This window comes from Canis lupus, chromosome 4, assembly GCF_048164855.1.
Source record: "Canis lupus baileyi chromosome 4, mCanLup2.hap1, whole genome shotgun sequence".
Lineage (NCBI taxonomy): Eukaryota > Metazoa > Chordata > Mammalia > Carnivora > Canidae > Canis > Canis lupus.
In genome coordinates, this window is record NC_132841.1 from 22,611,319 (window position 1) to 22,876,233 (window position 264,915).

General features: G+C 51.7%; 2 protein-coding genes and 2 long non-coding RNA genes across 7 annotated transcripts in view; 3 read left to right on the top strand and 1 right to left on the bottom strand.

The window, feature by feature from the left end:
• The window catches only part of LOC140631515 (uncharacterized), a 23,714-nt gene extending 7,723 nt beyond the window's left edge, over positions 1-15,991 (top strand). Inside the window, exons 2-3 of the long non-coding RNA XR_012029058.1 lie at positions 13,749-13,995; positions 15,188-15,991. This is a non-coding gene — a long non-coding RNA (uncharacterized lncRNA). The remainder of the gene's footprint in view (positions 1-13,748; positions 13,996-15,187) is intronic.
• A 93,348-nt stretch (positions 15,992-109,339) lies between these two features.
• On the top strand, positions 109,340-187,598 carry UNC5B (unc-5 netrin receptor B). 2 transcript variants are annotated; one of them, XM_072823479.1, is made up of 17 exons: positions 109,340-109,473; positions 169,203-169,427; positions 173,503-173,646; positions 174,004-174,107; positions 174,875-175,055; positions 175,690-175,857; positions 176,624-176,788; positions 177,012-177,044; positions 179,043-179,237; positions 179,586-179,975; positions 180,631-180,718; positions 181,610-181,778; positions 181,920-182,153; positions 183,975-184,124; positions 184,752-184,916; positions 185,713-185,894; positions 186,708-187,598. In XM_072823479.1, the coding sequence occupies exons 1-17, from the start codon at positions 109,395-109,397 to the stop codon at positions 186,871-186,873; spliced, it is 2,838 nt and encodes a 945-aa protein (XP_072679580.1). In that variant the 5' UTR covers positions 109,340-109,394; the 3' UTR covers positions 186,874-187,598. The 2 variants fall into 2 exon arrangements, with proteins under 2 accessions (XP_072679580.1, XP_072679581.1); XM_072823480.1 differs by lacking the exon at positions 177,012-177,044.
• Positions 158,750-161,259, bottom strand: LOC140631516 (uncharacterized). The gene is made up of 3 exons (XR_012029059.1): positions 160,929-161,259; positions 160,032-160,210; positions 158,750-159,801 (listed from the first exon to the last, which is right to left on the bottom strand). It is a non-coding gene; the product is annotated as an uncharacterized lncRNA (long non-coding RNA).
• Positions 187,599-201,518: 13,920 nt separating the features above from the next.
• On the top strand, positions 201,519-242,128 carry SLC29A3 (solute carrier family 29 member 3). Of its 3 annotated transcripts, none has more exons than XM_072823481.1 (6): positions 201,519-201,633; positions 204,815-205,116; positions 224,202-224,284; positions 231,381-231,607; positions 235,568-235,730; positions 239,614-242,128. In XM_072823481.1, the coding sequence occupies exons 2-6, from the start codon at positions 204,817-204,819 to the stop codon at positions 240,266-240,268; spliced, it is 1,428 nt and encodes a 475-aa protein (XP_072679582.1). In that variant the 5' UTR covers positions 201,519-201,633; positions 204,815-204,816; the 3' UTR covers positions 240,269-242,128. The 3 variants fall into 3 exon arrangements, with proteins under 3 accessions (XP_072679582.1, XP_072679583.1, XP_072679584.1); XM_072823482.1 differs by lacking the exon at positions 201,519-201,633 and adding an exon at positions 201,916-202,087; XM_072823483.1 differs by lacking the exon at positions 201,519-201,633 and adding an exon at positions 203,414-203,502.
• Positions 242,129-264,915: the final 22,787 nt, after the last annotated feature.

Below are 264,915 nucleotides of genomic sequence, written 5' to 3' on the forward strand. Positions count from 1 at the left end.
AAATCTTTACCCATGTTTTATTGAATAATTTAACTTTTTATTATGAAGTTGTAAGAGTTTGTTATAAATTCTGGATACATATTTTTCTCCCAGTCTATAGCATGCCTTTTTATTTTATCATTAAATTTTGAAGAACAAAGGATTTTTTTAAACTTGGAATAAGTCCACATTATTAACTTTTATTTTATGGTTTGTGCTGTTTTTTAATCAGAGATTTAAATTTCTAATAAACCCAAGGTCATAGTGATTTTCTCCTGTGTTTTGTCATAAAAGTTTAGAGCTTTAGCTCACACGTCTTCAGGCTTATGATCCATCTTGAGTGACTTCTTTTGTGTGGTGTGTAATATAAATCGAGATTCATTTTTTGCCCAAGAACATCTAATTGCTTCAGTATCATCTGTTGAGAAGATTATTCTCTCCCCACTAGATTACCCTAGCACATTCATCAAAAATCGATTGACCATATATGTTTGGGTCTATTTCTGGACTCCATTGAGCTAAATACCTATAATTATGCCAATGCAAGGCTGTCTTAATTGTTATAATCTAATAGTAAGTAGGTCCTGAAATCTAGTATAGCAATATTTCCAAGTAATCTGGTACAGTAAAGTCTCCAAGTTTGTTTTGCTTTTCAAAATTGTTTTGGCTATTCTAGATCCTTTGTATTTCCATATAAATTTTCGAATGGGCTTATCAATTTCTCCAGATACCCATATAGGATTTTGATAGCAAGTGCACCAAATCTTTTAACACTGTTGAGTCTCCTGATTCATGAACATAGTATGTCTCTCCCTTTGTTTAGATCATTTTTAATTTCTCTGAGCAGTGTTTTATAGTTTTTAGTGTACAGGAATAGCACATATTTTATTAAATTGACTTCAAAGTATTTCATATTTTTCATGCTATCATAGTGACATTTTTTTTTTAATTTTTTTTTTTTAAATTTTTATTTATTTATGATAGTCACAGAGAGAGAGAGAGAGAGAGGCAGAGACACAGGCAGAGGGAGAAGCAGGCTCCATGCACCGGGAGCCCGACGTGGGAATCGATCCAGGGTCTCCCGGATCCGGCCCTGGGCCAAAGGCAGGCGCCAAACCGCTGCGCCACCCAGGGATCCCTCATAGTGACATTTTATTTGAATTTTCATCTATTCACATTTAGTATACAGGCTTTTAAAATTGAACCTTGAATCTTGTTACCTTGCTAACCTCACTAATCAATTCTAGTAGCCTTTTTTAAATTGAACCCTTAGCATTTTCTATATAGGCCAATGGTCATATTATTTGCAAAAAAATATAGGTTTAATTTTTTTCTAATATATAAACCTTCTAATTTCTTTTTCTTGTCTGTTTCACTGGCCTAAGACCTCTATTACATTGTTCCACTGCAATGATGAGAGTGGGAATTCTTACCTTGTTTCCAATATTAGGGATAAACATTCAGTCTTTTGCCATCAAGTGTCATGTTAACTGTCGATTTTTCATAGATGCTCTTTCTTAGGTGTGGAAGTTCCCTTATATTCCTAGTGTACTGAATTTCTTTTGTTTTGTTTTTAAATCATGAATGAGTATTAAATTTTCTCAAAATTTTTTTTCTCTATCTATTAAGGTAATCATGTGTTGTTTTTTTAACTCTTTTAAGCTGGTGAAATACATTAATTTTTGAATGTTAAGACAGCCTTGCATTCTTGAGATAAACTACACTTGGTCATGATACAACAAATTTTTTCAGATATTGTAGATTCAATTGACTAATATTTTTTTAAGGTATTTTGCTTTTTATTGACATGGGATGTTGGGCTGACTGTGACTTTCCTTTCTTACAATATCTTTGGTTTTGTTATTAGAGTAATGTTTACATAATAAAAGGAATTGGGAAGTGTTCCCTCCTCTTCTATTTTCTGAAAGATTTTCTGTAGAACTGGTTTGTTCTAATAACTATTTTGTCCTTAAATGTCTGATATAATTAATCAATTGAGTCATCTGAAGCCCAGGAATTTTCTTTAAGGGAATGCTTTTAACTATAGAATCAATTAAAAAAAGCAGATACAATCTCTAAAATCAGAACAAGACAAGAATGTCCACTTCTATCACTTCTTTTTAAACATTGTACTGGAGGTTCTAGCCAGAGGAATTAGGTCATATAAAGAAATAAAAGGCATCCAGATTGGAAAAGAAGATGTAAAACTATCTCTATTTACAGATGACATGATTGCATATACAGAAAACACTAAAGAACACACACACACACAGACACACACACACAAACAATTAAAATTGGTGAATGACTTTAGCAAAGACAAAAGACACAAGACTCATATACACAAATCAACTGTATTTCTGTATAACAGCAAATAATAACCAGAAAATGAAATTAGGAAAACAATTCCATGTATATTAATATATATAAAAAAAATACTTAGGACTAAGCCTAGCCAAAGAAATGCAATACTTGTTTGCTCACCAAAAATGACAAAACATTATTGAAAGAAATTAAAGAAGACCTAATTAATGGAAAGACATCCCACGTTCATGAATCAGAAGACTTGATTGTTGTTAGGATGGCAATACTCCCAAAATTGATCTGCAGATTCAACGCAATTTCTGTCAAAATTCAAACTGTTTTGGTTTTTATTTACAGAGATAGACAAGCTGATCCTAAAGTTATTATAGAAATGTAAGAGACCCAGAATAATCAGGACAAAGTTGATAAAAAGGAACAAAATTGGAGGACTCACACTTCCTGATTTCAAAACTTACTATGAAGCTACCATCAAGACAGTGTAGTACTGGCATAAGGCTAGACATATAGATCAGTGAAATGTAATGGAGAGTTCAGAAATAAGCCCATACATCTATGGCCAGTTGATTTCCAACAATGGTGTAAATATCATTCAGTGGGGAAAGAATAGCCTTTTTAAACGGTACTGGGACACCCAGATATCCACATGCAAAATAATGAATGTACCCCGTCTTGTGCCATAAGCAAAAATTAATCCAAAATGCATCAAAGACCTAAATGTGAGAGCTAAAACTCTAACACTTTTTGAAGGAAACATAGTTGTGAATTTTCTTGCTCTTAGTTTAGGCAATAGTTTCTTAGATATGACTCCAAATGTACAAACAACCAAAGATAAAATAAATTGAACTTCCTCAGAATGAGAAACTTTTGTGCATCAGAAGACACTATCAAGAAGGTGAAAAAATAATCCATAGAATGGAAGGATGTATTTATATATCTGACAAGGGCCTATAATTGGGGAAATATAAAGAACTATTACTACTCAATGATAGAAAAAAAAGATCTAATTTTTAAAATAATCAAAGGATTTGAATAGACATCACTCTAAAGACATACATGTGGTCAATAAGCATGTGAAAATATACTCAACATTATTAGTAATTAGAGAAATGCAGATCTAAACCACAATGAGATACCATATCACACTCACTAGCATGGCTATTTTTTTAAAAAAAGAAAAACATACCTTGGTAAAGATGTAGATAAATTGGAAGCCTGGTACATTGTGGGTGGGGATGTTTAAAATGGTACAGCCTCCATTGAAATAGTTTGGCAGTTCCTCAAAAAGTTAAAAATGGGTTGCCATTTGAATTCCACTTTTAGGTATATAACTAAGAGACATAAAAATATACATTCACACAAAAACTTATAAAGGAATTTTCATAGAAACATTATTCACAATGGCCAAAAAGTGGAAACAATCTAAATGTCTATTAACAAAATGTAGTATGTCTATACAAGGGAATTTTTTTAGCCATGAAAAGGAATAAAGTATTGATACATTGTAAAACTTGGATGAATCCTGAAAACTTGTGCTAAGTGAAAGAAACCAGACACAAAAGTTATATATTGTACAGTTCCACTTATATGGAGTGTTCAGTATAGGCAACTCCATAGAGATGAAAAGTAGATAAGTAGTGTCAGGGAGTGGGGAAAGGAGGAAATAAGGAGTGATTACTAGTGGGCACAGGGTTTCTTTTTAGGGTGATGAAATGTTCAGAAATTGGATAGAGGTGATAGTGACACAACCTTGTGAATATGCTAATAACCACTGAATCATATACTTTAAGATAGTGAATTTTGTGTTACATTAAATTTTATGTTATATAAATTATATCTCAACTTAAAAATAGGTAAAAGGCTATCCAGAATTTTTATTTCTTCTGAAGTGAGCTTTGGTAGTTTGTACATTTCAAGCATTTTCTCTATTTTATCTAGGTTGTCAAATTTATTGGCCAGAGTTTGTCTATAATATTCTCATATTACCCTCTCAATATCTATAGTATCTCTGATGGTCTCCCTTTTGTTCTGTATTTTGATAATTTGCTTCTTCTTTTAACTGCTCCTCTTTTTTTTCCATGATAGTATTTGTCTTTATATATATATATATATATATATATATATTTTTTTTTTTAAAAGAACCAGCTTTAGAACTCTCTTTCACTCATACATCACCATCTTTCTACCTTTTTTAAAATAAAGATTTTATTTGAGAGAGAAGAGTAAGAGAGCACAAGCAAGGGGAGTGACAGATGGAGAGAAAGAAGTAGACTCCCAGCTGAGCAGGGAACCCAATGCGGGGCTCAATCCTAAGACCCTGGGATCATAACCTGAGCCAAAGGCAGATGTTTAACTGGCTGAGCCACACAGGCACCCCACCATCTTTCTACTTTTAAAAATTTCTATTGTCTTTACTATTTCTTTTCTCTTGGTAGCTTTTAATGTTCTCTTTTTCTAGTTTCTTGAAATAAAACGTAATATATTGATTTAAGACCTTTCTTCCTATTCCAATACAACCATTTAATGCTATAAATTTCCCTCTAAGCACTGCTTGAGATGCGCCCTATGCATCTTAAAATATATTGTTTTCATTTTCAACCAATGCAAAATATCTTCTGATTTCCCTTGTGATTTCTTATATGGTCCATCGCTTATTTAAAGATATTTTATGTAATTACCACATATTGGGAACTTTTCCGGATATCTTTCTGTTGTTGATTTCAAATTTATTTCTGTTGTGTTCAAAGAACATGCTCTGTTTGAGTCCAATCTTCTTGATTCCGTTTTATGATCCAGAATATGCTGCTTCTTGGTAAGTGTTCCATGAGCACTTGAGAAGAATATACATCCTGCTGTTGAGTGGAGTGTTCCATAAATGTCAATTAGGTCAAGTTGATTGATAGTGTTGTTAACTTCTTTTCTATTCTTACTGATTTTTTTGTGTGTACTTGTTCTGTCAATTACTGAGAGAGGGATGTTGAAATTTCCAACTATGACTGTAAATTTGTCTATCTCCTTTTTTAGTTCTGTAAGTTTTTGTTTCATACATTTTGACCTCTATGCTCAGTGTGTACGTATTTAGGATTATAATGACCTTTTGATTAATTGACCTATTTATCATGATGAAATGTCTTTCTCCATCCCTGGTAATATTCCTTATTCTGAAGGTTACTTTGTGTAATTTAATCATACTAGATTTCTTTGGATTAAGGTTTCAGTTGTATATATTTGTTCATCTTTTTAGTTTTAACCTGTGTCTTCATATATAGAATAGGCTTTTTATAGATGATGTATAGTTGTGTTTTGCCTTTTTACCCTATTTTAAAAGTTCTGCCTTCTAACTGGAATGTTTAGATCATTTTATGTTCAATGTAATTATATATATTGCTGGTTTATACTTGCCATCCTGCTATTTGTTTCTCATTTATCTTATGGTTCTTTGTTGTTTTCATTCGCTTTAATTAGACTTGGGGTGTTTTTTTTTTTCTTTGTTGCTCTAGAGTCTGCATTATACATGTTAAATTTAACACAGTCTACCCTTAAGTAATATTATACCACTTCATAGATACTGTAAAAACCTTACAATATATACTTCCATTTCTCTTCTTCCATTTTTGTAGATTGTCACCATACATGTTACTTCTACATAGGTTTTATTTTATTTTTATAAGAGTAAGAGAGGAGGTAGAGAGGGAGAGAAATAATCTTAAGCAAGCTCCATGCCCAGTGTGGAATCCCATGTGGGGGTTGATCTCACTACCCTGAGCTCATGATTCGAGACAAAATTGAGTCAGATGCTTAACCAACTGAGCCAACTAGGCATCAAATTTCTACATAGGTTTTAAACCTTAAATGCACTATTATTATTTTATCTTGAAATAGTCAATTATAGGCCTATGAAAAGAGTAACAGTGACCACATTTACCCTCCCATTCAACACAATTTTTTTAAAAAAACAGACCCAATATGAGAAGCAATACTTCTATTTATTTATTACCATTAGTGTATTTATTTTTTACTGAGGTAAAATTCACATATCACAGAATTAGCCATTATAAAGTGTACAGTTTAGTGGCATTTAGAGTGTGCACAATGTCATATAACGACCAATTCTCTAGTTTCAATACTTTATCATAGGTACCCAAAACTAATATAATAATGTATGTTAATTATATTGGAATTAAGAAAGTAAAAATTAAAAAAAAATTATTCTAAGAAAAAAGCCAGATGCTAAAGGTTATATAATTGAATGATTCCTTTATATGATATATCCAGAATTGGCAAATCTACAAATACAGAAAGCATACTAGTGGTTACCAGGGGATGAGGAGTGGGGGCTATGATCATTTAAATGTGTGGGTGATTATGGTTTTTATGATGAAGAAACAGCACTTTTAAAGACACCAGACATCAAGCAATAAAGGAGAATAATCTCTGAGAAATGAAATGAACCAAGCCAACCCTGCAATTGCTGTGGCTTATTTCCTTGAAAGAGTTTTCAGGTCTTGGTACAAGAAGGGAGAATCCAGGTGGAGCCTAGTGGATTCTTTGAATGGAGGAGACAAAGACAAGCATCCAGTGAGATGAAGGCAGCTAGAATTCTCAAGTCAGAATAGTAAAGAGAATAAAATATTGCACAGAGAGAGAACCCTGAGATATGCAGAGGTGGCCCCTTACATGTTCCGAGAGTCCTGAGCAGTATATGTATGCATGCATATTTCACAATATGAAAAGATTAGAGAATAGTGCCCAAAGTCACACAGAGCCAGAGTTAGTGCCTCTTCCCAGGTGCCAGACTGGAAAAACTGATAATTCATGAGTAGAATACTCAGGAAGCTTTTACCTTAGTAAAAGGGAATAATAATTAGCCCTCATTGGAATGTGACTTCAGATCTGCCTACCAAATCATAAAAGAAAGATTCAAAAGGATCAAACTCTTTCCAAGTATTTTAGCTGCATAGTCTCAGAAAAAAATAACATTATTGGAATATAAAAATATCCAGGACTTAACACTTAACTTAAAATTCATAATGTCTGGGACCACCATCAAACATCGCTAGGTAGAAAAAAAAATTACTAAGCACATACAAAAGCAGAAAAACACAATCCATATTGAAGAGAGTAATCAACTAACTGAAACAGACCTAGAATTGACAACAGATGTTACGATTAGCAGACAAGGACATTAAAAAAATATATATATATAAAATATATATATTATATATATTATATATTATAACCATATCCCATATATTCAAAAGAGTTAAGTAGATCTACGAATCATAGTTTGTTAAAAATGGAATATGAAGAAATTAAGACTACAGTATCTGAGATGAAAAATGTCAGTGTCTGAGATGAGATTAACGACAGGTTAGGCACAGTAGAAGAAATAATAGTGAATTTGAAAGCATAGCAATAGAAACCATCCAAAATGAAAACTATAAAAAATAGCAAGAGTATTATTGAACTGTGGAACTTCAGGCAGCCTAATATATAAGTAACTGGAAACCACAAAGAAGAGGAGAAATAGGGGTGGAAGGAACAGAAAATATATCTGAAGATATAATAGCCAAAAAAAAAAAAGAAAAATCAAATGTGATGAAAAATATTGAGCCACAAATCCAAGAAACCTAATGAATTCCAAGAACATAAAGAAAACAAAAAACAAGATATATTTTAATCAAATTGCTCAAAACTGATGATAAAGAAGACATCTTAAAAATAGCCAAAAGGAAAAAAAAACACTTTAAATACAGAGGAAAAAAGACAAAGATAATATTGTAGATCTATCACCAGAATACTGAAAGCAAAAAGGCACTGGAATACAACTTTTAAATTGCTGGAAAAAATTATCAACTTAGAATTCTGTGCCCAGTGAAAATACCTTTTAAAAAGGAAAGCAAAATGAAGATGTTTGCACACGTGCAAAATGGTCTAAACACCCTAATTAAATGGCAGAAATCATCAATTTGAATGAAAAAGCAAAATCCAGTTATATGCTGCCTATAAGAAATGCACCTTAACTATAAAGACATAATTAGATCAAAAGTAAAAGGATGGGAAAAGATACAACATGCTAACATGAAACAAGAGAAAGCTAGAGTGGCTATTTTAATATCAGACAAAGAAAATTTCAGAGCAAAAAGAAAACCCTCTCTGTACTATCTTCTCAATTTTTCTGTAAAAATAAAGTCTAATTTTAAAAAAGGGACAGTATTTTTGACATGACAGCATGTTCAACAGTATTTGATAGTATATCAGAATTTGTGGGATGCTACTAAAGCAGTTCTTGGGAAGTATATAACAATAAGTGCCCGTGTTGGAAAAGGATAAAGTTCTCAAGTTAATGAATTCAAAACTAGAAAAAGAAGAGCAAGTAAACCCCAAAGTAGGCAGAAAAAAGAAAATAATAAAGATCAAAGTGTAAATTAATGAAACAAACAAACAAAAACGGAAAAAGAATAGAAAAATTTGATGAAACCCAAAGTTGTTCTTTTGGATCGATGAAATTGCTAGATTCTAGCAAGACTAATCGGAAAAAAAAATAGATAATACATAAATGACCAATATCAATAACTTGAGAGGTGATATCACTACAAATTATATGACATAAAAAGGATAGTAAAGTAATGCTATTTTTAAAGATTTTATTTATTTATTTAAGAGAGAGCAAGAGAGCACAAGCAGGGAGTGGCAGAGGGAGAAAGAGAAGTAGTAGTCTCCACGCCGAGCAGGGAGCCTGACACAAGGCCCAGTCCCAGGATGCTGGGATCACGACTGGAGCTGAAGGCAGATGCTTAACTGACTGAGCCTCCCAGGCACCCTAAGGAATGCTATTTTTAAAACAACTGTATGACTATAAATTCAACAACTTAGATGAAATAGATAAATTCCTTCAAAGACACAAATCACTAAAGTTCACTCAAGAAGAAATTGATATCCTGGTCACCTTATATCTATGAAAGAAATGGAAAAATGAGATTTTCTTTTTTTTTTTTAAGATTTTATTTATTTATTTGACAGAGAGAGAGAAAGTGAGTGAGAGAGAACAAAAGCAGGGGGAGGGGCAGAAGGAGAGGGAGAAGCAGACTCCTCACTGAGTAGGAAGCCTGATGCGGGGCTCAATCCCAGGATTCTGGGATCACAACCTGAGCCAAAGGCAGATGCTTAAGCAACTGCACCACCCAGGTGCCCCCCCAAAATGAGATTTTCTAAGAGTAACAAATAAATGAGAGCAGATATTTAAAAAGAAATTAACTCCAGGCCTAGATGGATTCACTGGTAAATTCTACAAGGCATTTATGGACAAGATAATGTCAATTCTATGGAAACCCTTCCACAAAATAAAGGGGGAATACTTATCAATTCTTTTTATGAGGCAAGCATTATCCTGATATCAAAATCAGAGACATTAGAATAAATGTAACCTATAGTCCAATACCCCCACGTCAATCAAAATAAAAATACCTTAACAAAATATTATTGAAATGAATCTAGCAACATATGGGAAAGGTAGTACACCATGACTAGTAGAGTTTATCCCCCAAATGTAAGGTCCTCTTAATACTCAAAAATCAATGTATTTCACCAGCTTGATAGACTAAAAAAGAAAAATTATAAAATCTTAATTGATATAGAAAAAGTATTTTTGAAAATTGAATACTTATTCATGATTTCAAAAAGAAGACTCTCAGCACACTAGGAATAAATGGGAACTTCTTCAACCTGAAAAGTCATCTATAAAAAGCTGAAAACTAACATCTAATTTAATGGTCAAAAATTTAATGTTTCTCCCCTAATACTGGAAACAAGGCAAGAATTTTTAGTCTTGCCACTATTATTGAACATTGTAATGAAAGTCCTAGCCAGTGCAAGCAAGCAAGGGAGAAGAAAGGCATATAGATTGTAAAGATCATCTTCTTTACAGACGATCATGTCTAGGTAGAAAATCCTAAAAGATTTTTTTAAAAGACACTAGAATTAATAAATAACATGGTGACAGGATATAAAAAAATCTATTACATGTCTGCATACTGGGAATGAAAATTGCAAATTCAAATTTCTATTTTTATTTTATTTTTATTTCTAGACCTTTATTTGTCTGTGAAAAAGGAAAAAAAGGAATAAAATAGAGATGGCACATTTGACGCACACACACACACACACACACACACACACACACACACACACCACTGAGAAAAACCATTACTCAGCCATTAGAAATGACGAATACTCACCATTTGCTTCAACGTGGATGGAACTGGAGGGTATTATGCTGAGTGAAGTAAGTCAGTTGGAGAAGGACAATCATCACATAGTTTCACTCATATGGGGAATATAAGAAATAGTGAAAGGGATTATAGGGGAAAGGAGAGAAAATGAGTGGGAAAAATCAGAGAGGGTGACAAAACATGAGAGACTCCTAACTCTGGGAAACGAACAAGGGGTAGTGGAAGGGGAGGTGGACACGGGGATGGGGTGACTGGGTGACGGGCACTGAGTGGGGCACTTGACGGGATGAGCATTGGGTGTTATACTATATGTTGGCAAATCGAACTCCAATAAAAAAATATACATATAAAAAATACTCTTAAGAGAATGAATAGACAAGACACAGACTTGGAGAAAATCTTTCCAAAGCATTTATCTAATAAAGAATTTGTATCCAGAAGAGTTAAAGAGATCTTGAAATTCAATAATATGAAAACAAACAATACAATGTTTAATTTGGAAAAAATATTTGTGAAATAGCTATTTCATTTAAGAAGATGTATGGATAGGAGATAAGCACATGAAAAAAATGTTCAAAATCATTTGTCTTTAGGGAAATGCAAATTAAAACTACAACTAAGTACTGCTACATGTTTACTAGAATGTCCAAAGTGTAAGACTGACTATATCAATTGTTGATGAGGATTTGGAGGAAGTGGGATGCTCATACATTGTGGGTGGTAATGTAAAATGTACAACCATTTGGAAAAGACTTTGGCAGACTTTTGACAGTTAAACACATACTTCAGTTAGGCAAAGATTTACTAGACATGACACCAAAAGCATGACCCATAAAAAAACAAACTGATATATTGAACTTCATTAGAATTTGAAATGGTCATTCTTCAAAAAAATACTCTTAAGAGGATGAATATACAAAGTACAGTCTTGGAGAAAATATATCCCAGCCATTCCACTATTGAGTATTTACCCAAGACATTGCTTATGTCCATACAAAGACTTATACATAAATGTTTATAGCAGATTTGAATGTGGGTTCAAATCTTAAGCTTCATGATTCTGGGGGTATATAGTTTTCATCAACTTTGGAAAGTTTCTGGCCATTATTTGTTTTAAAAATATTCCACGGCATTTGTATTTTTTCTACTTTTTTTCCTCCCTGGGTGCTTCATTTTGTATTGTTTTATTGCTATGTCTTCCATACCATCTTTCTTTAGTAGCATCTACTCTGTGGTTAATCACATCTAGTATTATTTCAAATATTAAAAATACAGTGAAATTTCAGATATTGAATTTTCATTTCTATAACTTCCACTTGGAGATATATATAATTTCTTTTTTAAAAAAGATTTACCTATTCTAGAGAGTGCACGAGTGCAAGAGTGGGGGGAGGAGCAGAGGGAGAGGGAGAGAGAAACCCAAGCATACTCCATGGTGAGCACAGAGCCTGATGTGGGGCTCAATCTCGCTACCCTGAGATCACAACCTGAGCCAAAACCAAGAGTCTGACGCTTAATTGACTATGCCACCCAGGCACCTCTATTTCTCTCTTCATAGCCATGTTTTCCTCTGTCTTCTTAAAGGTTATGCAACATATTCACAATAGCTATTTTAATATCCTTTTCCACTAATTTGTTCTCTCATTTCTGGTCTATTTCTAACGTTTGGTTTTTTCACCTGGGATGGATCATATTTCCTTGCTTTATTTAATATCTGGCAGAATTATGGCCTCCAAAAAGATTCCATGCTCTACTCCAAGGAGCTGTGGATATATTAACTTATATGGGAAAAGGTGCTTTGCAGATGTAATTAAGCTTACTAATTGCCTGACCTTAAAATAGGAAGATTATACTGGGTTATCTGAGTGAGCTCAACATCCCATGAGTCCTCAAAAGCAGAAGCAGAAGCGGAAGTCAGGGAGATTCGGAGCACGAGTAGAACTTAATGCACCATTGCTGGTTTGAAGACAGAGAGGGCCTCAGAAGACGAAGTGTGCGAAGCCTCAAGGAGCTGAGGGCAGCCCCTAGCTGACATGAAGCAGGGACCTCAGTCCTACAACCACTAGAACTCAGGTTAAGCTGGGAAGATATTCCCAAGCTCCAGAGAACTAAGCAAACTGACATTTTTATCTCAGTCATGTGAGACCATCAGCAGAGTACCCACTTCTGATCCCCAGATGGCATGAGAAAATAAGTGACTGCTATTTGAAGTCACTATGTTTGTGGTAATTTTGTTATGGCAGCAATAGAAAACTAACGCACCTGGTAATTTTTGGTTGGATGCCAGACATTGTTAATGGAACCTTGCTGGGGGCTGGATACTTATGTATTCCCATAAGTATTCCTAAATTATATTCTAGAACACAAGTAAGCTACTTGAAAATGGTGGAATCCTTTCAAGGGCTATTTTATCTCCTTTAGGGTAATTCCAGAGCACCCTTTATTCTAGTGTTAATTTAGCCCTACAACTAAGGGGATACCTTTCTGGGTACTCGAGCTGATGTCTTCTGTATTATAAGGATTTCCCACTCTGGATGGCGGGGGAAGGGGAGAACAATTCCCAGCCCCGTCTCAGCTCTGGAAATTGTTTGGTCCATTCCATTCTAGTGGTTCCTTTCCTGGTAACTTTCTGTCACAGGGACTCAGATGAGTTCTTAGCCAAAGACCCAAGGAGCCCTTGCCATGCCTGACAGCTTTCTTTGCAGGCCTCACCCCTCGAGTACTCTGCCCCACAAATTCTAGCCACCTTGGTCTCTCTGAACTTCAATTCCTGTTTCCTTAAGGTGGAATAGTAAGTTGATGAAATTGTCAGGCTCACCTTCTTTGTTTCCTCTCTCTAAGCAATTATAGTCCTGTCATGCCTGTTGTTCAAGGTCTGAAAACCATCATATCCTGCATTTTGTCCAGATTTCTAGTTGTTTAAGATGGAGAGGTAAATTCAGTTCCTATTATTCCCTTAGGCTAGAAACAGAAGTCCCTGGGGGAACGTTTTAAATATTGAAGGATGGATCCCATCCCTGGGTGCCCTGGGGGCAGGCCTGGGCATTTTTTTAAAAGCTCCTTTAGTCATTGTAATGTGCAACCACAATTGAGAACTGTTGACCTGGATGATCTATAAAAACACTTTTTAATACAAAGTATGCCATTTGGTAAGTACTTACCATGCATCAGGCATTCTTCTAGGGACTTACTTACTATCTCCTCTCATCTTCACAGCCACCCTGTGCAGCGGGCTTTCTTATCATTGTTCTACAGTTGAGGAGTCTGGGGCTCAGGGACCTGCCCCTAGTCACACCACCAGGAAGCAAAAGAGCAGGAAAAAGAAACCAGCCTGACTCCACAGGCTCTTCCCATCCCGTGGCACAGCTGTGCCTCCCTGATCAGACCATCGGATTCTGAATTGCCTCGTGTGGGGTTCTGTGCAGGTTGGACAGATCCACGGACACGCTTCCCTGGACAGAGGGTGGGTACTCCTCTTGACTTGCCAGTAGCCCTACTGAAAGGGCTGTGGGGTGAGGGAGCCCTTCTCGCCTTCTCCTCAGCTCAGAGCTCCTCCTGACATTTCAATTCCCATCTTTGTTCCTGCTTCAAGCTGCTGAGAAAAACAGTTGGCCTTTTGGACTCCGTACTCCCCAAAGATGGAGAAGCCTTGGTCATTATGAGGATGGCCCAGTGGGAGTGATTAGGGGCAGGTTGGCAAGCAGAATGGCTGGCTTGTGTCCTTCATTCTGCTCACACCTTGGGCCGGGGGGGCGGGGTTGGAGGTAGGGGGTCTCAATGTGACAGGAGAGGGGAGTTCTTTCAGGAGGAAGGCATAGAACCACAGGGTTCCTTAGAGACTCTTTGTCCAGTGCTTTCATTGTACCAATGGGGAAGCAACACCCAGAGAGGCAAAGGTAGGATCCCCAGGTCGTTCAGAGACCTGGGCAGGGCGTAGGGGGAGATAGCCAACCAAGTTCCCTAGCCACCAGCCCGACTCCTCCGAGGACCAGGGGTCTGCTGAGGGACTGTAGCCGCTCCTGGCATCCTTGCCAGTGAAAATTCAGCCTGGAAGGAAATGACCTGCCCAGGGTCCCTCCGCAGGCCAGATGTAGCAGTGCTCAGGGCTCTGCTGCTCAGAGTGCTGCTCTGAGGGGTGGAAGGGCTGCTTCATCTCGGCTTTCCCTCCCTTTCAGGGGCCTTGATTGAGCCATGTGGTTCCCTTGGAAACAGAGCTGCTTGTCTCCTGGGGTCAGCAGCACTTAATCTGCGATTACTGCAATTTTGAAGCTGGTGGGGGAAGGGACCTTGGACTCTCCCCACATTCCTACATCACCCTCTCTACCCGCTGCTTCATGAGAGCATGCACACTTTCCTTCGTTCTCACACTCAGGTTCCCCACATGTGGGGACACAGACACACACGCGCACACACAGGCATGCACACACACTTTCTCCCAAGCTCAGAGAGCTTTGAATCACTCTGTTTTCTAACCCCCAACCGAAAAAGAACAATCATGTCCCTACCAATTACCCTCTCCTTGTGCCCTGAGTTTGCCCAAGCACCAGAATGGGAACACCCTTTCCTTTCAAACTATCTCTACAGCATTACAATCAGATGAAGAGTGGGATGGGGGGAAGCAGGCCAGATGATCCATTTTCCTTGCCTCCCCACAGGAGATTTCAATGTCTGCAAGGAAAGTCAAGGGTGTGTTGGAGCATTACCGTGGACAATGAAATTTTAAATAATCTACATTATAATTCATCAGCATACACTCTGCTTCTGGTGAAGTCCTTTGAGGGCTGGCTTTCCTCTAATCCCCACTGTGGCTCCCTAGTACCCTGGCGCCTGATGGGTTTGTGCTGAATAAAGATATCCTGCACTTCAAGAGGGCAGAGATGAAAACTTCCTGAGCAAAGATGGATATGGTCCCACATCCCGTGCCCTGATTCCAACCCAGGAAAACAGTTGATATCAAACAAGAAATGGAGAGACTTCTAAAATATCAATTAAGTTTTACCAGAGACCCAGGGAGAGGATGGAAGGAGAGATATAGCTAACATCGAGAAACAAAAACTTTGAAGTGACCCTAGAGTTTGGAGGATCGTGCCCAGAATGAGGAGAGATTGAAGAGAAAAAAATTCACCGAAACAATAGAAAAACGAATGGAGGCGACAATAGGACTTTCGACCACATTCAGAGCCCAGAGTCACTAGAAGGTCTGGGTGGTGCCGAGTTCAACTAGGACAGAGAAAGAAGGAACCTTGAGTCCTGTCTGGGGTTCTTCTCCGTCAAAGACAATGGCCGGGAGCTTGCCACACGTGGTCTTGGTGAACACCTGAATGGTAGGGACAGCCAGAGACAAAGCAGCAATTTTTAAAAACTATAAAACAAATGCATGCACTTGGTATCAGTAAAGAAATTATAATCATATACAGAGATATAATACAAAGGTAAAATTTCTCTTCCCTTCTCCAAGCCCCCGTTGTACTCTCCAGAGATATTTGTAGTCTCTTACATATCCTTCAAGATACTTCCATAAATAAATATATATATATATATTTCTATATGTGTGTGTGTATACATATATATGAGTGTGTGTGTGTATTTACACATTTTTACACAAATAGAATCATGCATCCAGACAGCTCTGCACCTTTCATTCATTTACTGTGTCAAAGCTCTTTCCCAATCAGCCCAGGAGGGTCTACTTCATCCTGTCTGATGGCTGAACAGTTCATTTTCTGGCTGTGTCCATGTGACCAGCTGCCTAGTGGCAAACCTTTGTTTCTATTGCTTTTACGATCTTGCAATAAATATCCTAGTACCTATGTGTTTGAGATATGTGATCAAATCCCTAAAGACGAAACCACAGGCATTTAAATTTTTGATAGGTATTATCAAACTGCCCTTTAAATAGATTGCAGTGATTTATGCACTGATTAACCATATATGTACGTGCCCATTTCTCCGTGTCCTTGCTGGCACTAGGTTTTATCAAATGTTGATTTTTGCTAATCTGATGTACAGATTTAGCCTTGTCCCTTTGCGTTGTGTTAGATTAAGCATATTTTCATATGTTTATTGGCCTTTGGTATTTCTTGTTTCTATAGAATGTTTATTCATATCCTCTACTCATTTTCTACTCCTTTTTATTGATTTTTAAAAGCTGCTTGTATGATAGAAAAATTAGTTTTGTGTCATATTTGTGGCAAATGTATTTGTAATTGGTTTTTATTTTGGAGAGGTATTTTTTCATAGATATGATGTTTATATAGCCAAACACAAAGACGTTTTTTTCTTTACGGTGTTCAGGCAGCGAGCAGCTTTAAACAAGTTCGCCTGAGAGCATGAGAAAGTTATTTTTGAAGCTTCTAGAAGAACCAGGAGATATGTTTCCAGAACCTGAAATGGAAATTCTTAACAAATCAGGGAAAACTAAAGACGGACAAAAGGAAGTCAATAAACATCCCAGTTTTCCAAAGAAAAGAAAGATTCCAGAAATGTTAGACAAATTAATTTTATGCTAGTTCCAACCGAACACTGGTCACTAAGCAGCTGATTTGGAAACAATTATCAAAAGGCACACAGGTATCAGGAACCAGCCTGGATTGGCCAGGAGAAGGTCATGCCTACACCCTCTCAGTGCCCACCTTTGTTGGGTCCGGGACAGATAAATCAGAGGACTGCTATATTCCTAGAATTTCTGGGTTCGAGGAGGACACTTGATAAAGACTCAGACTTCCCTGTGGATGATGCCAGCCAGATCCATAGCTGCTTGAACAACTATGTCCAAGGAGACTAATTAATGAATCAATATCAAATTGGAGGGCTCTCTAGAGGCTAGTGGGCTTTCTCTGAACTTGACCACGTCTTGTTTAATGCTCTTATCAGTGGCTTGGATAAAGGCACAGAAGGCTACTTATCAGATTTACAGAAGACATAGGCTAGGAGACAAAGCTAATACAATGGGATGTTGGAATCGAGATACAAAAAGATACCAGCAGCTTATAACCGGGTTAAGAGGGTAAATGTAAAATCCTGCACTTTGCGGGGAGGGGTATTGAATAAGCAGAGCTTGGGAGAAATACTGGTTAAAAGCAGTAGTCTAAGGGGAAAAAGACACGCAAATTCCAGATGTGCCTGGTTGTGGAAGAAGAGTCTGAGCTGTTTCTGCTCTGCTCCATGCTGTCCTCATTGCGAGCAGGACATTCACCTGGAGCAGACCCCAGGGGACACACTACGGATGCTAACTGTGGCAGGGCTGTCCTGAGGACAGACAGCAGATGGATGCCTTTTGGCTCCAGCTGGCCCAACGAGATCCAGCTGGTACAATTACAAAGAGGAAAACTGAGCTCACAGAGAATTTTCTAGACAGCAGACTGCCCAGGAGTCAAAGACCATGCCCAGGTGGGAAGCTGCCCAGCCACTTCTGGCCCCAGAGCAAGGCTGGAACAGATCACCTGGCTGTAGCTTTGGACTCTATGAAACTTCAAGGTCACCTTCAAATGCAAATGCAGCCTCAGGATGAGGCCTGGGCTCCTTCCCTGACACCTTGCTGCCCCTAAATAGAAATCCTGGATCCCCCATTGTGCTTCTCAGACACATCCTCTCGTCCTTACCCACCATCCGGGAGTCGCAAAGTCATTTTGGGACCTGATACGAGCACAGAGAAGAGGTCCCCAGCATCAGGGACCTTCAGATCTCCTTAGGGGGACCAAGGCGCAGAGCTCCCTCGAGCAGTCTGGACTGGGGATGTGTTGGGGTAGGGCTGGCTGGGAGAGGAGCTGACTTCTGGGAAAAAACAAAAAACAAAAAAACTCCCATCTTCTGTCCCTTCAGGCCTCATTCATATCATGCGACACACCCAGGGCCGCAGAGCACACTGGTGTTCAGGATGCGTCGGGACCTCAGAATTCACTTGTCATGGGAACTACACACCACACACCCTAGTCCCCAGCAGGCACAGCCTAGCTGCGGCACAGTCACCACGCAGCCCTAGGGCTCTGGATACCCACTGCCCTCAGGAATACCTCTGAGGGTACGGTCACCCAGGAAGGTCTGTTCGCCCAGCCAGCTTCCAGGCCTACAGCCAGCGGCCTGACACATGACACCTCCAGCCGCTTCCTGCCTCACAGACGCTTCCTGTCCCACGTTCCGCTCTGAAGCCCAGAGCAGCGCCCTTTGAATGGAGGGGGCAACCCAGCTACCTCCTCTCCCACCACAGCTTCCACCCTCCCCCGGCATCTGCTTCCTGCTTCCCGCTCTCCTCCCTTCCACCACTGTCCCAGGGGCCCAGACCTGCCCTGCCTCTGAAGTCACTCCCCAGGATCCCTGTCCCCCCCCACCCCGTTTGCTGGGGGGAGGAGGACTGAGAAGCACTTTGTGGCCTTTTCTCAGGCTCCTTTGTCTCTGGCTTTCAGAACCTGCTTTCTCTGTACGAGATGGAGGTGATCTTTCAGATTCCTTCTGTGTCCAGCAACTAGCATCCCAGCATGTTATAAACGCTTGCAGCACCAAAATGTGGAGGCTGAGAAAACTAAGGCCATTCCACCTGTAGTTTAGCATTAGCACAAGTACAGCCATCTTAGGCCCCTGGGAATAAGAGCTGAACTTTACAGGAAAAACTGCAGAATGTCCTCAGCAGGGAATCCCATATCAGAAAGACAACAGAGCTCAGAATGCCCTCGGCAGAGAATCCCATATCAGATCTTAAGAAACTCCCCCCACCCTTTCCCCCATATTGGAATGGAAAAAATCCCTCCACCCCTTCTGAAGATCCCCTAGACCAGCCCATAAAAAACCCAGCTGTAACCCACTTCGGGGTCCAAGCCCCTGCTCTGCTGTGTGGAGTACACTTGGACCCAAGCTCGAGCTTGTAAATAAACCCTCATGTACTTGCATGGGTGTCAGCTCCTGGTGGTTTCTCAGATTCGCAATCTTGGGCACAACAGAAATCCAGATCCCAAATGGCCTGCATGTGTCAACTGCCTCTCGCGTGCCAGGCTCCATGTCTACATAGGCAGGGTGCTTTTCATGCCTCCGGGGAAAAGCTGAGAGGGGGTAGTGTCAGCAGTCCCGTTTCACCCCGGGTGAGACTGAGACAGCAGTGAGAGGTTCTGTAACTCACCCAGGATGAGCCGGGCTGGCCTGTGGAAAGCCAGGACCCAAGCCAGGCCGGGTGGCTTGGGGCACACATTTAGTGCTCCCGGGTCCCAGCTTGGCCCAGGCTCCCTGAAGAGCCAGAGCTCTGGGCTTCCGCTCTGTTGATCAGGATTTAGGGCCGAGGAGCCCACAGGACCCGCTTCTGCCACAGTGGCCACAAGCTCAGGGGAGGAACAACATGCCCCACTGTCATCAGCCATGGGAGACTCAGAGGAACCCTCCCAAACCATCGCCCACCCCGTGTGTCCCAAGGACAGCATGCCAGGAGACGGCCTTCCAGTATGATGGGAAGGATTTGTTAAAAAGCAATTTTTTCATTTTTGGAGTAAAAAAAATCACCACTGACAGGCTTTAATGAGAGTGGCCTCCTTCCCGGAGCCCCCCGCCCCCCCTATGTGCAGCTGCCTGGATGCTGCCCGTGTAGTGCTTTTAGCTGTTCCTGCAGGTAGCTCATCTTTCTAAGTGATACACTTTTGCTGCTAGCTCTTACCCACTAATGTTAGCCATTTCCTGTGGGCTTGGACTGTGGCTCTCTGGCCAGATCTGTGCAGGTGGCCCAGACGAGGCAGGGGAGGACCACTGCCTTTTCTGGAAGAGGGTGGCCGAGGGCCAGGGCATAGGGACAAGGCATAGCCCATTTGCATCAGCAATAGAGGGATAGCCCTGCTGAGGGGCAGCTGCCAGCCCAGCCCCCCAAGCCTGAGGTCCCCGAGATCCCAGGGCTTGAAGAACAGCCTCTCCCCTTTCAGCTCTGAGAGCATACTTCTACTTCCAGGCGAGCTGGGACAATGTGCTTGCTTCCCCCACTCCCACCTGGAGCCCCCTCTTCATCCCTCCAGCCCTAGCTCAGTGCTCCCTCCTCCAGGAAGATGTCTTGGCCTCCCTGCCCTTCCCTTTCTAGAGTTTCTAGAGGCTGGGTGCTCAGAACAGCACAACTCACCCTTCTAGGTTCTCTGCAAACTCAAAGGTGTGTTGCTGGCCTCTCGGGTTAGGCCCAGGGCCCCAGGAGGGAGGAGCCTGTGTGGCCGCTCAGGGGCATCCCCAGTCCTGAGCGTGGCCTCCGTGTGAGGGCTGGGCCCAGGGCCTTGGTGATTATCGCAGGCTCTGCTGGAGGCCCTGCAGCAGGGAGGAGATGAGCCAACTAGATTCTAGGGGAGGCCCTGGCTCCGCTGCCTCAGGTTCTGAAAAGAATGAAATGCCCAAATCCCACTGTACAGTGTGTCATTTCTGAAGCACTTTTATAAGCACCCCGCACGCTATGCGTCATCAACATCCCAGCTTGAAGGATGAATTAAATGAATATCAGAAGAGCTTTCTAGAAGTCCCACAGCTAGAGGAAGAACTGGTCTAGAGGTCATCAGACTCACTCCTCTGGCCCAACATAGGAGGCAACGCTGCTCAGAGCAGCTGCCAGATTGTGGAGGGGGGGAGGTCACCTCGCCTTCAGATGGACTCGAGGCAGGGGGCCAGCTGCTTCCTCCTCGTGCACTGGGAGCTGCATCAGTGACTCCCTGCCTCACCCCACAGCTTGCACTGCCAGGCACTGGGATCCGGCTGGGCCTGCTCACCTGTGGGCAACACCCTCACAGGCCCCTACCTGTCAGGGACACACCTGTAAACGAATGGTGGTCCGTCAGCACGGACGTCTTCACGGGTGGGGAAGCTGAGGCTAGAATGGGGGAGCAGCTTGCCCAATGCCAAACTGCCAGTTGGTGGCAGAGTTAGAAGAATTTGGGCTCCTGATGACCCCCAGAGGGGTTCTTCCCACACGCGCAGGGCCTGAACGATGGATGAGCAGAGAGAGGAGTCATGTCCGAACAAGGAGGGCAAAAGTACAGCGTGTGCTCCTGGGGGGTGTGAGATGCATGTGCCCAGAGCACAAGGGGTGTTTGTGCATGTGGCTTTCTCCTCACTGTAAGACAACCAGCAGAGTGAGTGATGCCTACAAGCTCCTAGCACCTCAACAGCAAGATACAGGGTAACACACGATCCTGTTTACACACACACACACTATTGTCTTAGATCAGGCTGCCATGACAACATACTATAGGCCAGGTGGTCTAAACAACAGACCTTTATTTTCTCCCACTTCTGGATGCTGGAAGTCTGAGCTCAAGGCGTTGCTGAGTCGGTTCCTGGTGAGCGCTCCTCCTGGCTTGCACGTGCCCCCTTTCTGCACGTGTTCTCACCGCAGCCTTTCCTCACTACGTGCGTGCAAGGAGCTGTGGGGGCAGGACCCAAGTTCTCTGGCATCTTTTCTTGTAAGGACACTAGTTCTCCATAGGATCGGGGCCCCAGCCTTATGAAACCATTTCACCTTTAATTTCTTCCCTAGAAACCCCAGCTCCAAATACAGCCATGTTGGGGGTGAGGACTTAGGAAGTGGGAAGGAGTGGGGACACCTGGGTGGCTCAGAGGCTCAGCACCTGCCTTCAGCCCAGGGCGTGATCCTGGAGACCCAGGATTGAGTCCCACATCGGGCTCCTTGAATGGGGCCTGCCTCTCTCCCTGTATCTCTCATGAATAAATAAATTTTAAAAATCTTTAAAATTTTGTTTTAAAAATAAAAGGAAGTGCGAAGGAGGGGACCACAGACAATCAATCCATAACAAATGTATAATGAACCTGTGTATCAAATCATACCAACTGCTCCCTTTATCATTGCATGGTTTCATCTGTGACAACAACCTATTTGTTACAAACTTTGAAGCTTGAGGAAGGACAAATTGACCACCACAAAGCTGGTAGGGGAGCTGGGGCGGGGGGTGGGGGGGGTGGGGAGGAAGGACAGAACGTGACATCTTAAAGGCCCTCCCTCCCACGTCTGACCAGCCCCCTGGTCTCCAGGCTCACAGGCAGCAACCACAGACACCTGTTTAAAAAATGAACACGTGGATGTGCCTAAATGACCATGAGGCACTGGGCACAGCAAACAGCTGAAGGGCCCAAATACCCCATCCCCGTGGCTGGGGTACAGCCCCCCTCGACCTCGACCTGTCCTCTACCACGTTCTGCACAAGAACCCGGATGGAGGGCTCCGTTTGGCTCCGTCGGGGCCCAGCAGGGCAGCGACAACGTAGCACTTGCTCTTGGCTCGTCCTCGAGGCCCGGGCAGCAGCAGGCACCTGGGCAGCAGGCACTTCCAGAGCGATGAAGGAAAATCAATGCCCCATTTATCCGAGGACTCGGACCTGGCATCTGGGAGATGAGCAGCCCATAAGCACTGCTCCCTTGGCCGGAGGGAGCCTGGGGACCCACAGAGGGAAAATCCCTGGCTCGGGACAGAGCCTGACAGTCCCCACCTCCCTTCCCGCTCCCGGCTCTGGGGACGGAGCCTGGAACACAGAGGATAATTTCCGCCACCGTGTCCCCCTCCCCGACCCCCGCGGCTCCAGACGCGCTTGGCAGCTGGAGTCCCAGGGAGCACGGAATCCATCGCCGGGGTCAAAGACGGGGCCTGCGGGACGTGTTAAGACAAGAAAACCAATCAGAGCTGAAAATGAAAGGCAGTGGAGGTGTGAAGCGAGGATGGAAACCGCCAGACGGGACACGGGGTGGCTGGCTGCCCACGTGGCTGGGCCCGCACACCTGCCCGCGGTCTGCTCGGGCCCTCCTGGGTGCCCGGCCACCCCCGGGAGCAGGGGCCCCTGGGAACCACGGGCCTGCCCCCTCCACCTAGAGAGCAGGGCCCCAGGCCGAAGTCACAGGATGCGGGAGTATTTCTGTATTTAGCAGCCTGTCAATCCTCAAACGCCGCTCACGGTTGGTGCAGAGGTAACACCTATTGTGACGCCCAGGATGAGCAGATCCCCCCGCATCAGGAGTGGCCTGGGGTCCTCAGAGGAGGGAGCCTGGGTGACCTCTGGATTCCAGGCTCCAGAGCCCTCTCCTGTCAGCCCCGGGAACACGGGGCTGATACCCACCAAGCATGTGTCCAGGTCCCGGCCCATTTCCCATTTCACTGAATCCAGGGTCACCCCTGCGAGACAGACTACTTTTGTGCCCACACACAAACTCTGAGGACTGAAGTGACTTGCCCAAGGTCACAGAGCCACGGAGGGTGGAGCCCTCAGTGGACTTGCTAAGACTGGACTCTCCCTTCCAAGGCAGCCAGTCTCCTCTGGGCTGTGACCACAGGCTGGGTCTTCCTGGGGGGCCCACAGGCCTCCACATTCAGTCCCGGGGCAGAGGAAGCATCTATTTAATATCACGGAGCACCTACTCTGTGCTAGGCACACGGCCATGGCAAAGCCAGCAAGGTGCCTGTCCTCAGAGTTCCCTGCCCATGAGAGTACAAAGGACAGAGTCCTTACCCTGGTGTCCCCTCATTACTGATCACCCTCAGTGGGATCCTGTGGCAGGAGGCAGTGTCAGAGGAGTGCAGATCAGTGGCCCCAGTGGCTGGCTGCCCATCAGGATTGCCACTTGTCCAAGCCCTCCTCTTACAGAATGGGAAGATGGGGTTTACTGTCACTCTAAACTGGACAGCTGAGCAGGGGCACCACGTCCCATAGGCCCTCCTTGGCTGTGCTCCCATTTCGTGACTGAGGTTAAAGCCCACACAGGGGCAGGTAGGACACAGCCCAGCAGAAGGCACAGGCCAGCGCTGGTGGGGGTGGCACCAATATGGGCCAGTGCACTTGAAACTAATGACACTGTGTGGAATTAAAATCTTAGAAGAATGGGGCCAGATTTAGGGGGGTTGCAGTGGGCTCTGGGCCCTCACCCTGCTTGGAGCTCTAGACAAGAGAGCAGAGCCAGGGGGCAGTCAGGCTGACAAGGTGACTGCCTGCTTTCGGAAGAGGAGGGCCGGCCCCGGCTGAGCCCCCACTTCCCTCTGCCGGACCACCTCTGCTGACAAGCCCAATTGCTCCGCTGGCCTTGGGCTGCCAGCAAAGCCCGGGAGAGGGCCAGCAGCCGCTCTATTAACACGCAAACGGGTAGCCCAGCAGCTGCTGACACCAGGGTTAATTAAATCTATCTCCCCATCAATTCTCATTCAACTACTATCGATGGTCATTGGATGGGTGACAGAGTGACAAGGAAACAGTAATAGACTTGTCTTAACCCTCACGCTGCGTGGAGAGGGGCGCCGCGCTAGGGTGTCTCAAGAGAAGCACCCCCCTCCTGCTGCAGTCCCCGGCTCCCTCCCAGGTAGAGCTGGTTTGGCAGAGAGGCTGCTCTCTGCACGCCTCCCCCTTTCCCCCCAGCTCACTTCACCCTTTGTTCACACATTCTTCCTGGGGGCTCCTCTATGCCAAGCCAACAGGCACGGAAGACCAGCATGGGGCTTGGGGGTACCTCCTTCTCCATCTAGTCCTTCCTCCAAGTCCATCCTAGGCTGTCGCCTCCCAAAAACCTCAGGGCCAAGCCTAGCTCCATTGCCCTGACAGTCCCTGCCCCCCAGTGCCCCTCCAAAGAGGTCCTTATCCTGATCCCTGGGACCATGATGGTGTCACCTCACTTGGCCAAAGGCACTTTGCAGATGCGATTAAGGATCTTGAGGTGGGGGAGAATATCGGGATTATCCGGGTGAGCCCAACGTCATCGCTAGGGTCCTTAGAAGTGAAGGAGGGAGAGAAGTCAGAAGTGACAATGGAGGCAGTATCAGAGACAGGCACGCAAGAAAGACAGCCCAGCCACTGCCAGCCTTCAAGACTGAGAGGCACCCCTTGCCCCGGGATGCAGGAAGCCCACAGATGCAGGAGGCGGCCAGGCAAGAGGGTCTCTGTTAGAGAGACTGCCCGTCAACACTACATTTTAGCCCAGTCACACCTGTTACTGACTTCTGACCTCTAGGGCCACAAGAAAATAGCATTTTAAGCCACTAAGTTTGTGATTTGTTATAGTGATGAAAAATCCATTTTATGTGCTCATCACAGCTGGCCACCTGCAGCTGTGTGAGGCACCCTGGTTCACATCTCCCTGCTTTTGCACAGGCTGGGAGGCATAGGTGCCCCCCTCCCCGCCGACTGAGGACCCAGCAAGAACAGGGTTGATTGGACGACCTTAGAGGACAGGCTGGGCCAGCAGGTCACTCCACCTGAGGGACCCATCCTCACTAGTTGCCAGTCTTTAAAACTCTACCCAACACCTCCTCTGTGAAGCCTTCCCCGATACCCCCCCCCCCCACCCTTGTGGGTGGATTCATTCTCCGGCTTCCACTGTACTTGCATGCTCCTGAGTGTTGCTCAGTTTTGTGCTCAGCGAATTCTTTTAGTGTGTGTGTTGGAGGCAGGGCAGGGGGGGGAAGAGGCTCTCTTGGGACTGGGGACACAGGAAAGTAACCATCTGCATAACCCCAAAACCTCCCATTCAGCAAATGTTTGCAAAACAACTGCTTAGTCTGTTTTGTGCTACCTGTATGCAGAAAGAGCCTGGCTCAGGTCAATTTTACATCAAAAGAATATTAAATTCTAGTTAATATTTAGGGGAAGTGTACAAACATCTACAACTTATCCCTAAATGCATCAAAACAAGACTGAGGGAGGTGGGGGGGGGGCACATGGCTACATGATCAAACAAGCTTGAAACGTTACTACACGGGTATTCACTGTAAAATTCTATCAACAGGGCTAGATGTTTGAATTCATATTGGAGGAAGTAGATGCCCATGATAGCTGGTTTTATGCCAGCTTGCCTGGGCTAAGGGATGCCTAGATAGCTGGTGAAACATTTCCGGGTGTGCCCATGAGGTGGTTTCCAGGATAGGTCAGCCTTTGAAATCTGTAGACTAAAGGCTGTCACCCTCACCAATGGGCATCATTCAACCCCTCAAGGTCTGAGAAGAAAAAGGCAGAGGAAGGGTAAGCTTTCTGTCTGCTTCACCTAGCAATGGCCGTCTCCTGGCCTTGGACAGTAGGCACTCCTGGTTCTTAGGCCTTTAGACTCTGAGCAGGACTAGCAACCATCTACTCCCCCAGGTCTCGGGCCCTCAGCTATACAGAGTCCCCAGTTGGCAAGCCATGGGACTGTCCCATCCCCATAATTGTGTGCACTAGTCCCTCAAAATAAAGGGACTATATATATCCTATTGGTTCTGCTTCTCCAAGAGCACTAATAACTAGAACTAAGCCATCTGAAATCCGATCTTGGCACTATCACTCCTCAGCTATATAGAGGATTTAAGTTGCTTAACCTCTCCAGGCCTGTTTCCTCGTTTATGAGACCATAGTACTTCCCATGGTGCTGTCGGGAGGATAGGATGGGTTAGTGCATGGGTTAGTGCATAAGCAGTTAGGAGCACCCTAAGTGTCAGATGATTTGTAGTCACCTTGGGGCCCTTCTCTTGATTAAGGGCATTTTATTCCTCGCCACCCTCAGGAGTCTCCATGAGCATAGTAGACACTTGGGAGCCTGAGAAGCTCTCTCAAGACTGGGGCCACAGGGAAGGCTTTGCCAGTTGGCTTCCTCAATCTGAAGGAGGGGATTTGGTCTTCCTAAACTCCACACGCAACCGAGGGTAGGCATTGCCGTTCCTACCTCCTTGGGATCAGGGCTTCCCTGGGTTCTAGGCAGAAAGGACAGCCCAACAAGGCACAGAGGCAGGAGAGAGGTTTGAGAGAACTAGTTACTGGAAGGTAACCAGGGCCTTTCTGAACACGGCAACTGCGTCCCACCGGGGGCCACAGGTTCCACCAGGGAGAGCCACAGTGGTGTTTAGAAGAACTATGCTGGAAATATGGCCAACAGCTAGCAGGTATTGAGAGTGGGAACCAATGAGACCAGTTAGGGAGCTCTTGCAGTAACCTAGGGTAGACTTAAGGGCAAGCAGTGAGAATTTGTGCAGGACTTTCCCTACCTCTGGGTCTACAAGACAGCTATTATTCAGCATTCTAACTTAAGCCTTTATTCCAAGTCTGGCACATCAAGTTCACACCAGCTCTTGAATTCACTTGGTGATCTTTTACCCCACCTAGCATTCAAAGTCATCAATAGGAGTGGTCAAATCCAGCCATACCCCACAGAGGTGGTTGTTAGTTTGAAAGAATAAGACCCCAGCGTAAAGGGAGAAGTCAGTCTGGCAGGATCCCAGTGCTCCTGGGAAGGAGGGGGGGGGGGGGAAACACACACACACAACCTGAATTCTTAGTGCTTGGGCTGCCCACAGCTCCCAGGAGCCCTGGAAAGGGCGAAGGGTCAGACTAAACTATCTCTCCCATTCTGGGTTAGGAGACGGGCTCAGCATCTACCAGCCAGGATTTGAGCCATCCGGTAGATGCACAGGAAATAAGGCCCCTGGGTCCAGAAACCCAGAACCATCAGGGACAAAGGGATATCCACTTCATGTACACCCCAGTGTGCTTTCTCCAGGTGAAAGGTGAAGGACAATTAGGGTTCTGAGCCCAGTGGTCAGGAGGGGTTCTGAACACCTTGTACCTTGGGTACAAGATCAGGACAGGAGACTCTGAAGGTAGCCTTCCTGTTTCAAGACCAAGTAAGGTCAAATACCCATAGGAGAAGGTTTACAAACAGGCATAACCCTGATCCTACAGATGTGGCCCATGTGTAGGCATCCAGGTTAGATAGCCGATGAAGGGGAGCTGGTGTTGGAGGTAAGAGCCAGTGGGTACACAGGCTTGAAGGGGCAGGCTCGCCTGCAGCCCGTTTAGAGAACGGAGCCAGTGCTTAGTCAAAGCCAGAGAACACCTAGCAGGAGCATCTTAAGTGTTGTTCCATATTAGCTATATCAACCAGAAACAGATGGATTTAAGCACAGAATTTATTAGGGACCTATGTAAGCCCAAATAATCACTCAGCATCAGAGAACAAGGCTTAGCCAGAAATATCATCCAAAAATCCCAGCCTAGAACTGCTTTTAAGATCCCACTGCTACCACCACCGAGCATGAACTGCAAGGTTAGCTGAGACAAAGCAAGTTTAAGATACTTTCATCTCTGGGTGGGAAGATGTGGATGCATCTGGAAGGGAGATACCCAGATGGAGGTTTAAATTCACAGCAGATAGTAAGTGTTCACTAAGTCTAGCCCTTTTACCACCCAACATCAATATCCACTTTCCTCCCATACTTCAAGTAGGAGGCCATTGTTACCCCAAATGCCACCCCCCAGTCCCAGAACAGCCATGTTGGCTACACACTCTGCTATAATCCAATGTAAGAGGAGCTCTATCCTGTCAGATGTTGTGACTTATGGACTAGACTGTACAGTCCATATCCATCACACCACCTATAAGAGGTAGACACTGGTCCCACACTAAGGGGGATAAATGCAGATCCTTGTTCAGGACCTTTATGAGAAAGGCTACAAGGCTAAGGTTATTTGGATCCATCTTCTAAAACCAACTCCATTGTTTCCCTTACTCTAAAACTCCAGCTGACTGCATCACTTAGATGACAGTGATGGTGGAATGATCCAAACAGGATTATACCCTTGGTAGCACTCCTAGTGTAAGGCTGCTGGAGCCTGCTACCCCACCTGAGCACTTAGTTTTGTCAGGAAGTTCCCTCGGTTGGATTTTGCTTTCCCCCCACCCCTCCTGCACTGACTGGATGGGGATCTTGTTTTAACACTCGGCTACCCCAGCCAACGTTAGAAACCAGCCCCCACCACCCTTTATTTGTCCACTCCAAGTAGCAAGGTAACGCCAGAGGCTGTTCACCTCAACTTCCATTGAGAAAGGACACTCTTCTGGTAGAGTCCATCTTTCTTCTAATCGCTCAGGCCTCTATACGAGCAGCCCAGAAACCCAGGCAGGGCATTCAAGTTTTAGGAGTAGAACCTTGGATGGTTCTATGGTGACAAGTGCCACGTTTGCTTCTACCACATTGCATCTGAATCCAAATAGTCCAGCAACTTGGGAAACACCATCTTCATCGCTGGTTTAGAACACATATTACACCCTCTAGGACAGTATTCTAGCCCCTCAGGCAATGACTCTTATGGTACTATGATGGGCGTTTTCAACAGGTTATTCCAAGGTCTTAAAGGCCAGCTACTGCTGGAAGACCACACATGCTGAAGTCGGAGGATTCCAGGGGCTTCAGCTTATCAATTTAGGCTGAGAAACAAGTTCCTTCGTCAAGTGCTATGCAGCACGAGGACAAAGTTGGATGTTACATCCAAATTCATGAGTAGTTTAAATGTACCTTCTTGTGTGTGTGTGTGGGGGGGGGGGTGAAGAGTAGAAATACAACACTATCTGTGTTCTGGCAGAAGCAAATAGCCACCCTGCTCTGTGGTAGGATTCCAGTGAAGGAACCCACCATCACGTAGCTGGCTGCCTTCCCGGGATTAAGGGTTTTTTTCCCCAGGGGTCCAGGATTACGGTCACTGGCAAGCTGGTCTCTTAGCTGCCAGTTCAGCCTTTGTGAGAAGCTCAGTAGTCCTCTACATGGCCTTGACCTTGTCCCCATAGCACTTCAGGAGTCCATTAAGCTGGCACTGGAGCACCCGGCAGTGGGGGCAGGAAGGGAGGCTGACCTGTATAAGGTCAGACTACCTAGCTCACCTGATGGAGAGCTTCCTCCAAAGTGGTGCTTGAATCCTTAGAATGGACCCAATAGACTCTTCCCTTAAACTTCTGGTCACCAATCATAGTCTTGCTGCCTTTTAGGTCCATGACCAGTCAGGCACATGCTTAGCATCTGACAACAGATCCAAATAGATCTTTTAGACCATGTGCCTTCCTAGGCAAGAAAAAAAAAGAAAAAAAGAGAAGTGTCCTGCCCAAAGTCCTACTTGTTCTGAAGATGCCCCCACAGGGTCCTTCATGGTCACCTTGAGTGAGGCTAGAATGCTATAGTCCATACCCATTTGATACCAGATTTTTCTGGCACTACTTGTAGGATTTAGGTTTTCTCCAGGAGTTACAAGTACAGATTGAAGGATAAGTGAGTATTATCCATTTCAGTCCTGCTCTGGTAGCCAACTGTTCATGTAGTTTATAGGTTTTCTTAGGATCTACTTGGGTCCTAGATCTTAAGACTTCTATTTGATGGACCACTGGACATGCTCAGTGGTGGCTGGGTACAGTTACCACCTGGCTCACATAGGCAGTATTCCCTTTCCACCAGGGACCAACGAAGCAGGTCAAATGCCAGTTCAAAAGCAGTCGCTTGCAGAAGGCAGCACAGATTTGTTCAAACCCTAGGGGCCTCCAGAAATTCTGATTAGGGCTTTTCAGGAATTCCATAGAGCATCCCAACTCACCACAGACACTTGGACACCAATATTCTTCTAAGATGGGAGCCAAGGGCTAGAGCTGCCCAACCACACCCTGTTCTGGCAACTCATGCTCTGGGTGCCACTCAAAAACGAGCTTCTCCTGTCCTCACCAAAGCTGTAGCAAACCTAGAACATGCTGTCAGGGAGGGGAAAGAAAAAGGTAGAAGCAGTCCACCAAGAACTGTGCTTCTTACTGATAGTAGCCCTAAGTATGGCCCAGCAAGAGCGCATCCACTACAACATGGCTTTGGGTAACAAACCGCTTCCTTTGAACAGCATGACAAGTCAAGATGGAGCTGGAATGGTCACTGGACAGCTTTAAGGAGGTCTCATTCTCCTTAACTATTTTGTTTCCACGAGCCACTGGCTGAGATTCAGTCCTTTGTACCAGCCAGACTATCCTTGCCTTTAGCCCCAATGGGCCCAGCATGCTGCTGTACTCCCCTCAAGGTCTGGTGCCTGCAGCCAGCCCAGCTTGGGATTTTCTCAGGCAGCGTCCTTGGTCACAACAATGAAACCAAACCTGGCTATTTAAGCAGAAAGATGGACCCTGAGGAGACTGGAGGTAGCTTGCATACTCCTCAGGAGAGCTGGAGGATAGGGCTCCAAGGTCCCCCAGCAGACTGGTCTCACGAGGACACCTCCACCCCCACCACGGAACACCAGATGCTATAGCCAGGACTGCTGACGGGACATAGACGTGGCCGCTTCCCCTGCTGCCGGGACCTGAGCCCCTTGCGATGGTCAGCTCGCGGAGAGAAGTCATCCTCTGAAGTCCTGGAAACCTTGCCTCGTTGCTTCTATTCCAAATCCAGGCAAGACCCATCTGACCAACGGAGCCTGTGCCGCATGTCTGCAGCCTACATGGAGACATCAGGAAAGGCTCACCCAGATAACGGTTTCTGTGGTGGCACATGGGTGCTGCCTCCCACTAGGACTGAAGGGGCAGTGCTTTCCCCAGCCACTGGCAGAGGGACTCACCAGGCCGTATCTGTTCACGCAGGATAGATACAATAGAGCTGGGGAGGAGCATCTAAGGGAGGACAACAGTCCAAGCGTCCTGGTAGATGCTTACTGGCTTGGTGCCCTTGGGAAAACCTTTGCCTCAGACACGGAGAACATTCTCAAGGCCACGTCAGGACCACCACGAAAAGGCCAGCTTACTTCCATGCTAGGCCCAAGCTGCAAGGTTCACCACGAGGGTGCCAGGGCATGCTGGTTCTGAGCAGAGAACAGAGTGAGGGGACAGAAAGGCTTTTCATAGCCTTGTCAGAGGACACCCAGGGATCCACACTGCTACTCTCAGCACCATTCCACCCTTCTCCTTCATGACCTAGCTCTTCCGGTTCATTTGCAATCCCCCTGCCTCAGAGGGCTCCTGGGCTAGTCCAGAAGCAGGGATGTGTGACAGGTTATGTGCCACCACCCCCTTTTTAGGGGATGGGCTCATGCATAAACCTCCTTCAGCTAGAGACTACGGTGTGAGGGCTTCCGCCCTCCAGGCATACCTTCACAGCTGGGGAGTGGGTGGCACACATAGTCCGGGGCCCGGTCTACTTACTCTTGGCCTCTGACACTTTTGTCCTTTCCATTGGCTCTGGCCCAAGTGTTCCTTCTACGTTTCCTCAAGGGTTCAGGAACCTAGAGACAAAAAAAGCAGAGGTCTTTGGTACCAAGCCAGTCTCCCACCACGGTGATGGTCTTCTACATTCAGACCAAGGCTGTAGTACCCGGTGACCCTGCTGGGTTCCATCAAGGCAGAGCCTAGCTACTGACCCAGCCTCCCTGAAGGGAGTGCCCTCGGCACTGCACGTGGAGAAGATACTATTGAATGTAGGTCTGGGCCTACTAATTAGGTACATGCAGAAACCCAGATCCCACAGCAGATACCGGGGCGTTTTTACCTGAATAGACATCCATGGGCTGTGACGACGTATGGGAAGGGTCTCCAGCCAGAGAGGAAAAGCCGCTTCCAACAGCAGGAATCTGAGGCTTCTAGACTGAAGTTTTGTTCTAGGACACTGTTTAGTCTCTGAAGCAACTAGGAGTTCTGAGAGATCAGGAGCTCAGTGTGTAGAACTGGGCTGCCGGTCCACACCCAGGCCTGGAAGCAGAGGTGGCTTAACCTTCCCAGCACATCTGTCTGGGGCCAGAAGGCCATCACGTGGGCCAGCCTGGTCAGACAGGCAGAGTTTGCTCAGTCACCTGCTTGTCCTGGATTCCATCAGAAGGACGAATCAGTTGCCACGCACAGGAGAGAACTAGGGATCTTTCCCGCTGTGCATGTTCAGGCCTGCTGGGAGGATCTTTTGGCTGTTCCATAGCAAGGACTGCTGTGGAATGTACTACTTGTCCATTCTGCTCAGTGTCCCGATGTGACAGCTGCAAGGCCACCACTGACCAAAGTGATACACTGTGCTTTGCCTCCAAATGGACCAGGGGCCTCTATCCAAGCCCAGTGGTCTCCAGCTTAGCACCCCCAAACAAGTTCTGGTTCAAAAAGGGACATAGACTATTGCTCTGAAATGCCCTCTAAAACACTTTGGAAGATTTCTAGCAGCTTCTCAGAGTCGCCAATGCCTCAAGGTCAGACTAGCCTACCCAGTGATCTTTGCTTGGCTCCGAGCAATGTCCAGGAGTTGGGGGTGGGGGTGGGGGCAGGAGTAGAGAACCTAAATGGCAGCACTTCCCTCCACCATCCAGGTCACCTCCTTCAACTCTGGCTATCATAGAGTGTTGGTTTTCCTTCCTGCCTACCCTCCTTTACATTACCCACATTTCTCTGAAAGGGTCAGGTTGGGGAGAAAAGGTACCCCCTGTGTTTGAGGGGTATTGCACCTGTGGCTTCAGCCCAATCTCAGGTGGAATGGAGGGCAGGATGGTCTGGACAGACTTCACTCAGCTGCCTATTGCCAGAGACGCAGGTCCCACTCTAACCCTGCTGCTAGGATTTCACTGGATCAGAGTGGTCTCTGCTTTGCAGTAGCACCGATCTCCCCATGGAGAAGTAGAAAGGTTGGCAGTCCATGGAACCCAGGAGAATGGCCCTGAAACTTATCTCTACAGACAAGGGTCTGGCACTGGGAGCCCCCACCCCTCAGGCAAGGACACTGCAGTGCTTGGAAGCATGATTGGGACACTAGCGTTTCAACAAACCTCAGGGCTGGGGATCACGAGAGAGGTTTAGACAGACCCAGCTGTCCTAGTCTTGTCCACAAGCCTCCTGAGACTAGTTTCCTTGTAGCAACCATGGTTCAGGTCACAGTTCTACATTCCATCCTGTTCCAGGCCAGGGGTCTAAGAACTCAACCTCTAATGCATCGATAGCATATTGGTTCATCTTCCCCTTTCCCCCAGTTTCTGCCCCCTGTGAATAACTGCCACCATCCCCAGAAATACTACCTGGGTCCAGGCAGTCAGATCCCATGAGATGCCAGGCCTTTCCTCCTTGTCAGCTATACTTCACTGATGTCCTCTGCATCAGTCATGGTTTCTACCTCAATGTATCCTAGCACAGGGATCAGAAGTAGCTTCAGTGGAGGTCCTGTCTCCCCAGAACTCTCTGGGCCTGTAATGCTGGTTTCCTGGAGATGCCAGTTTAGAAGGCTATAGACAAGCTGCCTTCTACCTGGAAATACCTACTCCGTTATCTATTCTCTATGGTATACTCATGGCTCCTTTGAGGGTATGGAAAGTGTAGGGAGGGCCCAAGACAAAGGGATGCCAGTCTGTCTCTACCTCCCACCCCCCTGCAGAATATGGTAAAGACCCCTTCAGCCCTGATTAAGATTAACCAACCATACCTACTCTGTACCTTCTGCATCTGGCCTATGTCCTTCCTGGCCAGTCCAGGCTAACGACCCAGCTGCTGGGGCTCCAGGCACTGCCTAACCTAGTGCCTCTGGAAAGAGTCATGTTCCACCTAGAAAACCAGTGTTCCCAGAAAGGCTGTAAGCTTAGGAAACCCCAGTTTCAACTCCTTGATAGAAGGAAAGACTGCCCCAGATGTGAAATGGGTACATTGACTTGATGCCATGAGAAAGAGCCTAGTTCTCCATGAGGAATTCAGATCTTGATCACAGGAGAGGTACTGGCAGTAAAGCCAGAGAGGTGAGCTGCCAGTAAAGAGGGCCAAGGGAGCCCAAGGGGGTAGCAGCAGCCAGGCCTAGGAAGTTAGAGACCCCAGAGGCAACAGGTAGGACATGGTCAAGAGTTTAGACAGAAGAGTGTCAAGTCAGAGGACCTCAGAGCTCCTAGAAAGATCAAGGGGTCCTAGAGAATACTTTACAGGTGCATCAAGGAATCCGGATGGGCTTTGGGGGTAGGGAGAATGCTCAGGTATAGGAAGCCAGACACTTGGTCCCAGGACCATGGCTCCAAGCTGAAACAGGCAGAGCAGTCAGGAACCCCAAGCCCAAACTGGCAGGAGCCTTGAGCAACCTGAGGGCAAGATCAAAGGGAGACACTTATGAGAATGGAGGGGAACCAGGAAGACTGAACAGAAGACGAAAGCCTAAACTCCCTGTTCCCTGAAGGGGGACACTGCCATAGACAATGTTAGGTTGCAGAGCCAGGTGTTCTCAATGGGTGCCTAAGTATTATTGCTTCAAATCCAAACCTCACCTGGGGATACCTGGCATTGAACAGCACCCCCCACAGCCTAGAAGGCTGCTGTGCAGGATGCTGGCAGCCCCACCTCCTACATGAGGCCTCTGCTAAGCTGTTCTTTCCCGAGGAAAAGAAAGCCTCAAGTTTGAACTCTGATTCAGAGGTGTAACTCTCAAGCTAGTTTACAGCCCAAAGCAGTCACATGCTACCTGTGGCCTGTCCCTTGTTACACCAGCCTCTCTAAAGGCAGACTGGACTGTCTATACTACAGGCCATGACAGCCAGTGTCCAAGCACACAAAGTTTTTGCAGAAGGTAGACTACCTAGAAGGTCTCAGGTAGTAGACAAGCAAGCCCCTAGGTGATATGCTCTAGGGTAACCGACTCAGGTCCATGGGACCAACTTACAAAGTCATGACTGGTCATGGCTACTGATAAGCTGAGTGAGGCCAGACGGAACAGCTCCTGGAAGACTGGAATGGAATAGCACGGGTGCAGGCCAGGGGCTGCTGCTGGCCTCTGCCCAAGTGAGTATCAAATGTTTATCTGCTGTGACCTTGCAGGAGCTCCCTGTTCAGGGGGAATCCTTGAGGCCCCATCTGCTCTGATAGTGCCAAGTAGCAGCAATAGCATTAAGGAGACTTTGGCCTCATGGTTTTTCCACTAACTCTAAGCATGCCAAGTGGACCATCTACCATTTAGGCTGTACACTAGACATATGCAGCTGCAGGGCCAATATGCCAGGGTCTCCATATGTAGTTCTAAAGCGGCTCCTGGGGTCCAGAGTTCTCAGGAATGATAGTGTTGGAGGAAAGGCAGTGAGATGATGCTTGGATAGAGTAGTCCAGCCAGGAGGTAGCTATGACAAGCTCTAGCCACATCTCTCCCCACCTTCTAGAACCTGGCCCATGGGATTAGGGGATGGGGAAGGAAGACTGGACAGATCTGGCCTATGATGCCTCATCCTGTGGGTTAGGAGCAAACCACAACTGTTAAGAATCAGGGCTCAGAAGGAAGGACAGGAAGAAGAGCTCCAAAGAGAAGCCCACCCCCAACCGGCATCGATAAGGACCTCAAAGAAAGGCCAGTCCCAGCATCTGGTATAGGAGGAGACCACATAAGCAGGCAGGGTGTCCTGATGCCAAGGGCGACAGCCACCACCAGCCTGGTCTCCACAGCTACTGGCACAGAGGTCCCAGCTAGAAAGGAAGCTGAACAGGTTCAAGAGGATCAGGAAAAAGGTCCTGAGAACAAAGTTCCACATACAGCACTGAGCAGGCCAGGAGCCAGGATGTTCACAGCCGGGGTCCCTAGATGCTACCACCTGCCGCAGTTAACTCTGAAGGGGGAAGGAAGTGACAGGAACCATGAGATTAAGTCCTGGGAACCACAGCTGGAATGAAGCCCTGCTGTCCATCCAGGTTCTAGAACAAGTAAGCTAGCCCACCTCGGCTCTTGGCAAGTCACTACCCACCTAAGACATAGGCTGAGGGAACATCCAAGGTGGCTCCTGGGGATGCCGGAGGAGCCATTCCCAGATATCCACCCGAGTCTCTGGCTGGGTGTCCACTGAGGCAGATACTAGGAGGTCTCCAGAGAGGCCAGCAGCCAGCTTCTAGCCACTGCCTCTAGCTTTAGGGCAGAAGAGGGAACTGGAGGACAACCAGCTGAGAGGCTAAAGCCACCCTTCCTGCTCTTGGGAGAGGCACCCTAGCCCAATATCCTTCTCCCCTCCAACTTGCTTGCCACTAGATACTGCCCATCTATAGGTAAAGAGTCTGGTTTTTCTAGACTATACCCTATAATCTTTTCCAGTTGAGACTTTATAGCTAAGCAGCCCATACTTCTCTAATCTCAACATTTTTACCTGCCCCACGCTGATACCACCCCCAGGCTTGATATTCTTCCTAAGATCCCCGGTAAGTCCATAAGTAGCAAGTCCCCAAGGACATTCCTGTTTTATCTTTGCTCTTCAACTTTCAGCTGTAAACTCTGGCCAGAAGACTTATCCATGTATAGGGTTCATGGGCCAAACTCCGCCTCTCAGGTCTTCAGTTACCGTCAGTACACCAAGCACTGAGCTCTATCTGCCTGCTGAACATACTCATTTGGGACAATCAGGCAACCCAGACCAAGATGGTGTAACACTGAATGTTTATGGCCTAAGGAACTCTAGGAAGACCAGGTCTCTGCCAAGGTCATGCTGTAGACCAGAAAGAACACCAGGTGACCGAAAGCTTTTTCCTGCTTTTCTCCCTTAATATTGTTCAATTCCATCTCCTAAGCATCTCTTGAACCCATCTATTTCACTCCACCTCAATTCTCCTGCTTAAAAGGGACTAGAATTTTCCTAACCAGTCATTCAATAAACCTTCATGCCAACCTCCTGGCTAGTCCCTGGTGTAGAAGCCTGAATGATTATCTTAAGCCTCATTGGGTTACCTGTCACTCATCCTTGTAAATCTCTTCTAGGGCTTTCTAGCATTCTAAGGGTATACAGCAAGATCTACAACTTGGCCTCAAAGTCCTAATGCAGTCTGACCCTGGTCTAAGCCCCCAGTGTCAACTGTGGCCCCTTTCTATGTTTGAGTCATAACAGCTTTCTTATCTGGCATCCACATCCCTAGATACTTTTGCCCTTAGGAGAAATGGAAAACAATTAGCATAATTTTAACAAGTCACTGAGTAAGGAACACCCTAGAAAACTAGGATATTTTGTAGTAATTCCAGATGGATTTCTTCAAAGAAATTAGCACCAGACACTCTAGCATCTAGACCGGCTTCTGGAGAGTCATGTGGTCTGGGAAGGAGGAGACTGGTTCCTTCTCCCTTACTAGCTCTATTCCCTGCATCTAGATGGTGCTGTGCCTGGACTGTGGAGATGTCCTATCACTTGGGTGAGCTGTGGCCTCAGAGCTAGGAGTGTCTTATGGACACCCAGCCTAGCGGTACCAGAATGTGGCCACACGAACTATTCACACATGTCGATATATTCTGCTTCGTTGGTTTGGGGCCATCTTTAGGCCTCAGACACTAGGGATCTCCAAAGCTCATTCTTTCCTGACCACCTTTCTACCTCCCCTCCCCACACAGCAAGTTAACTACAAATTGGCCACTCAAGATTAAGATGTACTCCTTGCATTTATACACCAGGTCTAGTCCCTGAGTAGTCAGGCCAGCAGGTCATGCCCTCCCCTGCAGCCAGGCCAAGTCCTGTTTCCATAGACATGGCAGCTAAGGCATCAGGTGTGTATGAAAATGGCAGGCGAAGTAGGTGGTGATGCCTGAGTATTGAGTCCTTGTCCTGGGCCAGCCTGGAATCTCTTCTTTATATCCCCCATGCCATCTTTTGCTATGAAGGCTGTAACACCCTCAGGCTTCCGCATGCCGCTGACTTAAGTTTTGGCTAAGATTAGTCCCAGCTGCTCTCCTGCTCACTTGCAACCCTGGGGCAGGATCCTGTTATTTTAGGTTAGAAGGATCTGTCCCAGAGGCCACTTCCCAGAGTCCTTAAGCTGCCATTTAACTTCCAGGTAGATCCATCTGATCTCGACCTGAATCACCATTTCCAAGTGCTATGAAAGTTCTGACAACTTCATAAGACCCTTGTTTTCATGGGTCAGAGCTCCCAGGCCAAGGGAGCCGGGCATCCTAGACGCTCAGGGCTCAAAAAGCCTGAGGCCCCCGAATACACAAGGCCAAGAACAAAAGAATAGTCCTGTAGTTCTTGCTGAGAATCGTGCCGGAGGACTCCCATGGCCCTTTGAATGCAGGCACTGAGGATTTAGTGTCTTCAGCTAGGGCAGCTCAGGAGGATGGCCAGCCACCAGCCCCTCCCAGGCTGTCACAGACCAGACTCCTCAGTCTGCAGGCTCAGAGGCAACTCCTAAGAAGTGTCTCTGACATACCCCAGTCTCCAGCCCATCGCTGCTCAGCACTTTAAGATCAGTCCTCAGTTGATCTTGCAATACTCCGTAGGAGGTGCTGTTCCTAAAATGGCAACACCTTTCTGGAAGGAGGACCAGTGGCAACTGACAAGTAGATGGGAGATCCTGGATGACTGCTTCCTGTCTGGCATCCACCTCGTCCCACTAGAGGCCCTCCATTCGGTTTGTCAGTACCATGTGACTAAGCCCCTGAGAACAGAGCCTGTGGGTTTTATCTCCACAGGCTAAATGCCCAGCAGAGTGGGAAGGTCATTGCAGCTACCCAAGGGAATGGGGCTCAGAAGAAACAGATGCCCCAATCCCTGAGCACAGCCTGGACTCCAGGGGGACAGCCCCAGAGAACATCTGAGTTGGTCACCAAAGCAGCAGTGGTGGCCACAGTGGAGGCCTCAGGGGGCAAGGGTGGAGTGGGTACCCTTAAGTGGAGAACACTGTCCAGTCCACAGGGGACCTGGGTCAGTCCAAGGAACACCAAGCTATGGTCTCGTAACAAATCCATTCTAGGTAGCTTAACGAAGGTTTACTTCTGGCACAAGTCTTGAGGGCAAAAGGCAGTTTGTACAAGACTCTTCCCAGTGCTGACCTGGAAATGGTCTTCTCTAGCTCTCCCAGCTCTGATGCAGAGCCTACAGGGGGAATATGGGGAAGGTACGCCTACCCTCTATGGTTTTAGACCAGAAGTGATGTGGTTTCCACTTATATCGGTGGGAGTTCAGTTATGGGACCCAGGATACATGGAAACTGGGAAGTAAAGGGCCTGTAGATGGGTACTGAGCATTAATGGACAGCAAGATGTCCAAATTCTTGTTGCAGCCACTACAGGTTCTGCTTCTAACAAGCAACAGCATCATTGTTCCACACTAGTTAAGGATTTGAGGGAAAAACCATTCTTGGCTTTGCATGGAAGTACGTATGCCTGAGGCAGCCTCACACATGTCCAATTTCACTGTCACCCTTAGTGCTAGGAAGGATCTCTGATGCCAGTGACATTCAGAGATGGCCTTGAATACAGATGGACCCAAAAGCCACAGTCTCTCCCTTAGACACAAAGACGACCTGTCAGGGCACAGCCTATTGGAGCATGTCACGCTGTGCCAAAGCCTACGCATCCTCTGAGAGTTTGCTTCTCCACAACCTGACTCAAGTGAGCCATACAACATCAGAACTAGAAGTCAGAAGTGCCAGCCTCAGATGTCCCAGGGGTTACACTTAGCAGTGGCCCCACATGAGCCACAGTAGGTTTGAATAGTCTGAGGCCACCTCCAGGCCCTGACCCAAGTCTCTCATGGCACACTTGTCCTAGGAGGTCTGCAAAGCCATGCATTCTCTACCTACAGGCAGAGGACCTCCTACCATCTGTTGCCACAAGCACTGCCCGAAGTAGTGCTACAGCATGGACGCCTGTGCACATTTAGAGGGTGGGCACTAGCACTGTCAATTGTAAGCTCACTCAGAGTTCAAAGTGGCTGCTTTCCCCAGGATAGCACCCTTGGGAACCTAGGTGAGAATATAGACAATTGCTGAAGTGCTCTTTAATAAGCAGCAATCGGACATTACCCAGGTGCTCCAGCTAGTGGACAGTAAATCTGAGCAAATTCACTGTTGAGACAAGAGGACCACCATGTGAAATAGCCATTCACCTAGAAAAGATGAAAGGATGGAAGCAGTCCTCACCAGCCCCTTCCCAAGAACCAAGATGAAGCTCCTCCTGCAGGTAGGGCAAACCTTCTGCAAAGAATCCTGGGAGCCAGTATTGCCTCTGAATATAGCACTGTAGATCCAGGCAAGTATGGTCCATTTATGTGAAGATAGCTAGTAGATGGGGGCAGGACACTGGATGTTTGTATAACGCAGAAGTGAGGACGCTGAATTTCTTAATCATAGGGAGATAATGATTAAGGAGACTGCCACCTTAATACGTTAGAAGTTTCATAGTTTAATGAGGTCTTTTGATGTAATGAAATATTAACGTTACCTAGAAGTTCAACATTTGGCTGGACTAAAACCTTTAGATGCAGATGCCAGACTCCAGGATATACAAAGAGGGACAAGCTAGACAACACTAGGAAACACCAACCAAGCAGATCTAGAAGGTGGTATACTCTGCAGGACTTCCCTGGTCTCTCACAGAATCAGAAGGGACTATACTGGATATAAGCAGACAAATCTTGGTATTGGATTGAGAAGTGTTTAGATGAACTATAGAAGAAGTCTTGGCATTAGTAGAAAAGCCCGAGATATAAATTAGAGGAGCTCTAAAATAAGTGGCAGAAGAAACAGGTGAGGACAGAAGTAGGTACACTTTGGTCTCATTTCATATGTAGAGAAATATCTGGAAAGGACAGTACTAGACCATTGCAGTAGCAATCTCTGGTAATCAGAGTGATGTTCTTGTCTACTGTCTGTAGTAAAAGTGTACTATTTCTATAACAAATGTTACTGTAAACACAAGAATCTGGAAGAGTCTGGTATACCTTATTTGACTAAAGCTGAAGACTTGATGTCAAGTTCTTGGAAAGGATCCCGCTAGTTCAAACCTTTGCTATACTTGTGAACACAACGAACTTATCTGGTTCTCTGGAGGTGATATTAGATGCTCACTGGCAAGACAACTCCCAAAGTGGCTCCAGGAGAACTGACTTGGGCATTTCCCCTTCTATTTGTAAAAAACCCACCATGATGGGCAAATGCCTCTGGGCCTGCTTGTAGGAAGAGTTAGAAAACCACCTTCCCAGGTTTGGGTATATTCTAGGGCATCCTAAAAGATGTAACCTATATCAGAACACTTTCTAGGGGATCCCTGGGTGGCTCAGCGGTTTTGCGCCTGCCTTTGGCCTGGGGCGCGATCCTGGAGTCCCGGGATAGAGTCCCACGTCGGGCTCCCGGCATGGAGCCTACTTCTCCCTCTGCCTATGTCTCTCTATGTCTATCATAAATAAATAAAAATAAATCTAAAAAAAAAAAAAAACACTTTCTAGCAGAGGATCACTTCACTTCTACAGAAGGTCAGATTTAGTTCCCAAATGGAGTCCTACATCCATTCCATTTAGAAATATGGATGCAAGACTGAAAAAATTAATGGAATCCAATACTATATTTAAGATGACTGCATGATAATAGGTTTCATCCCAGGAAAAAAGGAGAGTTCAAATTAAGAATCTGAAGGGTTTTTTCCCCTGTATATCGATATAAATGGAGTTTACTTGTTTAGAACTTAGTTTACCAAGGAAAAAGGAATGTCCTTAAGTTTCTAGGAGTTTCCTCAAGAAGGTTCTACAATTCTGAATGAGTGAATAGTCCAAGAATTAAAGACTTTTGTTCTCTAAATTAGTTCATAAATTCAAAGTAATCCCCTAAATCCTTGCTTAATTTTAAGAACTCAAGTTTACTTTGAAAACCTATAAAGAGGTCCTTAAATAGCTAAGTCAACCGCCAAGTATAAATGACTTGTCCAAGCAACAGTGCTATAATGAGGGGCAGTATGTATAGTATTTGCACAAAAACAGACAAAGCAGCAAGACCCAAGCATGCATAGGAACTATGAAAAAAAGAACTACCACAGACCAGTGGTAAGGGATGAACTGGTCTGTGTGCGGGGAACACCAGCTTACTGTGGAGAATAGCTAAATACCATACCACGGTTTCTAATCTTTTAGAAATGCTCTTTAGCCATGGTTTTTTAGAGAAGCCTAGATTTATTGGAGACTTAATAGGGAAAAAACAGATTATGTGGCCTGATAGGAAGTGACTTTTTAAGACCCTACTATAGCACAAACCATAAGGGCAAAGTTTTAATGTGATCAAAGTTAAGTTTCTGTTCAATGAAGGATGCCATGAACATGTTTATATCAAACAGACTGAGTGCAATATAAAATTGATGAGGGACTATTTGAATAAGAATCCTTAAATAAGACAGATGGGAACCCCAAAAGAAAAGACCAAGTCAAGGATATCTAAAATGCAATCCTAAGAATCTAAACTCAAACGCAAATGACACAAACCCCTTCATGTCCATTAAGCTGGCAAGTGCTAGAAAGCTGGTATATGAAGTATTGATAGTATACAGGGATACAGGAATACTGTAGTACCATAGGACCATGTACTGGGACAGCCATTCTGGAAAAATCTGGTATCACTTAGTGAAATTAAGCAATTCTATTCCTGGGGGTAGAACACAAGATGTTTGTCCTACAGGTAGATAGGGGTATATGTGTAAGAATGTTCTTTGCAGTGTTGTGGTGACTGATGGAGGCAATGGTATGTCCATTCCTGGGAGAGCAGCTAGGAAAGGTGTAGTGGCCACAGGCCATATAGGATCACTTAACAGAAACAGACCGGTTATACACAGAACTGGAGTATCAGACCTAATGGGGAAGAGACAGTGTGAGCCATTAATATATATAGGAAACCTTTTATAATCACAGAGAATCATTCAGATATCTTACACATTGGGTTGGTTGCCTATGGGTGGCAGACAAGAATGGGTGTGGAGATAAAGGATCCCTGTACAGGACAATGGTGCTTGTATGCCACGACTTAATGGGTTTCATTAACTCCCCAGTCTCTTCCCCCCACACATACCCCAAAAGTTTTAACTAAGATATCTTGGAAGAGTATTGGACTTATAAAGGGCCATGGCAAGATAGGAGGCTAAGACCCGTTTTTCTTGTACTAAAGATACCCAAGAGTCTAAGAGTTCTTGCCTTACTTTGTAATCTGTCCAGCTTCTTCTGCTTAAACAAGGATTCTTGGTATGGACACTTTGGGCATGCTTCCTATTGTGCATGATTCTAACGACCACATCCTGTTTTCTGAAAACCTACCCTGTCCCATTCTAGTTTTTCAGTAGCATAGGCAAAAAATAGAAGTTCAATCCTCCCTTGAGAAACCCTTGGTCTCCTCTTGCCCATTTATGTCAACTTAACCAGCCTGTTCTCCCATCGCCCCTGAGTAAGATTGCAGTAGCAATAGAAGTTCAAAGGGAGCACACTTGGTGGGAAGTGATGGGACCACCTTAACCTAAGGGCGTAAGGGGCTAGAAGCAGTAAGGAGGAAGATTTAGAAGACAGAGGTACAAGAACCTAGAAGGTGTGCAGTCTCTCGGGGGGGGGGGGGTAGTTTGAAGAGAAACCTTTTAGGAAACTGGTACAAATGCCAACCTATATTGCTGAAGGATCCAGCCTCAAGATCCTGCTCTTAAGCTAGCTCTGGAAGATAAAGCATTCAAATCAGGAAGAAAGCCATTAGTACAATTACGGATGTCTACAAGGGTACACTTGCTTCATTCCATGTTCTTCTAGGTCTGGATGTTTTGACAATCACTGTCATGTACCTACTCATACTGCCATGTGAAGTTGAACTCTATCTCCTTCACATCAGGCAGGACCACTAGATGCCCCTTCTCATCTGCCTTAATCTAGATTTCAGGGTTATCCTGAAGGAGTTTCTAGCCCCTTCTGTATTATCCCCCATGGATATCCCCCATTTCCCCCCTCACTCCCATGGGCCATCCTGTCTATACTGACCAGTAGACACATTGCCTATGATAGGAAAGGTATCCAGAATTGGGAATCCCACAGGTTTAGGGCAAAGTCAGTCTTGGATGAGGAAGGGGTTTTGTATACATTTATACATTAACTCCCATCAGGGAGATTAAGTTCAAGAACCCCTGTTCTTTACCATGAACTGGCCTTTGCTGCAGGAGCTCAGGTCCCACCCTAGGGCTCACTGGATACAACTGAGCCTCCTGGTTTCTTCAGTTGGCATGAATTCCCTCTGAGGGTCAGTGCCAGCTTCTCTTAGCAGCCTTTATACCTTTCTCTTAGAAGCCAAAGTAAGATCTTCAGTTCATCATGTTCTCACAAATATAAGCCTGATCCAAACTATGCCCAGAATTCTAGTGCCTCTACTTCAGTTTTCATATGTTATTCATGGTAAAATCTAAATGTGATTCACCCACTGTGAAGTTCAATTCCTCTGTATCAAGTGACCAGGCACAATGACTTAGTTGGCAGCAAAAAGCTTTTGCATACCCATACAGCCTAAGGTCCTGACTACCTGCTATAGAAAAATATGGGTCAGTTCATGAGCCACCCAGACTATGCTAGGCAGACTTCAAACTCTGCCAGAGACCAGTAATTATTTTTATTTCCTTGCTCTAGGAGCCCAGAAAAATCAAAAGCTAAGTTTTGGCTTAGAGCAGAACCAGAAGAGATTAGAGTTAACCAGATGACACAAGGGCAGGTCATTTTTTTTTTTTTTTAACCTCTAGGCCATTAGTCAGGTCTAGAGGTCTCTACCAGACCTGTGACTCAATTCAATGAAAAGGGATGGGAGCTTGCAAACATGCTGGGACTGAGTAAGGACAACACCTAGTCAAATAGGAGAAAGTGACCATGGCAGCAAGGGATAAAGGTTTATTCGTGTCATTTGTCAGCCAGAAATGTCAAATCCAGATGCCATATGCAACAGCCTTCCTGGCCAAGGAAGGCTATTCTTTACATATAGGATAAGAGTTTAGACTGAGTCCCAGAACCTAAGGGTATATAAAATGCCATGTTTAAAAGGCCTAGAGAGGGGATCCCTGGGTGGCGCAGCGGTTTGGCACCTGCCTTTGGCCCAGGGCGCGATCCTGGAGACCCGGGATCGAGTCCCACATCAGGCTCCCGGTGCATGGAGCCTGCTTCTCCTTCTCCCTCTCCCTCTGCCTATGTCTCTGCGCCTCTCTCTCTCTCTCTCTCTCTCTCTCTCTCTCTCTCTCTCTCTATCATAAATAAAAGTTGAAAAATTTTAAAAGGCCTAGAGAGATCAATCAGCTCCAAGAGAAGGGCAAGGTCCCATGCCCAGCTGAACAAAATGTAGCTGCCAGTCTTTGTGAATGCCTGCAGCTACTATTTCTATTCTCCTTTGTTGGCAACTAAGGGCTTAGGTAGCAAAGAGTGAGGTCAGGAAAGACAACCCTGTAGAGAAAGTCCATGGAGAAGAACAAGGCACTAGAACATAAGCAGCAAGGATGCCCAGACTCTGGCTTCTGCATTGGTAGATATTCTTGCACAAGATAGTTCTTCTTAGAAAAAGAGAAGCCCCTTAAAGTGAAAGAAAATTCACATACCCAAGTATATCCTAGAGGTCAAAGTTTTTACAAAAAGCAATCTGAAGAAAAGCCTTTTTGGTGCTCAACTAAATCCTAGGTATCTTCCAGCACAAGAGGCCTATGGCCTCTAAGTCAGGCCATCCCTCCAAGTCACGGACAATGGTCAAAGCAGATAAAGCCAATAAACAGCTTATTTATAAGCATGTTTATCCCATCATTGGGACCAGTGCCGGTGGACAATATGTCACCTGGCAACTCAAGAGGAATTCACATGGCTAATATGTAGGTACACTACCATAGTATTACAAGTTATGATTCCAATTGAAGAGATTAGGTGTACGAATTAAAAGCTTAGGACTAGATCTGGAATGATCTATCCTCAGAAGTCATCAGGTACTGTTTTCTTTCATTGTAATAGCATATTATTGAAAGCCTATAGTAACCAATACATTCTTGAAATTAATGAACCATTGATAATGTTGGTCATGTGGGAAGAGGTTTCTAGCAGGGGAAAAGTTATTCATTCTGTTCTTGAGATAGTGGTCAAAAACCTCTGGAAAAGTTAGACCCTTGAATTACACCAGAAGCAATCAAAGAAAGCTCTATACAACTAAAAGGACTGCTGCTCTTTTGGAAGATGGAGAGCTCAGCCTTACCATATATGCAGATGCAGCAGAAAAATGGTCCCAAGGTGCAATGGTGGAAACAGGGTCTCAGAACAGACTCAGTAAGAATCTACCAGCTTAAAGACCCAAGCCAGGGGAGAACAAGGGACTCCAATTTGACCCTGTTGGAGAGTCCCATCCAGAGTGCTGGGGGGTGGGGGAAGGGGCATTAGGCAGGACCAAGGACAGTCCTACTAAACTAACCTGGCCAAGAGGCCACAGACAACTTACAGAAAGCAGGGATAGGACTGCTTAATTGAATATGTAAGCATTAACAAGGGGTAGTACCAAGATAAAAGTACCCCAAACCAGCCTGATTTGCAGGAATCAGACTGAATCTAAGAAAACCAGGAAAGAAGGAGTCCAAATAAGCCTATTTCATAGGATGGCAGAGAACATGAGTAGAGGGGCCCCAGAATGAAGAAAATACCCTGAGACCTAGGCAAAGAACAGAGCCTCCCAGCAAGAACACAGCCATCATCTGCTGAGAGACTCTAAGTGACAGCATCTGTGACAAAAGAAAGCAGCAGCCCAGAAGGGATACTGTAGACCTCATGACCCTGCTAGAGCTGATATACTACTGGTTATGAGCCAGTCGCTTAGCCCCACATAGCCACATATCCAAGTATATGGTTCCAGCTCAAGGACAGGGAGGAGTCTTTCAAAGATTCCTCCCACCCCCGCAAAAAAAAAAAAAAAAAAAAATAGGATTGGACTTTAAGGATCCCAAGGACACCTATATCCTCCCCCAGATGCCGATTCTAGAAATAGTCTTTCAGGTGTTACAGAGGAAACTTCTAGGATATTCTACTTAGGTTGACCAATAAACCCAACAGCCAAGTTTAAAAGGATTCTAAAAATAGTTTTTTCCTTATAGACTCCGTTCTTGTATAGATCTGCACATTATGCCCCGGTGAACGGGACAGTTCTAGATCTTATTTCTGACTACAACCCAAGCCTTGCCACATGAGCAACTCTTCTCTGGTCTCCCTACATAGCTGACTTGAGAACATGGGATTCTTACCTCATTTAGCTTCAGTCCCCTCTAGTGACTATCAGCCTTTGTCCCGTTAGTCCTGAAAGGACAGAGCAAAAGTCTAGGTTTTTTCCTAGTTACCGATTTACCTAGATGCCCACTCCCCACCAGAATTCCCGTTCTGTTGCCTGCCTGCTAATGTGTGTTCTATCTTAGCTTTCAGGCAATATCTATAAAGGTGAAGTCTGTCCCTGATGGGAAGGAGAAGTCTTCCAAGGGAAGCCCAAGGAAGCCAGCCTCCCAGCAGGGTCAATCCTTCAGCATCAACTGACTTGCCAGCACAATCCAAGAGGCCATTTCCCATGAACCATTTGAGCCATGCTCAGGGTCACCAGAAGCTGTGCTGCTTGGCACCCCTAGGCTCTGCCAGAGAGGGAGATCTGTCAGGAAAGGCCCTGTGCTCCCTAGGACTCCTTGCTACTTACCCCTAGGACTATGAAATCAGAGTTTAAGGACTAGAGATGCCTAGGAAAGTACATGCTGGCACATCCAGACCTCTGGCCTGGTGGTACCAGCCATTTCTGAACAACTTATGACCCAATAGGTCTATCGTGTCCAAGTTCAGCTTTGGAGAGAAGTGGTCCAGGGATGTACCTATGTCCTGAATTTTAATCTCCTGATGTGAATACTATACTTCTACCTAGATCTACCAGTCCAGACACTGGCTACCTAAAGAAACTAAGCACCTTTACCAACAGTCTATCCTGACAGACTCTGCCAAGCACCCATTGTATACATATTGTGAAACACTGTGGAAAGGTACCCTATAAAAAAGCAAAATCCTATGTTTAGAATCTCAGAACAGTCCTATAGGACTTAAATTCTCATTAAATGATCAGACCGGTGTTCAAAAGGGCAGAGATAAGCAATACAAGCTATACACCATCCTAATGCCACAGGACCCAGGGACAGGAGCCTGGGGGGGCGGGGGGCGGTGGGTAGGGACACAGAAGTCTTGGGCCATACAGATAAGCCAGGCCACAGGAAAGGACTCCATGGAGATCTGATTTCCAGTGTCTAGTTGTATTGAGCCTGTGGGGACATGCCCAGGGAGCAAAACTGGAAGGTGAAAACGTCAGGCACAGTAAGCAACCTGACCCAGACAGGTCCCTAGCCAGAGGCAAAGCCAGGTGATGGCTGACATCTCTAGGGGACACAGGGATCTAAGTGACATCTTATGACTGCAAGGCTTTCAAAGTCTATTCAGGCCCAGGACACTAACTCATCTCCCAGTCAGGACTCTGGGCTGAAACTCAACTTCCTCCTAGAGATAGAAGATGTAACTAGATACACAGGACATCTTTCTTACAGAGCCTCACACTCAGGAGTTGTCTATATTTCTACCTTCCTGAAGACTACTTCCATTGGAAGTTAGGGGTCCCAGAGGTACTGGGAACTCAAGCTTAGGCATCCCAATGATACTCCAACACAGCCAGCTGACTTCCACATTTTTACTTTAGCAAGGTATACTAGAAGACAGATGGGGCTCCTGAAGTCCCATCCTCCCTTCAGTTAGTACACTCAGGGCCTTGGATAGCAGAATGTCCCTCACACCCTACATCCAGTATGCCATTTTTGACTTGTGAGAGCAGCACCTTAGCTCCCCAGCCCAATTTTACAACCAGTCTTATTCCCATAGACCTCAGATTCCAGGGGTAAGAGGGAAAAATGGCAAGATAGGCTCCTGGTCTCACCTATACAATTCTTAAAGAATTCCAATAGCCTTCAATGACCATGAAGGTAGTGGAGATACTAATGTCTGGCTCTGGGAGAAGGCCATGATTACAACAGTGAGTGAACAGTTGTAGAGACCACCACTCCAGAACAAGCCAATAAAAGACCTCAAAGTAGATAACAAACATGTAGAGCCCATAGCCAGGACAGGAAAGCACAGCTTGGGGAATATGCCAACCTAACAAAGGACCACAGCTGGACTGATCCAGGCAGAGCTAAGTAGAGACAGGATCAGAGGCTTCAGAAGTAACAGCCTACAGGACCTGCCTGGGTAGGACAGCCTAAGGCCAGTCCAACTGAGGAAGTACCAAGCAGCCTCAGCATCTCTGGGCCACTTAGGCATGGAAAGTGGAGAACAGAAGTGCATGCTGCCCAAAGGTGCCATAGGCTGAGAAGAGTCTGACAGGATGGACCTTCAAGTCAGTGGAGGAAGGTCAGGGGAAAATGCTATGGAATTAGAGCCGGAGATCTGCTCTCAGCAAATTCAGTGTGCAATGCAGGATTATGTTGATCATGCTAATTATCTCTGGGTATATCAAGTCCTGTCCTATACTTTAAATATTCAATTCAGTCAATTTCTAGGAGCTTTGAGTGTAAAGTAGATGTCACATGAAGGCAAATCTCTAGGAAGTTGTCATGATAAAAGGGAAAGTAGTTACTAAGAGGAAAGGGAGATTTTTTAGGCCATGTGATGCTTCTTAGACTTGAATGTAGAACTTGCCACCATGAGCCACATGCCCGGGTTCCCACAGCCATTAGGATAACCTGTCTGCTTTTAGCAATAAGGGTAGTGCTTAAATTGAAGCTCTGAAAGCTTTATAATGTAGGTCTTATGAAATGGGCAAGGAGGAACATACCCCCAAAAAACACTGGATTCCCTCACAAACTGTTAGGAAAGCATATTCAACTTCTAGTTCCTGATTCCCGTGTGTTGAGCTTGGAAGTTGCCATTGTATCCTAAAAGTTAAAGAGCTAAAATATACCACCTCTAAGAGTTCCCCTGAAAGGGGGGAGGACACAAGTTAAAGTACAGTCTCAAAGATTGGAGAGACAGGCAAACAGTCCATTGCAGTTTACCAAAGCAGAGACTCAGGAGCTGAAATAAACTGGCGTAGAAAAACCTGTTGGAAATGGTGAGCTGCTGTAGCTTCAGTGTGGACAACCCTGGGACAAACTCTAGGGGGACCGACTTCTGGGGTAGTTGTGTGTAGTATGGTAAGGCCTCCAGGAGCATGCCAAGTTCCTGCAGTAAACCTAAGAATTCCTGGCTCCAGCAAGAAGGGAAAAGGACCCATTTTGAAATATGCCAGAATATACACCTGCCCCAAGGGGGAGCTAGTTCACTAGGCCCTAAGCCTGCCTGCCTAGCTGGGTATCAGAGCCTAACTGGCTTGGGGAAACACTCAACCGTAGACATTGTGCTCCACTTAAGGAGTGGGAGTACAGGGGTGAGCAGACTGAGAGACACTTGTGAACCTCAGTCCAGAGGTACAGGTTCTACTAAGAGACTGAGACCTAATTAGGACTACAGAAAATTTGGCCTACCTCCCTCACATTACTAAAAGCCTATTTACACAGTTCCTTTGTACCTTGTACGTCATGCCTGGCTATCAAGAAAAAGTTGCAAGACCTACAAGGAGAAACCACACATTTTAAAGAGACAAAGCAGACGTTAGAACTAGACCTGGCAGGAATGTTGGAATTACCAGATCAATCTGCCAAGGACTCCAATGGACAAGGTAGACAGCATGTGAGAACAGACGGGCAGTGTAGTCAAAGATGGAAATCTTAAGAACCAAGTTAGTGGAGGAGTGGGGGTGAGGGGACATGTTCTAGAGAAACAGTTGAGAATTACATCCTACTTTTCAGAAACCACGCAAAGAAAATAGAGGGAAATATTTGAGATGTTGAGAAAAGCTGACCTAGGGTTCTATACCCCACGGTTATCCTTTAACGAAAGGAAATACTCATTTTTTTTGCCGATAGACCTGCATTGCAAGAAGAGTGCTTTCAAAAGATGCAGGGTCAGAAACCCAGATCTACAAAAACAAAGGTGAAAATTTGTTCTTAATTGTTCTAGCAGATGACAGATGGCTCAAAATAACGATGTATCCAGTTATGCAAGGTATGGATACACATGCTTATAGGTCAGAGACCAGTGATACAAGGCAAAAGAGGGAGAAATTACAGTATTCTGGTACAAGGTTCTCATACTACCTGTGAAGCACTATAGTGTTATTTGGGAGTGGACTTAGGTTACCTGTAAATGTGAATTTAAAAGACAAGCTATACAGGGCAACCACTAAAATATGATTGATGTAAATAAGGAGAGAACAGAAAATGCTCAGTTGAGAACAGAGGGCCCAAGATAAAAACAGGGATGAAGAACAAGAGCAACAGATAGGAAACCATGAAGAATACAGTAGATATTAATGCAGTCATTACGTTGATGATCAATGGTCTAAAAGGTACCAATTAAGAGGAAAATTGCCACAGTAGATCAAAACATGTGACCCAACTGTTACCTGAAAGAAATCCACTTTGGAGACAGATTAGAAGTGGGTGGAAAGCTATACCATGCTAACACTAGTCAGAAGAAAGCAGGAGTAACCACTAATTTCAGTTGGAGCAGATATCAAAGAGGTATTAAGGGTAAAGAAAGGCATTGCAGAATACTAACGCGGTCCATTCTCCAAGACCATACTTCTTACATGTACACTTTGGTGTCAAACTACATAAGGCAAGAAACTGGTGGAGCAGGAGAAACAGGTGAATCCATTATAGCCGGAGGTGTGAACACCTCGCTCAGAAACGGAGAAATCCAGCAGGTAGTCAGGATAATTGAACTCAAGCACTACTCAACTGGATACTAGAGACCCCTACAAACTGTGTCTGACCTTAGAATAGGTTTTTCCCCCTCAAACTCAGGGAGCATTGAGATAGACCACAATCTTGGTCACAAGACACACCTTAACAGATTTTCTTAAAAAAAAAAAAAAAAAAAAAAAAAAAAAGTCAGTGTCTACTCTCAGATCACCATGGAATCTAGTTAGAAGTCAGTATCAGACACTTAGCTGAAGGTCCCAACATACTTGATTAAAAACCTAGTTCTGACATGGGTCAAAGAAAATTATTTTGATCTAGATGAAAACGAAAAGTTAGAGTGGGATATAATGAAAGCAGTAGTTAGAGGGAACTTCATAGCGCTGAAGGTATGTATTAGAGAAAGATCTAAAGTCATCGGAGTTTCTACCTCTGGAAACTAGAAAGAGCAAATTAAATTCAAAGAAGATTAGAGCAGAGATCAATGAAATTGAGAACAGTAAGTCAATGGGGCGGGGGTATTGAAAAATCCAATAAAAAAGGTGGTTCTTTGAAGAAATCAATAAGATTGATAAAGCTTCTAAGCCAGGCTAACTAGAAGGCACAAGTTAATACTAGGAATGAGAAAGGAAAGGAAAAGGCTATCAATTCTCTAGTCTTTCAAAGGATAGAATCAGAATATTTCCCGATTCCTGTGAGGCCATCCCTGCCCTAATATCCAGACGAGCCAGACTTCTTCCCAGATGCCACTTCCTCTAAGAGCTGCTGGTGACCAGGCTGAATGGTCCAGTCCCCAAGTTGGGGAAGGTATATAGGATTAAGCTTGTTTTCAGTTAACTGGTTGCTATGGAGCAGAGGTAGGGAGAGGGATCCTGATGCAGGAGAGCCCAGAGATCTGTTCTTGGCTAGTAAGCAAGCTTGGTAGGAGCCCTTGATCCTGCCCTGGTCTCTCTGTAACCGGCTCACTTAATTACAACTACTCTTGATTTTAGTTTGGGGCTCCCTGGGAGGATCACCAGCTCCAGCTCCTCTTTGCCAGCCATCCACTGCTATCTCCTGGGAAGGACATTCTTAGAGCTGAATCCTTGGGTTTCCTCTTTCCACGTTGAAGTGACTCAGTCCTCCAGTATCCTAGTTCTGCTGCTCTTCTGGCACATTCTACCAACCTGCCTGGTTGAGCAACAGAAATTGTGGGAATGTAGTTTAGTTCCAGCTGGCCCTTTGAGAAGTTCTTTAATCCCTCTGGGAATCCTGTTAGAGACCAGCCACCGTAGCTTAGCAGTCTTTCGGCACCTTCCAAGTTCAAGCTCAGGCTCTTTCCGGACAGCACAGCCTCACAGGTTTGAGTCACCTTCTTTGAGAACTCGGAGCCCCGCCTAGGCCACCAGTCTCTGCAACTTGACAGACCTCTGGCTCTGCTAGGGGTGCCTTTGGACCTACCCTTTTCTAGGATCATGTGCCACCTCTTCCAGGAGGGTAAAGCCAAACAGCTTTAAAAAAAATAAAATAGACTACCATAGACCAGAGTTAAGCTGACTGGTCAGCTGGCCTGGGTCACTGTCTTAGTGTAACATTTCCTAAGTGAGGGGGAAGCTGTCAGCCTACTACTAGACCTATGCTCAACTCTGAGGTCAAGTTAGACTTCGTAGACCTTTAGGCCTTAGGCTAAAGGCTATTGCAGGGTTGGGAGTTAGATTATGCCCATCTCAAATTCATATTTTGGAGTCCTACATCCCAATTACCTCAGAACAAGACTATTTGTAGATGGGGGGGGGGTCTTTATAAAGGTAATAAGGAGGTGATTAAGGTAGGCCCTAATACAATAGGACTGATGTCCTTACAAAGGAAAGTTTTAGATACAGGGAAAAAGCCATGTGAAGATGATGACAAATCCTTGTGATCTAAACTAAGGAACCCTAGAGTGCCAGCAGCCCAGCTGAAGCTGGGAAAGAAATCCGTAATAGTCTCCCTGTCATCAGAAGATAAATACTTTGATATTTGACTTCTAGCCTCCAGAATGGAGATGAGGATCTTCTGTTCATTGAGTCACCCAGTTTGTGGTACTTTATTATGGCAGTCCTAGTAAAATAATACATACAGGAAGAAGATGACCCCCCCCCCCCCAAAAAAAAAAAAAAAAAAAAGACTTTGTCCTGCTCAGCCAGGAAGATGACCTCGACAGCAAGTAAAAGCTCTGATACCGATTTCCTTCATGGGCTTCAAGCCCATGAAGCCCCAGCATGGACTTTGTATTCTTCCCAGAGCTTCTATGCCTAGGGCTTCCAAGATGGTAGCTGGCTTCAAGGAGAAGCCAGCTGCTAGGTTCCAGTAATCCACCAGGGTGGGGGAGACCCTCAGCACCTTCTAAGGATTCCCATTGAGCCCTGGGCAACCCTCAAAGGAGAGGCCATGTAGAGAGAAGAGTCTAAGAATCTATGCTATTTATAGGGCCAGGGAGTAGGGCATCAGGTTGTAGTAGACTAGACCCATACTATGGGTCATGAACCTTCATACTGGACTTTCAGCCTCTGTGGTCCAGACGTTACTCTCAACCAAGAGCACGGGCCATATGCCTAGAAGTGGAAAGTGGAAAGAACTGAGCACCATGCCTCATGGCCAGTGCTATTCAAACCCAGGTGTCCTCAACCATTCTATATGTATGGTGAAACACAGCTGGCCCTCTCAGAACCCCATGTCCAAAAAAAATAGAATGGTTAGATCAGAAAGAAATCTTCACTGGAAGACCCAACTCTGGACACAGCAGGCAGCCACATGTAGCATTCTCTAACAAAAATAGCCATCCTAGGTATGAGGGAGTGATAAAAGATCTTAGACCAAGACAGACATGAGGATAAGCTTTAATCAGGACAAGGAACCAGAATGATCAGTAAGACTATCCATCTATCTTTTGTAGTCACTGAGTAGAAGGGAGAGAGAAGTGGTCCCATAAGGCCTTCGAAAATGGAGAACAAGTGCTAGCAAAGTCAACCATGAGCTATGACAAGAGCCCAGTGCGGCATATGCCTGCATCCTAAGGGCCACTGGTACCCAGGATAGAGGCCCCCAGTATAGATCAGTCTCCAGCTACATGCTTCTCTTAAAGTTTATTACACTTGAGCCTCCTGAATAGTCCACTTCAGGCAGACTAAGAACCAAATTCCAGCATCATTCAGCACAAAGGAGAGATGCACAGCCAGCTGGCTCCCAGGCATCCAGCTAGCATGAATAGTGTTTGGAGATGGCACCAAAGTAATTCCACCAAGACCAACATAACAAGTGGCAACTGGAACCTTGAGATTCACTCAAGAGACCATCAGATGATCAGGTCCAATTTAAGAGAAGGCATGTACTTGGGTGTCCTAGGACTAAGTCTGAGAGCATATAGTTTTGTTTTTTGTTTTTTTGTTTTTTTTTTTTAACAGGCTTTTCTAAAACTTCTGAAGTTAAAGCAGAACTAGTAGTTTTTGTGTTTTGTGGTGATGTAAGTAGGAAAGACCTGGATTCTCATTATATACAAGCTTGTGTAAGACATGAAGTCTTTAGTCTCAAGATGCCACAAAGTTTGTATTATGGCCTATGTTCTCTAACAGGTAAGCAATTTCCTTCTCTATACATGTGGGGATACAAGACAGTATGGAATCGTTATGGGACTCTCCCATACCAGAGGATATAGGGCGTTAAGTTATCCAAATTCAAGCTCCTCTCAATGGAAAAGGATGCCTCTACAGGATATTTCCTATATAGCCCTGAACTAGGACCTTCTTTCTACCTGCTTCTCTGAGAATGCTAGAGATGAAGATCACCCATAAGGTAGAACTGTACCTCAGGAACAGGTTATCAGACTTGTGGGAATCCTCAGACATCATGCCCCAAGAGATCAGCACAGCCCTGGGTCACGTTCAAATGTGGTTTTGAACATTGCCTTGCAGAAGTAGGTTATTCTTTCAAAGTTGATGGGCCTCTGTGTCCCCTCAGTTCAAGATTTAATATAGATACCAGGAGGAAAGGATCTGGTCTTATCCCACTAGCCTCCCCATAATTCCCAGGTGCCAACTCCAACCAAATGTAGTCACTCCAAAAGCAAAGAACTGCAGCCCACCCATATCATGCCTTATGACCTTATTAGGACTTCTCAGCACTCAGCAACAGAAATCTTGCCTGGTGACTGGGGGCTAACTTGTGTCATTCCCATGAGCTAGGAATATACTACCTTGGTTGGAGGAGGAGGGTGGCAGGGAGTGGGTCTTTGACATTTCAGTCCTATCATTAAGGCCAGGTTCAAACTTAAGGCCAAGAATAAGGTCTAGAAATGATGGTATAAGGCAGCTGGATATCCGGGACATTGAGAGTTTCATTCTGGAATAAGTTTATGACTGACAAGGGAAAGTAGACAGCAACCAGCTGTAGAGAAGGATATAGCCCTAGGACAGAAAGGATATGGGGGAGCAAGATTCTAAAACTATATCCTAAGAATAGAAACCTGGTGACTAGATAGAGGGAAGACCACTTGAGGACATTCTGATCAAGGAAGGCAGTAGATAGAGCAGCAGAGGGAGACAGAACTGGAGACTGAAGGCAACAGGTAGGAGGGATGGAAAGGCAGAGGCTGAGCCAAGACGCATTGATCCCAAACCAAGTTGGGCTCCAGAAGTCAGACCCAGAGGAGGAGGATACCTTGAATGGAGGAGACCCAAGGGACAGAGGGGGGAAGGATCCCAAGATGAAAGTTACTAGACTACAGACTAGAAGCCATCCTCTTCCTGGGGCAAGTGCTCCCATAGAAAGCTAGGCAGGTGGCCTGGATTCCTGAAGCCCACATCTGCACAAGGGTGCCCCTGCCAGAGGGGAGACTAAGATATTGTATGGGTAAGAACAGGAAAGGAAGCAAGTGGCCCTGAGGCAAGTGGAACACAGTAGGCCACATAAATCCCTGCAGAACAGTTACTGCCACACAGTGAGAAAGTGCCCAGGCCACATGTGCTGTATCCAAGACTGTGGGTGCACCCAGCCAGGGAATCAAAATGTTTTACTGACCTACTCACACGCCCTTGCCACATGGACCCTAGAAGGGAATAGGGCAGAACTCAGGGAAACCAGGACTACCCCAACATGGCTAGAGGCCAGTAGATAGAAGAGGGCTCCTACCAAGGTACCTGTGCAGAGGAAAGCTTGAAGGACATGGTCATCACCAGCTGCAACCAAGGATTAGGCTAGATCAAGTTCCAGGTAGAAGTGCTAAAAGGGCTACAGTTGTCCCACAGCAAGAAAGTGGCTTGGATTCTCTAAGCCCGAGTCCCAGCAGGAACATCAGCCCACCTGGAGAAAGTTAGCACCAAGCCCGTTTTACCACCAGACCCAGGCCCTGGACATTAAGGGTCTGCAGCATAATGCTAAGTGGATACAAGTAGCCAGAAGCAGAGCTTGATCTATCCCAACCCAGTAAGACTCTTCACTAACCAGCTGATCCACTGGCTCAGGCTAGTCACCAGCCCACAGACCAACCTAATACTATGGGATGTAGCTGCAACTCCAGTTACTTCAGCGTCAAGGAAGTCCGACAGTCCCACTAGAAAAGGAGAGTCTAGGAATGAAGGGACAGTTACCCAGCAGACAGGATTCACAGCCACAGAGGAGCTGGGGTGGGGGGCATCAAGGGCCTCTCAAGGCAGGCTGAACCAAGCCACGGGAAGAGAACAATTCTGACAGCAACAGGACATCTGGGGAGAGGAACCCACCTGCCTGGCCATTAGAGATCAGTCTGTTTGCAGCATATACACAGGAGCCAGACAGGCCACCACTGAGCCATAGACCTCAGAGGCCACCCTCTGATCAAGGTCCTGTCTCATACCTGTTCTTCCCTAGATTACTAGAACACCTCTACCTCCCTTCCGTCCAGTCCCCACCATTTCCTGTAATCGCCCCAAATAGGGAACTCAGTAGTCCAATAAATTGAGCCATCGATGATTCATAGGGCTGTGGAGTCCTCTAGAGCAGTGGATGTGAACAATGACAGTTATTCGTACCACAGCTAAAGTCGCCAGTGTGAAGAGTTAAGTACCGAGGTTTTTGTAAGCTCAGAGGCAAGACTGAACAAGCTAGGTTTTCTTTGTAGCAACTGAGCTGTTCTTCTGAGCATGAAGGGCTCAGACAAGAGGAACAAGCCTCCAGAAGCATCAAGAAAAATTCTCCACAGACCCCAATCCATCACAGAACCTGAAGGTCGCAGTAAGCACAGAGCTGGCCAAGTATACCTTTTATTGTATTTTGCAGATTTAAAAAAAAAAAAAAGGGGGGGGGGGGGGGAGTTTGTGGCAACCCTGCACCAAGTCTACTGGTGCCATTTTCCTGACATTTGCTCATTTCTTGTTGGTCACATTTGTGGGGTTTTTTTTTTTTTTATAGGAGTTCAAATTTTTATTACTGTATTTGGTATAGTGATCCATGATCTTTGATGTTACTATTGTAATTGTTTCAGGGTGCCATGAACCACATCCATATAAGACAGTGACCCTCATCAATATATGTAGAGGTTCTGACTTCTCCGTCCACTGGCTAGTCCCTCACTCCCTTCTCAATCCTCCCTATTCAAGACAAAACTGAAGTTAGAGGACACTAGCAGGTCATTAACTGGCCTAAGTGTTCATATGAAGAGTCACACGTCTCTCACTTTAGATCAAGAGCTACAGAGTAAACACTCTTAAATTCTTATTTTCGCAGGTTAGAAGAATACAAAGAAGCCTTGTTGGGGAAATCAAGTGAAACAATAACCTTTCCCCCTAGGAAGAAAATATTGATGCCCAGATCACCTCAGCTGCGGTAGGGGATACATCTTGGGAGAATTTCAATTAATGATAATTTGTTGAAGAAATCACTTAGCACTTCAGATATGGATAACGATGCCTGTTATTTATGCCTATCGTTAGAAGAGATTTTTGCTAAGAGATCTGAAGCTCTTCGTTACCTTGGTGGTTACAAGGTGAAAAGATCACTTGATTATTTTACTAGATCACCAAAGAACCTTTTGCTCTCATGAGAAAATCTGACATCAAGTAATTTGGAAAAAGAAAAGGACTCTTAACCAGAATATATTTCCAGGAGACTTAACACAGACAAATGGAGAAGTTACATTTCAGGGTGAAGAACTAGAGAGCATTTCACAAGTGCATATCAGGTCCCTGGTATCAAGTCCTACAGTAGGCTCCCTATGGGGAGCCTGCTTCCCTCTCTGCCTAGGTTTTTGCTTCCCCTGTATCCCTCACAAAACCTAAAAAGCATTAAAAAAAAAAAACCCTACAGATTAAGGTTAGCAAAAAAGGCATGTCCAAAGCCAAAGTGGGCTGAGAGCCAGCCCTCTTGCATCAGTCAGCCAAGTTGTGAAGGCAAAGTTCTTGAAGCTAGAAGTTGCTACTCCAAGCATGAATGCTATGGCAAAAAAGCCTTCTTGCCTGATATGGAGAAAGTCTGAGTAGTCTGGGTGGAAGATGAAACCAGCCACAACATTCCCATGGACCTAATCCTGAGCGAGGCCTAGTGCTCTTCAATTCCACAAAGGCAGAGACTGGGGAAGCTGAAGAAAAATCTAAAGCTAGCAGACCTTGGTCCTTGAGGTTTAAGGAAAGCCATCTCCTTAACAGACATGCGAAGTAAGGCAGGTTATCCAGAAGATCTAGCTAAGATAATTCATGAAGGTGGCTACACTAAGCACATTTTCAATGTAGATAAGGACATTTGTCTGCTGGAAGATGCCATCTAGGACTTTCCTGGCCAGAGAAGTTAATGCCTGGCTTCAAAACTTCAAAAGCCAGGCTGACTCCTGTTAGGGTCTAATGCAGCTGGTGGCTTGAAGTTAAAGCCAGTGTTCCTTTGTTGTTCTGAAAAATCCTAGGGCCCTAGAATTATGCTAGACCTACTCTGCCTCTGCTCTATAAGTGGAAGAAGCCTGGATGACAGGACATTTGTTTAGAACACAATTTACTGAATATTTTGAGCCCACTGTTGAGACTTACTGCCCAAGGGAGATCAGTTCTTTTCAAAATATTGTTCTTCCTTGACAGTGTACCTGGTCACCCCAAGAACTCCAGTGAGGATGTACAAGGTGGCTAATTTCTCATGCCTGCTTCTACAACATCCATTCTGTAGCCCGTGGATCAAGGAGTCACTTATGGCTTTCAAGTCTTAGGAAATGTACTTTTTAAGACCATAGCTACCATAGATCAGTCCATCAGAAGAAGCCCTAAGTAATTGGGCAAAGTAAATTTAAAGCTTTCTGGAAAAGATTCACCATTCTAGATGCCATTAAGAACATTTGTGATTCGTGGGAAGAGTCCATCTTTCAATGTTAAGAGGCCTTTGGAAGGAATGGATCCTGACCCTCATATGGCAGAGGTCATGGGGTTCAAGGCTTCAGTGGAGGCAGTACCTGCAACATGGTAGAGACACCAAGACCACTCAAAGTAGGGCCCAGAGATGGGACTGCACAGCCACAATCTCCTACTAAGACTTAGAAGAGTTGCTTCTCATTGAGCAAAGGATGGTTTCTGGGATGGCATCTACTTCCAGTGAAAACATGGAAGAGGACAAGGGGTTTAGAATATTACATCCACTTAGTCGATAGAGCAGCTGCAGGGTTTAAGAGGATAGACTCCAATTTTGGGAGAAATTCTTGTGTGAGTAAAATGCTATCAAACAGCATCATATGCTACAGAGAAATCATTCATGAAGGAGTCTATCAACATGCTAAACTCCATTGTGGTCTTGTCTTAGCTGTAGTAACCACCACCCTGATCAGTCAGCAGCCATCACCAGGAAGGCATGATTCTCCACCAGCCAAGAGATTAGAACTTCCTGAAAGCTGATGGTTAGCTTTTAAGTAATTTAGTTACGGTATATACATTGCCTGACATCATGCTATTGCAGACTTTGGACTACAGCCTAGTGTGAACTCTTATATGCACTAGGAAACATTCACCTGATTTGCTTCATTGCAGCGGTCTAGAACCAAATCCCCAACATCTCCAAGAAATGCCTATACACCAAATCCACCAAGTAGCTCAGCTTGGGGGCAAGTCAGACAAGATTAGTGCTTCACAGCCTCCAAGAGGGTACAGTTCAAAGATTGCCAAAAACCTAAAGACACGAATACATCTTTTGCCTCCAGCCATTTCTGTATATCAAGATTCCACCCGGGCATGAGATAGCAGCTCAAGCTGAACATCCGTGGTGTGAAGCTAAATATCTAAGCAACTCTACCAGTGTGATTTCCCTAGTCGAAATATTTCTGCCAAGATCTAGATAAAGCATAAGCAGCACATTTCTAGAGTGTTCAAGAGGCACATAGAGACAGAGGGAGAGCTTTCCCCAAAGGGAGTGGATACAATTGTAGTATCTGCTTCAGGAAAAAAAAAAAAAAAAAAACAAAAAACAAAACAAAAAAAAAAAAAAAACCACTTTGTCATCAGGAATTACAGGGAATGCAGGAGGCCAGGGCAGCAGCCATTAATCTTTACTGAGTACTACACAGAAGCTTAGGTGTCTGGTGGGGAGCAGTAATGCAGAAAAAGTCTCCCTGCTAGGACTGCCAGACTTAGGAGGGTGGGGAAGGCTGAAGGTGGAAGTTTCAAATGAATCACATAAGCTTTTAGGCGACTGTGTCCCATACAGACCTCCTGCGTTTTTTCTCTTAACCCTGTCCCCTGAAGACAAAGGTATAGTCAACTGTAGCTTTTATTGCTGGACAAACACAAGAAATCCTGTGCAGGAAGACACCTATCATTACCTGCCCGTAGTCGGCCACAGTCTCCTGTGGAAGAGGAGATGTTCCTTGAACACGTTTGGAAGAAGTTTGAGGACAAGTTTCCAACAAACCCAGGACACTCCACAAGAGGACGACCAGGCTCAAGATGGTAAAGAACCCTAAGGAAGTCTAGGGCCTGTGGCCTCTGCACTCACCCCTCCACCACGGCCTTCTTCTCTGCCAGCCACAGACAGAAGGCACATTCTCTGGGTTCTTGACTTTGAGCTCCCCGGTGGGGACTCTTGTGAGCTGGTATACAGGAGCCACTGAATGGCAAGGTTTGTTAAACTGCACTTAGCCATTCATCCAGTTCAGGCTTGTTGCACAGGCTAGGTCTTAACTGTTCCTCTGAAGAGGCAGATTTAATAGCCCTTCAATAGGAGGATCGCCAGCTGAGCACTGGGGAATTGAGGAAGGAAAGACGCTTCTAGTTTCCCTGTTCAGAAAGCATTCTACTTCAGAAGCTGTTCCTTCTCAACTGACAGTTTGAATCACTAAATTGTTCGATTTTTAAGAAAAAAAAAAAAAAAAAAAAAAAGGAGGGCAAGTGTGTATATACATGCTAATCCCAGTTCTTCGTGTCTAAACCAGCCTCTTCTAGTTTCCTGAACAAACTAAGTTCCGCAAAATTGGCTCCAGGGTCAAAACAGGACTCCCTTTCACAAAGCTAACCGGAACAGAGTAATTCTATTTTCAGCGCCTAAAGTTAAATCCTTGGTTTATTCCAGAGGACTTAATTACTGTATCTAAACTAGGATGTTTGGGTGTCATACTGGCTACATATAAATTCCCAATCCAAAGCAGGACTAAGCCAGCGAACAAGATCTTAGGGTTTTATACCTATCCCGGGTAGCCAGAAAGACACCTGGTTTGCTTATAGGTTTCACTGCTCAGGTTCTCAGGTTCACAGAAGCTTCCTTGCTCAGAGCAGCACAGCTCTACAGGAAAAAGCCAAGTTTCAGATTTCCATGTTAGAGGTAGCAGTACAATGATGGTCACAAGGGAGCCACAGGGCTGGGCCTTTGATATTGGGGGGGGGGGGGGAGGAGGGAGAAGGGGGTGACCTTCAGTAAATAGCCTTTGTATTAGTTTCTTCAGTCAAAAAAAATGCTACGTATGCATATGTTCTGTATCCCTGGAATGTGTTAATTCAGTTCATCTTTAAAACATGCCTGAGACACTTCTGCCTCAGTTCTCACGTGTGAAGTAGTTATAGTATCTACCTTCAAGGGCTTGAGAAGTAGTTAGACATGTGAATTGCTTAGTATTCTCTAGCAGAGAATCTGCATTCAGATGCTAGTGAACACCTGGCATGTGAGAGCTCCATAAGTACTGGTTCCAGGAAGAATATTTCCCCTAACACACCAGGGCATAAGATACCAAAAGGCACTGAGTAGCACTAGTCTATACCCATAGGAGTCTGGATACTATCACCTTGGGGTAGTGACAATCCCTCAGGAAGGGACCTTAGAGGGGGCTTCTGGTGATGCCAGTTTTTTTTTTCTTTGAATGCCAGTTCCTTGAATGTTTACTTCGGCATTCATCTAGCTGTGTGCCTGATTTGTGCGCATTCCCACAGGCCTGTTACTCAGGTGTACAAGGGTGTTCATGACAGCCATATCCAAAGTGAAACCGTAGTTCCTTGCATCTACTGGTGTTCCAGAAAAGTTTCTCTAGGAATCAGGCTGTATGACCACTAAAAAGTGATTAGGATATAGGAAAAGTCTGGGGTCCTGACAGTTCTAGGTTTTTTCCTCTGGTGGTAGTCCAACAAACAGACGTCTAGTGACTCATGAATACTTTTGACAGTAAAGTTCTAATGCTTTTCTGTTTACTAAGGAGCTCTAACTTAGGGATGCCACTGGGCCCTTCATAGGTTACCCACAGTTCTAAGACTGCTTTACACCCAGGCACATCAGGACTAGAAACGGCTAAGGGGTAGAAAATGATCCAGGTCAGATTTTTCTTCCCACTCGAGAAGGCACCAAGCAGCTAAGAATCGCCACCCTTTCTTATGGAAAGCTCTCCTGCAGTAAGTGTGCTAGACCCACTCAGACACTTCTGTATGGATTGATCCAATGCTCCCTTAAGTCACTTAGCCGGTTTAAGGCTTTAAGAGATCTAATTTACTTCTAACAGCTAACATGGAGGTGGTTAGCTTAGAAGAAGCTATTAGCAAAGCTTAGAGGAAAATAAGCATTTTATATTGAACAGTATGGTTGGTTGTATTAGTAATTAATGCTGGCATTTTTAACAGGCCTCAGCCTCCATGGGCTCACTCATGTCACTGTTGGACTGTGGGTACTCCTAGTCACCTGGTTCCTTTGTACCTGTTCAGGGACTGGGGCTTCCTTTGTGTTGTGGATTGACTCCTCAGTTTACCATTAAACCAGCAGATAAGGGATGAAAAAAGATCATGAGAGAAGTACAGGCTTAGGTCCACCTAAGTAGTATGTATTTCTGGTCCTGCTCTACTGGCCAGAACTTAGCACATGACCCTAGATAGATGCAAGGGAGGCTAGAAGCCGTGCACGCCAGGTGCCCAGGAGGTAGTCTGCATGCTGGGAGCTCCAGCAGTCTCCACCACAAGTGTATACCCAAAAGACATGCATTTAAGATAGTCAAGTCGGAGGTCTCCAAAAGCCTAGTATCTTTGATATATCACACCTAAATCCTTTTACTAGAACAAGTTTTGAGAGTCCTTGGTGCCAGGATATTTAGAAGAAACAAGTTTTACGGGTAGGATCAGTAGGATCCTTTTGAACAAACTGCTTGTCTGATCGGATCACTACAAGCACAGAATTAAAGGACTTTAGAAGTCAGGACTACTATGTCCCCAGTGCCCCAGAATTCTCCACATTTTCTTAGCATTGTAATCTTGACACTGGCCTTTCAGGAGTTCCTATTAAAAGAAGTTCTTTAGGTGCGTGTATATATTTTAACCTGACTGCATTCTTTCGGGCAGGTTTCAATCACCTACCTATTCTTTTCTCAAAGGCCAACAATTATGCTCCCAGGCAGCTTTGACCTACACAAGCTAGTACTGCTTTACAGATTTCTATAGGAGTGCTCCACGTTCTTTGCACCTCTAGTTGCTGGACAGTGGTCTCCAGGAGACCATGCTATAGACTTCTCTAACCACCATGAGGAGGTTTGTCTGCTTCCATTACACAAAGTTATTTAAGGAGACTTTTTGTAAAATCTGGGAACTGGTAGGTGAAGGGAGAGAATCCTGATTCCTGCTGATTAATAGGCTAGCTCTTTAGATGGATCTGCTGCCTCACTGCCACATCTACGAAGTGGAACTAGATCATAGCCCACGGCTGTGAGCTCATCATGCGGCAGTACACAGCTCTTGACAGTCCAAAGCTGCATAGGACGTAGTCTTGCCAAGAAGTAAACTTGAATTTTTTAGAGCCAACTACAGACTTCCAGGAAACAGGGGCTGTATTAAGGTACACCAGAGATGCAGTTAGCAAAATCCTGAATGCTGAGGATTCTGCAGGACAAGGGACCCTGATTTAAAGAATTCTAAAAGATGGAAAAAATCTGTACACAGAGACAATACCTCAAGCAGGATAGCATTACAGACCCTACCCGTATCCTAGTTCCCACAAAGAACTACAGTGTAGCAGGTAAAAGATCAACTCCGACTATGATCATCAAGGACCACCTTTTGTTTGGTTGTGTGCATTATTAGGGTTCCCTGCCCAAGCCCTTGTCTGGAACTACAAAGGTATTTCTAGAAGTTTAACAGATACTTTGAGATAGGACTGCTCAGCCATCTGTTTATAGGACACCGGGACATGAAATAGCTGATCCTATATGCTCCCAAGTCCTTTTAGGACTCCTTAGGTTGGTGGGAGGAGAGGGGGTTCCCACAACAGCACCTAGGACATCACAGCCCATCCCTGATCTTCAGAGAAATTCTTAATACCCCTTAGGCCAAGGGAGGGTCAAAGCGGCTGGTTTCAGGCCAGGCTAGCTCAACTAAGTACCTTCTCATTCTGTCTGCCTCCAGCAAGAAGTTCCTACTTCTCCTGAGCAAGACAGGTAAAGGACCACCCAATAGAACATGTGGGAGCCTAAAGCATATGCCCAAGCACCCTGGGAAGAATGTAGCAAAGAGCCTCCCGGACCAAGCACTGTTAGAAGCTAGTACATACTGACCACCTTCTCCCATCCCTGGCACCCACCTCACATTTGTGAGCAATGAATACACTGGAAGGCAGGTGTGAGGACACACTGCACACATGCTGGCCTTCATTCTCAAACTGTTCTTAAGGTAGCAATAAGAACTTGGCCACAAGCCTACAAGCAGACCTATAATCTAGGCCTTCTTACTCCATGTTCTCCTATAAAGGCTAGTTGTCCACCTGCGTCAAACCCTGTGCTTCTCTTTAGAAGAGCCTTAAGTCGTCCGTCTTAAGGATAATGGGGAAGGTGATCCTGTAGATTAAGATAAGGTAGCTCTCATCTTAAGGAGAGTCTCTTATGGAGCTTTTTCCCCTGCCTCTGTTCCCCTGTTGTGTCAGAGTGGTCTCTATTCCAGCTCTACTTCATGTGGTCCAAACTTCTGTTTCTACTGTTTTAACAGTTTCTATGGACACCAAGTTAACCATTTTGATAAGCACAAGACATGATCCCATTCTACTCGCTAAACACACATTTGACTGGTCTTGCTTTCCTTTGATCACCTTGTTTCTGCAATCTTTTTGCTCTTCAGTCTTCATGATCACCTACTTCCCAGTCCCTTCACCTGTGTACCTACCCAACTATTAGGTGCCGAGATCCCTCCAGGGACCCTATCTTGGCACATGGGCAGTTTAGAAGTTGTCAGCTAATTACGTGCTCCTTAGATGAATTCCAGGTTTACCTTCAGGGTACTGCCCTTGCCTTGGGAAGTTCCAACTTTGTTGTCCAATTGCCTGTTAGAGTATAAACCTCAAATGTCTGATAGGCAAGCAACCCACGCTTGCTCACGACCGAGTAACCCCTTCCCCATGAGTCCTCCAGTTAGTACTGTCCTCTAACTCGTTAACACCTCCATATGCTTAATTTTGATTGCCTAGTATTTGACAATCATTCCTTTTTCTCCTAAGTTCACCACAAAGTCCTGTCCTTTCTGCCATTCAAATCTTAAACCCTTTATTTTTTTGTTTCCATTATTTCCAGGTGATACAAGCTAGGAAGCCAGTCCTTATCTGCTCAGCCCCCACAGGGCTTTATCTTGACACAAGAATGACCTTTAATATAACTGAGGACACTGGTCTACTTCAACTAGGTATTCCTACATGGCCTTAAGTCTTAGATGGGAGTCCAGGCTTAAGAAACAACCCATTCTAACTCTTAAGCAAAATTAAGTTTACAAGGTCTTTGACAACTAACAGACTTTAGGTTTCTGAGAAGGAGTGTCAGAATAGCACCGTGGAACCTACACACAAGGAGGGTTGATACCTTTGCCAGGACCTAGAAGGTGAGAAGCTAGAACTACCCAAATTCCTTGATACTACAAAGCTAGTGCTGGTGCTAGAACACCTCTGCAAAGGAGAATATCCTCAGATCCTGGTTTACCAGGAACAGATGGGGACTCAAGTACATCTAGTTAGAATCTGATTGCATCTACAGTCTTAGCTGTAAGATTATGAAAAAGTAATCTAAGAAATCAATTTCCCATTTTCTGTAGGATAGAAAAGTGGGATGTCAGTAAGGGAGATAGATCTACCATGTGTACATATATGCTGACTTTGTCCCTAACCACTTGTAACCTCATTTTATGCTCCTTTGTCCTCAGATGGGTTATGTTGCCTACTACCACTACCCACTCATCTCGAAGACCAAATGGAATTACATTAGCTTTTTTAATTTTATTCATAGAGAGACAGAGGGAGAAGCAAGCTCCACTCAGGGAGCCCGACGTGGGACTTGATCCCAGGTCTCCAGGATCATACCCCAGGCCTCAGGCGGTGCTAAACCCCTGCGCCACCGGGGCTGCCCAAGAGTTTTGTATTTTAATTACATTAGCTTTTGAACTCTGAGTGGAGTAGCCTGGAAGATTGGAAATAGATGTATCTAAGATTTGCCAGATGTCCTTCAGGCCCAATTGAGAGGCTATGTCAAAGAAAAGGTCCTAGCATTGGTCGCCTACATTCTTCTAACCAGCCTATTTGTTCTATGGCCCAGGGCAGATATGGCTGTTACTCCTTAAGGTAGAGGATATCCAGAGACCTCTCCCTCATAATTAGAGACCGATGCTTTCTGTTTACAGAACAATTCTTTAACAGCTATACCAGTCTATAGTTTCACCAGCAGTTAGGAGAGTACTTGGCTCCTACTCATCAGTACTTGTTTCATCATCTTTGTCAACCCAATAAGTTATATTTGTAGATTGACTTAGGCAATCTATTTTGGTCCTTGGGTGGGGTGTATGCACCCATTTCTGCCCCTGTCTTTACTGCCCATATCAAGCATGCCCCTGAACCCTATTCCTCCTTTTCCTAGGATAGTGCAGCTAATGCTCTTATTGGTATAGAGCCAGGCTGATGGAGTACAATCTTATACAGGTCTACTAACAAGATAGAAAAATATTAAATAGAAGGACCTAGCAATATTTGGCAATGTGGAAAGTGATTACTATATATCACTATTGATGAGTCAATCTATGCAAGCAATTGGATGGTGACTGCTAACTTTGAAACTCCATTCTCCAGAGACAAAAAGTTCTATTTTCTTCCTCAGTAAACCTGTACAGATTTTAACTTTAAGTCTTGTGAAGTTCTCATTAGTACCACCATAATAGCCCCAGTTATATTGCTTCTTGTCCCACAAAACCCAATCTATGTTCTAAAGGAAAAGGAACCATTAAAAAAAAAAAAAAACATTTAGCAGATTTATCTAAGTTTTCACTTAGAAAGCAATAGATCTCACCTGACCCCAGACAGGCTGGATATTGCATTTGAAATGTGACCATATGCAAGTCCAACTGGTCTTTGGATTTAACGGACAAGGAACAGAAACCGAACAGCTAATTCAGACCGGAAGGAATGGGGACCCAAACCTCAACATAAATTAACTTGGTTGTTTTTATTTGCGGTAGAATAGTCTCTTACCATTTCTCTAAGCCTCTCCTCCCTATTTCCAAAGTGAAGATTTTGTTAACAGGCTTTGAAGCTACCACGTGTGAACACAGGCATGGGAGACACCACCATCCCACAGCCCCTGCAGCCTTCACTAGAAGAATTTTAAGCTTAGGTATTAATTCCAGAAGTTAGTTGTGGCTAAGTACTCACAGGATTAGTTCACTGGAGAATGGGCAGGTCAAGTGGTAGGAATTAAGGGCTGCATAAACAGACATTCATTTTCTGTCACTAATAGATCTTGAGGACACAGATCGGGCTTTCTCCAGGAGACTGGAGGTTTTGTCTTGATGGCATCGCCTTGATAGCTTGAAAGAGTAAATTCCCTTGCCACCTTCTGCCCTGCCTCCAATTACACTACCAACTGAAGATATTTATAGCACACTATATTCACAGATACTGAATAAGACCGGGCATAAAAATTTACGAACAAGCACTCATTTTTAGGTCTTTGGACACCGTGAAGTATAATCTAACAGCAAGCATTTTTGAAAAGTCCGATTTATGCATCCCTCCCTACAAGTGGAATACATGTCTAATTGAACTCCTACTTGACATGATACTTTCTAGAAAAGCTCCTAAGTCCTGAAGCTCGAGGATACTAAGTTCTTAAAGTTCAGAAACTGAAGCAAATCTTTACCTCAAACGGGACATTTCAGGAAAATCACGGAAGCATAGATTTGGTGTGCTTGAGACAGAACCCTGGAAAGTCTGAGATTGTTGACACATACCCCAGGCCTCTGAAACTGGGTGATGAGAAGCCCAGCACTGACCACAGCATTGGTCATGGACCCAGGATGGGGGTAGGACCACCAGGAGTAGCCATTCCACGAGAACTGCAAAGTTGGTGTGATATCCTACTTTTGTAGGCATTGGAGATTCTGTACTAGTGTTAAAGCTACCAGAAAAAAAATTTGGCCTTGAGGGTAATAAATCCCCCATTAACACCAAAAATCCTAAGTCATGAGAGGATGGAACAAGAATATAAAGATTAGACTGGTGACTGGAAAAAGATACACAGCATTTAAAGAAGTGACAAGGGAGATCTAGAAGGTACAGGGAACTCCTACCCAGGGAGAGGAGAATGCTAATAGAAATTAAGTATAGCAATAGGTCAAAAAAAATATTAGATAGGGCAGCCTGTTTTACTACTCAGATACAAATTTCTAGTGGCCATCTTTTACTGATAAAGTGTTCTGGTGAAGATATGGAGGTAGGAATACCTTCCTAGGATGAGTGGTAGCCCCTAGTGACACTGAGTACATCTATGCCTGGGCATTCCAAGGTTAGGTACATACCTCAGATCTCAAACACATAAGGCATTTAGAAGCCCTCCATTCCTCACAGCAGAGTTAAGCAACCAAACAGGTGATCTGCACTGAATGGCATGCTAGACTATTAGCACTTACCACCTGGACTTCTATAGCAATAGCATGAATAAGTCGCAGGAGTGACTAGAAGAGACAGGTGCATGATAGCACTTATGTAGATCTATAATCTAACCACTCTCCAGGCTAAGCTCACACTCCCCCAGCATAGATATTTCCCCACAGATGTGGGCTTCTAATTATTTCCCACCCCAGCAGAGGAAGGCAGGAAACCCTGCTGCTCCAAGGTGTCAAGGACACAAGCCTCAGACGCTGCTGGGGTTGCTCAAGACCAACATACAAGGCAAGAGATGGCCATGCTCGTTGATTGGGTTCTGAACTGGGAAAGGTATCCAAGCTCTACAGATCTAGACCCAGCTTTCTAGGACCACAGGTCATCAGATCACTTGTTTGGTATCTGAGGTTCTCCTCATGGTTCTAGATTCCTGAAGCTTCCACAGGAGTCTAGGAAGAACTAGACATTTTAAGTTGACATAGCTGAAGTAATACTAGGCAATACTGCTTTGTTCCCAGGAGCAAGACCCCAAACCCAACTCACGTGCACCATGGGCATGGGTTAGCCCTATATTTAGCAGCTCACTTATCTTTAAATTCATCTAGAGTCACTGAGTCCTTGGGGTTACTAGTTTATCATTTTGTTTAGGGACTCCTCTGGAATTCAGGAAAACACAGTCCACAAGGAAGAACAGTCCCTCTGAAGAAACCGAACAAAGCAGCCAACTCTACCCAAGCCAGAGAACATTCTTCCCCATTGTCCTGAGATATTAGAACCCCAAACACAGGGTCATAGAGAAGAGACCATAACTGAGGGCCTATTAAATTTAAGTTTAAAAGAAAAAAAAAAGATGGCCAAGGAGCTGGGTACCTGGCAGAGCCAGAGTGGGAAGGGCACAGCTTACTTCCCCCAGGGAGCAACCTCTTAGGAAGGAGCCAGGAGAGTACTGTGAGGGCACCATGGTCTACAGTATGCTGTACTGAGGCAAAGCCCCAAACTATACCAGGGTGTAGGGAAGGGAACCCCACCTCCTAGCTGCACTTAGCTTCTACTACAGATCCTGCCACAATTATGGCTTCATCCCAGCCCTGGGTGGCCAGCTCCACCCACGAGCTGCCAGAAACAGCTGGGTCCTTTTGCTGCCTGAGCCCTTTGCAATCAAGGGGATAACTGCATGCCAGGTTCTGTGACCAGCAGAGATTGATATTCAGATGAAAACCAGTTCTAGCATGTGAGGAGCTTGGAAGTCACCACTGGTCACACAAGACATGGAACAAAGTCGACTCCTTAGATCCATTAGAGAATTGGGGCCATAAGGCAAACTGCCACCCTAAGACAAGACAGATACACAGAATCCTAGCCAAGATCAACTTCCCTGCAGAAGCCCCTGGAACTGGTGGAAGCACTTTGGCAGCTTACTGGAAGCCAAGTCGCTGGACTAGCTTGAAGGGAGAAATTCTAGGGGCTGTAATAGTAAGGGGACCAGGTGGGGGAGGCATGGTTGGTCTTGGACTTTTATGGAGTTTTACTTCCAGAAATCCCAGTGGGTTCTCATGAAGGTCAGACCCAAAAAAAAAAAAAAAAAAAAAAAAAAAAAAAAAAAAAAAGTCATTTCTGGCATTTTGGGATATGCCCGAAACATCCTCCACCACAGAGGCCCGTCTGCCAAGGACAACTCCATTATCAGTCTTACCTGGCCCAAAAGGCAGCTAGTTGGCCAGCTTGAGCCCTTCTAGCCTTCCCCTCTGAGGGGGGCCCACTAGGAGTTCTGAAGCTTAATCCTGGGAGGACACAATGCTCCCCGCCCCCATACCTTACCCTATACCCACAGGGCTCTAGCATGGAGTAGCTTACAACTGGAAGCCACAGGACAGAGACCCTATTTAAGGGTGAGTTTGTAGGAAAACTGAACAGTAGATGAAGTTCTCTGGTCCCCACAGCTATCCCCATACTTAGCCCTGCCTAGTTACATCAGCTCCTGCTTTCAACACCACCCCCGCCTTTACACGGCAGCCAAAGGGGCAAGCAACACAACCTGGAGCGTGAGCATTAGTATCAGATTCAGATAGATTTGGAGTTCAGATCCAGAGGGCAAGATAACTGGCTAATAGGTTAGGGACTCAAACGGAAAGAGGCAACCTGCCAGAGCAGAGGAATAGTATACACAGAGCTGAAGCTTCTAAGGATTAAAAGGAAACACTAGCGATCAAGAGCAGGAACAGAAAAAGGGGTTCGCTGGGCTTGTCAGTAGAGCAGACACCGAGGAAAGGAGTGAACTCGAAATTAGGTAGAAGTAGAAGCCTTTGTATTCAAAGAAGGGGAAAAAAATGGACCCAAATTCCTGACTAGCAGGTGTTCAGAGTTAGTCCTCTTCCCCACAGGTTCAGGAACAAAGGGTTCCCAGAGTGAAGGGGCTCCTAGACCAGCCTCACATCGGGTGCTGGATCCTCAGGTCCTGTACACAGCCCACAGACAGAGCTCCAGAGGTTTCTCCGTGCTCCATCCAGGAGTGCTTCTCGGGCTGCACACGGGGACCAGCCAGGCTTCCCTGCCAAGCCTTAGCTTCTGGCTTGCATCCGCGCTGGCCCCTTTCCTGCCAGCCCGCTTGCTCAGAAGCAGTAGGGAGCATGCAGGCCCTGCATCCCTGTACTTCTTTCTCCACCCCCCCCCCCCCCCCCATAGTTGCAGGGTGTTCTTGAGCTCTCAGAACCGTAGGTCTACTGCCTAGGGTCTACCAATGTCCTAAGTTCAAGGCAAGGAGAAATTAGGGCTACAGATCAGCCACTCTCCTTCATAAGGACTTACACGAGAGCTATTCTAAATGGCCAGCTTCCCTAGCCTTGTTAGGCCCTTCCAGAAGCTTCCCCCCCTGCAAGGGGAGACATGGGAGGCCCAGCTGCTCTCTCCAAGGCCAGTCAAGTTAGCAGGTAAACCAGATACTCTTGCCCCAAGCCCTGCCTGCTCAAGATGGTCCCAGGGACACCGACTTCTTCCCATAGCCTCTGGTCAGAGTAAGGGAGGCCTAGACAGTCCAGAATCACAAGGAGTTCCTAACATCTTACCTAACCACCTAACCTGGGCTCCTTTCCCCATACCTATACTTGGCCACAGGCATTCACCTTCCTGTCAGGAGGGTAGCATCTTACACTTAGGAGCAGACTTTAAAAACTAGGAATTCTTGAGAAAATTCAAGAGAAACCAGGCAAGCATTAGTTCCAGCACACTGGAGGTTAAGTAAACCCAGCCTTTCCCCAACAGAAAAGTCAGCTTCCTGTAGGTATTAAGAGCAAGAGACGCTGACAGAGGGCGAGGGACCGGGGCCTACCGAATAGGCATTAGGTGGCTGGGACTTGGGGGTTAGGGATAGAACTAGGAGCTACAGGTAGTGCTGGGATGTTTGTGAGCATGTGGGTTAGTCCCTAACGTAGCCAGAGGTTCAGAGGGACATGCGAGCAGGAACATATGATGTGTACAGACATCGACAGATGGAAACTAGGGTGTTCACCTAGCTTATATTTCACTGAATTAGCAACCCACCCTGACTCGATCTAGGATACTTTTCTGATCTTGGTAACTACTATTGCCCTCTAGCCTCCTTCCCTAGGAAAGGGGCCACAAGGGTCTGGCTGAATGACCTTGATCTTTCTTCAGGTCAAGACTCCAAGTCCCCCAAAGGACATGGCCTTTGTCCCACCTGTTCCTTTAAAGTGCTCTAAAGCAGAAACTGGCAGATAAGGGACCAGCCCTTCCAGTCTCTAGAGCTACTGGCACCCAGCCTAGAGCCAGTGTGGTTTTTCCTTCACGCCCTCCCACAGTGAGAGAGACCTGCCAGGTAACTGGACCCTCCAGGTTCCAAAGCAGCTCTCCCAGCTCAAGGCAAAGCTTCACACCTGTTGTCTGTAGTATTGGAAACTTCACTGCCTCCTGCTCAGGAGGCAGAGGACCACTTTCCTTCAGGGGGAGTGATTCAGCTTACGACTCCTGTAGCCTGTTGCCTAGAGCAGGGATTTGTGAAATCTTATCAAGTATATTCAGACTCGGAAGAGAAAAGTTTGAGAGTGGCCAAGAACTGAGCTTCGAGTAGAATAAAAGGGTAGACACCTCAATTTTGATAATCACGGAGATGAATCTCAAAAGCAATCAAAAAGGAAGAGACCGTGAAGGCTCATGGCCGATTTCTCAAAACAGGAAAAAACGGAAGGCCAGAATGACCCCTTTACCGTCTAGAGGGAAAAGTCAACCTAGAACTCAAAGCTCCTTCAAAATTCGAGATGAACTAAAGATCTTTAGATGACAGCTGAGAAAGTCAGCTGTACTAAGTACTATAGCCAGTTAAGCCAAAAAGACCAGGGATTTCAGATAGAATCCCAAGCTTCTGGAAACGTGAAGTGCACAGAAAAGGTCTAGAGTCAGAAGGAAGGGTCACAATTCAGAGGAATTAGGACCATGAAACCAAAGCAGGAAGGGAAAAAACCACAAAAAAGTGCATGAACACAGCAATCCTCGAGTTCCTTCTTCAAATAGCCAGGAGGGCGAGAGAAGGAAGACCCAAGCCCAAGAGGAGGGGGCTAGGATACTCTTACTAGGAAGTCAGAAGCAAGAGGAAGGCAGATCAGAGGCAGAGGAACAGACTCCCACTGGTAGCTTTGGGTGGAGGGATGAGGCCAGGCAGCCTGGAGGAGACCTTCCAGAGAACAGAACCAAGAGGCAGCTCCCCGGGTCCACACACAGCCGTGCCTGCCAGAGGCCATGCCTCTCAAGTCCAGGGAACAGTCAAGACCCCATCCGGACACCTGAGCGAGGACTCCTCACAGCAATGCTGTGGTCAGAGGGCCTGGTCCTGGGCCAAGGCACGAGCACCCTGACTCCCCTTAGCAGTTCCAGAGATAGTCAGGGGTGGTGGGAGGAGAGCTGCCTGGCTCGTGGGGGCCCAGCTGCAGGCCTGAGCCTGGGAAGGCCAGGGCAGCCCAGCTGAGGGGTCTGCTTAGCCGGCGAGGGTGGGGCATCCTCGAGGCATTTGATACCCCTGAACCAGCAGCTTGCACTTTGTTGGGGTCCAGCTCACTCTGGCCCTCCTAGTAACTCATCCTGCACATGATCTACCCACTCCTAGCTTTTAGCTACTTGCTACTCTAGACAGACCCCAGGCTTCTCGGGTCCTACAGCCACCACCGCCTGGCTGCTTCCCCACAGAGGGGAGGGGCCTTAGCACCCTTCACAGCTGCCAGGAAGAGAACGTGCTTTCCCCACCTGCAGGTCCTATTCCTGCGGTTGCCAGCCTCCCCTCTATGCAGAGTGGAGGGCACCTGGGCCTTCCCTCCCTCAACAGTCAGCTAGCATCGGGCCTCTCTGCTCACAGGGGCTTCCCTTGCTACACTAAGGACCTCATGGCCAAGCAGGCTAGTACCGTTCATCTTCCACCCTGATACCCATATCCCAGGGCCAGGATCACACTTCCTGGAGGAGGAAGCCTTTGAGGCCCAAAGGGATGGCTGGAGGCTGTTCCTACCACAGGACCTTCGCTGTCGGGGTCAGGGGGTGGAAGGCATGAGGAGGGAGGGGAGAGGAGAGAGACTGCAACCAGGTGGTCATCTCAGGAGCTCCGTCCAGGATCCCAGGCCCAGCTTGTGAGCTTTCCTAGAGCACAGTCCACCGAAACACCCCTGCAGCGCATGGTGTGGCCAGGGAACCCAGAGCCAGTCTTTCCTTCTCAACAGTCAGAGGGTCTGCCCTGAGCTAGACACTAGAGGCACAGGGAAGAGGGAAGAGCGCAGGGCCAGGATCCCACCCAGCCCTTGAGGGCTCTCCCGCCAAGGAGGCCCATACGTTTGGGCAGCATGGCCTAGGGCTAGCCCCGGCATGCTGAAGACGACAGTAAACCTCAGCGCTAGGGACCCTGTGGCCCAGCCTCCTCTGTCAAGCCCTCTGGTTCTAGATCTGAGCCATTCCTTCAGTTGAAGCCGCGGCTCAAAGAGGTCCTCAGTAGACCCACCTGAGGTCACTTTTCCTGGCCTCAGTTCTAGAGTAGGAAATCTTCAGGCTACTGATCTCGACTTCTAAGCTTCAGGACCTCCCTGGCCTCAAGCTCATCTTCTCCAGCTGGCCTGCAGCTGGACCCCCACGAGCCAGGCTGGACCCCAACAAGTTGGGGCACTTGGCTGACCCCAACGAACTGAGCCCACCCAGCTAAGCATGGATGTCGGGGCAGCACATAGTACAAGGTGACTCCCCCATAGGGGAGGTATACCCAGGACTTGGGTCTCCACATAGCCCCCTTCATTCCAAGCACAGGGGCCTCGTGCCCACAGGTGTGCCGAGTTTTTGCTTATCTGCCCCTTCCTGAGCCACAGACCAAGCCAGATTGATGCCAGATGGGGGTCTTCAGGACACACCCTGGGGGTTCAGGTGGGGAATTCCATGACCACCTGACCATCGGCTCCTAACAAGCCAGGTAGCTGCTCAAAGATACTGCTCTCCTCTCCCAAGCCCAGCCGAGGGCAGGTTTAGTTCCAACAGCCAGGCCCAAAGCGTGTGACCCCAGGTACGACAGCAGCATCCTCTGGGGTCCTACCTGTGACGTTACTCAGACATCGGAGGCAGCAGGTAAACGGCAGCCCTCTAAGGAGCAGGAATGCAGGGCCTGGCACCAGTCTCATTGCAGCAGCCAACGTCAGGACTGCCGCTCTTCCCCGGCCAGCTAGCTAAGGTCTGCCCAACTCAGGGGCTCAGACCGGCCCACACCCCCGGAGTCCAGAGCCGGCCGGGGACCGTGGCCAGCAGCCACCCCCTCCACTTCTGGGGGCCTCTTCCAGCCTCGGGCCCCCTTCCCGCCCAAGCTCCAACTTGCTTTCTCCTTCCTATCTCCGCCTTCATCAAGTTGGGGCCCGGCTGTGCAGGGCTCCCTCACCTCTACGGTGCTTCCTTCCAGGGTGCCTGCTGGGCTGGGCACCATCTCCACCTCCTCTCCTCGGAGCAGGGGGTGCCTCAGAGCCCCTCTCCTGAGGGCGGCTGCCAGGTCCCGTCCAACTGGAGCAGCGCAGAGGGAGGGCAGGGGGCGGGGGCAGAGGCAGGACCCACACCCCCTCAGCACCTGTGCCGGGCCGGCAACCTCCCACCCCGAGCGATGGCCACCAGGTGACAGCACGGAGGGCAGGCAGTCCCCAGGGCTCCCAAGTGGTCCTTCTCCCCAGCCCAGCTCAGAGAGGCACAGCCGGTCACCAGGCCAAGGGGTACTCCCAGCCCAGAGCAAGCACGTCACTCCCGGGCTGTCAGGATACCATGGCCCACAGTCTGAGACCTCGGCCTCGCCTTCCTCGGTCACCGGTGTGCGTGTACGCCCAAGGTCGTGGCAGTCCCAGAGCCAGGCGTCCCCTTCAGCCCCAGCAGGGCAGTGTTCCTCACCCATTGGCCATGGTGCACAGGGTTCATCGTCGTCACCCGGACACAACACTTCGGTCCCCCACTGGAGATCTGCTTCAGTCTGGCACGGCGGTGGGGACAAACGGGTCTCAGAGGGGCCTGCCTGACCCGCAGGACAGCAAGCTCATCCGCCAGAGTCTGCTCTGCCTGAGGGTTTTTATAGGGCTCTGATCCTGCCTCTTCTAGAACAGTGGTTCTCATGCCCTTTAATATATATTAGAATCACCTGGAAGGCTTGTTGAAACGAGACGGCTGGGCCCCATCCCCAGGGGTTCTGATTTAGTAGGCCTGGGATAAGACTCGAGGATTTGCATTTCAAACATGTTTCCAAGTGGTACCAATGTTTCGAGTGGGAGGCGCACACATTGAAAACTTCTGTTCTGGAGTTTCCAGAGATGTAAAGGGCCTGTGCCTCCCCCTTTCAGGAAGACACAGTGGGGGGCTGGATTTATAGGAATCAGTTTGAAGGCTTTGGGGTTGATTCCCGCAGGGTTGGGTAAGGAGAGTGGCCTGCCTTAGGTTTAAAGGGCCTTGGGGCCCCTACCTCCACAAACCCCCAGGGGCCACTGAAGGGAGGCGGCTGTAAAAGATGCTGCTCTTTGTCACCTGGAGGGAATGACAGGAAAATGGGTGAATACAGGCAGTAGTGGGGAGCCCATCCTGTTGCCCTCTGTGGGTCCTTCCACCCCAGGACCTGACAAGGAAAGGCAACCGGAGGGGAAAGCTAGCCCCACTCCTTTTGGGGCAAGCATCGCCCCAGTTCAGCACATCAGCTTTCCGGGGTGGGGGTGGGGGTGGGGGTGACTCTTAGATGCAAAATGCAGCTTTAAAACCTTATTCTCCCTACCCCAGCTAGGTCGTCCTGAGGCAAATTGCAGAATGTGTGTTTTATTATTTATACCGAGCTTACAGCTGGCCAAGAGTCACAGAGGTGAGGACAGTGATGCCCAGGCTCCATCCCAGACCAGCGCAAGCAGACTCTCTGGGGGCAGGATCTTGGTTGGTTGCCTGGAGAATCGCTGGTCTAGATCAGAAGGAAAAAGTTTTCCAAAGAGACCGGCAGAGATGGGCAGATCCAGTGAGGGGGAGAGGCAGGGGAAGACAGCGGTCCTGGAAAGGTGAGACCCCCCCATGTGACTACTGGCAGAGCAGGAGTGACAGAGAGTAGAAATGTGGGTCAGGGCCAGTTTTGCAGAAGGCCTTCCTTGCCAAGCCGAGGAACTTAGCTTTATCTTCATGGCCAGTGGGGAGCCACTGAAGGTCTCTGAAGAAGGGCACTCGATGTCAAAGCCGAGTACCAGCGGCAGCAGCCTCAGCTTCCTCCTGCCTCTTTTCTCCCTCCTAAAGATTATTGTCTGTATCATGTAATAAAAAAAAAAAAAAGAAAAGAAAAGAAAAAGGACTTGGTCTCAGGAGCCCATCCTGGCTGAGAAGACGTTGCTTTAAGAGGACAAGAAGGTCAGAGGACGACAAGGGTCAGCGCTGACTCCTGCCCCTTTGAAACCATTAAAAATTTCCAGTGTGTCCTTGAGTAAGTGGGTTAGCGTCTCTGAGCCCCGTGGTCAAAAATGGGTCTTCCTGCCTGCCCAGGACTACAGGGCCCACGAGTGGGCTTTGGAGAATGAAAGCGGGGCCCGGAATAAGATGCATTCAGTATCCTTTGCAGGAGGTACTGAGGGGCCAAGGAATCCGACGATTGGGAGAACATTTGAGCAAGATCACCTCCTGTTAAGTCCCAAACCTGGGGAAGAGCGTCAGGGCGGGTAGAGTAAACACATCTATTTTTCATGATCCCGAGCTCAAATGTGAGAAGACGGTGGTAGCAGGGGTGATGTGGGATGGAAAGCAGATGAAACATTGATAAGAGCCAGATTAATATTGCAGGAGGGGCAGGCCGCAGGTGTGTAGGCAGGACCCTGGGGTGCCCCTCCCGGGCGAGGCTTACCTGAAAAAATGCTATTGCACACGTGGCTGCCAGGAGAACTACCTGAGGACTAGGGGGCCGGGCTGGGGCAGGGCAGGGTGGGGTGATGAGGGGTTTACTCCAGATTTCAAGGCTCCATTTTGCTGTGTGACCTGAACATGCAGCGTCACCTCTCTGGGGCTCATTAGTGCTAATTCACTGGCTCCCCCTAATTAAGCTAGAACTTGAACCTTCACTTGGGTTATGAACACATTGATCAAGTTGGCATCGGTAAAGGACCACATGGTATAAAGTGGTAAGAAGAGTCTAAAATGAGTGATGAGAAATAAAAGAGCAATTTAAATAACCAGAAGCCTTCAAAGTGAGTCCCTTAGGCTCCCAGCCCCACCTCAGGCTCAGGCCTAGAGACTCAGCCAGCAGGGTGCTCCCCAGGCAGCCAGCCCCAGGGCACACCCCTCACCCCACCCCACCCCTCTGCGTACCCATCCTGCCTGACCTACCAGAGCCTAGCTCCTGGCCTGGGATGATCCCTCTGAGGCCTAGTTCTGGAAACTGGCTGCCCCCAGGTAAAAGTCTTGTTCCCAGAAGGGGCTCACGGGTAATGGTACAGCCTGGGATGAGCCAGCAGCCCCACCAGGAGGCCCCTCCCCTGGGAGACCTCAGTCCCCTCCACCCCTCCCCACCCCACCCGACCCCCACCCTCAGTTCCCTTGCTGAGAGTCTGGGAACCAGAGCCTCACCTTAGCTTTCTTGTTCTTTCTGTCTTCTTTTCTAACACGGGTTTTTTTGTGTTTTTTTTCAAGCCAGTATGTCACATCAAACAGCCTAGCAGGTCACCTTATTTTAACAACTGCCATGTTTCTGTCCCCAGCCAAGACATCAGGGAAATGGATTGGCAATCAAGAAACTTGTCTTCTCTTTCTACTTTCTCCTTTGCACAAATGCTTGCTGAGAACCTAACATGAGCCAGGCTCTTCTCGAATGCCATCTGCCTGAATTGTGGCAACAGCCCTACCAGGAGGAAGAGAGCCGGCTCTGAGGGTCATGATGCTGGCGGAGCCATGACCCTCATCCAGGCTGTGCTCTTCCCCAGTGGCTCCACCACTATGGAAGCAAAGCTCCACTATGGCCTCAAAATCCCCCTCTGGACAAGGGCTACGGTTTGCTCTGCCCTGCCCCCACCAGGGTGGTCTTGAGGAACTCAGGAGGCAGTGACCTTGAGAGCCCCAGCAGCCCTGCTTGTCTCCATCCCAGCTTTGCAGATGGTGGGCAGGCTTCCCTCCACAGAAATAACACTGTTCCTCTCCAACCCATGGAAGTGAGTCTCACTCCAGACAGGATAAGAAGCCATAAACCAGGGATCTAAAACCTACTTTGGGGAGGAAGAATGCAGTGAGGGATTGGGATTTGGAACTCCATACACTTAGGTTTGAATTATGGCTTTCACATTCACCATCTCACTGTCTGTGTGACCTTGGGTACGTTGCTCCACTGCTCTGAGCTTTAGGACTTTTTGCTTATTATTATTTTTTCCCTCTTGAGTAGGAATCTCTCTTGCTTGTTTTTGCTGTCACAGGATCGTAGGAAGGCTTCAACATGACGGTGAAATAACAAGCTCGGCAGGTGGAAGACACACCACTAATGCTAGTGTTAGCAGTGTCCTTTTTCCAGAGAGAATTGAGCCTGTCTGCAGGGCCTGATTACCAAAGACCAAAGAGGCTCAGGGGGCCTCACCGGTGAGGGGCTTCCCAAGAGTGAACCCACTCAAAGAGTGGCCTACAGACACTGGAGAGACCTGCATGTGTGTGTGTGTTCTCCTGGGAGGGACGTCTGAGCCCTCTCTTCCCCAGCCCCAAACTGTCTGGCTTGACACCTGCTGAAAGCCAAGCCCCTAAAGTCTGCTACCCCATCTGGAACTTTGGAATGTTTCCACACTAGCCACAGAACCGGCAGGAGCCTCACCAAGCACGGAGTCCAGCACTCCCATCACTCAGAGGGGAGATGGAAGTCGGAGAAGAGAAATCACACAATTCAAACAACCCGGCAGGGCCGGGACAGCCCAGGGTCCCCAGCTTCCATTCTAAAGCTCCTTTGGTTGCTCTGTGCTGGCCGGAATTGTTCTTTTCTTAAAAAAACACAGAGAAAGTAACCACTTTGTAGGCCAAACTAGTAGCTGGGGCCAGATTTGACCCACTGATGGACTTGTTTTGCCAGCACCCCTCCTTTCGATATTTTAAATTTTAACCTATGTTTAGAAGTCAGAGATTTTTCATAGAAAGCCACAGTCCCACATCTCCTTGATAGCTAAGTGGATATGGTGACACTAGACCCATCTACCTACGTGGCGTCATTTGTGGTCATTGAGTGGTAGCCACCTGTTTGAGATGGGATGTGCGTCTCCACTACTCCACAATCCCCACTACTCCCTATAGCCTCACGCCAGCCAGCTTCCTTCACCATACATTACTTGCCTGTCCCCCAGACGAGGGCTTTTGAGGGCAGGATCTGTGAGTTCCTGTCTTCTCTCCCCATCTCTATCCAGCCTCCAAGGTGTCTGGCCAGTGCAACAGTGCCCACCCTCAGACATGTGTCTTGTCTATAGAATGCTTGCAAAATCTTTCCCAGCTTTCCAAGGCAATAGCACCCCTGGCCCCCAAACTAAGCAAAGCCCGGTGGGAAAGGGAGCAGTGGTATCAGACCCATATTGCAGATGAGGAAACTTATTGGAAAATGGCTTTGGGATTGGAGCTGAATAAGCTGGTAGGTGCCCGCTGGGGCAACTTTGGGAGGGGTGGTCCCTACCTGTTGGGATATTAGAACTGAGAGGCAGGCCCTGCCTGGAGGGGCTGGGCTGAGACCTGGTCTGGCCGCAGGATCTGGAAGAGGCAGCTCTGTGAGGCAGGGAGAGCCGGCCTTCCAGCCTGACACCGTCCCTTCCCACCCTGGCCAGCCCAGCTCTTCTCTTGAGCCACTGGGGGTCCAGCTGGGGGAGGAAGGGTGAGCTGCTCAGGCCAGGACCCAGCCCCGCATACATTAGGAGTAACACAATTGTGTGAGAGCTGTAGGACATTATTGCCTGTGCATTATTGATAGTTATTGTACCCTGCAAGCCATAAATTATTGATGGGCCGAGAGAATGGTGAGGTGGGGGCTGCGGCCCGGCAGGGGGCGGGGGAGCGGGGCCAGAACCTGCACAAGGCCTGCCTCGGTGAGGTGAGGGGTGGTGGGTTGGGGTGGAGGGCCCAAGCTGGGGGGAAGATACACCTATGTTCACCCCCAGGCAGGAAAGTAATACATGTGTCTCGCTCTCTACTTCACTATTCACCCGTCTTTCCTCGATTTCCCCTTCCTGGGTGCCTTCACTTCTCTCCTGCCCCTTCGTCCTTCTCCTTGTGCTCCTCCTTCTCGTCCTCCTCCTCCTGCTCTCTGGCCTGCTGTTTCTGGTAGACAGTTGACATCTAAAAGAGGCCTCAAGGGCAATTCCAAGTGCTGGCCACCCAAGTGTTGGGGGCACCGTGGCCAGAGATGGGGAACAGCTAGGGAATAGACATTTGGGTGGGGTGAAACACGGAGTCCCATTCTGGCCAGGTTAAGTTGGAGAACACTGTCAACCATCCAGGTGGAGGTGGAGAGGGGCTTCATTACCATGACCACATCTGTCAGGCGCTTTAGGGATGTTCCCTTCTTCCCAGCAATAATGGGAAGGAACCACAGAGGGGTTAAGGCACTCATCCGAGGTCACATCGCTGCTGAGTAGCAGAACCAGAGGTGAAGCCCAGGTAGTTAGACCCCAGGCCTGGGCTCTTAACCGTCACACTGGGTATGTGAGTGACTGTCCCTGTATGAGGAGATTAGGAGAGGGGTTTTTATTTGCTTTTTGTGCTTATCTCTATTTTCCAAATTTTCTACAATGAATATGCATTGGTGTGTAATCAGAAAAAACACACACAACAAATTACATTTTTAATAGCATCTCCTCTCCTCCCAAGTCCCTTGATGCCTCTAACCTCTCCCCTCCCCAACTGCTCGGCAGCCCCAGTGGCAACCTCCAAGTAGGCAGGAGGAGGGGGAAGGATGCAGCTGACCCCATGCAGAACCGCTCCTACGGGCTGCAGCCAGGAGGTCAACACCACTGCCACCTCTGTCAACCTCATCTACGTCCAGGGCTGGGGTATGGGGTATGGGGTATGGGGCACCTCGGGCCTCCCTGCCAGGCCTGGCAGCTTCTTCTTTGGCTCCTCAAGGACTGAGGGTCAGCCCTAACCTCAGCTCTATCTGCCTGCAGCAGCTGGGCTGGCAGCTGGGCCCAGGGCCAGGCCAGTACCGCAGAAGGGACTCTCAGCCATTCCTAGCCCTGACTATGCCTCCGAGAACACCATTCTCATCTCTCGGTACCAAGTGCCCTGGATTAATTAGTTTTCCCAGACTGGGAGGGCAGGGGCTTTACTCTCATCCACACAGCTCCAGGAAGGAGAGTCTCCTCTGTCTCACTAGTCCTGGCTCTCCCTGGAGAGGCGACGGTCATCCAGGAGGGAGTGAGAGCCTGGGGCCGAGGCTGCTGCCCGTGCGCCCACCGTGCCTGCCCACCTTCCCAGCAGTGGCCACGAGGCCTGGCACCAGCCACACTCTCACTCGGCCTCCAGCCACACTCTCACTTGGGCCTCTAGGTGGACCTTGCAAAGAGTTGCAATTGAGTTGCATTGGCCTCAAAGAATAATCAGTGTGGTGACATTAAGTGGAAAAACAAATTGCATCCCTATATAAAGCGTAACCCCATTTTGGTTTTACAAATAGATATTTTAGTCATGTTGATATAAATGACATGTCTGCATGATCTTCAGATTTGGTTGAGAGGCGCCCCCTGAAACGGCTCGCAGAGGTGAGGAGGTTGGGTGTCTGCAGTGGCTGGCTGGCAGGGGACAACACTAAGAGAGAATGAACGAATCTTGTTTTACATAATCCAAAAAAAGAAGTGATGACATTATGGGTTATTTTTTCCCACCCAGAATAAATAAAACTTTAAAAAGAACTAAATATGGTGGGCACCCTTATGCCTCCAGACTCTAGCAAGCCTAGTGGCTGGAGAATGACCGCTCTGGTGCTCCCTCCTGGGAGCAGTGTCCCTGTCAGGGAGTGTCGGCCACACCATAGGCAATGGCTAGGCAGCCGTCACCAGGGTCACATGGTTCTGGGCTCCGTGGCAGGACCGGCCTTGGCTCTGGGAAGATTCAGTGACTCATTCAACAACAATGTCAGAGACACCACCTAGGTTCCTGCCTCCCTTGCTGGATCCCTCTGTCACATGGCCACCCAGTGCCTCAAAGACCCATGCTGAGGACAGAGACCTCTGGCCTACTCATAGGACACTGAGTCTCTGCCCTCCTCCCACTTATCCAGCCCCGGATACGTGCCAGGCATTATGCTGGGTGCCTCCATCTCTCTCATCTAAACATGCTTATGTCACTGTTTTCTGGGAGGAAGGATGAAGTAGACCTGTCCAGTTTGGAAACGCACAAGTAACATATCTATTGTTACAGATATGTCCGTCTTCCCACGGAGGACAGAGGGAGAGTGAGTGTTTTCTTGAAAGGCTTGGAGACAATGATCCATCCACTCAATGTCTGAAGCTGGTAGGACACCGTGTAAGCTCATAAGCCAGAAAGAGGCCAAATGTCCCCCAAGGGGAGGAAATGGAAGGAGAGAGTTGGTCCTTTTTGGATGGGGAATGGACAGAGAGGGAGCTGATGGTGTTGAGGGGTGTATACACCACAAAAGGGCCTCATCTTCCCTCTGGGTTGAATGGGACGTCTGTAGGAATGGCACTGGGGTTGGCTGAGCTCCACGTGTTTAAGGAGGCAGCTGCAGGCGAGTCCTGGATTTGGCAAGCTCACCCTGCTGTCCCCAGGCAGGTCACCATCTGCAAAGCATGAGAAAATCCCATTGGCAAACGGAAAGACTGAAGACTGGACAGGCTGTGCTGGGGGAAGTACTACACCTCTCTGGGTGAGCCTCATGCCTCCTGTGACCCTCTCCCCCAACACACCCCCCTCAGTTCCCCTCCCTGCTCCTGGGTTGAGCCTTCTGAAGGAGGGGGGAGCAACTGTGTGGGCCATCCCCCTCTGCAGGCAAAGCTGGAAAGCCCTAGAGAAGGGAGTCTGGGAGGGTGCCCCGCGCTAGGCCTTAGCTGTACCTGCCTCCCCTTGTCTGGCCCAGCTCCAGGAGGTGCAGGAGGTGGGGCGTGGGATGAGATCTGGGAAAAGGAAAGGGAACTCTTGGTCCCAGCTCTGCTGCCAACTTTCCATGTGGTGACAGAGGGCTCTGACAGGCTGTCGGGACAGGAAATGACAGGCCACAGTGAGAGTCAGGGACTGTCAGGGTGGAGGTGCACATGCCATGCCCCCTGCTGGTGGGGGCGACCAAGGTGGGATCTGGGAAGGGGGCCAGGCTTACCCATGTGGAAGGGCAGAGAAGGAGCATCATCTGTGTGAAGGGACAGGGGGGCTGGTACCCAGGCACATCCAGGGGAGCCGAAGGGAAGGGGAAGGGGAGTGTGAGCACCCAGCCGGAGGCACACTTTGTGTCCTCCCACATGGCAGCCACTGGCCACCAGTGGCCACGGAGCACTGGAAACGTGGCTACAGTGACTGAGGAACTGAAACTTCAGTTTCAGTTTTAACTCATTTTTAAAATTTTAATTAATTTTAATTTTAAAACTGATACTTTATTCGCTTATTGGAAAACTTTTTAGTATGTTTAAAACAACATGAGTACTTTGCCGCAGTAAATTGTATGAGCTATAACCACTGATCCAGCATTTCAGTTGAAAAATGTAGAGTTTGGGACGCCTGGATGGCTCAGTGGTTGAGCATCTGCCTTTGGTTCAGGGCATGATCCCGGGGTCCTGGGATCCAGTCCCACACCAGGAGCCTGCTTCTCACTCTGCCTGTGTCTCTTCTTCTCTCTCTATCTCTCTCATGAATAAATAAATAAATAAAATCTTTAAAAAAAGAAAAGAAAATGTAGAGTTCAAACTGAGATAGCCTTTAAGTGTAAAATACATGCTGGATTTTGAAGAGTTGGTATTAAAAAAAAAGAATGTAATAACTATTAACAATTTTTGTATTGGTTACACGTTGAAACAAAAATGTGTCAGGCATCTTGAGTTCAATAAAATATATCAAATTAATTCCACTTGTTTCTTTTTCCTTTTGAAAATGTAGCTGCTGGGAAATTTTAAATTACCTATGTGACTGGCGTTATATTTTAGCTGGACGGAGCTGAAAGTCTTGAATGCTGGCCTAAATTTAGCATGAGAGTATGCATTATCCATTATGTGGCTCTGATGTGAGTAGCCCTGGGAAGTCATCCTTGCTCTCTAAGAGTGAGTAGGGCCCCTCTGTGTGCTTCCAGAGTATCCCATATGCATCTCAACATTAAGGAGAAAAAAAAAAAAAAGCACTATGACTCTAAGGCATGATAAGTATATTTTATTCAAGATGCACATGGTTTGTGACTACAGTGTGTGAGTTGGGGTTCTGCATCTGGGCTCCGGGGCCCCACACCACCAGCCTGAGCTGTCAGCAGGCCCTGTGCCCAGAGTGTCCTAAATCCAGCCAGGCGTGAAAAGCAGGCATCATCTACCTCTCCCACCTCCTCGCACAGACAGGGCCAGGGCAGGCGTCATCAACCTGGGCCTCTGGACGCCTCCTGTGGCCGGGTGCTGGCGGGGCGGGGCGGGGGGGTCCCAGGAGAGCATATCATGACACACGTCAGACCTGTCAGCTCTGATGCTGTAGAAGGGACATACAGGCCAGTGAAATAGGACCCCGATTCCTGTTTTGTAATATCTGGGCTTGGGTCACCAGCGTGTAGGGCCCACTCAGGCTTTTAAGCCCGCCACAAACTCCCTAGCTCATCACAGATTAGCCAGAGGGGAGAGGACCCTGAGGGGTGAGGAAGCTGGGCCCATGTCCTCCCCAGGCCCAGGGAGGAACCAGATCGACTTGCCTGTCTAGTTACATTTCTCTCTAGCCCTAGTTCCTCTGGACCCTTTTCATGGGGCAGGTTTTTACACAGCACTTGAAACCGCCTTTGACCTGGTTTTTCTCACAGCGAGAGAATATAAAGGCCGACATTCCAGACGAGGCAGTTTCTAGGGGCTGTGATGCAAGACAAGAATTGCTGCGTGGCCTTGGGAGAGTCACTTTGCTTCTCTGCACCTGTTTTCCCAAGTGGGAAGACAATCCTGGCATCCCTTCTTATGTGGACCAGACCTCTATGGAGGAGAGACATGCTGGGGAGGACGTTCTGCAGGTGCAAGTGTGTGCAGATAGACCTGAGCCCGCGGTCGACGACCCGGTCCCAGACCCAATACCCAAAGGAAACAGATGCTCTGTGGAGAGCTGGTTTTGCAAAGCAAGGTGTTATGTGAAAGCTTACAAACAACCTGCTTCCCACTTCTCTTCAAAGACCCTTCTCTCGCCTCTCTCTCTCTCTCTCCCTCTCTCTCTGCTCGCTTCCAGCTCTTACCTGCTTCTCTGTACAGGAATAGACTCATCCTTTCATTTATTCAGTCAACTAATATCAGTTTAATATTTATTGTTATGAAAATCGCCTGGTACAACGTCAAGAGCACACTAGATTTCTTAATTATCGTAATCATCATCTTCTATGCCAGGTGCTGTGCACGCTCTTCCCTTGTAGACCGAGCGCTTCCCAGAGGGCTCTCACCTACTAAATATTCTCTCCGTGGACCTAACCATCCCAGGGATGACGCAGGTGATGCCTGCACGGCCTCACAGAGGGGCCCCTCCTGTCTCCTCTATCTTTTCAAAGTTTCCACCCATGCATGCCCCCTAACAGGATCACTGTGGTTTCCAAACTTCTTTTTGGAAGAAAGCGGGACGCTTTCTTTAAACAGACCGCCTCCTGTGTAAAGCAGCTCCTGGGGAAGGGCTGGGGTTCTGGAATGCTCCTACTCAACACCTGCCCCCATCCCACCCTGTGGCAGCTTCTTCAATACCTCTGCAGAACCCTGTGGCTCCCCAGAACACAGATGGAAACTACTGGGGTGAGCAAAGACTGGAAGTCAGAAAGATAGGGCTACAGAGCACAGGCCGTTGTCGTGCTGTGCAACTTCAAGCGAGCTACTGCCCTCTCTGAGCTCCGGGCCCATTTTGGTCCAACGAGGAGGTTGGGATGGGTGAGTCAAAAGAGATGACCAGGATCCTACAATGGGGAGAAAGGAGAGGGTAACCACTGGTCTGGGTGAGACAGCTGCCCCGCCCTTCCTGAAACTGGTGACCAGGGAGCCGCTATATCTCTTCCCCATCTAGAGTGAGTCCTCCTCTGGAGTGAGTCACTGCACACCAGGAAGGCTTTGAGGTCCTGCTTAGACACTAACTGCCCCAAAATATGTCTCCTCGTGTCTTTCACAACGTCTAAAATTCCACCATTAGCACCGCATCCCTTTGGATCCCCGGTACTTTATGTTCCACTCAGATCTCATGAAAATACGGATGGCTATATTTAAGAAACAGAAATAGCTCATCAGATAAGACCTTGGCGAAAATAAGCTGGCAGAGATGGGCTTGGTCTGGCCGTCAAGGGGGGCAGCCCAAGAACCAAAGCCCAACTTTACCAACTTCATCATGACAATCGGGCAGACCAGCCTGGCCTTCTGACCCACTTCAACACCCACCCAGGGCGGCCAAGCTCGCCCTGTAAACTCGCCTCCCGCCCCAGCCACCACACTGTGCTGATCGAACCCCAGCAGCAACCACTGCCCAAGCATTGAGAGCCCATCCAGCACCCTTCTCCGTGCCGGGGACTGAGCTGTGAGAGGATAGCAGAGCCCCTGCCCTCAGGGAAAGACACTTGATAAACAAGACTGCACAGGTTGTGCAAATGGTATGATCACGTTTATGCTTTCAAGGGTCATGGGTCACCAGATGAATAAGGGATTTTTAGGGGGACAAGGGTAGAGCCGTTTGTCTAGAAAGCTGGAAAAGGGCCTGATAGCCACCTAGTCCAATCCCCCATTTCACAACTGGGGAGACTAGGACACAGAGAGGGAAGGGGCAGCAGCATGGTATAGTGAAAACAGTCTGGGCAGATTTGCCTCATCTTACCCCCCAGCCTTGATGTTATTCACTGGGTGGCCTCATTGGAGTTCTTCAGCCTCTCTGAGCACCACCTCCTCCCGTGTCTGCTAGTGGGGCTCCTGCCCCATAGAGGGGCCCGTGAGCATGGGTGAGAGGACTCGTGCATAGAGCCCAGAGCATACTAGGTGCTGTTGAGCAAACAGGGCTGTTGCATTGCCACTGGCATCAGAGGGACCCGCCCAAGGTCACACAGGGAGTGAGTGGACAAGCCAGGACTGGACCCCTGACCTCCCAGTGCCCTGTCCAGCCCAGTGAGATCAGCCATCAGCGCAGTTTCCAGGGAAGGTGATAGAGGGTGGAAAAAATTAATAGGATGTTATGCAATTAACTAACATGAGGATAAGCGATTTTTTAAAAGGGGGGCGGGGAGGAAAGTGCCTCAGAGGACACACTGTCTTCACAAGCTGCTACTCTCTGTTTCCCAGCATGTTTTTCCCTGAGGTGAGCTCAGTGAGAAACACAGTAAATTACTGTTCAACAGGAAAAGACCATCCCAGCCCGGGGGGAGCCCTCCTCCCTGAGCAGAGCCACCAGGAAGGGACTCGCTTCTCTAGGCACAAAGCCTGAAGACAGCGGGAGAGTCCAGGCAGGACTGCAGGCCAGCTGGGACAGCCTCGGGGAGGACACAGGTCCAGTGGATGGGCCAGCTTGCACCCCTGGCACCTGCCCGGGGCAGTGCAGAGAGGACAGTGTGGAGTGACCGCAGAGCCTGGCCCCCGACACCCTCCCTTCAGGAGCCAGCTGTCTTTAGCTGGTTCCCCAACTGCTGTGAGCCTCAGGGTCTCCATCCACAACTCCTGGGCTTACAGTATCATGCAATAGGCGCAAGGAGCTGCAAGATCCCCTGGGACCATGTCTTGAGGCACCCAGGAGCCCAGGAGGGACTCAAGGCTTGTTTGCCTCCCTGTGGAGAGCCCCCTTTGGAGAGTGAGGGGACACATGGTTCCTGGGAGGTGAGAGCAGGATGGAACTGGGGAGTGGGAGCAAAAGGAGTGGGATGGGGGGAACTGATAGCTGCTTCTCTGGGTGACCCAGGGTGGGGGCCCGGCTGCAGAGCCCCTACTCCAAGGGACTCAGGGAGCAGAAGCTCGGATATTGAGGGAGCACAGAGACGGAAGGAGGAAGGGACTTGTGCTTGGTCGTATGTTGGGATTAATAAAGTAGAACTTTCTCAAGGCGCTTGGATTAGTGTCCTGGGGCCACCACAATGAGGTGTCATGGACTGGGGAGCTTAAAATGACACTTAATGTCCCATAATTCTGGAAGCTGGAAGTCTGAGACCAACATGTAGGCAGAGTGGTACTCCCTCTGAGACTGGGTAGAAACACTTGTAGGCTCTTCTTTGTTTCTGGGGGCGGGGGGGCAGCAGTCCTCGGACTTCTCGGCTTGTGGCTGCATGTCCCCACATCCTCACAAGGTGTGTTCGCAGCATCTGCCCTCCAGGTGCATCCGTGTCCAGATTCCTCCTTGTAAGGACACTGGTCATTCTGGATTAGGGCCCACCCAAATGACCTCATCTTAACTCGGTTACATCTGTAAAGACCCTATTTCCAAATAAGATCACACTCTGAGATAATGGCAGTTAGGGCTTTAATATACCTTTTATCGAGGCTGGAAGGACACGATGCAACCCACAACAATACTCTTAGACATGCTTATCTATAAGCTTGGGGGGAAATGCCAATTGTCCATATCACACAATATTATTTGGGTGATAGCTTAGAAGAGGGGCAGGTAGCTACTATGGGGGGACTAAAGGCCCTCCAAGGCCTCCCCGCCTTGTTTTTGCCACTGCTTAGAGATGGGATGAAGGCAGGCCCTCCAGGAGAGATGGGTACTCTAACCCTGGAGGCCTAAAATAATTCAGATTGAAAGGAGTTACTGTGTGTCAGGCCCCCTGCTCGGCATAACACAAAGCTCATCTCATTTCCTTCTTGGAATGACCCCACAAGGCAGGCATCATGCCCGCCTCCTGGATAGGGAATTGAGGGTAAGACAGGTCTTGTTCAAAGTCACACAAGCGTCCGTCTTGATGAGCACTGAGTGGTGCATGCAAGCGTTGAATCACTGTATTGTACACCTGAAACTAATATAACACCGTATATTGACTTGACTGGAATTAAAATGAAATGAAATGAAATTTTTTTTTAGAAAAATCAGCCCAAGAGTCAAGGAGAAGAGCTCGACTCTCAGCCCAAACAGCCTGGCTCTACACCTCTGGGTCTCACCCCTGAGCACACAGCCTTCCCACAGGAGGAGCACGTGGTGTGGTGCTTCTTCTCGCACTTCAAGGTCAAGGCTATGCCAGGCCCCAATCTAAAGGTGAGCCAAAGGCCATCGGAAACAGCAGCCAAACCTTTTCCCAGCTCAATAGCAGGATCAAAAAGCTGCTCGTGGCACCTGAGGTTGAGGAGAGCACTAATCACAGGTGAACTTGATCTAATTAACACCAAAACCCAGCACCAGTCAACTCACCTCGGGAAGAGGCTGCCCCTCACCCCAAGGTGGAGGAGAGTGTTTACCGGCTCTGTGAAAGATATAAGCAAACAAAGTAAAATTATATTTCCGTCCTCACATTTTTCCTAGATAGTATTCATAAAAAGGAAAGAAATATTTTAATTAATACATATGAAGAAGTAGGAAAATATGCAGCCGTGTGTTGGAACCAGCTGTGCTCATGAGAGCCAGTTGAGCACATCTTTTCATAATTCCACTCCGTTATGTTACTCTGTTATGCTGATATCTTGAACTCAGCTATGGTGGGAGTATTTACACAACCGACATTGGCAAACACTGCCAGATAGAGCTGCTGGGGCTGTTTGTTCTTTTTCTTTTTTCTTCTCCTTCTGAGAGCTGGCTTTAGGCTATTGTAAATTATATTTTTGAAAATTTTGATTTACACTTGTTCATTGCCAGTATATAGACATACAACTGATTTCTAAACATACTGATCTTATGTCTGGCAACCTTGCTAAATTACTTCTTAATTCTTGTAGCTTTTTGTTTTTGTGTGAGAGAGAGAGAGGTGAGCGGGGGAGAGGCGAAGGAGAAAATCTCAAGCAGGCTCCACACCCGGTGCAGAGGATGACACAGCATTCAACCTCACAACCCTGAGATCACGATCTGAGCTGAAATCAAAGCAGGTGCTTAACTGACTGAGCCAGCCAGGTGCCTCTATTCTTGTAGCTTTTTTAGATTCCATCAGGTTTTTTACATAGACCATCATGTTGTTTGCAAATAAAGACAGTTGTATTTATTTCTTACCAATTGGCCTGCCTTTTATTTCTTTTCCTTGCCTAATTTTAATGGCTAGAACCTATATAATTTATTTAGTTTCACTGAGATGTAATTGACATACAACATTGTGAAAGTTTAAGGTGTACAGCCTGTTGATTTGATGCGCTCCTACATTGCAAAATGATTACCACCTCCGTCATGTCACTTAATTAATATTTGTTTATGGTGAGAACATTTAGAATCTACTCTCTTAACAACTTTCAAGTATATAATATAGTACTATTAGCTGTAATCACCATGGTGTACATTAGATCCCCAGAGCTTATTCATCTTGTAACTGGATATTTGTGCCCTTTGACCACCATTTCCCTGTTCCTCACACCCTGCACACCCTGGCAACCACCACTCTCCTGTTTGTATGAGTCGACTTTTATAGATTCTCCATATAAGTGAGATCATGCAGTATTTGTCTTTCTCCGTCTGACTTATTTTACTTAGCATAATGGTCTTAAATTTCATCCTTGTTGCAAATGGCAGGATTTCCTTTTTTTTTTAGCCGGTGTATATATCATATATATAGAGAGAGATATATCATACTATATATTTGAGATATATATATATACATATATATATCTCAAATGTGTATATATATTTCAATTATATAAATATTTATCTCTCTCAAATCTCAATAGTGGGTTAAAAGCCAATTAAAAGAATGGATTTTTTTTACTAGGTATGTTTCAACATACCTTGTAGAATGGCTACAATTACAAAAAGACTGTACCAAACATTGGCAAAAATGTGGGGAAAACGGAACATTCATACACTACTGGCGGGAATAGAAAATGGTATAGCCACTTTGGAAACAGTTGATCAGTTTCTATAAATATACACCTAGTGTATAACCCAGGTAATCCCTTCCTATATATTTACCCAAGAGAAATGAAAGCACATATCCATATAAAGACTTGCACACAGGGGCGCCTGGTTGGCTCAGTCAGGAGAGCATGCAACTCTTTCTTGGGGTCATGAGTTTGAGACCTACACTCTACACTGAGTGTAGAGATGACTTTATTTATTTTTTTAATAAATTTATTTTTTATTGGTGTTCAATTTGTCAACATACAGAATAACATCCAGTGCTCATCCCGTTAAGTGCCCACCTCAGTGCCTGCCACCCAGTCACCCCCACCCCCCACCCACCTCCCCTTCCACCACCCCTTGTTCGTTTCCCAGAGTTAGGCATCTTTCATGTTCTGTCTCCCTTTCTGATATTTCCCACTTGTTTTTTCTCCTTTCCCCTTTATTCCCTTTCACTATTTTTTATATTCCCCAAATGAATGAGACCATATAATGTTTGTCCTATTGTCAATGAAATAATTGATTTATTTCACTCAGCATAATACCCTCCAGTTCCATCCATGTCGAAGCAAATGGTGGGTATTTGTCGTTTCTAATGGCTGAGTAATATTCCATTGTGTACATAAACCACATCTTCTTTATCTATTCATCTTTCGATGGACACTGAGGCTCCTTCCACAGTTTGGCTATTATGGACATTGGGGCTATAAACATTGGGGTGCAGGTGTCCCGGCATTTCATTGCATCTGTATAGAGATGACTTTAAAAACAAAAACAAAAAAGACTTGCACACAAATGCTCATGGTAATTTTATTTGTAATAATTAGAAACAACCCACACATCCTGTGACAGGTGATTGAATAAACAAATTGTGGTATATCCACATAATATGTTACTGCTCAGTAACAAAAGGAAATAGACTACTGATACACTTAACACATGGATGAATCTCAAAATTAGTATACTGAGAGAAAGAAACAGAACAAAAAAGAGTACATTTTATGTAATTCCGTGTTTAGAAGATGCAAACTAACCCACAGTGAAAGAAAGCAGGTCAGTGTTTGCTTGGGAGGGCAGGGAAGACAGAGGGGCAGGAGGGAGGGATTACAAAGGAGCATCAGGAAACCTGCAGGAATGATAGATAGAGTCACAATCTTGATGAGGTCATGGTTCCATGGTGTATAAGGGTCTAAACTTACAAGATATACATATCAAATAGATGCAGATTATATTATACATTAACATATATGTATACTTTAATACAACTGTTCAAATTGTTCAGAGTATACGGTATGGTCCATAGGTACAACAATGATGTAAAGTTTATATTGATTAATTTGATAGATTTGCTTGCCTTTTCTCTTATTGCTCAAGGCAACTATATTTTCTATTTATAATATTGTGCTGTAACATATAAAACAAGTTTTTCTTATCATGTAAGAAAAAGTTGTTGCTATGGTAATTTCAGGCAAAGCAGCCTCAAAACAAAGTGTTACCAGCAATAGAGACATAACGCCATGATAAATGGTCAATTTATCAAGAAGACTTGACCTTCCTAAAAGTCTATGTTCTCAATAATGGAGCTTCAAAGTACATGAAGTGAGTACTCAGGAAATTAAAGGAAGAAGTAGAGAAATTATATCTGAACATTTTAACATTATTCTTTCCACATTCGAATAAGTAGATTACAAAGGATTTGAATAAACAAAATAGATTTGAAAAAAGCTATCAATTTGCTAGTTGCTTTCAATAAACTACCTGAAATTTATAGAATGTTACATTTAACAATCACAGAGTATACATTATTTATATATGCACACAGAATATTCATCAAGATATATATGTTATAGGTATTCATGTAGAAAACAAATTATAATAAATTTTAAAGGGCTGAAGTCATAAAAAGTTTGTTCTGTGACCATATTTGGATAAATCAAATATCAATAACAAAAAGGTATCTGGAAAATACCACATATTTGGAAATTAAACAGCACACTCCTAAATAACTCATTGATCAAAGAATAATGCCCCAGGAAATGAGATAATATTTTGAAGTAAGTGAAAATGATTTGAGATATTTTCCTCTTTTCCAATGTAAGTTTTCAGTGTTATAAATTTACCTCTCCATGCTCCTTTAGCTGCATCTCACAATTATGTTGTACTTTCATTATAATTCAGTTCCAAGTATTTTTTTTTTTTTAGTGTTAGGAGATTCTCTTGTTATTTTTCTGTTATTGAATTCCAGTTTGATTCTCCTTGTGGTCAGACTACATTATTTCAATTCTTTTAAGTTGTTAGAATTTGTTTCAAAATCCAGGATATGATATACTTTTCTACATTTTCCGTAAGCACCTGAAAATAATGTATATCTTACTATTTGAGTAGAGTGTTTTTATAAATACCTATTAGATCTGTTGGCTGATGCTATTGCTCAGTTTTTCTATATCCTTGTTGATTTTCTGTCTGGTAGAGAGAAAGGGATGTTAAAGTCTCCAACTGTAATTGCAGGTAAGTCTATTTCCATTTCTCCTTCCAGTTTTGTCATTTTTTACTTAGCTTTGTTGTCTGATGCATATACATTAAGGATTTCTATATATTCTTGGAATGTTGTCCTTTTTATCAATATTTAATGTCCTTCTTTGTCTCTGGTAATTTCCTTTGCTCTGAAGTCCACTTGATCTTATTAATATATACACTCTGCTTTTTTTTTAAAAAAAGATTTTATTCATTTATTTATTGAGAGGGAGTGCACGTGCATGCACAGGTGAGGGGAGAGGCAGAGGCAGAGGGAGAAAGAAAATTGTGAGCAGACTCCATGCAGAGTACAGAGCCTAATGTAGGGCTCCAATCCAATACCCTGAGATCATGACCTGAGCCAAAATCGAGTCAGATACTTAACTGACTGAGCCACCCAGGTGCCCCACCACTCTGCTTTTTTTAAATTAGTTTTGTAGAGTATATTTTTCCCTCTTTTCACTTTCAGCCTACCTATATAGCTACATGTGAACTGGGTTTCTTGTAGACACCATATAATTAGGTAATTTTTTATCCACTGTGCAAATCTCTGTCTTTTAATTGATGTATTTAGATGACTTACATTTAATGTGATTATTGACATGTTATGGTTTACATCTACCACTTTATTATTTGTTGTTTGCTCATTCTGTTTCTTATTCCTCTGTTCCCTCCCCCTATTTTCCTTCCTTGAAGGTTATTTGAACAAACTAAGTGAAATTGTAAAGAAAACATGTTAAAATTAATGGAATGCAAATAAAGTGCTGCTAAAATAAAGTATAGCTTTAACTGCTTATGTTACATAGGAATAAAACTAAATATCAATGATCTAAGCATCCACATTAAGAAGAAAAGAGCGTGTTCCATAGTAAGCATAAGGAAAGAATTAATAGAGTGAAAAGCATTAAAAAATAGATAAATGAAAAATTCATCAAAAACAAATATGATCACTTGAAAGATTGAAAATGATCTTATCAAAAGGTTGACAACCCTCTAGCTGGAATGAAAAAGAATAAAAAGGGAGAGCCAGAGGACACTCAAATTACCAATACCAAAAGCCAAAAGGGGATATCATTATATATCATTATCCATCTTAAAATCCCACACAAATAAATATGACAATTCAGATGAAGTGAAAAAAATTCCAGCAAAGTACAGCTTACCAAAACTAGCCCAAGAAGAAATAGAAAATAGTAATGGGCCTAAGTCTGTTAAAGAATTGGGTTAACGTTAAAACCTTCAACAAAGAAAATACTGGTCTCAAGCGGCTTCCCTGGTGAAATCTTTCAACTGTTAAAGAAAGAAATGGTACCAATCTCACACAAACTTTTTTCCAAAACTAGAAAAGGAAGAAATGCTTTCCTACTCATTTTACAATACCAACATGACCCTCCACTGAAACCCCACAAAAATATTACAAAAAATAAAAGTATAGAGCAACATCCCTCATGAACGTCAATGCAAACATTCCTTAATCAAATATTGGCAAGTTGAATTCAGGATATCAAAAGGAAAACATATGATGACAAAATGTGATTTATCCCAGGAATGAAAGACTAATTTCTCACTTGAAAATAAATTGCTATAATTCACATTAACAGAAGAGAGAAGAGAAAAATTACAATCATCTCCATCTATGCAGATAAAGCATTTGACAAAATCTAATACCCATTCATGATACTTAAAAAACTTAGCAAAGTAGCAATAAAATAGAAGGGAATTTCCTCAATATGGCAACAGATAGCTACAGAAAGCTGACAGTCAACATCCTACATAATGATGAAATATGAAGGCCTTTCCCCTATGATCCAGAACATGTGAAGAACGTCTGTTCTCACCACTTCTGTTCCACATCGTCCTGGAGATCTTAGCCAGTACAATAAGGCATGAGGAATAAACACGATTCATAACAATTGGAATGGAATGAGTAAAATGCTTTTTATCCACAGATAATATGTTTGTGTATGAGCAGAATCCAGAAGAATTGAGAATAAAACAACTAGTATTAATTACTGAATTTAGTAACTCACAGTATACAAGGTCATTATACAAAATCAATTGTATCTTTATACAGTTAGAAAATGAGACTAAAATCATTTTAACAGCATAAAAGCCTGCAAGATTTATAGGAATAAATATACAAAGCCTCTATAATGAAAATGATAGATTGATGCTCAGAGAAATTAAGAAAGTGAAGGGATATCTTTGCTTGCAGATTGGAAAACTTACCATTAGGATGTCAGTTCTCCCCAAATTGATCTATACATTTGATGACATTTTATCAAAATCTTAACTTTTTAAATGGAAATTAACAAGTTGATTCTAAAGGTAGTGGAAACGATAATGCTCTAGAAGATGCAAAATAATATTGAAAAAAGAAAAAAAAAGAGGGTTAGAGAGCTAACAAATTAACTGTAAACCTGTGGTGGTGGAGATGGTGTGGTACTGGTGTAAGAATAGACAAATGGATTAATGAAACAGAACAGAGGATCCAGAAATAGATTCACACTTACACAGTTCATTGATTTTTGATAAAGGGGGCCAAAGCAATTCAATGGGGAGAAGAAAGTCTTTTCAAAAACATGATGTTGAAACAAGTGGATAAAGAGATGGGGAAAGAAATGACCCTCGACCTCCACCTCACACTAAACATTAAAAATAATTAGCGACAGATAATAGACTTAAACATAAATGCTAATTACAATAACCTTTCTGGAAGGAAACAGGAGTATATCTCTATGACACAAAAAGCATTAGCCATAAAAGAAGAAATGTAAACCATTGATCTTTATCAAATTGGAAAATGTTGGCTTTTTTCAAACACTCAGTTAATGAAATGAAAAAGCAAACTACAGATGACAGGAAGGAAATATTCACAGAACACCTCTCTGACAAAGGGTGTGCATTCAGAATGTTCAAGGAAGTCCTATAAATCAACATTAAAACACGAGAAACATCCCAGTAAACATTGGGCAATAGGATTGAATGGATCCTTCATAAAAGAAGACATATGAGTGGCTAATAAGCACATGAAAAGGTGACCAGCATCACTAGTCATCAGAGAAGCGCCAATTAAAACTAAATTGAGATACCACTTCACACCCACTGGCTTCATTAAAAACACTGACGATATCAAATGCTGGTGAAGATTGTGCAACTGGAGCTCTCATACACGGAAGGTGGGAGTACAAAGTGAAACAATCACTTTGGAGAAACAGCTTTGGCAGTTTTCTATAAAATTAAATATATACTTACCTGAGGACCCAGCAGTTTCACTCCTATTTACTGCAGAAAATGGAAACATAGGTTTCCAAAAAGAAAAAAGTTGTTCAAGAATATTCACAGAAGCCTTATTCATACTGGACTAAAATGGGAAACAATCCAAATGTCCATTACAAGAGAATGAATAAACAAATTATGGTGTGTTCAAATAATTAATACTATTTAGTAATAATAAGGAACAAACTTCTGTTACCACAACAACCTGGAATGGATCTCAGTCATTATGGTGAGCAAAAGGAGCCAGTCGCAGAAGGCTACCACAAATTATCTGATTCCATGCATGTGGCACTCAGGAATAAGCAAAATTAACCTACACTGTTAGAAATCGGAACAGTGGTTGCCTCTGCAGGGTGAGGATTGACTGGGAAGGGGACAAGGGAATTTCGAGATGATGAAAATGTTCAGATCTTGATTGGGATTGTGGTTACTAGGTGTGTTCACCTGTCGAATGTCATAGAACTTTACACTCAACACCTGTGCATTTCATTGTATATAAATTACGCTTCAATCAAATTCCTAACAAGACAGAAGAGGAAGCAGTGGGCAGGAACGTGGGTGTAACTTCTAGTTCTTGAACCTTCCTTTCCTTGACCTTGATCTTCTCCACCATTTGGGATCTCCTGGCTCCCACAGGTCACCCCAACCAGGCAACACTGGTCGGAGTCCTGACTTCTGTGCGGGCCCTTGAGTGATGGTAATCTGGGTAGCAATCACTGGAATATTGTACAGCCCTCTTAACTGGGAGCAGAAGTTTTGACTTGTTTAAAAAAATCTCTCACCCTACAACTTACCTAACTACTTGAAAAGCTCAGCCATTTTAAGAAAGAATATGTATACACATGCACACCGACAGAGCCTGCTTAAAAGATGCCAGCAGTGGATAAAGAGTCATCAGGAATAGCAGATCTAGAAGCAACCAATGAAAAGCTACATCAGTCCAAATTCATAGCTCATGGTAGAATTGATTTTACGGCAAAAGAGTGGAACAAAGAGAAATCTAAATATCCAGAACCAGATGAGCTGACTGCTGATATTACAAGAAAGATAGAGCAGAGGAAGTGATGAGGGGCGCTCCCCATATGGCCCTTCACTGTAGAGTCAGCCTTCAACAGAAAGGAGAGGTCTCCGCTATCTGTTGCCCCAAACACCCCCCCCACACACACACACACAGAGTCTACTGGGATTCTTGCCTCTCCATCTTCCTCCAATTAAGATCTTTGTGGCCCATGCATCCAGTTCATGTGAGGACCACCTCAAGAATACCTTCCACGGAAGAATTTCTTTGCCATTTATCCTGTAAAAATCAAAGCGAGTCACCTTCAAAAGAACCTGCTACCGAAAATTCAGAAGCATGGAATCCCCAAACACATGGGAATCTTGTCTCCCTTACAAATTCACTTTGAATTCTCTCTCATTTTTGGTTTAAGTGACTGCTAGAACTTGAGCGATTCTACTTTTGCCCAAATGAAAACTTTGCAGAGTTATAATTATCAAGATAGTGATTTGTAAATAAAGTTGATTTAAATATTAATCTCAGGGAGTGAATTATCTTGTCCTCTCTGGATAGTATAAATATAGCATTCAATTCGATTAGCAGCCCATTATTACATGAACAATACAGGAAGCATCACACGAGCAGTTCTGAAATGGCACTATGTGAAATGGCAAAAGGCATTTCTACACACCAAGCACTGTATTGTTATAGTTTGAAGACAAATGTCAAGTGCCTGGATGTTTGCATTAGACCAAGTAACTTGGTGTTACCTGAACACATTTCAACTGGGATGTTTAAAAGAGCACAAGAGAGTTTACAGGGTCTATCATGCTATTTGAATCGTGTCCTTGTTACACTGCACCCTCTCCTCCCTCTCCAGAGATAATTCCCCACTCCTAACTCCAGACAGGATCAGAAGAGGCTGGTAGAATAGGGTTGGAAAGCTCAGAGTCAGTCCTGACCAGTTGTCCCTGGTTCTCCCCCAGCCTCAGTTTCCATTTGAAGGACGCCAGGATCAACACTGACCTCCAAGAACAACAGAGAGGATGGACAGGAAATCACTCTGTTAAAAGAACTACCCAGGGAACTTAGGCAGGCGGTCGGTCCCCTGTGTGTGACAACTGTGCGGGCTCTGAAACCAGACTGCCACGGTTTCGATCTGGCCTCCGTCTCCCACTAAGCAGGGAAATCTGAGTCACAGTTTTCTCATTTTTAAAATGAAGATAAGCATAGCATCCACTTCATGGGTTATCGTGGAGATTGAAGGAACTGATTTGTGTACAGCTGTTGGCCCGGCGTCTGGCTCGCGGTAATTGCTTAGTGTATGTTAGCTGGCTTTGTTCGCTTTTAAGACAGTGGCCACTCCTCTAAGCCCAGGTCCGTCCTCCGTTCACACAGGTATGTCGGGAAGTCCACAGGCACCTTTAACTCACCCTGTCCAAACCCAGATTCTCCACCTTCTCCCCAGTCCACCCCTCCTCCTCTTTTCACTACTCCTCCTATTGCAACCCTGCCTTCCCCTGCTGGGCTCTTGCAGCCCCCATCCTTTCCCCTACCCCCAGATTCCCACACTCCATGAGGCTCAGAGTCCAGAGTTTTCTTTCTCCTTCTGGGTCCCCACCCCCTGCAGTTCCAGGCCTGGTCTCATTGCCTCAGGAGCAAACCCGACTGGTTCCCTGCCCTGGGCTGTCCTCCTCAATCCGCCCCTACACCCCAGCCTAAAATATGCTCCCACAGCTGGACTCCCTACAGGTAGCACCCAGGCCTCCCCATTTCCGAGCAGAATCAGTCTCTAGCACAGCAGCCCCTGCCTTAGCTGGAAGATTTCCCCTCCTGCCTTCTCTGCCCTTTTGTCCCCTGGTGGAGAGACTAGGGCCTGGCCACACCCTGACCATACACCATCCACATTCCTGGCCCTACATCTTTCTCACACTGTTCCCTGGAATGCAATCTTCTAGCAGGTTTATGGTTTCCTTCCCACCCTGGGTCTGGAGTCCAGCACTCCCTCTTCAGAGCTGTTAAAGCCCCTCTGGGCAGTACTGAGACTCACCAGCCAGACTAGGGCATATCCCAGGCCCCGCTCCAGGGCCTTTGCCCTGTGCTATAGACAGGACAGGTTACCTAATTTGTAGGACCAAGTGCAAAATTATTTTGAACAGGGCTCCTTGTTCAAAAATCATTAAGAATTTTGGGGCACCTGAGTGGCTCAGTTGGCTAAGCATCTGGCCTCAGCTCAGATCTCTCCCAAATAAATAAAATCTTTTCAAAAATTTATTAAGAATTTTAAGATGGACAAATCCCAGCTGAAGGACATTCTACAAAATACCTAATCAATAATCCTCAAAAACATCAACATTATAGAAAACAAAGAAAACCTAAGAGACTATCACAGCCAAAAGAAGTCTTCGAGGTCATGATCACTATGTGTAATGTGGCATGCTGGACAGGATTCTAGCACAGAAAGAAAAGGATATTAGGTAAAAATTAAGAAAATATGAATGTAGTTCATAATAACATATCAATATTGGTTCACTAATCGTAGCAAATATAGTACATACTAATGTAAGATATTAATGGTAGGGGAAACTGGATGAGGGGTATATAGGAACTTGCTATATTTGCAATTTTTCTGTATATCTAAAACCGTTTAAAATTCAAAGTTTTTTTTAAATTAACAGTAGCAACAACAAAGAATTTTGAGAAGGCAACAGCAGAGAAAATGAATAAATTGTCCAAGACAGAGCCAGGATTTAAACCCAAATCGGCCTGACCCCAAGGCTTTTGTGACTAACTGCTTCTGTTGCCTGAACCCCAGGGAGAGGACCCTCCCCGGGGGGACCACAGAAAAGATGTGTGTCCGGGATGGGAGTGGGAGGAGGGCTGTCACAGTATTTATCCGAGGTTAAGAGCCCAAGCCTGATGGTCACGTAGTGTTGTGATTCCATTTATATGAATTTCCCAGAATAGGCAAATGCACAGAAACAAGAAAGTAGACTCGTGGTTGCCAGGGGCTAGACGAAGGGAAGAATGCGCAAGGGAAGCAGGGGAGGTAACTGTTTCATGGTGTGGGATTTCTTTTAGGGGTGATGGCAATGCTATTGAATTAGATAGTTGTGATGACCGTACAACATCCTGGATATACTAGAAAACGCAGGGTCATACATTTTCATTTATTTATGTTTTAGTAAACTTGACGCCCAATAGGGAGCGTGAACTGACAGCCCCGAGATCAAGAGTTGCACGATCGGCTGGCTGAGCCAGGCAGGCGCCCTGATAGGTTATGTGCATTTAATCTCAATTGAAAAAGAAGAGTACACACTTGAGACCATTCTGTCCAGATCTGCATCTCCACTGCACCGTTCCCGAGCTGTAGGGGACCCTGGGCAGGTGACCCGTCTGGGCTGCAGTGCTTTACCTGGCAAATAGAGGTAGTAACCAGTACCTATCTCAGAAGGCTGTGGTCCGCACATAAAGAACCCAGGACAGTACCTGGCATCTAGAAAGCACCCCGCATTAGCTATAATGATCTTACTACAAAGACATGGTAGTGCTTTAAGGGGCCTTGGGGCCCTGGGGCCTCCCTCCCCACAGTACAGGTGTTTGGGGCATCGGACTGGATGGATCAGGGGAGGGATTCTGAACTCATTCTCAAACCTCACCTCCCAAGATCCTCCAAACCGAGTCGTCTGAGAGCCCGCTCCCCTAGACAAGCCAGGGTCCCAGGAACCACTCCTGGGCGCCCCCCATCCCCTGGGGGTCTGGCCTTAGGCTGGAGGCCGCGGCGGCCTCGGTGGCGATGCGAGCTGCAGCGCGCCCCCTAGTGGCACCTGCGCGCACACGGGGCCTGGCCGCCGCGGGAGGTGCCAACCCAGCCCGGCGCCGCCGCAACCCGCAGCTGCTTTTCAATCAGCTCGTACCCAACCAGATAAGGGGCTTTCTGTATGTTCTTTTCAATTCTAGGAGGTACGTAGTGTTTCCATTTTACAAGCGAGGAAACCGATGCTAGGAAAAGGCTCAGCAGCCAGCCCACCTTCTCCCAGCAGGTCAGAGCTGGCCCTGGTCCATCAAACATCAGCTCAACTCCAGATTCCAGAACTCTCGTCTGCCACATGCTCTTCAGGTTTGGGGGAAATGAGGGTAGCCCACGGAAGCATCTGCAGACTCCAGTAAGTGTCAGAACTGGCTCTGTGTTGTAGGAAGGCAGCCCCACCTCCTGCCCCTGGCCCCAGGCTCCCAGGAAATGGAGGGGGAGGTCAGAGGCTCCTTCTAGGGCCCATTTGACAAGGCTGTGGGTGCTTTGCTCAGTAACCCCTCTTTTTCCAGTCTCACTGATGTTCTGACTCAACCAATATTGATTGTAGGCCTACCTTGGATGCTGTCTTCCAAGCTGGATGTATAATGGTAAACGGGAAAGGAGGTGCCCTGCCTCCAAGCAGCTCACCACCTCCTCCTCCTTCTTAACTCACAGCAGAACACCTTTGCTGGGTTTGGGAACACTTTAGTAATTTGTAATCCCATTACTCCAATGAGTCATCCCGGGGCCCCGGGCCTTGCCCATTCACCTATCCAAGGGACAGGTATGGGCTCTGGGTATTATGACTCCCCCTGCAATCCTTTCCCTGGCTGGAGCCGAGGGCCAGCACGCACACCATGACAGCATGGGAGGGGATGCAGGGGAATTATGGAGGGATCCCCCATGTAGTAAGTTCCCCACCCTGATGTTGGAGTCATGGAGGGAAAACAGGGCCCAGGACCCTCCCCCCATGCCCCATAGGCATATTTTAAGAATTGAAAGAGTTTTTAGGCTGGGGAGGGAAGTGGGGCAGACACCTGCAGGAGAGAGGGAAATAAATAACCACTCTTCTTTTGCTTGCCCTCTCATCCCCCCTTCCCTGCTGCTGGGAGTTAAACAAAGCCCTGAAACCTGACATTGGGCTAGAAGGGCCTACCTGGTACAATTCCTGCCTGAACAGCAAGTCCAGAGGACTGGAAGCTTTCAGAAGTCTCCAATTCCCACTGGCCTTCTGATGAAGAGAGAGAGAGGGAGAGAGGCGGAGGCTGGGGAGAGAACACCAGCCCTGTAGTCCCTGCATGCTCTGTTTCTGCTGAGCTCCCAGCTGAGTTATGCAGCATAGTGTCCTTGACCATGTGCCCACACCCAGGGGATGACAGTCAGTAGTGGGTCTGGGTACCTGTGTTCCTATATGTGCTTCTTTGGGGTAGCTAGGTATCTAAGTATCAATTTGTCTCTTCTTATGAGTCCATTTGTGCTTTTGGAGATGTCTGTGTGTGAGTCTGTGTCTGTGGCATGGGGAATGTGTGCGCTTTTTTTTGGCCTCATGTCTTGGGTTTGTGGTTGTCTCTGCAATGGGGAACCTGTTTGTAAGTGTTTCTAAGAGGGTCATTTTGCACCTGTGGATCTTTGCTGCATGTTTACTTGTGTGTACTTTTATAGGTGTCTATGGGCCATGTGTGCTTATAACTGTGCTTGGGGTTTGTGTATGTATGTGTGCTTGTAATTGTGAGGATGGGTGGAGTTGGCCACTACACTTGCCTGGGCTGTCCTGGGCCAAGCTAAAGATAACCTAACTACCTTTGCCCACAGGGACCTTTCTCAGTTGGCCAAAGTTCTTCCCAGGTATTTCTGCTCCACCTATATCCACCCTCCAGATCCTGAATACCCAGCCAGAGAGGGCAGGGGAAGTGGCTGACTACAAGCACCATGCTCCAGATGCTCCAGGCCCCACCTGTGCAGGGAGAGTGTGTGGAGGAGGATATTGGGGAGTACTTATTGCTTTTCTGCCCCCACCAGGTCCCCTTCCAGCCTGCTAGATTGGTCCCCAAGTCCTTTTTCCTCCAATCTAGGAATTGGAGTGTCACTGGGACAGGTATCACATGTGGGAACATGTGTCACTGGGGACACTTTGCCTGATTCCAGCCCATCCCCTACTGGCTCCCGGGCCTGGCTGGACCAACCTCTGACTTCCTTCACCCCTTCCTGAAGTAGCCCACTGCACTTGTATTTGAGGAACGATTCTAGATCCGTGCTCCAGAAAAATCCCAAGTAGAGACAGATCAGAGCTAGGGGACACAGGCATTCCTGCTGGCTGCCAGCATCCTTCTCTTTGAGTCCAGCCCCAGAGGAGGTGTGGGGTGGAGGCTCCCCAGCTCAGAGTTTCTTTCCAACTCCATCTCCCCTGTCCCCTTCACTCACTTATTCTCTCAAAGCTGTGTGTGATCTTGATCAAATGACCTTACATCTCTGTGCCTCCATTCCATCATCTATAAAATGGGGATATAACTGGTACAACTCAGAGTTGTTGTGAAGACTAACTCGGGGGCACAGGTCTCTGCCAGTGCAGCTGGTCCACCGCTTCTGGTATCACTGTGTTTCAGTCTCAAGACACTACCATCCCTCCAGCTCCACCTAGTTCCATATGCCTTTTGGCCCACTCTTGGGTAGCCAGGACTTTCCCCCACAAATCAGACTGGCAAGGAGAGGAGATCTTGGAAAGAGAGATTAGTGACATTTATGCAGTTTCCATACATATTTTTTTCATTCAACTCTACACCCCCTTATGAGATAATTATAATTTTTCTCTATTTTAGATGATGATGAAGGAAGCATCAGAATGGTTAAGTAACTTGCTCAAGGTCACACAGAGGGTGAGGAGCAGAGCCCAAGGGCTGTACCTCTCCCCTCTGCCCTACTGTTACCTTGGAGGGCAGCTTTTTAACAGTAGCACCTAAGGTGGTACAGGAGGTTTAGAGGGGTCTGGTGAACAGTTCTGCCTAAGGTCACACAGAGAAGCCGAGCCATCCAGGATGATCCGCATCTATACCTACATTCACATAGCTGTAAGCCCCGGCTCAACCGGGCCTGAAGTGTTTGAGATTTTTCCCATTTAGGGAGTCTTTTTCTTTCTTTTCTTCTTTCTTTCTTTCTTTCCTTTCCTTTCTTCTTTTCTTTTTTCTTTTTTTTTTCTTTTTCTTTTTCTTTTTCTTTTTCTTTTTCTTTTTCTTCTTTTTCTTTTTCTCTTTTTCTTTTTCTTTTTCTTTTTCTTTTTCTTTTTCTTTTCTTTTTCTTTTTCTTTTTCTTTTTCTTTTTCTTTTTCTTTTCTTTTCTTTCTTTTTCTTCTTTCTTTTTCGAAACATCCCCACACTTTGAAGGCACAGGTAATAAGGACCAAGGCAGCCAAAAGCGAGAGGCCTCAATTCAATCAGAGGAGAAAGCTGACGCAGCCAAGCCAAGGAGAGCTGAGATACATCTCCCTGGTTTTTGAAAAAGGAAAACTGGGCAGCCTGCGCCTGCAGCCACGTTCCCGCGGCCGGGTTTTCCAGCTCGCCGGGCCGAGCGTCTCGCGAGCGCCCCCCTGAAGGGCCCCCAGCCTCGGCGGAGGCCGCGCCGCGCCGCGCCGGCCGTCGCTGCCCCCCTCCGGGGCCCCGCCCGGCCCCGCCCCCGCCGCCCCGGCCCCGCCCCCGCCCCCGCCGCCCCCGCCCCGCCGCGCGCGGTCCTCCCGGGCTCGCGGACCGACTCGGGCGAGCGGGCGGCGGCGCTCGGCATTGTGGCAGGCGGCGGGGGCCGGCGAGGGCGCCGGGGCCGCGGGCGGCGGCGGGGCGCGGGGAGGCGCGGGGCCGGCCTCCGCGGGGCCGCTCGGGGCGCTCACCTGCCGGCGCGTAACTTCGGAGCCGGGGCGCGCGAGCCCGCGGAGCGCTCGGAGCGCCGGGGCGCCGGGAGCGCAGAGGGGCGCGCGGGAGCCCGGCCGGGAGAGCGGGCGCCGGGCCCCACGGACCGCACGGGCTGGCGCGGCCGGGCGCCGGGAGGACGGCGAGGCGGCGGCGGCGGCGGCGGCGGCGGGGCCGGGGCCGGGGCCGGGGAGCGCGCCCCGCGGGAGAGGCGCCCGAGCCTGGCCGCGGGAGCATGTGGGCCCGGAGCGGAGCGCGGGGCGCGCTGCTGCTGGCGCTGCTGCTCTGCTGGGACCCGAGGCTGAGCCGAGCAGGTAGGGAGCGACCGGGCACGCGGGCGGGGGTCGGGGCCCGCTGCGCCCGGCTGCGCGAAGTTGGAGCGGTCGAGCGCCGCGTCCGCCCGCACGGGGAGGCGCAGGGGCCGCGAGTGGGAAGGTGGGAAGGTGGGAAGGTGGGAAGGCAGGTCTCCCCGCCCCACCAGCCACCCCCGGGGGCGCGGCCGGGTGCCCCAGAGGAAGCTCCCCGCTCCGCCGCCCGGGAGGACCCGGCCAGGAAGGCTGGCCTCCGGGGGACCCCGGGCTCCCCGCACACGGCGGCGGCAGAGGAGGAAAAGACGGGGCTCCGGCTGCTCGGGCCAGGTGTGCGCTGGCTCGCGGTGCGCCGGCAACTTCCCAGCCGTGCGGGCGGCTCGTGCAAGCTCCTACGCGCTGCGCCCCCGAGACCCGCAGACGGGAAGGAGCGAGAGACCCGCGGGGCGCCCCGCTACCCAGGGAGGCCGGCTGTAGAAGGGGGAAGGGCCGAGCACTGCTCCTGGCGTGGCCCGCGACCGCAGGATCCGCAGGTCGGGAAGGAGTCTTTTTTTTTTTTTTTTTTTTTCTCTTCTTTCTGGGGTTTGGTGTGTGTTGGGGTGGGGGCAGAGTACGTAGCGATCCTGCCAAGTTTCCTTGTAAATGGGTCACTGACATCCCCCCACCCCCACCCCCACCCCCCGTCCGGGGAGCCGGCGCGAGATGCGCTTGCCTACAGTGGGCCTGCAAGATGCGTTAAGGGGGTTGGTAGGCTCCTAAAATAAAGTCCCTACCGCCACGGCACCACCCCCTCGCCCTGGCTGTGCACACCTCTCGCTCGCCTGGAGCTGGGCCCCGCGCCGCCGACTGGGCTGCGACTCCTAAGGCGAGCGGGAGGACGCACGGGAGCCCACCTGCCTTGGGTGCGGGAACCCGAGGAGCTGGACGCCGCGGCTCCTGGGGCGGGGCTGGGGCAGGGGGTCGTCCCGCGTGGAGCCCTCCGAGTTGGGGCTGAGAATGGGGCAGGAAAGCTGGCGCAGAAAGTGGACGAGGTGACGCAGCCCCCCCCCCCCACTACACCCCGATGGCCAAAGACTCCTCGCTCTGGAATTAATGATTCCCACGGCCTGGGAGCGAGGGCTTGGTTTTAGCACATCCTCCACTTTTTCCCCCCCCAGCCCTCTGTTGTAAAGTTACGACACAATCATTTGATCCGAGTTAATTACGATTTGGGCAGACTCAGGTATTTAAAGCAGTGTTTTGAAGTTGGAAGGTAATGATGGGGGAGGGGGCAGGCTGCTGAATGACCAACCTTGTTTTAAAGAGCGCAGTTGAAGGTGGGAGTTGCTGGGCTGGGGTGTTGGTTTCTGGTTTGAGGGTGTTTGAGGGGAGGTGATTGAAGGGTAGGGTGAAGCCTCTGTAAACGCCACTTGGGCAGCATCGGGGCTTGGGAAACTGTTTTAGAACCAGCCGCGCAATGGGATCAGGGATAAATACTGAGGTTACAGGGGAGGGGAAGGAAGGGGAGAGGAGGGGAGGGGGGAGGGCCTCCGCTGGGCAGGAAAAAGGCAAGACTGGTTGGCCTAGAGTTGGGCTGGGGAGGCTGGGGGTGGCCTGCCTTTCCTGCTTAACAAAGCATCCAGCCCCCACCTTCCCCAGAGGAAACCCCAGGCCCAGGGCTTTGATGGATTTGGGCACAAACGGAGCCCAGCCAGAAGTGGCCTCTAATACCGGGCTTTGATTTCTCACTAGTGAGCAGAACCGGTGTTGGAATTGTGCTCATTACTTAGCGCGGCAGGGGCTGCCTGCCCACCAGCCTACAGTGGGCCCAACTGGTGGGGTCCGCGTGCAGTCCCCCCTCTGCCCAGAATCTGAAGCCCTTAGAAAATCTGCCTTCAAGGAGGGGAGAACATGCCCCCTCCTCCCACGCAGCCCGTTTCTCCGATGCCACAGGCACAGAACATCTGTCGGAATGTTCTTGGGGTCTGCCCGGTGGATCCGTCACGAGTCCCATTTCACTGCTGGGGAAAAGCAAGGCCAGAGTGTTGGCTCTTCTCAATCTTGCTTGACCACAGATGGCGGACTTGCGTGCAGGACTGCTCCTCTCTAATAGCCAGGCTGCTTCAGGTCACACTGGACGCCTCCTCGTGGCCCCATCCACCTCTGCCTGAAGGCATATATCAAGCTGATGGAGATAAGGCTGTCTCCACAGAGCAGGGCTCTCTCTGGGAGGTGTCCAAGCTCCGTCAGGTGGCAGGCACTTTGTCTCTTTTCCCTCACCCCCCTTCCCAGTGGATATGGGGATGAGCTCCCTTTACAGCACTAAGGGATTTTTAAGCCATAAAGTTTGATGGTGGAAAAATCAAACCCGGAACCATAAAATACAGACCCTTAGAAGGAGGAGGTGTCAGCAAGTGACTGGCCAGCAGAGGCCACTTCAAAAGCCCCTGTTGGCCCTCAGGATCTCCTCTCACCGTACCGTTAGCCTTTCCAGGAGTTTTTAAAGAGTCTTGCCTTGGCTTCTGGCTGGGATGGTTGAGAAGGGACCGTGGAATCATGATAACACATCTTTTTAAGATGCAATTAAAGTCAGAGTTTTCCCAGTCTCTGCTGTGTGTGCATGTGTGTGCATGTGGGTGGGTGTGTGCATGTGGGTGGGTGTGGTGCGGTGGCCCATTTTGCGTCACCCTCTACACTGTAGCAAACACCCATCTCAAACAAATGGAAAATCAAGAGTGTCTTAATGTGCTTTCTCATTAAAGTGAAAGTATCACTGCAGGGGAAGAAATTCGGAGGTAATTTCTCTCCTTCCTCCTCTCTCCACCCCCACCCCAAACTGGGAATTCCAGAGGACAAAACAGTTCCCCTCTTTTCCCACCCCTTTCCTTAACTGCTGAAGCTTTGGGACAGGCCCTGACTTGCCCTGGGGAGGGGGGGAAGAGGGGTATATATGGGGACTCAGGGATAGATCTGGAATCTGAACTCAGGCCTCACAAACCTCAGGCTAGTTCTGGCTCCTTCTTTCCACCTGGCTGCATGGGTCTGGGACTGAGCTGTTGAATTGAGGCCCTAGGGAAGGCAGGCTGCTAAAGATAAGGTTTGTTTGGTAGTTAGGTCAGACTGAGACTTGTAGTGGGATGGGGAAAAGAGGTGGAGTCAGGAATGCTGACCCCAGACAGGTGTAAAGGGCTGGGCCAGAGGTCAGGCCCTGAGACTAGCCAGGTGCCCAAAGGTAGCTCCACCCCTGATCCCTAACCCATCCCAGGTGAGATAAACCACTGGCCACGCTCCCTTGGAGTGTGGGACTAGCTGGCTCTACATTTTAAAACTCTGCCTTCATTTGTATAGATGGGACAAAATATATTTTTAGTTTTTATTTTGAAGCTTTGGGGAGCCCATCTCCTCCCCACCCACTCTGTTGAGTTTCTGGCTGTCAGGCCTGAGATGAGATCTTCCCATCTCCCCTTCCCTTCCTCCCCACACTCTTCTAAAGAGGGTGTGGGCTGCTTAGGACTTTGGGGATGAGGGTAGAGAAGGACTCCCTCATTCCAAGTGCTTAAGAGAGTAAGGTTAGTGATTTTAAAGGGTCCGTCCTGGATCCCCCCTCCCTCTAAGTGTGTTCTTCTGACCCTCAGCCCTGGGGTGGGGTCGCAGAGAGACATCCATCCGGGAGCCCACCTAGCAAGGCCTGTAGGAAAGGAAGGGAGGCGGGGTCACGGGACTTAGGGAGTAAAGAGAACCTGCCACCAAGGCCGAGTGGCCCCCAGCAGAGAAGGGAGGGTGCGGGCATCCGAGGCCACAGCCGAGCCTCTCAGGGCCTCCTCTTCCTTCTCCTCCTCACCAGTTTCCTAAACAGCTTCCACAAATGGAGTCATTAAAACTGTGAAGGCAAAATGAAACCAAACAAGTGCCTTCTGTGCTTTTCTGTTTCTTGTCTTTATTTTTTTTTAAAGGGAAAATTAAAATTCCGTAATTAGAATAATAGGAGGAAGGGCAGTTTCAGGAAGGTCGAGGGAATCAGGTGCACTGGCCCCTTTGATTTGCTTCCCGAGTTGGGGCTGGGGCCCCAGCTGCCCGGGGGATGTCTCCCCACCCTCGTTATGGGGAGCCGCGGGCGCCCCGGAGCTGGCCAGGGCTCCCGGCTGTGAGCTGGGCGCGTGGCGGATTCGCACTCAGCCCCGCGCCCCCACCAGCCGGCCTGTGCAGGTCCCGCGGTGCCCCTTCCTCTGCGCAGCTTTTTCTCGATACTGGCAGCAAAAACACATGCTGGAGTGCGCGCATACAGCAGCCGCGTCCCCGCTCCCCAGCCCTTTCCTTCCCTCCCTTCTCTCCGAAAGCGCCCCGACCTGATCAGCGCCTCCTGGCCCGGCACGGAGTGGGCTCGGGGTGGGCTCCTTGCCTCCATAGTGCCGCTTACCTGGGGCCACGCATCTGGGCGCCCCGCCCCTCCACCCTGCGCCCCCTGCTCCGCGTCCCCCTCTCCTTCTCACCCTCTCCTTGCATCCCCTTACCTCCCCTCCCCTGCCGAGCTGAGTCCTGGGAGAGGTGGGGGGAGAGGGGGAGCCTCCTGGAGCTCCAAGCCACCTGAGCAGGTGAGGGTACCCAGCCCAGCCTCCATCCTCACCTCCCAGAACCGCCGGGCTGCCCCCAGCGCCTCATAACTTTCCCTGCGGGGCGAGGCCCGGTTTTCCGGGAAGGCAGGCTGTGGGTGTGAGAGTGTGTATCAAGGACTGTCGGTGTTGTAGGGGTGAGAACGTGTATTGCGGAGGTGGGAGTGTGCAGTGGGAAGGGAGAGTAGGTGTGGTGTTGCGTTGGGGTGTTGGGGAATGGAGATGAACGTGCGGGACCAATAGATGTGCCGATGAGGGTTGTGCCTTTTGTATATGGGTGCGTGCGATGGAGGTGACTACGTGTGTTTGGGGGTGTGGGGGTGTGTGCATATGGGCACAGCTGTGGTGTGTTTGTGTATAAATAGGTATGTGTGGTGTGGGGACAGTGAGTCACCACCAGGCATGAGAAGCTCCATCCATTGTATTCTGTTGGGGATGTCTCTTCCTGATGGGACCCAGGCCATTTGCCCTTTAGCACTATGGAGATCTTATTTTGCCCTGCACTGGGGGTTGTGAGCAGGATTTGGTCCAACTGCCAAGTTCTGGAGTTGGAAGGCAGAGGCCAGCTTCCCCTGCCCCCCACTACACACACACACACTCTTGAGGGCAGATAGGTCAGGTAGGTCCTGCTGCTCCAGAGGGAGGAAGGTCAACCATAGATAAGTCCTAAAACCAGTCCAGGAACTTGATCGATGGCCCCCAGGACGAGGGTCTGAGTCCTTGGGTCACCTTCAGTTGACTTGCAGCTTACCAAGAACAGTGGCAGCACCCGTGGTTTGGAGATCTGCTCTCTGACCTGGCTCAGCCTCATGCTGCAGCCCTCTGGAGACAATGAGGTCTCCTCTGGAATTTGCTAGAGTAGAGGCAGGCAGAGAGCTTGAGTGAGTGGCATCCCTACATAAGCAGGCATGGCTGGGGCTGGGGCTCTCAGTGGAGGCAATTGAAACAGGACACTTGCACACAGACACACACAAGAGCCGTACTCCACTGTCCTCACCACTTCCTTGGTCACCAAGAGTCCCTCTGCTTTCCCACTTCTGCCTATATTGATTGACTGCCATCCTCAGCTCTAGGGTCAAAGATGGGCCCTTGTGCAGCAGGGGGACCTATAGGAAAGTCGCAGCCCCGCTGCTGGTGCATATTGGTTTAGTTTATAAAAAAAAAACCCAAACTCTCTTATAGATGGGACCTCACTTGGTCCTTGTAAGAACTCCACCGGCCAGGAGGATGGTCACCTAAGAAGCTGACCTGGATCCCAGGTTGGAACCAGAGCAGCCCTGGTGCCAACCCTCAGGGTGGTCACTGGGCTGGATGCTCATGTCCACTTCAAAACTGTTAGGACATTCAGAGAGTCTCAGATGCCAGGTGAGGGCGGTGATGGTATATGTAGGGAGAGCACAGCAAAGAGTAAACTTTCCTAGCCTTGGGGCTTCCTGGAGGGGGTGACGTGAGCCAGACCTTGACTCTCTTTTTCAGGTCTTTCTAAGAGCATGTCCTGAAAAGACGGGGTGGGGGCCTGCTAGCTGGAGCACCTGGGCAGGGGGGCCTGGCCCCAGGCCTCTCCCACTCTCAGAAAATTGGCCCTATCGGCACCTGCTCAGCCACCATCTTGGGCCAGCCCAGTCCTTGGTGGGGCAACCCCTGGTCGTATGTCCACTCCTGGGCCTCTCAGCCTCATCTGAAGGGGTGCGCCTTGGGAAACTGACCCTCAGCTACCTCTGACTGCAGGCTGGGACCTGGGGCGGAAGATTGAGAGGAAAAGCTATCTTATTCCTTGATTCTCTCCCTGTGGCTCTTTTTATTTAAAAAAATTTTTTTAAAGATTTTATTTATTTATGCGTGAGAGACACAGAGAGAGAGAGGCAGAGACACAGGGAGAGGGAGCCCGATGTGGGACTTGATCTCAGGTCTCCAGCATCAGGCCCTGGGCCGAAGGGGGCGCTAAACTGCTGCGCCACCTGGGCTGCCCCTCCCTGTGGCTCTTGAGGATGAGTGAGTCCAGGAAACACTTCTTAACCACTGGTCAGCTGACTTTCTAGAGGGGCCTCACTGGCCTTGGCAGCTCACCTTGCTGTGCTGTGCCTCAATTGCCTCATCTGTAAAATGGGGGTAATAACACCATCCTCATGGGGTGGTTTTAAGAATCACACAACCTGATTATGATAAAGCACTTAGCATGGGGCCTGGCACATAGCGAGTATGGACAGCCCTGTGATGCCAGAGTCAGCTTCCTCTAGGGGCATGCGAGGAGGAGAAAGGCCTAGGCCTAGCAGCTCCTGGCCTAGGAGTTAGGAGACTCTAGTGTTTGCTCTTATGCTGCTGTGTGATGGGGGCCTTTTACTCTCTGGGTTCTGGTTGGTCTCCCCTTCTGGAAGTTTGGGGTGGGGAGAAATGGAAGGATGACCTTTAAGGGCCTTGGGGTTTGGCTTTTGTTTTGCCTAGTTCCATCTGAAGAGGCCCCAGCAGCCAGCAAGAGGCAGAGGTAGCTGAGGCCCAGAAGCACTTGTGTTTACACAGGCCCCTCTAGAAAGTCAATATATCGACTGGAATGCCCTTGTGAACATTATGTGGCCCTGGGTCTCTCTCTCTCTCTTCTCTCTCAAGCCATAAATCACCCGTCGGGACTTCAGTCCCATGTTCCTGCTCCATGAGCGTCTCCTGTCTCAGAGGCCAAGAGCCCCAGATGCCAAGCAGGGCCCAGGGGCAGAAAAGGACCCTACAGGCAGAGGCAGCGTGAATATGCAAGAGAAGAGGCACTTGTTCCCACACACACACACCCTCCCACCCCCATCAAGGCTCAGGGGGCGCTGTGGAGGAGGTGGGGGGAACACACTCTCAGACCCAGCCAGACCATTCACTGTTTCATTTTGCAGGGGTAGAGGCTGGTCCTGCGGTTGGGGAAGGAGGGATCCTGTCCCCACATCCTGTTGGAACACCAGCCCAGCCCTGAAACTCAGGTGCATGTGCATATTCATCCAAATAGAGCAAGCACTGGGCGATACAGTCCAAGTGGGGCAGAGCAGGGGCCTGACCCTTGAATGGATTTGTGTCGCTTTTTGAGGCCTGAGCCATGTGCCCAATGTGTGCTGCTGGGGTGCAAGAGTGGGAGATGGTGCAGCAGAGAGGAGCTCACTCAGGTGAGCTGAGCCACACGCACGGCCCGGGAGGGATCCAGTGCAGTGCTTGGACGGCAGGCTGTGCAGTCAGACCACTTGGGGTCAGGTCCTGGCTGGGGTCCCATCTGGCTCCAGGTCCGGGAGCAAGTCGTCTACCCTCTCTGAGCTTCAGTGTCTTCATTTGTAAAATGGGACTGCTAATAATGCCACACTCATCAGATTGTCATGGGGAACAATGAGGGAACATAGACAAGTACATTGCACCTTCTCGAGTGCTCAGTTGCATTCACGGTCCTCAGCAGCAATCATCATTACCGATGCCATGTATTGGGTGGTACAACAGGAAGTGCTGAGGCTGTTGAGAGAAGCTTCCTGCGGGAGGAGGAAGGTGGTGTTTGGCCTTTGAAGGAAGGACAGAGTTTGGGTAGGCAGAGAGGGCGTTCCTAGTAAGGGGGTGCGTTTGTAAGGGGGTGGGGGTGGGAACGTCTGGCTCATCAACCCAGGAAACAAATTCCTAATTCAGCCCCTGACTTGTATCTGATCATCTGGTACAACAGGAATTCTGGGCCCAGGGGTCCCTTGATACTTTGAAAGAGCCAGGCTTTGGAATTAAAAGCACTCACTCACTGAGAGCCTGGGCCAGGTGGCTCAGTGCTCTGGACCTGTCTGGAAGGTGACCTGCCACCTTCACTGGGCAGTGGTGTGCTGTGAGATGGCAAAGGTAATCCTGGCATGGAGTAGGTTCTCTTGATTTCTATTGCCTTCCCTCCTTCCTGCCTCCCCCCCCACCCCCCAGCCTGATCTATCTGGCTAACACCTGGGGTGAGGGTGCTGAGCCTTGCTTTTCTCTGTGCATCTCTGGGCAAGAGAGCAAGAAGACGGAGTGGAAGCTTCCAGGTTGACCTGAGAGCCAGGGAGAGGGGCAGGATGAGGGAGGCTGCCTGCCTTTTCTGGCCCCTGGTGTTCACCGAAGCCTGGCGGGTACCAGGAGGCATCCCCAAGGTCTGGGAGGCACATCTTCTGAGATCACCCAGGAGCCTGCAACCCCCAGGGGCCTCCAGTGGCGTCTTGAGGCATTACCGGGGTCAGGAGACAGGAGCTGAAGGAAAGCAGCTCTGTAATGCAATCAGAGGCGCCCGCCTGCCCAGCCTGGGGCCTGAGCACCCATGGAGGATGGAGAGCTTACAAGAAATTGAGTCAGAAATTCCAGGAAAGTTGTTCCTGGTTCCTTCTCCCATCCTACCTTTGGGCATTCTGTGACACAGCAGGGCAGAGCGAGACTCAACACAATGAGCAGTGGCCTGGGACCAGGTGGCAAATGTTGCAAGGGGCAGCCTCCTGCCCTTCCCTTCCCTTCCCTTCCCTTCCCTTCCCTTCCCCCTCCCCCTCCCCTCCCCTCCCCCTCCCCCTCCCCTCCCCGAGCCAGGGCCCTGGGGACCTGGGTGGAGGCAGGATGGGGTTGAACAACTAGGTCATGAAAGAGCAGCTGTGATGCTAGGTGATGAGGGGACTGGGTCTGATTTTGTTCCCTCGCATGTCCCTGGTGCCAAGCACAGTCCCTGGCCCATAGAAGGTGCTGGATAAACACTTGTAGAATGAATGAATGAGAACTCACGGTCAGGCCTCACTCACGCAGGTAGTCTCTATGATTCAGTCCCTACCGTGCTGTGGACTTGCTGCTTGAATGTAACCAAAGAATCAAGAGATCCTAGTTGCTTCGCTTGCAGCCTCCCTCTTTGCCTACCTCTCTCCCTTCATTCTCTTCTGCTTCTATCTTGGAGCATTTACTAGGTACCAGCCCTGATGAAAGTCAGAGCCAAGTCTTCAGTGCTCGGAGCCCCTAGCTATGAGAGAGTTTAGTCACTAGGTCCAGGGGAGCTGCAGAGAATTAACCAAGCATCGTAGCCAAGTGCCTTCAGGCCCCTGTGTGCAGAAAGTGGCCTGGCAGGCATTTGCCAGGCTGGTTAACTTTGTACTTACCTGCAAGGTGGCCTTCACATGGGATAGCTGGCCCAGCCCCTTGCAAAATGTTTGTTTCCTACTTATATTCCCAACCCTATGGATCATTCGCCCCCAGCTTGCCTCTTGGGGCTCAACAGAATGTCCATTGCATGCGCAGGGACTCTGGGGCCTGGGATTACATGTGGGCTGAGAGGGTATTTCTTGAAAGCCCATGGGCAGGGTCTGACCACAGCTCTCAGCCCTCCATAGCAACTGCCACCAAGGATCTGGGTTTGGTGCAGGGGAACAGTTTTGGCTGCAGGGTCTGATGGAGCCAAATTCTCCCTGGCACTGTGTTCAGTGCCAACATTCAGGGAGCTTCCCTGGGAGATTGATCAACCCCCTCGGGTCCTTGGCCGAGGCAGCAGTAGGCCTGGCCAGTACCATGCTCGCAGCTGGGCACCCACTGGTTCTTGCCAGGAGCCCCGATCCCAGGCTGAGCTGGAATTACTGCCTGGTAGCCAGATAGCCTGGGGCTGCTGGGCATGATGACCCCTGCTGCAAATCTGATCTGGCCCCATATTTTCCTGCTGGCACGCCCCACTTCTGTACACAAACACACATACACTCACGCAGAAGAGACAACAGCAGAAAGAGCCCTGAGCTAAGGATTGGGAGGCCTCCTGGATTCTAGTCCTGTCCACACAGCTAATCTATGGTATGGCATTGAGGTAGGCCCTCTCCCTCTCTGGGCTTCAGTGTCCTCATCTGTCCAAATGAAGAGGGTCTGGCCTAGAATTAGAAAACTGCATTCAAGTCCGATATATCTGAGTCACAAACTGTAATTTCCTGAGCCTGTACCTCCTCACTGTAAAAAAGGAGCCCTGATTAGTTGTTGGGGAGACCAAATGAGATGGGGCATGGTCAGTAAATGTTGGTTTTCTTTTCTTTCTAGCCAGAAAGAAATGAATCTGCTAATTGCTGGTTTTAGCCCTCGCTTCTTTCTAGTAGTCCCCTTTTGGCATGAGAAATATCAGACATAAGATTCAGCGTGGCCCGCAGGGCGACTTGGTGATCCACCTGTGGTTACAGCAAGGGAAGAAGCCTGCATGTCATATGCATTTGGAAAGAGCACTGGACAAGACATCTAGAAGCTTCAGCTCTAAGGCCAACTCTATGACCAAGAAATCACTCCCCGTCTTTGAGCTTGAGTTTACCCATCAGCAAAAGGAATCAAAGCAGCTGCATGTCAGATAGGGTCAAAGGAGAATACACCCAGAGAGATGCTTTGGAAACTTCTGCAAACCCAAGGAGCTGATCTGAGGTGGAAGGAGGCGGGCAGAGCAGGATCTGTTGTGCCAGGGACTACGCAGTTCATCCGAGAGCTGTTTGCTGTGGGGCAGAGAGGGCCTACCTAGGTTTCCTTCCCTGGCTGGAACCCCCTGCCTGTTGGTGGGGCCTGGCTTCTCCCCTCACCTGGCTGGCCATGGCTCTTGAGCTAGATGACAGAGTTTGGGTCTCTTCCCATCCCTTACCATGCTGCACACCCCAGAGCAGAGGAGGCCGGGGTGCCACGTCAGGGAAGGTTAGTGTCAGAGCTGGCTTTGATGTGTCTGAGCCAGCACACCATCTGCCATGCCCACCAGAACTTACATAATCCCTCGGCCAGCTGCCCGTTCTTAGAAAACGGGGCAGGCAGGACCAGCAGGGAGTGAAGGGGCAGGGTTTTCTTCTCTCCCCTTTATTTCCTGGCAGCCCACACCTCCTCAGACTAGCATTCATTCTCTGAGCTGCTCCTACACTGTCTGGAGCCTGAGACATAAATGCAAAGTCAGAGTAAGGCCCAGGCTGGATGGGGTCATGGCAGGCCTCAAGGGCTGCTCGCTGCCTGGCCTCGCAGGCTTCAGGGGCATCTACAGGCTGCTTTCTGATAGCACTTGGCTAGTGTGCTGGCCAGCCTCCTCTCATCATTCCTCTGTGGGGCTCCAGTGGGGTGGGGCCAAGGGGGCAGCTCAAGCTTCTGGGAAGTAAAAGCAGATCCTCCCCCACTTCCTACAGAGATGTTCCCTTTCCCACATTTTATCATGTAATGAGCATTTTTAATATGTCAGAATAATAGCCAAATAACACCGCCCATTTATGACTAAGACCCAAGATCCAGTCATATCTTTTATTTGCTGACTGTGTGATGTTGGCCAGGGTGCTTCCACACTGTTGGTCTCCATTTCCTCATCTGGGAAATGAGAATAATAAAGCCTGCTTCCATAGCTGTCTTGAGGATTGAATCAGTTAATAATGCATGTAGAGGACAGAGAAGGGGTTCCACGAATGCTAGCCGTCATCCTTGGTACTCAGTTCCATATTCTCTCTCTCTCTTTCTCTCTCTCTCTCTTTTTTTCCCCTAAGAAAGTGATACAGAATGACCAACTCTGGGTCATTCTAGGAATGCAAGGTTGGTTCAAAATCCATTAATGTTCATGACATATGCCAAATTAGTATTACACACCAGAGTAATGAATCTAGGGAAACAAATTCATATGATTATCTCTAGAAATGCTGAAAAAGCCTTCATCAAAATTCAACATCCATTCATCATATAAACCCTCAAAAAATACCAATTAAGGGGTTCTTTTTAAAATTTTTTTTTTTATTTATTTATGATAGTTACAGAGAGAGAGAGAGAGAGGCAGAGACACAGGCAGAGGGAGAAGCAGGCTCCATGCACCGGGAGCCCGATGTGGGATTCGATCCCAGGTCTCCAGGATCGCGCCCTGGGCCAAAGGCAGGCGCCAAACCGCTGCGCCACCCAGGGATCCCTTAGCATGATAAAATATATACATGCCCTAATCCTAAAGCCAGTATCTTATCTAATGGGGAAACACTAAAGGCCTTTCCTTTAAGATCACTAATGAAGCATGGTTACCCACCATCTCTTTTCTTCAGCACTGTGCTAGAAGCATTCGCCAATGAGATTAAATGAGAAATCACTTAGAGGCACAAAAATGGGAAAAAATGAGGTAAAACTACCTTACCAGATGCTAAAACATACTGTAGCGCCTCCATAATTAAAACCGAGGCATAGGTGTGTGAATTGTCGGACAGACCAGTCAAACCTAATAAAAGTCCAGAACGAGACCCAAGTGCATAAAGAAATGCAGTATATGGCAAAGATGCTATCTTGGCCCACTGGGACAGAGACAGACTTTGAAATAAATAGTGCTGGGATAATTGGGTAGCTAGCCATTGGAAAAAGGTATAAGCTTTGATTCACATTTCACACCATAGAGGGAAAAAACAAACTCCAAATGAATTAGAGATCCAGACTTAAGTACTAGATGAAACCATGGGTGAATTTCTCCTTAACATTGGGGCGGGAAAGGCTTTCTAGCTATGATTCGGAATCCAGAGGCAATAAAATAAAAAATTGATCAAGTTTATTACATAAAGACTAAAATTTTTTTTGACAATAAAGCACCCTACACTAGTCAAAAGATGAAATATTTGACAAACCAGGAGGAGATGTTTGTGATATATTCCTCAGGCAAAGAACTAATACCCCAATTCAGAAAGCACTCTAAACTACTGAGGAACAAAGGACCAAAAGCCTGGTAAAAAGAAAAAGGAAGAAAAGAGACAGACAATTCACAAGACAAGATATATAAGTGACCCTCATACACGTGACTTCTAGAACTCTTCCCTTCAGGTACACCTTTATTGATACAAAAATACATACGCCCCCCCCCCCCAAAAAAAATAACGCTCATCATTTGTAATTGCAAAATATTGGAAATCACTTGAGTGCCCTGAAATTCAATCAGCTATGGCACAAGCACTCATCACAGCTCTTCAGGAGCTGACAGGGTATGTGACTCCCAAGACATACTGACGAGCAAAGGAGGCACGAAATAGTATCTATAGGATGTTGTCTTTCATGAAAGAGAGAAGTGGGTGTGACACCAGGCCAGATCCAGATATCTCTCTCTCTCTCTTAAAGATTTTTATGTATTTATTCACAAGAGACACAGAGAGAGAGGCAGAGACCTAGGGAGAGGGAAAAGCAGGGTCCCTGCAGGGAGCCTGATACGGGACTGGATCCCTGGACCCTGGGATCACACCCTGAGCCAAAGGCAGGTGCTCAGCCCCTGAGCCACCCATGTGCCCCTGGACCTCTCTTCTCATTTTGTTTTCATGGCTGCTTGAATGCTTTCTGCTTCCTCATACACGCACCTCCTACTTTGCTCATAGGTCCAAACGGTGGGCCCCGCAGGGGAGAGAGGTTCCCCGTGCTATTCCCAGGGAAGATGGAGAGGGCAGGACCCACCAGTGCTGTCCCTGCCCTGTCTTGAATTGTGACTCCTGGCTCCGTGTGGGCCTGAGCAGACCCCTTCAGCCCCCTGGGACTCGATTTCCTCTGTAAAATGGGTAATGAATCCTACAGCACTTGCCTCACAGAGAGGAGGTGGGATCATCATCACAGTTCATGTGTGTGCAAAGGGCTTTATTTATTATTTACCTACAGGATCTGCAAGTTGCTATTTGGGCCTCAGATAAGCCTTGGATCTTCCTTTTCCAGTCCCTCGACACACACAGGCACGCACACACACGCACAACTCCCATTCTTTACAGAGCTGTACAACATGCTGACGTGGCTGCTTCGTTTGCTTTTACTTTGATTAGTGAGGGTCCCATCCACACGCAGTCCATCTGTGTGCCAGGTGTGTTGTAGGCCCCCCAAGGCCCCGGCCACCCTCCTACTCTGGGCCTGTCCTCTTGCCCACATTCCGTTTCATAACTTGTAATCACTCTGGGAAGAAGGTCTCAGACAACCAGATGAGGGCTTGGAGAGGTGAGGTGACCCACCCCAATCTTCCAGATTTTATGTCAGAACCGGGTCTGGGTGTTACCCAGCCTCTAGGCTCCGAATTTAGTATTCCTTCCAGGACCCCACTCTGCATCCACTCCCCGGGCTGGGACCGGGTCTCACCCCCATACACCTCCCTGGACATCCCCCTGAGAGCTGGCTGCGCAGTGATGACTTGGGGAGTCATTGTGTGGTGAGTGCACAGAAGCCCCACAGCAGCTTTGTCAAAGGCAGCAGCCCCACCAGTGTGCCTCCGGTCATCTCAGTAAAGAGCTGATGGTCGGAACTGGGCTTTTCCCTGGGACCAGTCCGGGCCAGCAGGGCAGCCTTCTCATTCCAGCCTCTGCCTTTATAAAGGTTGGTCAGAGAGGGTGCGTATTCCTGTGGGAGGCTGGGAAGGAAGGGTAGCAGCCCCGAGGGCAGCTTGTCTGCATGCCTCAGGCCCCTGAAGGACAGGCATGGTCTGGGGGGAAGCGTCCCCCCCAGACCTGAGTCTCCCCAGAGAGGGAGGGGCCTTGGGCAGGCAGCGGAGGGCATAATTGCCGGAAGGTCATGCTCCAAGCCCTGAAAACTCTGCTAACCAGTCAATAAGTCGTTTATTACACCCTTGACAGCATCCTTCTTTGCCTCCGCCCTGGGTCCTGTGCAGTTTGCAGAGGGAAGGGCCGGGCCAGCTGAGGGTCTGGCCTCTCCAGGGAGAGGGGCCTCTGGAAGCCTGAAGTCAGTTGTCCTCCCCACCTTCCCACCACAGCCCACCGATCGCAGTGCTCGCAGAAGCCCCCCGGGCTGGGGGGAGCCCCGATCACTGCTGAAAAAAGCCAGCTAAACAAGTTTCCAAGTGCTTGAGCATCTCCACCTCCCTACCCTGGACTTCCTTTCCAAGGCTCCTTCTAGGGAATCCTAGTGCTTATCGCGCAGGGTCAGTGTGCGGAGCTTGGCAGGAGCCATGGCCTGAGAGAGCTTCTGAAGGGGCACGTGAGGGCCCATTTTTTGGCTTTTCTGCCCCTCACATGTCAAGGTGATGCCCATTGCTCATAGGCAGGGAGCACTTCGAGCAAAGAGCATCTTCACATGTGAATCTCAGCTGCTTAACGGCCCGGGAGGTCGTCAGGGTGATAGTTTGCACTTCCTTCTTGCCAGTGGGGGAACTGAGGCAGAGAGAGAGGGATGACTTACCCAAGTTTTTAAGGGACTTGCTTTGTGGCTGGCTGAGTTTTCACCCTTGCCAGACCTTTTCCACCCCAGCACAGCTGAGAAAGATTAAGAAAAGAAGCATTTTAGACTATTCTAGATTGTCTTTCCAGGGCCCCCATGTCTTACCTCTAGGACTTACCTCCAGGGAAGTCAACAGGAGATTGAGAGGAGCTGTCCGGGCTTTAGCTCTGAGTGTTCTGAGAGGGTAGGGGTGTATGCCCACTCATGAGCAGGCAAGCTGGTGGCCCTACAACAGGCAGTGCCTGGCCTCAGCCCTCCTGGCTATACCACATTCAAAGGCAGAAATCAGGCTTGAGCAAGAGCAAGCCAGCGGCCACTTCCAGCGGTCTGTCCACACAGAGTGACCTGGTTGACCCAGATGGCTCCTGGGCAGGGATGCTCCAGAGATAGCCATCACCCTTCTCTCTGCCCACTCTGCCCTCCCTGCCACATCAGGCCTCTGCCTTGGGGCACCTGGGCCACCTGTCCCCTCCCCAGAATATGTCCTACCCTTCCCTGGGCCGCTCACCATGGGTGGACAGCTGGGACCAGCTTTCCTATAAGGGAAATTCCAGATCCCACTAAATTCCAAATTCCATGGCCTTATCTGGCACCATTCTGTCTGGCCTGCGATGGGCTTCCTGGTGTGGGAGGAAGAACCTCCCTAACAGAGCAACTATTGGGGGGTGCCCACACTTTCCCACCACCCAAGCTCCCTGGGTGTGTCCTGCTAGTTTAGACCATGGCTGGAACACGCAGGTCGCCTATATGGAGAGCAACAAGCAGCAGTTTGGGGAAAAGGGGAGGGGCGGACAGTGGGCTTGGAATGGCAAGCAGGCCCCATAGAGGAGTCCTTGTCTCACATGTAACCCTTTTCGGAGCTGAGATGCCCATCAAAGCAAATCACAGCCTCTTGCTAAGCCTCGGTTTTCCCATCTGATAACTGTAGGGTGGGGGTTAAACTAGTGAACTCTGAGGCCCCTTAAAGCTTTCAGCTACACATTTTCTAAAATCCCTCTTAGCCCATCAGCCTGTAGAATTTCCCGAGGTCCCAAGAGGGCAGTTGCGACACTGGCTCTTTCCCAGTACTTCCTGTCTAGCCAGGACCCTGTAAACAGCTGACAAGAGTGGGTCCTGCAGCTGCAGGAATGTGCAGCCCCCATGTCAGCAGACATGCCTCTGCACGGAGTGACCCCCCTCACAAGCCACTGGATTTGCCATTGCTGGCTCCTTCCTGTCATCCTCATCCAGGTCTTGGCCCAGATATCCCTTCCTCAGAGAGTCCTTCCCTGATCCCCTGTCCCTTTTACTTTTCTTCTAGCACCTACTACAGACTGAGATGATTATTTGTGCACGTACTTCTGTGCTAGCTGGCTTATTATCTGTTATGCTGTGGCCTGTAAACTCCATGCAGGCAGGACGTGTCACTCACCCAGTAATATACCCACAGGGCCTGGAACAGTGCCTGGCACAGAGTGGGCCCTCGATGGGCAGGTGCTTGGTGAATGAATAATCAAGGTTGTACATGTGAATCTCTTAGAGTTTTTTCAAGATTCAAAATTTTTTCAAAATGCCTGGCCTTCACCCCTAGCGGTTCTGGTTTAGGAAGTCTATGCATATATGAACCCTTGTTAAAGAAAGACCCGCTCAGTGGTTCTCACCCTTGGCTGAATGACGGACTCACCTCTGTCTGGGTTCCCCCCAGAGATTCTGACTTAATTGGTCTTCGGGTCTGACCTGGGCATGGGAAGCCTTCAGAGCGCCCCAGGTGATCCTGCTGTGCTTCTAAGGTAGAGGACCCCAAGATCCAATTCTCTCCAAGGCCTTTCTGACCCAAAGTTCTGCATTCTTGGAAAGCCCTGCAAGTTTAAACCACCCTGTGTTCCACATGGCAAACCCAAACCTCCAGTGGGGTAACCTCCTTGCCCTCCCCCCTCCTGCACAGATAAAGAGTGGCTTGCTATGACCCTCGTGGGCAATCAGGGGCATGCCCAGAGCCCTGTGGCCCTTCTCCAAGTGACTTCCCAGGAGCGCTGGTGGCTCTGTGCATAGCCCAGCACCTCCTTTTCCTGGCAAAAGGGCTGAGCTCTGTTGGAACCTGTCTCTTCCCCTCCCTTGATAGCACACAGTTTTAAATAAGATCTTCATTTACCAGAAGTTCACACCACAGCTTATGTGTTATATGAGAAGCAGCAATCTTGTGCGCATGGGGAAGTGCGCTGAGCCACAGTCAGGGGGGCTGGAGGAGAAGCAGTGGCAGAGGGGGTGCGGGAGGAAGGAGGAACCCGTGGAATCCGAGCTGGCACCCTGCCCCGGCCCTGGCAGTGCCATGCTCCTCTTGGCTCAGCGCGTGGCGGGTGGGGGAGGTGCCCTCGCTCTGCCAGCTGACCTCACGGCTGCTGGAAAGCTTGGGGCTGGGTGGGAGTGTGATGTCACCGCCAGCTCTGCCAACTGCCCTCCCCTGCCCCCCACTGTGCTGCTCTGGATCATTTACATGTCTTCAGTTGCTTGAGAAGGGGCTCTTGCCCTTGACCTGCTTGCTAGGTGCCACTTGCCTTGCCTTGGAGGCTGTGATAAGGAAGGGATTTGGTGGCTGTGGACAGATGCCACTCCTCCCCCACGGTGTCCTGCCTCACTTCTTCCCACCTGGCCTGTGCAGCATCAAGATCAATAAACAAATTCCAGTTGTACAGGACTCGACAGTTTCCAGGGTGTCGTCATGCATTCCTCCCAGCTGATGTGGGTATGATTACCTTGCTTGTGCAGAGGGAGAAACTGAGGCTCGAGGGGTAAAGACTCTTGGGGCAAAGCTGCAGCCTTGTGCCAAGATCTCTGTTGGCCCTGCCTGTGTCCAGTGGGGGACTGGAGGGCAGGTCGCATCAGGTCTCTCAGTATGGTCTGCACTGTTTTTACTCTAGTGGTGTTTGTCTCTCCTGGTGACCTGAAAGCCAAGAGATCAAGGATCGAGTATCAGAGTGCCTATGACCTTGAGCCAGGCTGCTTCTCTCTTTAGGCCTCAGTTTCCCCAAAGGTAAACCAAAAGAGTTGGATTAGGTGGTTTTTTGGGAAGGTACTACCCTTCAGGTCCTCCTTGCAAGTTGTCAAATGTGCCCTCAAATTGAGGAGATGGGGTAAGAGGGTCTTGCAATGGCCCTGTCATGAGATCCGTGGTACTAGGCCGATGTGCATGTAATAAATATTGAGCCAACAAATGCTAAGCCGCATCCCCAGCCTCTGAATAAATAAAAAGTTGCCCAGAATAACAGCCCGGAAAATGCTCGGGCTCCAGCCAGCACTCACCTTCGCCCCTCCCACTGGCCATGCCTTTGTGCCTCCTCCTCTGGCTGCCTCCCATCCCCCTCCCTTCTGGTCCCCTCTCCATCACTCACTCCAGCCCCAAAGGCAGGCCCTGTCCCAGACTGGCCTTAGTTCATGGCTCTGCAGATGACAGCTGGAGGACAGGCCAGCCAGGCCCTCATGGGGCTAGGGGTGGGGCTGGGGGATGTACTTTTAATCCCCACTGCCAACCAGAAATCTTTCCTTCTTTGTAGGACCCTCACTAGCATTTCCAGCCCCTTCCCTGGGAGATCTGCTAGCCAACTCCAGCAGAGGCCTTCGACTCTGACTGCCCCTGGCTGAGGCCAGCAGGAAATGAGGGCCAGGGTACCAGAGGTGGCCCCAGAACGCTCTAGGATATACTGATCACACTTAGTTTGATACTGCTTTGATGTGTATAGGAGTGTGTGTTTCCTGTCTCTTGCTGTTACAGTCAAGGTTTATAGGGGCAGGGACCCAAGTGTCAGGTCAAGCATAAAGGCACAGAATGCTAGAGCTGAAAAGGTATCTCTCTTTTCACAGTCAGGGAAACTGAGGCCCCAGGTAGGCAGGTGGAGGGTGAGAACACTTGCCTGGGGTCACACAGCTAGAAAGGGGCAGAGCCTGGATTTGAACCAACATCCAGGGCCTGTGCCCTTAGCCCACACTGACAGTGCTCTCCTCCCAAGGCCCATAGGTGACCCGCTCATCCTCGAGATTCAGTTTAGGTGCAGAGGAGCAGTCCAAGCCAGGGGGACCCAGGCTCCTTGGTTCTGTTCTTGGTTTATGGACCACCCTGGGAAGACAGTGCCTCATCAGAAAGCCTGCTTTCTGCTTCATAAAAGGAACCACTGTCATGTTATAGGGTTTCACTGAAAGTGTAGGGCTAGTCCCAAGAAGTAGCGCCCCTCCACGGCTTTCCTGTGGGCCTCCAAGCTGTGTGAGAAGTAGCTGGCAGCCTCTTGGAGTGGAAGGCTCTGAACATCAGGTGGAACACGCACCCCCTTTCCATGACCCTTCCTAGTCTTCACAGACAGGGTCTCTGTGGAGGATTCTAGTAGTTCAGTGCAAGAGGCAGTGGGGGTTTTCATCCCCATTCTACAGGTGAGAGCGCCAAGGCATGGCTAGTCAGGGAACAGCCGCAGTTGGAGGCTAAGACCCCGGCCCAGCCAGTTCAGTCTGGGTCTGGGTACCCTGCTGTCCTGCTGGGAATTTGGGGGACTCCCTTAGCCCCTCCTCCTCGTCCTCTTGTGGAGGTCCTGGTGCCAATCTAAAACTTGTGGGGCCTGTGAGCTGGCCTGGAGACTGGGTCATCTAGAACCCCTCCTGGGCAGGGCCAGATTCCCATTGGTCCTCAGGTTCGCGGAACAGACCACACTGTCCCCCTTCCTCCCCAGCACCCAGGGCAGGTCCCCTCCTCCCCCCCTGGCTGCGAATGCAGGGCCTCTGTTGCAGGACTCTTGCCCTGTTACTGCCTCTGACATTCCGCCCCAGTAGATAAGGATCCTGTCTGGCGCCTGAGTGCTTTTTTCCTCCTTCTTTCCGAATCTGTTCCCTGATTATCTGCAGACAGCCCCTCACTAGGGGGCCACTGGGGAGAGGGCCCAGCCCACAGAGAAAGACAGGAGGGGGTGGCGACCAGGAAGGCCTGTGGCCACCAACCGGCCCTTCTGGTCAAACCCTGCTCACCACCACCCCTCCCCATATGCATCTTGGGGCTTGACAGCCATGTACTAAGCCCCCCAGCTTAGCACAGAGCTGAGGGCTGGTTTCCCTGGGTGGACTGACCCACTTTAGTGGGAAGAAGGGGTATGTATGTGGCCTGGGGGATGTGCCAGAGTGGGCCAGAGGGTGGGGTCGCTTCCGTGGTCGGCGTTCCTCAGCACTGGGCCTGGACAGTGCCCAGAGGGGATGTGGTGGCGGCTACAGCCAGCCAGACGGCCACATCCTGTGGGAGACGTGGGCCCTTCCCAGGCCAGACGGGGGCTGAGGACACTTAGGGACAGGGGGGTGGGCAGTGCTCCAGGGTTCCTGGAGCCTTTCCCCCAGCTCTGGGGACTGGTCTCAGAGATGACCAGGGCTAGTGCAGCCTCCTGGCCTCAGCTTGGAAACGAGGGACCCCCCATCACCTGGGCCCAGGACATGGCTCCATGGGGCAACCCCAGCCTTAGAGTGCCAGGGCCGCCCCTAGAGAGCATCGGGTCACAGTCAGGCAGCGTACAGATAGGGAGGCCCGTTCAGACCAGGAAGGGATGCTGGCCGCTCGCCCACTGGCAGGCCGGATGCTCTTCCATCTTCCAGGGCTCCGGGGTCTACATCGGGGCCCAACCGCACTGGGAGTCAGCCCTGGGTTCAGGTCAGTGTGTCACCACTCACGTGCTGTGTGACCTTGGGCAACTTCCTCTTCCTCTCCGGGCCTTTCACTCTTCAGCTGTAAACTGGGAAGGCGGCCTGCGTGGCATGAGGGCATACGGCCTCGTGTGGGAGGTGGTACCCTGGCTTGGAGGAGGTGGCCCGAGAACACGCTCCTGTCCCGCCATCAGCAGCTCCGCAGCAGGAGCCGGGCCGGGCGCCGGGAGGCTGAGGAGTCCCATTTCTCTCCGTGCGTATTTGCTTATGCGGCTCCGGAAAAGGCCCTGCGCCGTCCCTGCTCCCAGCCTCCACTCGCCCTCCCTTCTCCCAGCCCCCTAAAACCATTTGGGGGAAGGGAAGCAATGCAAGATCATTTTTTATGGCTTCCTGGCCCCGGAGCCAGAGGGCTGGGGACTGGGTGGTGTGGGCTGAATTCCTGACCCTCCCCGTCCGAGCCTCCAGCTCGTAAATATGAAGCCCGGGGCCGGGAGGATCTGGCCGTTAAGCTGTCAGCAGAGCGCCCACTTAGAAAGTCGTAAAGTGGTTCTCGGAGCTCCTCGGAGCTGGGCCCGGGGCTCTCCCACCCCACCCTGGTGGGCAGTGGACTCCTCACTGGTGGGTGTGGGCTCCCTCTGCCTGAGCCACCAGTGCTACCATTAGCTGTGCCTCAGTTTCTCCTCTGTGCAAAGGAAACCAACCCGCTGTGCTTCTCCTGTGGGAGGATGGATGGGGAGTCCGGGCTCAGGGCTCCCTGGAGCTCTTGGTGAGCTAGTGGAGGTCTCACAAGGCCTAGAGCGGCCCTGTTCCTAGATATCTCCTAAGAACAATGAAGCCCTGATTATTTCTAATTCCCTTCTCTGTGCGTAGCCTAAGAAGACCCAGAACCTGCCCCGAGGAGCCCACAAAATTGCAGTTAGGGGGAAGAGATGGATGCCTACGAAGAAAGAGCCCACGCTCTCTCTAGCTCAGAGGTGGAGGGTCTCCATGGCTGGGATGGGGAAGGCTTCCTGGAGGAGGCAGGCTTGTGGGCAGGACTCAGAGCGGGAATATGGGAGTGGGAGATGGGGCTGCCTGGGGTGGAAGGCACCTGGCAGCCCAGGGTGGGTGTGCAGTGCAGTGGCAGAGGCCAAGGAGCCAGGACCCAAACTTGGGGGGCTGTGAGAGCCATGGGGCTTTGTGAACACACTGCCCAAGGACCCCTCTCTTGGTCACCAAGACTCGTGCTTACGTGGACAAGCTCTGACAACAGAAGGGGTCAGTTGCCACCTTCCCCACTGCTTGGCCATGTGTCCCTTGGACAAGTTAGCACATCTGAGACTCCACTTCAACCTCAGAATGGAATTAATAGCCATCTATTCCTTATAGCATCCGTTGTCATAAAGTTTAAATGACACGTTGCAGGCGGAGTGGGGGGCAAGTATCACTCAGTGGTTAGGGTTCTCTGGAGTTGGGAGCCTGGATTCAAGACCCACTTCTACGTCTTACCACATGGCCTCGGGTGATGATGTTACTTCTGGTGGCCCCGGTTCTCCTGTCCGTGAAGTGGGGTAGGGTAGTGGGGATTCCACGCTAGCTGTTATTACACGAGGTGCATATACAGTGTCTGTTGCAGGGTAGTTGTCTCCATCCTCAGATTGTGGCCTCTGTAGGGTCGGGAAGGGACGGCTTTCCTGGGAGTAGGAATGGTCTTTATTGTGACTCCTTAAAAGTTCTTTTTTCTGTCTCGAGAAATGTTTAGTGCTTACTTACTAATAAGGCAAGTAAAAACAATAAATGCCAGTCCATTTTCCTCATTTATGGTGAGCCGGGGGGGTCGGGAGAGGAGGGATGGTAACCTGAGCTGGGGAGGATGAGTAAGGTGGGAGCGAGCCCCACCAGGCAGGTAATTGGGGCCGGAGGGGACTCCTCTGTCTTCCTACAGTGGGTGGGAGGGAAGGCAGCTTCTGTGTCGCCTCATTAAACTCCACCGCAAATAGCCTAGCTGCCTGTAACTCCCTGAGGCAGAAATGGGGCGGGGGGGGGGGGGCATTCAGCAATGAAATAAATAAATAGGAGTGTAATCATTAAAAATAAGCTGCTCTGGTGGCCCTGCCCCAGGTGGAAACACCAGTCTCCCAGCAGTTTGGAGCCCCAAGAAGGGATTGGTCACAGCACTCAGGGGTTGACCACTCTGGGGAGCAGCTGCTGCTCCCAAATGGGTCATGAAAGCCCGGAGGCTGGCCTGGCATGCTTGGTAATGGCCCAGGGAGGCCCTGTTCCTGGGCCACTCCCCACCCCCACCCCCAGCACCCCATCCCAAGATGCTCTTGTCTTCTCAAGGCTTCCAGTTCACACTCCTGTCCTCTGTCCTCCCCACTTGCCTTAGCCTTCCTCCATGCATTCCTTCTCCTCCCATTGCATCTACAGTCTCCTGCTGGGCCAACTGGGCTCAGATTTAGAAACTGAGGCCTGATAACTCCCTGCTAACTTCCCTGCTTCCGAGCTGCTCTGGCTGGTGGCCACCGGTCGATGGTGGTTGGTGAATGGGGCATGATGGTAGATGGTGGATGGTAGGGGAGAGGGCGGGTTCAGGTTTGAGTGGCCTCTCCTCCAGCCACCATAAACCTCCCCTGTGTCCCCAGGGGGCCTCTGACCCAGGAGAAGCTGGCTTATCACCAGTCCCCTCACAGACACCTAGCAGTCTAGGATTTAGAAGGCAGCAGATAACTTGGCCAATAGTGCAGTGGGTTTTAGCAGCAGCCCTGGGGCAACATCTTCCATAATGTTAGGTCAACAGAAAACTCCCCCAGGGAAACCCACTAATGGGGAATGGGGCTCCCAAAGCAACAGGACGCCCAGGCCCAAGGGATGAATGAGTCAGAAGTAGCCATCTCATTTGTGGAGTGGGCAAAGAAGGGACAGCTGGGTGGCAGGCCGTGGTTCGTGCTGAGCAGTTAGGAGCTCCCCACAGGTGTCACTGGGCAGATCGCTTCACCTTGTGCCCTCTTTGCCCCTTACCAGCAGTACCTACCTTATGGGAGGCTGTGAGGGGTCAGTTGGAGGAGCCCTCCCTGACATGTTCAGCCCAGGGCTGGTAAATTGGAAAGGCTCAGAACGTTCCCTCCCAATGCCAATATTAGTATTTGGTGCTAAGCTAGACAGGGCCCAGCCAAGGTAGGCACCTCGGCCACCCCTACCCCCACCTGGTCCTGTTCTCTGTTCCGCAGTATGGGAGCAGACAGTTCCCCAGGTGGGCGGTGGGCAGCTGGCTCCTGGTCGTGAGTGACGGCCAGTGCCTGAGGGTCCCGGGCTGAGTCCCATGCGCAGATTTCTCAGCTTCATCGACTTCTTCCCTGCTTCTCCACATGCACCCTATGTATATAAACCTCCGGGCCTGCCCCCGGGGAGCCGCCTGCTAAACCCACCAAACTATTGGCCACAGGCTTGAAGAAAAACACACTGGTGTCCTCCATGGGGTGCTTGGAGGCGGGGCCAGCGCACTCTGGGGGCTTCAGACAGGTGCAGGAGGGTGGCACGTTAGATGCCGAGCCAGCCCCTCCGCTCCCCCTCCTGCACTGTGGTCCTTCCTCCCCACTGAGCTCTGCCTCCAGAAGAGCTCCGGATATCCTAAGCCATACTTCTCACGTGCCAGCCTCTGCTCCACACCCCTGAGCGGCACTGTCATTCTCCTGCCATGTGGCCCGCTCCGTTTGGGGACGACTTGGACAGCTGTTGGTCCAGCCTGCATCTGCCTTTTCTGGCTCCCACCACTGGCCTTGGGCCAGCCACTTGCCGCTACAATTCCTCTGCTGACATAACCTGCCGAGCTGTCAATTCCCCTTTCCCCAGGACCCGAATATCCCCATTTCAGGATGGCCAGCACCCCCAGAAACCAGTGGTCCCAGCCAGGGAGGTACTGCCTGTGGCCTGCCTCCCATAGGCTCCAGCATGGGCGCAGGGCCAGCGCGGTGGGTGTGGGTGGTGAGGCCTGGAAGGGCCAGCTTTATCCCTCATCCTGCCTTCTGCTCCCTCTGCCTCCGCCTCCCAAGGGGCCCACGCATTGCTTCCTGTTAGGGTCACGGCAAGCAGAGGCCAGCAGCAACAATTTCCTCCCTGCCCAGCAGATGCCTGCCTTCTCTCTGACCGAAGCAGATACCCACCTGCCCCCTGCCTTCCCATATGCCCTCTGGTCCCTCTCCTGCTACGTTGTCTCCTTTCTAGGACACCAGGGGGAGGATGGGGGTAGGGGCAAGCTAAGGGCATATTTGATATTTCTGGCCATCCTGTCTAGCCTGAGAACGCCTATGGCTGAGAAATCAGAAGAAAGTTCCCTTTGATGGCCCTTAGAAATGAGAGGAGGCAGGCTCCTGGGTGCCAGTCCCCAAGAGCCAGAGACAACTTTGGTGGGGATTCCTGCCTGGAGGGGGATTTAGGATGACCCGCTAGGCTGCTTTTCCTTTTACAGCCTGGAGAGTCCACTGATTTTCTGGCTTTGGGTCTGGATATTTCTGAGTCTGTCATCACAGTGGCCCCCGTATATTGGAAGAACTGTTCCACGCACTCTACGTGCATTGGCCCCACTCATCCTGAAAGCCTCTTGAGGCAGGAATTCTGTCCCCATCTTCCAGACCAGCCGGGGTGCCCCCCTCTGGCAGCACGCCTCCAGACCTCACCCCGTAATCGCCACACTGTCGTCTGGTCTTCCGGGATGCCTGGCTGCCTTCTACGGCCCTCAGAGCCTATTTCTTGAGATTCAGTTAGCTGTGATTGGCTTTAGCTAGAGGAGAGGTTGCCCAGGCGTCCTTGAGGAGCCCAGTGGGTCACAAGTGGCCGAGGGGCCCCCTAGAGAGCCCGTAACTGCGGCCGGAGCCCCCATGCAGACGTCCTAGACGTTGCCTCGGCTTGTTGCAAAGGCCTCCCTTCCTCAAACACTCTGCGTCTGTGCTGCAGCGCAGCCCTCTGGAGTCCGCGGCTTGCGTCATGGAGCCTGGTGGCTGACCACGTCCAAGGTTAGTGCTTGCTGGCTCCGGTGGCCCTGGTCTGCTCAGGGGATGGGCCAGAGGCCACAGTGAGCACGTGAGCCCTAGGGCTGAGAGCTGCCCTTGGGGGTGGCCTTGCTGTCCTCTCCCCCCTGCTGAGTGCCGCCCAGGTAGCCCTATCTTATCTGGGGAGGGGGGAGGCAGGCAGGGGCAAAGTGCTATCAGGCGTATCTAGCTTTGACCCTGGGAGCATGGGCTGGACCCGAACAGCAGCAGTAGTAACTGGCACGGAGACGTGGGGCTTGCCTTCTTCTCCGCCTGGCGCTGCCCCAGGAGATCTCTATCTTCAGATCACAGGCTGTCAGAGCTGGAAGGAGCCTCCCATTACCATGGCCCAAGTCGAGGCCCTGAGCCTCTAAGTGCTACCCAAGGACACAGGATCATAATGGTGCTCCTGGGCCATTCGAGTGGGTTAAGGCCAGGTTAATCTTATAATAAACCTCTAACAATGGGGATGACAACAGCCCAGGCCTCTGCCCTGTTATCTTGCACATCACCTCTGATGAGATTATAGCCCAGAGAGGATGTGGGGCTGGCCCGGAGTCCCAGGATGGAGAGATGAGACTTTCCAGGAGTCCCTGGCTCCTAGTAAAATGCCCACACACGGTACCCTCAGGAGGCTGTACAGGGGAGCGGCCTACAGTGGCAGGCGTGTTCTCCACCTGCAATGTCCAGTATGGTAGCATTAGCTGCATGTGGCTGTTGAGCCCTGGAAATATGGCCATGCAACTAAGGAGCTGAATTTTTCATTTTAATTAATTAAAGATTAAACAGCTAGTGGCAGCCGTGTTGGATGGCGCGGCTCTGGAGGTTCTGGGAAGATGCCATCCATCGTGTGTCTAGAAATGCATAAGCATTCTGCTGGGGAGTTAGTCCTTTCCCTGCTCCCCAGAGACCACTCCCCACCCCACCCCGCCTGCGAGGCCAGGGCAGACTGGAAATCTGTCTGCTTGTCTCAAGCAGCATAGAGGGAAGTAGCAGCTGTGGTGCTAGGGATCACATAAAGTGGCGGCCGCTCTTAAAATCTCCTCCATGCCTGGTAGTGACGACATTCAGTGAGAGCTAACTGAGCAGCAGACACCGTGGGAAGGGCCTGACATGTCATGCTACTTAAGCTAAGCATTGTGCTCCCCGTTCTGTGGTTGAGGACACTGAGGCCCAGAGAGGGGAAGCAACTAGCCCGAGGGCACACAGCTAGTGTGCAGCAGCACCAGGATCTATGCCCAGGTTGTCTGTCTCCAGGGCCCATACTCTTTTCCTAACCACCCCCCCACCACTGTTGCTTCATCTATTTACCCTCCACCTATTCCTCTGTGGCCAGTCCTGGGCCAGGCGGTATTGAGGACACAGAATTATACGATATTGGGTCCCTGCCCTTCAGGTGTCCTTCACACATCACTCCCTGTACAGAAAGGGTAAGGGATGCCCCAGTGCCCAGTCAGGAGCCTCTGAGCCCCAACCTTCACGGGGTGCAGCAGGTCTTCTTGGCATCAGGGCCAAAGCCCGTGGAGAGGGGGTGTCTCCCCAGCCTGGGACCACTCAGGCTTTATGGCTACACCCTAAACCTGGATGCTGAGGTCTGAGTCCTCATCTCTTAAGAGGACACCCAGCACCCAGGAGTTTCCTGGCACTGCAGAAGGCTTGCAGCAGAAATCAGTTGGGTGACTGTTCTCTGGTGTTCTCTCCTCAGTGAGCCAGGCAGGAGAATCACAACTCATCTTTCAGGGGAGGAAACTGAGACTCAGAGGAGCCTCAAGGCTCACCCTAGGCTATGCCTTGCTCGGGGCAAGGCAGGAGGGCCCCCGGCTCTCCTGATGCCTGCTCCAGGGCTCCGTCTACCCCCTAAGGCTGCTTTTCTAGGAGAACCAGGGAGCAGGTGGAAGGAAAACACTCAGCTTGCGTAAAGAGGCAGTCATAAATATAAAAACATCCAAGAGGAGGAGGGAGGGCGGATGCTGAGAGCAAGGATGTCCGCTTCCGAGAACCTGTGTTCTCCGGCCCTGCTGTGAGCTAGGATCCTGCGGGTCACTGGGACTACTTTGAGAGAGAGAATGTGTGTGCACGCGTGCCCCAAGTCCTGCTGGCGTGGCAGTGTGCATCTGTGGGTGATCACAGCACACAGACTGTCTCCAGCTCTCTCTGCCTCCCCCCCCCACTTCCCAGTTCTGCAGCAGCCAGATGTCTCCCAGATGTTTCTCACTTCCTGCCTGGCTCCGTGCAGTGCGTGTGTGTGTTTATTTTGGACAGCCCACTAAATAATAACCATTTTAAGAAAAGCTTTTCATAACCCTATTCCCACGAGGAGTCAGAGTTCAGGAAATAATCCCAACTCTATTCACTATTGTCCCCAGGCTCTCTTCTCTCTGACCTCTGCTCCCCCCCCCCCCCCGCCCTCAGGGACCACTTTTGAAAAGATTTCTTTTTATTCTACATGACGTGTCCTCTCCCCATGACGCTGGCTCTCCAGGAAGCTGAGGTTGGGTATTTCTGAAGAGCGCAGTGAAGCTGGGGCTCAGAGCAGGGAGCCCCTTAGAGCTATGCTACTCAAAGTGTGGTCCCCAGACCAGCTTCACCTGAGAGCCTGTTAAGCCTGTAAAGTCTCAGCCCTGTCCCAGACCTCCTGAACCAGAGTCTGCATTCCAACAAGATCCCAGGTGATTCCTATCTACTGCAAGTTTGGGAAGTACTAGTCTGGGCTTCTTGTTGATGGGTAATGGGAGCTGACTCGAAGTAGGATTGGGGGTCCTGCCATCAGGAGAACCCAGGTGGGGTCTAGTGGTACGAGGAGGCCCTGAGCTCACCCCAGGGCTTGGAGCCTGAACTGCCCGAACGGGTGGGCTGGGGGAAGAGACAGCCCAGCTAGCCCCTGGGAGGGGACCTGAGGGGGCAAATTGGTCTTGAGAATGTCATCATCCCACCCCTGGCAGCCAGTAAGGCAGCAGACTATGTGCCTCCCCAGGTGGCCATGCAGCATGGTAAAGAGGTCTTGGGCCAGCCCTACTGTCTGCTTCTTGGGCTCCTGTTAGTCCCTATCCTGGGCCTTCTGGAGATTGGGTGGGGCTCTCCATCCCCAGGTGATCTCGGCTCTTCAGTGGGGTGGTCAGAGTTTGCATACTCTTGTCTCTACGTGACCCAGCTTGTGGTCCTGCCTCCTGTGAAAATAGAGCAAATAATGTGAGCTCTGCTTGCTTCATGGGGGACCTGTGATCACTCCATAAAGTATCCCACCCTACATGTGCCCAATGTTATGTCTCCCCTTCCCTCCATCTCTCAGCAAGGGTTTGTGGAAGGCATGGCATACCTGGCTCGGGGTGGGGGCAGTAGATGCTCCAAGAGGCCTGAGACCGAGGCTTGGGCTCAACTTCAGGCAGCTGGTGGCTTAACTGGGAAAACGAGACTCCTGCCTTTGGAAGGTTAAGGAAAAATCTGACCCCAGGACTGGAGACCACCAGCTGGTAAAGGCTGCCCTTCAAGCAAGAACAGAGCTGACAGGAGTCTCTTCCTGGACAAGATGGGGTTGCTGGGAGGGGTGAGATTCTAAGGGGTGTGATGAGTTATGGGGAGGTTCTAGCAAGGCCCGCCCTTGTAGGGACTCTGGGCTCTTTCACCGCAGGTGACCACATCCTGTGTCAGAGTAGGTGCCCATTAAACCTCAGTAATCAGTGGATGGGTGGCCAGGTGTGACTGGATGGAGAGGGAGGGAGGGAGGAACAGTGCATGGTTGGACGGATGGATGGATGGATGGATGGATGGATGGATGTAACCATGCTAGCATTCTGTACTTGTCAGAACCCTCTCCCATCTGCCATGCTTTTGCTCCCACACTTGCCCTCTGAGGAAGAAGAGCCATGAGCACTTCTCCATGAGGTCAGTAAGACTAGGGCCCAGACCCAGAGGGGTACAGACCACTGGCCGGCATCTCCCATGAAGAGCACTTCTTCAGCACCCCAGTTTTCTTGTGCTCCACAGTGGGAGGGCTGGACACCTCATCATCCACGCTCCCTGGCCCATTCCCTGTGCCACCAGGATCCGGGCCCGCCAGGCCATCCATAACCCGTCTGATCACACCCCTGCTGCTTGGAGAACACCGGTGCCAGTGGTGGCCCCGCCCCAGCCTTCCCCAGATTCCGGCACAAATCAGATGAGAAAGTCAGTGGCCCTGATTGTCCACCGGAGGCATGTCCAGGCCCGGCAGGGTTGTCCAGGAAGCTTGTCGCTGAACATTTTCTGAGCACCAGCTGTTTGGCAGTGGTTCCTCGAGACAATAAAGGATAATAAAGGTCAGTTTGTGCTGCAGAGGTGCTCGCTGTGGTGTCTGAGAACAAAGAGGTCACCCTGAGTTGACAGCAGCTCAGGCTATGGTGCACACATCCCCGACACATCAGGGTAGGCTTCTCGGAGCAGGTGCTGGTGGAGCTGGGCCTGAAGGGAGGGTTGGGGCCCATGAGGAAGGCACTGTTCCATCTGGCCAGCCACTCCAGCAGGTCCCCAGCACCCCACCCAGGTAACATGCTGGAGAGGAGAGGTGAGTGAACAGGCCTGACTTGTTTCTTTCTCGCCCACCGAGGATGGATGAGCTCTCAGACAGTGCCCTGTCAGCTGGGGGCCTTGCCTTCTGAGCTCCCCAGACCTGATCCTCTGTACTTCTAATCTGATACCCATCCCCAGCCTAGCAGAGCTGTTTTGGGGACCTGAGACGGGGTCCTCCTCACCTCTGCACCCCTCGCCCCCCAGGCCCTGGCAAGGATATGAGCAATGACCATGCTCCCCAAATTAGAACCTGTGCATGGTTGGGAGTTCTGTGCCCTACAGGTCTATGAGAAACCAGGCAGCAAGTTGCAGACATCAAATAGAGAGCCTTAGGGAAGACATGCTTCTTTTGGTTTGCCTTAGGGTCCAGTGCCAGGGAACTAAGCCTCTCTAGTGATTTGGGGTCTTGTGTCCAAGAGACCCCTTTCGAGGCCTCAGGGAATAGGAGAGAGGACAGGGAGCATCATATCTGCCTTTGGCTAGCTGCTGGTACCCCCCTCCTCTGTGTCATAAGAGGTGGACTCAGTGACCCCCTGCAGCCCCTCTTTTAGTGCTGCCCTGCCACTGTGTGATATCTCGGGGAAGGAGATGCCAGGTTCACCCTGGGGACCTGTCCGAGGGCCCCGGACCCCTGGACCCGCTCTCATCTCCTGCCGGAGGAGCCTCTGAGTAGGAGGCAGTTGGGTTCCCCCGCCTCCTGGGCAGGCAGCCTTGCCTCTGGCCTCGGCAGCGCTTACCCAAGCAGGAATGCCCGGGGAGGCTGCCGCCAGAGAGGAGAAAGGAAGAGAAGGAGGGAGGCAGTACAGACAGTGTGGAGAGAGCAGTCCTGGAGCAAGAGGAGGCCCTCCCCTGCCTGGGTTCCTCTTGGGACCCGCACATCCTCACTCCATCCAGGAGGGATGAGCCGGTGGGAGGGCCCACCCTCCCTTTCTTCCCCCTGAGTTGGCACTTTCTTTCTCTGGGTGTTAAACTCAGCTCTTCCTTTTTCTCCCATTCCCTACTGCCTGTTAAATAATTTAAATATTTGGGCCTAAAGGGCCTCAATTATCCTTTAATTTACATTAGTAATTTATGTATTAGGCAGAATGGACACGCGGTTAGTGTAACAGCCCCCAGTGGACCGGCCAGTATCTGCTGCACTTTGTGTTCTTAAGAATCTCATCATTTTCCTTTGCAGCCCAGGGTCTTTGTTTTAAAAGCAGCTCCAATAATGCACCTTTACACAGCCCCGTGCACGCGTTCCTGTGTGCACACAGGATGCCTGAACTCACAGTAGACACTGACATGCACCTACTTATATGCGTGGACACGGGTTATACACACACACAGGAAGTTGTAAAACACACACCCCATTGGCCTGCAGTCGCCACTCCCTCTGTCCACCCTTATTTCTACAGGCAGTGGTGCACCTGGATGCTTGTATTTGCATCAGTTGGCCAGGTGGTCCCACACACAGCTCCTCCTGGCAGAGGTGGGTGGCTTCCACCGGTGCCTGACTGAGCCCAGGGTCGAACACACACATGAGAGCAAGATCACCTCTCCACCCGGCTCACATACCACGGACCGTCACCAGCTCCAGGCTCCTTCTAAGCAACTCTGACAGGCTGCCCACCTGGTCCTGGCACCAGAGCCTTACAGCCTGGGCACAGCAGCCTGAGCCCTTGCCCTGACACAGCCAGGCTGCCAAGGGGAGCCCATTTGGGATTGCCAGCTCCCAGCTGCTCCTCCAGGGCTAGCCCAGCTGCCCCGGTGCCAGCTTGCAAGGGCTGGGGCTTCTCAAGGGATGGGGACAGTAGTGACAGAGAACAGTGTTCTCACCTGCAAGTGTATGTTTCTGAGCTCGTCAGCTGAGACGGGCCTCTAGCCCTGTGGGAACGTACTTTGTCTGTGCTGAGACCATGCTTTCCAGGCGAGAGTCTTTGGATCCGGAGCTGTTCTGGAGGATGTGGCTTGCTAGCTGTCATCCCTAAGTCTAGGAAAGCCCCCTGTGCAGCTCCTCCCTCCCATCACTTCCCATTTGTCCCCAACAACCCCGTAAAGCAGAGGTGGGTAGGAGGCAGGTAGCCCAATGGGCAGTGCAGACTTCCAGTTGAAGCAGCCAGTCGGTCATACAGAGGGTAAAGCAAAACTGCATCTTAGGGCACAGGACAGTACTTAGTCCCCTAGAAAAGTCCCTTGTAGGGTACTGGCCACATATCCCAGTGGCCGCAGGGCCTTTTGGAATGCAGGTTTCTCTCTTCCTGCTCTGGTACTCAGACTGCTGCCCTGCTATCTAGGATGCAGTGGGGATGTCCCTTTCTTCCCTGAGAGCATGTCTGGGGTCGGGAGAACAGTCTGAGGGAGCCGGGTGGAAGATGCATGAGCCACTGGTGCCCATTCCCTGCGCCCTCAGGTGACTACGGTGGCACAAGCATCCCCCACTCCTGAGCAGGCAGGGGCACTGGGAGCCCGGGGTACACTGGGCCTGAGCCTGGGTACTGCTGAAAAGCCTTCATTGTGGGGGTCCCAGGCCCTGTTCCCAGGGTGGTCCTGATCTTCCAGCTGTTCTGCTCTCTCCAAACAGGATGCTCCCTTGCCTTGGCTGGTGTGCTCCTGAGGTCCTCCTGGAAATCACCCCCTCTCCCCAGTCACGTTCCTCCCAGCTTTGGCCTCTTTCTCTTCCTAGCCTATCTGGTCTGGCTTGGGTGTTTGGGTGCTTCTCAAGTCCCAGCTTAATTCCTGCCTCTCCCAGGAAGCCTTCCCTGATAACCCCAGCCTCCCTGGTCCGGTAGCCCGTACCTCAAAATCTAGGGCAGCAGTGGCACAAAAACAGGTCACCTCCTGTGGCTGTTTTGAAACCCAGAGGGTGACCACCTGATGTGCTACATTCAGAAGAATTCTAGGGCCACACTTGATGTCATTTGTGAAGGTAGCAGCAGTTAGGAACGTCTGCTCTGGGCACAGGATTGGAGTTAGTGGTACTGAAGCCAGGTATGTGCCATCACGGGCCCAGAGCTCAGGCGCAGCTTTGTTATCACTCTCTTATGGCTGCACGAGGGCTTTTCCCCCTCCTGACTCCCAGCTCAACAACATAGGCTGTACTTCTGTGAGCAGAACTTACTTCTCCACCCCCCACCCCCCACCCCCCAGATTCTAACACAGGTCTAGATCTAGTGGAAACTGAAGAGGGGGGATACTTAGAGCATGCTCGAGGTGGAAGGACCCCAGAGACCATCCAGTTCAGGGGTGGCAGGTGGGCCTCCTCTTGTCTACCAACCCTAAACAAGCAGCAGTGACCTCCAGGAGCTGTGTCGATCCTGAGGCAAAGATCAGGCTCAGCTGATGAGAGTGCCGTGAGCAGCTAGTGATGTCTGTCACGGGCTCCGCCGTGGCAGCCACAGTACAGCCATACTGTACAGCCGTCTGGGTTTTATTTCAGTCTTCTGAGTAGGCTGGTACGGAGCTGGGACCCAGACAGGGGTACTGTGTCAGACGTCATCCCATTGCTTGGTCGAATCGTTAGAGAATCCTAAGCTCCTGCTAAGAGAGTCAAGTAAAGAAGGCAGGTGTTTTTCCAGCACATTCTTATGAGTCTTCACTTGTACTTACAGGACTCACAAACTCACTGAAACACATACCCCCATATACACACATGCTCCCAAATATATACAAATACACCCACGCACACGCATGCACATGCATGCACGCCATCCTCTGCCTTCGTGCTCGGCTGGTCGGTGGGACAGAGGGGCAGCTCCAGGGAGCCCTGACAGACAGGCTGATGATGTGTCTTGTCTGAGTCAGCTCCCTTTAGCTGCAGTCTTCCAAAGTCTTCCTGCAGGTTTTAAACTCTTAAACTTTTACCTTTTACCCTTTACTATCGGAGGTGGCTGGTGCGATAGAAACACTGTAAATGGCACTCAAAGGCAGATTGGATTTTCTTCTGGCAGCTGCCCTGGACTGGAGACCCGCAGGCCACAGAACACACCTCCCCGTCTGCGAGAGCAATTTTCCATCTGCCCCAGGATGGGAGATGAGACTCCGTGGTGGGCCGGTGTGTTGCAAAGGTGGCTTGTCCTATATAATGCGCTAGCTTTCCGACGCGGCCTCTCACGTGTGCTGCACATGCCTGCAGACGAAGTGATGCGAGTTGCAGATTGTACAGGGTCCCTGCGAAGACCCTGAGCTCTGTCTCCATCTGACCCCCCTGCCACCCATTTGTGGGCTGACAAAGGGATGAATGAACCAAGAAAGCACTCCTGACCTGTGAGAGTCTCATATCTGCACGCAGGCACTCAGGCTCGAAAGAAGAGGCGATGCTATTTACTTTTCTTTAAGCCTTTTTTTCCCCCCTTTTGAAAAAAAAGGGAAAAAAATCCACAGGCTGAGAGTGTGTATTTCCAGCCTATCATTTCGTTTACTGTCTGATTGACTATACTTTTCTGGGACTCTGCTGCTTGAAGTCAATCAGGTGTGCCAGTTTGGGAAGTAAATGAAGTGAGATGTAGTGAGTTTTGGAAGTACGTGAAGTGAGTGCTTCTCTCCCCCTTGGCAAAAGAGTGAGCTATGATCTGGGTTAAATTAAGAATCATATGTATTACAATATTTTTCTAAATGTCTGTAACTTGGAAAAAAAAAAAAAAACGGAAAGGGGGAAGGAGTTAACGGCTCTCTCAGTGGTACCTGAATCTTGCTTGAGTTTTATATTTCTGGTTCCACTTCCTTCAGAGCTGTTCACTTGCTGTGTGGTGTGACCCTGGCTGGTCTATTGCCCTCTCTGGGCCTCTGTGTTTTCACCCATCAAATGGGATGGCGTTGGGCCTGGGGCAGCAGAAACCGAGACAGAGCCCCTGGCCAAAGTACATGGCTCGCATTTGTGGCTCTGTACCGGGGCAGGGCAGGTTTAACCTGTGTGTCCCAGGGGGCCGGGCATCAGTCTCCGAGCACACAGCCTCCTGCCCTCCACCTTGCCCGCTCCTGTTGGCAGCGTGCATCCCTATCTCTCATCTCTTTCTCATCTCAGTCACTTCGCGAAGGCAGGGCTTGCACTGCATTGTACAAGGGAGGAAACCAAGGCGCCAAGAGGTTGCTAATAATAACAGCTATGAGCAATTTTTAAGATTTTATTGCGTGCCAGGCACTGTGCTGAACATGTATTAAATCACCCCCTTTGATCAGAACAGTGCAAGAGGTAGGCATCCTCCCATTTGGAGTGGAGGAAACCGCCTCGGAGATTTGGTGTGACTTGCCCCCGGCTAGAGCCCTTCCTGGGGACTTGCCTCGCTAGGCAGCACCTGTGAATTCTGGGGGAGCCTGCAGGCATTGAATGCATTACGGTGTATTCCGGAGACCAGAGCCTAAGTCCCTAAGTCAGACCCAGGCAGTCTGTTCTTCCCTGAGGAGCAGAGGGCAGGCAGGAGAGAGGGGTGGGGGCTGGGGAAAAGAGGGGGCTTTTCCTGGGGAACTCCAGGGGCACAGAGAGCAAGGGCAGAGCGCAGGCTGTAGGGTTCTGGGGTCTAAGGGCTTTTCCGCCCTGTCCCTCTTAGCTCTTGGCTCCTGCAGCTCAGACCCTGACTCCTCCCCCACACCCTCTCCCTCACCAGCTGTGGGTTCGGGGGACCCCCAAAGCACTGACTATTAGAGGTGCTGCACCCCACAGCAAGGCTATACTAGCCACCCCACTGTGCCAGGCCAAAGGCCCAGGAGCCGAAGTAGACCGTTCCCTGAGCTTTGGCCCTTCCCCTGGCACCATGCCCCAGAGATCCTGATGCAAGGAGCAGCAATGGCACTTCCCAGAGATGAGGCTTGCTTTCCACCAGTCCCTTATCCATTGCCAGGCACTGCCTGCAGCAGGTGGACAGACTCGCAAGCAGGGCCTGGGTTGCACCGTTTTGGTCCAGGCTACAGGGGTGGAGTGGGGTGTGTGTGTGTGTGTGTACATATGTACATGTGTGTGCTGAGTCCGCTCTATCCCTGGACAGCGTGGGCTCTGCTTGCCTTTCCCTGGGGCCCTCCCAAGCTCCCTAGCACCTGGTTCAAAGCAATTCCAGGGTGTCAGAAGCTGGGCTTCCCCAAGGGCTGCCAGGGGAGGAGGGGGAGGAGAGCTGGGTGGGGCTGAGAGCACTCTGCCTCCCCAGGGACCCCCACAGCCTGGGGGGTGAGAGGTGAGCACCTGTGGGAGGGGAGGGCACTCCAGAGGCTAGAGCAACTATCTCAGGAATGTCTCCCAGGAGGGATTTAGGCAGTACCTGTCGCAGGTGGGGGTCACAGCTTGAGAGGGGCATCCCAAGGACCCCCTCCTTGCTCCACGTGTGTCCTTGTCACACATGGAGCAAGTATCATGCTTATATTATTCACCATATCATGTCAGCTTACAGACCAGCCAGCAGTCCCCGGTTCAGCAGGTGGGAGACCCATGTCTACAGAGGGCGGTAACCTGCTCAAGGTCACATGGAGATAGTAGGATTGTTGGCACCGAACTTCAGGGTTTCTGACTCTTGGTCCAGTGCACTTTCTACTAGAGCAGGTGGTTATCGAATTAATATAAATTGTATGCAGATGTCCATGGCTCTCTGTCCCTGGCGTGGCAGGGTGTGTCCTGGGGGAGCTGGTGGGGATCTCTTCCCTTCACAGACTATCAGATCTGATAAGGCCCATGGAGATCATCCTGCCTGCCCCAAGGCCGGGGTCCCAGTGGGCTGTGGTGAGAGGGGAGGGGTGTGTGTTGGCTCTGGGACCGTGGGCGCCTGGCGTCCTGCTGCGGTGGCGGGGTGGGGCCGACAACGCCAGGAAATATCCGGAGGAAGCCTCCAAGATGGGCCCCCAGAGTCTGTCAGACGCCATGGGCCCAGCACAGGGAAGTTTTCTCACACATCCTGGGAAGGTGACGAGCTCTCCCCAGGCCCCCTGGGTCCCCCCATCAATAAGCTGGCCTGAATGGAGACGCTGGGTTGGGGAGATTTATTTCCTGGCTTTGGAACCAGCCATTCTTTCTGCCCCCACCTTCCTCCTGGCCAGAGAACAATGGGACGTCCCCAGAGAGGCCCTCCTGGGGCAACAGGTGCACAGAGCAGAGTGGATGGCCTCTGGCCCCCCAGAGCTCCCGCCCCGAGGCCGTCGCATGCTCCGTGAGCCTAGAATGTTGGCTAGGCTTGCCAGAAGCGCCTGGAGGGGCCCTTGTTACACTCTCTGAGGCTCTTTGAAACACCAGGCTCTGGCCTTCTCCCCAGTCTGGACCCAGTACGTCTGGATCCAAGATGTATTTGTTTATTTGCTTGCTTATACAGTCCAGATAATGTGGCCATATCACCCCAGATGGTGGGAGACAAAGATCTGAAAGAGCAGCAGCCATAATCCGGCCCCCTCGGACCCAGCCGCTGCTCTCATATTAGCCTGTTTCCTTCCAGGCCCAGGCCTGGGTTTGTTTTATGGTGAAATCAAAGTAAAAACGCTTCATGTCACCCTCGGGGCTCCTCACTTCACCTGATTGCGTGAACCTTTCCTGTGTGGTTACGTAGACTTCCTACCTAGCACCGTTCCCACCCCAGGATCATCCATCCTGGGGAGATACTTTACTCCACTAGTTCCCCCCGTGCGGCTATCTTACCCTGGTACATAGCGCTGCACGCAACACCTCCACGCACGCAGCTTGGTTGAGCTCGGGAGAGGCTTCCCAGGAGTGGAATTCTAGAGAAGACATGCCGTCCTTGACACGTGGCCGCGTAGCTCTGTGGCTTTGGAGCAAGAGTTATCCCCAGGTTATCACGCTGCCAGGCTTCACCAGGTGCCCCTCATTATGGGGGAAGGGAATGTGGATCAGCCTTGACTTCCAGAGTCCCTAACTTAGAAACACCGGGGGGCCCCTAGGGACCTGCTTTACTAAGCGGGCCACTCCTCGTCGGTAATTAGCGCCATCCATCTGCAGTGAGATCTGGAATGAGCGGAAGCCCTTTAAAGCAATTTGCTCTTTTAATCTCACCCCTGTGATCTCATTTAATTTTCTCAGCCAAACTTTGTTCACTGAGGGTGCCAGAGGCTCCTGGACTCCAGCAGCTGGCCTGAGTTCTCACCCTTTCTAGACGGGGTCGACTCTGGAAGCTCTGCTGGCATTTGTTTCACCTCTGGCAGTTTGGATCTCAAGCAAAAGACCAGTCCCCTATAAAAGGGAAGGGTAGGGCAGCCCGGGTGGCTCAGCGATTTAGCGCCTCCTTCAGCCCAGGGCCTGGTCCTGGAGACCCGGGATCAAGTCCCACGTCAGCCTCCCTGAATGGAGCCTGCTTCTGCCTCTCTCTCTCTCTCTCATTAGTAAATAAATAAAATATTAAAAAAAGGAAGAGTATAGTGTAAGAGATGTGGCTTCAGACATAGGCAAGAAGATGGCATTATTTACTGAGTTATGCTCTTTGGCGTGTGTGTGTGTGTACAGGTGGGGTCCTCAGGTAATCCTCTCGTGAACCCTATCAAGTTGGAGTATGATCACCCCCATTTTACAGACCAGGAAACTGAGGCTTTGCGTCTCAATGACTTGCCAAGGTCCCTACCACATCCCCTAGCAGGTGCCCCCCCCCCTCGGGAGCTGGGGTGCTGCTGTTACCGCGTCATGTCCCTACCATGAGATGACTGGGTAAGTGGCCGTGTGTCTATCATACCCTGTACCCTGTACCACTGCCACTCACGTAGCCGCTCCAGCCCTGGCCCCAGCTCCTCCAGGAAGGGAGACTCAGCTGAGCCAGCAGAGCTCCCAGACTGTCAGCAGCCGGGCTAGGAGAGAGCGAGCCACGGTGATTTACGGCTGCCTCATCCCCTAGCGCCCTGCCTGGGTCTGCTGTGCTTACTGACTAATGGAAGCCCGGCACGGAGGGAAATAACTCTGCCAGGAGTTGGCTCCAGTGACAGGGGCAACCACCGCTGCCTGGGGGAGAGGACAGGATAGGGAACACGAGGGAAGTTGAGCAGAGATAGAGACGCATCGTGAAGTCCCCGAGAAAGCAGACAGAGCCCAAGCAGACACTCAGAGGCGCAGAGAATGGCACCGCCTGGCAGCCCAGGCCCTGGACCACCTTCTCCAGGGCCCCGGTGGGGAGCCAGGAGGGGAGCCAGGAGCCCAAGGTCCCAGGTGTCCACCAGCATACCAGCCTGAACATTTGGTGTGGCTTTTGATATTCATAGAGCATCAGAACTTCTCACCTAACCCCTCAATGACGGATGAGCTAGCAGCGACCCAGAGGGGGTCAGGGAATTGTTCAAGGTCACACAGCAGTTGGTTACTGAGCTGAGACAAGAGCCCCGGTCCCCTGCTTCCCTAAGATGACACAAGAACACTCCAGCCAGTGTGGAGCCCAGAGGGATGGAAAGGAGGGCCATAAAGAAGGCACAGATTGTGAGGTGAAGCAGAGAGTACGGGGACGGGGGTGGGGGGAGCCAGTCCGGTCCAGGGAGAGCAAGGATCACAGGATTAAGGAATTACACTAAGGAGAATTGGGGCAGCCCCAGTAGCAGGAGGGGAAGGGAAGGGAAAGGAAGGGGTCCAGCAGCCAGTATAAACCATCCTGGCAGGGACAGGTTGAGGGGAAGCCCTGGAAAGCTCCGCCTCGGTGGATCCCCTCTGCTAGTGAGCAGGAGCCCCCAGCACCTCCCAGGCACGAAGGGTTGAGGAGGAGGAGGAGAGTCCGCTATACCCCTAGATTGTGCCTCTCCACCAGCATCCCCCAGCCAGCGTACCTGGCCTCTTGGTAGGAAGAGAAGAGCCTTGGGGTCAAATCCTAGCTTCACCACTAGCCCGGGTTCGGAGCCAGGCATGCCATTCACCTCTCTGAGCCTCTGTTTCCTTAATCTACTAAGCGGGACCATTCTGTCCACCACCAAACGGTGAACGGGGACGTTTGGGCTGAGAGTTGCCGCTCATCTCAGGCCAGGTGTCTAAGGACCCCTGTGTCTCTCTGGGACCTCTTTCCTCTTCAGGCCACCCAGACCAGTCACATAGGTGGCCAGCGCCTCCTCAGTAAGACGTCCATGAAATGGGCAGAACGAAGGCCACAGCCCTCGGGGTCCCAGCTCCCCTCCAGCCCCAGGCTGGACGGCATCCCGGGCTGGGTGGTGAGCTCCCGCCTCCACACGCCAGGTGCCGCGCAGAGGTGCTGCGTGGGTGTGGAAGGTGTTGCTCCTGGCTGGGGACTCAGCAGCCACCTGGGGCCTGACAGCCAGGAGTGAGAAAAGCTGGGTCTGTGGCAGGGCAGCCCTCCCTGGGGCAGGGGCGGGCTGCGGCCAGGTGTGTGAGGAGCTGTGCCAGGTCACCAGGCCTTGGCGGCTCCCACGGGCGGCCAGCGTGCCTGCTGTGCACCAGGCCTGTGCCGAAGCCCATCGTGCGTGTGACCCATTCAAGGCGGGCCACGTCCTGATACCCACTTTCCACTCTGACCACCTGCTGGCCAAGTGCAGGATGGGAGGCGAGGGCTTGCAGGTCAGAGGCTCCTAGAGTAAAGCCCTGGTGCTTTCAAATACACCACCCCACATCCCCCCCCAAACCCAGCCCTGTGGCCCCCAAAACACCTGGCTTCTCGCTGAGCTGTGTGGAGGGGCTGGCTTCCCTATACCTTTCCTGGAACACCTCTACTCTGAGCATCTGCGAGCAGCAGGACATGCTCTTGAAGAGCATCCTTGTAGAGGAAGAAGGTCCAGAGAGAGGAAGGGACTTACCCAAGGTTACACAGCTTGGGGCATCCCGTGGAACCCCTGGAGTTACCTCGGAGAAGCACAAGGAAGAACCAAGGTTGGGCTTTGTCCAACTGGCTCCCACCAGTGCCCATCTGCTCCCAGGGCCACCCAGGCCCCCACCCTTGCCCCACCCTACCCCAACATTGTCTTTTCTCTTGGGGTTGGTGTCCAGCCAAGCAGGGGATTCACCAGTGGGTAGATTTCCTACCCGGAGAACTAAACATCCAAAGCCCCTCTTCCCCCTCCCTGTCCAAGGACCCGCCCGTCCCCAACCTGAGAGCCAGCTGGCAGATGACAAGGGATAGGCTGAGCCTCAGGGTGGGAAGCGGATAGAACTGTCCCAGCCTCGCCTCATGGGCAGGGTGGAGGGAGGGTAGGTGTAGCTACCTTTTCATTAGAAAAAGAATCATGAGTGATCTTAGCCGTGGACCACCTTTCACAGGTTGTAAAGCACTTTTGCATCTATTAGAAGAACCTCCTGTTCTTCTGAGATGAGGAAACTGAGTCCCACAGAGGTGAAGTGGTTTTGCCCCAGCTCACTTAGCCTTAACATATGAGCAGGATGTGAAGGTAAACAAGGTTTCCTGAGCACGCCAACCAGACCCCGTGCCAGTTACTCTCACATAGGTGACTGTTTACCTGAACGGCAGGCCTGGGGGTTTCATGTGGATCTCCCTCATTTATAGATGAAGAACTTGGGGCACAGAGAAGATGTGTGGTGCGGTGCCGTGCCCACAGGCCAGTCGTGGACCTCGGCCCCCTGTCCCCACTCCTGACATTTAGGGGCAGACAGCCCCAGGCAGCTCCAGGTCTGCCCATCTTGGATGGTGGAGGGGGGAAGACGCCTGGAACAGCACCGTTTGGGTGTGAGCCAGAGCCTCTAGGAGACAAACCAACCTGTGTCATTGTCCCTTTTGGTGGAGAGAGGTAGGGGGCACACAGGGTCGGGGTGGAGGCTGTAGAGACCACTTCCTTTCATGGCCCAGCACAGGGGAGGCCCGGAACTACTCCCACCTCCTGGCCAGAGGATGGCTTCTGCGTTTGTCAACTGTCTCCAGCTCTTGTGTTTCCATGCCTGAGATCCCCAACTCAGTTTGAGAAAACATACCTGAGATATCCAGGGTTTCTTTGCAAGGGCTCCACCATAGGGGTGGCAAGCAGAGGGGCTCAGGGATCTACCCCCCAACCCCTTTCCTCACAACTCCAGGGAGGAGGTGGCAATAGGTGGAGGCAAGACAGGCAGGCTGGGCCTGGGAGTTTAGAGGCCTCTGATGGCACCGGGTGTGGCTATAATCCTGCTGGCTGGCCGCCCTGTTCCCTAATTAAAGTGTCCTTTTGAAAATGCCCTCCGGTTCAGGCCCGGCAGTGCTGGGAGAGGCGGGCACCTCCCAGAAATCTCAGCAGCTTTCTCACCTCCCCTGGAGGGCTTCTAGGCTCAGGGCCTTGGTCATCCTGGTGAGGCTGGGGGAGTCATGCACACTGAGGACTCAGGCTTGGGCCCGTCCTATCATGGTCACTGTCCTCCAGGCCCACCTCTCTCCAACACCCCTTGCTGAAGGCAGTGGCTGTCCTGATCCAAGAGCCTGGAGAGCCCGGATCAAAGGCTCCATTGAAGAGGCTTGTTAGAGCGGGGGATGCCAGGGGCAGAAGAACGGCTGGGGGCAGGTAACCAGAAGACTGAGTCACCACGGGCCAATTGTGGTGAGTGGGCAGCGAGTGGCTGGAGCCAGCTTTTCAGGCTGGGAGGAGAGCCCAGCCGAGAGGCCCAGGAAAGGGGGTGCTGGCAGAGGTTGCCACTGCCGCACCAGAACTCCTCCGCCGGTGAGCAAGCTTGTCCCTATGAGGTCCCTTTGCTCAGGGCAGCAGACCAGCTGACCTGGTCAGTACTGTGGGCTGGGGCCAGGGCCAGCTCTTGAGTCTCCTGAGTCTTTCCCACACGTGAGGCCCAGGGTTCATGGGGCCGGGCTCAGGGTGCAGTGGGAGTGGCCGATGCACACCCATGGAGGCCAGTCACAAAGGAGTAAGAGCCACCCCATTAGTGGGCCAGGTGGCCTCAACTCTCTGAGCTCTGTTTTCCCCTTGGGTTAAATTGGGGTGAGTGGAGACAGTTCGAATCAGAGATGGTGGAGTCTTTCATCACTTGATTGGTGTGGCTGGGTGTAGTCCTGTGTTGAGAAGGAGTCTGAGGCCCTGTCCCGACAGGTCGGGATTGATGATTGATTAGTGATGTCTGCCACAGGCTCGGGAGGGGCCAGTCTGCTGTGCTTGCACCTCAACTAGATTTTCTCTGCAGCGCTCATACTCTACCATGCCGAGCTTCTGAGGCCGACAAGGCCTCCCTCATCCTGGCTCTGCCTCTGGATCCTGAGATGCCAGTGGCAGTTAGTCTCAATTTCTCCATCTCCAAAAGGTGGGGGAGAAGGCTTTCACCGCAACTCTTAGGCCTTCACTCCTGAAATTCAACATTCTCGGGATTACCGGGCCCTTTCTGACACCCGGCCCTGTGCAAGATGGAATGTGCATGTGCCCCGAAACCTTCTCCCTGTGTGGACCTGTGTCCTGCCTTTCTTTCACTGGCTGTGTGATTGGGGACAAGCCCGTTAAGCATGGAACGGGGGTTGTAGTGTAGGGTGATGGTGCCTCTGCCCGTGAGATACAACCGTGCACGCAGAGGGCCCAGCCCCAAGATGTGGTGCTGATGAAAGTATCGGAAGGGCTGGGTCCTTTGCCCGCTCCTGACCTGGGCTTTGGCTGGGAATTTTGATGAGGGTGGGGCGGGGGAGGTTCGAGGAGAGTTTCAAAGCATCGCAGGCCCAGACTTTCGGCTCTCCGCCGCGCTCTGCTGCGCCGAAACCGCAGCCCCAGCCTGAGCTGGCTCCTCCGTAAACTCCCCAGTCCCTCCCTCTAAGCAGCCCCATAAAAAGGGAGCAGGGCAGGAGGGAGTCCGGCTGCAGACTTTGTAATTTGGCTTGGAGGCGGCTCCTGTTCGTTTTAACCAGGCTGTAATTACGGCTGGCACCCAACACCCCTCATTACCGGAGCCTGGGAGGAGGACTCTAATTATAGCGTGCTGGGTCCCGGCTGGGGTGGTGGGGGGCCAGCAGAACTGGGCGCTGCAAGGCCAGCAAACAGCCCTCTGGGGTGGGGCCGTGGGGGCCTTCCCCGAGGCTCCTCATTTCTCTTGCTTCCAGAGTCATTCGTGGGAAGGGTGGGTCATAGGTTGAATCGAGGCCTCTTAGGGAGAGAGGACCCAGAGTTGCCCAGGATTCATCTATTCAGGCAAAAAAAGCATTTGCAAAGCGTCTGCCGTGTCCCGTGCTGGCGCTGGGCGTCAGCAGTGGGCACATATGTGCCATCCAGCCAGGGATGGTGTTCAGGCAGAGGGTGCCAGTGAGGACATCCTGCTGCTGAAAACATCTGAGTATGTCCACGCTGGGTGGCAGAGAGCAGTGCCCCGAGGCTTCAGTGGCCCCAGTGGCTCCATTCGCTCCCTCCCCAGCCTCCCTTGGCACAGTAGGGTCTCCACCCCGGTGGTTCAGTGTTGTGACTGCCCCCTGGGATGAGTCGAGGAGCTGGGGGAGACTCAGGCATTCAACAAGGAAACACACAGATGAATATATAACTAAAAATGGTGGCAAGAGCAATAAGGAAAAAGAAATACCAGAGGAAGAGCCAGGGCCCCGGGGTTGTCGGGAGGGGCAGGCAGGGCTCGGCTCTCTGGGAGGTGACCTTTCAGGTGAGGGGTGGCGGGGTGATGATGCAGCATTCCAGGTGTCTCCACTGGAGGCCAAGAGAATGAGAGGCTTGCAGCCTGGGATCTGACGCTCTGAAGTGTCCCCACGCTGGCTGGGAGCGAAGACGGCAGTGGGATTTCTCCCGCACGTGGTGCAGAGGGCGCCAGACCATGACTGTGGGCCTACAGTCCAGGCCCAGCTCTGCCAGAGTGCTGTGTGACCTTAGGCCAGTCACACCCTCTCTGGGCTTTGGCATCCTCACCTGTCCCCTGGGAGGCCCCTGTTGGCCACAGGCCTCACCCCTGGGTGTTTGGAGAGGCTGTGACCAGCAAGTCTTGTTCAAAGACCGCATTTTGGGGACGCCCCAAACTGTGAAGCAAGGGCTCTGCAGCCGGGATGGGGGGGAGGGCCAGAGGGCTGGGGCTGAGAGCTCTGGGCTGAGAACTCCACGCTGTCCCGTTCTCTTTGCTGAGTTACTAAGAGCCACCCGGAAGCAGACACAAAGGCAATTGTCCTGAGCTGGAGTCAGCCCCTAGCCCCCCAGCCGAGAACAATTGGGGAGGAAAACCAAGGCCGTGTGTCCAGCACGGAGTGCGGCATCGGCGGCGGCTGGGAAAAATGCCGAGTATTTCTCAGCTAAAATTAGACGCCTACTAAACCTTTTACATCAAGGGCAACCTGAAGCTTCTATTGTTTTGAACTTGCGATCCCAGAGGATGTGGGGGCAGGAGGGTCTCAGGAGTAGTATGTGACCGTCCCCCTCTCAGGGGCGGGACCAGCCAATGCCAAGCCAAGCCCTGCGCCTGGAGGGTTCCCAGTAAGGAGAAGCAGACCAGGGGACACAGATGGACAGACAGGGAGGGAAGGGGTCTGGCTGGCCAAAGTCACCAAGCATGGGGGGCTGACATAGCTCTGGTTTCCTACTGGAGACATTCTCCCTTCAGCAGTGACACTCTTATACCCTGGGCTGGGGGGTAGGGGGGGTCTAGAAGGAAGTGCAGGAAACATAAGTAAGAAAATAAATACGAAAAATAAGTCAGAAAATAAAAAAAAATAAAAGAGAAAATAAAAAATAAATAGGGAAATAACTCTCCATCCTTTTGGGAGGAAGTGGGCATCTTTCTTTGCTCGTGGAGGACAGGTCCTGCCACTGGGCTCCCAAACCTGGCTTCAGATCCTTCCTCCGCTGCCGCTTGGTGACTTGGGCCAGTTTGCTGAGCGACATCAGGTAAACAACGGAGGTGGATATTACAGCAACCTCACAGGGTTGTTGTTGCAGAGACAGTATAGATGATGTAGATAGTGGCAACGACAATAATAACAACAATAACACAGCTTATACTCGATAAGCCCTTTTGAGGTGCCAGACACTGCCCTCCCTGTGTGATGTGAGCATAAAGCGTGTTCAGTCCTCCCATTTCACGGATAAGGAAACTGAGGCCCAGAGAGGGTAAGGAGTGTGCCAGAACACAGGTGCCGGTGACGGCTGTCATTCTCCTTACTGCCACACACCGGAGCCGATTTAAGCTAAGGTGGCCGGCACCGTGCTGCCCTGTGATTCCTCAGGTTCCTTTTGAAAGGTCTCCGGCTGGATTCTAGAAAGGGAGCTGACTCCATTAAGCACAGTTGTGTGTGCCAAGTGTTTTATATTTCTGTTGGGCGGCCAGAGGGCGTAGAGCAGTGGACCGCGGCAGCACCGGGGAGCTTGTTAGGAAAGCACGTTCTCAAGCCCCACCGAAGGCCCACGGGTGATTCCAGCGCATGCTGCCGTTTGAGACTCCTGGCATGGAGGTGAATGATAGGGGCTTAGAGTCACGGAGATCCGGATTTGAGTGCCAACAGCCATGCTCTGTGACCTTGGGCAAGTTGCCTAGCCTCTCTGTACCTCAGTTTCCTTACCTACAACCTGGGGATCGTGATGAGAGTACTTGCCTCAAAGGTGGTTGGGTGTAGTTGCTCTATACCAAGTGCTCCGTGCGGGGTCTGGGAGGGGGCTGGTCTGTAAACAGCAGTGGTTACTGGCTACCCGTGTGACTCAAGGCCATGGGAAAGAGAAGGTCGATCTGCATGGCCTGGGAAGCCCCCGAATCCCAGCTGGAGTGCAGCCCTCCCTCCAAAGCAACCTAGCAGAACCAGAGGTAACCCCACTCTCCTGGGGCTGAGGGGTCGAGCGAGGGCAGCTGAGATGGGCACGTCCTCCCCACCGGGCTCCTTCCCCGTCTTTCAGGAGCCTTCAGTGTTAACCAGAGAGACACATAAACTGCATGAGGCTCTTTTCTCCTCCCCTTTCTCGGGGAAAGAGCAAAGGCGTCTCCAGGGAAACCAGGTTTGACAATGAGTCTGGAGACAGGGTGATCTCCAGACCCCGGGCTCGTGGGGTCAGGGCCCTCAGCGGCACGCAGGTGGCCTTGCGGTCGCCAGGAGTGTGTTTTGGCTCTTGTCCTCACCACCTGTGTGTGTTTGACGCCTCCTTGGAGGCCTCTGGGGAACCCTGTGCTCCTCATCCATGCCTTCCTCCCCGCGAGGAGGCTCCTGGGGCCAGCCTGGGCAGAGAGCACAGCCCCACCTCCAGGCTCCTGGAGAGAACCCTCCCACAACTGTCCCCAGGTCCCCGGAGCCACCCACATGCTTTCGTGTCATGTTGCACTTTCACACCCCTGGCCCCAGCTCTCTCTGCGAAGCGAGCACAGTTAGGGGCACGGTGCTGTGTCCATTTTACAGATCAACCCAGGCCCCAGGGCAGTGAGGCAACTGGCCTAGTCATGCAGGAACTATTCCAGTGTTTTCCTCCCACAGAGCCATGCTTCTCCCATAGGTCTTTTCCCTCTGACTTCTTTACCCCCTTGGAGAAATACATGGAAGATTGACACATTGAGGCTATCATGTGACAGGCTCAGGGCCATGGGACAACTGCCCTGAAGTGACACAGTGGCAAAGCTGGGTTGACCTACGTTCCACTTGCTCCAGCGTCAGTGGAGCAAGTGCTCTTCTCCGTGCTGTGTTTCAGGCTCTTTCTGCCCCTCTGCTGTCAGCTGCCCCTCCCTGGAGAAGAGCCCTGTCAGGGTGTCCAGGGGCTGGGCACCTGCCCTCTCCCACTCCCTCTGGCTCCAGCTCAGAGGTCAAGGGGAGTGGGCCGAGCCCTGAGCCAAGGAGGCTCAGCAGTTACATCAGCAGATACAAACAAGCAGGCAGGAGCAGGGCCGGGAGTCCCAGGGGGGCCGGGGGTGGAGCTCCACCTGCCCCACGCGAGTCTGTTTCCTTCACTCCTTCCAGCTTGCATCAGCCTTTTTTGCAGCTCCATGTCATCACTGAGTGGGTCCTCACTGAGTGGGCTGGGGCAGTGGCTGGGAGGCTGGGGAGTGGGGCGCCTAGCCAGCACCTCAAACCCAGAGGAACACCCTAGAGCTTTTGGTCAAGATGTGGGCCAGTGACCCTGGCAGCCCCAGGAAGGCACATCCACCATTTCTTAACTGCAAAAAAAACAGTACTAAAAATTAGCCAGAGCACGGGGCTGCCCACCTGGCAAAAATAGTTGCACACTCCTGACATTGTGAGCCCTGGGACTGCAGGGGGCAAAGCAAGTAAAAGTGACTCCATTTCCCAGAATGCAAGATTGAGGCCCAGAGGGAAGCTCACTCAAGGTTGCTTCACGAGCTCCATGTGCTTCAGCCCAAGAAAAAGATGAGGGATTATAGGGACCTGGAGAATGAGAACTCCCTATGGCAGTCAAGGTGGAAGTAGTCAAGGCGTGCTTCCTGGAGGAGGTAGGCTAGCTCCCTAAATGGGGAGGAGGGAGCTACAGACACAGCTGGAGATTGGTTTCTGCACTGTCAGTGGGTGAGCAGGCAGAGGGGCAGCCCTGTGGGGCTGGGCTGGAGGCAGACAGAGTAGGAGTCAGAGTCAAGATGTTGGATCCTTCACCTTGAACTTTTACTGTGAGCTTCCCATGGGTGTGACCAAAGCTTGGCCCAGCTCACCAAGGCCCTACCATAGGTGGTGAGGACGTTTGATGAGTGAACGAAAGAGTGGGGGTGAGTCCCTACCCAGCACCCTGTCTCCCTCGAGGTGCACCTGAGCAGCCATGCGGGTCCTCCCCTTGTCCTGAGCCATATGTCTCCCCACCGTCTTCACCGCTGACGACTCAGCTGTTCACCCAAGCCCAGGGCCGGGGTCTCCCCGACCGATACAACCAGAGAGAGGCAAGGGCAAGAGCACTGGGCTGGGTGCCAGGATGCCCAAGCTCTAGTTCAGCTTTGCTTCAGCCCCGCTCTGTGACCTGAGACCCTTTACCCCTACCCCTGGGAGCCCGAGGCTACACCGTCTGCCTCCCTTGGGGCCCCTGGAACCTTAGCCCAGTCCGGGCCTCGGGGAAGACGCAGAGCAGGAGTGTAGATGGAGCAGGAGTGTAGATGGTGATGGAAGCCACCTCCCCTGGCTCCCGGGGCCTGAGCGCAGACCCCCGTGGACTCCAGGCTCCAAAACATACCAGGAGGAGCCCCCCGCACCGCTCCCCTCACCCTCCACTGCCGGTGTGCTCAGCTTTCTCTTGCTCTGTCCCTCTCTCTGTGTCTCCACCTCCACCTCTGTTCATCTCTCCTCCTTTGTCCTATGCCCATTTCACAGATCAGCAAAGGCCAGGGTCTGCCCCCTCCCCTTCTCTCTGGCCCCGCTGGGACTCCCTTTGTGTGAACGTGATGTCAGGATGCTAGGGTTGCTGCAGGCACTGACTGGCTGTCTGCCCTTGGACAAGTCACAGCTCCTGTCTGGAAGTGAAGGGCTCGGACTCAGGTCTAAGGGCCCCGCGGCCCAGGCTCCGCCCTGCCTCCTGGTGCCTGCCGGGTGGCCCACAACCACACTGGGGCAGGGTCTGGCCGGGCGTGGTGACCGTGCTGACGGCAGCAGGCAGCGATCATAGCCGATTTTCTGCTTGGCAGTGTGTTGGCAGTTGTCTGTCCTTGGCGAGGAGGGGTTGTCCATCCGCAGAGCAAGACGCTGGGAAGGAGAGGAAATTCATACCTCAGGCACTCTAAGAAAGGCCTGACCTGGACTTCCCTGGAGGGCATGCAGACACCTCTTCTGGAAGGGCAACAGGGACACAACCACTGCCCCCTCAGGCAGCCTCTGAGCCAGAGGCTGTACCCATGGGCTCGTTCACTTCCCCGGAAGACAGGGACAGGACCCTGGGCATCTTTCTGCCCAGCACCCAAACATGCAAAGCCAACCTGACGTCATTGCCTAGTGGCTCCCCGCACCAGCTCTGCATCCTCTCCAGCGACCCGGGACGCTGTGCCAGGGTCATCAGCCCAGCTGGCCTGCATCTGTGACGTGTGAGACTGTGCTGAGCACCAGAGAAATTCCTTGTACATTTGGCTTGTGGTCTCAGAGTCCTTAGTTAACGGTCCTACAAGGGAAACAGAATATGCAGCTGTACATGGTGGCACCTCAGTAAATCACAAAATATGTGTCATATTTAAAAAAGTCCAGGAGGACCATTGTCCCATGTTAATTCTGGTAAACTGGGGGTGGTGATGGGTGGTTTTTATTCTCATTTTTCTTTCTTCCTAAATTGTAATCAGAAAAGGCCAAAAAACAAGGCCAAGAAAAGGCCTTCATTAGAAGGAAAAGGAGGATTTTAAAGATAAATTCCCTCCTCCTGCCCTGGGAGTCTACAGCCCAGTGTCTCTACTGGATCTGCTGCTCAGGTGCTGTGTGATTTTGAAGCCAGGCCACACCCTCTCTGATCTCCACGTCCTAGAGGATTAGATGGTCTCTGAGGTTCCATTTGTTAGTGGCATCCTAGAGGATTGGGGTTTCCAAAGGGACTGCCTCCCATGGCTCAGGTGGGGTTGGCCCAACCTGTGCACAGTCATCTCCTCTGGCCACTTCCTCCCACCTCCACCTGCCACCCCAGGTGTTGGAGAAAGTTCTGCATCCCCAGTAGGCCCAGCTAAACAAGCAAACAGGATTTCCAGGTTCTCCAGGAGCTTGCCTTCCAGAGAGCAGACCTGTCCAGACACAGACAGCAAACAATCAAATACAGGAAGAAGGTATTCCAGAGAGTGATGAACTGTCAAGGAAAACACACAAACAAGCAAAACAACAAAAAACCCCAAGACAACCTGCAGACGATACGGGGGAGAGCCAAGGAGGGTCGGTGTCCACGGGGCGGTCAGGGAGGGCCTCGCTCGGGAGGGGCAGGTGGCACTGGGGTCTCAGTGACCGAGAGTCGCCACAGGAGCACAGGGAGATTGGCCGGCGGTGTGCCTGCATTCCAGGAGAGAACAGCAAAGGACCTGTGGAATAAAGGAGGCATATTCAAGGGGCAGGACCACGCCCGAGGTGGGGCACTTGGAGCACAGTGGCAATGGGTGAGCATCTGAAGTCAGAGGGTTCGGTGACAGGTGAGACCTCATTACAGGTGCAAATGGCAGCCAGAGGGTGCAAGCAGGAGAGGGAGATTTCTCTCTGTTTCATGAGAGGGCTCCAGCAGCTGTGAGGAGAGGGGATTGGAGGGGGAGGTAGGGAGCACAGAGAGGAGGTCCTGGTGGGAGGACATGGGCTTGGGGACTGTAGCGAGTGTTGGGGGACAGTCATGTGGTTTGAGGCACACCTTGAAGCTTTGCCTAGCAGCATCCAGGTCCATCAGCAGCATGGGCAGGATGCCCGGGAGGAAGGGGAGGCCTCCCTAGGTAGGACTGGAACAAGTCAGACACACCCCATGCCATCCCTGAATGGGGGACAGATGACCAAATAGGATAGAGGGCCCCCCATGGGCCAGAGCCACAGCCATTGCCTTAGAGCATTGACATAAACAGCCCTAAGAACAGAGTCACTGTCCCAGCCCTAGCGGGGCTCTCTGGGGATCCAAGGGGAGGCTGGTGGCCTGTGACCGCAGGTAGGGTCTGCAGGTGTCCGCTGGGGTGAGTGTGTGTGTCTGAGTGTGACATCTCGGGGGCCGCAGTGGGCTAGCACAGGTCCCTCCAGGCTAGGATGGATCTCTGCTTGTCTGGGGCATCCAGAACAATCTGGGACTTGTCAGGCCCTCAGAGGTAGCGAGGCCAGGTGCTGGGGTGACAAAACCAAGACCCTCTTCCCTTCCGGCGAGCTGGTAAACTCTGGTGAGACTCTATTTGCTCATCTGCAAAATGGGCAGAGAAATAGCTAATCCCTCAGGGGCACTGTGGGCCAAAGGAGGCCTGTGGTTTAACAAGAAGAGCTTTCTTGGTAGCTGGGAGCCTCCGTCTGCTCCTCCGTGACATGAACCCCTCCTCCGCAGGATCGTTGGGTTGATGATGTTTGTTATCACACTGCGTGCTGGTGAAAGGTTATAATCTAGAGTGTGATGCATAAGAGGGCTTTGAGCGCCTTGTCTGTGAGAAGAGGGCAAAGCAGAGTGCCCTCTCCTTGGGGCCTGAACCTCCAGGCATAGTGACACCCCGGCATCTGAGGCTCGGAAGGGGAGCCACCAGAAATCAGCCCTGGAGAGGCCCAGGCCTAGGGGGTCCAGTGGCCAAAGGAGAGGTGTGCGGGGAGCGCCTGGACTCTTGGGTGTGGAATACGCCTCCTCAGGCTCCACTGAGCATCTGAGGGGAGCCCCAATAACCGTAGTGTCCCTCCCGACTTTGTAAGTCGTGTGTACCCCAGTTAAATGGGGTCCGGGCTCCCTTCCAGGACCCTGTGCCTACCCTGGGGCCTCAACCCCAAACCTCCCATCAGCTCCTTTGCCTGCCCTTGAGCCCTTCCAGGGGAGACATTTCTCAGGATCGGCCAGGATGCAAGCTCCTGCCCCAGGTGGCCGTCCCAGTGAGGCCACTTCCCGTGGCCAGCACAGGAAGTGATGTCATGGGCACAGAGGGTATGGGAAAAAGGGCTGTGCAAGGGGCCTCTTTTGTTAGGAGTAACTCCGCGTCCCCCAAGCCCGCCAGCCCCCATTTGTCATCAGTAACGGCCATTGTAACCGCCTCTAAGGGGGGCCCCGGCCTGGACCCCACAGCCGCCAGAAGCCAGGGCCAGATGGAAGAAGGGCTTTGTGTTCAGGGAGGGGTCCTTCCATGGGGGGGCGTATGTGTTTTTAAAACATAATAATAAGTGGGCTCCCCCCCCCCCCCCACTCTCCACACTCCCCACTGGGCACATCAGCCTCGCGGTGAATGGAAGAGATTTTCCATGCAGTGGGAGGTCAAGTCTGGCGAGAATCAGCCCGCGCGTCCAGGGGCTGGAGACTGTGATTGCTGATGATGAATGTGCCCAGCGTGGGGTGTTTCTCTGTCCCTCACCTCCCGCCTGCTCCTCTGCTCCCCTCCTGGCCCTGCCCCGTCGGCGTGGGCCAGCCCGCCCTGGAGACGCAGGGCCCTGCTCCAGATGCCCACCTCCCGCTGCTGAGCCTGAGCCTCGGGCTCTCAGGCCTGGCCTTGTCACCACCGGGGGACCCCAACCCAGGCCCTCCTATGAACCACCGCAGCCTCGTGCTGCGGTCCCTGCCCCGTGGCCAGACCAGAGGTGGCCCCCGCTGAGATGGGTGCTAGTGGGTTTCTGCCCCAGGCCGGGGGGCGGATAGAGGCACTGCTGCCCTGGCCTGGCCTGCTGTCTCCCCGCCTGAGCCCCGAAGCCGAGACTGCGCTCTGGCCCGGCTTGGCTCCTGATTTGCTGCGTGATGTTGATGAGTCACTTTCTGTCTCAGGGTGGAATGTAGGGCTCCAGGCCTCTCCGATTGGGACTCCTCTGCATCCCATCGATGACCCGAGAGGTGAAACAACCTTCCCAAAGTCCCAGTGGCGGACTGGAGATTGGAACCCGTTGCTCTCAGGGTCACTGTAAGGGAAGCGGAAGCCCACTGGCTTCCCTGGGCATCTGGTGATAGCCTCTCTTTCAGGAAATGTCTGGACCCTGTAGCCATAGCCCCCCCTCCTCTCAGGGGGAACCTCTGGAAAATACAGTCTCTTCACTTCTGTCCTGAGGCCACTTTGTTCACCACCAAGGCTCTGGCTCCTGCTTATTCTAGTGGCTTCGATTCTGAAACAAACCTGTGGCCTTGACCTCCTCCCTGCCAAGTGAGGGAACCTGTGTCCCCACGCTGGGCCCTGCACAAGCCCAGCCCCCCAGAAGGAGCATTCAACCTAGCACGGCTCCTCCCGTGGGGTGGAGATGGGGCTCGGGCTCCTGGCTGTGTCCTGCAGGCTCCCGCTCCCCTACTGGGTGATGGTTATTCAGTCCCAAACAATGTGGGGAACACCAGGGAAGGTGAGTTGTGCTCCCGCTCCCCAAAACTGCTAAGGAAGCTTGGAGCTGCCGGGAGCCGGGATGCACCTGCCAGCCCCCGCCCTGGTCACCTCTCCCACATTTTAAGTGGGTTGGGAGCAAAATGGAGCTTGTCCATGAGGAAGCCATGGGGGGCGGGCAGCGGTGTGCAAAGCTGCATCTCATGAATATTTGAGAGCAAGGAGAGAAGGCCAGGGAAGGCGCCTACACGCTCCAGGGGCTGGGAAGCTGTCACGCTGGAAGAGGAAACACTCTTTTGTGAACCTCAGAGGTTAAAATTGTGGCAATGGTGGGAAGCTCAGCACATTTCAGTTGAAAAGAAGGACTTTTCTGTTAGGTCCGTTCAGAAGAGGACCTGGCTCAGAAAAGCAGTGGTGAGTTCCCTGTCCCTGGAGGTGTGTAAATCAAGGTTGGATAGAGTGGTGGGGGGGGGGGGGAGGAGGTGTTGGACAAGACGGCCCTGACGGTAACCTCTCTCCCTGTGCATCTGCGTCCACGTGAGACCAGCTGACAAGGGCCCTCAGACTGGCAGCTGTAGGTAAATTGGAAGTGAGGGTTTGAATGGCACCCACAGGGGTCCCACCTGGAGGCGCTGGTGGTCCTCTTGATCTGAGGCCTGGGGTGGGAGGGCCTGGGCCTGGTTGGGAGAGCCCAGCTGCAAATAGTGCCTCCCCCCTCCTCCCTCTCTGGGTTCCCCCCATACTGTGCCTCAGGACCACAGTCTGTGCGGGGCCTTTGAGCTAGGAATAACAGTGGCAAAAAAGGTGACCACACGTGCAGGACACTCACTTCTGGAGTTAAAGATGGACCCAGTAGGACACCGTCATAGGCCGACAGGTTCCGCTTACGGCACCTTCCAGTCTCAGGGTGAAGGAACCAGAGTAAGGCTTGAGAGGAAGGCCAGCAGCAGCGCCAGTCCCCGGCTGGGCTGCAAACCCAGAGCTCCTGGGCTTTTCCAGGGTTTGACCGTCTGTGGCTCCACCTGGCCCAGGATGCGTCCTCCTTCCCTCATGCTGGGATAGCTGGGCCATTCGTGCATGTGGCTTTAGAGGCAGCTTGCATTTTAAATGAGGACTCCTATTAGAAAAACACACTTCACGTGGGACCTTTTCCCACCGGCAGGAAATCCAGATCCAGACCCGGACCTGGCCTGGCCGAGGCAAGCTCTCCTCCCCCGGGGGCGCCTCTCAGGTGTTTGAGTCTCCTCTGTAAGGATGGCACTGAGGGGAAAGATGTAGCGAAGCCAGGGTGACAGGTGACGGAGAGATATGGCCTGCCTCCCATTGACCAGGTGACCTTGCTATGGGGCAAGTCCCTAGGAGCCCCATGTCTTCATCTGGAAAATGGGAAGATAATCCTCACCTTGGGGGTTGTGGGAAGTAAATGGGGCAAAATACTTGAAATGCCTGCCACATAGTGGAAGTCAATGCCAATTCCAATTCAGAAGTCAGGTTTAGGTATCCGACCGCCCAGATTCGCTTCCTAGCTGCATAGCCCCGTGCCGGTTACTTCATCTCTCTTGGGCTCCATTTCCTCATCTGTAAGAGGAGCATAATGAGAATACCTACCGCATAGGGCTGTGGTTCCCAAACGGTGTGCCAAAGCACCCCAGGGTGCTGCACACGTTCCCAGGGGTGCTGTGGGAAGTTAATTCATCTGGAGGAAAGACAGCCGTCCTGAACAGCTGCCAGACACCACCACAGCTGTTAGCTCAGGATAGCTTTCGATTTCAAAATCGAAAAATATCACATGATACCCTGCTTTTTCCCTTCACACGCCGTCCTCTCTCTGCAAAGGTGGGAGGTGAGCATTTGGAAGGACTCAGACAGACGATGGGTGGCAGGGGCGGGGGTCCAGTCTGATTGCAAGACCTGAGAAGTTGTGCCGTGTGCAAGCGGCAAGCACATTCCCATCGCTAGTCGCTGTGGCTGTTTAGGAGTGGAATACAAATCTTATTTTTTCTTTCAACTTATGGGTGTTGTTTTTTCAGATGGCTACCAGGTTGTTAGCGCGCACACAGACACAGGCACACAAGCTGTTTGGATCTAACTAATAAACAGAACCACTAGGAACTTCTCTTGGCCTTGGGGTAAAAATTAACCAAGACACTAAAGACCAAGGACATTTTGGAAGCTCTGTGTGGGTTGTTGCGGGACCCAGTGAGTTCGTAGGAAAGCATGAGGCAGAGGAAGGCCCCGGGGACCCTGAAACTCCATCACTCTTCTTCCTCCAGGCTGGCCCCTGCAGGACAGGCTCAGGCCACCCTCAGCCGGGACGCCTGTGGAGTCTCCCTGGGCCACGAGGGCCCAAGGCAGGGCCAAGGAGGAGGAGAGGTGTCCAGCCTAGCTGTTCACCAGGACTGCCCCGCCCCACTTTTATTTAATTTGCATTCACTGAGCACCTACTCCACGCCTGGCAAGCATCTAGTCTGCCCGTGGCCCGCCTGCGGAGGGAGTCTCAGGTCAGACCTGATCCTTCTTGGCTCCCAGCAGCATCTGAATCCAGCATGCCTGCCTTGGGGGGTGGGGACGCTGCAAAGGGACAGTGGCTACATCAAGAGCCACCCCCCCTGCACTGCTGTGCTAGAGAGGCACCCGTGAGGATGCCCGGCCGCAGTCCTGCCAAGGCCAGAGAGGAAGCTTCATGCCAGGGTGGAGAGGAGGGCTGGGGCAGGGAGGGCAGGGCCGGGGGCCGCCAGACCCGGGCCTACTGCACTAATGGATGTCTAATGTTTACTTTGCTCAGCCGCGTCTGCGCCTGCTTTATAAATGAGCCGCATTAGGGTTATAAAACAAAGTCATAAATACAGCCTGCAGTGCCGCAGAGAGCCAGGGCAGCCATCACCTGGGGGCTGCACGTTAGAAGGTAGAGGTAGAAGGCACCTGGACCCACAGGCTCCCACACACCTTCTCTGGGGCTGCTACCCCCCCAGGGGGAGGCCTGGTTCCCCCTCATTTCACAGATGAGGTGCCTGAGGTCAGTAAGGGCTGCAGTCTCCCCAGGCCTGAGACTGAAGCAGGGTGCTGGCAGTGCGGGGTGGGCACGGAGCCTTGCCGGTGCTCTGTTGCCCACATGCCACTGGGAGACCCAGTGCCCAGTTCCCCGGGCGCTGTTTCATCTTGCCATCAGCTGCCCAAGCTCTCAGACCCTCAGGGTGGCCAGTCTTCTAACCTCCAAAGAAGGTGTCTCCCTGCCTGGCTGAAGGATGTGGGTGTGGAGAAGCTCTGGAATCCTCAGTGCTATTCCCAGTGTAGCTGCCCACAAGCCTCGGTGAAACAGCTCTTAGAGTTGTAGGGTCCTGGCTGGTGTCAGGATCTATTAGGATTCTCAGATGCAGGGACACTCACCATGTTATGGAGCTACTCCAGTGACATGCAGTGTGGGGTCCTGGGTGGCATCCCAGACGCTGGAATCTGTTTATTGGGTTCAGACCTTGGCTCTGTCTCTTGCTAGCTCTGTGCCCTAGAACAAGTTTTTTAGCCTCTCTGAGCCTCAGTTTTCCCCCATGTAAACTGAAGACTTGCATAAATACCTTATAGGGCTGTTCCAAGAGTTAGGTAAGTTAGCTGTGTAAAGTACTAAAAACAGAGCACCTAATGTGAGGCAAGTGTTTGTTGCCATTTTCATGCCACAACTTGCACCTGCTATGTGCTAGGCCCCTCCTGGGCACCCTTGCTTGTCTAGCTCATGTGGTCCTCAAAACAGCCTGGGGGAGGGTGTTTACCTCCCTGCCACCTTCAGAGAAAAAGTAACAAGCTCGGAGTTAAAGGGCTGTCCTAGGACCACACAGAATGTGCTAGATGGAGCTGGATTGACACCTTCTGGCTGGCTTCCCCTTCGCTCCTGCAGGTCGCACACAGGCAGCCTACCCGCGACCCAGCATCCAGAGCCAGCGACAGCCTGTGCATGCTCTCAGAGCCCCTGCAGCCCCCCACCCCCACCCTTAGCAGGAGCTCCGGGGTCCCCAAAGGGATGGCACAGCTTGGCATGCCAGGCACACTTTGTTCATTCTGCTCTTGGAGAACGGAGTGTCCCCTTGCCCCCTTTGTACATCGGGAGCTCCCTAGGGCCGACCGTGTCCCATCGTGGCCTCCTGGGATCCTGGGACCCCACCCCACTTGAGGGACTGGAGTGCTGGAACAGTGACAGGCCACAGCTGGCAGTGAGGGGCGGGCAGATGCACACCCTGCAATTGGATTCATTCCCTCTGGAGCTTCGCAGAGGAGGACAGGCCCCCCCACCGCTTGTCCCAGCCACCTGACTGTTTGACGCTTCGTGTTGGAAAGTCAATTTTCCTAAGTGGACAGTGGACCAATAGGCTGGCCTGGCCTAGTTTCCCTCCCTCCCGGCGCTGGAAGAGGCCGGCCCCTCTCCCTTCCTGTTTGTCTCACCTCCTGAGGCGCTGCTCTTTCCAGGGGGGCAGGCGGACCAGGGTTCCCATTTGGCCCCTGGTTGGGGAGGACGTTGTTGAGACCCCAGGCTCTGCAGTTTCCTTGTCTGTTGTCAGGGTGGAGGATGTGGGTTTGGCCGAGGTGGGAAAGGCTAAGGCGTGGGGCAGAGACACGGCTGGGGAGGTGGTTTCCCCCTTTATGCTGCGCCTGCCTTGGGTTTTCTGGAGGAGGAGGCCCTGTTGGAGGGCCAGGCATCAAGGAATCCAGGCCCGGTGCAGCCATCTCACATCACCCCACCTTATGCCTCTGCGGGTCCTGGCTCATCTCCCCACTTCCATCAGCTGGGGCTGCAAAGGGCAGCTGTGGCTTCAGGGCAGAGCTGGCCTGCTTTGTGCTCCGGCCTCAGCCCCATTCCAGCCCTTCATGGTTGGGGGCATCACTGTCAGCAACTGGAGGGTAGACTCAGTAGGTCCAGTGCAGGGGACACTGGGGAGAGCTCCTCACCCAGACGGGTCACTTCAGCTCTCCAGGCCACTCTGACATCTGTCTGTAAAGAATCACCCAGCATTATAGAGCTAGGACTGGCTCCAAAGCACAAACTCTTAAAAGCTGGGTGGGCTGGGGAAACCGAGGCCCCCAGGAGTGCCAGACCTTGCCCAGGTCACAGCGCCGTCCTCCCTGGCGTCCAGCTGCCCACCCCTCCTCCTAGCCTGCAGCCTCACGAAGCCTACCCTCCCTCTGCAGGCACTGATTCTGGCAGCGAGGTGCTCCCTGACTCCTTCCCGTCGGCGCCGGCCGAGCCCCTGCCCCACTTCCTCCAGGAGCCCCAGGACGCCTACATCGTGAAGAACAAGCCCGTGGAGCTGCGCTGCCGCGCCTTCCCTGCCACACAGATCTACTTCAAGTGCAACGGCGAGTGGGTCAGCCAGAATGACCACATCACGCAGGAGGGCCTGGATGAGGCCACTGGTGAGCCTGCCTCCCTGGTTTGGTCACCCCCAGGACACTAGGGCAGGCCCCGGGGGGTGCCAGGGACACTGCGTCCTGGGCCTGGCTCCACTCTGGGCTCCATGTGGGACCTCACTCGGCCGTGGCAGCCCCCTGGGCCTCAGTTTCCCCTCTGGGATTCATCCTGGGTCAGGATCTCCCCAGTGGTTGACCACATGTCCCAGTCTGACTTTGGTTCACCAAATGCAAGAGCCCCGAATCCTTGCCGAGTGCTCATTGCCATTTCTGGTTTCTCTCCATCTCCCTCCTACATCAGGGAGCAGTCTGGGGCAGGGCTGGGTTCTTACAGGCACACACGCATGCACACCTCAGCCCCTGCTACGCTCCCTGTGTGACAAAGAGGAACTGCCCTCGGCTCCCCCCACCCCCCAGCCCTGCACGTACCCCAAATCCTAGACCATCATTCATGTTTGTGGGAAGTGAGTCTGTTCCCCTTTGTAAGAATGCTGCGTCTCCTTCATAGACGTCAGCTGTTTTCCTTTTAAAGCCCGAGGTTGGTATTATTATGGAAATAACCATAGAGGTGGTGCTGGGACAGAGCCCAGATGCTGAGAGTAGGGTGCATGTGGGGTCCCGGGCACCCCCCCACAGCCGTGCCCCCGAGGCCAGGTGGAGGCTTATCTGTCCCCAGGTCCCTCAGGGGGTCCTTTCCAGGACTCAGGCTGGGACGGAGCCGCCTGCTGCTGGTGACCTGCAGGTGGCCAATGTCGGGCAGCCCTAGCCAGGCCCCAGCTCCGAGGGCCCCTCACCCCACAGCCCGCCTCAGCTTTGGTTCTGCTGCTACTACCTCTTGCCTCGTCCTGTTCCTCCTTTTTCAGCCTTTTCTTGTTTCCTTCTGTCTTTCCCACCTGTCCCTTCTCACCCCTGTCTCTCTATCTTTTTGTATGTCTCTCTGCTTCCCCCCAACATGCTCTCCTCACGCCCTCTCCCTTCTCCCTCCTTGCAACTTTAATTTTTCTTTGAAAAGCTAGCAGATTTCAGAAACATCCAGGCTTAACACCATACCCCAAAATGTACTTAATGCCACTCAACGGTAGATATTAAAATGGTAAGTTTTAGGTTATATAAGATTTTGCCAAAATTAAAAAAAAATAGATGTGGAGTCTCCTGCCTGCCCAAACTCTAAAAATTTAAAAATCCCCCCCCCTTTTTTTTAAGAGAAAAATAAAAGAAACATACCCTCACTGCCCCCATTCTCTGGCTGTGTGACTCTGGGAAGTCACTCACCCTCTCTGAGCCCCACTTCCTCTCTTTGTAAACTGGGATGGTAACGGAAGGTGCTGGTGGGAATGGAACAAGGTGGTGTCTGTACAATGTTGAGCATAGTGCCAGGACCAAGCAGGCACTCAGTAAACCCCCTGTCTTCCATCCTCTTTCTGGTTTTTTCCTTCGCCTCTTTCCTCTTGAAGCCTGTCCTTATTTCTCCATCCCCCTGGGCCCCACCGGCCTATATCAGGGGTCAGTCGTGGGGGTCCAGACAGAGCAAAGGGATGGTGTACCCTGCTGGGGTCTCTCGCAAACCCTGCAATTACTAGTAATAGTAACAGCATGGCTCCTACTCCCCTGCTACTAGGCACACAAGCCCTGCCAGCCCCAGAAATTGGGGCACTCTAGTCCCCATTAGCTACAAAGAATAGACAGTGGTCCTGTGGGCACTCCCTTGGCAGCAGTGTGGCTGGTTCCACCTCAGCCTGCTGCTCCCTGCCCTGGCACTCTCTGGGCCCGGGAGAACAGAGGATGACAGCTGTGGGCCAGAAGAGGCAAGACGAGCCCACCCACCAGCTCATGCCAGGTCGGGGCAAGTGGCCCAATCCTGGGTGTCCTGGCTCAGGCGCCACCTGCCACTTGGCCGCTGTGCCGGAGGGGGACACCTGGCGCTGGGGCCCAGGTCTGGGAGATGGAAGGTCCCGGTCTCCTCTCTGTCTGCTGGTGACCGTCACCAAGGGGTTGAGCCCCACTGGGTGCTGGTTTCTCTGTCGGGCTGTTGGGGCTTCTGGATAGGATGACCCCCTTAGGAGGGACCCCATTCCAGTTTCACAGCCTGATGAATAAGGGGCAGGGGTCCTGGCTGTGCTGCCCCGGGTCACACAACATTGCTTGTCAAGCCACTCCCCCAAGAAGCAGCCTCTTCCCTCCTGGTGCTCCCCAGTGGCAAACCCCCAGCTTCCTCCCATTTAGATCCCTGGCCACCAGGAGGAGGTTTTCCTCACTGTCTGGGCTCCCAGTGCAAAGGCCATCCTACCCCATGATCCAGGACAGTTAAGGCCACGGACTTCACTAGGAGAGGTCCAAAGAGGTCATGCATTTGGGGATAGAGCTCTGACCAGGGCAAGACCCCAGATAGCTGATCTCAGCTCAGCTGGCACCTTGAGGTAGGACTTGCGGCCTGCCCCACGACCCTCTCTGAGCCTCTGTTTCCTCACATGGGAGGAAGGAGCTGGACGGGATCCAAATGACCTTCCAGAGTAGATTTGTGTTCAGCCGTGGCAGAGTAATCGTCGTGCTTCAGAGTTTACCCTGAGTGTCTAACTGTGATGAGGCAACTGAGGCTCAGAGAGGCTGAGTAACTTAGTGAAGGTCACATGGCTGGGGAGTAAGGTTGGGGCCAAGAGTTGCCAAACCATCCAACCCTACACCTACTGTGTGCCCACCATGCCACAGTACCACAGAGGGTACAGTTGACCATCCTGCCCTCAAGGGGCTTATCAGAACCCACGTGTAAGCATGAGAGGATGAGCTGGGGATACACGGTAGGGCGGAGCAGCTTTAAGAATTCTGAAACCAGGGGGATCCCTGGGTGGCGCAGCGGTTTGGCGCCTGCCTTTGGCCCAGGGCGCGATCCTGGAGACCCGGGATCGAATCCCACATCGGGCTCCCGGTGCATGGAGCCTGCTTCTCCCTCTGCCTGTGTCTCTGCGCCTCTCTCTCTCTCTGTGACTATCATAAATAAATAAAAAATTAAAAAAAAAAAAAAAAAAGAATTCTGAAACCAGGGTAGTCAGGAAGGGCTTCCTGGAGGAGGAGGCCTCGCAGTCCTCCCACAGGCTTTGGGGAAGAGCTTTGGGTGGGCATCCTAATCCAAGGGGGTTCACTCCTTTTCTGAGCATAAAGAGCTTTGTTGAGGATTAGCAGAAGAGTGGTTGATCCTCTCTGGGTAGCTGGTGGAACCAGTTATCCAGTGAGGCCTCCAGGCCCTGGCAGGGAGCTGTTGAGAGATGGGGGGCTCCCCAGAAGAGGGGCCTCCCACCAGCTCCAGCTCCTAACCAGAGAGAGGCCACACGCTCTCTTCCTTCACGTATTTGTGGAACACCTCGTCTGTGCCAGGTCCTGGGCCACAGCAGTAAACAGGGCAAAGCCCTCTTTATTCCCCTACAGGAAATACATCATTAACACACCACCACAGCGATAGGTGACAGAGTTCTAGATAGTGGTCAGTGCCGTGGGGAAACCAGGCTGGGCAGGAATGATCACTGCATAGCCCAGTGCTCAGCGGGGCACTTTGAGAGTGGGTGGGGGGTGGGCCAGGGTCAGGGGGGCCACCCCTCTGGAAGCGAGGCCCAGCCCAAAGCCAATAGGGACTAGGAGTCCAGGGGGCACAGAGAGGACAGGGTGTTCAGGCAGGGAACTGGATATGCAAAGGCCCTGTGGCTGGAGGTGGGGTGGGGTCGGGTAGGGTGGGGGAGATGCCCAGTGAGGTTGTCGTGGATAGACGACAAAGGCCACGTGGAGGATCTAGGCCTTTATGTTGTGAAGACTGAGGGCACAACCAGGGGAAGGACCTGGCATTTGTGCATCTTGAGGAGCACACACTGGCTTTAGGGCAGGAAGTGCATCGCACGGGGTGGAGGCTCGCGCCCTCTGTGGCCATCTCGGGGTGAGTGGCCGCGGCGGCTCGGGGCCGGAAGGAGGCAGAAGGGATGAGGAAATAGATGGAAACGGGAGGCATTGGCAGAAGAGAGGCAGAGGTCACGGTGCCATGCCCTGCGCTTCACCTCCACCGCCCTGCGCCCTCCTGACGCCTGTCTCCTCCTCTCAGGCCTGCGGGTACGGGAGGTACAGATCGAGGTGTCACGGCAGCAGGTGGAGGAGCTGTTCGGGCTGGAGGACTACTGGTGCCAGTGCGTGGCCTGGAGCTCCGCGGGCACCACCAAGAGTCGCCGGGCCTATGTCCGCATCGCATGTACGCCGTCCCGACACCCCCACCCCACTCCCCGGGGGCCCCTTCCCCGGCTGGTGCATCCTGCAGAGAAAACCCCCCATCTGTGGGGGGGCATCCGCAGCGACATCAGGGCACATGGGTGCCCGCTCAGAGAGGCCTCCTAGACCCAGACCTGGGCCAGCTCAGGCCACAGGATTCCTAAGGGCCCCTTTCACCTACTTGGGTGTAAGGGAGCTGCCCGCTTCCTCGCCATCCTATAGTCCCGACCCCGGGGAGAGCCCATTCCCTTGGTGCGCACTGCCACCTAGTGGCTGCAGCCGGGCGCTTCGGGCTTCTGTTCTGCCTAATTGTGCCCGGGGACCCCTCTTCCTTCTCCAGACCTGCGCAAGAACTTCGATCAGGAGCCTCTGGGCAAGGAAGTGCCCCTGGACCAGGAGGTTCTTCTGCAATGTCGCCCACCAGAGGGGGTGCCTGTGGCTGAGGTGAGCAAGGATGAGGGGAATAGCCAGGCGGGGTATCTACCGCCAGCCTCCCAGAGCTCGCCCCATTTTGTAGATGGGAATTATCGAGGCTGGAGCCCGAGAAGGGAGCTAGCACCTCTGCAGAACTCAGCATGCGCTAGACCCCGGCTGGGGCCTCCAGAGGCAGAACCCGGAGGCATGGGGCCGAGCGGGGCCAGATCCCTGAGGGGCTGCTTGGGCGCACCCCAGGCTCAGTCTCTTGCAAGGGAAGTGCCTGTGGCCAGATCCTCCCCCCCCCCCCTCCCAGAAGCCAAAGTCTCAGCTTTATGGATGCCAAAGTGTCTCGGAATGTGCGTGTCCGAGCCTGGATGCCCCCCCACGTGGCCTTTGCCTCTCGGTGAAGGCCCGCAGTACTAGCTAATGCTTATTGTACTTATGGAGAGTACTGTTCACACTTTCCACACTCACTTGTTTCATGCTTGAAACAGCCCGTGGTGTAGATGCTAAGAAATTCTGCTCTACGGTTGATGAAACCGAGGCTGGTGTAAGTCCCTTTCTGGGACCGTCCAGCTGGTGGGTGGTCGTCACAACCCCTGGGTTCTGCGGAGCCCAGCGCAGTGCCTGGCTCATGAAGGTGTTGCCTCACTGTGTCACCACCGTGTGTGGATGTGGATAGAACCCCTGTCCTGTTTACGGCCGGGCCGCCTCTCCCCTCCAGAGCAGGCCCCTGCCCGGATGCAGGTGAATAGGTGCTGGGCGCTCACGCCCCCCCAACCGCGCTCCTGCAGGTGGAGTGGCTGAAGAACGAGGACATCATCGACCCCACCCAGGACACCAACTTCCTGCTCACCATCGACCACAACCTCATCATCCGCCAGGCCCGCCTGTCAGATACAGCCAACTACACCTGTGTGGCCAAGAACATTGTCGCCAAGCGCCGAAGTACCACTGCCACGGTCACTGTCTATGGTACGGGCCCCACGTGGGGACAGCCTGGCCAGGGGAGTGGGAGGGCCGAGGCCACATGCCTGCCTCACCGCGTCCTGCCCAGGAGGCCAGCAGGACCCTGGAGGACAGGTGGGAGGATGGGCCCAGAGAGGGGAGGTGCCTTCCCCAAGATCACACGGCAAAGCTAGCAGTCAAGTGTGCACTCATGGGTTTGGGGTTGGAACGGGGCCTAGTGTCCCAGCAGAGTGAGGAACCGCTGCCTGGGCCTGTAGGCTATTCCTTGCTGTTCTCTTGGGTGGGAGGGCCAGAGCTATAGCTGAGATGCCTCGAGTGTGCTAGAAAGAACCCTATGTCGGGTTCCAGCCCCAGGTCCTCCATTACCGGGCGGCCTTAGGTAAGTGTCAGCCCTCTCTGGACCTCCGTTCACCATTGTACCATGAGAGCCGGAATAGGCCCTGACCTCCCTGGTCCCCTCTGGTGCTGGTGGTTGCAGTCCCGATCTGGCTGCTAGTCACTGAGTCCCCGGTGCCACGACAGGAGGGGTCCAGTTAGGAAAGGCCAGGCCTCAGCAGAAGGGCTGTGTCACTCTGGAGATGGGGGCGGGGGCACGGGTCACAGAGCTGGGCCAAGCGGGTGACACCCGCTGCCCTTGCAGTGAACGGGGGCTGGTCCAGCTGGGCCGAGTGGACGCCCTGCTCCAACCGCTGCGGCCGTGGCTGGCAAAAGCGCACCCGGACCTGCACCAACCCGGCCCCGCTCAACGGAGGCGCCTTCTGTGAGGGCCAGGCCTTCCAAAAGACCGCCTGCACCACCGTGTGCCCAGGTAAGGCCACGGGCCAGCTGGCATCCCACCCACACCCGGTCCCACCCCGGGCCCCGGCCCTGGGGGTACCCCGCACTCAGGGTGGCCACTCTCCCCATATCGTGGGGAGCGGAAGGTGCTGTCCTGGGGCCCATGGCCAGCTGAGCGGGCCGGACAGGATGGTGCAGCCTCTGGCCTCTCATTCTGTGCCCGGCCATGGGAGAGACAGAGACGGGGGCTCTGAGCCTCAGTCTAGGGGGGCTCTTCTGTCCTCCGGGCTGAGGGTTCTCAGTGTCAGGCCCCAGGGCCAGGGTCCCAGCGCCACCGAGGGGTCAGAGGAGCCTATGCTCCTGCCCTTAATGTAGACACATCTTGACCACCACCCCGAATCCCACAAATGTCCCCTGGTCTCCTCTCATCTTTGTCTCACCCTGTGCGTCCCTGTCTGTGGGTCCTTGAATGTCTGGTTTTGTCCCGTCTCTGCTGGTTTTATGTGAACAACGTGGTGTGTTTGCCCTGAGTTTGAGTCTGCGTGAGTGCACTGGCTCTAGCTGTGTGAGTGACCTTAGGTGTGTATCTGTGTTGTGTGTGCCCCCTTGGTGCCCCTGACTGTGCTGGCGCAGGGCGGTGTGGCTGGGGGTGGGTCTCTCCACGTGGCTTGTGTGTCGTCGGTTCCTCTCCCGCCATCGTGCGTGCGTGGGTGCGTGGGGGTGTGTGCACTGCTGTGCTCTGCATACGTAACGGTGCGTGCCTGTGTTCCCACGTGCTGGGTGCGGTGCTCCTGCAGTCGATGGAGCGTGGACAGAGTGGAGCAAGTGGTCAGCCTGCAGCACCGAGTGTGCCCACTGGCGCAGCCGCGAGTGCATGGCGCCTCCGCCCCAGAACGGAGGCCGAGACTGCAGCGGGACCCTGCTCGACTCCAAGAACTGCACGGACGGGCTGTGCGTGCAGAGTGAGTCCTTGGGACAGCGGGCCCCGGGGTGGGGGCTTGAGCCGGATGAGGACCCCCCTGCCCCCAGCCAGCCCCAGGCCTCAGGTGCCGGCTGCAGTAGAGTAGCCCCTGGGGCCTCTGCCCACCTGCCCCATGCATCATCTCATCTGCGCATTTCCTGTCACCTTCACCATCCTTTCTCTGCCACCCATGTCATTGTCTTTCCCTTTATTTCCCTCGACAGATAAGAAAACTCTAAGTGACCCCAAAAGCCACCGTAAGTCCCATTTCATGGCTGTCCTCTTTCCTCTGGGGATCCTTGGTTCTCCTTGGCTGGCTTTTCCAGGGTGTGGGGTGCAGGGCAGGGTGGGGGACAGGGAGACTTGAAGGTGCCCCCTCACCAGCCCTCCATGGGGTCCCCAGCCCCCAGTACCGCACACGTCATGGCCTCCATCCCGCGCAGACTGGCGGGCCCGCAGCTGACAGGAAGGGTACCATCCCGACCCTCCCATTATAGGAGAAGCTGAGTCTCAGAGTGAGGAGGGGACTTACTCGAGGATCCAGCCAGATTTGAACCTAAATAGTTATATGGCCAAAGCTGGTGCTCTTAGCCTTGTGCCCTCAGCCTTCCTCTCTGCGACAGAGCCAGCACACAGGCCCACACCCACCCGTCCCGGTGCCCCTTACTGTACCCCCAACAGTAGGACTAGGTTCTCCAGGAAACCCACGGCCCAGCGTCAGCCCCAAGGGACTGGTCCACCGACTCCCCCAGGCTGTGCCGTAGCAGCACCAGAGCAGTAAAGCTGCTTAGGCAGGTTGACCTATGGTAATGAAACCATAATTTCCAAATAATTCAGAATCATAAAAATCAAGCAGTGAGGCCCTGGGCCCAGCTCACGGAGCGGGGGTTGGGGAGGGGTGGGCTGGTGACCCCCCCAGTCGTCAGGGAGACCATCAGGAGGCAGAGCCAAGCCCCGAGGGCCTCCTGTGGCAGCCCCCCACCCCTCCCCCTGGGTGTTGGGATCCTCTGGGGAGCCCAAGAATGAGGGCCTCTGGGGAGAGATGGGGCCCGAGAAGGTGACAAAAATGGGCAGACACCAGGGAGGTGGGCTTGGGAGGGTCCAGGCAAGGAAAGCAGGAGGGGAGACTGGAATTTGCTTCCTGGAGCTCCCAGAACAAGCAAGAGGGAAGAGCAGGCATCTTGGCTCTGGCCGTGGGCTGTCCAGCGTGGTGGCCGCTGGCCACCTGCGGCTCTTTCGACTTCTAGTTAAGTCAGTTAAAATTAAATACGCTTGTGTAGACTAGTTCCTCAGTGCCTCTGGCCACACTTTAGTTGTTCATGAGCCACAAGCAGCTGGTGGCTGTCATGGGACCACACAGACATAGAACGTGCATCATTGCGGAAAGTGCGGTTGGACGGCGCCGCCGTGGACACTGCCTGGTGACCATGACTCGTTCCTGCCTGGCCCCTGTAGAGCTCTTTGCAGCTGTGTAGCAGCCTGCCGGGGGGAGGGACGTGTAGCGGTGGGTGGCCTCCCTGAGCCCCTTCCTCCCCCCACCTGTTCACCTTCTCTCCACCCCATCGCCTGCATCTCATTCTCTCCTCCTGCTCCCCCTCTGCCTCCACCCCCCACCCTCAGCATAGGATGCAAGTTGAGCTCAGGATGGCCGCTTGCAGAGAGTCCTGGGAGCGGGGACCTCGGGCCCTGGGATGTGCTGCAGGCTGCGACGGGGCCCTGAGCTTACATCCTGGCTGGGACAGGACAAACTGAGCCGCAGCCCTTGTCTCTTTCTCAGCAGTGAGCAATGAATTCACTGTTGGGACTGACCACGAGTCGTTTTGCCTCTCCTCCTGCGCCGAGAGGGAAGCAGGACAGGGGATTTGAGACCCTTTTACTTGTAGAGACTGATGCACAGAGCAGTTCAGGCTTGTCTGAGGTCCCAGCCAGTTGTGGCAGGGCTCAGACCAGGAGCTAGCATAGTGCAGGTCTGCCCCGGGACCTGGGTCTCTGTCCCCAGACTAGGATCTCTATCTGGGGACCTGGGTCTCTGCCCTGGGATCTGAGTCTCTGCCCCCAGACTTGGGCCTCTACCCCAGGACTTGAGTCTCTGCCCCCAACCTTGGGTCTCTGCCTTGGGACCTGGGTCTCTGCCCCCAGATGTGGGTCTCTACCCTGGGATTTGTGTATCTGCCCCCAGACTTGGGTCTCTACCCCAGGTCTCTCTGCCCCAGGTCTCTGCCCCTGCCCCTCACACAGCCCTCCTGTGCCCACAGTTCTGGAGGCCTCGGGGGATGTGGCTCTGTACGCGGGCCTCGTGGTGTCCATCTTCGTCGTCGTGGGCATCCTCATGGTGGTGGGGGTGGTGGTGTACCGCCGCAACTGCCGGGACTTCGACACGGACATCACCGACTCATCCGCTGCCCTCACTGGTGGCTTCCACCCCGTCAACTTCAAGACTGCGAGGCCCAGTAAGGACCTGGGAATACCTGGGGTGACGGATGCAGGCAGGGGCACCCAGAGGGGCACGGCAGCTGGCCAGAGCAGCCAGACTAGAGCATGGGTTCCTGCTCCCTTCCAAGGTTTTTCTAGACTTTGCTCCACAGATGACTGCATGAGTGTAGGTCAAACAGACCCAGAGAAGGGAAGGGGTAGCCGGGTGGTGAGTCCCCAAAGCTTCCTGCAGCGACGGTAACTGAGCCTTTAGCAGCTGAACATTTGGGTGGGATTTTGCAACAGAAGGGTCCCCAGCAGGAGCAGAGGACAGGAGTGGGCCAGCGAGGCACAGCTGGGTCTAACCATAGCCCCAACCCCTGCAGACAACCCACAGCTCCTGCACCCGTCTGTGCCTCCGGACCTCACGGCCAGTGCTGGCATCTACCGCGGGCCCGTGTATGCCCTGCAGGACTCCGCGGACAAGATCCCCATGACCAACTCCCCCCTGCTGGACCCCTTGCCCAGTCTCAAGATCAAGGTCTACAACTCCGGCACCACCGGCTCTGGGCCAGGCCTGCCAGATGGGGCCGACCTGCTGGGGGTTGTGCCGCCTGGCACGTACTCTGGCGATTTCACCCGGGATGCCCACTTGCTACACCTGCGCAGTGCCAGCCTCGGCTCCCAGCAGCTCCTGGGCCTGCCCCGTGACCCGGGGAGCAGCGTCAGCGGCACCTTTGGCTGCCTGGGTGGGAGACTCAGCATCCCCGGCACAGGTGGGCTCCCGCTCTGCTGGCCTGTCAGCATGGCCTCAGCATGGCCTTCTGGGCATCCCAGCACCCCTCTACCAGCAGAAGATAGGACTTCCCTGATCCCATTTCTCAGATGGAAAACACAGGGCCCAGGAGGAAGAAGGGACTATAAAATAGAAGTCTTAGGGTCTAGGCCTTTCTCTGCCTCTCCAAGGCAGGGGAACTCTGGGCCAGCCTCCCAGTAAACCTCATCTGTTAAGTGGGAGAGAGTACCTCTTTGAAATTCAGCAGACCTACAGAGCACTGCTGGGAAGGCAAGGCTGCCCATCTCGGGTTGCAAAGCCATCAGTTGATCGTTTCCCAGAGTCACACTGATTGAAGGCTACAGCTGGCACTGGGACCTTCCAACTTTGAGTCTTTGCCCCATCTCCATAACCCGTCACAGTGCCAGCGGCCCCGTGTTACCAGACAAACCTCCTGCTGTAAGTGACTGGGCTGTCCTTGTACCTACTCCCCAGAGCTTCTCTCCCCAGCCCTTGCTGTTGACCACCCAGATTTTAGGAAGTGTCTGTCCCCACACTGTCCCAAGCTGGGAGCCACCCCATGCTCCCCAGCTGCCCCCTATTCTAAGCTCTTAGACTCCCTCCAGCTCCTCCCTGCTGACCTCTTCTCCCCCTAGGGGTCAGCCTGCTGGTGCCCAATGGAGCCATCCCCCAGGGCAAGTTCTACGAGATGTACCTCCTTATCAACAAAGCAGAAAACACCCTGTGAGTAGAGAGACCCCGGTTCCGGTGTGGGCTGCCCTCCACCCCTTCCTCTCCCTGCTGCCCATCCGCCCTGGGTTCAGATATCACCGTCCCCCACTCTGCACCTGATCCTAAGGCCAGAGGGGGTCCTTCAAGGAAGGCGCAGACAGACCTTACTATGTCCGTACATAAACTGTACAAAACGAGCACAACAAATCATAAAACTGAAAGGCAATTGACCAAGTAGCTACTTTATGACAAGAGGTTAATATCCTTACTATGTAAAGAGGCTTTAGAGACCAGTAAGAAAAATTGAACATCTCATTACAAAAATGGAGGATGTGAACAAGCGATTCACACATAGTCTCTGATGCACCCACCCTCACACGCACACACACACATAACACAGGCCGATAGATTGTGAAAAAACACTCAGCCTAATTTGTAGTCAAAGAAATAGTCATTCAAACAGCCAGAAGATATGAGGAGTTTTTTGGTTCTTGAATTTACAGATTTGTTTTCAAATGATAAAACCTTCCTATTGACAAAAGTGTGGGAACTCGGCCCTCCCATGACGTGCCCGTGGAAGGCTGGACGGGTAGCAGCTTTCCAGAGGGCAGTTAGCAACCCTTGTCAGAAACATCCCAGGAGTACAGAACCTTTGAAAATGCGAACAGAGATATGGCTGCGAGAACGTGGCAGCGAAACAGCAGAAATCTGAGAACAATCTTGAGGCCTGTGCCATCCTTGTGCCTCCCCTTAACCCCTGACCTCTGGGAGCCCAGGGCTGGAGACCTGCCTTCGGCCACCCAGGAGCCAGGGCAGAGGTGGGAGCCCCGCACCAGCCCCAGCCCTTGCTGAGCTCCCCACCTCGCCTCACTGCCTCCCTCCTGCCCTCTGCTGTCTCCCCAGCCCGCTTTCAGAAGGGACCCAGACAGTCCTGAGCCCCTCGGTGACCTGTGGGCCCACGGGCCTCCTGCTGTGCCGCCCCGTCATCCTCACAGTACCCCACTGTGCTGAAGTCAGCGCCGGCGACTGGATCTTCCAGCTCAAGACCCAGGCCCACCAGGGCCACTGGGAGGTGAGGAGCCAAGACTGGGGGGCCGGGGCCGCCATCCCAACCTGCTCTGGGAGGCCTCAGAAACAGAAAGAAGGCCCAACCTGGGTGGACCTCTCCACGGCCTTGTGACCCGCGTGCCTCATCCCCGCCGTCACCCTGCAGGAGGTGGTGACTCTGGACGAGGAAACCCTGAACACCCCCTGCTACTGCCAGCTAGAGGCCAGGTCGTGCCACATCCTGTTGGACCAGCTGGGCACCTACGTGTTCACGGGTGAATCCTATTCCCGCTCGGCAGTGAAGCGGCTCCAGCTGGCCATCTTCGCCCCTGCCCTCTGCACCTCCCTGGAGTACAGCCTCAGAGTCTACTGCCTGGAGGACACCCCTGTGGCCCTGAAGGTAAGGCCGAGCCATAGGCACCACCCAGCGCTGGCGCCCCTGGCTGACCAGCTGTCTGGAACCTTCGGGATCTCCCACCCCAGAATCCTGGCACCCCTCTACCATCGTCAGCCTCATTCATCGTTCATTCATCGCTCAAACACTGAAATGGCATCAGACCCTCGAGACACGGAGATGAATCAGGCACAGCTCTGCCCTCACCGAGCCCCAGGCTAGAGGCGAGGAAACGGGGCCCACTGACAGGGGGCTGGGAGGAGGAGGTCTGGGAAGGCTTCACAGCACAGTTAGCCTTAGACCTATGCCCTGAAAGCCAAGGAGGGGTGCCAGGCGGAGCAGGGCAAAGGGCATCCCAGCCCACAGAGCGGCTAACCCGAAGGCCGGCGTGTCGTTCCAGTGTGGCCAAAGCATGCAGGGGCTGTGCGTGCGTGAGTGAGGGGGAGAGATGGGCCGGGCTCAGCTCCCCAACAGACCCGGGAGCCGAGTTCAGGAATTTGAGATCTATCCAGTGGGCAGGGGCAGGTGCTGTTTTGAAAGCCCCTGAGCTGTGTTGCGGGAATGGGTAGACAAGAGGCAGAGAGGCCAGTTGGGAAGTTGCATCTGGACCCTGGACAGCAGGCAGTGACAGCAGCGAGGACAGGGGTGGCTACTGTATGAGTAGAATGGACAGGGCCAGTGACCGATTGGAGGAGAGGGAGAGGGGAGGTGCCAGGGCTGACCGCCAGGTTCCCACTATAGGCCAAAGGAGGTTGCAGCTGGGGCGAGTGGTTTGGAGCAGGGAGGGCAGAAAAGGTGAAGGGGTCGGATTTGAGCACGTAGAGCCTGAAGTGGCAGGTGTGTTAGTACCACCCTGTCTCCCGTCAGCCTCCGAGGCCCTGTCCATTGCCTCCCCAGCCCCCCACCCCTGAGTTCCTAGGACCTCAGGCTCATCCTAACACTGGAAAAACACCGCCCCTTGGCCCCGTGTAAACCTTCTCCTTCCATCCACTGCTCTGCGAAGCTTCCAGGCCCTTTCTGTAGCTCCACGGTCTGTGGTCTCCGCTAGCTGCTATCTCCCAGGCTCACGTGACTTGTCCCAGACTACAAGTTGCGTACTGAGGCAGCACAAAGGGTAAAGGCCTCACAGGAGAGTGAGTGTCTTCTGCTGGGCCAGGCTGGCCTGAAATTCCAGAAGGCCCAGAATGGGCTGGAGGCTCTGAGCAATGCTCTTGCGGTCTCCATCTCTCAGTACAGGAGCAGGGCCAGTGTCCCGCTTTGGTCAGAGAATGGAAGGGAGGTCTGGAGGGAAGCTGCCACATTTTGGCTTGATGGCATTCCTTATCTCTTCAGTCCCCATTTGTCTGTCCATCCATATGTCCGTCCATCCATCATCCATCCCGCCTGCTGCCAATCTAGCTGTATACTCACTCACTCGGCAATGCCTCTGTCTGTCCAGCCATCACCAACCATCCATTTGTCTTTCCTTCCGTCTTTCTATTTATATACCCATCCATTTGTATATCCGTCTGTACACCCGTCTGTCTGTATCTATCCATCCATTTATCATCTACCCATCCATCCATTTGTCCACCTGTCTAGTCATCTATAAATCCAGTCATCTATCCATCTGTCCCATTATCTGTCCATCCATCCATCTATTCACACAGTATGTCTTCTCTGAGCCCTTAGCAGATGCCCAGCCCTGTGCTCAGTTGGGTGCCTGCGCTCAGTATCACAGCCTGGCTCCCTTGCCCGCGTGTGTCCCCAGACCCCAAACTTGCAGCAGGAAGAACCCATTGGCCAAGTATGATGGGCTCCCCCTTCCCATTGCCTCCTGGCCCACAGGAGGTGCTAGAGCTGGAGCGGACCCTGGGAGGCTATCTAGTGGAGGAGCCCAAACCCCTGCTGTTTAAAGACAGTTACCACAACCTGCGCCTCTCTCTACATGACATCCCCCACGCCCACTGGAGAAGCAAGCTGCTGGCCAAGTATCAGGTGAGGGCTGGGCCAAAGGAATTGTGGGAGAAGGAACCTGGGGAGGGGGAGCATTTGAGGGGCTGCCCAGAGAAGTCTACTTCCACCCCCAAGCCTTGGCCCAGCCTCCTTCCTCTAGCCTTGCCCCTCACTCCCCGAGTCTCTGCCTCCCTCCCACACCACTCTCCAGGCTCCCAGTCATCCTTAGGCACATCCCCAAGTTCGGTGCCACTGGCAGCCAGGCTCCCCTCCACCCCGTCACACACTCCCACATGCCAGTGTCTATACACCTCATCTTCAAGGAGGCCTTACCACCTCTAAGAGTGTTTGTGCCCGGCAGACTGTCCAGAGCAATCTTGGATGGTCACATCCCTGTGCCCACACCAATCCACATAACAATGAGGCTTCCAGCCCAGACATACCTGAACATGTGCACACAGATGCACACACACACACACACACACATGCACGGATCCAGGCTTGTGCCTTCTCCCCCTCTCTCAGCTGAAGGGCCCTTGGAGAGGCCCACACTGCCCCCTGAGAGGGCCCAGCACTCCCTGAGGCTGGCCTCTTTCCCACCTCTGCCTCCGTTCCCTGAGGGCAGGGCAGGCTAGCCTCCTATCCTTGACCCTGCTGCCCCTCCCACAGGAGATCCCCTTCTATCACATCTGGAGCGGCAGCCAGAAGGCCCTGCACTGTACTTTCACCCTGGAGAGGCACAGCCTGGCCTCCACAGAGCTCACCTGCAAGATCTGTGTGCGGCAGGTGGAAGGGGAGGGCCAGATCTTCCAGCTGCACACCACTCTGGCAGAGGTGAGGCCAGAGGACACCAACTCTGTGGGGCCAGGGGTTGGAGCATTCAGAGCCCCGTGCCCCCCTCCCCCGGCTGGGTGGGAATGCTGTCTCCCATAAAGCTCTGTCCCCTTCACCTCCCAAGTCTGAGCTGGGACCTGGGCATATTCTGCTAAGAGCTACCACTTACCGAGTGCCCGGTGCTGTGCTTGGCAACATAGATTACTTCACTGAATCAGAAAGTAGGTTTTAGGGAGGACAGATACCGCCGACCTGGGATCAGGTCAGCACTTGGCTCACGCCTATGGTTCTCCCCTCCCTATAAATCCAGATTGAGGTTTAACAAAACCCAGTCCACCCAGTGCTAGTACCTCCTTGCAGTGCAGCGTAAAGAGCGCTGGCTATGGGCCTAGACACAAGTCTGCCCCTAACTTGGCATGTGACGTGGGCAAGTCACTTCCTCTTTCTAGACTTCATTTCCACACATGTAAAAGTGGGTCTGTGTGGATTAGACCATGGCTGAGGCTCCTTGTGGCTTTGTAATCATGAGATTGCATCAGCATTAGCCTGGGACAGTGCATGAGCATGGAACGCCCCGAGGGCTGTGGGTTGGGCATGCAGCCCAGGCCCTCGGAAGCTAACCTTCCAGGGGAGGAGGCCTTTGACTGAGCAGCTGGAGCCTTCCCAGGATGTGGGGAGTGACCAGAACCTCTGTGATTGCACAGACCCAGGGCAGGAAGGTTGAGAGGCAGATGCCATTACTATGCATGTGGGGGAGCCCTCGGCCCCTCTCAGACCTTGCCCCCTCCCCTTCCAGACGCCTGCCGGCTCCCTGGACACCTTCTGCTCTGCCCCTGGCAGCACAGTCACCACCCAGCTGGGACCCTATGCCTTCAAGATTCCACTGTCCATCCGCCAGAAGATATGCAACAGCCTGGATGCCCCTAACTCACGGGGCAATGACTGGCGGCTCTTGGCGCAGAAGCTCTCCATGGACCGGTGGGTGTCAGGCCAGGCCCGCCCCATCCCAGCCTCCCTGGGTCCCCAAGGGGCAGGTGGGGCAGGCAGCCTGGCAGTCCAGGATCAGATCCCTCCATCTGGGGTAGATCGGGAGCTCAGGCATGGGTGTGCTCAATCTGAGAAGCCCATTCTTTGAGGAGTGCCATGCTCAGAGCGCTGGCCTGTGGGGATCGGGTGAAACCAGGTGATCACCATCTGTGCCCCCGTGCCCGGGACAGAGCAGGTGTTCTGCAAATGTTTGCCAAGTGACAGGGGTATATATTTGGTGTCAAAGCCCTTTTGGAGAACTTAAAATGCTGGATAAATATAATGGCAATGATAGTCCTTATTACTACATTATACTTTCTGAGAAACCCTTTGATACACCTGCGTTGAGCAGATGCCACATGCATCTGGAAATGGATGGGCTTCACAAAGAGTCTAAGGCTTTGTTCCTGCTCTCAGGAGAGCGTGGGGGGCAAGACCCATCAGGGAACGATGTGGGAGGAGGAGCGGGAGGAGGAGCGAATGCAATGCTGGGTTCGGACAGTCTCTCCCGGGGGCTGGTGTCTTTCAATGGTAGTGCTAACGGTGATGACGGATGGTGATGAGCAAGACTGTTTCCATCTTAAAGATGAGGAGGCCAAGGCTCCGAGAGGAGCAGTGGCTTGACCAGGGCCACACAGCCCCCCAACAGAGGGGCTAGGGTTATGGGAGCCTTCCCACCTCCCCCGGTGCTCTCTCCATTTCCCAAGCTCCCTGGAGGTGCTGGGTATTTGGGGAGCCCAATGGCCTCCTCCTTCCCTCCGCCAGGTACCTGAACTACTTTGCCACCAAAGCGAGCCCCACGGGTGTCATCCTGGACCTCTGGGAAGCTCTGCAGCAGGACGACGGGGACCTCAACAGCCTGGCGAGTGCCTTGGAGGACATGGGCAAGAGTGAGATGCTGGTGGCCATGGCCACTGACGGGGACTGCTGAGCTGCCCCGGAACCAGAACCGTGGGCTGGGAGGGTGGGCAGGAGGCGGGTGCAAGGAGGCCCCGGGCAGCCTCCTGAGAGGTGGAGCAGCCTCCGCTACCCCCCAGAGCTCAGAGCCGGAGTTGCTCCCTCCTCCCCACCTCGCCCCACTCCCAGACCGTGACCAGCCTTAGCAAATCCATGTACTCCGTTGTTGTCTGGAGGAGCCAGTGCTCCTTCTCCACCCCCTGCTGTCCCTCGTGCCCTCAGATCTCCACGCAGGAACCACCATGAGGCCTCTGGAGGCAGCTGGGTGGGTGGGGGCAGGAGCCCTCCCCACTCCTGCCACCCCACCAGGCCGCCTCCACCCTGGGAGTTCTGGGTTACCTTTGTCGTAGTTGCGTCCTTCCAGTTTCTTCCTCGGTTCCTGGTGTCTCCCTCCCCGCCACCACCCCGCCCCGAGCCCCCTTCTCCTTTCACACCGTTTTCCTCTTTGAAGAGTCAAGTACAATTCAGACGAACTGCTTTCTCCTGTCCAAAGCAAAAGGGAAAAGGAAGGGAAGAAAGACACTTCAGGCCGCTAGTCAGGCTCCAAGAAGAAAAAAAGAGCAACGCCAAAACCACAAGGGAAAAGAAAAACCCAGTTTCTTAGGAAACGCACATGATTTATTATCCAAATATTTGGATAAGTCCTTTTTAAGAAAAAAAAAAAGAAAATGAAAAAAACAACACAAAAAAAATAGAAAACTCTTTTCTTGAGTGCGGGTGAGTGCAGGCTTGCTCACGGTTCTGGCCAGGAGTGAGCGTGTGAGTGTGTGAGTGTGTGTGCGTGTGTGTGAGATTATCAGGGAGAGAGAGAGAGAGACAGAACAGGGAACACCTTGCTGCTAATGATTCCGTCTTAGACTAATTCCTAAAAGGCCTCAGTTTCCCCAGTTGTACAGGGTCAGATGGGGTTTTAGCCATGGTACCACGTTTCCTTCTAAAATCTTAAGCAGATGCCGAATCTGTAAAGCCAAGGAGCCCTGAGGTCTGGAGTGGGGTGGGGTCATCTCGTCCTCCTACCTCCCCAGGCAGGTGCCCCACAGGCTCCCTGGGCCCCTGGGGAGTGCAGATTACAAGGCCCTGGGGTAGAAAGTGTGGGCAGGCCGTGCTAGCTGTGAGCCAGGGACAGGGTCTCCAGTGTCCCCCTCTGGGGGCTCCCGGAGAAGGGGACAGGGCCCAGAGGTGGGGCCCCAAGCAGAGAAAGAAGCCGATGGGAAAGGGGAGGGAAGATGAGAGTCTCCTGGGGACACTTCTCTCCCTCACCCCAGGGTGGGACCAGCCAGGTCACCCATCTGCCCGGCACCCCCGAGCCTCAGTTGGCTGGGGAGGTTCATCCATAAGACAGAAGGGATGGATGAGAAGGCCTCTAACAGCAGAAGCCTGAGCTTCTGGGCCCCGGTGTGGCTTTGAAGGCCGTGTCAGCAGTCAGCCCTGCGGGCCGGGAGGCCGGGAGGTAGGTGGCCTGGCTGTGTTGTTCCACACGCCCGCCCCAGTGGACGAGCACCTGGGGAGGGCTGTCTTCCAGCTCTGACCCCCACTGGCACCTTCAGCCCGGGTCTCGGCCTCCTTCTGCAGTCTGGGAGGTCTTGAAGTGAGCTGTGAACAGGCAGGGCTGCCAGAGGGGAGGGGCCAGTACCCCCTCACCAGCCTGCTCCAGCATGTCCAAGGGGCCATCAAATCAAGGTCCCTTGTTGACCAGCTAACAGTGGCTGCGACCAGGCTCTTAGAACTGGCACAGAGCCTCATCACAGGCCTCTCGCTCCTCTTTGGCACCCGGAGCAAAGCAGTGCCAGCCCCCCCCCCCCCCCGGACAGCTCTGGGTGGGCACTGACCCCAGGGCTTGCCCAGCTTGCCCGTGAGCAGCTGCTGGGACCAGCCTGGGCATATCCTGGCCTTTGAAAGTCTAGTCTCCTGGGAGGAAAGCAGATTTGGGGGCTCCAGTCCCATTTGGTGTCCCTGCCATGGACTCTGGGGCTTATGGGGGTTCTCAACCACCTACCTACCTCCCAGGGGTTAGGTCAGCCACGGGCAGACAGGCTGGCTGGGTTCGAGAGAGGAGTTTTTGTGTAGGGCCGCTGAAGGGGCCAGGCCTGCATTCGGGGCTGGGCAGCAACAGCTCTTCACTCCAGTGCCTTTGTGGTGTTGCCTCAAAGGCAGCGAACCTTCCTGCCAGAGGTGCCCACCGCCGTGGGCTCAGCGTCCCTGATGACTCCGAGCCTGCGCTGTGCAAGCCTGTGTGGCAACACGGCTGTGGGAGCAGCCTAAGCAATGCCGCTGCACCCTTCCCGTCAGTCCCTACAGTGCCCACGGGCAGCCCGGGGTCCAAAGACCAGCACATTCCAGCCCCAGCTGTGCCATTAGCCTGCTGCGTGACCCCAGGCATAGGACTGCCTTCTCTGGGCCTCACTTCCTCTTTACACCTGCAGCTACCATCTGACTCCCTTTGGGTCCTGACACGTGGCCACTGTAGGTTGCTGGTGGGGGGAGGTTGGCCGTGGTCCGCCATGCCCCTCCTCTCTGCCCGGCTTGCTCAGCACCCAGGAGGGAGCCCCTGGTGGATGAGGCCAGGCCAGCTGCTCACGTGCCATTTCTTAGCTGATTTTCAGAAATTGTGTACCGGGGCCTGGGGCACAGAACCAATAGGCTGGAGCCTCCTGGGAGGGTTCGAACTGCCTGGCTTTATAAGAAACGCCTGGAAAGGGTTGGCTGGGCTCCATCCAATCAGCCCTCTGCTGAGGCTGCTGTGGCTGTTATCCCACACGGCCCGCCTTAGGGTAGGATCAGGATTTCTCCTCCTCTGTAGACCTTAGAGGCCTCCCTACATGGCCCACGGACCCCACAAGGGGCAGACCAGGGCCCCCCCACCCCCCGCAGGGCTTGCAGGGGCCTCGCGTGGGTGTTTATGTGTCTCTCATCTCTGGGGCGTGTCTGCACGTGCATGCATGGGTGTGCCCTTGTGCGTGTGCTTTTGTCTGCAGGCACATCAGGGTGTCCGTCCAGGAACATGCCCCCACCTAGGTGTGAGCATGTGACCTCTCTGAGTCCACAGGGTCCATCGACGTATCCTCTACGTGCCTCCCCCTCTGCCTTCTCTTGCAGTGAGCCGGGCTCCAGAACTCCGGGCCAGGGGTCCTCCTGAGGGCGTGGCGGGGGCCCCCAGCTCCTGGGTGCTCCAGGACCCTCTGGTCCCCTTTTCCCCAGCAACCAGGCAGCTGAGCCAGGTCCCTTAGTATGCCCCCTGAGGGAAGGTGACCAGGAGTTTGGGTGCAGGGAGCAGCTCTCCTGGGGGCAAAGGGCTGGACCCCCTGCCTGGGCCATGGACATGGTTATGTGTCCCGGGGATGTAGGGCTGCAGGGATGGCCCGATCCCACTGCCGTTTGTTCTGTAAACTTCAACCTGTAAATAAAGTTTAGCATTCCTATTGTAACAAAATTAATTTTTACAAAATAAATTATATTTCCTAGTCTAATAAAAAAATTGCAGTTGTATTCATGGTGTCTTCTTAACTATCTGGCAGTGAGTGGAATGACCCATTTTGCTTTTCTCAAAGTTCCATGGGTTTGGGATCGGGTGGTCACCGTCAGAGCTCTCTGAGCTCTTGGAAAGGATCAAGCTCTACTGCTTCGTTTTACAGAAGGGAAAGCTGGCCCAGAGAGAGATAGGACTCCTCTGTGGTCACACAGCAAGTTAGAGTCCGTGATGGATCTGGATCCCAATCCCTGCTCCCCAATCAGCAACATTAATGCATAAGCATTCACAGAACATGTTCAGGAGTCAATCATTTGAGCCTGCTGTGGGCCAGGTGATAGGTGGGCTTGAAGCCCCCAGCATCCCTTTCTGCCTCCAAGAAATGCAGAAGGGCTGAGCCTGAGAGGTCAGTTTAGAGCACTCACCTAGAACACGATGGTGCACGTAGATAGCGATTGATGGGTGGGCTGGGATCACATAACTTTGGACCCAAGGCCACTACGCATGGTTGGGCAGGTTACACACTGGACAAGAGTGCCATAGCTAAAGGGGAGAATGGTGCCTTTCCCCAGGTTGTAGACCTGTGTGTTTACTATGAGATGTTTCCAGCAGGTGGCAGTAAAGGTTTGTTCTAATAAAATCAACATATTGGTGTTAATTTTCCTACATATGGAAGTATCTTGAAGGGGCATATTTTTCTGCTTTGCACACAGGTGTGGTACGACTGGCAGGGGCCCTGTTAGCTGGTCGTCAAGCCTCCCTATGTGAACTGAGTCCACTCCCAGCATTTTGTAGCTTGCCGTGTCTGCTTCGTGGTGGATTCTATGATATCTGAGGTTTGGCATGAAAGTACCCTCTGGTCTCATAGTGGAGACCCACAGTGTCCATCAGCACACGAAAGACTCTCAAGTCCTGAGAGAAGAAGCTGGTGTCCTCATATTATTATAGTGTGTCCCCGATGTATTTGGCCATAGACCCCTTTTTAACCTCCATGCCCTGAGCTGTGAGGTACCTATAGGCCTGCCAGCTCTGACTTCCAGAGACCTGTGGCCCTGGGATGTGTGCCAGGTGTCGCCTGGCTGTCCCACGAGGGGTAGGGAGCACATGTGGGCTAGGTCCTCTGGGAGCTTGTGGCCCAGTGGGGCAGGCAGGACGGTCAATGCCCACTTGCTCATGCAGGCACACAGACCCACCCCTGAGATGGTCATCATTCCCTGGAGACCCAGGGTACCTGGAGCATTCACATTTGTCCCTGGGGGTGTGTGTAGGAAGGGAAGGGAGGTACAGCCTGAGATGAGGCAGCAGTGTAGGGAAGGAGGGGGCAGAGTCAGGTGTGGGACGGTTATTTCCTACAAGCAGCCCCTGCACACAGGCAGATTGTCTAGTGTCCCCCCAGGAATCAAGGAAGCCCATTTAAACCCCCTACCCTCTGCCCACTACCTAAGCAGAAGGGCCTCTCCTTGCCACCTGCCCCTTGTTGGGTGCAAAGAATTCTGGCCTAGGGCACAGGGACCTAGGTTCTAGTTCTGATGCTGTGCAGGTCACTGCTCCCTGGGCCTCAGTTTCCCTATCCATGAAATGTGGGCCTTGGATATGCTGGTCTGTAAGTTCCCTCTGACTGGTGTAGTTCTATAATTTGAGGGTCCTGCTTCTAGGTAGGGGTGTGACAGCTCCACCTGGTGGGCCTTCCTCTATCACAGACCCAGGGGTGACAGGAAAAACCAGAAGCCAGCAGTAAATGAGCTGGTTCTGACCCTATAGCCAAGTGGCTTCCGAAGGAGGTGCCCTAGATAGAGCAGGGCAGTGAGGTGACGAAGCTGGCACAGCCAGTGGACTTCAGGCCACCAGCTGCTGCCCAGGAAGGGGTTGCTGGGTGTGAGTCGGGCACCAGCTGGCCCCCTCCACCACTAGGGGCCATAAGAAAACCCATTCCAACCCCAGCCTAGGGCTTGAGATCACACACAGGAAGACTTCATCCAGTTCCGTTTAGCAAATTTGTCCAAACCCTCACCCATTTTAGTTCAAGACATGATACATGCCTGTGGCTAAAAATAATAATAATAATAATAAATTGTAAGGAACAAAAGAATAGGTGAGAAGTAGAGGCCCCTCCTTCTGTCTCACCATCCCCTCCCCGGCTCCCTCCATATCCCCAATCCACCCACCCCCCCTCCCCGAGGCAATTGGTTCATTTTTTTTATATATCCTCTCAGGAAGATCTATGCAAATACAAACATATATTTGTACATGTAAATATTTAAATATAATGGATCTGATCCAAGAGTCTCAACCCCTTGAGGTACAAACATGAAATAGTTTTATTTTTCCAATAACTGCTCGGAAATTCATTTTGCCGACGTTGTGTTTCCCACAGGATAACAGGCTCCCTTAATGATGTCCCCATGGAAGTCCCTAACTCCCCCCCACACACCGCTGTCATTAAGACGGTCTCTATCTCATTTGGGTTGCTAAGGCTCAACCCATTCATCTCGGAACTCCAGCCTCCTGTTTAACTAAAGCCCATGGAGTGCCTGGCATAGGCCACTGGGGGCTGCGGCTGCCTGCCCTCCACACCCCTTCCCTTCACAGCCTCCGCCAACCTCTCTCAACTCCTTCCTCCCTCCAGGCCTCCTCCCTCAGCACCACCAGGCAAGGGCTGCCAGCCAACCCATCACTCTGCACTGGGCACAGGCATCCCACACCGGGAGCCCAGCCTTCTTAGCACTGGGTCCTGGAAAATTGGGTGGCTGTCCTCAACCACAATCCCTGCCCTGCCTTCAACACTCCAGGGACAGGAGGAGCTCGAGATTTGGAGCCCCCCAGTCCTGACTTTTCCAAACACAAGCTGGCGGGGCACAGAGTGTGGCTCCACGGCTCACCCAGCACACTGTGTCTGTCGATCACTCTGGGGCACAGGGGAGGGGTGGCACACGCTGCCCTCCGAGCCCATGGCCTAAGCCAGAGATAGAAGCCAGGGGACAAGGGGGCCATGGGAGCTCAGAGAGGCCGCTGACCAAGCTGGGGGTGGAGAAGGGCTTTCTGGAACAGTGATAGTTTAAAGATTTTATTTATTTATTTATTTATTTATTTATTTATTTATTTAAGAGCATGAGCAGGAAGAGGGGGAGAGAGAGAGGGAGAAGCAGACTCCCTGCTGAGCAGGGAGCCCGAGATCACGACCTGAGCCAAAGGCAGATGCCCGACTGACTGAGCGACCCAGGCGCCCCGGGACAGTGATATTTTAGAACAGTGTGGTTACTTTCCCTGAGCCAGAGCTTCTCAAGTATGCATTTTGGGGGAGATGCTTTTAGGCGAAAGTTTGCAGCAATTTCTTTTCTGAAACTTCTTTCTAAGAGAACACACTGATTGACGCCCCTTAGCAGGTAATAGGCCAGATGTCAAGGCTGCTGCCTGCCGCAGGTACTGAAATGGCCTCGGGGCCCTCTCTGGGTGTGTCTGCTTGTGGGAGTGGGGGCTGGCAACCTCTCAGTGACCGTGACCCAGGAGATGGGGGTAATCCCAGGGAGGGGGCACCCGTGAGTCTGTGCTGTTCCAGCAGCCGTGAGGGCCTGACCCAGCCCAGGCCTCACTGCAAGTAGCTTGAATCTATCCATCCCAGCTCCTCGGCCTAGAAAAGCTTCCCCAAGGAGAGGGCCTAAGATACCTGGACATTCAACCAACATTTATTGATCTAATCCACAGATGGGCACAGCACAAGGGGTGCTGGGCGATAAATCACACCTGGACACAGCTCTCTAGCAGCTCACTGCGGAGCAAAAAGTGAGTTCCCATAGTACACGGGGACTGAGCAGCAGCCAGCCTGGGATGGGTACCCACATGGTACAAGCAAGGAGATGGGGTGGGGGTCATTCCGGCTGGCCCGCCTTGGGTCTTACCTTGGAAGCTAGTGGTGTCTAGACAGGTGGGGATCAAGGTAGAGGGTGGGGTCTAAGGAACCACCAGGTAGCAGGAACTGCATGGCCATAGGTATGGCTCTGAGAAAGCTCATTGCAGAGGGATTGAAGGATCGGGTTGGGAGTGTGGGAGGGAGAGAGGGGCCATGCTGACCCAACTGCCATAAGCCACCCACTCCTGGCTCACGCAGATCTGTTCCTCGACATTGGAGTCAGCCTCAGGGCTTTGTCGGTAGGCATGGGTCAAAAGCAAGTATCTCTAGGATCCAGGCTGCTCCTTATATGAATAAGAGAAGCAGCCGTATCAACACTTCACAGAGAAACGTGTCCTCTTGGCGGGTTCTTGGAACATAAGACCTTCTTAGCATATTGCCTGCTTCCCACTTTCGTTAGCAGCGTGGATCTCTACTTGAGTGAAACAGGAGGATAAATGGCCTCTCACGCTTGGCCTCAGCACGCTAGGGAGCGACAGGGAGTAGTGGAGACTGTAGCTCACTGGAGGCCACACAGCCCCCTGGAGGGGAAGGCCCTCGCCTTCTCCTGGCTCAGATTCATGGTTGCCGGGCAGGAGTGAGTGCCCAGGACTGCTCTACCCTTCTGCTTTTAGAAAACAGAAAACAGGATTAGGATTAGTATGTGAGATTGTTCCATTTGGCTAATTGTTGGCCCTAGTTTTCAAACACCATGTAGGTCAAACGAGACCCACCCAGTTCGGGATCTGCTGGGCAGTGGTGGGCTTTAGAAAAGCGTTGAAGCAGGGGAGGGTCAGGCTCAGAGCTGCTTTGGCTCAGGGGTGTGCTGGCTGGGACAGTTCTGAGCCCCTGGCCCTCGCTACAGACTGCCCAGAGGCCCCCTGCCTCGGCACCCCTCCTGCATCCCTCTGTGGGATGGTGGCCTCAGCTGGCCCTCTTCCCAGGAGCTTCCGCACTGCCTGACGAACCCCAGGGCAGGGCTTAGCTGCCAGGCCCTGGGGTGCCTACAATTCCCCTACCACCAGGTCCCCAGGGACAGATGCCCAATGTTCAGACCAGTAAATATCATGATTACCCAAGGGGGTTACAGTGGGCAGAGGCTGTCCCTGAGAACTGCAGGGCTTCACCGGGATCCACTTTGCTGACCTTTAAGACAGCAGAGGTGGGGGGTCCCTGGCCATCATCTCCTCCTCCATTTCACCTGAGACCAGAATTCCCTCCACCGTAGCCCAGATGGGGGCTTGTCCAGACTCCACTTGACTACCTCCAGAGATGGTGAACACACTACTTACTAAAAGAATAATAATAAATGGCATTTATTGGATGCTTACTTATTTTCACTGTAGGGGCTAATTTTACCCTCAGCAATCCATAGGAGTATGTCTAAGTCTTACACTCCCTGACAGCTTTTCAAAGATTTGGGAACAGCTCTCATGCTCCAGCCTGGAGCCGCTCCTCCTCCGTCCTGAGGCTTCCAGGTCCTCCTGTGGCCCAGCTCAGCACCCACCTGCCCTTTTGTGCTCCCTCTGCCTCCAGGCGGCCTGCCTCTGTCCCTTCGACTCCCACAGGGGAGCTACAGTGGGTCGAGCTCACAGGATGGGGGAGGCAGAGAGCCCCCAACAACCGGGAGGTGCTGAGCCTGGGGGCTGGGTCTGATCCCCTTCTGGCTCCAGATCCCACCCCGTCCCCTTCCCATGGAGGGGGACAGCTGCCCTGTTGTAACCGGAGAGAGAGGACCCAAAGCTGATGGGGTGGATTTCGCGTTGAGAAGTGAGGACCTTCCTCCCTGGTGGCTTCTGCTGTCTTCATCAAGCAGGAGGCAGGAGGCAAGACCGTCTCAGGAGGGGGTGTGTTTAGGGGTGTGAGGCGACTGGAGGAGGAAGCAGGAACTAAGACATGTCGCAGGACTGCTGCAGTCCATCTCAGGTTGGTAACCATGAATTCCAAGTGGAGCCTCTTGCCAGCTGGGGACTGGGGACTTTCTCCATCAAGGCTCAGTCTACTCAGATGTAGGTGGACACATCCAGGGTTGGCCAGTGGTGCTACTAGGAGACAAGCGACATGGGAGTTCGGGGCGTTGCCAAGATGCTCCTGCAGCCATGGGCCATGGGATCTAAGCTGACTCAGGGTGGAGGGAAAGGTACCCCATGCATGGAGGGGAGACCGAGGGGCCAAGGGCTGGAATCTCCAGGAGGCCCTGAATTCTCCCAAAGGGAGCCATGGGAGACACGTGGGTGGCTCAGGGTTGAGCGTCTCCTTGGGCTCAGGTCATGATCCCGAGGTCCTGGGATCGAGTCCCACATCAGGTTCCCTGCAGGGAGCCTGCTTCTCCCTCTACCTGTCTCTCATGAATAAATAAATAAAAATCTTTAAAAAGGGGGTTAGGGTTGAGGGAGCCTTGGGACACAGAGGAGAGGTAGTTAGAGTCAGAGGGCGGGTTTGAACCGGTGATATGAGAGCAGAGAATTAAGCTCGGCAGTTCCCCTGTCGCCCAGGATCCATGCACCCTGCTTGGGGGCCCAGTAAGGCCCAGGGGGCAGGAAGCACGGCCTCCTGCACGCACTGCAGTGGCAGGGCACGGTCGCAAGATGGCCTGCCAACCCCGTGCCTGGAGGCCTCAGCACCCACCCCGCTGTGTGAATATGCAGGTTCTTCCAGTTGCTTATCCGCCTACAGGTCAGCAGGCTTTAGCATAAGACCGGGAGCTGGTGTGACCACCCCCTTTGATGATGTCCCTGACCGGGCTCTGGAGGTGTTGAGTCTTGGCTCTGCCACTTAGCAGCTGTGTGACTCTGAACAAGACACTCTCTGTATCCCTGGGTCCTCAGATGCAAAATGAGGCCAACTAGTGTCCCTATCTCATGGTGTTGTACATGGGACTCCAGTAGGGGGTCTCTGCAGGAGAGAGGTGGGGGGCAGCCAGAGCAGAGCTCCGTGAAGACCACCCTTCTTGGCCAGGCATCAGGACAGCTCACTGGCCACCTACTCTGTGCTAGAATTGCTCCAAGTTAAGTTCTGGATCTCCTAAAAACATCCACCCAGCCCTGGGAGGCCAAGCACAGCACGAGGGACTCCCACCGCCCCCCCACCCCAATCAGGGACAGCATCTGGGGAGGTCTTCAGCCCTTTGGGGTTTTTTGTGATTTCACTGTGGACAGTGGCTGTTTTGTCAGCTGTACTTAGTGCATAGGATAGGAGCATCTCGGGGGAATCTGGCTGTTTGTCCCGATCTGTACATGGAACATCCAGCCTGCTGAGCAAGCGCAGATTCAAGGCAAGTCTCCCTTCCCCCCAACAACCACACAGGCCCTCCAAATCCTCCAAGACAGTGTCCCAAAGCCCCCCACAGCTCCCTCCTGCCCATGCCTTCCCCTCCTTTCGGGTAAGGCCCACGTGTCCTGGGCTGGGTGCTACAAAGTGTGCGGACTCGGTTGGCTTAGGGAGGCAGGGCTGGAGCCAGGATGGTTCAAGGCCCAGAAGGGGGAAGATACCAAATTAAAACCTTGCAAAGGTGGATATGTTGGGACGCCTGGGTGGCTCAGTGGCGTGATCCTGGGGTCCTGGGATCGAGTCCTGCATCAGGCTCCCTGTGGGGAGCCTGCTTCTCCTTCTGCCTGTGTCTCTGCCTCTCTCTGTGTGTCTCTCATGAATAAATAAATAAAAATCTAAAAAAAAAAAAAGGTGGACCTGTTTTCTTAGGCTGGACGAATCAGTCAGATATTGAAGCCAAGGGGCCCCACCCATTGCTCTGCCTACGATCAGCGATCATCACAGTCGCCCCTCTACCCCGGTGGGCCCTGTTCCCCTCTCCTGCAAACCCTTAAGGAATGCTGTTCCATGGAATGGAATGCTGTTGCCTGCAGGGTGATGTCCACACTCCCGGTCCAGCTCTCAGGGCCACTCCTGTCCCTGCCCTTTCTCAGAGCCTTGCATCCCTCCCTCCACCGACAGGTCAGCACTCTTCCCTCTGCCTTTGCTTCAGCCTTCTGCTCCTTCTGGAAGGTCCTCTCTGCTGTCCTCCACGAGTCACAGGCATACCGAAGATTCTGCTCCAATGTCACCTCTCCTGAGAAACCCTTTGTAGAGGCCACTCACAGGCTTGAGCAATGGTAACATGTGTGGGGTAGAAGGGCCCCCAGTGATCCCTGCAAACAGGTGACCCACCTGGAAATAGCCACAGGCCCTAGTTGACCAATGGGCTGCTTAAAACAGGGCACAGTTACCAAAAAAAGCAAAATTCCATACGTTTGCCAAACCTCCTCACTGTCCCCCTTATGCAGCCCCCCAGCTTCCCGCCTTCTAGCAGACAGTCTCTCCTTAGCTCTCCTGCCCACTGCTCCCTTGCAGTATAGTCAATAAACTTCTATCTCCTTTGTTCTGCCTCAGATGAGTTCTTTTACCACCTGGCCTCCACCAGATCGGGACACCCCCCACCCTTTCCCCTCCAGCCTAGTTCTTACCCTACCCACCTCCAGGCCCTTAGGAGGGGCATGTGGTGGAGCAAAAGCAGGTAACACCTTTCAAGTCAGACGTCGGGGGGCAGATACAGGCTCCACCATCCTGTGACCTTGGGCCAGCTACTTACTTTTACCAGCCTTGGACTTGCGCCCTGTGAATAGGGCTAACAAGGATGGGAGGCCACAGTGAGGGTGGCCAGGTGCCCAGTTTGCTGACCTCCATCACCTGCCCACCAATGCCCCCACCACACTGTGCACACCCCTGCAAGAGTTTCCAATGTCCTCCGTATTTTCTGCCTCACCCAGGAGGGTATAATCTCCTCCAAAACAAGACCCCAGCCCTTCCTACCTTTGGGCCTCTGCACAATTTTCACTCTCAACGTTTCTGACACCAAATGTATGAGCTTCCCGCTGCCACACACACCCCCCCCCCCCCCCCCGCCACCTCCAACAACAACTAGTTCTTCCAGGCTCCTACAGGTCAGGTCACTTCTGACACTCACTACCTGCAGCTGGCATCCCAGAAGACTGTCCCCACTCAGGGGCACCTAGGTGGCTCAGTGGTGAGCCTTTGGCTCAGGGCATGATCCCAGGGTCTTGGGATCTAGTCCTGCATCGGGCTCCCTGGAGGGAGCCTGCTTCACCCTCTGCCTGTGTCTCTGCCTCTCTCTGTGTCTCTCATGAAGAAATAAATAAAATCTTAAAAAAAAAAAAAAAGATTGTCCCCACTTCAGACACCAGTCACAAGTATAGGGTGTCTAGGGTATCCCGTTTGTCCAACTTGACTATGAGGTGGGGGGTTGTAGGAACCTGTAGGAACAATACCCATCTCCAGTTTTAATAATTTGCTAGAATGGCTTACAGAACTCAGGGAAACACTTAACTTGGTATCAGTTTATTATAAAGGATACAGATGAACAGGGTCCAAGGTCCCAAGCAAAGGGGCTTCATTCCCCGTGGAGTTGAGGTGCACCACCCTCACAGCAAGTGGATGTGTTCAACAACTCCGAAGCTCTCTGAACCCTATCATTTACAGGTTTCTACAGAGGCACATAGGCATGATTAATTAACTCGGTGGTCGTTGTGATTAAGTCAGTCTCCAGGCCCTCTTGTCCCCAGCGGGGTGGTGTGGTGCTGAAACTCCCAACCTGTAATCCTGTGGCTGCTTCCTCTGGCACAATCCGCCCCCATCCAGAAGCTACGCAGGGGCCTAGCAAGAGTCTCCTGAATTGTATAAACCCTGGAGTGGTGGAGAGGGGCTTGTTTTATCACCCCTACTACCCAGAAAATCCCAAGAGTTTTAAAAGCTCTCATGTCAGGAATTGGACACAGAGCAGTATTAAATAACAAAATTCAACCAAGTGAATTTGAGGATCTAACTGACTTTATTAAATGATTCACGGACCAGACAGCACCCCATCTAGCCATTAGAGAGGTACACTCCAAGGCACTGTACAAAATGGAAAGTTGTAGATGGAGGATGGAGGCAAGAAAGTTTTTAGCAAAAAAAAAAAAAAAAAAAAGGAGGGGGAGAGGATTGTTCAGAGGAGGTTGTTTGTTAGGGGAAAAGCAAGATATCTTATCATATGGATTGTCTTATCTTTTATCAGGGGTGGGATGGGATGGAGAGGACCCCAGGAGACAAATTCATTGGTGCTGCTGGAAAGAATTATTTCCTGACTGACCAGGTAAGGCCACATTTCTGGGGGAAGTTGAAACTGCATTTAGTGTGGGTAGTACGCTGGGGTTTGGGAATTCAGTCTGAATGACTATTTGGGGCCTGTGCTTTTCTTTCTTTAACACTTACATAGAGATTTTTCAATTATTTTGGAGAGAGAGAGTGTGTGGGAAGGGGGGGCGGGAAGCAGAGGGAGAGGAGGGGCCAAGAATCTCAAGTAGACTCTCCGCTGAGTGCAGAGGCTGGTGCCCGGTTGGGCCCCAGGACTCTGAGATCACACCTGACTCTAACCCAAGAGTCCCCCCCTTCACCATCTGAGCCAGCCAGGTGCTTCCCAGGTATGTATTTCTCATAGCAGGACATCACAGGTCCTCACTGCAGGGCCGGGCACACGGTAGGTCTGTCCAAGGAAGGAAGCCCCTGCCCCAAGAGCACCACGGTGAGGGCTGCGCAGGCCGGCCTGGGCACCCCAGCTCCCCCGGTTCCCTAAGCCCAGCGCCTCCCGCTGTGAAAGGGGCATCTGCACTGGGTGTCATACTATATGTTGGCAAATCAAACTCCAATAAAAAAAAATACCAAAAAAAAAAAAAAGAAAGAAAAGAAAAAGAAGAAGAAGAAAAGAAAGAAAGGGGCATGCTGCACCCCTGCCCCTGAGGCGGGGAGGGGCAGAGGGAGACGGTGGGTGTAAGGGGCGTGGCAGAGAGAGCCAGAGGGTCGGATAAGGGTGGCCCCTTGGCCTGCCATTCAGAGGACTGTCTGGGGGCGGGCGGGGGGCCTGGCGGGATGTCCTGAGGACCCGGGGCGCCCCGGGCCCAGCGCCCCCTCTGCCCCAGCCAGTGAGCCTCCGGAAGGCGGTGACAAGGAAAGGGCTCCCGACGCTGGCCCGGCCCAGGGCAGCCCCGAAACTGCGCGCAGGGCTGGGTGGCTGAGGGCGGGGGCGGGGCCGGGGGTGGGGGCACGTGCACGCGGGGCGGGGGCGGGGGCGGGGCCGGGGGCGGGGCCGGGGGCGGGGCGCGTGCGCGCGGGGCGGGGGCGGGGCCGAGGGCGGGGCCGGGGCGGGGCCGGGGGCGGGGCCGGGGGCGGGGCGCGTGCGCGCGGGGCTCGGCCCGGGAAGGGCGTGCGAACCGGGAAGCGCGGGCGGCGGCGGCCCTGGGCGGGGCCGGGAGGCGGAGCTCGGCCTGCGGCCCCTCGGAGCCCCGACTCGCGGTGGCCGGGCGGCCGGGGAGGCGGCGGCGGCGGCGGCGACAGTAAGTGCGGGCCTGACCCGGCCGCTCTTCAGGCCCCGGCCGCGCCCCGGGCTCGCGCGCCTCGGCGCCCCCCTCCCCCCCGCCCCCGGGGCGCCCCCCCCCCACCCGGCGCCCTCCCCGGGCATCCCAGCCCCTGGACGGCGGTGCCTCTGGCCCAGTCCCTCCCCGTCGTCCCCCCTCTTCCTCCCCCCGCCCCAGTCTTCCCCCTTCTGGGTCGCTCTGCCCTTTCTGCCCCTGATTCTCTCCCCGCCTCCTGCCCCTCCTCATGGATTTCCTGGCGCGGGACCTGACCGCGGGGTCGCGGGGGGCCTGGGTACCGTGAGTCAGCCCAAAGTACCCAGAAGCTGGTGACTCTTAGTTCGGACTGCGGCAGTCTGAGGCTGGGGGTGCCCACAACCCCAGAGCCCATTCTGTCCGGGTGGTACCCTGTGTCCCCAGCAGCGCTTTCCCACAGGTTAGCATCACCAGCTCCCCTACCCCCATTTCACAGATGAGGAAATGGAGGCACAGTGCGGAGATGGACTAAGCCAGAGTCAGAAACCTCCTGGAACCAGCCCCCAGCTCCAGATGGGGGTCTGCACCAGCCCTGGTGCCCCACACTTCTGCTTCTTTCCGCAGGCGCTGCCCCTTCCCCCCAGTCACCCAGGAAGGGAGCAGAGCCGAGCCTGGCCAAGTCCTGCAGGTGACGGAGGAGTATGCAGTGGGCCACAGCCAGCCGGTGCCGACACCAGGCCTCTTCCTTAGCTTGCTTTCTTTCTTTCTTTTTAATCCAAAAGCCAGCAGCCAGCTTTTATAAAGAGTAATAAGACTTTGCTCACTCCAATGCCCTGGCCTGTGACCCGGGTCAGAGAAAATTTCTGGCTCCTTCTTCAGAAGCTCAGTCAAGGCTGAATGGTCCTGGACAAATAGATACTTGGAGATGAGAGTGGGCCAGAGTGACCGCGCCGTGGGCCCCTGCACCCACCCCAGTAGCTGGAGCATCTGGAAAGAACCACTGGTCCTTTGTCTCTTGTCCTACATGGGTCATAATTTTTACATTTTTAAACACTAATTGAGAAATTGTGTGTGTGTGTGTGTGTGTGTGTGCGCGCGCGCACCTGCACAGGCATGTTGCCTGTATGCCCACACTGGTTAGTTTGTTAGTGCTGGGCTTCCCCTGGAACAGGGCTGGGAAAGAGCTCTTGCTCAGCCAGGGAAGGTGCATCCGGCTTGGATGCTTGGGCGTCTGGCAGCCTCTTGCCTGCCCACTCCAGGGTACATGCTGCCCCCATAGGAGAGACTATCCTAACCACCCAGAGTCTGTTCATTCAGCAAACATTGGTGAGGGTTGCTCTGCATCCTCTTCCCCTCTGCTCTTAGCTCGTTGTCTGTGACGCCTTCTAGAAGGAGATCTGTACTTGGAGCCAGTGGACATGGGTTCACATTGCCAGCCAGCCTCCTCTCCTGCATGGGCCTCAGACTGCTTGGCTGTGTCACCTCGTCCTTACCATTCAGTAGCTGTGTGACCTTGGCCCAATGACTGAACCTTTCTGAGCCTCACTCGTCACCTGTGAAATGAGTCTTAGAGTACTCCCTATCACGTGATGCGGTTGTCAGGCTCAAGTGTGAGGCGCAGACCTTGGCGTTGCGTGAGCACTGGATTTCATTTTAGCTATTGGGAATTCTTACTGTTTGAATGTGGGGCAAATCAGGTGCCTTCAAGGCTTCATTCTTTGCCTCTGAAAAAAGGAGGCACTAATTCTTGTCCTGCTTAATTCCAAGGAATGTCGCCAGGCTCTCCTGAGATAACAGAGAGGGCTCTGTGCCTGTGTGACAGGGTGTTCCCATCTCCCCAGAGAAAAGGGGTCCGGCTCTGCCTGGCTTGATGCTGTGAGTTAAGGCTCAGCCTCCTATGGGAGCTGAGCCACATTGATTTCTTGATGTATTGGGGGAGAGGGGTGAGGGGCAGGGAAGCAGGAGAGACTCCAGTGTCCCATCCTCAGCTCTGCGGAAGTCCTGCCCATTTATCAAGCCGCTGCCATGTCCTAGGTGATATATAGAGCGCGGAAGCAGGCATGCTACTTTGCAGCCAAATTCAGCAGCCAGCCAGCCAGGTGACGAGCCCAGGATGGCGGGGAAGATGCTGACGTTCGTGCAGCCGCTGCTACCATGGGCCAGGCACTGCCAGCCAGCTGCAGTTACATAATCATTGTAAAAAGGCCTCCCTAGGTTTACAGATGGGGAAATCAAGGCTCAGGAGCATGGTGACTTGCCCAAGGTCATGTAGGCAGTAGTTCCTAGCAACCCAGAAATTTCAGATAGTTTTAGGTGCTGTCACAGATTGGGAGTGGCTGTCTCCTGGTGGGATGTGAGGGACTGAGGTGGGGACCCCGACAGGAGCTGCAGACCCAGGCTTGCGGCCTTCTGCTCTTTGGACCTTTGTTTCCCAGAAATTAAATGAGGGAGTGGACTATTAGATCTCTCAAACTGGCTTCTGAAGGCGGCTCTAGACACCATGGTGTTAGGTGTTTTTGTTGTTTAATTTGAATGCCTTTATTTTTATTTGTGGTTTTATTTCTGAGCGCATAATACCTTCACATAGTTCAGAATTCAAAAGGCACAAAGAGTAGGCAGTGAAGACCCCTCCCTCCCCCTGGAACCCAGCCTCTTGCCCCAGGGGCAACCACTCTTTGAAATATCTTGTGTGTCCTTTCAGAGGGTATTTTCGCCACCCAACCCAGCCCTGTCCTGCTTTTTTGTGCAAATAGTAACATGTTCTGTGCACTTGCCTGCTTCTTACTTTTTCTCATGTAAAGTTGAAAAGAGTTTGGAGAACATTCTTTGCCAATCAAGGATCCTAATTCCTTTTTTTATGACTACACAAAAATTTGAATGCCGTGAGATCAGGTTTACCCTTTTGGATCCATTGCCGTAGGTCCCACTGTGCCACATTGCCTTATACCTGGCCAGCCCACAACTTGTTTGCAACCTGTGTTGCCCTCCACAGGGACAGGGGTGATCCTTTGGTCACTTACAGTTGGTATCTTGTCTTTCTCCCTAATCCTTAAACCTGAAGCTCTCTAACCATGCTTTAATGACCCAGGATGAGGGCACAGTCAGCTTTGTAGGATGGGTGAGTCCCCAGCCGTGCCCAGCCTAAGCTTCTGACCACCTGCCCTGCCTGTGTTCCTCTCTGCTCCAGGAATGGCCATGGCCTCAGAGGATGACTACCGTCACAGTTCAAATTCCACCTACAGACCTGCAAGCAGCTCTCTCCGAGCTGACCAGGAAGCACTGCTCGAGAAGCTGCTGGACCGCCCACCACCCAGCCTGCAGAGACCCAAGGACCGCTTCAATGGTGCCTACATCATCTTCTTCAGCTTGGGCATTGGCGGCCTCTTGCCATGGAACTTCTTTATCACTGCCAAGGAGTACTGGGTATTCAAATTCAGCAACTGCTCCAACCCAGCCGCAGGGGAGGAACCCACAAGTTCAGACATCCTGGTAAGGGCCTGTTTGTCCTGGGAGCCGGGGACCCCGGGAGTGGGAGAGGGTGGTGGGAGCAAGCGGCCTAGACAGGGTGAAGGGCAACTGTACTTGGGTGTACCATTCCGGGAGGCACCATGCTGAGAATATGGATGCAAATCAGTGTGTTGTCTTGGAGCACAGTAGAAAGACCTCAGTCCTGAGATGTGCTTTGTGTGGAGTGTGATGAAGCCTCATGCTTCATGTGGCAGGGAAGATGGAAGTGGGTAAGGCAGGATTGCAGCCTTCAGCCTGCTTACTATTAACTTGGGCAGAAGATGCAAATGGTGATTCTGGGCCCTGTCGTATGGTGAACCCGATAATCCAGAGCTCATGACTCCAGGGATTTGAAAAGGTGGCTCTAATAGCAATAACTTCAGCTGTTACAGAAAATTCCAAAAACCAGTGGTAAAACAAGATGGAAGTTAATTTTTCTCTCATGTTCAAGTCTGGAGGAGCCAGCTTAATGCTGGTACAATGTTCCATGTGGTCAGGTACCTCATTGCTCTGCCATGTGTAGCTTCCATGTTCAAGATCACATCACAGTCCAAGATGGCTGTTGGAGCTCCAACCATCACAGCAAGGGGAGAAGGAGAGGCATAAGAACATTCCTAGAAGCAACACACATGGCATCTGCTTACCTGGCATTGGGCAGAACTCAGTCATGTGACCGCAGGAGCTGCAAAGGAGGCTGCACAATGTAGCCTTTAGATGTGGTCGTGATCCCAGAGAACTGCGTGAACAGCTAAATGGGAGGTTGTACAGTTGGGGAAGACAGGGCAGTAGGGGGGAGGAATGAAGACTGGGGGGCGGGGTGGTGGCTAGAGGTGGACTAGAGGGAGAGGAACTTCCAGGTGGGAGGAAAAGCCTGAGCAGAGGCAGGATGGCAGGACATTCAGGGGTGTGCGGGGCAGTGAAGCACCGGGTTTTTCCTGTATGTGGGGTACATGGAAGAGAGGAATAAGGTATGAGATCATTCCCTGGGCCCTGAAGTCATTGCTCAGGCCTCAAATGCCAACCTGAGGAGTGGCATTGTGTTTGGTCGGCCATGGCACCAAGGCACCAAGCCCCCTCCCGCCACCGGGGCTGCTCACTCCAGGGCGTGACTTTTCCTTCTGGGGAGAAGGGGGCAGCCTTAAGGAAGAACATCCTTCTGCTACTTGTTAAACCGTAAGGCAGGCTTTAGTCGAGACTGTTGCAATAAGGAAGCAAGATGGGGCTCAATTCCAGATACTCCAAGGACATGTGGGGATTTATAGCCACGGAGCAGGGTGAGAGCTCAGTGGATGGAAGAAAGAGAAACCATCAAGGGTAGGGGGGTTTCTTGTCTGAAGGCAGGCCAAGGGCACGCACACTGGGGCTGGGGGATGAGGAAGTTGCTCAGAGAGCGAGGGTGGTCGGAGATCACGAGGGTAGCGGTAGGGCTTCTCGATAACTTGACTTAGCAGGATTCTTGCTAGTACTGGGCTGGGCAGGTGGAAGACAGGGTGGAGGCCAAGGTCAGGGCCTGGTGGAGAGGAGGGCTCAAGGGTTTGGTTGATCTTTATCAGGACCCTCAGTGTCCACAGCTGAAGTAGGCTGGTGTCCGCTCATGGATGGGGAAAGTGTGGGCGTCTCTGAAAACATGCCCCTCCCCTCCAGGGGACAAGAAGACAGAACCCTAGCAGACCCAAGCCATACCCCTCAACTGGCCCAGGCAGTGGCTTACCACCCCTTATCTGAAATCCCTGACCTAACCCCAAAGACCCTTCCCCAGTGTTGTAGGGATAAACCTGACACACTGACTGGAGCAGCCCTGTTGTCTGTTTCAGGGACTGTACACAGCTACACACTGAAATCGCACAGGGAGTTGTTTTTGTTTTTGTTTTGTTTTGTTTTTTAATCTGTATCTGAGCCCCACTGCGGAGATTCTGATTGAATGAAGCTAAGGTGAGGAGGGGATGTGGGTATTCTAGGACCTCATGCCCCCTCCCCTGGCCCCAGCCCCTTGATTCTGATGCCCTGCCAAGACCTGTTTGCGTTGGGGATTCGTAGATGCCCCCAGGGCCAGAGCAGTGTGGCATAAAGCCATTTCCACAGCCAAGAGGTGTCATACTTAGGAGGGTGGTCTAGGAGTTTTGAGCCTCCTACTCAAGGTCCGGTCCCTGGACCCGGCGTCACCTGGGAGCTTATTAATGATGCGGGCCCCACCCCAGACCAGCTGAGTCAGGAGCTGCAGGCTACCATGTACCACCGCACCCCCCCCAAGGTGACTGATGAGCCCAGCAGAGTCGGACAGACACGAGCTGGAACATGGCTTCTGGAAGCAGACCACATGGGCTCAAATCCTGCCTTGGCTGGTGCCTAGCTCTCCGGCCTGTGCTGCCCCGTTTTCCTGGTATAGAGCAGGAGGATGCTACTACCACCAGCTTCTTAGGGCTGCTTCAAGGATTAAGTAAATTAATATGCACACAAAGCCCTGAGAACAGGTTCTGGCACCGCCACTGTAAGTGCTGTACAAACATTATTATCATTATTATCACTTGGGGGATGGGGCCCACACTTCCAAGCTGCATGTGGCCCTGGTGTATTTCCAGACGTCTGGCTTAGCTGGGGTGCTTTATGATCCACTTTTATATACCAGTGACTCAAGCATCCCAGCTTCTGCCAGCCTCGGTAAATTACCCAGCCCGCTTGGGCTTCGTCCAGAAGATCCCTGCTGGGCCAGCACCCGGCCAGGGCAGCCCCCAGGGCTGGGCCGAGTGTGCATCTGGCCTGTCCCCTCCCCTGTCCATCTCCTCGGCCTCCGGGAGCAGGCTGCTCAGGCCAGGAGAGGAAGCCCCGGCCGGTGCCCAGGAGTGGGGCATCGCACGGAGGACGTCTGCGGTGAACTGCTCTCGCTGCAAGGCAGGCCCCTTCCCAGCTGCAGGCACTTAGCATTCCAGGCCCTGCTACGATGCTTTATTGCCTCTTTCCAAGTGCTGGCAGGTGCAGATGTAGTACCTGCGGCTGCCCGGAGCTCCTGGCTCTTGGCATCAGAGATGAGAGACCTGTCACCCCTCGATTCATGGGCCGGGTCTGGGAAGCAAGCATGCTGAGGTGTTTCTGCATTTTGCAGGCCATTTTTCTTTGCCTAATTCCTCATGCCTGCCACCCACCTCCCCAGTTCTTTCCCACTCTCTTCTTGATTTCCCTGCAAGAGGTGGCTGGTCTGCTCTGTCCCCTAAGGGCCACTTTGGGGAAAGGAGGGGGAGGAGTCAAGTGCGTTTGTCTCTAGCCACCACCTGCAACTCAATTAGCTGTGTGTCTAGATGCTGGTTTTTTCCTGTACTTTCCTTTTATTATTTCCCAGGGACTGATACTGTTGGCTGGGGGGTTGGGCTGAGCGGAAATGTTGGTACAGACCCCCCCTTCCCCTCCTGTTGATGTGACTTTCAAGGTCACTTCCCATCCCAGGCTTCTCCCCTTCTGCCCAGGACAGCTTTGGGGATGGTTTAGAAGGTGTCCTGTGCTCACCTGCCCCCTTGTCTCTAGTCCCTGGAATAAGAACTGTGAATAAATCCACCACAGGCCTTTGGGCCCAGAGCCCAGAAAACTAGAGTATGAGCAGGGAAGAATTGCTCTAAAAAGGTGGGGCCGTGCCGTAGCGGCCGCCGTCTTCCAAGCCCAACTCTGTGCCTGCTGTGCTGGTGGGGGTGTTAAACTCGCCTCTCATTAACTGTTGGCTTAGACAAAAAGCCAGGCTCAGAGAGGTTCAGTAAGCTGCCTCAAGTCACATAGTGAACGAGGGCTGTAGAGAATGTCACAGAGACTTTAGATGGACAGATGATTGCAAAATTGGTCCATGTAGTGGGAGTGTTATTATCCATGATGAGAGTACCCAGTTCACAGATGGGCATGCCTCCACCACTAAACTCAGCTCTCTGCGGTAGGGCATGCAGCTCTCTTACATACATCCCTGTGCCCTCAGCACAGCTGGCACAGTGCCCAGCACAAAATGGCAACACTAAACATTTGTTGCATTAGTGACTGTATGGCTGGGGAAGAAAGCCCCATCACCCCAGTCCAAAATAGGGAGGGCAAGGTGCAGAAGAAGATCTGGGGGTCGTAGTGGCCACCACCAAAGCAATTCTTTCATGTGGGTTAGCATAGACATGAAGTGAGATTTCTGCTGTAGGCAAGGGACCTGGGCTGGCCTGGTTCACAGGGGCGTCCAAGGACATCCCCTCATTATAACACCTAGTCCCGGCCCAATCCCTCAGTACCCTCCAAAAAAGGAGGAGGCATGCCTTGGAAGCCATCCTTACAAACAAGGGCAGACACCCCAATTCAGAGAGGTAGGGTTAAAAGGAACCAGGATGACCTAGTTTGAAGAAGAGGAAACTGGAAGACAGATTATCAGAGGTCTTGGCAATGACCCGCTGACTTTACGTCCCTGCCATAACTCCATGCCTACCCACCTTTGGACCTACCATCTTTGTCTGCAGGGTAACATGGTGAGTTCGGTACTGTCCTCCCCAGTTTCCTGATGGAGAAACTGAGGCTCTGGAGCAGTCTGGAGATGAGCCGAGCCTGTTCATGCCCTCCGGCCTCTCCACCTACCCTGGTCGGATAGACTAGAATCCTCTGGGGAGCTTTTAAAGCCCACCCACCTACCCCAACCACCCACCTAGTTCTGGTGCAACTGAAGGAGGGGCAAGGGCACAAGCATGTGTAAGTTCTCCAGGTGAGGCCAACATGCAGCCACATGATCCAGGGGAGAGGTTACCGCATAGGGGTCATGAGGAGCTATTCTCTGCCCCCCACCAGAGCACCCGCCCTGTAGACTGAGGCTACATGACGAGAGTTCTCTGGGAGAACTTCCTCCAGGGTGAGTTGTCAGAGCTCCTCTCTGGACCCCAGCAGCATCTGCAGAGTGCTCGGGATGTCACTGGGTGAGGGGGGAGGCCCTCACCATGTGCAGAGGTTGCTAGCCTAGCTGGAGGATAGGAGAGGGACACTGAGGCAGCTTCCAAACTCTTACTCTAGAGGAGCCAGACAGGAGTTCCGGGGAAGGATGGTCAGAAAGGGTATGGATTTTCTGGCTTGGTTTTAGTTGTTATTCAGGAGAAATAGCAGCCAGTGTGTGTGTGCTCATACGGGTGTCCCAGTAGAGAGGGGGTGTGAGAAACGAGAAAGTGAGGCAAGTGAGGTCCCTGAGGCTGCCGGGTACGGGGTGGGGGTAGGGCAGGAGAGAATGCAGAGGAGTCATCCTTACCTATAGGAGAGAAGGCAGCCAAGATAAAAGGAAACAGAACTGGAGTTGTGACCCATTAGATGGATTTCATATTCTTTAGTGGGTGGCAACCTGTCATTCGAAAAACCCTGCTCGGGACACCTGGGTAGCTCAGCGGTTGAGCATCTGCCTTCAGCCCAGGGCGTGATCCTGGAATCTCGGGATCAAGTCCCACGTTGGGCTCCCCATGAGGAGCCTGCTTCTCCCTCTGCCTATGTCTCTGCCTCTTTCTCGCTGTGTCTCATGGGTAAATAAACCAAATCAGAAAGGAAGGAAGGAAGGAAGGAAGGAAGGAAGGAAGGAAGGAAGGAAGGAAGGAAGGAAGGAAGGAAGGAAGGAAGGAAGGAAGGAAAAAAAAGAAAAGAAAGAAAAGAAAAGAAAGGAAAGAAAGAAAAGAAAAGAGAAAAGAAAAGAAAAAAGACCCTGTTCTACCAATTTGCTGCCAGCCGGCCGTGAGGACGCATTTTTGCCTCATTTGACAGGGAGGAAAGGTGGAAGCGCTAAGGAACCTGCTAATGGCACGGAGCTAGGAAGGTGAGAGTGGGGCTGTGACCCAGAGGTATCGGAATCTGCATCGTGTTTCCCAGAACACTTGGCAAATAAATGCCCAGATTCCCATATCCCACCACCCTGGCTCCTCCTCCCTGGGGTGGGCCTGGGCTGCTGTCACTAGGTGCTCCTGATGTATTGGGGAACCACTTCTCCATGCCACATGCAAGCCACAGAAGCTTGCACCATTCTGGGTGTAGGTGGATCATGATGCTCCCGCAGGCCAGTCTTAGTGCAACTTCATCCCTCCAAATGGAAGAAATGCTCTGTGGACTTCATTTGGCAATCTTCTCTTGAAGAGCAGAATTCCAAAGAAGGGTGCTAAAACACCCCCTGCCCCCACAAAAGTATATCAAGGCAGGATTTGGTCTGAGCCCTGTCATCCCAGAAGGGGAGACAGTCTGGGGGTGAGGCAGGAGGGAACGGGGCCCCAGGCTTCGCACGCAGGGCATGGGTGAGCAGCCGCCGGGCAGAGAGGGCAGGTCCCTCCCCGCAGCTGCCCAGTGGCTTGGGCTAGCAGGATGGCTGCTCTAAACCATTTTTAAAAATTAGAACCAAAAGTAAGTCATTTTTTTTTATTCCCTTGTCCACCCTCTGATTCTAACTGCAGACCCAGCCAGTATGCTATTCCCAGTAAATATACCTGTGATGGCTTTTTCTTCTGTTTTTAGCTCTTGCTGCATCCTGCAGAGGGAGAGAAAAAGCCCGACTTAAAACACTGTCAGTCACGCCTTCGGTGGCCTGGACTTCTCAAATTCTCTTTTTATTTTCTCTGTGCGTGCTCACGGCCTCCGCTCCCTACCCGCGCCTTGCTCCCTGGCCCCCCTGGGTTATCGATCGCTCCCCACCCCACCCCCTCTGCCTTCGATTTTATTTCCTCCCGCACTCGTCCTTGGAATCCAGAGGCGATTTCCTCGACAAATTAGAACATGGCCTGGGCCTTAAGTGCTCAAATGTCTCCTTAACATGATTGATCATCAAGTGTATCCAGAGAGCAGAGCCAGATCCTGGTCTTTGCCGGGTGCCTTCGTTACAGGGATCATCATCTGGGAAGGTCTGGGGGGGGGGGGTAGTCCTAGCCGGCCTCTTAGGGGTCCTCTGTGTGTGCACTCACACACACCCGAGGACTGTAGCAACCCTGTGAGCCTGTGGCTTCGGCCTCCCTGCAGGCATGTTGGGTAAGGAAGTGCTGGCTAGGTCTCCTCAGGAGTCCCTCTGCTCCCTCTTCCGGGCGGGCCTCCTTCTTTGGAGAGCCACTAGACCACCTCCTCTTTACCCACATGCCACACACCTTGGCCCTGTCCCCTGCTCTCAGCCCTGGGACACCGAAGATGTCAGCCCTCTGGGGGCTGCAGAAGCCGCCCCTGCCAGCGAAGGGTGTGTGGGTAGATGGGGAGTCTTCTTGGAAGACTGGCAATGACCCGCTGACTTCACATCCCTGCCATGAAGTCCATGCCTGCCCACCTTTGGATCTACCACCTTTATCTGCAGGGTAACCTGGTGAGTTCGGTACTATCCTCCCCAGTTTCCTGATGGAGAAACTGATGCTCTGGAGCAGTCTGGAGGTGCAGAAGGCCTCCTGCTCCTCCTCACCCTGGCCATGTGGGCAGGCTACAGAAGAGGAAGGACACAGTTTGGGCTGAGCCTCAGCAGTGACGGAGCTCTGAGTCAGCTGTCCGCCCTCAGAGGCCATGATCCTGTGGACCGACGGGCTCCCTGGTCCTTTGACACCCTCCCTCTAACTGCTACTGAGCCATTGCCCTGGTTCCTGAGGTTCCAGCGTGCAGAAAAGATGCAAATCAAAGGCCAGCTTGCCTTGTCGGGGAGCCTGGGGGAGGCTTGTTGGACGAGGGAGGCGGAAGGGCTGGCAGAAGTGACATTTCCATGTCCCACACTCACCTTCAGTGGTAGAAGGACCTGAGGTTCAGGAGAGCTGGTTCTGTTTCTTACCATGTTTCAAATTTGCTGAGTGACTTACAGCTCTCTTTCCTTATGTAAGAAACTAGGTGGAGGTTGGCACACTTTTTTCTGCAAATGGCCAGATGGTGTGTAGTTGAGGCTTTGTGGGCCACGTGATCCCTTTTTGCAGAGACCCTGCTCTGCACCACAGATAATCCATAAGCAAATGGGCCCAACCAGTTTCTAGTATTTATAAAAATGGAGGCAGGCAGATTTGGCCCTGGGCGGGCAGGGGGTGGGGGACGCAGGTGGGCAGTCAATTGCTGACCCCTGCCTGGACTAGACGCTCCCTCACAGGTCTTCCCCACGGGTGTTCCGAGATCTGGTATAAGGGTACCTTCCCTGCAGGATTTCTGTTTGGAACACTGATCACCGCCTGGCACATCATTTATTTATTTATTTGTGTGTGCATTTGCCGACCGTCACGCTGACCAGACCATCCGTTCCATGAAAGCGGGAACTTGGGCTGAATCCCATGTGCCTAGAATATCTGTTGAGCCCCATCAGTATGTGCAGAATGGTGAATTAATCTAGAAGCGTTTGTGGAAGGCCTGTCTGGTGCTGGCCTGGAGAGGAGAGGGAACAGGAGGAGGATCCTCCTCCCAGGATTGGGACGTGGTCCCCACACTCAGGGCTTTGGGATCCTTCCTGGTCAGGTTGTTTTACTGGCATATTCAGGTTACACGGAAGCAGATGCCCTCCACCGCCCAGTCAGCTGCACACCCTGCTTATAGCAAGTCGGTCACACCTGAAACTTTGGGGTACCACTTTGTTTTGCTCTGTCCTCCCACCCCGTGCTCAGTCTGTCAGCTGGTTTTGTGATTCCACCTCCCTAAATGTCTCAAGTGCCTCCAGTTCTCTTCTCTGTGGCCCCAGGTTGTCCCCTGCAATAGAGTCACCATGCAGGCTACAGAGGTGGTCTCTTTAATATATTAAGTGGAGAGGCCATCTGCTGCACCAGATAAAGGGACAAGTGCTGAAGACACTGCTGGAGCTGTGTGACTGGACAAGTGCCTCATGTCTCTGAACCATTTCCTATTTGTAACAGGACTCGTCCCTGGCAGAGGTGCTGTAAGCATCAAGGGGGCAAATACATGAGAGGCACTCAGAACAGCAAAGCGCGGGGAGGGCTCAGTGACTGTGCACCTGGACCAAGTTTCTCAGCTGCCCAGGGATCCTGCAGTGCCTCCCCATTGCATTTAGAATAAGATTGAAACTCCCACGCCAGCCTGTTTTCCCCAGCCTGCCCTGGCCTCCCCTGGCCTCCAGCCTGGCCGCCCCAATCTCTCCCTGACTCCCTCAATCCAGGATCAGCCTGCTTTGTCAGGTGCTCAAACACACCACACCCACTCCTGCCTTGGGGCTAGCCATATGCTGTTCCCTCTGTCCAGAATGCTTTTCCCTTCACCCCTCACATAGCTTATCCTCGGGTCTAAACATAGCTCCTTCAAGAGGTGGCCTCTTAAAAAAAAAAAAAAGAGGTGGCCTCTTACCACCCTCACCAACATCAGGCCCCCCACTAGGCTCTGTAGAGCTCCTTACTTGGTTTTTCTTTTCATCGCATTTACTGTAACTTGCAGTCTTTTTTTTTCTTCACTTGTGTTTACTCCTTTTCCTACCTCCCTCACTAGAGCCCCGAGGGGTCCCAGCCTCTAGCACATGTTGGCACTTGTAAGGTGCTCAGCCGTTGCTGTTGAGTAAGTGAACGGGCTTTAGCACATCAGTTGCCTTTACTGTTCCTTGAGCAAAGAGATGGATGGATCAATGTGTAGTCACTGTCACCTGCTGCCTCCCGTCAATCCTTCTACCCTCTCCGGCCAGGCCACCCCCCTGTGCCCGGCACTGAGCATACCAGTGCTGTTCAGAAGCCTTCCTCCGTGGCTCCCCAGTTCCTTCTGAGACAAGCACCCCTCCTTGGCCTGCTACCCCTCCCCTCCATCTGACACCATCTGTAGTCTCCCCTCCTGGCTTCCCTCACCTCACATGCCCCCCCCACCATTTAACCAGACTGGAGCATCCCGGAACAAGGGGGTCAAGGAAGGGGGAACAGTGCATTGAGGAGCCGAAGGAGGGCTGAGCTCCAAGGCTCTGGAGCTAAACAGCAGAAGCAGCCAAGGACCAGACCCGTGAGCATGGCTTGGAGTCAGGGAGGCAGGGGGTGGCCAGGCCCAAGGAGGAGCTTGAGTGGTGGGACACTAGGGAGGGGAGTTCTCGGAGATGGGAGCATGAGCCACTGTCCTTGGCTAGGGATGTGGGGACCAGCAAGTGACCGACCTGGGGAGAGGGTGAAGGAAAGCAGAGAAACTTGGAGCAGGAGCACTGAGAAGGGCAGACCCTGGAGCCTAGGGACAGGTGGCATGGGGTGCTCCTGAAGATGCTCTCCAAGGCCTTTGATGGGGGAGCTTACACCTGGGGCTCTGTGGGCCACTTGGGGAGGATGAGTGGTAGGCAGTGAAAATTATTCTGGAGGGAGGGACAGATGTAGGCACAGGGCTTGTGGAAGCCAGGAAAGGTGAGCTTCCCAAGGCAGAAGTGTGGCACAGGGACAGGGAACTCAGAGTGGGGCTCAGGAGGTGTCTCTGGTGGCAGAGTGCACAGGTGGAGGGAGGAGGAGGAGGGGCAGGAGGGGCAGCCTGGGAGTCCCAGAGTCTGGGAGGGAGGGTGTGGGTGCCCTGAGGAGGCGCCCAGACCTGGAAGGATTTTATTCTCTCAGTTCTGGTGGCCAGAAGCTCCAAACAAAGAGGCCAGCAGGGTCCATCTGCCCCAAAGACTCTAGGAAGAAGCTTGCTTGCCTCTTCCAGGTTCTGGGGGCTCCCAGCAGTCTTGGGTCGTGGCAGTGTACTTCTGGTCTCTTTGCCTTTGTTCACATGGCCCTCTCCCCGCCTCCATCTGTGTGCCATCTCCTGTCCATGAGGACACCAGTCCTCGCAGTTGGGGCTCACCTTGATCCCGTATGAACATCATCTTAACCAATTATGTCCGCAAAGACTCTATCTCCAGATAAAGTCACATTCAGAGGTTCTGGGGAGACGTACATTTGGGGGAATACTCTTCAGCCCCTTATAGCTGGGGTGGTATGTTGTGTCAGGTGGGCTGCTTATGGGTGGGCTTCAAAGAGACCCCTTTGAAAGAGTCTTCCCCCAGAGCAGCCTGGGAGGGAGTAAGGCATTAGGAATGAGGGCACAGGCTGCCTGTCTAGGGAATTTGGGGCAAAGGGGAGGAGGGGCCTTGTGGCTAAAAGACATGAAGTCAGAGAGGCTTTTTTCCGTTAACCAGGCAAGAAGGAAGGCCCAGCAGTGAAGGAGAGAGAGAAAATGCAGACAGGGAAGGTGAGCATTCATGGTGCAAGTCTCCTAGAAGTCGTAGAAGGTGGGGGAGAGAAGCTGTCCTCTAGGGGCTCTGCACAGAGGCAGAGGAGAGTAGGGAGGCTCATTCCAGAAAATCTCAGCAGCTCTGCTTATCTTCTGGCAGGATTCCAGGGAGATGTAAAAAAGGATTGCGGGCTAAGAAGGGCCTCTGGGCCATTAAAGAGCAAGATTTATAGTGGCCCCAGGGAGCTGGGGCCTGGAGATGGCCCACAAGGCCGCCGAGCATCAGTGGTGATGTTAGAGCCTAGAGCTGTGCATACAGGTCTGATGGGGGGCCCCACCAGGTGGCTGGGTCTATCTGGCCAGCATCTTTATCATCTACCTGTCTGATTCTGACCTGGCTTTGCTCTCCCCTTGGGCCCCTGGCCACCTATCACACCTTGGTGGACCTGGGCTCCTGTGTCCCTCACCTGGGTGGGCCCTGGAACAGGCATTGCCCAGCTAGCCCTCCCAGCTCATCCATGCCCCCGTTGGCTTTCCTGGGCCTGTGCCCTGAACATGGGGAGCCCACAGACAGGATGCCCGCTGCATCCCTTGGGGACACCTGCCTTCTGCTCACTTCCTGGCCGATGCCAAGGCAAGGGCGCCTCCTTGCCACATCCCAGGCCGTAGAGCTGGGCTATCCGAAGACAGCAAGTGTGCAGCGGCAAACTATTCTGGGCTCCAGCCAGCTTGCTGCTGCTAATTTCATGCCCCTGTGATCCAGGTAACGCTTTGCTGCCTCGAGCTGCCACCCCCGGGCCCGAATCGCTTTTTCTCGCCCCTGCAGGAGCCAGCTGCCTCTGCCGCCGTGCTCTTGAGGTGGGGGCTGCACGAGGCGGCCTCCGAGCCGCCGGCGGCCGGGCACCAAGTTAGTCTGCCGCAGCTCGTGACTAATTTGCTGCACTTATTTCAAAGTGCCCAAATAGCATTCGGGGAGAAGCAGCTTAACCAGGGCCTGCCAGAGATAAACAGGCTCATTTCGGGGCCTCCCTGCCCGAAGAAACCTCTTTACCTGGCCTCTGAGCCCAGAATTAGATTCTTCCAGAAGAGATGCTTAGCACAGAGCTTCTCAGCGTGGCGGAGGTGGGGAAATGTTCCCCCTCGTAAAATGGGCCTCACATCTGGCCAGCTGGCTCTGGTGGGTTTTTAAATTGTGTTTGAAGAGCGGCTCTCCCCTTTGCTGGTGTTCGCAAGCCCCGGCCAGGGCGTGACAGATGAACGTGCGTTTCTCATCTCCGGCACAACAGGCCAGAGCGGCTCCCCCATACCCGCCCGGCACCCTAGGGTCGGGGTTCTGAGCCCCACTTGTACTCGGCCTGGGGGCCCGGGCTGTGCTGGGGTTGGCACAGGTCAGGGGAGAAGCTGGAAGCCTGCCTGGCTCTTCCAGACTCTAATGGCCTCTGGAGCATGCTCTGTGCTCGTCAGCAGACCGTGTCCATCCATTTCGGGTGGCTGACAGAAGCCGGGGCTCTTCTCCGAATCTTTTTCCTTTTAACTCTGCTCAGAGCCGCAGCCCTGTGGAAATGGCCTGGGGAATGGACTGTGGGGTTGGAGGAGAAGAGAATTAACCGCAGAGGGGAGAGAAAGGAGACCCCGTCGTTTGCTTGCTGGCTTGGGCAGGTCACCCGTGTTTAAGGCCTGGGACAGTGGGAGAACGCCGACCTGATGGAACCTCAGACTCTGCAAGCTGATTCCTGCTTACTGCTGGGAAGGCACATGGGCTGCCAGCGCTGGCCTCTGGGGCGTCCCGGTGACGTGTCGCAATCCCAGGGCCAGCATTCAGGCCTGTGCATCTGTGAGGCAGGCCACCTCACCTAGAGCAACCAAATGACCCTCCCATTCCCACCCCCCCAACAGAAAATCTGCCACCAGCACTGGCCAGGTAGGTGCCTCTATTAGCCTCAGGCTCCTTATCTGTAAAATGGGAGCAAACCCAGTTTGGTCTTGCGCTTATAGGCTGCATTAAGAGCAGAGGGGTTGTGGGGTCTGTGCAGGCCACGCATGAGCGGTTTTGTTCACTGGCAGTTACCTGGTGCTCTGCGAGGCTTACCTGCCCATGCCAAGGATGACTTTGGTGTCCCCGCTGCCAGTGTGCTGAGCCTCGCCCGAGCCCCAGCCGATGGCAGCGTGCAGGGAGATGGTTGAGTACAGGGAGCTTAGATGAGATATATCTTTTGTCCTCAGCTGGGCCTCACCTGCCATTGGGATGGTGGATTCATAAGGGGACTGACGCGGCCACCGTCACCCATCAGCATCCTAAAAGAGAAGGGTGGGTGCCGTGGCTCCATGGCCAGCTCTCCCAGGACGTCTAGGCATTATGCACAGCACAGTTTTGTCACAGCTCCACAGATTTCTGTCAATGCTGAGGAAGGCCTCAGGGGCACTTGGCCCTGTCACAAAGGCACTCTGGCCCAAGGGGCAGGTTTGCAAAGAAGCATCCATGCCTTTGCACATGCTGTTCCTGCCTCTTTTTTTTTTTTTTAAGATTTTATTTATTTATTCATGTGAGACACGGGGAGAGAGAGAGGGGAGAGAGAGAGAGAGGCAGAGACACAGGCAGAGGGAGAAGCAGGCTCCATGCAGGGAGCCCGACATGGGACTCTATCCCGGGACTCCAGGATCACACCCCGGGCTGCAGGCGGCACTAAACCGCTGAGCCACCTGGGCTGCCCTGTTCCTGCCTCTTAGAGTGCTGTCTCCCTCCCACCACCCCCACCTTCCATAGGCAGCTGGCAAACTTCCCCCAGCCTCCCAGGTTGTAGTCCAAGAGCACCTCCTGCGGGAAGCCCCCTGGGCCCCTCCTCCCCTCACCCCCACCATACCTTGTGTGCACTGTACTCAAACTGTAGGATCTTTGTAGGATTGTGCCAAGTATGTGCTCCCAGAGAGCATACACCAAGCCACCGGCACAGTGCGGAGCACACTGGCGGCCGCATCTTCAGTGAACAAAGGAACGGGTTGCTGACTGGAGGGGCAGCGGCCTCCAGCCGGGCTGAGGGCTGTGGGATTACCAGCTTCAGGGTCTCCGGACTGCTGAGGCAGAGAACCCTGCTCAGGGAGGCCCCATCATCTCGTGATGTCCTGCCCTGCTGCTCCCAGTCATGTTGTGGCCCTACCTTCTTGCTGAATCACGCAGTCTCTTATCTGTAAGAACGTGAGGCCTAAACCGACCCCCGTTACACATACAAGCAAGACTTGGTTTTCCATGGACTGTATACACAGGGCTGCCATGTTGCACAACTGTGCAGGCTTCCTTCATATCATAGTTTCAGGATTGGTGTTCACTCTGGGTGTGCAAAGCCCAGCCTCTGCTGTCACCTGAGGTGGCCCAGTGTCACTGCCCCGGTGCTCTCCTCATCCCTCCACTCCTACGTGGCTGACGCTGGCTTTGCGGTCTTTGGGTTCACTTCTGGAGGTGGAAGCCACGTTCATCGATCATGTGGTGGGGCACCTGGTGTGATAAATAACAACAGAGACTTTTGAGGTTGCTCCTAGGAATCAGCCCCAAGTGCAGGTGAACTATGTCGTGAATTATCCCCAAACATCACATGACATAAGATCACCCTGTGGGATGGAGAGGACAGATTCCTTTGGAGGAGGCAGGACTGTTACCAATGTGTTTGAACCAATATTCCAAGTTTTTACATTTCCTGGAGTAAAATAGGAGACAGTGGCCCCAACATCCCTTGCGGGTGAACGAGATGAACCCAGGAAGGAAATGCCAGCTGCAGGTCTGCAAAGGGCATAATCCAGGATGGAAGGTAGGGCCTTCCAGGAAGGAGCCCGAGGCCACCTGTCTTGTGTGAATGCCATCTCAGGGTGCACGGTCCTAGGGAAGCAAGAGTGAGGAAAAAGGGAAGTGAGGCGGGGATGGGAAAGAGCAAATATGGCCTGATAACAAAACACAGCTGGTTGCTCAGGCACCCAGCATGAATCCAGAGAAGCCACACGAGGCCACCACATGTTAGACCAGTCGGTTTGGGGAAAAGAAAATCAAGAAGTTTATCTCTTGTCTCCTTCCCATTTCCTGCCTCTCAGTCAAAGCCTAACTCATAGGGCTTCCTCCCTCCTCCCCCCACCACCCTACTTCAGAGTGTCCCCAGACCCCTCCCACCGTCACCCAGGGAACAGGAACCAGTGCTTCTCAGGGGCAGGCCGGGCAGTGTACAGGCACAGGCATCTCTCCTTAGCTGTCAGCTCCTTCTCTGGGGGCAGCAGTGGCAGTGGCTTTATGACCGTGGGACTGAGTAGCAGGGCAGACGGCTCAAGGGGCAGGCAAGGTGAGCAGATGTGGGGTGGCATGTAAGCTAAGTCCTGTTTCTTGGAATCACACATGCCACTTGCAAAAATGAGCCTAATTTCAGCAAAGGATTTGATGCAGGAAGGCCAAGGGGACCGATGTCCACAAGCATAACCTTTGTTGACCTCGCAGGCAGATATATTGGTCTTTGTGTCTGGCAAGATCACGGTCAGCTATCCCTGTTTTCATCAAGAAACTAAATTTAAACTACAACAAGAAGGCAGCAATATTCAGAAAAACTCTGAATAGTGGGAAACTCAGCTATCCAAAGCCCTCGTTCATTAGGAACACGTTGCTGCATAACAAGATACTGCAAACTTCAGTGGCTTAAAACAACACATTTATTATCTCGTAGGGCCTGTGGGCCAGGAGTCTGGGCACTGCTTGATGGAATCCTTGGCCCAAGGGCTTAGCTGGGGCTGCAGTCTCACCCGAGGCTCGGTTGGAGAAGGATCATCTCCAGACTTACTTGGGCTGTTGGCAAATCCAATTCCTTGGGGCACCTGGGTGGCTCAGCGGTTGAGTGTTTGCCTTTGGCTCAGGGTGTGATCCCGGGGTCCTGGGATCAAGTCCCACATTGGGCTCCCTGTGGGGAACCTGCTTCTCCCTCTGCCTATGTCTCTGCCTCACTCTCTCTGTGTCTCATGAATAAATAAAAAGTTATTTAAAAAAGAGAGAGAGAGAGAGAGAGAATCCAATTCCTTGCAGTCATAGGATGGAGAGCTTCTGTTTCTTGCTGGGTGTTGGCCAGAAACCTCTCTGAGCAACTAGGAGGTCACCTGCAGTTCTTGCCACTTGGAGGTTCCCCAGCATGGCCACTTGGATCCTCTGACCCATCAAGGGAGAAAAGAAAAAAAAAAAGAGTCCAGTAGGACAAGTGCTTCCAATCTCATGTGACGTTATCCTGTACGCATAACCGCGTCTGTCCATCCCTTTGCTGTATTCTTTTGGTTAGAAGCAAGTCACAGGTTCCCACCCACACTTAGCAGAGGGGCTCACATACCACGGCATGAGCACAGGAGGCCGGGACTATGGGGCCACTTAGGGAGTCTGCCCACCACATTTTGCTAGAACTCTATTTACAATAAGTAAAACTCCTCCACATGTTTATATCAGGAACTAAATTAAAAAAATAATAAGAAAGAAATAAAAGAAGAGCTCCACGGGGTGTGCTGAGTCAGCCTACGCAGCCACTCACAGCTCCCCCCATCTGTACCAGTAGAAAAACAGCCCGGGGTCCAGTCCATTCCGCCCCTCCTGCGTGCTCTTGGTAAAGCCTAGAGAATGGGCTCCATCAACAGAAAGCGAGTCAGGGCCTTACTCAGTTGTCAATATTTAAAATGCTTTCCAACATTAAAAGGCTTATTATCCGCTTAAATATCAACAAACCAGAACATAGAAAATCCCCATTCCTAAAATGTTCAGGGAACCTGAGCCTGCTCGAAGAAACAAAGACAGGAGATCCTGCATCCCATGCGATGGGCGTTTGGAGATGTGCCACGGAATGAGCAGCCACAGAGTGAAGGGAACCTCATCGGGGGGCTTGGGTCTGGGGACGTCCGGGTTGGCCCCCACCTGCGGCTGTCTCTCCCTCGGGGCCTTTCTCCCTGGCTCCCGCCTGCCGCCTGCCTGGCCTCACGTCGGCTCAGCCACTGTGTCAGGACGTAATTGACTGAGTGCCTCGGTCCAGTCCAGGCTCTACTGAGCCCATCAGGGCAGGAACAATGAGGTGGCATCTCAAAGGAGGAAGCCTATTTCTAAGGCTCATGGTTGATGGACCGCATTCGCTGTGATTACCATTTTAATTGCAAGACCACCACCACCTCATATTCAGGGTGCAGATTTCAAAGACCACGAAGCACCGTGCAGGCTTGGAAAGGGAGCGTGGAACAATCATTGTCAGGCCAGAAGGAGCTCACTCTGATATCTTTCTCTCGGGCTCCATGTCACAATCAGACTCTCCCAGAAAGGGCAGAGCTGACCCTCCGTTTCAAGCTCTCACTCAGGCCCTACCTCCTCTGGGACCTTTCCCCAAACCCCTACTCCTTCCCATTCTCTCACAAAGTCCGCCTGCCCTGGTCCCACTCCCCCACCCAGAACCCACCCAGAACCCCTTCTAGAACTCACCACTCCTACCTCTGATTTGGGGGGTGGGGGAAACCAACCCATAGAATTCTTACATCTTTTCCTGTGGTGTTTTGAGATGAAAATGCCTTCACACTCTATCTTACTCTCCCAGTGGGATGCTTCCTTCTTAGCAGGCAGGAAGCCTGTCTCATTCTCTGTAGCGATCCCTACAACGGCCACAGTTCTCTGCACATTGGTGAGGGTTTTTTTTTTTTTTCCACACATTGTCCCTTGCACTTGGCACATTTGTGACTCAAAATATTGCCTCAGTTAAGTCTAATTTTGTGAGCTTTCCAGAGTTGAATACTCACAGCTGCTTTTTTATTTTTCAGAGGAAACAATATACTTAGTACAAAGCCCTTGTATTTGGCACGCAGGAAATGCTTAATACACGTGATCTGTTTTCACGGCGTAGAACCCGTGGTCATCACCAAGCTGGGGTTCATGGCTTGACATACAATGACCAAAGCCAAGTTATGTCATCAGCCCTTTCTGATTTTTTTAAGACAGGTATATTGAGGGGCACCTGGGTGGCTCAGTGGTTGAACATCTGCCTTCAGCTCAGGGTGTGATCCCGAGGTCCTGGGATCGAGTCCCACATCGGGCTCCCTGCATGGAGCCTGCTTCTCCCTCTGCCTTATGTCTCTGTCTTTCTCTCTGTGTCTATCATGAAGAAATAAATTTTTAAAAACCTAAAAAAAAAAAAGAAAAAAAAAGATACACGAGGAACAACGAATACATGGTAAAATCTACCCTAAGGAGTGGACAGTTCTCTGAGTTTTGAGAGCCATGTACAGTTGCCATACAGCATCTTTAGCTATAAGTTCTAGCACGTTGTAATCAGGAGCTCCTTATCATATGGTCTCATGCATGCTTTGTCTAGAAAACCCTACTACTGCTTCCAGAAAAATGCCCCTTTTTCCTCCTCTTGGCCAGTCTAGGAGCCATTTCCCAAAGTGGCTTTGACTTTGGGTAGCATCTCTATTGAGGGGGCGAATCCAGAGTCGGAACAAAGTTTCTACCCTGTGGGCATCAGGGTTGGTGGATTGCTAAGAGGCCTCCCTTGGTTGCAAGAATGCGAGAATGTGGTTGGGACCTAACAAAATGCATTTGGATAATTGAAATTGGGTGGTAGGCAAAGAAGGCTGGTAGGGCACAATTGTTCTGTGTGCACATGCTCGCGGCTGAGTCCTGTCCCCGTTGGCTCCTCTGTGGGTAGGACAGATAGAATAGGTGGGAGCACGGGCTGCAGAGCCGCAGGCAGCCTCTCTGGGGGTGGGGACAGCGTCTTATCCTAACTTATGTCCCCAGCACTTCACACAGCTTGTATTAGTGTCGGTTCAGTGACTGAGTAAGTGGTCTTGGGTCATGATGGGGTGGGACCATGCCATCTTGGGGTAGACCTATCATCCATCACTCATAGGTTTCTGAAGACCCCTGGGAAGGGCCCTGTCTCTGCTCTCAAGGGGGGCCCTCCCGGCTGTCCCCAGTGACATCAGCAGCCCCCTCACTTCTGTGCTTGCAGAACTACTTTGAGAGCTACCTGACTGTTGCCTCCACCGTCTCCTCCGTGCTGTGCCTCATGGCGAACTTCCTGCTCGTCAACAGGTAGGCCATGTTCCTTTCTGGGCCAGGCCCCGTGCCTTCCCTCCAGCCATCTCCACTCGCCTCTCCTTCTTGGCTGCTGCTTTTCTTCATGCTCCAAGGGCAGGCACCCAAGTGGGAGGCAGGCAGCAAAGGCTGAGAAGTCAGACCTGCCACCTGGGGCCCTTCCCTGTGGGAGCCCAGCCAGGGAGCTGGACTTTCGCTTCCCAGACACAGGCTAGGATGCTGTCAGCAGCCAGCAGGAGGCATGTGGGGACCCAGCTCTTCCTCCTTTCCCATCTTGGGAGCCTGTCTGTCACCAGCTGCCTGGGCTATCGACGGTGTGGCCAGATGCCAGCATGTGGATGGCTGGGCAGGCGCGGGGGGCAGGGCCTGTGGAGGCAGGTCTTCCAAGCATTTCTTTCTTTTTTTAAAGATCTTTAAAAATTATTTATTATAGAGTTGGGGGTGGGGAGAACCAGGGGGAGGAGCAGAGGGAAAAGAGACAAGCAGACTCCACCCCCAGCACACAGCCCAACTCAGGGCTCGATCCCATGACCCTGAGATCATGACCTGAGCTGAAATCAAGAGTCAGACGCTTAACCGACTGAGCCACCCAGGCACCCCGCCAAGCGTTCCTGAGAGCAATTGGAAGTTAAGAGCCTGGCACCTCATGATTTTGGCTCCCACTCTATGGGAATGGGCCACCAGCTCATGTGGGAACCGCTCACAGAGGCTCAGTGGGGACCTTTCTGATGCCGTGTTAGAGGTGAGCGGGGAGGGAGTCCCGTGGTTGCACTGTGGAAGAAGCAATGATGTGGGGGACAGCCAGGCGAGCGAGCATGACCCTGAGACCCCGCTCGGGGACTGTTACCATCTGTTCTCAGCTGAGGTTTGCAGGAGCAACAGCCCTAGCTGCTTTGCCCAGATTTCCTCTAAGCTGCCACCAGGAACCTGGGCTTCTCTGGGCACAGCCGCCTGAAAGCTTAGGTCCCTGATGGCAAATCAGTCTTACCCAACTCTGCTAACTTTGTAGTGCCAGCCTGGGTCTCTGGTTGAACAGGATTCCGAGGGGGTGTGGGGGAGTGTGCTGCTGCGATTAATTGGCCTGGCCATGGCTGCTCTGAGCCTAGGAGGGGAGAGGGCGGCACATGGGCCTCACGTGTGCTAAGCCTCAATAGACCTGTCCTTCCAAACGTGTTATGCTCTGGGGCTGTTGAAGTTATCTGTCGTGTTCAAATGATCCCAAAGCGTAGTGGTGTAAAACACCAACCGTAATTAGTGTCTGTCGTGATCTGGGCCGCATCAGTTGGCAGCTCTGGCATAGTGTCCCTTATGTGCTAGCAGACAGCCGGGCTGGAAGCTGCTGGGTCCCCTCAGGCACCTGTCTCCATCTCCTCTCTTCTCCTCTCTCCTCCCTTCCCCTCCCCATGGGCTCTTGCACGTTGGCCTCAGGTAGTAGGACATGTCGTGTTGTGGCTGGAGAGCAAATGCTCCAAGAGAGCAAGGCAGGAGCTACATGGGTTTTGTGACTTAGTCTCTGCAGCCACATGGTGTCACTTATGCCGTACTCAGCAGGTCAAGCACTCACCAAGCCCACCTGCTTTCAAGGGGACATAGACCTGCCTGTCAATGGAAGGAGAGTCCAAGAATTTGCACCCATTTTAAAACCAGCGTGTGAAAAGCAGGATGGGGTGTAGATGGCCTGAGGGCCTGGCAACCCCAATCATAAACCAATTGACCCTTAACCTGCCTCCTCGTGCCTTCCCCTGGCACAGAGGACTACGCTCAGTGTTCTCAGAGATGGGGTGCAGCCTCCAGAGGACAACCCCCTCCCCCAAGGAGGACTGAGCGGAGGAATGGAGCTCAGAGCAGGGCCAAGTGTTCTTGTAGCACTGCCAGTCCCTGGAGGGAAGAGCTGCAGGAGAGAAGGCAGGAAGAAGGGAAGGGGACACAAGGGGAGGAGGACAAAGAAAAGGGGGTGACAGCCATGGTGGGGGCAAGCTCCTTGGTCTCTCGCTACTCGTCCTTTCCAGGGCTCTCTCATGATCCTCTCTGTCCACTCAGCTGGCTGGCCTAGGGATGCGGGTTTGTCTAGCGAGAATAGCCCAGGCTCCTATAGATGAGAGCCCTCACCCCCTTCTAGATCTGGAATCATTGTCTGAACTGTAATGAAAGGTGATCCCTGGTGACACACAGTAACCTGAGAGGGAAGCTATGACATTAGCCACTTTCCAGGCAGAGGTTAGGAGCTACACCCAAGACCACAGGACCAGTGAGGGGCAGTCCAGGCTGGTGGTGTGCCTCCCCTGTGGTCATGAGATCCAGCAGGCCAGAAGCCAGTCTGGGACAGGGGTCAGGCGTGGCAGGGAAGGTCTACCCACAGGACAGGAAGTTAGCACTTCTGAGTGCTCGCACCCCCTAGAGCATTGTCTCCTTTAATCCTCACAACAGCCGGAGAGCAGCAAACTTGTTATCTCGTTTTACAGATGGGAAGATAGGCTCATGGAGGTCCCATAGCCACTAACAGGGTGAAGTCGGATGGGAACAGGGACCCTCCTCACCCCACACTTGTACTTGGAACCTCTAGACAGGTCACTTGCAACCATAGCCACACCTTAGGGTCTTCTGGGAGGGCTCTGCCCTGGCTTCCAGGCAGCTAGAAGGAAGGAGATGGTAAAGAAGGTCTAGGTCTGTCTGCAGTGGGGGCAGTGGACCGCCACCCTCCCTGGGTCAGGCAGGTTGCTGGCTTTGAAGGTTCAGCATTATAGGGCATCGTCCAGAAGGTCCAACCCCCTGCCAGCCTCCCCTTACTCTCTGTTGCCTATAGGAGAGGGGCGAAGGCAACGTGGGGGATGCTTGCAGGCCTCCGTCTGTTTCTGGGTTGTGGGAAGATGGTTTGGGGCTAAGCTGTTTTTTATTTAATGTGTGAGATCGAAATGTCTCCTTTTTTTCCCCTCCTGGAGAACCCTGGCTTTCTCTGACTGGCTCATCCATAATCTCCAAGTGTTTTATTATGTTAAATCTGTAGCATCATAAATACTTATGAGGAGGATTTACATTTGAGAGACTTATGAAGAAATCAGTTCCCTGGGGTCCTGAGCCCTCATGAGCAAGGGGGTGGGGAGCTGCAGTTATCTCCCAGAATCTTACATTAGTGTGGCCTGCCCCAGAGTCCTGGGGCTGTAGCAGTCTTCTCGGCCATCCCCTGGCCCAGAGTAGAACCACTGACACCAGGGCAGCCCTCATCTAGACTTTCTCTGCAATCCTAACAGCATCGTTGCCCCCTGGACCACTCTCCTGGCCCAGATGGAGGAAGCAGAGTGATGCCAGCGTGCCCCCGTTACTGCATGTGGGGTGGGCTTCATGCAGCACATTTCATAAAGCTTTATGGGCATTGAAGATAGCCCCAGGCAAGATCCCTGGGAGTCTGGGGCCCAGGGATGAGACTCAGGTGGAGAACGGGTCATGTAGCAGGTAATTTGCAGGCAAGGAAGAGGCCTGTGCAGGTAAGGGACCTGTGGGGGCAGCAGAGCAGAGCTGGGGACTGCATTGCTCCTGTCCCGCCTTCGGCTTTTACCTCCTCACCTCCCACTCTGCCCTCCACTGCCCGTCCTGAGGGTGCTGGGTGAGAAGTCTCCACCCCCAGCTCTCTTCGAAGCAACCTTCCTATAGGGCAACTAATTACCTTGTTGTGACAAGCGCCAGAGAGCTCTTGTGATGCCATCAGCATTCCTGGGGTGGACTTCCATCTTCACCAGGGGCTGGGAGGAGGTGGTTAGAGGCTGGCTGCAAGCGCTGCAGGTGTTTCCAGTGGTTTCCCTGCCGTGCTAGCAGGGTGGGGGGCAGGGGGTCGTCACAAAGCAGAGAGTGACTGGGGATTAGGCCCAGAATGAGAGCCTGCCTGCACCAATAGCCCTTGCCGGTCAGTTTGTATCCAACAGATACTCACCAGGTGCCTCCCAGGCCCTGTGCCCGCCCTGGGGCAGGGGGAGAACAGGACAAGGCACTGTCCTGGCTGCACTCCTCATGTCTCCCAGTTGCCCTGGGCTTTGTCTTGCCCCAAGGAGCTGGTAACGCTTTTTGGCATCGGTCCCCATACCCAGCCTCTCTCTCTCTCTCCACTTGATTGTCATGATATTTACAATTATAAACAGGAACGTTGTCTTGACCCAGGCTCTGTGCCCTTGCTGGCTTTTATCTTTGAGGTATTGGGGCAGCTGCTGGGAGAGGGTGGGGGGGCACACTGTGACACGGCTGAGTGGATAGAACCACCCTGAGCATCCCAGGTAGGCCTGACGACCAGCCCCCAGGGCACCTGGTGTGCACTTACGGTAGATACTCTGGGCCCCCAGGGGTCCGGGTGCCCACCAGCTCCTGCCCAGGATGAGGCCCCTGCAGCCCCTAGGAGATGCATCTTAATCTGGTGTTCCCCCAGAAACAGCCCCTGGAACAGGGATTTAAGTGCAAGCAGTTGATTTGGGAGGTGAAGGCGGGAGAATGGAGAAGGGGGATGTGATTGGAAGGCAGCCAATAAAGCATGCCTCACCAAAGCAGCTCCCACAGAGAGACAGACCCAGCTTGACCTGCCTGGGGACTCTGGGACCGAGTGTGGAACACAGACCTGCGGGGAGGGAGCCGGGGTATTTATCCGCCCACTCCCCCATCATCAGTTGAAGGCTGCTCTGTTAATTACCTGTCATTGCAGTGTGTTGTAGAGGGAGGGCACATGGGCGGGTCACCTGCAGCAAGGCAGTGCAGTTCCTGACCACGTGGCTCCCCAGCTAGAAACCTCAAGGTGCCTCTTTGTGTCAGCTGGCACTCTTGGTAGCAAACAATGAGACATACAAAGCGTTTTCTCATTCTTCACCTAGAAAATTAAAGTTAGGTCTGCCTCCACACATTGCTGGATCTAGGGGATCGCCTATGTCCCCAGAGCTGTCCTTCTCTTGCACTGTCCCTGGGCTCTGTGTGTGTCTGCTTGGCTTCATTCCAAATGTGGTCTCTCTCTGTGTAGTTGGCCAGGTGGCAACCAGCAGCCCCCAACACCGTCATGGCAGACAGTGAACTTCTCTCCACCTGTCACTTCTGGAGGGCAGTGACTGGCCCTGGCCCTGCCTGACTCACATGCCAGCCTCTAATGCAGCAACCCATGGCATGAGACACTGCAGTCACCCCAGACCCAGTCATCATGTGTCCATCATTTGGGGCTGGGTCAGTGTGGACAGTATGGCCTGCCACCTCTCCAGAACCACTTGGCATGGACGAAGGAGAGTTCTTTGGGGAAGGGATGCTGGCAGACAAAGCCTGCATGCCCGCTCTATACCCAACTCTGAGGATCGAGCCTTGGCACTTATCTGGGGGATAAGACAAGACCCCCCCCGCCAGGATAGGGCTCTGCTTCTCCACACATGTGCACACACATTCCGACACACCTTACCCTCCAGCCTGGGCACCACCTCCAAAAAGATTGTGCAATACCCAGATTGGGTTTTGTACCCCTGGGTGTACCCAGGATGCCCTGTGGCACTCCCGATAGAGCACTCCCGATGGAGCTGATGCAAGATGCCTGCCCCTTGTGTGTCCGCTGTCCTGGTCATCCAGCAGAGCATCTGCCGCACGGTAGTTGCCTGATGCACATTTGTGAAACAGACCCACCAGAGAGGATGCAGGTTGGCGGCCACCCTGGGCCAAGGCTCCGCAGACTGGAGTGCTCACGCCCGCTCCCCACAGACTCACACCACGACCTTGAACTGCCTCTTCACATCCTCGGGCTTCCCTCTGCCCCTTACAAAGCGGAGGCAGCACCTGCTCTCCCTCCAGCGAGGATCCGAACAAAGATCAGAGAAAACTCAAGTTAGCCTGGAGCCGCAAAAGCACTTTGAAAAATCCTTGCTCCTCCTGCGCTCGTGATTTCACACCTATTTATGTACATATATATACATTTTTTTTTAACCTTTCAGGTCTTTTCTTTTTTATCAAAAAATTTGTGTGTGTGTTTGTATAACTAATCTGGCTTTTCTCCCAGCCCCCACCCACTGGTTAGCAGGAAATTTAACCAAACATCCAATCCAGCTTAAAGCTTAGTCTAATCTGATGATTTAAACAGCCCCTTTTGATGATATTCTCTCTCCCTGGAATAAAAATGTGCAGCTTCTCAGAGAGCCAGCCTTCCCTGCTTCTCCCTTCAAGGCAGTGCCTGGGCAGTTGGGGGCCTGGAGGAGCGTGTGGTGTACGATGTGGGTGTGGGGTTGGGGGCCCGCCCTGGGCTGCGCTAGCTTGGCATCAGCTGCTGCCCGTGACAGCTGAGATGGTCACAAGAGAACTCTTGTGCCCTGGCCACCTGTTCTGGACCACCCATATTTCCTTCCTTCCTGGGAGGCAGCAGAGTGTCATTCTGAGAGCGCAGACTGGAGCTTATCCTCTCGAGGCTCACCGTGAGTGACCTTGAGCTAGTTCTTTAGCATCTCTGGCCTCGGTTTCCCTCCCTGTAGGTGCAGGATAGGGAAGAGGGCCTGTCTTACGGGGCTGGTGGGAGAATTCAACAAGTCAGCATGCAGAAACATTCCGAAGAGTACTTGGCACAAATTAAGTACTCTGGGTGATTGCTGTATCCCAAGGATGATGATTTTCTGTCCTTTTCCCTCCTGCCCTCCCTGCTCAGTTTGGGAAGAGGAAGTTCAGAGGGTGGTTGCTGTGTTGAAACACTAGACAAAGCCAGTGGGAGCTCAGCGGTGTGGTGGGGGAGCAGGGGCTCACCTTGAGAGCCCTCATGTCCTGTCCTTGAATCTCACAGCAACATGAAAAGAAGCAGTATCCACAGAACATTTGCCCTGAGCTGCTGTGCCCCCTGCACTCTGCACACTCCCCTCTGGAGACCCGCACAGCCACCCCTTCAGGTGGATCCATTCTCCTCTCTGCTAGACAGATGCAGAAGCTGAAACCAGAGCAATTGAGTCGCAGACCACAGGTCCCTTAGCCAGGACCTCATTAGCCAGGAAGGCAGGATTCAGGCTCAGGCCTCCTGGCTGCAGCGTGTCCCTTAGGAAACTTCACCAAGCCTGGCCTGGCATGGGCGGCCCAAGGGGATCTCTGACCACTTCTGGCATCCCCACCCCAGGGTTCCGATTCATGTCCGAGTGCTGGCTTCGCTGACCATCATGCTGGCCATCTTTTTGGTGATGACCGTGCTGGTGAAGGTGGACACCTCCTCCTGGGCCTACGGCTTCTTTGCTGTCACCATTGTCTGCATGGCGATCCTCAGTGGCACCTCCACCATCTTCAGTAGCAGTGTCTTCGGCATGACTGGCTCCTTCCCCATGAGGAATGCCCAGGCGCTGATATCAGGTGAGAGCCGGGCTCCAGACAGCCGGCCAGGTGAGTCCACCTGGGGGTCATGCGGCAGAGCCAGAGGTGAGCACGCAATGACCCTTCCTGAAAAGGCGATGAGTATTAGCTGTGTTTCCACTCTCTATTATTGGGTAACAAAGCACCCCACAACTTTGTGGCTTCAAACAATAGCAGTCATTTCTTTGGCTCACAAATCTGCAATCTGGGTAGGAGTTGGCAGGGACCACTCTCTCTCTCCTCCACACAGCATCAGCCCATATAGCTCGACAGGCCCGGAGGACCCACTTCTAAGAAACTCAGCCAGGCTGGGGCTGGGGCCAGAGCTCCTCTCTCCCGGGGCATCAGCAGGCTGAATGGACTTCCCCGAGGCATGGTGCCTGGGTCACTAGAGCGAGCATCCCGGGAGACCCAGCCAGAAACATTATTTCCTTTCATGGCTTAGCTGTGGAAGCCATTTAGGGCCACATTGACCATAGCCACGAGCCACGTGGATTGGAGGGGAGAGGACACAGACCCCACAGGCATCAGCCGGAGAACGCGAAAGTCGTCCTGTAAGAAGAGCAGGTGGGAGGGAAGCCAGTTGCAGCCACTTTTGGCAAACACACCTACCTACCAAGTACAAGTCCTGAAAGAGCGTTCCTTTCCTCCCTTCTTCCTTGTCCCCTCGCCTCCTCCTGTCCCCTCTCTTCTCTTTCCTTCTCCTTCCTCTTAGCTTCACCCCCTTTTCTTCCTTTCTCATTTTATAGAAGACCTACTATGTGCCAGAGATTCAAAGATGAACAAGACCCAGCCTCTCAGGAGCTGATAGCCTAGCAAAGAAACACCTCCATGACCTTGAACTTTGGCATTCTCTGGGGACGCAGATGCACGACTTGGACCAGCCCCTTTGGCTGAGTGGAGTTTGATGCTGATCCCAAGCCTGTTGTCCAGGCCTTAGCAACTCTGTTCCCTCGCTCTGATGTCCCAACAAGATAAAAAAGGAGGTGGGTCAGTAAGAATCTGCGCTTTTGCAGAAGACCACCATCCCTTAATGCAAGGCTGGGGATTTGGCCACTCGGTTTGGTGTCTGGGCACGTCCCTGTTGTGTGAAGGAGTGCTGTAAGCATCTGCCCACTTGAGAAGAGTTTCACAGAGAATCTCTGCTCTGTGTCCATTAATTGCTGATGCCAGGCAGTATGTGGCAGGAATGACAAGTGCCTGGACACATGTGTGTCTCCTCCCCATGCCCACACCAGTGCCAGACATCACTAACAGATCCCTATCTTGCCTCCTGAGCCTCTGATCCCTTCTCAACTCAGGCCTGGAGGTGGTCCCATCTCCAGATCAGAGTTCAGATGTCAGTCAAGTCTGAATGCCATTTTTGGCATAACATTAGGCTTCTGGCTCTATCCAGGGAAATCCTCGGATTTAAAGTAAAATAAAAGGAGACCCATTGCCAACTTCCTTGAGTACAATCAATATGCCCCTAGCAGTGCTTTGAGAAGGACATGCCTAGCCTGAGGGAAATGGCCCCAGAACACTGGATTTCATGTCTTCTGGCACCTGAGTCTCAGAAAGAAGTTCCCTCCATCCTGCCGGAGGATGTATTTTTCATTATAAACGCCTTGCTGGCTACCTGTCTAGGAGCCAGTGACTGAACATGCCATTTATGCTGGCAGGGGGCCCTTCAGGTTCATCTGGTCACCTATGAATCTTCTCAATGAGGGGACTGTCCTGTGAAATTTTCAGAAAGTCTATTTTTGAAAAAGTGGAATAATCCGGCGCTCACACTTCAGTATTGATTACCAGTACTGACACCTTAAGCCGGTGTCATCACTCTACGGGGGCCCCCATCGGGTGCCCCTCACCCTGGGAAATCCAAGGTGGCCCCATCTCCCAGAGGCCCCACCGGCACCACCACCAACCCCCCGTGGCATCTCGTCCAGAGGAGCCCATCTGTGAATTCTGTGCATGTTGGCATCCAAGGAAGGATTCATTTGTTTTGTGCTGGTGTTTTCTTAACCCCCCTCATTTGCATGTATTTCCATAACTGATGAGATAAAAGTAGGGAGTCATGAAAGATGAGCTCCCGGAGGCCTGGTTTGTTGTTGATGATAATATTGTAAATTCCCTACAAGTTGGGGAGAGAGGGGGAAATGAATAGGCAGTGATGTTAAGATCTCTTCCTCGGGGCAGCCGGCAAGTGTCTTACTCAAGTTTAGCTCCATTTCTTACAAAACACCCAGGTGGGGATTACAGCTTCTCGGAAGCTGGTACCCTCTTGGCAAGGGGTTGACCTTGTTGTTGCTGCTTTGATGTAGGAAGGACAGAAATACCCAAACACCTAACTGGGAATCTGAGAGGATTTATACGCACTTCGTGCCGGGCACCGTTCTGAACCCAGTCTGTGTAATAATCCTTTTTATCTTCATAAGAGCCCTTTAACCTGAGTATTACTAACATCCCCATTTTACAGGTGAGGACGTGGAGGTACAGAGAGGTTCAGTGACTTGCCGAGGGCTGCACAGCCAGGAGTGGTAGAAGCAGGATTAGACTCAGATGCTCTGGTTCCAGGGTCTGCGCTCTTCCTCACTGTGCTAACTTGTGTCTTTGCCGTCCTTTCACATCACTCTGGCCCCACCCAGGCTGATAAGGCTTCTGTGGAGGTTAGGGAGAAAGGATTGGCCATCAGGGCAACCGGCTGTTCCCTGCAGAGCCACAGCCCTAAACCGTGCCCCTCTCCGCTGCTCTGTGCAACAACAGGCAGAACGGTGCCACGCGGTCAGAGCCGTGTATGTGACAGACCAGTCCCTGCCCGCACAGACCTGTGTGTTGTTTTCTGTCTGCAGCCAGCTACCTTCTCGCCTCCTTGAGAATCTGTATCCTGATCCTCTAACGTGGGCGAACTCGTTCACTCAGGCAGGCAGTGCAGCATACCCACAGGCCTCGGCCGATGCAGAGGACAAGTACTAGCCCCATTTTGCAGGCAAATAGACAGAGGCAGAGAGGAGTGAATGACCTGGGGGCACGCACAATGTGTCTGCCTCTGGGTCTTGCCCAGCACAAGTTGTGAAGGTTCAACAGAAAAGTAAGGCCTGTCCCCTGCCTCCCAGAAGTGACTGCATGATGGTGGCAAAGAAGGCGACTGGCACTTGTAGAGGCCTACTAGGTGTTGGGCTCTTTCCGAACATCATCTCATTCAGTCCTCAAAGCAGCTATGCAAGGCAGGGTTTATCAGCCCCATTTTACAGATGAGCAAACTGTGGCTCTGAGGAGTCATGTAAGCCCTCAAGTCACAGCAAGCAAGCAGCAGAGTCCAGGGTCAGATGTGCATCTGTCTGGGTCCTGGACCCAGGGGTCCACTAAGTTGTGCCGCCTCCTCTGTTGGTAGCAGTGAATGGTGGTGGCACGTGGTCACGTGGGTCCCACGTCAAAGGCAAGAGAGAACATTATAGTGCCACACCTCCCGCAGGGTACAAGCTCAGTTCCACGAGCTCACGGTCGGCAGCACAGAGGGTTTGGGGACAGTGTTGCTCAGGGCAGTGGCAGGATCCATCCTAGAACGTTCCCTAAACCTCTGACCCAGTTTGGTTGGTGGGTGGCTGGGCTGAGGATGGGAGCTCTCTGACACATCCCACTCTGACCCCACCAGAAGGGCGGTAAAGCGAGATGGAAGGTCCCAGGTCGGAGGTGAAACGTTGGGGGGCCTTTGCCACCTCAGGCAGCAACTCTTACAAACCCATCAGCAAGAACCTGGGATGAGACCCCTGATACCCTCCTGGAGTCCAAGCTCATGGCATCCCAACCCCTCCATGTCTGCCAAGGCGTCAGGACCCCGTGACAGATACGGCATCTTTGTCGGCGGGGAGACCTTTTATCTCGGTTCCATCAGAGCTGGGAGGAAGGGGAGGGGGCCCCGAGATGCAGGAAGGTGGACCCCCACCCACCCATCTCCGTGGCATCCTGTGCTCTCTGCAGGAGGAGCCATGGGGGGCACCATCAGTGCCGTGGCCCTGCTGGTGGACCTGGCGGCGTCCAGCGACGTGACGGACAGCACCCTGGCCTTCTTCTTGACCGCAGACGTCTTCCTCGGGCTCTGCGTCGGACTCTACCTGCTGCTGCCGCGGCTGGAGTACGCCAGGTGGGCCTCCCCTCACTCCCGGCGCCTCCTCCCAGCTGCCCTTACGCCACCTTGCCTTATGCTCTCTGCTTGCTTTGTCCTAGTCAGGTGGCCTGTTTGTTTTCTCGCTTACTGTGCACCCCCCACCCCCGCGCTGGGCAGGAATGGTGCGGGTTTTGGTCACGGCTGCAGCCCGGAGCCCCCCGCTCTAGCTGGCTCGCAGTAGCCACTCCGGGAGTTGGCCAGGCCAGTGGATGCCAGCAGCCGGCCTTGTGCGGCGCCCCACCCCGAGCAGCTGGAGTCTGCTGTCCCTGTTTGGGGACCGGGAGGCCAGGCGGTGGGAGTGGGTCCAAGGAGTAGGGATGATAAAGAATAGCTCCATTCACTGAGCGCCTCTGCTGCTTCTGCACTGTGCTCAGCTTGGCCTGAGGGGCCGTCTCACATCGGGGGACTCACGCACCTGTTCCCCGTGAGAAGCCCAGCTGGGCTCCGAGAGGGTGAATGACTTTGCCTGAGTCCCCCAGCCCATGGGCAGCAGAAGCAGGATGTCCCCCTGACTCCAGAGCTGCGCTTTACCCACTGTCCCCCCAGGCCCCTCTCCACCGTGGGGGACTTTACTTCAATCTCTCTTTCTCTCTCTCTTTTTTTCTCTCTCATCCCTTTTTCTTTCTTCTTGCTGCTTTTTAAAAAACAGCCTTTAACTTTTTCTCACATTCTATTCTTTTCCAGGCATTTTCTGATCTATTATTGTATTTGATATAGGAGAGGTAGGAATTCTCTTCCCCGTTCTACGGGTGAAGAAACGGAGCCAGAGGAGGGCAGGGGGCCAGCTGGAGGCTGCACAGTGTGCAAGCTGGTGGAGCTGAGGAGGCCCAGGTCCTAGCTCTGTGCTTTTCCATGACTACCCATGTTGGTGGCGGTGCCAAGATAAGTGGCGTGCGCCTGCGTGTCTTTTCTTCACTTCTTATGTGTGACCACTGCATGCACTTGTCACAGCCCTTCCCTGTTTTATAGATGAGGAAACCGAGCCTTGTGCACAGGCTGCTCATGCGGTGAGCCGCAGACTGGGACTGTGCCCTTTGCACCATGTCCTGCTGCATCCCCAGCTTGTGACTGCCAGGGTCTTTGATCATCTCTCCTTCTGTCCCTGGGAGAGTCTCCTGGGTGACCCTGCAGATCCCCCTGCCTTCCCCAGAGAAAGTACCCAGTTACACTGCATGATGACATCCCTGTGATCCCTGGCGTCTGGGTAGCTCACTGCCCCCAACATGACACACACTGCCTCACACTTCATCGTTGCTGATTGATTTATTGTTGAGTCACAGAATGGACAGAAGGCAGGAGGGTCCCAGGACTCCTTCTTCTGTTTCCCCATGTCCTGTTTCACGGTGTTGCTCAGTGGGGCAGCCAACTTTCCCTGTTTGCCTGGGACCCAAGGGCTTCCCAGGAGGAGGGGCTTTCGGTGCTAACACTAGGACAGGCTCAGCAAGCAGTGACAATTGGCCACCCAAGATTCCAGTCTCACTTGAGCAGGCCATCATCCTTTCCAGCTGAGCCTGTGAAATCAGGAACACCCAAGGGCTAGGCTGTCCCATGGAAGCTTCTCTCTCTTTGCTGATTAAAACTTTGGTTAAGACTTCCAGGTTTACAGAAACACATCTGAGGATGGAGCTTTGGAGACAGCCAGGCTCCTGGAGCTGCTCGGGCTAAATGGTAGTTAAAACGGAGCCCACAGGTGCTGTCCCCAGGAGGAACAGAGCCACAGGCAGTGTGGGAGGCTGCTGGCTGGGGGACATGTGGAACCTAATGAGGAAGAGCTTTGACCAGAGGAACTCGGGGAGGAGCTCTCTCAGAACTGACTTAAGGCTAGGACCTGCCGCGGAGTAGAGGAGGAAGTAAGAATACTCCTTTCCCTAAATAGTGGTTGTGCAACAAGACAGAGTTCAAGGCTGCAGTGCCCAGCTCAGCATCACATGGAAAAGTGGCTCAGAGGAGGAGCCGTCCCACTGACTCGCCTGTGACCCATAGGCACTTAGGATGGGCGGCCTGGCAGGGGGCCCAGAAGCTTGCGGCTGCAGCACCCCTCCATCTTACAGAGGAGGAAAGTAAGCCCACAGAGGGCTGTGCCTGGCCTACGGTCCCATGGGGAGACAGAAGGGGGGCTGACTCCAGAACCCAGCCATCACCACGCTACTGTTCTCCAGACCACACACCAAGCCTTGTGTTTGAGGTGGGATCATGCAGTCAGCCTATGTTTCCTGGCTTTCAGCATCTGAGGCCCAGAGAGGTTGAGTGACTCAGGCAAGGTCCTACAGCAAGACGGGGAGGCCAAGCGACCCAAGCGTCTTCTACTCTGATCAGAGTAGCAGAAATTGAAAATACTGATAATATTCAGTGTTTAGGCAATGGGGGTGGGGGGAGGCGGAGATGCCTTTCTAGGCTTATTAGTTCCAAGTATGTTTTGAAGGTTACTCTGTGCTTGGAGAGTTAGCTAGAAACAGGCAAACATGCTCCTTAACAAACAGGAAGCAGGGAGCTGTCTTCTGTTGAAGGAGCCAGATGATAAACCGGTAAACTAACCCAGTGGTTATAAATTGTGGTCAGTGTTTTTAAAGAAACCGGTGACCCTGTAGAGACCGTAGATGGGGTAGGTGAGTGGTACAAAGCAGAGATAAATTGGTTCTACCTATTTGGAGGGCACTGTACTGATGTCTCAAAATTTTTAAAAAAGTATAAACCTTTTGATCCAGAAGTCCCTCCTCTAGAAATCTGCTCTACTGAAATACTAACATGCATGTGCAGAGTTGTATGTGTAGGACTATTCATCACACCATTATTTGTAGTAGAGTGGAGTTGGAACTAACCTAAATGTCCATCAGTAGGGGAGCAGTTAAATTGTATATGCATAGAGTGAAATATCTTGAGCTACCCAACAGAGAGGCATCGAATCAAGTGTCTCCATGCTGAAGTTTTGCCACAAGATATTGTTCTAGACGTGATTAGGTGCACGTGTGGATGTATGGTATGCACGTTATTTGGGCCGTTATGTAAGGTGCTGATATACTTTGCTTATATATTTGCTAATATATATAAAGTAACACACACATTATATATTTATATATATTTACTAATATACTTAGGAATTGTCCTGTTGTAGAAAGTTTTACAATGTATATAGTTTAATCCCACTTTTGCTTAAGAAACAGAACTAGGAAGTATGTGCAGGGGGAGGGCAGTCGCAGATGTTTGCACACTGATGGAGCAAGAGACACTAGATTTTTTTTTAAGATTTTATTTATTTATTCATGAGAGACACAGAGAGAGAGAGACAGAGAGAGGCAGAGACACAGGCAGAGGGAGAAGCAGGCTCTCTATGCAAGGAGCCTGACGTGGGACTGGATCCCGGGTCTCCAGGATCATGCCCTGGGCTGAAGGCAGCGCTAAACCGCTGAGCCACCCGGGCTGCCCTACCTGACACTAGATTTTTAACCATCGGGACCTCTAAAGAGTGAAACCAGAGGTGACCGTTCTCGTTCTACTCTACCTTTTTCCTTCTGCATTTTGGGTTCATTACATCAATCGTGTTAATTTTATAATTTTAAAAATGCATATTTTAAAATGCTGTTTTATCTCCACCCCTTCCCCAATGCAAAACAAAACAATGCTCATCACGAGGTAGTGAGTGCTGTTTCCCTCTGTCCCGGCTTGTGCATGGCTCGGTTACCAGTCTTTTGGGCAACACTAGGACAGGCAGGCCAGGGACTGTACGGGCCTCCCTCTGGCCACCCCGACACGTGTGTCCCAGGGCATCCTGAGGCTTTCTGCACCGGGCCTGTAGGTCCCCTGAAATCCCAGGGGACCCTGCTTCCCCGGGCCTTCCGCCCATGAGCCTCTCCCCCTGCAGGTTCTACCTGAGGCCTGTTTGGCCGGCCCATGTGTTTTCTGGGGAGGAGCAGCCGCCGCAGGACTCCCCCAGCGCCCCTCTGGCAGCCCCTGGATCCAGCGAGTCCTCGACCCCACCCCTCTGGCCCATCCTGAAGAGGACAGCCGGCCTGGGCTTCTGCATCCTCTACCTCTTCTTCATCACCAGCCTTGTCTTCCCTGCCATCTCCACCAACATCGAGTCTGTTGACAAGGGCTCGGGCTCACTGTGGACCACCAAGTTCTTCGTCCCCCTCACCACCTTCCTCCTGTTCAACTTTGCTGACCTGTGTGGCCGGCAGATCACAGCCTGGATTCAGGTGCCAGGGCCCAGGAGTAAGGTCCTTCCCGGGCTTGTGCTCCTCCGGACCTGTCTCCTCCCCCTCTTCATGTTCTGCAACTACCAGCCCCGCATCCACCTGCACACGGTGGTCTTCCAGTCCGACCTCTACCCGGTGCTTTTCACCTCATTGCTGGGACTTAGCAACGGCTACCTCAGCACCCTGGCTCTTATGTACGGGCCGAAGATCGTGCCCCGGGAGCTGGCCGAGGCCACGGGGGTGGTGATGTCCTTCTATGTGTGCTTGGGCTTGGTACTTGGCTCGGCCTGCTCTGCCCTGCTCGTGCACCTCATCTAGGACGGGGTGATGGCAAGGACTTCGGCGCTGTGCAACAGACACTGAGGAGCGTTGGTGAGACAGGAAGCAAGGGCCGGGAGGGCCAGGCAGTGCGCCAGAAGAGCTGCCGCTGAGCTCGGTGCAGGGCAGAGCTGGGGAGCTGGCAGCCGTGCCGGGCACATGTTCCAGACACTTTACAGAACTCTCCTGAGACCTTTGAAGGAGATTGAAAGACATCCAAATGGGGCATAGTCGCACGGTGGACGGTGGGCGTGCTGATCACTTTTCTCACTGCTGGTTACATTCCACCTTATTTTATAGCTTCTTCTGAACTTTGTCGCCAGTGTGGACTCGGAGCTGGTAGGAGGCTGGTGCCAAAACCCGACCACAGGCCCTTTGTCTCTCCCAGCCTTGCCCCCTCTGGCGGACAGCAAGATGTGACAATTCCCAGCCCTCCCTGTCCAAGGAGGTTCCCCTGGAATGGAAATCCCCTGGAGGGGCACCTGACAGGGGGCTCAGTCAGTTAAGTGTCAGACTCTTGACTTCAGCTCAGGTCTTGATCTCAGGGTCATGAGTTCAGGCCCCGCATTGGGCTTTGCACTGGGCATGGAGCCTTCTTAAAAAGAAAAAAAAAAAAAAAAGGAAATCCTCTGGAATGGCCAGTTCTTAGGCCTAAAACCCAAGGCTGTGTGGATCCCCGCTCTGTCGGTGAGAGAGTACCCCCCCACCAGACAGGGGACCCCAGAAAGACAGGAATCTAGGAATCCTTCACTCCTTAAAGTTGGGCTCCAGAAACCTCCCCTATTCTAGAGACTGAGGGTGTCAGGCCTGGGTTTTCAAACAAGGATCCTTCAAGTGGTCCATGGCTTGTGTCGGGGTAGGGTCTTTTAATGTCCATGTTTACGATATGTCAGGCACATTGGTTCAAGTGTGTAATGAATACGGGACATTTAATGAAAGCCTAGTTGGTGGCTGTATTAGGGTCTTGGCAGGAAACAGCATAGTCAAATTGGATAATATGAGGATCTTTGAAGGGTGGGTATAGGAATCCTAAAGAGTTAGGCTTTATATCCCAGAATGAGTAAGGCCATTCTCCCCGTAGCCAGGGCGAGGGGCAGGGGGCATAACCAGCCTGCTGTGACCCATGGGAGGATATTCCCTTCATCCTTCCCTCTCTCCCACCTCCTTGAAGCCTCTGTGGGCTGAACCACAGCCAAGGAGCAGACAGAGAGGTGGAGGCCAGACTGGACTGACACCCGAAAGGGATGACCAGCCTCTCGCTCTCGTGGATTTTTTCTCACTCACAGCAGCATGGCTCTGCAGCTTCGGCCAGTGGTACCGGGTGTGGCTTTGTCCTGATCTGTCCTGGAGAGCCATGTATTCTGTGGTTTCAAAAGGCGACCCTCGGGTTGTGTGGCCACCACGGTTGTCTGACATGAGTAGTAATTTACACTTCTTTGGGTTTCTTGAAGGCTTCTGCAGGGCTGTTCCTTGGGGGAGCAGGCAGGCTTGGGAATCAGAGAGAAGGGAACTGGATCAGACCAGGAGTTCTCTCTTGAAAGTTGTGCAGAACGGAGCTTGCCCCCATGAAGCAGCAACCCCGAGAGCCATAAATCAAGCCTCCCCTTCTCTGAAGAGCTCCGGCACCCCGGTGTCCTGCAGACAGCTGATTAGACTGGGAAGCAGCCAGTAATCCACCCGGTGGGAGCAGCTTATGTTCCCCACCGTCTCAGGCTAGTACACACTCCCACTCTTCAGCCAGAGAATTAGAAAAGACACCCTCGAAAGGTTTTCTGAGACTTGATATCTAGGGGAAAAAATTTTTTTTAACTAAAAATAAATCTCCCATCTCCCCCTCCCCTTGCGGGAGCCCAAAATCTCTCCCTTGGTTTTTTTGTTTTTTGTTTTTTTTTTCACCGACTTTAATGCTGGTAATCATTTGGGGCAGTGGTCTGGGTGGGGACTCATCACAACCCTAGGTGTTTTACAAATGGGCGGCATATCCATTTTAAAGGAAAACAGCCATCACTGAGCTTGGGGATGAGAACACCCGGGAGCACACAGAGAAAGAAGTAATGGGGGCCTCGGGTGTTCTGTTGAAGGGAGATGGTTTTCAGAAGTAGAAGTGTCCCTGTTAGTGAAATGATCTGAAGTGAGTGTGGGGTGAGGGGGCAGGAGGGTGGCCAGCTGTGAGGATGCAGCCCTGGGGAGCTGGGTGGGGGTAGAGGTGCAGGGGAAGCATGCCAGCTTCCTGGGGGAGGAGGCATCGGCTGCTTGGCCGGTGGGAGTTATCCAGACTATTTTGCTCAGTGTTCTTTGTTGCTCACGGTCATGAGCATTTCACAAAGGATCATTCCTTCCTGGGAGGGAGGAAGGAAAGTGAAAATGCATCTCCGGCAGAAGGGCAGACAGCGGTGTGGACACTGTTGTTCCCAAGGCGCTGTACTGGCCTGTGGGGTTAGTGTCACGTGACCCCAGCAGCCTTGTGGAACTAGCTCACATGCTTGGGGGAGTGAACAGAACTTGCTGAAGAGAAGGGTATTTTTCAGTGTGAGGGTGGGGGAGTCCCCAAGAAGCTGGCTTTGCCTAATAGTCTCCGATTTAATCCCAAATGTCAGTTTCTAGTGCCTGCCCTTGTGTCCTTTCCACACCATACCTACCTTCATTTTCCTCCTTGTATTCAACAAAGAAAGCCAGAGGCAGCCCCATGAGCTGACTCTTCAACTAGCGCTTCTAAGAAAGCAGGGGACGTTCCTACAAGAGGGGATGTTATTAGCAAAGACTCTTCATTCTGCTGTCTTCAGCCCAGTGCTCCCTAGAGAAGATTCGGGGGCCCCTAATCAGCTTGGACATGATGTGGCAGGAAGTCAGTGCATGACACCCCGGCTTCTGAGACCACGTAATGCTTTTTTAGAGAACTCCAAGTAGAAGAGAGAAGACCAAAAATCAGCTGAGAGATTTTATTCTTTGTTAAAGGTACAGCGCAGGCTTATCTTTGTGGGCTTTCTGAGCAAAGCATCTAGTATCTGTTTAGCGTCATCACTTCCTTGGCGGCAGCATTGTCAGGGCCAGGGACCTGAGTCATTGGTGCCCTCCACCCACGGCTGAGGTTGGCTCACTTCCCAGTTCAGTTTTGACCCTGGTGGGATTCCAGAAGGAATTTGGGCCTCACAACAGCTGGGATTAGTCAGCTGGCCTCAAACCCAGGGTTCAGGGCAGCCTTTCTGTCAGCTGCCCAGGACCCTGGCCCGGTGCTGTCCTGTGCCAGGTGCTTTGCCCCAATTATTTCCTTGTCTGTAGATGAACACGATGAGGCTCAGAAAGGTTAAGTAACTTACCTAAGGTCACTCAGCTACCCCATGGCCTGGACAAGAATCAAACCCAGTTCTCCCTAAATGCACAAGTCCTCGCCCACCCTGCCTCTTGCTCCCTTCATTGAACCTTGACTTCCTCCTCAGTTCTTGATACCTGTCTCCCCTCACTCCATAGTCTGGAGGGAGTGTCGTGCCAAGTAGAAGTATTGCCCAGAACATGGGGCCTGGCCTGACCGACCTGACCAGTGCAGCTGACCAGCCTCCCACTGGACTGGGCCCCGGCACAAGATCTTGGGCTGCCTTGCCCGGTCCAGTCCAGTCCCCGGTCCCTGCCCTCCTGGTCCCCACACCCAGTCTTCCACCGCATCAGCCTCTGCTCCCAAGGTCACCCCAGCATGGGCTGCTGGGCCCATCTTTGGACACAGGATTGTAGGACACAGGATGTAGTTTGAGAGTCAGGAAGCCTTGCCCTCAGCCCCACCAGGCACTGGCTCTGTGAGTCACATCTCCTTCGGACCCTCACTTCCTCATCTGTAAAGGGGATGATAAGTTCTGGAATGTGACTGTCCTGTGCCACTGAGCCAAGCCAGCACACCCAGTCACACACACACACACCTAGGCCATGTAGGCTGGGCTGCACCAGGACCCATGGAGCATGTAGCGGGCTGACCCAAGGGCACGGCACCCAGCCTCAGCCTGGCAGATGACCTCAACTTCAGGCTGCCGTGTGCGTGACCCCAAGGGAGAGTGACAGAGATGGTGACACTCTCCTGTCCTCACAAGACTCTAGCCAGCTGATGCGCTGGCCCCGTGTACCCCCCTGAGGACAGTTCCTGCCCTTGCCTGCCAGTGGGAGGGAGCTGCAGGCCTGCGCTGTTGGCGGGGGACTGGTTGGCCAGAGGCTGCGGGGAACCCAGACCCCTGCGGGAATTCTGGTTCTGCTGCCTCCTCGTGGGTGCTTTGGCCCAGTCCCACCGATACCCTCTTGTGTCTGAAATGAGAAGCCTCTCAGGGCTGTTGTAAGAGTGAGATGAGCCCCTGGGTTTTAGGTAGAAGTACCTAGCATATAGCAGATCCTCGACAAACGTGTTTTCTCCCACCTTCCGCTGCTGCCCAGATAGTCTGTTGCACCCCATGCTCAATACCCACCCCTTGCCCAGCCCCCAGGGCCCAGCACCTCCAGTCCCAAGGCCTGCTCTTTGCTGGCCTGCCTGGGTCCTGCCTGGACACGCCTGACCTGGGGGCGGGATGTGTGAGGCGGAAAGCTGGAGATCCAAGACCCCAGACCACACTCTGCTCCTCACTGTGACCTCTGGGCCAGCCACATCACTTGGTTGCTAAGCCTCAGCTGGGAAAGATGCCTCCTCCACGGCTGTCTGGCCTCCATCGTCAACAGGTGGCCAGCTACACAGATGCCCAAGACACTGGTCATGTCTCAAAGTGGTTCTGAGCTCTGGAGCCAGCCGGCCTAGGTTTGCCTAGGTTTGCGTCCTCATTGCTTCCTTGTCCTCGCACGGGTGGGGCAGCCGGGGGTGGGGGGCAGCAGGTTCAACCTGATTGGCCACGGTTGTTCCAGCCTCGTAATCTGGCTGCTGTGTGTGGTAAGTGGGACGGTGGAAACTCATAGAAAACCTGTAGAACTGAGCCTGGTGTAATTGGCACTAATCACCAGCTTCTGGAAGGACTGTATCTTCCCACCCTCCCAGGTTACCTGACTCACCTGTCAGGACTAACTCGTTGACCTTGTTCCTTTCAGTCACTGGATTCTGGGCTTGTCCCCTGTGCCAGCTGCCTGGCCCCTCCCCTGCCAGCATCTCCCAGTGTGGCCACAGTTAGGGCAACAGAGTCTGCTTGGAAGGGCTGCCCCAAGAATGTGGCTTGATTGTGCTGCTCACCCAGTGATTGTTTTACAAGTTTGGGGGGGGGGGGTGGCAAAGAAGACCAAAGACAGGAGGGAAGGTTGAAGGGAGGAAGGGGCAAGGAAGCATAAAGAGAGGAGATGAAGATGGGCTGGGAGTCAGGCCTTCCCCAGCTCCAGGAGGCAGGTGACTTCAGTGAACAGGAGTGAGAGCCATCCTATAAGGATTCCAGCCGTGGCCGCTGGGTCTGTCTTTATTTTTATTTTTGTTTTTAAATGAACAGCGGTTCTTTTTTTTTTTTAATTTTTTTTTAATTTTTTTTTTTTTTTTTTTTTATGATAGGCACACAGTGAGAGAGAGAGAGAGGCAGAGACACAGGCAGAGGGAGAAGCAGGCCCCATGCAGGGAGCCCGATGCGGACTCCATCCCAGGTCCCCGGGATCACGCCCTGAGCCAAAGGCAGCCGCTCAACCACTGAGCCACCCAGGTGCCCCGCATCCCCATTTTATAGGTGCCAGAACTAAGACTCAGACCCCCAGCTGCTAAGGGGCACAGCTTCAAGCACAGGTCTGCCTGCCTCCAGGATGCCAGCATCCCCACCCCCAGATTCACCTGGAGCCCCTGACAAATGCAGATCGCTGTACCTGCCCCCAGGGTTTCTGATTCCCCAGGTCTGGGGTAGGCCACAGAGATTTGCATTCTTTAACAAGTCCCCAGGTGGTGCTGATGCCCCTGGTCCCGGAATCCCACGCCAAGAGCCACTGGCTAGACCACAGAAGACTGATGAGGGCTCTCCAGGAGCTCACACCAGCCCAGGGAGAGAGCGCCAGGGCTCCCTCGGCTCCTTCCAACTTGTCAGGACTGGAAAGGCTTCAGAGGAGCTGATACATTGTGGACACTCAATCATCGCTCCCTAAAAGTGATCACAGATCCAGGGCAGAGCCTCTGCACCTTCAGAGCCAAACTCCTGTTCTCTTCCAGCCCCCCTGGGGATTGGCATCCAGAGGCTTTACTCCTCAGCTGCTTCTTTCCCACCTGCTCCCTCCACCATCCACCGTAAATATTCAGGGGGTGGGGGCAGAGAGAGGGGAGGGTGCAAGGGGGAGGCCTGAAGGGCAAGTCGTCCTGCCCACAGCTTGGAGCTGACAAGTTGGAAGGAGCTGTGGTCTCACTCCCTCTCCTGTGTTCTGTAATGGGGAGCCGGAGGGGTCACAGGGGGTGCAGGGCGGCCCCCTGCCAGGAGCAGGGTCACACTTCCTACCTGTTCTCAGGGCTCATTAGCTGCTGAGGTGGTGTTAACTGTTTTTAATTTTGCTGAGTCTTTGCTGAGAGTCAAAAAGGGAAATGAGCCATTACCAAACAGCACCGCTTTTTGCAACAGAAACTGAATGGACTGCATTTTCTTCTAACATTTTGTGAGCTCAGAATGCAGAAGTCTGGCCTGTTTTATCAAAGGGTCTTTCAGGAGAGTGGGCTGTGGCCTGCCTTCTGCCCACGAAGCTCTGTGAGGAGGGAAGAGGAGGGGTCAAATGCCAAAAGGGGCCAGGCCTCTTAATGCCATACCAGTTGGCCTGTTGTGACGCGTGAGGAAATTTCCCTTTACCTTGCTTTCTTGCTGCTCAGGAGGCTCACGTCCCACCCTGTTGGGTAAGGACTCGCCACCTCAATTCTTCAAGTAGGGAAGAGCTCAGGGACAGAGATTACAATCAGGGGACTCTGGGCAAGCCACTAACCTCTGTCAGCCTCCGTAGCCTCACCTGTAAAATGGGGAACTAATTTTGCATACCTCAAAGTTCTTTTTTTATTTTTAAAATTTAAAACAATTTATTTGCATACGTCAAAATTCTCATGAGCTTGGGGTGCCTTATAAACTGCAAAAGGCATCAAGACAGTAGCTCTTGCTATTACTGCCAGACTAAACTGCAGGCCCATTTGTAACCCATCCCACGGAGGCCAGGAGGAGGCTGTAGGTTCAAGGGGACTCGGCAGCCTGGAGCTCACACCCCCTCCAGCTTCAGGACAATGCTCTGGGTACCTAGGACTCCCAAACTGGTCTAAATGGGCTTACACTTGCAAACAGGGCCCGAATAGGCTCTTTCCTGGTCTGTCCTCCCGAGTGCCGACTGCTGAGGGAGCTTCTAGACTCAGGGGGTGGCTGTGTGCAAGTGGCGCCGCATCAGAACATGTGGGTTCAGCATCCAATCCATGCACAGGAGACCCCTCCAGACGTGGGGATGAACCATCACACTCCACGGTAGAACTCTAAGGAGTCAGAGAATTCCAGATGCAAGCCTGACTTTCCAGAAAGAAGAACATATTTAAGTTTGCTACTTATAACTTACATATCGAGGCACCTAGTCTCTGGGCCTGGATTTGTACTCTTGAGCTGGGCCCACACATACTCCTCTTTATTATTAGGAGGTTAAATTCCACTTCCTTTGAGCCAGACAGACCTCTTATTTTCCTCTCTTTTTGTCTCTTAATTCCTCTCCTCTGTCTTCCTAAATATTCAAAGCCCTGCCTTATTTGGAAATGCAGTCAGGACTCATAGAAGTCTGTTGAGATGGCAGGGGCTCCCTTCTCTTCCTTACACCACTTCTCACCCCGAGTGACACACAGGACAGACCACAGGCTGGGATCATGGGTCCTCCCTGGTCAATGGCTGCCTCCGTTTTACCTCCTAAGCAGTTTGCAGACAGTGGGTGACTGTATTGCTTCAGGGTAAGAAGGCAGAGAGCTTCCATGCTGCTGACTCTAGGGTAGCCCCTAAGCCATGGGAACTAGCTGATCCTAAAAAAAGCCATGGGCTCCAGCCTGGGGCTGGGGGAGGCCCTAGAAGGGCCTGTTGCATAAGAGGTAACTATAGGAAGATTGGCCCAGCCTGATCGTCCCCCATCTCCATCCTGGAAGAGTGCAGGCCCTCTGCTGGCAGAGGGGGAAAATCAGTTGGTGAGAGGTAGCAGCCAAGGACTTTCTGCTAAGAGCTGAGGCCCCCTTTGTGTTCTCCTAACTCTTCCTTGCTTGCTGCGATGGCGTTATCATCCACTTTCTGCTCCATAGAAAACCCTTTCCCAAAGTCCCCTTCCTGTTCAGGTACCCTTTGGCAGTGTAGGGACCCTGACCTGGAAGTGGGGCTGCTTGCCTCTGTGAGTTAAGTCTCCCCAGCCCCAGAAGGTAAGATGGGAATAGCTGCCCCCCTTGCCTCCCACAGTCCTGGGAAGCTGGCACAGGTGGGTGAAGACTTTGGTGCACACCAAATTCTGCCGAATAGCTTCACCACACCTGTGCCTGAGGTGGCTATACGCTGAGAAGGAAGGGTCTGAGGGGACAGTCATGCGGCACACTCATTGTGGACTACCACCTGTTCCACGTGCCCGAAGAAAATCGGAACAGAGACTGGATATTAGACAACTCCGCAGACTGTTGACTGTCTTGGCCACTTAGTCTTCAAGTGTGAAAGTGAACTACTGATTCTGTGCCCGGGGCTTGTTGGGGTCAAGAGCCAGCATCTCAGCACATAGAGATTCTTTCCCTTTTTCAGTCCTTTCCACCCTGATGACCCACTGGAACAACTTCCAGTTTAGTGCTTGAAAATCTTCAACACTCCGCTAAAACTTGCTTTTCTCCCTTTTTAACAAAATGAGACCTGGACTCAGCTCAAGGTCTTGCCTGCTAGACTTGAGAATGGTTTGTTTTTATTTGTATTTCTGTATATGCTTTCTTGCCTTCTATGACAGGTGATACTGATTTTCTATTAAAGTAATGATATATAGTTTGCTTTTTTGCTATTTATTTATTTATTTTTGAAAGTAAACTCTACACCTAACCTGGGGCTTGAACTCACAACCCCAAGATCAAGAGTGATGGGCTCTGTAGACTGAGCCAGCTGGGCACCTCTATAGCTTGCTTAAGGCCCCCTTTTAACTTTAGGCCCCATTAACTCTCTTGTGGCTGTTTTTGCTGTTTTCATATTACCCCATAAAAGTGAGAACTTCTGAAGTTATTCATTGTTCCTTTAAACGCAGGGCACAAAGCGGGCCATTTTCAGAGGCAAAGGGCTTCAGCCCTGGAGCGAGCAATAACTGGTAAAATAGGAGAGGAAGGGGTAAAAATAGAAGTGGAGAGATGTGTTAAGTAGGAAGTACAAGACACAGCAGCCTCAACATTTTTAGGGACTTGAAACTGAAGTAGGGTGGTTTCGTCTTCCAGACCGTCCCTGGCCCAAGTGGACAGAGCCATCTGTCTCTGGCAAAGCTCCGGCCAAAGTCACTCTTTAATGCTGATACAACTATCATGACTCGTTACCACGAGGCTGATGACTTGCCCTCTAACCTTGCCTGAGCTCCCACCAGGTGCCTGGCGCTTGACTGAGGCTTGGCGTCCTCCCATCCATCTTCCGCAAGATGCCTTTAAGTTAAAATCTCCGGCTGCGGAGTTGCACTCCTCGGGGCTGAAAATCTGGCCCTGCGGAGCTCGTGGGACTCAAGGCAAATGAAATCCCTCCCCAAGCTCGTGTCTTCCTCATCTCTCCAAAATGGGCCTATAATATAAATATGTAGCTCTTGGGATCAACGAAGCGTCTCTGGGAGAAGGCAAGCAAGCCACCTATAATGTCACTGCGTTATCAATCGCTATTGGTACTGTCTGGGCCAGGAAGGCAAAGAAGCTTCTGGGGGTCATTCGCCCGAGGCCCCAGGGCTGAACCAGGCTGCCTCCGCCGGGTGGGCCCGGGCCAGGGGGGTGTTCGGGCCTCGGGGCCCGGGTGGCAGCGCGGGGGCCGCTGCAGAGGAGCCCGGGCCGCGGAGGCTCCGAGCTGCACCCGCTGCACCCCCGGGGCTCGGCCGGCGACGAGGTGCACGCTGCCGGGCGGGGCGCCGCAGACCCTCAGCCCCGCGAGGCCGTCCCGCCCCCCGACTCGCGGCGACGCCGACCCGCCGCGCTCAGTTCGGGCCGGAAAGCTTCCCAGCGCCGCGGCCTCGCCGCCCGCGCCGACCTCCCCGAAGCCGCCGCCGCCGCCGCCGCCCGCCGCGAAACAGATGGCCCCGCGCCGCTCCGTGGAGCCGCGGGGGCTGCCGGGAGCCCGGCCGGCCAGCCAATCCTCGCGCGGGGGCGGGCAGTGGTTGCCGGGCAACGAGCCGGGCGCCCAGGGCGAGGGGGCGGGGCCGGCTGGGCGGGGGAGCAGGTGCGCGAGCAGGTTAGAGACGCGGCCTGCCTATCCCGAAGGAATTCTTCCGCCCCCCCCCCCCCCCCGCGCCCCCGCGCCCAATTCCTTCACTCCCACCTGGACTTGGAGGAAAGACCAGATCGTCGAGGCAAAGGATAAGAGTAAACCATGGGGACTGACAATCATAAAAAAGATATCCATATTTATGGAACATTTACTGTGGGCCTGGCTCTTCTTTAGGGGCGATTTCATTTGATCTTCATCGGATCCCGCAGGGAAAATATGATTACTGTTCTCATTTTGTAAATGAGTAAATGGAGGTCTTAGAAAGATTAGACACCTTTTTTCTTTATTTTTAAAAGATTTTATGTATTTATTCATGAGAGACACGCACAGAGAGGCAGAGATAGAGGCAGAGGGAGAAAGAAGCAGGCTGCCCTTGGGGAGCCTGATGCGGAACTGGATCCCAGGACCTCGGGATCACGACCTGAGCCAAAGGCAGACGCTCAACCCCTGAGCCCCCCGGGGGTGCCTCTAGGCATCTTTCCCAAAGTAACTCAGCTTGGGAGTAGCAGAGGCGAATTGAATCTAGGTGTTCTTGAACCCAGGTGGTCTATCTTCTTGAGTCAAGCAGTGGACCCTCCTTTCCGCTTAGCAAAGGAGCCTGTGTTTGTAATTAGCCCTTAATTAGCAGGGACCAACCCAGATTCCACAGTCCCTGAAAGATAATTAGATAATTTAGGGGGCCTCTTTAGGAAAAAGAATGACAAATCACAAATATAAAATTAGGCACAGGGACACCTGGGTGGCTCAGTGGTTGAGCGTCTGCCTTTGGCTCAGGGCATGATCACAGGATCCTGGATCAAGTCCCGCATCCGGCTCCCTGTGGGGAGCCTGCTTCTGCCTCTGCCTGTGTCTCTGCCTCTCTGTGTGTCTCTAATGAATAAATAAATCTTTAAAAAATAAAATCAAATTAGGTACAAAAAGAATACTTGTGTAAAATGTTAAAAGAAATGTGCAGAATGTTAAAAGAGCAAAACACTTGCTAATTTTTCAGAAGTATATGACCATATGTACACATTGCTAGAGCATCCTTAATCCTTCGTTCCCATGGAAGTCCATCAATCAGACATCAAACCACTTTGTAGGCTTCTCGGCTGTTCCTCTCCCTACCCTGTATCTAGGCTACGGGCCCTCCCCTGGGGTGGCAGTAGGCTCTAGCAATAGATTTAGTCAGGCTTTCTGGCTCTGGCACAAGCTTGGCAGCAAGCGAGTAAGTGGAGGTTAATGCCCTTGGAAGCAGTTCCCAAACACATGGACACAAAGTTGGTGGTCATCAACCCTCAGGTAGGACCATGCTGAGACATCTTTTACACTAGTGGCTCTTAGGTGCAGTCCATAGGCCTATAGCAATCTACATCACTTGGGAATTTGTTAGAAATGTACATTCTCAGATCCCACCCCACACCCAATGAATCGAACTCTAGTGGGTGGGGCCCAGCAATTGGTGTTTTAAGAAGCCCTCCGGGTGAGTCCCACACACAGGAAAGTTTGAGAACTCCTCTCCCACCACACTGTTTCCCAGCACTCCCTGTGGGCTGGTGCTCCAGATGTCTACATTGGTAACCTACCCAGTAACACACCTTTTTTTTTGTTCTCCTTCCTTTGCTTGCCTCACTTGCTCACTGCTCACCTGGGGCTTCCTGGGATCACCTGCAATAAGCTACCTGCACTTGAATCCTTGTCTCGGGTCTGCTTCTAGAGAAACACGAGCTTAGATGAGACCAGGAAGAGGTGTCATTGCCCAGTGGGGAGGAGGACAGAGGCTGGCACCCACTGAAGGCTGAACGCCTCTGCTAAATACTTTGCCTTCATTGTCTCATCCCCCCACCCCTGGACCCCTAGGTTATTGGGGTTTGGAGGAGCTGAGTGGCTTGCCCAAGGATTTGAACCCAGGTCTGCTGAGTTCGGAGGGCAAGCTCCTCACCAGTGAGGACAGAAGGCCGGCCACATCACGTTGCCTTATCATTGCTGCTCTTCTAGTAGCAGAAAGGAACCCGTCGGAGGAGTGCTACAGTCTGTGCACTTAGGAGAAATCCTGAGTGCCCAGTGCAGGACACTGCTGGCCTAACTGCTGGGGCTCCTGTCCCTCCCAGTGCCTGAGGTTCCTTCACACTAGCACTGTCAAGGCTGGTCCCTGCACCCCGCATATGCCCTTAACCCGGAGCTGGGGCCTCTTCTGTCACAAATACCTGGAAATTGAATCAGCTCAGTAGCTGAAGGATGCTGCCTGGGGGGCAGGGGACTTGCCCCCGAACTCTGCTTTGCCTGGTGTTCAGAGGCCAAAAGTTGCTTGCTTTTGCACATTTCCAGGAAACTACAGCTCTGAGTCCCTTGTCACCTGCCCTTTCCTGTGACCTGGGAACGATGGCTGTGTTTACAAGTAGGGGGTGGATGGGAGGGACACTAAGAACACGGGCTTCAGTTTTTGGCTCTGCTGCTGACTTTGGGTCAGTCTTTTTATTTTAACTCCTTAGAGCCTTGCTTTTCTCATCTGCAAATGGGGACTCCTGCTCCGCTCCCCTGAGATTATTCTACCGATGAGGTGCTTACGGCAGACAGGCCATGTACACACATGACACAGGCATGAGCCGTGATGGCTACAGGTTTGCAAGGGCAACCTCCCTCTGCTCCTTCCGTTACTAGGATGAGAGTACCTGGGGGCTGGTCCTGGGCTCTCCAGGACCCTCGTCAGCCAGAGGGGTGCGGTGGATGCCCAAAAGCTAGAGCCGTCTCCCCAGGACCCTGCCTGCCCACCTTTCAGGGTGGGAAGGGACAGAAAGGATAGCTTTGGTGATCACAAGACTTAAGGATGCCCCGATACCTCGCCCTGTCAAAAATGATCTCCCCTGACTCCCCGGTTGAAACTGGGTGATTTCAAACCCAGATGGTCTGTGTTTCTAATGAGTCAAGCAGTGGAGACACTTTTCAATACAATTTCTCACCATGTCATTTGCTTTTCCTTCATGGCACGCTCCCATTTATACCTACCTGCCTGTGTGTTTTTTCAACACTTTTTTTTTCCCAATGGAAAATTGTAAACCTATACAAAAGAAAACAGAACAGTGCCTAACCGCCCTGTACCCGTCACCCAGATGCAAGAGCTACCGACTCAGGAACAACGTTTTTTCACTACTACTCCCACTCCCTCCCTCTCTGTATTAATTTGAGGTATCCTATCATTTCACCTGTAAATATTTTGATATGTATCTCTGAATGATTAGGGCTCTTTAATGAAATATAACCACAGTACCATGAGTATGCTTAAAAAGATGAGCAACAATTCCTTGATATGCGATTGTCATTAAATGTCTGCCTCCCTCCACTAGGCAGGGAGCTTTATGAGAGCCTTCTCTTGTTCTTGGCCGTATCCAAAGTGCCTGAGACCTAGCAGACGGTGAGTAAGCATCTGTTGGGTGGATGGATGGATGGATGGATGGGAGAAAGGCAAGGATACTAGATCCCAGCCTGCTTTCTGTGGCCGCTGCCCCTGGCCCTCCACACTGGGCACCATCGGGGCCTTGCAGCCCCAGCATCACTCACCCCCTCTGGGTGAGCAGCACCGTGGAGCTGTAAGCCTCTCAGTTCCTCTCACTCCTAGCCTGCCTTCGGCTTAATCGGCCAGCAAGTCACTAATCCTCTCCTGATGGCTGCAGACCGCTCCCCCTGCGCAGCTAATTCCATGTTCTGACTTAATCATCATACTTAGCACTCTCAATAAGGGCTTTGCATCTTCAGAGCCCTGCTCAGGCATTAGCTGATTACTGTAATCTGTCTGACTCCCAGGGTGTCCGCAGGATGGTAGGGGAAGGACCGCCTTCCCTTGTCCACCCGGGGCCTCGGTCTTCTCATCGGTAAAATTACGTTGATGTACGTAACCAGCACGGCTGGTACAGGGATCGAGTAAAATGAAACATGTAGAGCGCTGCTCCCACAACACAGGGGACATGCTCAGGAATGATGACCTTTTCTTTTTTAAAAGATTTTTACTTGAGAGAGAGACAGAGAACACAACCAGGGTGGAGGGACAGAGGGAGAAACAGACTCCCCCGTGGAGCTCAACATGGGGCTCGATCCCAGGACTCTGATATCATGACCTGAGCTGCAGGCAGACGCTTAACCAACTGAGCCACCCAGGTGCCCCTGACCTTTACCCAGGATAATTCAAAGTTGGACTCTCACCGGAGAGCCAAACGGCTCTTAATTGGAATCCAGCTTCCTCCACTTAAACTGTAAATCCCTCAGCCTCAATTTGCTCATCTCTAAGATGGGGATGAGGATGCCCACCTTACCTTTCAGAGTTTGCCGGAAGGATCAAACCACACGTTAGGTGTCTATGATGTGCTGGGCAGGCACAGTGCTGGGTGCTTTGTATGTGCCGAACAAGAACCTGTGGTTATTGCCATTCCCACAAGGAGATGGAGCCAGGAGAAGGAGAAGGTTCCAGTGCCCTCTGGAAAGTGCTATTACATCTTTTCTCCTTGGTTCCCTCAAGGTATGCAAGGTGTGCAAGGCAGCAGAAGATGCTCTTAGTGCTCGCCAGCATATCCCCAGCCCTTTGCCCAGGGGTGTGCTCAATTAATGAATAAGTGAATGAATTTGGTCAGGTGGGGATGGGAATAATGTCTCTGAGCAGGACTAGTCAGTTTATAGAGGTCTTTCAAGATCTTTATCTTGCCACCAGAGAAAGTAAACAGGCCAGGGATTATACCCCACACGTTGCAGATGGGTTAACTGTGGGGCACACAGAAGTTAATTAACTTCCCCCAAAGGGCCACACTGCAAGGACGTGGCCCAGCTGGGACTCAAACCCAGGCCTGCCTGCCTCCAGCCCCCACTGTGTTATCTCTAGCTGTAATCTGCCTCTTACAAGGGAGGTAGCTGAGACCCAAAGAGGGGCAGTGCCTGGCCTGGGGTCACACAGCCAGCTAGCGGCTGAGCAAAAATCTAGACTCTCAATCCAAAATGAGCCCACAGGGCACCTGGCCCATCAGTTACTATTTGCGGTAGAAGCACGTTGAGAGAGAGACCCAGGACGGCTGGGGCTAGAGGGCTGTGGAGCAGGTGGGGGAGGCCAGTGTCCAGTCTTCCCCACTCTCCCTCCACAGCAGGCTGGGGGGTGAGGACCAGGAGGGGCGGGAGGTGCCATGCCGCGCTCGGCCTCCAGGTGGCGCCCCGCGCTGCAGATCCGGACTCCCTGGGGAAGCCCAGCCACCTGGAGTTAGTCTGTCCCTGGGCCCTGGGAAAAGAGCTCCCCTTCTACCCCAGGCCGCCTCTGCCAGGGCTTCGGTGATGAAGGGTTGGCAGGACCCAGACCGGGAACTCACACCTCAACCAAGTCCCTCCTCACAAGCCTTCTGACAACCCCTGGGTGAGGACCTCCAGAGGGACTTGCGGGGTGGGGATGGGGGCATCCAGATGGTTCTCATGTGCTTGACCTTGGGCAGTTTGCTCCACCTCTTTGTGCCTTACTTTCCTCATCTGTAGAGTGGAAGTGGGTTTTGTTTCCAGGATATTGAAAGAGTCAGATGCAACATTTTATGGCCTGTTGCAGGTGCTCAACAGATGGGAACTATTAGGATTGTTCCCGTGGACAGTGGCCGCCTGATGTTATTTCTGTCTGGCTGCTGCTTCTTCCCAGTCTTTTTTCCCATGTGATGCCAGCCTGTCATGCCATCACCAGTGTCTATTACCCATCCCCTGTGGACCTGCTATCTCCCCAGAGACAATATAAAATAGTGGTTAAACCAAGGTTCTAAAGTCTCGCTATCTGGGTTCAGATCCTTGCCTCTCCTGCTTGTGATGTGGTCTTGGTCAAGTTCCTTAGCTTCCATGCTGCAAATTCTTAGTGCTCAGCACTACATAGGCCGGCCTCCCCGGTAGTTAGGTTGGAGCCATGGGACAAACTAGTTCTGGCCAAAGAAATGGGAGCAGAGATGTGTGTCACTCCAGACCAAAGCAGGTAAGAGCCTATGGATCCCTTCCATTCCTTTTCTTGCCCTGTCACAGGGACTCATGTGTGGCCACAGGGACATCTGTTCAGATAGCACAGCACTGAGATGGAAGTGCCCTGGGTCCCCAAGCAGCCTCGGGAGGACGGCCACCGCCAGTGTTGAACTACATATAAACAAGAAGTAAACTTTTATTACCACTGAGAAGCCAAGGTTTGTTGGTACCACCCCGTAACCTAGCTCGACTTCACTGATACAGCTTTCCGGAACCTCCATTCTCTCATCAGTGAGATGGGGACGATGATAGTACCACACTCATGGAGCTGTGAGGATTAAATGAGATTGTGAATGCAACCCTCTTAAAACGTAAAATCGAACTCTTTACCACTTCTCTAGGAAAATCCAGAAAAAAATGTGAAATGACCTGAGATTCTCAGAGCAGGAGGGATCCTGTGACCCTGAACTCACTCTTCATGGTTAGATGAGGAGACAGGTTCAGGGGGAGAAATGCCTTGTTCAGGTTCACTTGGGCAGAGAGTGGCAGGGTCAGGACTGAACCCCAGGTCCTCTGACCTCTGTCTAAAGCTCCTTCAGCTACACTCCATCCCTGTGAGCTTAGGATTTGATTGAAACAAGACAGACAGACATAGTACAAAAAGATCACTGAGGATTCCATCCTATGTACAGATGTGGGGAGGATTCTGAGGGTCAGTGGAGGACCTGGGGGTCTGGGAGGCAGATAGGAAGACTTCCAGGAGGTGGTGGGACTTGAAGGATGGCTTTTAGCAGAGAGCAGGGGAGGACAGCAAGCAATGGCAGGAGAGAGGACAGGGTAACCTAGGAGAGGCGATAGAGAGAGGCAGAGAGCAGAGTGGCCCGTAGGACAGATGAGCCAAGGTGCAGCCTGTTTGACCAATCCCCTACGGAAGGACATGTAGGTTTGTCCCCATCCCCATTATAAACAGCACCGCACTGAACATCTTCATACTTGTGTATCAGTGAATTTGCGCAGCTGAGACAGAGACTTTGTAGGGAAGCAGGGTTAGGGTGAAGCCAGAAAGGTATGTTGGGCCTCATTTCTTAGGGTAAGAGGGCGGGGGTTTTGAATGCTACACTGATGCTTCCACGTTATTCTTCAGGTCAGGACCCCTCATTTCGGCCATTCCTCTGCCACATTGACCAACTCTGGCCTCTCCATGTGCCAACTATACCTTTATCAACTCAATCTCAATTTTAATCCTTCACCTTTCAACTTGTTTATTTATTTTTAAAAATTTACCACCACCATAAATGAAAAAAAAAAAAAACAGTGTGGGTTGCAATACATAAAAGATTACTATAAAAATAAATCTGGCAATGACAATGCTATTAAATACAGCCAGCCAGAGGTACTGGCTAGAGGCTGGGATGAAGCCCGATCCCTTCCGGTTCAAGGAAGGGGGATTATGAATTCTTAAACACATACCTGCACAGAGATGCTCTTCTGTGCATGCTTGCATAGACTACCACAGCACTGAAAATAGAACAACTTTCTCTCTCTGGGATTCCGGAGATGACCTGAGGAAGGCGTGTGTCTAGCAGGAGGGGACTTACAGACTATGCCAAATGGGACCCCCATTCCTTGAAGACTGTTACCAGGACAGGAACTAGATTTTTTTCTGGGGTGGCTTGACTGCAGTGGGTCCAGAGGTGGAAGCTGATCTCAGGCTGCCTCTCTCTTTCCTGGACATCAGGTCTTCTGGCGTGTGACAAAAGGGGCTGCGGGCGGGCGGGGGGGTGGGGTGTTCAGAGCCTGCACAGAGCAGGGCTCGCCTACTGCTCCCCAGACCAGGCTGCAGACACTTCCGTGGGCACTGCCTTCTCTCTGCACCATCGTCTCGGGCAGAGCTGGCTCCAAGGGCGTGGGGCCTGTGCAGTCACACAGCACCCCACGCTTGGAAGGGCCCAACACTCAGTTTCATGCTCTGTTGTCACCATGATTCTGTGGAATGATGCTGGCAGATTAAAGAGAGGAGCCAGGCCCTCTGTGTACCAATGCGGAAAGAGCTCCAGGACAGATTTTAACAGAAAAAAAGTCAAGTTATAGAACAATGTGTGAAGTATGACTCAATTTATAAACAACAAATAATTCCTTAAATATACACCCACGCATTACTTTATTGTCCCATTTTCCCTTCTATTGGCTGCAGCCATCTACCATTCTCCTAGGGTTAGCCTAGAGGTAGACCGGGCATCCTTGGTTTGTTAATGTTTCCCAAACATTCCCGTTTTTTACCCTCTTCTTGGACAATGCAAGGACCTTAGAACATTCTAACTCCGTTTACCCCCTTCCTGACTCATGTGCTGCTATTGTGTCATCTATTTTAATTCTCTCTATATATTTTAGACATTAGTTTTATTGTTTTATACAACTAAGATTCATTTGTATTTACCCATATTTCCCTTTCTATTGCTCTTCTTTCCTTCCTGAATATCCAAGCTTCCATCTGGGACCACTTTCCTTGTGCCTGAAGCATACCCTTTATATTTAATTTTATATTTGAGCCATTCATATGGTTCAAAATTCAAAAGTACAGAAGTGTGCCCTGATAGATGTCTCTCTCTTCCACCCCTGCCCCCAGCCGAAAACTATGTATTTCCATATGTGCATACAACATTACTTGGAAGGATACACGCCAAACTGAGAACAGTGGTTTGTCTATATGGTCTGAGATGTTTGCAATGATAATACATTTCTGTCTCCTGTCCCTGAAGGCCGGGGCCCGGGACAGGTAACCAGGAGGGCGGTCTTTCTAACAGTGAACGGTGCACACAGCCTCTCTGTTCTTATCTGCCTCCTCATTTGATCCCGGCCGCAGCCCTGTGAGCCAGGAGGGGCAAGGCTCCCCATTCCCAGGACAGCCAACGGCCATGGCTCTGGGGTACCACTTTATGTTCATTAACTAACTCCATCCTCGCAACTTTGTCCCCATTTTACAGATGAGCAAACCGAGGCAAAGAAAACTTAGATGAGCTGCCTAAGAGGCAGAGCCAGGATTCCCGATGAACCCAAACAGCCCACCTCTGGAGCCCAAGATATTACTAAGCCCATTTTACAGGTGAGGAAAATGAGGGCCCAGGAGGTTGAGCCATATACTCAAACTCACAGTCAGTAGCGGCAGAGCAAGAACTCACATCTGTGACTTTTGAGATCCAAATCCAACCCCCGGCCCCCAGCCCCAAACAAGTGGTGGTTTTCCTTCGCACATTAGAATCACCCAGGGAGCTTTCAAGAGGACAGCGTCTGGGTGTCAGTCCAGACCAGTCAAAACTGAATCTTGGCTTCTATTTTAACACCCCTGCCCCACCTCCCAAGAGCTTCTAAAGTGTACCCAGGGCTGAGAACTGCTGTCCTAGCCTGTAGGATTGGTTTGATTCAGACTCTGCTCCACTGTGACCTTGGGCAAGCTGCTTTGTGCTTCCTCGGTTTCTTCATCTGTCAGAGCGATCATTACAGTGTCTCCCTCACGTGAGGACTGAACGAGAGATGAGCCACGCCAAGTGCTTAGAACCGTGTCTGGCACAAATTCAGCTTTAAATAAATGCTAGCAATATGATTGTTAGTATTCATTATTATTTGCTGTGTAGCCGTATAGAGAGCCTGGCCCTCTCTGGGCCTCAGGTTCTCCATCTGTGAAGACATCGTGCTGTGTAGACGACACAGTCTTGAAAGGTGTCTTCAATTCCAGTGTGGTCATGTCAGTGATTAGCTGGCTGGATCTCAGGCCTTTCCCACCACCTCCCCCCCCCACCCCTCTGGAAGCCCAGCCCAGCCCTGCCCTGCAGGGGCTGCAGTGGGCACATGCTTAGAGAAGTGGGGAGGTGCTTTTGTGGGAGGAGTCTAGCCTCTGATCTTGCTGTCAACGCCTCTCACAGCCAGGACGTGCTGGGCTGTGCAGAGAAATCGCCCTTTGGGAGGTGGTGGCTGATAAGAGAGAGACACAGGGCCCAGATGGAGGGGGCCCCTGGGAGAGGCAGGGTGGGGGCCCTGTCGGAGCCGGGAGGGTGGGGGGTCCTGTATCCACTTCCTGCCAGTGCCCAGGGCGCTCGGTACCAGTCCTTCCCACCAAGCACCATTCTGCACCAATGCATAATTCATGCCCCCGTGTGCCAATCTGTGCCAGCTTTAATTAGCTTCTAACTTTTTGTCATTCATTTTGTTATGAATACCTTATAAATAAATGATGGGAGAGGGGAGCGGGGAGCAGGGCCGGAGCGTGAGGGAAAGAGCCCGCTTCGGAGGCCACGCTGGGGGAGGGCTGAGCTTCCAAGGTGAGGCCCAGGGAAGCCGTGCCCCAGGGTGGGGGGTTCCCTGGGACCCTGGACTTGGCAGATGGGCCACCCCAGGCCACCTTGGCGCCTTCCGGCCTCGGCCTGGTTCTTCCTGGAGTGGAGTTGAGCCTCCACAGCTGTGCCAGGCTCCAGGGGCTCACAAACCAAGCTCAGGAGCACACATGTTTGCTTTATGGTGGCAGGCACGCTCCCGGGAGAGGGCAGCGGGCTGGGGACGCAGACAGGAAGCCACTAACCGCTTTTCACCAGCTCAGGGCTGGGAACAAAAGGGGAGTAGGGAACAGGGCTTGTGTTGTGGGGTTGCAAAGGGAAGCCGTGGTGGAGGACCCCCAGAGGAGAGGTGTTTATGTGCTTTAAAAATAATAATCGACCCTCGTGGGGAGGAGCGACTTGTATGTAAGTGTTGTTTTGCTTTCACAGTTTATGAAGCCCTTGAGTGCGTGTGTTTTCTCCTTCCACCTGAACAGCAACCCGGGGAGGCGTTCGGGGAACCTGGGGGCTAAGGTGTCCATGGACAGGTGAGGAAACTGAGGCCCAGACAGGTGGGCTAAGATCCGAGTCTAGGGAGCCTGCCCCCATTCCCAGGGACGCAGCAGGGACACAAGCTCCCCAGTGTGGACAGGGCCAGATGCAGGATATAATCCAAGCCCAGGTGATTTAATAAGCTGGGCAGGTTTAAAACAGCATATGTGGGTTCCTCCTTCCTTCCCTCCCTCCTCCCTTTCCTTTCATACTCATTCAGAGTGCCGGTGAACCAGCTGATTGTTTGGTGCTTGGGGATACAGGGACAGTGGAGGCGCGGTGCCCCTTCCTCCCAGATGCCAGCCCAGGGCCACCTGGGACAGTGCACCGTCTCTTGCTGTTCATCCTTCAGCTCCTCATGCCCGCCTGTTACTGGGCATCATCACCCCTCCACCTTCAGCATCGCTTGCTGAGTGATCCCCAAGGCCCGGGGTGGCATGTCAGGCTCCTCTCCGTCCAGCCCTGGTCCAGCTCCAGAGACTCCTCTCTCATCCCTGCCTGGCGCGCCTTGGTCCAGCCCTACAGCCATACCTCCTGAAGTCTCTATGCTGTTTGTTGCCCCCATGGCTTTGCACACACTCAGTCCTCCCCCTTTGCTCACCTCAGATGCCCTTGTGGCCTTATCCTGCCAGGCACACTCATCGTTCAAGACCTTAAGTGGTCCTTCCTGGCTGGTAGTCATTCAGACTCCTTGGTTAGGGTGGATTGCACCCTTCTCGGGGTCCCTCTATCACTTTGAACCTGGTCCTGGTCTCAAGAATGACATTACCCTATGCTTCCTATTGGTTTCTGTGTCTGTCTCTCCAACTGGACTGTAGCTTTTCTAAGGAGGACCAGGATGACATCACATGCCTCTCTGTGTCTTCCGTACCCCGTCTGGAGCCTGGGACACTGTGGCCACTCCAGGAATGCCTGTTAAATGAAAGAACAAACACACAGTTCCTATCTTTAGGATCCTAAAATGGAATGTGTCTCTGAGCTCAAGATGAACTAGAATCCACTACAGAGATGTGGCTACTTCTGGAAATACCTGGACAAGGTGTTCTGTTATGGAATGAGCCAGTATATCTTCCTTCCTTCCCCTTTTCCTCCCTCCCTCTTTTCCTTCCTCCCCTTCTCCTTCCTTTTTTTAAATCTGGAGAAGAGAATCTGATCCTTAAATCTGATCCTTTCACTATGCAAATTTGCATAGATGGAGGAACTCACCTATGCCGATCCCATGGTGCACTATGATCCTCTACAGTTGCCAGGGGGAATCATCCTATGGTCCACACTGGGCAGGGTTCTTATGGTTGCCCACCACAGGAATGAACTTAGGCTGATTGATGTAGAAAGTGACTTTCATACTTAGATGAGGTGGCAGGGAGGTGGGATTGTGCAATCAACCAGAAGGCTGGAGGATAGGCCCAGAAAAACGCAACCAAAGGAGGCCAGTGGCCAAGAATGCAGCTGAGAATGTAGCCCAGGTCAGGCCCTAGGAGCTGTCTGTCGGGGTTTGGTGTTTTCCACAGTTTCTAAATTATTCCAGACTATTTCTAAACTTTGTGACTCTCCTCAAGGTCCCAAAGTTGAGAGTGGCACTTCTGATTGGCCAGCCTAGGCTCTGTGCTATACCCAGGAGGCGGGACTCTGGAGGCCTTCCCTTTAGTTGGTGCAATTAGAGCTGAGCCTGATCCCTCCCTTCATATAGTGGGGCGCCCCCACCCAGCCCCCGGTAGAAGAGGGGTTTCATGACGCTGGGGTCTGGGTAGTGAACATCCGTGTGGTTCTTTACTGATGCCAGCGAGCTTTCACACTCTGCCCCTGGAGGAAGGCTGGCCAAGCTCCACGATCTCCTCTACATAAGCAGAAACCGGAGCTCAGAGAGGTTAAGCAATTAGTCCCAAACCACAGAAGGTGGTGAGAGGTGTCTCCACCACACTCATCCACCCTCCTCAATGCTGCAGGTGCGTGGGGAGGGGCAGATGTTTCCTAAGGAAAGGGGGGTGGGGAGAGCCCCCAAGAGCTGTGCAACCCCAGCCGGGGAGAAACGCTAACATTCCCGGCAGGAGTCCAGCCGGGCCAGAGGACAGAGGCTGGGTCCTTTCCCCAGCTCCGAGTCTCCTGCAAACACCTTCCTTTGGCTGCTTCTTGTGCAGAACAGCAGGACTGCCGTCCACCTCCAGGATCACCTTTGCTCACGCTGTTCCCTCCACCTGGAGGGCCCTTATGCTTTCACAGCCTGAGGAACTCCTGATCCCTGCAGCAAAGCCAACTCTGAGGTCTCCTTGTCCAGGGAGCCTTTCTGGGCTGAACTCTCTGGGAAATCTCTCCCTCCGCTCTCCTTTGGGCTACCTCTCTGCCTTGCCACATGCGTCGCTAGATTATAACTGATTTCTGTGTCTGCCTCCCTCTTAGACTGGGAGTGCCCCGAAGACAGGGACTGGATTTTATTCACATCTGTGTCCCTTCTCTGGGACTGATTTCTGTGTCTGCTGGCTCGTTCCCCTCACATCCACGCCCCGCTCTCCTCTGCTATGCTCTGTATCACAGCGGAGCTGCCCGCAGCTGCAACTCCCAAGCCCTGGGGTCTGCTGGTCTCTGGCTGGAGCCAACCAAAGGGAGGCCCTGGTGGGAGGCCAGAGGCCTGGAGGGAGGGAGAAGCCAGGGCATCTCTTCTTCACACCGGGCCCTAAGCAGTGCTTGGATGGTAGCGGCATCCTCAGCTCCCACCAGACATGTCCACTGCGCTTCCATCTTCTACTGTGTGACCCCGAGCCTGGTAACACTGCTTCCTCCTTCCTTGTCCCAGGGGTAGAACAGCAACCTCCTGCTGTTGCTGACCTCTGACCTCTGGCTTACCTTGCCATCCCCTGTTTGACTTCTCAGCTCCTTTATCACCATGTGGCCAAATTTGCTTTGCATTCCCTGTCACACCTCAGAATGGTTCCGTGAGCTGTTTGCACCCTGACGGACACCCCAGTTCCAGGTGTAGAAGTCCTGTGAAACGAAGTATGGTGCCCACAGCAGAGGAGGTGATGGTCTCCGTGAGCTCAGAGCTGTTTTGTTCGTGTGTAAAATGACTGCAGACAGTTGGGGGAGTTAGCTTAAGATAGATGGTGGGAAACCAGAAAGAAAGACAGTTAGGATTCAAGAATCTCTGAAGAAAACCACTTCTAGCACTTTCATTATCTGAATGAGGAACGTCAGGTAAAGAGGGGTCCAGTGTCCATCCAGCTAGCAAGCAGTCTCCTATTCAGAACCCAGAATCCCCCACTTTTGGCTCTATAACTTTGTCTAAAACATGACTATGTGCAACCTACTGTAGGTCTAGTCCCGCCCTTTCCCCTCAAGCCCCAGACTCACGTGTCCAATGGGCTACTTGACATCTGGGCTCGGTCATGGCATGCCTCTCACTCACCCGAAGCACATCCCCCCGTGGTGGCCTCCCTCTGGCAATCCCCATCTCAGCCGGTCCATCTGCTTC

Bases quoted from the DNA above. Each gene is read 5' to 3' on its own strand.
- UNC5B (XM_072823479.1), top strand. From the start codon at position 109,395: ATGTGGGCCCGGAGCGGAGCGCGGGGCGCGCTGCTGCTGGCGCTGCTG. The intron at 176,789-177,011 runs GTGAGTCCTTGG...TTCCCTCGACAG, and splicing joins GGACGGGCTGTGCGTGCAGA to ATAAGAAAACTCTAAGTGAC. The intron at 179,238-179,585 runs GTAAGGACCTGG...CAACCCCTGCAG, and splicing joins CTTCAAGACTGCGAGGCCCA to ACAACCCACAGCTCCTGCAC.
- SLC29A3 (XM_072823481.1), top strand. From the start codon at position 204,817: ATGGCCATGGCCTCAGAGGATGACTACCGTCACAGTTCAAATTCCACC. The intron at 205,117-224,201 runs GTAAGGGCCTGT...CTGTGCTTGCAG, and splicing joins CCACAAGTTCAGACATCCTG to AACTACTTTGAGAGCTACCT. The intron at 231,608-235,567 runs GTGAGAGCCGGG...TGCTCTCTGCAG, and splicing joins TGCCCAGGCGCTGATATCAG to GAGGAGCCATGGGGGGCACC.